The sequence below is a fragment of the Gavia stellata genome, chromosome 8 (genome assembly GCF_030936135.1).
Source record: "Gavia stellata isolate bGavSte3 chromosome 8, bGavSte3.hap2, whole genome shotgun sequence".
NCBI lineage: Eukaryota > Metazoa > Chordata > Aves > Gaviiformes > Gaviidae > Gavia > Gavia stellata.
The window spans coordinates 28,623,854-28,912,211 of NC_082601.1; the positions used below are offsets into that span (position 1 = coordinate 28,623,854).

Sequence of the window (288,358 nt, forward strand, 5' to 3'; positions counted from 1 at the left end):
TATAACTGTCAAGAAGAGCAGACATATCTTGTGAGAAGTATGTGTGAGTGTGCGTGAGAGAAAGAGAGAAATAAAGTGGGGCGGGAATTGCACCACCGGTTCTCTTGCTGTGTAATCTTGCCATGCTGTGGGGTTGCAAGAAAAAGGATGACTGAGAAATGCTAGTAAACCAAGAGGAATAAAATTGGTTTGTCCCCTGAGAAAACAGAAGCACCAGTAATAATATAATGAAATTAAATAAAACCACAGAACAAAGCCCTGAGAAAGGAATTCTCTATCCTGACAGCTCTGAGGGCAGTGTCTAATCTAATCAGCATCAGAATTTGACAGATGCTTGCAATTCATTCAGCAGTCGGTCAGCATGAGACTGGTCATGCAAATACTCGAAAGGGAGAGTGCCAATTTTCTAGGGCTCTGGATTAATGTTGTACTTAATAACTTAAAAGCCTTTCAAAGAATCCTTTTCCTCCTCCAGAATGGGTGCCAGCCAAAGCAGCATCGCATACCACATGTTCACATGCTTTTCCCTGCTTCTTTCTTTTTTGGCCATCACAGGCCAGCTCCTGAAAGATTTTTCAGAGCCCCACTGAATGGCTTGCGAGACAGGAACCTCTTACCCTGTCATTTCAATGGAGTAATTGCCATCTGACTTCCTTTTCAGGTTGTCTTTCTCCCTTTTTTTTTTCTTTCTCCCTCTTACATAGGATCACTGTTTACCTGATCTTTGTAAGTCTTTTCCCCATAAACCTGACTTCTCTCTTAGCTCCAGTTCCTACCCCCTTCCCACCCAAAAACTGTGTGGTGGTAGGTGAGGTGTTGCTCAGCCTGCAGCTGTGTATGCCTGAGCTGCTTTTGTACACAGCTACCAAAGCACCACAGAGCAGGCCAGGAGTGTGTGGCTCCCATTAGAGCTACTTTCTACTGCCTCTGCAGACGGGGCACACTTTACATAGGGACGCATACCTGATAGCTGCAATTGCCATTTCTACAGACATTGTTCCTTTTACTGGCACCTTCCAGGTCAGGAAATAACGCTGCTCTTATAAAAATGTTTTGGCCCTGGTATTGCTGCCAAGTGCCAGCCTGAATGCAGTCCTGTCAGCTCTTACAGGGTTAACCTGTGATGCCAGCCTCTGTGGGCACCAGGCAAAGACAAAGAAAATTCTGCTCTTGGGTTTAATGTGTCAGGTCTGCTTTTGGTGGAGCTGTAGAGATTCAGATCCCCCCCGTGCAGTTTGCGCTGGGGGAGAGGTGAGACAGCTATGTTGTTCTACTGGTTTTTGTCTGCTGGGCAGAAAAAGGAGGGTTGTGCAGTTCAGCTTGCTGCCTCTCTTGCATTGATTTTTATAACAAACTGCAGGAAAGCTCTTGCTAATCTGACCTCCATTTAACTGAAGGTTGGTCATGTCCCCAGATGGCAATTCATGTTAGGCTTTGCTTCACTGCTTATGCAAAAAGGCCTGTTTTTCTTGAAGGTTGCAGATGTTTCCTAAACCTTCTGGAGAAATCAGTGTTGTAAAGGATTTTACTTTAAAGCATCCCTGGTGTGCAGAGGAGGCAAAATGGAGGCTAAGTTATTGCCTTCTTGGCAAAAAATGGTAGGATAGCACTGTCCCTGCTAGGAACTGGACAAGGAATAGCTGACTGTCATACAATTGAGAGGCGAAGATCTGCTTTCTTGTAGCCATGTCGTAGGAGTGAAGCTTTCAGACACCCGAAAAGCTTCCCAAGTTTAATTGTCCGGACTTCTATTACAGCATTTCTCCGCCTTGCTGGAGCTGTATGGGCCAACTGCCTTGCAACAGCCCTTCCGCAGTTACAGGAATGAAAAATGGGAGTAATTCCATATAATTTGTTACAAATTTTCCGTCAGCCTGCACAGGTATTGCATCCCGTAAGACTGTGCTCTCAGTCCTGGCCAGTAACCAAGCATGCTATAGGAGTCCGTGACTGATACAAGAGAAGTATGTGGCCCAAAGTGCTGGAGAAAGACAATGATTAGCTTGTGTTTGCTCAAAACTGCTGTCAAAAAAACCACCCTGACTCATCAGTTAAGGAAATGTGTTGAGTGTGGAGGGAAAGGGGGGGGGGGGGGGTAAGGCGCTCTCAAGCATTTGTTATGCACTGCTCGGAGCGACACTGAGGTCACAGCCACATTATTTGCTGAAGTCTGTAAGTTTCCGATCCTCTCTTTATATGTGCTGGTCATTTCAAACAGCCTAACTATCAAGATTTAGTGCAACATGTGTCAGCCCAGCTGTGGATGCTTTTCTTGTGCAGCAAACCTCCTTTTTTGTATGGGAATGTTCACGGATCAGAGCTTACATGTGAAGTTTTAATCTATTTTGATTGGAAGCTTGAAATACCAGTTTTGTTCCATTTCTCCCCTCACCCCTTGTCTGGCACGCACTGTGGGCTGGTTCTTGTTTGGCCTGGTTTCCTACGGAAGACTTGTGTTTGTAGAGCGTGCCCCCCTCCCCACTTACGTTTGGCCATTTTCCCCTTTGTCTTCTCACAGGAAGTAACTTCTGAGCCCGTGGGCCAGATCAGCTGCATTTGACAGGGATCAGGGTTTGAAATCTCAACACTGTTACGTTCCTACAAATTTTGTGAAAAAAAAGATGACTGGGCATAGGGGGTCTATGCTAGACGTGTCACAAGATTGCAGCCAAAGCGAAGCATTGTTATATGCCGGCCCCGGGAAAAGCCTGAGTCAGCGCCTGCACTGTAGCAGATAGCCAGATCTCAGGAGTCTAGTCAATAGAGAATAGGGTTTTGTCAGTCCTGCTGCTCAGACCCATGCACTAAGGACACATCTAAGGCCCAGACATCCCTTCTGGCTGTAACATGGGGATGCGGGCAAGCATTGCAACCTGTGTAAGGAAATGCCTTAGTCTAGAAAGAAAGCCAGGAGGGGGAGGTTCCTTCTATAAAATAGGGAATTACTGCTTTTTATGTTTCATAGTCCTGCTCTACACCAGAAAGCTGCTTCACAAATTCCACAGGATGGTTTCAAAAAGCATACAGAAAAGCTGTCATTTCATTCCTCAGGCTCTTACTGTAGAACAAGCTTCTACAGAGGGCTACAAACTCATGGAAGGTAAGAGGCTAAATATATCTCTGTGCCTATGCAACCTGCTGCTCTTGGAAGCAGGCAGCCAGCACAGGTGCCGGGAGTAGTCAGGCCATCGCTAATTGATTGTCCTGGCTGTTTCTGGCTGACAAAGCCTTATACTTTTGCCCCTTGTACTGGTGGCAACTGGTGAGACAGTTGTTAACATAACTTCGAGCAGAGCAGACAGCTTATTGAGCTAACCTCCCACTACCTCCAAAATATGCATGAATGGTGTTACCTCTAGATTTTAATTAACCTCGGCTGCATATAGAGCCATTATTGCAAATTAGTAATATCCTGTTCCCAGCAGTTTAAGGACTTGCTGGTAATGGCTGTGGCATGCAGCACAGAGTTGAGGGCTGTATGTTTTATTTTCCATCATTAAATGGAAAGGATGGTCTTGGCAACTTCTGTCCTATTTGCTGCAAAAGTAAGTGTTGGTTGTTGGGCAGAGTGGACGTTTGCTGATTTAAAATACTTTGGGCAGCTCTTGTGCCAGCTCCCCCATTAGCTGTGCAGTTATATGAACCTGGGGCTGCTGGCAATCCAAACTGGGAGAACAATGTACCTATCTCACTAGCATAGGTTGTTGGTGAACATTTTGGTACTGCTTAACTCACAGGTAAGTAGCATTGCCTTCTCTTTCTCTTGGGTACTGTGGACAAGTTCTCACTGACAGCAGGAGATACCTGTAGTCTCACCCCTCAATAGGGCCACATATGACATTTCCAAGGTTTCTGTCAATGCTACAGAAGGGCTCCCTGACATTGACGCTTGGATATAGATATATCCTGATCAGCAGAGTGAAGTCCACAGTTTATTGCCTTCCTTTCTGTGCCTGGATCCTCTTGTAGCTTTGGGGCAAAAGGAATGGCGTAGAGCAGTACCTTCATGAAAGCACTTTGAGCATACAGGACTTCAGCCGCTTCCCTGCCCCTTTTATCAAGAGTGACAGGGAAGGGGGGAAAAGGCTTCTAATGAGAAGGAAAATCTTCATCACTTGTAGGTTATGCCACCAGGAAGTGGAACTGTTGTAATTACCGTGGCAGCTCTTGCTGCTTCTTTCCACGTGTCCGAAGCAGGAATTGCTGGAAAATATTCCAGGCATCTTTCTCTGGAGCCTGAGAGTATGTACCCATCTTGGCATCTCTCTCTAGTTGAGCTTAGGACTTTTTTTTAGCAATCACTTTTCAACTAAACAAAAGGCCTGTTTGACATCTCTTAGGATTCAATGCCAGGTTTTTGGTGGTAGCAGACGGGGAAGAGGAACTACCACATGCAGGAAAAAAAAAAGACGAAGAAAATGTTCCTCACATATGGAGGGTGGGGAAGGAGAGAAGATAAGGGTTTCCATGGCAACATTCCTTGAAGATACGTATTTTTAAATCTGTGTGAATTTTAGCATTCAAAACACAGTTGTGTTTCCCACAAAAAGATTTGGGGGAGGGCTGGAGTGGAAAGAATTTTTTCCCCTGCTTTTCAGGTCCTTCCTATTTCTTTTACAGAGGAGCCTGAACCCAAGATAAATGAAGTATGTGCAATTGCTCTGATGTTAATGCTCCTGTAAAAAAAAGCCTTGCTTCCAGGAGGCAAAAAGCATCAGTCATGGTTCTGTATCTGCACCAATATCTCTAGCACAAGCACTTGATCATCTCTTTAATGGGAAAAGTAGTTTAAATAGATCAATGCTAGGCCAGTAAAAAGTCACAAGGACAAATCTTGCAGGTTTCCACATTAAAACCAGTGTAACTTGGAGCAAAATCTTAATTATAATTGACATACAGATAAGTGGTAGTAGTGGTGATAAGGTAGCTGAGGCCTTTTTCCTTGGCCAAAGAGGAGAGGATGCAGAGGAATGAAAGGGCAGATGAACCAGGTAAAATGTGTCCCTGGTGAGTGTCTCAGTTACTTCGATGACAGCGAAACATCGCTGCAGGTGGGCAAGTGATGCTCCAGTGACACACTATTAGGCAGGAAACGTTTGCTCTTTATATGGGGTGTCGGTGCTGGGGCTACCTCTGAAGCTTCTCTGCTCCAGCCTCTGCAGTGCTGAGCAACTCACGGGCCCTGGCACGCTCTGCTCCCACCTCCCTGCTGGCATCCAGGCAGGTCAGCTCTGTCACAAGCCTGGCAGTGAGGCATCCAATGCTGCGCCTGCTTGGCTGCCAACTTTCTAGTCTCACCAAAAAAGGCTTTTTTTTTTTTAAAACAGTCGCTTCCAACTCAGTAATGACTCAGACACTGCAGCAAGGGTAAAGCGATCATCTTCCCCTTCAGAGGTTTACAGCAGAAGGCCCTGGGTATCCTCTCTAAAAGAGAGCTTGTTGGGCTCACCCATCAGCTGGATTCAGTTCTTTAATTAACTGATGGAACGAGATGCTCCAGCAGTGCTGTGTATCTGCTGGCTCAGGGGCTGGGTTTCAGCAATAAGACTAAATGATTCCTACAAGTACTTAGTGTTCAGAAGCCGAGGGGAGGCTGGGGCGGAATAAATAGTCATATATAAAAGAGAAGGTGCTATTCACCCATTAAGACTTTTGCCCTGACCAGATTTCCCTAGGCCATGAATCCAGGAATGGAACAAAAATCTATTGGAACAGTAAGAGAAAAACAGTAAGTCATATTTGGCCATTTATCTTTTGAGGTGAGGGAGGGGATGCAAATAAGGGTGTCTGAAAAAGTAAAGTTCATATTGTCAAAGTGTGGAAATTTGCACTTGGTAGCATTGTTTCACATTGGCTGAGATCCTGATACAGAATAAGCAAGGCTCAGATCTAGCTAAGGCAACTTTATTACCCTTGTCAACTTCCCTACACCTTCATTGATAAAGCCTACCGCCAGCATGGAAAAGCGCTGCACTTTTCATGTCACTGTTGGATCCTCCATTGGAATTCCCTGTTGTCAGATATATTACTTTTATTTCTGGGAATAAAATTCATGCCCTGACGTCAGCACTAACATGAAAATGCATACTCTGGCTTTGCAGTCTTGGACTGAAAAGAAACTGACTTGCTCACGTAGGGCTTGTTAGCTGTGAGTTATTGATTATATATATCATGTTTATTCCATCCATTCCTTTAAGACCACTGGTATTTTGTGCTGCACAGCGATGCTCTAGCTCCATGCATTTGCCTTACAGCTGAACCGTGGGAGATGCAGGAACTCTGCAATACCTGAGTAACAGAAATGCAGCAACTTCAATCCCTGCTCAGCAGCCTTCAGTATCCAGTATGTCACAAGCTGACTCTGACTCTATCCTCAGGTGCTCGTAAGTCAGCCTGGTACAATGACGGGGTTCGGGGCACCATGGGTGTTAGCAGTAACTGGATTGCTGCTGTGCATGGGAGTTGCTGCCCTGTTGCAACAAGTATGAGCGTGCTCACACAGCTCTAAGCTTCCACAAATGCAGTTTCCAGGCCAAAACGCCCTGCCTTCTGGCAGCTTGGCTACCACCTGCTGCTGGCCTGCTTGGGGAGAAAGGAGGTTGCCCACTGTGTGGCAGATTAGTTTCTGAACATGCCCTGGTTCTGTCAGGTGGCTGTCCTGCTTTTGCAAGCTCTTCCAGGAGCCTGAATGGGGGAAAGGTGCCTTGGGAGGTGAGGAGTGAGTTGTGTGAGTTAATGGGAGCTGACACCATCGCATATGAGGGAAAACCAACTGGACCAATGGTTGCAGCCGTCCCACATTCATTGGTGAGCAAGATATTTGGGAACAGAGAGGGTGTGTGAAGCATTCAGTCCTTCCACTGTGCAGAATTTGTATTAAATTTGCTGGAGCCTGCGCCTTGATTTGATGGTATTATTCTTGTAAAAGGAAGGGGCAAATTGATTGCTTGCTAACAGACTGCTCTAAATTAACCTCAAGCATGGGCCTGGGCTTGCAAACCTTTGTATGACTGTGACTATTACTTATGCTGTGTGATTGCATTGAATACCACTGACTTTCATATATTGGCCTAGCGCAGTTGCACTTAAACCTTAGTTAGGGCTTTCAGTCTTTAGAAACTGAATTTTTGAACCTACTTAGGTGTTTGGATTTGAATATCGCATTGAGCACCTACTTGGCTATTTAAATGCCAAGATGTCTTTGTAAGTCTAGTGTTGCTATAATGTAAAGAAAAAGGAAATGATATAGAGGGTCTGCTGGATCAGGCCTCCGGTTTCATATCCCAGCAGTGATAACTGGGTAGGGCCTGTTGCTGTATGTACACCATAGTTCATAGTGAACTTCTTTTGTGCTTGAGGAAGCTTGATGGTGACTTTTACATAGTAAAGGTAAAAATACTGCAAACATACATCCTGCCTGTATATATTTTATAGCTGAACTGTTCCAGTGTGGTAAACTGAGCTGAGTAATCACATTTTCTCAATTATGCTCAAGAACTGGAAATCCTTATCACCTCTGTGTTTCTTTCTCCCACTACTGCAGCACTGGTCTTGAAATTGTCACCACAGCTGAAAATCCTCATTCTGTAAATTAAACTGTGATTTAAAAAAATTTTACAGTGCAGCCTCACCTAAAACTCCACCGAGTGTTTTACTGATGTGACTCACTCAATTACTCGTGTGGGCAGACGTTCAGATAATAAAAGTAGTTAATGGAAAGCTGTGAGAAATACTGCTGGTTCCTGAGGAGGCAGGGGAGGGGGAAGGCTACTGCGGATATTTTATCCTAAGAGCTGCTGAATTCACTGAGCTTCCAGCCATTTTTTTAAGATAAGGATTTCTCCGTTCTGCTTTTTCCTTTGTATAAAAACAGCTTGAAAAATCAGATTAGCAGTAGAGGAACAAAAGTACACTAGCTGTATATGTTTGCTCTTCTGCTCCTTTTCTTACACATTAGAGATGATAGCCAGTCTGTGCCCTGAAATAATCTCTTTATCCTAGTGATCTATATACTTAATACTCAGTGTTCTAAGGAACTCTGGATTCCTGAATCAAGGAGTACAGCTAGCAAGTGGCTAAATGAGCCCTTTGGTTGGAGGTGTCACATATGCTGACAACGACCAGGTTTTTCTGGAATAAGTAATAGGCCCTTGAGATTTGGTGTGCAATAGGCCAGGTAATACAACTAGAAGGCAGATTTCAATGACAGTTCAGTGAGTGCACATTGGAGGAATATGGCACTTTTTGAAGTTGGTGAGGCAGAAAGTTACTGAAGAGTAGTACGATACCACTTCAATGTGAGAGCCCCCTTATGCAATGAAATTATATATGTATGATGGCTTCAAAGAGACTTAGAATTAAGCCAAAACTGGAACTAGTGGGAGTGGACAAACTGATTAGAGCGGAGGGCTAGCTGGCATTTGCAAAACAACCAGAACAGTTAACTCTTGGTTGTGTGGCTCTGAGGCTGCTAGATTTCTGAGAGATGTGCTACTGCAAATGGCTGTGGGAGCCCCTACTAACAACAGCGGTGGGCGTGAACAGGGAGAGGACACAAGGATGTGCTCATTCCTCATGCAAGATATGCTGGGAGGGAGACTATGGCTTGACTTGTAAAATAGAGCTTCTGGCACAGAGAAACAACGCATGGGTGTTGAGGCTGTGGACCTGAGAAAGTAAGCTGTCAGATTATATTTAGCGAATACATGCTGCAGAAAAGTGCAGAGAGGGAAGGGGGGGACCTAATGCGTAGCTGGGCCCCATGGGTAGTGAGCACACAGAGCAGGGAATGAGGCTGTTTAGAGAGGATGAATTGCCTTGGTGTTCCTGATTCAAATAAATCTCTGTGAGGCCAGGGTGCTGCACAGACTTGTATGATTGCTTTGAACAGCAGAGATCAGCTTTATTTATCCTTCAGTGATGGCTCAACCCTAGACTCCGTTAGGTGAAGGCTGATCAACCTATGGCCTTCCAGCCATTCACCTCTGGCCCCACACCAGGGATGTCTCCTGCAGCAATCCCATTCCCTAGCTGGGGAAGCAGCAGTCTGATAGGGGCTCTTGAAACCAATGTCACAAGCTGCCGTACACCCCAGTTGCACACCCAGCTCAGCCCCAACCCACGAGAAGCGTGTAAGCTAAGGTTGGCATCTGCAAAATAGGTTAAATACCCTGCCCCATTTGAATTCAGGGGTGTGAACACCTCGCTCCACTGTGTTCCCTGAAAAGCTGACTCCTAAAGAGACAAAGATGGAAAAAAAAAAAGTCCTTATACCTGTATGAGACAGATCAAACCTTGCGGCTGACACATGTAGTCAGTCATTTGGGTCCTGTCTTATATTCCAGGGTGCAGAGGTTGTGATTTCCACTAGTTTGTAGCAGGATGGGTACAGCTTAGGCTCTAACTCTTTCCTGCTAAAAGCTCACTCATATAATTCGAAGATGTCTTTGCCTTTGAAATAAATGAGTCCTTTAAGCTCCCTCTCAGAGGAGCCAGTGCGGGGAGGCCTGGCTGCCTTCTGCACATAAATATTCTGTCAAACCAGACTCAGGCTGAGGTGGGTGAAGCTGCTGCAACTGATGGGGAGCCATCAGTCTCCATATCCTGTTAGGCAGTACTGCATCACTGAGATTTGTGCTGTTACCATACTGTCAAAAATAGCTGTGGGTGAGAGAAAGGGCTGAAATGCTCCCATGTTTTAGCCAAGCAGGAGGACAGTGCAGTTAGGAGAACGAGAGAGATGCAAACTGTGACAGTGAACAAAAGCTGTGCAAAGAGGAGCAGTCTTCACAGCCTCGTGAAAGGGGATTACTTGACCAGATGCGTGATGGAAGGAGGAAAGATGACTTCACAGTTGTGATTTATTATCCTTCCCATGCAAGGGAGTTATGCTAATTCCAGGGCAACACACATTTGTTTGGTGGCTCCTAAGAATATGCAAGGCTATAAAAAACTTTTTAAAGTGGTTTATGTGGTAAAAGCATGATTAAAAACAGGTCAGGATTAAAAAAAACTCCAGGGAGCAAGTTCCTGGAGTTATGTGAGTACCTAAAAATCTGGATTTTAATTACATACAGGAAGAAACAAAGACCTCAGAGGATGGTTTTAACTGTTGTAGCTGCAGAGCAAACTTGCAAATGTGAAAAAAGCGTAAGTAGGCCAGTAACATCTGCTCTAGTCTGCAGTGAGCCGGAATCAATACTTGAGAGAGGATAAATTTTCCCATGTCCTGTAGTGGAGCATTAACTCCACTATCTACCGTTTAGGGTCTGTCTTCTCAGCAGCCGTATCGGAATTTACCTGGGGGATGCCACAAGGGTCAGAACAGGGTGGGAAAGGACTGGCAGTTGGTCTGGGTTGGCATCTTTGAGAAGGAATACTGGCAGGAAAGAAAAACAAATTAGAGCAGTTCTTTTCTCCCCCCCTCCCTGAATGCTTTGACATTTGAACCCTTGGAGGGAAACTGATCAGCAGCTATGCTTTGTGCTGGCTTCTCTTTGAGACCATTTGTTGCCTGTTTTCTTTTAAAGTTTGAAATGTTAGAAAGAGATCATTATTTTTCCTATTTAGCTTGACCTCTTCCTCCCTTGGAGAGTTTCTCCCCTTGTAGTGGCTCTGTCCTTCTCACACAGCACTGGGTTGAAGTAAAGTTCAAGAGAAAACTTGAATTCCTAGGAAAAAAGCTTGGTATTTAGAATGAGACATATACTAGAACAGACAGTCTGAACCTCTGCAACATCTCCTGTTCCTCTCTGGAGGTATTGTGAGGTATGAGGTGTCAATCATGCACTGCCTCTGTCTGAGGTGGTTCTGAAATAGCAATGTTAGGACAAACACTTCCATGAGATGTAAACTACCCCATGGGTCCCTTCTCCTGCCCTTTGTGCAGCAAGCGCTTTACCCAGATGCAGCTTTTCATAAGCAGAGAGGTTATCTGTGGTTGCAATCTTGATTGCCCAGCAAATTGCTGAATGCCCAAGGAAGCAGGAGGAGAATGTGCAGCTACAGGGTGTGTGGGTTTTTGGATTTTTCCTTCTGTTTTACAGTGAAGAATGGAGGTTGAGTGTTTAAGACGCCTCAGAATCCTGACACCATTTGCTGCAGCACTGGATGTGTGTGAGCTGCATTCTGTGCCGGGAGGCCACCCCTGGCATTCTGTAATAGCTATGGGAGTTAAACAAGCTGCTGTTCGCTTCAGGTGCTTTCGATTATAAAACTGGGAAAGACCTGCCATCCAGCCAGAGGATGGATCCGGACACAGATCCAGACACTATGTGAAGTGAGCAGGATGGCATGACTTTTGTCTTTGTTGAGGGAGTGAAGGTACATACTTCAGTTAGTTACGGACTATTTTCTTCAATCCTCCAATTTTTCCTCTCTCCCTCACCCCTCCAGTAAATGTTACCTGCCACCTAAAGGGCATGGGCCTATGTATAGGATCAGTACACATGACCATATGTTAGGTGTCAAGAGTCCTTTGTCCTTTACCCAGCTCCAAATCTGTTCAGCTCCATGCGATGCAACAAGCACAAGGGATTTTCAGCTTTTGTTTCTACTGTTTACAAAATGTGAAAAAAAAACATTTAAGGGAAAATTGCTCAGAAATGGGAACCTCATAAAACTTGAGCAGTGTTATTTACACAAGTGAACTGAAAACCTGCAGCAGGATCTGTCAGAGATCTGGCCTGGTCACCTGTCTAAACAGGATGTTTACTCACGTACACTGATGTGGTGATTGTGTGGTTCAGTTTTCCATGTAGCAAAGAAAATGGAAGAGGCTTTTGATTGTGATTTCTTACTGTGGTGCCAAAAATAGGTGGCCTTTGAGCTACCCCTTTATTACTTTTCTCTAATTAAGAATTGGTGATTCAAACTGTGATATGTGGGACACGCACACAAAGTACCCAGCTGCAAGGCTGCACATGACCGAAGGATCTGCTTGTCTGTGCAAGTTTTGTAAGCAGGGGACTCCCTGGGGTGATTGGCAGAGGTAAAAACCTAACGCATGCGAGAGAACTTGGAGGAATCGTGGTCTCTGCAATTTGGAACCTCCAGCTAGATGCTTGCCTTTCTATTTTCTGGTGACTGTTTGAACAGCATGTTTACGTGGAAAATATGTTTGCTTTCCAGTCTTGAAGATATTGATCTAAGGGAAAATCTTGCACAAAAGGATTAAAAAAAGTTGGAAAAGTTAAAGTGTGTAATACTGTAATTAGGGCTGATGGAGTATAAAAACTTACAATTAGTTTAGCACATCACTTGACAGATGGGAAGTCATTTATGTAAATTTCGGGAAGTGGTAGTTGCATTCAATTGGTCTAACTTAAACACTGTTTCTAATTTTTTTTTTTTGTATGTGTACAGAGGATTATAGGATGGCCATTATTCTGCCAGGAGGGCTCTTCATATTTAAATTTAAGTCCAGAAAAGAGTACCCTATTAAAATGTAAACATGCTGTGATAACAAGCCCCTAATTATGCAGACAGGTTAATCCAGCTACTCTGGTGAACAGCTGTGTGCACATATTTCAGATAATGCTTTTTCTTACACCCTAAGGGGTGTAAGGGCCACTGAGAGGTCAAGAGGTGCCTGACCCACAGGTGGGAGCTCCCTGTAAGAAGGTTTGCTGACACCGAGCTCAGATCTGAAGGCAGACGGGCTCTCGCAGGTTTCCACTGAAAGCAAGCCCTGATGGCACCCAAAAGCACAGAGAGAAGATGACACAGTTAACAGTTCCCCCTCCCTACAGTCTGGTGCTGCTAATCCAAGTTAAAACTCCTAACAGCATCTTTAGAGAACCTTCCTCCTTACATCTTGACAGCTTCCTCCTTTTGCCAAGAGAAAGATCATGCAGGTTTACTGGGGAGCTGCCAAATGACAGCTTGACTTCACACCTGAAAAGCAAATGAATGAAGAGAGAAAGAAAGCCTCAGCCTGCTTCCAGCCTGGCACAAACGCAAAGAGTCGTGGGAGCACGGGCGTGAGCAACCCCTGGAGCTGCAGCAGCAGATGTGACATGAGCAGAGTCCAAGCTGAAGCTACTGTGGAGGAGGGTGCGTGGGGCCCATTACCAAAGTGGGAAGTTATTCGTCAGCTGCAGGCCCTAGGGTGAGGTGGAAGCCTGGCCATGGCTAATTTTTGGAGGTGTGGGACAAGGCTTGGAGCTCCACGCTGTACAGCAGCCCTTTGTGACTTGATTTGGTGGCTTTTCTTCCCAGAGACCTTGCAGCAAAGGCTCAGATCGGCTCTCTCAAAGGTGCATTAACAATCAGCAGGGGGGCTGACAATCAGGATTTATTCTTTAACTACAGCAAAATCAGTATTTTTGGATGTATAACTCATGGTTTATAAATTTTGGGGGTAGAGGGCACCAAGAGCGAGGCTGCACGACACTCATGTCTTCAGTCCTTGTCGTTTTAGGGCAGGGAGTGCCAGTATCCATTGTAGACAGCTGCAGGTGGCCTGACACCACGATAGCACAGCCCTGCACTGGAGCACAGCTGCTGGGTGCCAGAGTACGGGTGCTCTTGAGCAGTCACCCCTCTTCTCCCCACACGCATCGGGGGGTGGTGGTGGTGGTGGTGGTGTCTTTAGCAGGGTGTTTTGTGATTCTTAAGCCTTTTTGTGAGATTAAGACTACTACAGCTGTAAAATATGAATTACCCTTGGCAGGCACATTTAACTGCCTTTAGAAAAATTAGAACACACAATCAAGTAGTTGAAGTTGTGAATTTTATCCCACATTTAAAAATGGGAGAAAAATGCTTGGCACATGAGGGGTTTTAAAGCAGTATAATGAACACTGTGTCTGAATCATCCTTCACATGGGAGAATTAAGCAAGCTAAGAGGAAATGTCTCCAGCAGACATCCCTCCAGGCAGGGATTTCTATCTCATTTTTCGTTTAAGGGAAGAAACTTAAAAGGACTGGCCCAAAGACTGCATGTTTGTTGCCTGACCCTACCAGGTGTTTGCAATCTGTTTGTAATTTTAGAAGTCACCTGGAGGCCAGGCATATCTAGCTGGATGCCTTTGCAACAGCTTTCAAGGCATGAGAACAATGGTTCCTATAGTACCAGTGTACAAGGAATGCGGTACTGGATCTTCTGTAGCTGGTGACTACCACAGAACTGTCTGTAACACAAAGGCTGGGAAAGTATCAGGCTGTCGTATCAGAGTATGTAAGGGGTGGCAGATAACCCAGGGCTGCACTGTAGAGGCAGCAGGAGCTCTGTGAAGCCTCATGGGAACATGATGTGAGTAATCACAGCTGGAAGTCATTTGAAAGAGACAAATGAGCTCCCCTAGAGAAGGCTGGGACACTTCTGCTGAGTGGGCTTATCACTTCTTTTTTTTTTTCCTCTTTTTTTATGGGAGAAAGGCTACTTTTAGGTTCAGGTGAAGGAATTCAGTGGGAAGGCCTTCCACATTCCTCTAAGGGCAGGCATTTTCATCACAATTTTAGAGATACTGAGTGACTCGCCTGGGACATAAAGGAAGTCAGTGCTGAAGCCAGGAACTGACCAAACAGACCTCCTAACTCACGGCTTCAGTGTTGTGCTTCAGCCATGAGGCTGTCCTTCCTCTGTTTCTGCTGACCCTTCGTTATACGCTTTTCTCTGTTAAAGTTGAAAAGCTGACTACTTGGTGGCTGGGAGTTTACCCTTCCTCTCACCCCTGTACAATAGCAGCTTTTCAGACAGAATCCGCACAAAAGAAACATTTTGTTCTTCCTCTGCCGATCAGAAGAGCTGAGCAGCAGCTACATTAAAAGCATGAGGGTCTGACCCTCGCTCACATTGTATTCAAAGACAAAGCTTGCAGCGGTATCAGTAGATGTGGTGTTAGACCTATGCTGTGGAAAGAGCGCTGCTACCAAGCTGCCATTGAGTAAATTAATGCAAAACGATGACAGAAAAAAAAGCTAAGCCTTGCTAAAATGGAAACACACGTTATTATTTGGTGTTGGCCCTTCGGACTAACGGCGCGGCGGCTGGTGCCAGCTCCGGTGCCGGAGGAAACCCCCAGGGCAACCGCTCGGTGCGACACTCGCAGCCGCCTCCGTGTCCTGCCCTCCGGGGCGAGACTGCGGGGGCCGGGCCCCCACCTGCAAACCGCCATAAACAACGAAAAGCAACGCAGGAATCACTCGCTCCGGCGGCTTTTCGTACGAGATGCTCAGCGTGAAGAAGGCGGGAGGGCTGAAGGCCCCCTCCCCTCCTGCTCCGTCTCGAAGGCGAGGCCCGGACCCCCCTGGCCCACCCCGCTCCTCCCGGATATCGCCCGCCGCGCTCCGCCGGACCGGAAGTGGGCGCTCGGGGGACTGGACGGCGGGGGGGGGGGGGGGGGCGCAGGCGGACGCATGCGCAGGAGGTGTCGCCCGGCCGCGCCCCGCCCCCGCCGCGGTGGGGGTCTGGCGCGCTCCCTGCCCGCGGCGAGAGGCCGGGCCCGGGCTGCGGGTAGCGCCGTGGGGGGGGGGGAGGGGGGTGCGGCGCGAGCGCGCGCGCGGAGGGGGCAGGGGGCGGAGGGGGGCGAGGAGGACGGACGGACGGACGGACGGGGTGAGAGGATGTGAAGATGGCGGAGCTGCAGATGCTGCTGGAGGAGGAGATCCCGGGGGGGCGCCGGGCCCTGTTCGACAGCTACACGAACCTCGAGCGGGTGGCCGAGTACTGCGAGACCAACTACATCCAGGTGCGGCGGGCGGGGAGGGGCGCGCGCAGCCTAACGGTCGCCGTCCTAGCCTAACGGTCGCCGGCGGCCCCGGCGGCGCGGCGCTGAGGCGGCGGCGGTGGCGGGTGGGCATGGGGCAGCCCCGGCTGGGCAGTGTCGTGTCCTCCCCCGCCGTTTGCTGTGGGGCTGCCTCCGCTGCCCGGTCCCGGGGTCGGCGGGCGCCCTCGGCGCGCCGTGGGACGTGCGGGTGAGGGAAGCGGGGTCGTGCCGCCCCCGTCCCCTTGGCGATGGGAGGGTGACAGGCGGGTGGCACCGGCTGCTGCAGCCCGGGGAGGAGGGAAGCTGGTTCACCTCCCGCAGGAACTACCCCGGCGTGACGAGGCGTTTAAATATTTAAATGATTCCTAAATTAAATTCCTTCCACTTCGTGAGCGTGTTGAATATTTATTTCGGATTGTGTCTCTGTCGCTCCTTTTCGTTCTCTTTCCACCTTCCACTTCCCTTTGCTGACAGCACTAAGATGATGTGATAAACCGAGGAGAGCGATATCTCCTGTAAATATGGGATTTGTGCTTGTTAATTTAGAGCACGATGACATTTGTTTTAATTGGGATATGCCTGTCAGTTTGTATTTCCCTTCCCAAGCAAAGCTCCGGTATTTGATAGGATGGGCAGCTACCAAGTGGTGGGTGCGGGATGAAAGCGTGATGTAGTAGAGACGATACAGAATTAGGGAGAAAGAGATCAAGCACAAGTTGCTACCATAGCGTGTGATTTTTGTGGTGACCACTCCGAAGCCAGGCTGGTGTTAGGACTTTGGGTTTTTTCCTTTCTTTCTCTTTTTACTAGGAAGAGAAGCAAAATATAGTCAGTTTACTTTGATAGTGATTGTAGAGCCAAATGCAAGCGTTTTCCCCAAAACAAACAAAAAAAAAGAAAAAAAAACATTAGTTGTGGGTCATTCCGAAGAAGGGTCTGAGTGTGTAGGAAAGAAAGGAGGGGGACATGGGTTTGTGGTGTCAATGTTGAGAGAAGTACAAAGGGTTCCAGTTTTATTTTTGCTTTCAGTCCCCTAAGTGGAGAGTGCTTGTGTGTTTCCAGCGGGCAAGTAGGGATGAGATCTGTGAAAGATTATTCTATCAGTGGGAACGGGAGAGAATATTTAACCAGTGACAGAGAGTACTTAAAATGTCACTGTAAAAAAACTCTGTTTCTTTTGAATTGTTGAATGACCAGCTGTCCCTTAGAGAGAAGACTTTGCACATTTTGGGTCATTTACAAAACATGTCAATTACAGTGAAATTATATAGATGTATTTTATTAGGTAATAACTTTTGCTATGTTGAATTAGCATGACTTCTGTTTTTTAAGAGAAATATATTGAAATATTTTCTTGTAGTCATAACCTGACACACATGTATTTAAATTTATGCTTTTATTAAAACTGGGAAACTGATTTTTCTGGAATAGGGGAGAGGAGTCTTGGAAGGCAGAACCAGGCAGGAAGAAGTGGATGTAGTTTGGTTTTTTTTTTGTTCTTTCCCTGACCTTTTTTTGTGTTCTTCATATAAACCAAAGTTTATGAAATCTGTATTGAACAGCTCCACTTTTATTGTTTTAATAAAAACTACAGAGGAGGACTCCATGCTGTTTTGTACAAACAGAGAACGAAAAAAGATGGTTATTGCCCTAGACAGCATACAGTCCGTAAGGACAGCCTAAGATAATAGGAGATGGATGCAGACAGATGGTGAGTGAAGGAAAAGAATGAGGCACTCTTGGTCAGCCTGATGGGTTCTGGCCACCACACAGCAATACCCCCACTGTTGGCAATTTATCCAAGCATCGTGACCACAGAGAGCTCTAAGGGGGAGGTGAGAATGAAAGAATGGAATTGTGTTGTGAGTGTTGACTGTGAGGTGCAGTATGGTCACAGCATGAACACGTTTAAATTTTAAACAAGTGGGGAATGGAGGACATCAGCCAGGCGATAGGCTTCGGCCTTTGGAATTGACTGAGAGACCATAGAGTGGGATTATTGTAGAGAAGAGGTCCAGCGTGAGAGGATTCTGGATTTAGTGATGTGAGTGTCCTAGTAATAAATCTGTCAGTGAACCCACCCCATCTTCATGGTGCCAGAGCTACATGAATTCCTGCATAGGATCTGTATACAAAGCTGATTTTTTCTTCTCTGCAAGAGTGGGAACAGGTAAATGGATATAACTACTGGTTAGTTGAATATTGGTGATTTTGCAGTAATTATTATTCCAAAGCTATTATGTCCAATTAAGTCCAAATTACATTCAAAAACAGTAACCTTGGATCTTGAGGTGAAGATGGGCTTGTGATTGCTCGAAAGCGTGTGGAAGAGTAATCGTCCAGAAAGTCACGTAGTGAAGATGGACTAATTCTACTGTAATCCTTTAGTGTTTCATTGTTGACAGAAGGTTTTGTTGTGGATATTCTTGAGATCTAGAGAAGGCTCAGAATGTGACTGAGATCTGAACTTCATCTGCAGGATGATAGGCAGTGCGGTGATGGGGGCACTGAAGGCATTACACTGGTCTGTATCTGTCAGTAGACAAACTGCTCCCTTTTCTTTTTGTGCCAGTTGGTGCTTCGAGGTTTTATTTTCAAGTACAAAAATTGTTGCACAAGTCAGTGGAGGCGTAGGCCAGTCGAATAGAGAATTTTAAGTTCAGTGCTAAGTTGAATATGTTTTTTCCTCTTTCCCCCGTTAGCAACATCATAGCAGCTTCAAAATAATTGAACATGTAATCTCTTACATGTGGAAATTGCTAGTTCATAGTAGTAGAGTTGTGGCAATTGCAACTCATTTGACTTCTGCTTATGAAATGAAAAATCTGTTCTTTAAAATTTTGGCAGTGTTTATCCAAATTATGATTGATACTTAGTGAGCTCCATTACTTTAGCAACAGGGAATGTTACAAAAATTGTTAGCCTTCCCTTGAGTCTGTGATACAGTAGTATATCAGAGCACAACAGCTTAAAATTTTGTGGAAAGTGATAGGAAATACAGCAAATATATAATAAATGGACCTGCAGCAATGAAAGACAAAAGGGTACTGTTTGGGCAAAAAAAGTTCCTTCATTCATTGTTCTTCACCAGTAGTTGCTCTTTTTAAATTTTCCCACCAGGTAAGTCAGTCTCCCAGCCCACCAGCCAATCAGTTACCTAGTAAGGTGATGTATTTTTTGAGAGACATTACTCCATTAAATAGGAAAATAAATTGATAGAAGAAAAACTTACAGTATAATTTCAACTTGCATACTACAGCAATTAGTTTAATAAATTTTCTGTGATTATGATTCTACTTTTAATAATAATAATAATCATAATTCAGTTTTAAGCATAAATGTATAAATTGTTCACTTTAATCTGCTTGTGTTGCTACAGAAATCAAATAACTTTTCTTACCAAAAAGGTCTTATTCTTGTAATAACTTGGAGAAGTCATACAGTTTTTTCTACGTCATACCTCTTCTTGTTAAAGAGAAGGGGAAGACACGCATTTTTATTTATGAGGATGTTTTTGTGGTATCTGACACAATGTCAATCACAGGTTAAATTTTATACAGCCTGTTCTACACTTTGTGTAATAATGCTGTGTCCTCTGTTACCAAGTTCAGTCTCAGTCTAAACTGTGCAACAGTGGTTCTATAAAATTTGATTATTACTTGATATTATAAAAACCCACATTTGCAGTCTGCATGATTTATCTGGGTCTTTCATAAAGCACAGAAAATAGTTATACTGGACAGTGTGCCACATTTACAAAATTTTCATATTCCTGCCTTATTTTTAATCAGGGGTATCCTAAAGAAAATTTATAGTTATGATTGTGTAAGTAACAAAACCAAGAAATTGTGCAATTTGCACATCTTGTTACTGGTATACTAACATAAATTCCAACACTGTCTTGGCCTGTCCGGTTTCTTTGAGCTTGGCCTGTGTAAGTCTATTTTGGAATAATCTTTCATTTGTTTCCCGTAATCATCAGTCTTTTAAAAAATCAGCTTTTCATTTTGTGCAGTGTATGGAGCTTTCTAGAGTAACTGAATGCTTGTGTCTGTTAACTCTTTGTTGAAAGAGTCAGAAAAAATTACCAGATGGAGGCATTTCAGCCAGTAAGTATCTATCAGGAACAGATTCGGGGTGGGGGGAGGTCTGACCACCAAAGTTAGCATGCAGAATAGAGTGAAAAGCCAAGCCTCTGTGCCCTGGTCAGCTTTCAGAAGGAGCATAGGATTTCTGTGTGCTGTGTTGTCCGGATTCTTCTAAAGGGCTCTGTATTTTTTAGTTTTTCAAGATCATTGTGCTTTACTTGTCAGCTCTAGAGACTGAAAAGGAAGACTGAGCTTCTGATTCTCCTCTCTTCATAGTCTTCAGGTTGCCATGACTGTATTGTGTTTTATATACAGAATAGCCTTCTAGTGTTTGTGAGGGGAAGGGTGGGAAAGGGATTTTTATTGCTGTTCTTAATATTCTATCCTTCTGGTTATTAGAAGTACCTGCTTTCAGCTCCTGCAGATAGCTTTATGTAAATAGACATAAAGGTGAAAACTACTTGTTTCTCAGTAATTTTACTATGGTCCATAGATCAGTGCTTTTCATAGTTGTCTTCCGCGTATCTGTTATTTTTACTTAGACCTGCTAAGCAAAACCAAATAGCTGTAGATTTGGAAGCATCTACCAGTAGGTTGAACAAGAGAATAAGGCATCTATTAGCATACTAGTTTTAAATTACCGAAATGCTGGTCCTTTACAAATAGTAACTTAGTGGTTACAACTTTAGTAAGGTAATGTGAAATTTCTGTGGAGTTGCTGGTAATGACCGGTGCCAGTATGTAACTTGGGTAAGTATATAAAGAATTGCAGGTATTATGGTTTATAAAAAGTTCAAGAAAGATCCCTATTCTCTTTACTGAAGATGAGATGTGTATCACCTTATCAAAGTTAACTGAGTTAGATTTGTAAAATTTCTTTAACCCATCAGAAATGTATCAGAGGAAAGTTGTTTTCAACCATTCTGTTCCTTAAACTTGTTTCTTTTATAATCCAGCTTTGGTGAAGAGGTGATTAAACGTAGCATTGATGGAACACTTGTTCTGTGGGCATGAAAGTGGATATTGATTAGCTCAAACGAATATTAGTCCAGATCTTCACGAAGATGCTGACAAGTTGAAACTCTTTAAAAATACTAGAAAACTAGTAAAAAAGCGATAATGGATAAGTATGCTATAGTATTTTACTCCCAAGTGCAATGAATTAATACATAGGTATATCTGGCCCACCAGGCTATGGTAGGACTTCATAAAAACCATGTGATTTTAAAATTGAAGTAGTATGCTGTGGTGGGTTAACCCTGGCTGTCTGCCAGGTGCCCACCAAGCGGCTCGCTCACTCCCCGTCCTCGGCAGAACAGCAGGAGAAAGTAAGAAAAAAAAGCTCGTGGGCTGAGGTAAGGACAGGGAGATCGCTCACCAATACCGTCATGGGCAAAAGAGACTCGACTTGGGGAATATTAATTTCATTTATTGCCAATTAGAAATAGTGTAGGATAGTGAGAAACAAAACCAAAACTAAACCCACCTTCCCCCCACCCCTTCCTTCTTCCCAGGCTCAACTTCACTCCTTCATTCCCAACTCTTCTAACTCCTCTTCCTGAGTGGTGCAGGGGGACAGGGAATGGGGGTCGCAGTCAGTTCATAGTAGTTTGTCTCTGCTGCTCCTTCCTCGTCACACTCTTCCCCTGCTTCAGCGTGGGGTCCCTCCCATGGGATACAGTCCTTCACAAACGGCTCCAACATGGGTCCTTCCCACGGGCTGCAGTTCTTCAAGAACTGCTCCAACGTGGGTCCTTCCCAACGGGGTACAGTCCTGCAGGAACAGACTGCTCCAGTGTGGGTCTTCCATGGGCCATAGTTCCTGCCAGAAAACCTGCTTTTGCATGGACTCCTTTCCATAGGCTGCAGATCCTGCCAGGAGCCTGCTCCGGTGTGGGTTCCTTTCCACAGGCTGCATCTCTTGCCAGGAGCCTGCTCCAGTGTGGGCTCTCCACAGGCTGCAGCTTCTTTCAGAGCATATCCACCTGCTGCAGCATGGGGTCCTCCACAGGCTGCAACGTGGATATGTGCTCCACTGTGGTCCTCCATCAGCTGCAGGGGGACAACCTCTGTCACTATGGTCTTCTCCACGGGCTGCAGGGGAATCTCTGCTCCAGCGCCTGGAGCACCTCCTCCCCCTCCTCCTTCGCAGACCTTGGTGTCTGCAGGGTTGTTTCTCTCACATTTTTCTCACTCTCTGTCACAGCTGCTTCACAGTGTTTTTTACCCTTTCTTAAATATGTTATCACAGAGGCACCACCAGCATCGCTGACTGGCTCAGCTTCTGGCAGTAGCGGGTCTGTTTTGGAGCTGGCTAGAACTGGCTCTGTCTGACATGAGGGCAGCTCCTGAGCTCTTCTCAAAGAGGCCACCCCTGCAGCCCCCATACTACCAAAACCTTGCCACATAAACCTAATACATATGCCTGAGGGGATATTACTTCAGTACACTACATTTGCATTAATGTTTACTTGCGTTTGTCATTATCACTAAATCCCAACAACTAAGGGGAAACTAAGTTTAGCGGTTAATAAGACTGTATGCAGCCACTGTTCTTTTGATTTCAATAAGAGATGCTTTCTGCAAATTTGAAGAAGCTGGATAAGTAAGTGGAAGCGTTAATACTTTCTTCAGTGTCTCCTAGTACCTTCTTCAGTGTCTCCTAGTACCTTCTTCAGTGTCTCCCTTCTGGTGCTCTCTCATGTTCAGCCTGCAAGTGGTTTTACAATCCTCTTTTCTCCATGTTCCCTTAAAGCAGAAGGTGGAAGTAACTGGATGGTAGACTCTGGTGCTACTACAAAGGAACCAGTAATAATACTAATGATCTTTTTGGGTTCTTTACTTTTTCGTTTCCTCCTCCCCTTTTACTTACTGTATCTTCAAGTGCCTGAGCTTTAAGGACCTGATAATTTAAAGGAAGGTTGGCAGATACTGTTGTTGGAAGGGGAGAGTTAGATAGCCTCCCTTGCATTATCAGGATATATAAAAAGAAAACTCTTCTGAAGTGACACCAAATGGTTTCAATATTTATGACAAAATGAGAAAAAAGTACTTAAAGGATGTTGGGTTTGTGTCTTTGATTCTAATTTTCTGAAATAAAATTCCATGGTAGTAGTTCAGTCACAATGTATGCCCGTTGGAGTTGTAACTGTATTAAATAGTTGCACAAATTGTTATTAGACGTCTCTCAGGGTTTACAGTGAGCTTGTTGTTAGGTTGGTAAGTTTAGTGAGGATAGTTAGGCATAGGACCATCTTGTCTGTTTCCTTTTAAGTGAGTTAATGTAGCTGGTAAAGTTGGTGAAGTATTTATCACACAACCAATCTACTTTTCCTTTGCATTAAGTGTGCTGTGTTTTGCCAGGAAAGCTGATTTAATGCATTTAATAGTGTCAGAAGTTCAACCTGGAGTTCAGGAAGAGTAGGATTGATTCTCTATTGAGTGGATGTGGAAATAGCATGAGCCATTTTATTAGTGGTAAATGTAGCTGCTGGTGGTAATACTGTATGTATAGGTGTGAAAATAAAATTTGTAAATATGCAAGTTGCTAATATAAAGTAAGTGTTGTAACCCTAAATGTTAGTTACAAGTGGCATTCTAGTTGTTCCCTTCCACAGTTTATTTTGAGATTGTGGTTATTTAATATTGATCAAGAATTGTAATTCAGAGTAACAACCTTCTGCGTCCTACAGTTAATAAGCTTTCTAAAATTTACTGTCTGTTGCTTATGTTTTACTTGCGTTTGCAGTCATTAATCTTTGTGGCTTAGTGCTGTAGGTTTTACGGCAGGAAGTGGTGCACCACCGTGGTGCACCATGTAAAACAAGAGTCTTTGCTTTAAGCAAGTGAAATCTTATTCTGTTATGTTCAGCAGAATATTTTATTGGAGAAGAAAACATGGAGTTAAGTACCATGTTTTGCAGTAAATTTTCAGTAGACTCTATGTCTAGAGTCTGCTGGCCTGTTTTTCTTGGATTTTGTTTTCAAATACTATGTTTTCACACGTAATCATGCACCTGAAATTAACCTCTTGCTTAGTAATCTAAGTTTTGTAGATTTTGTTGGATACCCGTACCTGCAACTTTAGTCATTGGGCTACTCAGACTTTATGAAGCAAAACTTCGTGTCAGTAGATGAAGCATGTAATCACAACACCCTGAATTTAGGTGCATTTACTCTTTTCAGCGTTCTCACAGGTTACGTTGGCAATTTTTTCTTTAAGTGAATGAACAAAAATGTTCCTGCAAATAAGTTGTGCCTATTTCAGTGAGAAATCTTGATTTTCTGGTTCCCAGGTGCAACAAACAAATTCCTCTTGTCAAATTTATAGTGATATGCTCTGAACTATGGACTCTATATATGCTCTACACTTTTCCTGTAGCTTATTTCCCAGTAGATGTAATATCTATTCTTAATGGTCTTTCAGTTTGAAATATAAGTGCTTGTTTTATTATTATTGGCTTAGTGTTACTGTAGTGAAGTTGTTTTATGCTAAGTGAATTGCAGGGTGAGGAACAAATATTGGTTGGTTTGAGGTTTTGGTAGCCTGTATGTATTGGTTATACACATAGCCAAAGCTAGTTTTATGCTGAACTAATAAATCTAGTACGTTTTCTTAAAGCTAAAACTCTTCTAGGTAAATGTGAATGTTTTTATTAGGGTATTTTGTAACTTTGTTGTGAATCTACTGCTCTAATGTATATGAACTCTGTCAAAATTCTTGGGAATGACTTTGGGGTCTTTTGTCTATTTTTGAGCTGGCTGCTGTTTCGTCACATAGATCATATCAGGTTTTTAAAACTATACTCTTAGAAGATCAGATCATGGCTATTAAATTGCTATTTCAGCTGATATTATTATCAGATTTTAGGGAAGCCTGAGATGCTTTTGTTTGAAAATGCTTATTTCAACCTGCATGCCATCATTATCAAAATGATTTTTTTTTTCCAATTTTCAAACTGATATTTACATGAACAAATTGATACGCTTCAGAAGAACTGTTTCCTATATTGTGAACTACTGTTTTTTTTATGTTTGTATAACTATCTGTCATATTATGGATTCTGTTGAAAATAAATGATAAGCTGATGATCCTGATTTTTGACGTTTTATGGGAAACGTTTTATGGGCAAGTTATTGGGAGATTGATAAACATCGTTAGAAAGCAGATATTAATTTCTGTTATTCTTTTTGGTGAATCTTTTTGTAAAGGATTAGGATAAACCTTGCAAGAATTTCTGTGAGATTTTGGTTTTTAGTGTTAATATAAATAGGTTTGCTGGGTTCAAGGAAGGAGAAGAAAGTGGTTTAAATTTGGATTTTAGAGTTGAAGGAAATCTTTTTATCATAGCTACATAGAATAAAAATTAGGAACTTTTGTTTTTAAGTGGCTTATGAGAGGAGGGTTTGAAAAACGTATCTACTTGCTTGTCAGTGTTAAAGTTTCACTGATGGGATTGACGGTTCCAGAAGACTGCCCCAGTCTTGCCAGCAAGACTCTTTGTCCAGTGCATTACCAGCTGGATGGCTCTGCAGTGGCTCCTGCTAGGTGCAGGAATACTAAGAGGCATTCAGACTCAGATTTATGAAGGCCTGCCCTATAACAGGCTTGTCCAGTGTTGAAGTGTTGAGGCTGAATGGGCTGCCTGCTGGACCGTCCTGAAAAAGACTGGTTTTTGTGGATTTGAAAACTTGCATTTAAAATTGCTAAGTGCATTAAGTTCTTCCTGTTACCCATCTGGAAACCCTTGGAATGTAAGGTGGCTAGAAATTAAAGCAGCAAATATTAGGCTTTGCTGTTGTTTAGGAGCAAGATTGCTGAGCTGATCTAACATCTTTCTGCTTCTAGTTCTACCTATATCCTTGACCTGGGTCTGGTCCTTATCTGATCATTTGTGAGCCAGTTCAGTTAGCTAAACTGAGAAAACTAACTAGGACTAGAAAAGCATCGTTGTCTTTGCTCAGTGATGGTGGGAGTGTGAAGCGAGGGAGGAATGAAGTAAGGAAGGAGTGGGACCATCCCTGCTGAGGGCAGTGAACTGTTAGATTGACTGTTCTAAGGTAAGAGAGAAGTTCTTCAAGATACCAGGCATAAAACGGTTATTTCAAGCTTTTGCACTGAAGGTTAGTAGTGAAAATGACAGGTGTTTTTTCTGCCCCCCTCAGTGAAAACTGAGCGGTAGGGGCTGACACTTGTTAAACATGAAAGGGTCATGACAGATACCCTTCGGTAATATGTGACTTTTGAAAGCAGAATTAGTGCTTGTCTTTCTGTATAGTCTGTCTCATAGAACAATCAAAGTCTGTTCTTGGTACTGCTGTTCTTAGCAGACAGGGATATATTAACATGTCTGAAATAGTATTTTTGAGTCTGATCTCTTTTCAGAGAGAAAATTTTAGTCTGTTTAACAAACACAATATGGAAAGCCATTTATTAGTGAGTAGTCTAGTATGAATTCAAGGCACACTAGTTTGTCTTGATTTGCTTTAATAATAATTACTAAATAGTATGTGTTTACTGAATATACAGTGCAAATTCTTAAAATGATTTCGAAGAGTGTCCTTTTAAACTGTAAGTTTGAGAGGTGTTGGATATTGCGAAGTTTGTAATTCAGTCGAATTTTTTAACTGGGTGGTAAGTTTGTTAAGTTTGCATGAGAAGTGAAGCTTGTTTATAGCTTTATATGCGAAGCAGAATGTTTGCTGCATAGTGCAAAAGTTTGTTGTCTACCTACTTTTTCTATTGGGTGGAAACCGCAGATCTGCTGCAACTTGTGGGGAATGTAAATATGTTAAATATCCCAAATTAAATGGCTATCTTGAATTAGTTAACATATGTTTATCTGTCTGGAGGGTGTGTGTGGGGGGGACAAGCACAAAGTATTTAGCCAAAAGTAGAAAAAACTTCTTATGTAATAGGATACTAAAGATACTGTGCCATTATGGAAAGTTTACAGTAATTTTCACTATTTATAAATATATCTAAAAGGAGAAATAGTTAAAACAAAAGCCAACCTCTTATACCCCACACTGCTAACAGGAAAATAGGAGGCTGAGGTGGATGACAGACATTAGAGAGATTGAAAACTGCCCATTTGAGCAGAACCTTGAAAAAGGGGCTGTTATTTTTGACAGAGAAGTAATAAATTATAAGAATATGCAAATAATGTGAAGAGTATATACTACGTATACTGGTTTTCCACTTTTCTTGGGTAAAGTACATGTATACTAAATTTAGCTTGATAGGTAATGCTACTTAACATAATGTGTGGAATTATTGCTATGAATTAAGGCTCAGAATTTAATGGTATTCTAAAACGGGTAAATATTTTAAATAAATAATGAGAGTATAAGCAGTTTTATATTTTTCTTTCATATGTTTTTGCCTTGCATTTGTTCTGAATTTGTCCATGATGGAGTTTTATGCTCATTATGTGAAGTGTTTTGTATTGTCCACTGTAATCCATTTCACTGGATTATTGGGGATATTGCTTCTATTTAACATCATATTTATCCTGAATACCATATATCCTATATCCTTTGAAATGCTTACTGCACAAATTGGTGTTGCTTTGACCTTCCAAGGAGAGGGAATTAATGTGTCAAGTTGCTCATGTCAATTAAGTAAGATCTAGATAAATTTCATTTGTGGGAAAGAGGACTAAAGATTTTTATGTGATGGAGTTTATATGTAAGTGCTGAAATGGCACTAGTGAAATTAATTGGGTTTTCCCACCATGGCTAATAACTAGAGAACTGTGAGTGAATGGAGTTGTAGAGGAGCATAAAACTGTGACACTGCATTTATTTGTTACTTACGATAAATCAGTGTGCAGTGTTTTCCGATCTACTTCTCGGTTTTCTCACTTTATCCAGCTGTTGGTCATCTCAGAAATTATCTTCAAAGATATAGGCCTGTTTGTCTTCATGTCCTTAGGGAAACGATACCCATGGAGTGACTCTCAGAAGAGGCAGAATGAGCATGCAGAAGCTCCAAGGAGAAAACTCTGGATGAGAGAGTAGCGTGTAGTCAGCCTAAACTAGTGAGGATGTTATTTTTGCAGCCTTTTTTGTCAAGTTCTCAATGCGTTGTCGTAAGAGCAATCCTTTCCTAAAAGAAAGAAGAATTTTTTTCTGACTATATGTGCATCTGTATAAATCGGTCAGTTTGGATAATAGAAGGTAAAAAGTTATCTGTAGAGTCCGAATCCGTTACAGTTGTCTGGTGGAGATAATAGTTAATTTAAATAATCTCCAAATTGAGGACACTCCTATAACCACTTGATGGGATGAGTTAATAGAACTATTGTAAATCATTACCGTGTTCTGATCTGCTTAAAACTTAAATTTTAGATTTTTAAAATACATACACAGTCTTTACATTTAATTTTAGTCAATAATTTCACAGAATCACTAAGGTTGGAAAAGACCTGTAAGATCATCAAGTCCAACCATCAACCCAACACCACCATGCCCACTAAACCATGTCCCGCAATGCCATGTCTACACGTTTTTTGAACACCTCCTGTGATGGTGACTCCACCACCTCCCTGGGCAGCCTGTTACAATGCTTCACCACTCTCTCAGTAAAGAAATTTTTCCTAATATCTAGTCTAAACCTCCCCTGGCGCAACTGGAGGCCATTTCCTCTTGTCCTATCACTTGTCACTTGGGAGAAGAGACCAACACCCACATTTGATATATAATACAAACACAATAGGGCGAATCCGGTTTTGATGACTGGAGCAAGAGCAAGGGATAAAAGTCTAATTTTTGTTTTTCTCATTTGTATACATAAGTCTATAATAATATATACCAAATGCAGAGATCCTTGAAAACAAAAATTTTCACTGTAATAAGCCTGTAACATTTGTAGCATATTAAGACCCCCCATTTAAGTAAGGTTTATAAATTGTATGTATTATGCAAGACAGGCTCTTATGATTTGTCTCACTTGATCAACAGATGGATAATTAATGCAGAGGTATAAATTATTTAATAATTTATACATATATTACAAAAATAAATCATTAAATTAACAAGCGGGGAATTCAGTGCCAGTAATCAAGTTGTCCTCTGGAAAGGCTTGTGCTTAAAAGTGCTATAAAGAGAAGGGGATTTTGCATTTGCTTATTTTCTTATGATGAAAAAGGTTAATATTTTCCTTGTATTTCACGTTCCATGAACTTTTCTTACTTTTTCTTTAGTTGTATCTTGTGTTAAGGATCCAGAGAAGAATGAGAGACTTCTTTGCCCCTGCTAAAGGTTCAAAGTATTGTATTTTACTAAATTTAGCTTCTTTTATAAGTAGCATGCTCAACTTTTTAGTATTCAGTGTATAATCTCAATCAGATTTTCTGTGTGACGTGATTTCTTAAAAATGAAAAACATACTTAAGTAAATTATTTCTTTTTAGTTTTAAATGAATTATACAAAAAACCCCAAACAAAACTAAGCCCTAAAACCAAGCAGCATTTTCTTCCATTTTCTGTGCCACCCTTCAGGCTGCATAATGACACTGGTAACAGTAGGAGTTTCTGTGGACCTGTTTTTTTCCATAAGCAGTGTGATGTGTTTTATCATTTGAGGAAGAAAGGTGTCCTGGAGATAAAGCACCAGTTTTAGATCTGGAGTTTGGTTTGGGGGGTCTGCTGCAGAGTTACTATATGAATATGACTTCAATTCCCCCCTGGTAAAGGCGACCAAAAATGCATTTTTTTTGACGGAGAGAAATGATAGTTGTCCTGTGGTATTTTTTGAATTTGTTTGACCTTAGCTTTCAGGACTTTTGGCATTACTCCATGGTAAATGCTATATTCAGTTAAACTCCCTGGGCAGCTCTGCAAGGCCAAAATTCTGAAAATGATATTTGTTGTTTAGGTTCTGGTGAAGATGGAGATGTTAAGCTGTGGAGATTGAGTATTATTCAGGTTTTTTTTGTTTGTTTTGTGTATTGGGTTAGTTTGTCAAACAGCTTTTTTTTTTTTGGCTAAACAAATAGATGCCATTCTTTTCATTACATGCCTCTGTACAAACCAAATCACAGCTTAAGCAGTCAGCTTCTTCTACCTAATTTTTTTGGTTTTAAGTAACACAGCTCTTATGTGATGCTTTTCATCTCTAGATCTCATACTTTACAAATCGGGGTAACTACTGCTTGTGTTTACAGAGTGGAAGGAGCTTTTTTCCAAGGACCTTCTGGTCCAGATTTCATATGCACTTAAGGTTGTGTTTGAACACAGTCCTTCAAGAATGGTTTGCATGTGTTTTTTCTGCTGAATGTAGGGGGGGAAAGGGTGGTATTTCCTGTGTTTTAGAGACAAGCTGTTGAGTAAGATGAGTGGAAGATGGTGAGTGTTAGAAAAAAGCCAATTGCCTGTGTCTTGGAAGGTGGGGTGTTAGAGGCTGTGGAGTCGGCGGGGCATTCTGCAAAATGAAGGAGAGAATTGCTTCTCTAAAAAGCAGCTTGAAAATTACTGCTTTCTCTGTGCCTCTCTGTCTTAAAGCCTATCATACATATTGTGAAACTCTTCTTTCCTTTCCGGGATAGTTTTATTTATTGCCATAGATAGATAGGTAGAGAGGTGGTATTTAAACATGTCTTGTCAAATGAAAAGGTCATTTGTGCAGCACTTTAATTCATTAGGACATAGAGAAAAGCCCTTTTTTTCTGATGATAGTAGAACTTGCTGAATATACAGTTGTAACAATCTGTTAGGACAACTTGAAAACAAATGTATTCACATTAAAAAAATGAAAGAATGCGAGGCAAGAGAACCTTTTGTGACATAGAAAAGGCATTCAGCATTTGAAATGTTCTTATTTTCTTGTTGCATTTCTCTAATGCTTCTATTCTTGTGACAACGAAGAGCTCAGAATTGCCAGAACAAGAACATTGTTGAAATTGAGTGAATAAGTGAAGTTTGAGACTCTCATTCTGTGTCATAATTATGGTGAATGTAAACACAAAGGTGGGGATTCTTCGTATCCTGTCATGCAGCACAGAACTGCTGTGAGAGGAATCTTGTGTTCTTTCACAAGTTTGCAGTGTCACTTTCTGGTTTTGTCCTATAATCTTTCATTTCTGTAACTTCACTGTAACACCGTTACGCTATCTAGGCATAATGATGTGAGTAGTCACTACATGACAATACAGTGCTGATAGGTATGCTTCTAAGTTGCAGGTATACTGTTGGTGCAGTTTGAGTAGGCTGGCTTCAAGATTGCATGCAATACTTGCATTGTTAGTGATATATTTTATGGCTGAGAGTTCTTGTCATTGTGAGAGTTACCAGAATGCGTAAAATTATCTGGTATTGCTGCTGTATTTGGATATGATGAAATTTGGCCTATATGGGGAACAGCGTAATAATTCTCAACTGCAGATTAAAGTTACTCTCTCAGTGAAATATTCAAATATTTGTGACCTAATTTAGATTGTATAGCAGGAGGGAACTGTTCTCCCTATATGAGACAACTGTAGTCTGTATATGACTTTTCTTTGAAAAGTGTGTGTAAAAATTGACTTTAAGACTATTGTATCTGAAAGAGTTCATTAGTAGGAATTTTGTTAGGTGAGGATAATAATGGTTTGATTTACTTCATGAAAGTACTGAGTTTAAATTTTATTGGGCTACTCTGGATGTGGCTGTTGTAGGGGAAAAATAGCAGTACATTTTTTAGCTTCTGCCAAGATGTCTGTGACAGATGGTGTCTTGTCTGTCCAATATGAATTCTTCCCGCTCTATAAATATTGATTGGAGAAGAAAAAATGGTGTTCCATAGCTTTAAAAAAACGTGTCCTGGTTGTTATAGGAGTGACTAAGGGACATTTATACAGATCTTGGGCAGAACGGCACCAGTACGTGCAGAAATCAGTATTTGAACAAATCTAAAAGGGCCTGGTGGAAATCTGGCTCACATTAGACAAACAGAGAAAAGAAAAAATATGTACGTGTTTAGGGGAGATAATGTTAAAATAGTCCCTGCAGGTGCTTTTGTGGTAAAAAATGTTCTTTAGTGGAAGCTGAGGTCTGGAACATGATTAATACATGTGCAAAGATGGGCAGCTGCTAATTTTTGGGGATTGCAGATGCCTGCTTTCGGAGGTCTTGTCCCATTCATTTATCTGCCCTTTTCTGAAGCACCCTTTCAGCTTTTGTGATAACCAACTTTTTCGGGACAGACTTGGTAGAACTTCTTGTGCCATTGTGTGTGCTGCTTATCTTTCATTTTATAATTGCTGTCAAGTTTACAGAGCTCTATCTTGTGTTGGATCCCAAATAACTTGATTGTCTCGTTCATTCCAAGGTGTGCTGATAGAATTATGTCCTTGGCTGCTGCCTCTACAAGGTCCCGCACAGAGATTTGTTTCTGGATGTTGACTGAGATATTGCTGAAGTTGTGTTTTTCAAAGAGTCTTAGCATGTAATTTTGTGTGGCGTTCACATGAGTTATAGTTAAGTGCTGTCTTCAACTGACGTTTAAATGTTAGAACAAAGGAATTTAAACTTTTTAGAAATAGAAACTCTTGTTTGGTATTGCTGTCATTCTCATGGGATTAGTCATGTTCATTTAAGTTTATTAACCTCCTATGCTCTTGATTCAAAGAAGGTATTTGGTACATAATCTACTTTCTTTGGATGAATAAGTAAAAACAACCATTTAGAATTCATAGAGCTTCTGCTGAGGTGTCCAGTTCCATTATTTTGGCTATCAGGAAATACCAGTAGTTTGCTCTAAGGCAGCAGTCTTAAACATTCACTGTATGAAATCCTTGATATAGTTCTGAAGGAATTTTGAGAAAAGTGTAGTCTCTTCAGGCTCATCCTGTCTTGATGTTTTGAATCATGGTCCTTTGTAGCTAAGCAAGAAGACCCTTACCGCTGGTAGATTATGTGTTTCAAGTTCTGGCTTTTCGTAAGCAGATGGAAAACTCTCCATATTGCTAGAGAGAAATTCTGAAATGGCTCTTTGACCTGCAATACAATCATAGTGTTTTCCAGTCTGGGGAATGTAAGAATTTTTGCATATGGAGAAAAACTTTGCCCAAGTTGGATTTGTTTATCAAGCATATTGGTTTTTATACCTCAGTGTGATACTTCTTAATTCTTAAAAGAAGTAATTGGCTACTTTGCAGAAAGAAGTAGTATTTAAATTGTGTGGGGATGACCACATTACAGTTGCAGTGTAGTTAACATGGAAGATTAAATGAACATCCTTTTATGCATGTAAAATGTCCTTATATTGCTTTAAAAAGTTGAGTTACCGCTGGCATGGAACAGTCTCTTTCTGGGCAAGAAACACTGCAATTAGTGTGAAAGTAGGTCATGCTTAGGAAAATGTGTGTGTAAAATACAGATCTCGCTGGAAATAATTACAGAAAACTTGATGCTGTGGTGTTAAGTTATATGCTGCAGGTTGAATTTAGCAACTTTGCTTGCTGTTCTTGAGCTACATAGCAATTGACAGAAAGTTTACTTCTAATTTTGAAGTAAATGGACCAAAACTGCTTGTTGAACTGGGACAAAGAGAATAACTGCTAATTACATTGCCTGCAGAAAAGGGTTTTTTTCTGCTTATTTTCTGAGGTTCTTAAATTGTAGCAGCATAGCAAAGTTTGAGTCTAGTTAAAAAGAAAAGCCTCTTGCAGCCTTCTGGTTTTTTATGTGTTGACAACTCTTACTACAAACGTGAACAAAACTGATAAACTTCTGAAAAATCCTTATTTCTAGCAGTCTACCCTTGGGAATTAGGCTGGGGCTCCTCTCTTGAGGACATGACTTTTATATTTATAAAATGTTCACCAGTTACTCAAGGAGCGCAGAACAGAGATCTAGAGTTTGGCTAACAAACTCTGCATAAGAGGCTAGAATCCCATTCTCACTCTGCCAATATTGTGTTTTATCCAGCGCTATGGTAACAGGAGCAAAAGGTTGTAAAAACATTCTTTGCCAGACAAGTGAGCAGATACAGCTCTCGGGGCAAATAGGGAACAAATCTATTGAATAAGAAGGCGCTGATTTTGCTTAGCAGTTTTCAGAGTGAACTTTTACTAACTTTCTTTCACTTCTTTTTGTTGATCATGATAGTTTGTTCAGTTAGACTTTGTTCTTGGTTCAGTTATGGCTGTGTATCGAGTGTTGCCACCACCTTCAGCAGATGGGTAGTACAACAGAGGTCAGCTTTCAGCAGGCTGAACATGGATATCAAGAACAGATCAACCTGTTGTCTGCTTGCTTCTGCTCTCTTTCTGGCAAGCCCTTCCAATGTGGGCAAGGAAAAAGGCCCGTGAGTTGTGTGGACTGTTGTGATTTTTCAGAGTCAAACAAGACTATATTTCTGTCTGGTCATGTAATGGGGTGCAAATGTGTGTTTTGGGTGAGAGGACTCTGGCATGTGTGATGATGTAGCATTGGAGGAGCTGGAGACTTTGGCCTTTAGTGGTTCTACAATAGGCAAGGAAGGCTGTCCTGTATGTTTGTTTGATTGTCTAAAAAAAGAAAACAGGAGAGATTGGGGAACATTTCATGGAGAGATGCAGGGAAGCCTCTTCTAATTTTTTTAGTTCTGTGCTTTAGAGCTGATCAACTGCCACTGCAGCTCTCCCAGGCTCTGCTAATTTGAGCATAAATCTCTAGGTTTTGGAGTTCTAGTATGCTGCCAATGGTTCTGTTGCCTCCTAGAGGAGTATTGTATGTTGCAACTGTTGTGTGAAGGTTTCTTATTTTGATCTCTACTTTTTTATGCAAAATAGAAGAATTTTTTTTTTGTTCTGTCAGATTATGGGCATGTATCTGAAGACAGTTTGTTCCTTTCACTATGTCCAAATTGGCAGCAGCTTTCAAAAGTGCCAAGTAAGAATAATTTCAAATTTAGACTTAACTGATCACTGTGAAGGGTTTTGTGTAATCCAAGTGTGGTTATTTCCTAGAAATGGAACAGTGATTATGCAAATTCCTGCCCCCAGTTAGTTTAAGCCCTCTCCTCTGTACTATCTTTGAGATGGCATACTCCTGTTACCTGGTAGCTATGCCACTTTATTTCTGTTAAAGCTTTTTTTTAGCCATAGTTATCAAAGGTAGCTAATTTAAAATACAATATCTTCTGGAATGATAAAATTTTGGGGTGTGCTCATGTGAGGAAGTAGGGACAGTGAATGGCAATCGAAAGACTTGTGTTAGTTGGCTTGAAAATGTGGGAACAGTTCTGAGGATAACAGGATTGTATTTGTTGTGGACAGACAGCAAAGGCTTTCCACCGGCTTGTGTTCTTTACTCCTTACTCCTTTTTACGGTGCCTAGTAAAATGGGACTCTGCAACACAGCTCAATGGCAGCCTGATGTAGCCGTGGTAATTGATGCAGGTGTCATCTCCACGTTTGCCTGCCTTTCTTTTGGCAGCTATTGGCTGAATAGGGTGTATATCTTCCCCTTATATGCTGCAATTACACTCTGGCAATTACAAGCTGTCTTGCCATCTGACTAATTACATTAGTACGTTAGGCTGTAAACTGTGATGGTGGATGACCTGGCTGCACATCCCACTTAGCTTTTCTTGCTATGAGATTGTAATGTCTGGCAGTGGACACTTGGAAGCAGAATCAGCTTCTACTGCCACAGGTAACTCTGCCTGTGATTCTAAATTAAAGCTGTCAGCTGCCCTCAGTCATTGCTATGTAATGAATTGAGAATTTATAGTGGAATGAAGAAACTGGCGAAGTTGGGAAATAACTCATCTATTACATAAACCCCTGTGACTGAGTAGTGTTTTGGGAAGCTGAAATAGACACCCTTTCTTAGAAATGGTAGATTTTGTCAGATTTCTTGAGAGAGAGAAAATCTGTTCATCTGATATTGCTAAGGAGAAAACAATTGGTGCAAATAACATTTTTTTGTACAGCAGAATCCAATTACTATGTGATTGTAGTTTGTTCTAACTTCTGAAGGCCACTTTGCATCTGGAAAGTAACTTTTGCAAATGCTACAATGACTTGTTTCATTTTTATCAAGTAGTTGTAAAATCAGATTTAAGTTGAATTGGATTAATCAATGATCTTTACTTGTACACTCAGTGAAAACTCTGTACACTAAAGCGTCCTTGGTGAATGAAGAATTGTAGATACATGAGAGAGTAGCCTGTGGATCTTTGCTGTTTCTGACCTTCTTCGTTCAGCAGATTTGTATTGGCGTAGTCTCTATGGCCACAAATACGTTGATTTTGTACTCGTATTAAAGCCAAAATTGCTCTTGTATTTGAAACTCTAATAATAATTGTGTTGTAGTACGAACTAGAAAATGATCTACTTCTCTCAACTGTGTTACTGCAGAAGAGGTAACAGAGTAAGGGGAAGGCTGCATTGATTAACAGAATGAGCAGTGACTCTTAAATGCACATGGAGAATAGGTTTCTCTCACTGCTGCTTCCTTCTCAAGCAGAAGCTACATCTGATGCTCTACAGCAGTGATGAATAACTATTAATGTAGCTACATGTTAACTACATTTCAGATGCAAATACATTTGGATGCTAGCATGCTGTTCAGTTTCTTGTGATTTATCATTTTCAACTGTATTATTTATGTGTGGAAGAAGCTTCATTATAACCCTGTCTAGTAGGTTTATATGAATGCAGCATGCCTTGGTTTTTTTGCATAAACAGGACTTTTGCTCTACTTTCAAAGAATAGGAACTTGCCAGTTTTGGAGAGCCGGACATTTACATGTGAAAACTGGTCGTCTGTGCTTGTGAATGTATGGAAATACATACTGAGTTTGATCCTGGTGATGGTTAAGGGAAACAGATGATAGCTTTATTGCAACGATGCTGGCAGCATGAAAACAGTGATGCAAGTGATCAGATGTCAGGGAAGCTGTGCTTGTCCACAGCTATCATTTGTTATCTTTTTCTTTTGGGTGCAGTAGACTGATACTCTGTCACAGTTTTCAAACCAGTGAGTTAGTTTTGCCCTCACTGGCAGCCTTGAATGCAGTATGTATTTTAAAAAAGCTGCTTTTCCATTTATGAGGTTAGGCTTTGTGTATATTTCTTTGAAAGGTAGCTTTCCTAGCTGTTAATCAAACCTACATTTTGAGGCTCAGCACAGAAATTAAAATATCGAATGAATCAACTGCAATGAAAACAAAAGATATCAACTTAATGTGAATGACCTGATATTGACTGCAGCGGATTGCTGAGTTTCAGCTGGCTTAAAAGTTAGGAAGTCACTCTTACGATCAAGAAATTCTAGTCCCATTTAGTGCATCATTACAGTTTTTAGTAATCTGAAAAACAGAACAACCTGATGTCAAAGACTTTACAAAAGTATGAATACTAGGAGTATATTCCTCAGCTAGCATGCTTGTTATTAGTATGCAGATAAATTAAGCTAAATTATCATAATTATAAAAATGGAAATAACCGTGTTTATATTTATATTCATATCAGTGGAATATGAAAAATGCAATTAACCTTGCATTTGGAAACGGCTTTTCTTTTTCAAATATCGCATTTATTGCTTGCTCTTTGAATGTTGTTTGAATTATAAAATTTAATGATAGTTTTTAGGTATTCTTAATTCTAAAACTGGTACGTTCTGTAATGATCATGTTTGGCCTAAATGCCAAAGTTCCTTATACAGCTTTGTTGATTGCTGTACTTACATTACTGTGTGATCTCAGCGAAAAAGGTGATGTCTTTGATTAGATTTAGAATATACAGAATTCGCAGTACTATGAGAGTAGTCCTAATCCCCTTTGTTTTGAGTTGTTTTCAGAGGAGTTTACTTCAGTAACTTCACATTTGAAAGTGTTTAAATTTTAAAAACACTTTATGTGAACAGCAGGTTAAATGCTTTCATTTAGGTGTTGAGTAGAGACTTTGGATGCAATTGTGAAGAACTATACTTTTCAGTTTGACAGATATTTATAAGGCAGGATGGTTTAGGTGCCAGTGCATTGTCGCTTCTGAGAGTAGTTCACTAAAAAAAAAGAGTCATGTCACTAGGAGACTAACGTGCTCCATCCTTCACAGATGGGACAAAGAGTTGTCAAACAGGTTACTTTAATTATAGTTAGCTGTCCAGTAAGGTAATGTTAAAACTATTGTGAAGTAAAAATATTCTATCTCCAAAGTCTACTAAGTTGTATGCCAAATTACCAGTCCCATTAATCTTGCCGCATGCCCTGTTGCGTGGTCTCAGTGTATGTTGCTGCTTGTGTGTTCTTTTGAATATAGAATAATAGAAAGTTGTCAGAGAACTTATCAGTGGGTTTGTGGAATGGTACGTGTGAAGAAGTGTTTCCCATTCGTATCTGAAATGTTTGCTTATATTTCTTACCGTTTGATTAATACATAATGTTTAGGGTATAGAGTACATGTAAATGGGCAAGATGACTACCAGCTCTCCTTAATTTTAAAATAGGTATGTATTCATTTGAGTAGGGTCATGAGGTGATCAAGCTAGCCCTCCCTCTTCCTAAAATAATGATAACAGCAATAACTACATGAGTAAGCAATTATGTAGAGAAAAAATGTTTACATGTAGAGATGAATAGTTTAGAGATTATAGTATTACAATTGACAGAGAACAAAAAAATCTACCTCCAACTCCAAGTACTTTGGAACTCTGGTTATAGGTACCCAGGAACAGTGGGTTTCCCCCTGTGTTCAAAGTACTAATAAAATACATGGATCCTCCTGCACATCTGAAAGGGGAATTTTGAGGGTTTCCGGTAGTTCTATGGCATTTATTTTTTTCAGGAGCTCTGGGAGATTTCATTTCCTTCTGTTCTAACACATCAGTGATTGCTTCTGCTTTTTCATTCTTGTTTCACCTGCGTGTTATAGACCAACTACTTAACGAATTGTATGGTACATGTTTTTCATGCTGGGAATGAGTGGTTCTGGTAGTGAAGGAGTGAGGGATATTCTTTAGCAAGTAAGTATTCAATGAGGTAGTTTGTTAAAACAGAAAGCTATTATATTTTTCACTGGCAGTTACATAACGTTTTGGCGTGATTATGGCATAATTATTGGATAATGATGCTCAGTTTTCTTTGCAGTCATTTTTTCTAGCTTACGAAAGGACCTCAGAAGGCACTTGGATGGGCTGAACAAATACCATCTGTGCAGTTGAATAAATGTGGGTAAAATATTTAATTATATATGAGACTTCAAGGAATTCGGCAACAAATAAAATAGAAAGGATGATATAAGAGCTCAATCTTCTATTTTTTCACAGGAAAACTGAAGTGTGCTTTGTCAGTTTTGCAGTTGGGCACATTTCGTACTGAATAACGCAAGCTTGTTGAACTCTGTGGCATGCAGCTTTCATTCTTGAGGCTTCTTGAGAAGCTGATGCAACCTCAACAGAGACCTGAAGGGTTTTGCTTGCTGGTCTTAGACAAATGTCTGCTTGGGTTTGTATTAACAGTAATGAAAAGAAACAACTCCTGTGTTGATTAAATGAAACTAATCTTCTGTCTTATTCTTGAAATTTCACTGTTACTTTTTTGTCACATATACTAAATATGAGTCTTGTTTCACTGAACAGTACTGTTTTGAACAATAGCAGGATATGTATATGTTGGAGAAGTGATTATTAGATTCTGGACACACCTTTCAGTGTAGTTAGTCCAATGTCAAACTGTTTAACCTCAGCTTCCACTTTGACACCTAAATATTACTGCATAAATGTGTTGTACACTGAAGAGTTGATTCGAGTATGAATTGAGATTTTTTCCATTCAGAACTCTTTCTTTTCTAAGATGTTTTTAGGTTTAGGCTAGTTGTGAGTGATAGTAGGCTCAGGAATGAAAAGCTCTTTTTTTTCCCCCTCTCATTTCAACACTAAATATTAATCTTGGAAGACTTTTTCGTCATATTTATGTTAAAGGCAAAAGCTCGTGTTAATCTTCTGTAAGACGAAACACAATTTCTTTATCAGCTCATAGGTCAAGGTTTTTTGGCTCATCCAATAGAATGTGTTGTTTGAGTTTTGTTAGTCCAGCTGAAAACTTTGAACTTCCAAGTTGATGATGACTAGTGGTTAAATAATAAATTTTTTTTTAGAACTAGAGCAGGAAAGAAACCTAGCTACAATAACCAACTAAACTGCCAGCAGCTTTTAGTACTTCCTTTGATGCACCACTTTCAGACCTCTCTTAATAAGCTCTTTCCAGTTCAAAAGAGCTGTGTTTTCCTTTTTTAACATGTTGCTGTCCTTGAAGCCTTTCCTTTTCTTCTATTTTTTCTATTGGTAGCATTTCTTCTTTCATCAAGTTGATATTCTGTAAATCTTACTATAGTGTTCATGTTGCCTCCACCATTTGTTTCCTTGTAATATTTCTTTCTGTATTAATAGCTGTCTCCCCCCCCCCTCCCCATTTGAACAATTTATTAGTATCCTCTTTTTTACAAGTTTTAGAAAAAGAATCCCAGGGTTTTGCCTCCTGTGTGTTTTCGCCTAGCCTCCTCATGGTCCGTGATGCCAGCTGAGGTGGTCAGTTCAATGTACCCAAACTGATGTGAAGGCAGCAGGTTGTTCTGCCACTTTTCCAAATCCTTCAGCTGAACATCAAATCTGGGACTGATTACACCACACTTGTTGAGTCTGCCTGTGAGATTGACAACAATCTTTCCAGCTCTGTGATCATCAATTATCTCAAATTCACCAATGTAACCGTGCTTCATCATCATAGTTAAAAACTGGACGATTACTTTGGAGCACGGCCTAATGAGAACTTGGCATTTCCCACGTTTCTCTGCATTGCTGATGATTTTGAGAGCACCGACTAGAATGTTCATGTGCACCATGGTGCCGGTGCAGCAAGATGGCAGAATTTTTGTACAAAATTGTTCAAGTTCTTAACAGTGACATAACAGACTTTATCACTATGTTCTGGCTGATCTCACTTTGGGGTGGGAGAATGCATTAAATTCTTGTTTCCTTTCTAGCCCTGCTTTTTGTGCTCCATATGCCTGTAAGATTTCCTTTTACTGTTCATATAGCCAAATTATTTTGGCATTTTGCACACCTTGCTGCGTGTTTTATTCTCTCATCTGCCCCACGCTCTCCATTCAATATAGTTTTTTCTTCTTTGTAATTTGTTTTTATATTACTTGTATGAAAACTAAAGTTTGTATTTTCCTAGGCAGGAAAAAAAACATTGTGAGGTTTAATTCCTAAAGTAAAAGGATATCTTGTATAGTCAGCATTTTAGGCCATTTCTTATTCAAATCTGGTAATGTAATTGTGCTACGTAAATGGAACTTTCAGAGTGGCTAGAAAAAGCGATGCCTAGGCTCTGCATCCTGACATGAAAAGTAGTCATCTTTGCACTTAGTGCAGGTTGAATTCCACATCCTTTCTAATGCTAGGAATTTGGGTTATACAATCTAATATAACAATGAGAAATATTTTCAGGTGAACATTTGTATCATCATTCCTGAGCTGTGTACATCTTTGGCATGTGGAAGTGGAAACTTAATATTTCTCCAGTATCTGAAAGCAAGCACATACTATTGCACTGTGTATGTAATACCTGCCTTTTCTGACTGAATTTGAAGTCTATGCATTCATAGCTGACTTGAATGACTTTGATCTTCCCTTGTTATCTAAAAACCTAGCTTTTTATAGAGTGGTCACTGTAGTCTATATTGTAGCTCTCAGACTGGATCCATCCTGTGAAATATTTTCATCTAAGTCTATAGTTTTGTTTCCTGGAGGAGGCAAAACAACTGTTCTAGTAGTGGGTGCTTCCAACAAATGGGAAACATTCTCCAGGGGAGAGCTGGGCAAAGCAATGGCTGCTGCTCTGTCTAGGTGCATGGGGTACCACTTCCTGCTGCAGCAGAGGCAGCCTCTCCCAGTAGTAGCCGACACCATCCTTGCCCCATATGTGGCTGGCAGGAGCATCAGATGAGTTCTCTGTGGTGAGTTAAAACGGTGCTCACACTTACTGCTGAGAGCAGGAGAAAAGGGTGCTGCTTTGTGACTCAGCATGGACCACCCGATGTGTGCACTGTGAGGAGAAAAATGATAAAGAGAACAGATGCTAGCTGCTGCATGTAAATTGGATAATGTGGGCGCAGAAGACATCAAAGATCCAAACATTTTCTCTCTTTAAGGCTGTGAAGATGATCCAGCTGTGATGCTCAAGTATCTTAACATTGTTTGAAAATCCAAATCTGGAAGTTTAAGAGGTGGAGACGCAGCAGCATTCTTAACACAGTTAATGGAAAAATATTAAGGGAAACAAATGAGGCACTGTGCATAGGTCTTGTGGGGAAAAAAAAAAAAAAATCATAGGTAGTGGAGGGCTGGCAAAACTGCAGTGATGTCTACTTTCCAGCAAGCAGAGCAATTCTGGATAGTTATTCCCTCCTTACTCTTGATTGTGTGCTTCTTGTGTTTCTGTGGCTATGCAGTGGTTTGGATGAGGGAAAACTCGTAATTTGGTTTATGGATCAGATAATTTTCATTGGGGACTCACCTCCTAGTTTAATTCTCTACAGCAAAGGGAGCGTGTAGTTTGTGTGGGGACCTCTACTTCCACAGGTACTGCTGGTGAAACTAGAACTTGAGTCTCCATAATATGATTAGTTGCTTAGACCATAATTCAGCTAACATGATTTGCTCTTCCTTTGTGGAATCTACTTAGTTTTGCTAGTGCAAGTGTTCACAAGTTTGTATGGCAGGGAAGATAATGGAATTCACTGGAGTCTAAAATAACCATTTGTTTCTTAGGTTATTTGTAAACTAAATTAGGTACTCAATCCACCATGTGGCCCTATGAATATAGTACTGTCATAACTGAATGGATGTGTTAGGACTAGGAATGAGAGGCAGCCTATGTTGGCAGTGTTGCAAAAGACTTATTTGTCAAACAATGGCTTTGATTTCCTAAATTTAATATCCATTAAAAAAAAGTACAGATCAAGCTGATCTAACAGTTGGAAGCATTGCTTGCCTAAGAGTCATGTGTGTATAGATGTTATGATGTCCATTTTTTTCATAGGCATACAGAATTTCATGTGCATGAGTGCTAGATTAAAGATACTTAAAAACTTTAAAATGGAGAGATATTCAATGGTCTGTTTCATGGCATTTAATTTAGGTCAGGGCACTGAAAACATGATTGCTACCAGTTCTTGATCATGCTGACTGCAACGTTTCTGAGAACTGAAGGGCTTCAAGGACTCTGGTTAATATACTGAAATATTCAAGGTAACAAGTCTCCATTTTGTTATAATGAACATAGCAGAATATGTTTCTCTTGTTTTCAATATTCTACATAGAAACAGTATTCCTTAGGTTACTGAAACTACTGTGCAGAGGCTATCAGTTTGATTAGGGCCAAATTAGTATTTTTATCTTTCTCTAAGGTGGGTGTGGATATTGAAATAAGTTTTTGCCTGTGTTACAGTCAGGTATGAAGCATATTGGCTGGTATTTTGGTGTTCTGAAGATCAGAGTATCAGATCTTAGTCTGATGAGGGTTATGTCTGAATTTGGTTTATTGATAACTTGAAATCATGATCTTATTTGCAGAAGTCCCTTTAGTTACACAGTTACATACTCAGGTAGTTATCAGTGTACCATTTAGTTGTCTAAATCAGTTGCTAGGTTTGAGCAGGGCAGCAGTTGTGAGCAATGTAATTTCATGTCCATCGGGAGTGTACATGGGGAGCTTGTTACATAGGAGCATATGATATGATACCATCTCTGGAAATCTGCTTTCCAAATTAAAAGTTAGATTTCGTGCTAAACACAACTTACCATTTCAAGTTAAATTTTAACTGACATTTATTATTGCATCTCCACAGGGGAACTTTAGATTTGCTGTAAGTATTCCAGACCGTTTTTCGTAGTCATTGTGTGAGACCCAAGTTTTCGTCTCTTGAAAGTTTTTAGGGTAACTTGATGATTTTAAAATTCTGTCATTAATTAATTTTTTTGTTGTTGTTGTGAAATGGCTTCACAATAGTAGGTTCAAATAGTCATTTTAATTTGAAAATTCAACGCATTCTGCATCTTTCAGTATACAGGGAGAAAGTTCAAACTTTAATTTTGCTGTGCCAAGCATGAGTGGAGTTTGCTTCAGAGAATTTTGGGCTCTGTATAAAGGCATGCAGAGCAAATCATAGTTGTTCAGGTTATCCAACAAATACACAAACTAGACCTCTCAATCAAAAGGGGTTTTCTGCTAATAACAGTTCCAAATGTGTTTATAGGATTGTTGTTTTATGAAGTTCTCAATGTGTTTGAACATTGAGAAGCCAGTTCGTTGTTGGTTTGAACTGGTGTGAATGGGGGTGACTTGAATTTAGCTATTAGCTTACATCAGTGAAAGGTCTAGCTGTGAACACGTATTCATATTTGTGCTTCTTTAAGCAGTAAAACCATAACAGAGTCTCATAATTTCTAAAATGATAGATTGTTTTCCTTTTGTTCTCAAACACTTTTGCTATTAATGAAAAAATGTTGTGTTTGCTGGCTTCTACTCAACTATTCTGGATGTGCAGTGTGGTAATGTAAATCAGCAGTTTCTGCTTCTATAAATAGACTTTGTCAGCAGCTGCAGAGCGAAACTGGCAAGCTTCTGGTCATTTTTGTTATTGCCATTCAGAAATAGTTTGAATAGCTGCGAAAGTGTACGGTGCTATGTATGCCTGCTCTAGTGATATTTGCAGACTGAGCTGAGCTTATGAGTATGGAGAGGGAAAGAAGGAGTGCATTTATAAGCCAACAGTGTGAGATTAGAGGCAAAGAGCTCTGTATTCCTTCATTTGGGACTCCTTAAGCTGAATTTGGAGCTCTTTTATAAAAAAGACATGCTATCCAGCTGGCTAAAAGTTCTTAAAATGGGGTCTGGGGATAGCATTTATCTAACTTCTTTATAGCTGGATATAAGGCAACCTTTACAAGCATGCTCTGTTGAGGAACATCACAGAATCACTAAGATTGGAAAAGACCTGTAAGATCATCAAGTCCAACCATAAAAAAAACAAAACAAAAAAAACAAAAACAAAAAAACCACAAAAAAAACCCACACACAAAAAAATACCAAAACCACCCACAAACCACAAAATACACCACAACCCACACCACACAGCACCATACCCATCAATGCCACATCCACACGCTCCTTGAATACCTCCAGAGAGGGTGACTCCACCACCTCCCTGGGCAGCCTGTTCCAATGTTTCACTACTCTCTCAGTAAAGAACTTTTTCCTAATATCCAGCCTGAACCTCCCCTGGCGCAACTTGAGGCCATTTCCTCTTGTCCTGTCACTTGTCACTTGGGAGAAGAGACCAACACCCACCTCTCTGCAACCCCCTTTCAGGTAACTGTAGAGAGCGATGAGGTCTCCCCTCAGCCTCCTCTTCTCCAGACTGAACAACCCCAGTTCCCTCAGCCGCTCCTCATCAGACTTGTGCTCCAGACCCCTCACCAGCTTTGTTGCTCTTCTCTGGACACGCTCCAGCACCTCAATGTCCTTCTTGTAGTGAGGGGCCCAAAACTGAACACAGTACTCGAGGTGCAGCCTCACCAGAGCCGAGTACAGGGGCAAAACATCATCATACTGTGCCCAGAGAAGCCATCTCTCAAAGTTTTCAGTTCCTTCTGCTGCTGGGTTTGGTTTTGTCTGCTGCATGGGAAAGAAACAGCCAGGCAAGAATGCTTACCTTCTACAGCATTCCTCCCCTCCTGCACCATCATGGGAGCTCTTGTATGGCTGAACAGCAGCTGCTGCTTTCTACAACTCCTTTCTAGAAGCAGACTAGGAACTGGTACCAGTGTGGCTGCAAGAAGAAGGAATGCTAACAGGCCAACTAAGTTATCATTATTTGTAGACACAGGAGAGGTTGCCAGGAAAGAAAAAGTATTGAATATCTTTCATGGGAGCATTTAATTGAAGTCCTGTGTCTGTGTTTACATGTGTGGTGGTTTTTTTTTTTTCCTTAAAACCTAGCAATCTTCTTTTAAGAGTCTTACTACAAGGTCTTAGGAAATATCTTGGGCCGTAAGAATCATTTCCCTGAAATAGAGATATGCTTACTTTCAGTGTCCCCCAAAGTACATATAATAAAATGGATGGTAGATTCAGCTTGTGCTGAAAGATATGGAATGACTTTATATTGCCGCTCTAATAAAAGCACATTTCTTGAATCTTGATACCCAACCTCTGTGAATAATATATAAAGGAAAGGAAATTATGAAATACAGTATTATAATGGCAGGTGGGAGTAGAGAATATTTGTCAGCTGTTGCTTGTCAGCACCATCAGCCTGTGAGGTGGCTAAATATCACCTAAAAGTGAAATTCAGTGCATTCCAAAGCCTTGGAAACTGGAAAGTTTCTTAGCATCTTAATTGTGTGTTTTACTAGTGCTTTAATCTGTATTCTTTGTACCGAATTAGATCTTAGTGATGTTAACTATTATTCAAGGAGAAACACAGAACTCTGGCAACTAGACTCTTAGCTTATTATTTTTAATGTTGTTTGAAATGTATGTATGTTTTTAAAGTTCTAATGGATGTCTTCTGGCTTGATAGCCTAAATATTTTTAGGTGCTTTACTACTAGAAAAATGGATCATACTGACTGTTCGTAGAAGAAAATACTAACAATGTGAAAAAACACAGAACATTTAAAAAGAAAACATGGACGTGTTCTTTTTTAAAAATTATTCCTCTCACATTTTATTCAGCTACCATTTTAAGGGAGCAATTATAGTTCATTCACTGTGAACGGCCATTTGTGGCATTACTGACGTCTAAATAATTGGGAGAGTTGAGGAATACGGTATTCAGCAGATCCTTGCAGGCTGCCATGAGATCTAATTGAAGAACAAAATGTAGAAGAACTAAATAGTTCTAAATAGTACAAAGTTTAGAAGAACTAAAGAATAAGTAACTCGGAGTGCTTTTAAAGTTTATTGCTAAAATACAGTATAAAAAGTTGTACTTCAAGTGTTTCAAGAAAAAATGAGCATGCTGTATACTAGCTTAATTCCTTTTATAAAGCGTAGAAACTCTTAAAATACAAAGTTAGTATCTTTTGTAGAATGAATGGAAAGGGGGGGAAATGGTAACTTTGATGTAAAATTAGTTTGACTTGTATAATTCTTTGTCCTTTAAAGACAGGCAAAAGGAGTTCATTCCAGGAATCTTTGTGTGAGAGACTTTACTAAATAAACCTTTTATTTCTGCTTTTAGTCAGCAGATAAGCAGCGAGCCCTGGAAGAAACCAAAGCCTATACAACCCAGTCATTAGCAAGCGTAGCCTATCTGATCAACACTTTGGCGAACAATGTTCTCCAAATGCTGGATATCCAGGCATCCCAACTTCGACGCATGGAATCTTCAATCAACCATATTTCACAAGTGAGACTTTTTTCCTGATCCCCCCCCCCCCCCCCCCTTTGTTCTTGAAATTATACTGCAAGTAGAACTCTCACCTGACATTTTGTGCATGAGAAAAATAGTCACATTTAAAACAGAAGGATGCATTTCTTCTCATATTAATTCTTGGAATGGGTCTCATTACGTGGTTGTGTATCTGTGTTAGTGTGAGCATTTTGCATAGGATAAGAGATTAAATGTATTCTTGGCCAGTTTATTGTTTGGAGAGGGGTCCATTGTGCGTAAGTGAAAAGCGCAGAAAAATCGCTAACGGAAAAATCAGAATGTTATGTTAAGGGACAGATTAAGCTTTCCAACTCCTATTTGGTGACTTACTGTACTTGGTATTTGGTGGCTACAGGCAGTTAAAATTAGAAGAAAGAAATATGAAATGAGTGGTGGAAAACAATACTTGTAATCTTTTTACTTTTCCTGTTGCTGTAATACTGGTGTCTAATGACAAAAGCACAAATGACAAAAATAGTTTGCTCCTGGCTTTTCTTAATAAAGTCTACTTTGTAATGACATGAACAGAAGGCAAAATTAATGTTTCAAGTTTGTGTGTGGCTGCAGAACTCCTGACATTGTTTGCAGTTTTTTGAGCAGCATAAACTAAGCTACTATTATCAGGAACCCATGTCCCATTACCACACTGATGAGAGAATTTTGACTGCTAGAATGGGCTGAGGATGGATGATAGATTTATTGGAGGTTTATGTGTCAATGTTGGATTAAAAGAGAAATTAAGAGCAATGATGCAGCACTTTCTGTTTTTCTGTTACTGGAGAGTTGGTTAGCATGCTTACTGAATATTTTGTGTCGTATTTGATCAATACATTTTGGCTGCTAGGGCTTCTTGATCTCCATGTGGTAACGACATAAATTAAATTTAAGAATACTATGGTATTTAGAAAGAAATTTGAAAGTAGGAGCTGTGTAAGGTAGGAAATAAGCAGATTGAGTTGATCTGTTAACTTGCTGGTACTGAAAGCGTTGCTAAGCTAGTAGAGGTTTGAACCAGCAAAAGAAGGGAATAATTGTATGCTAGCTTAATGAGCTGAAGTGGCTCAGTGAGGGGCCAGATGAATTCCAGAGCAGGTGCAAAGGAAGGGGTGGGGAGGATTTTCCCTCCTGGTAGTAGTATGCTATTAGATTGCCTCAGTTACCTCATGCAACTGCATCCTGAAAAATAAGCTGAGAAGTTTGATTTCTTCTGCTACGTGCTTCTTGTTAATCCACGGACAAGTAAATTCATTTTATTTCTCAGAAAATGTCACAAATTACTCCGTGTGTGTGCATGCATGTAGATGTGCTACATATAGATGTTCTGTGTGTGTGTATATATGTGTGCGTGCTTGTGTGCACATATATATATATATATGTGCTTCTTCACAGGCTAGTGCCAGCTGACAAGTATTTCAACTATTTGAGAGCCTGATGCAAAAGACAGTATATGAATAAAAATTTTCAGAGTTCATTGGATTTTGCATTTCATAGATGCGGAAAGTTCATTTTGTCACACAGTTTCTATAAAGTAGCTTTTGGGGAGAGGGCTATAGCCTTTTAATTTTTTTCCTTCTGAGAAGCTGAGATTTATGCAGATTGAGATGCTACATTAGATTGTCTTTGGCATTTATACAAAATGGCTAGTTATTTCAAAGAGAGCACTAAATTACCAGTGCCCAACACCTAATGAAGATATATCTGCCAAAATTCACAGGCTGCACTTGAACAACTAAAAAAAAGTTAATTTTTTTTTAAATATAGCTGTAAAATTGAAAATTGAGTTTGGGGTTTTTTATGTTTTGTTTTGCTATTTTTGAGTCTGCATCATCCATGGATGTTCCCCAAATCTTCATGGAAGAAATTATATCAGAGGAGCAGACAGTATTTGAATTTTGGATATTACATACATGAAGTGTGTTGATCCAAGCAACTTGACTAAGTTGAATTCAATATGTTCAGAAATGGCTTCATCCCATGATACCAATGTTGTAGATGGTTATATTATCTGTCTTAATTTCAGTGGTTATTTTTCTTTAAAAAATGAATTTATTTTGTCACAGTTTCTGTTTAATAAATAATTTATTTTCAGGAAATTTGATTATACTTCTTCTGGAACAATCCTAACCTGCAGAAGACTTCCTTGGTCTTTTTTATGTTTGGTGTAAAGTTTAGTGTACTGTTTCTAGTACGACTTAAAATGCCTCATAGTATAATACCTCATTGCCAAATTATGATTTCAGTCAGTCTAACTTGAAATGATGTCAGTAACGTAGGACAGGTTGGTAATTAGCATCTGCTCGCAGTGCATTATTGCATTAATGCTTTGGTAAGTAGGTATTGATATTTAAGTTTAGAAAACATTGATGCAAATTATGATATCTGGATGTATGATCCTGCTTTTAATTCTAATTTGGAATTCCACATATTCTTCAAAGAAGGGAGCAAAATCATTTGGCTCTTAGTAAGAAAACTTTTTCAAAAGCGCTTGTTCTGTTCAAGTGTAGCTTGAACTGGAAGTGACGTGATTAATGTCAGAAGAGAAAATATTCTAGTTTTCTGTTCGTTGACAGAATGCCAATTTTTTAATATATTATATAAATATTTATATCTTTTCCTTCTAAATGCCAACTTAATCAAGAGCTGAAAAGGAAGCTGATAATCATCTGTGGTTTTTCAGATTATATATAGGTCCTGAATAAGGAAATCATTACTATTGACACTATTTTTATGCAAGTGATTAAATCCTATTGGTTTAAAATTTAGGATTACTTTGATTTGGTCTGAAAACTGATGAATCTATTCTTATTTGCCTTCTTGAACCTTGTCCAGAACTAGATGATATGCAGCGTTTCACATTTGGCTGAAAATTTAAATCCTAAATACATAACATCTGTATAAATATTTATACTTGTTAAAAAAATTCTGTTAAAGTTTTCAAGTTAGCAGATACCGTGAAATGTTGCTAACGTCCAAATTCTTTAAAATAACCTGGCAGATTTTCAGGTTTTAATATTTGTATGGTGAGAAATATTTTTTCAGGTTTCGTTATAGAATACTCTTAGTTAGCAAGGTCATCTCTGAAACTCTTCTCTGCTGCTAATTATATAAACAAGCATGTTATCACAAAGATGAGTGATAGTGATGTGTTATCTCCAATGGCACTGCATGATGGACTGCTTCACCCTCTTCTTATGGAATCTGACTCCCATGATACTGGCTGCGAGAACAGGTACTGAGTAGACCGCAGACTTGAACTTCTCTGTAGTCAGCGTGTGTTGCTTAGCTGAACTGTAGCAACATGTGTGAGCTGGTTGGTCTCTGCAGGGAAGTTCACTTGGACCTTCCATTGGTAAGTCAGTAAAGGCTTGTGACAATTTTCAGTTGTCTTATTCTTCCAAGTTACAAGAATAGCCAAACTCTTTCAAAAATGGTAATGCAAGTCTAATTTTCCACAGTATATATTACCCATTTATGGAGCAAGTAGCTTTTCAGCATTTTTGTGTCATTATGACCTCTTTCTTTGTGGATAAATTACATACAACTTGAGTTGAGGCAATTAATGTCACATTTCTAACATGTCAAAATTAGACAGTTACTCATTTTAAAGTAATAATCCAGTTTTCAAGTTCATTTGCAGTTAGTTTGTTTAAATTCTATCAAATTAGATGTAAAAAAAAAAAAAAAAGCCCAGCAACACTATATTTAAGCAACGTTTTCTTCTAAGATTTTTTTAAACTGAATTTTAAAAGCCCAGGCTAACAGACTGACAATAAATTGATAAATTTAAATTAGAATGTTTTGAGAAGAGGAAGAAATCAAGGCTTCTGGAAACTTTTCTTTCTGAAGTTTTGCTATAGTTTAGACTTTCAAAGTGCTGACATGGTTTAACCCCAGCCACAACGAAGCACCACAGAGCTGCTCGCTCACTCTGACCCCCACCCCTGCCAACCTCCTCCCAGCTTTATATTGCTGACCATGACATCATGTGGTATGGAATATCCCTTTGGTCAGTTGGGGTCAGCTGTCCCGGCTGTGTCCCTTCTCACCTTCTTGTGCACCCCCAGCCTACTCACTGGTGGGGTGGTGTGAGAAGCAGAAAAGGCCTTGACTCTGTGCAAGCACTGCTCAGCAGTAACTAAAACATCACTGTGTATCAACACTGTTTCCAACACAAATCCAAAATACAACCCCATACTAGCTACTCTGAAGAAAATTAACTCAATCATGGCCAAAACCAGCACAAGTGCTGGAAGTTTCTAAACTGCTGAATAAACATTCTGCTAGCATTCTCCTGTCTCACTTAAGGGATTTATGCTAGTACTGGAGGCAATAATTACCTGTGTTTTGAAGATAAATGTTTTAATTTTCTTTAGTAGCAGGTTAATCTTTGTTCCCTTATCTATTAATCAAATACCTCAGTGTTCCTTTCTGCTGTTTTATAGGTGTCTTAAGATCTTACGACTCCAGTAGTCTAAACAAGAAAATGAAATTTTTGAAAAACTTGCCAGCAAAATGCTTTTCAATACAATTTTAAGAGTATGTACCAGAATTATGTGCCGTTTTTATACTCTTAGTCATTCCATAGCTATTCACGGTAAAAGAGATGTTCTGAATCATCATGCAAGAGAATTCCCATTAGATGAGCTTCAGGTTTTAATTAGGTTTTATGCATTTCATTATTTGTTACTGTAGTCATGCCTCACTGGTCACCATAGTCCTTAAGGAAACCAGTTGTACTCACAACTCCTATGAATAATTAAAAAGCCACGCTTTTCATTCATGGAAGCAAGTTTCCACAGTGCCAAGATACCATCGCTACAATAACATGTGCATTAAATATCTGTACTCGCATTGTATTTATAGATAATCACATAAGAAAATACTAAAAGAACATCTTTAAAGTTGCAGAGGTCAAGCACTTGAAATGCAGAGAAAGGAAGAAATCATCTTGCCAACACTGCAGTAATTGCTTTGCTTTCTTCCTGATTTGTAGATTGAAATTAAGGCTCTGAGAGTGTAGTGTCCAAGGCATAAACTAGTTTTGAATGACCAGATTCAGACCCATAAGATTTTGATGTTTCAGTACATCTGAAACATCATATAGCATTTGAGGTGCAGCTTCTGTTGCAGCTGAGGTTGTTTAGCATTCTAGCAAGTGGTATCAGAGGCCTGTGAGACAAAGAACATACAAGAGTTAGTGTAATGTTTCTGCAGTTCTCTAGTGACATGTCGAGATGACAGATGAAGTCTGAGGTAATCATAGAGATTGAATTCTTCAGTGGTGTTAAACACGAGGCTGTCCTCCAAGTTGTCGCAATCACATACTGTTAGCTTATCAAGAAAGTATGTGCTTTCTAACCTTCAACAGATGAGGTGAGGATTCTGTAGACGATCTCTTTGGTGTGACTGCTACTTGTTTCAGAATTCTCCTTCCACTATGTTGCAAAGGCAAAAGTCTGGCACAGAGAAGGGGTAGAAACCTGTGATGGAAGATAAAATATTGAATCTTACCCTGACACAGAATGGTACACTTTTGGTACTCTGACCTGGAACATGTCTCTGTGCTCTGTTTGCTCTGGTGCTTGTACAATCAATAATATTATATTGGGGGATGGTATATAGACCTGGTCATGACAGGGAGCTTCAGGAAGGACTTTGGCAAAATTGGTTGGAGATGGGTTTAGTTGTTAAGTAGTCGTAGAAATACATGTGTTTCTGTTAAGCTTGTACGAACCGTGAATTTCTGCAGTTTATATATTGGCCAAATCTGGGTGGTTTTTTGTGAGGGTGATGGAAGATGTGTCCCAGATAGTTTAACTACCCCTATTAAATTCCAAGTCATTGAAATGACTTGACTCAAAGAACTTGAGCTTTCCAAAGAGAGGGTTGCCAACATATTTTGACCTTGAATAATGTATTTTTCTGTAGCTTTAAGAAATACCTGTGCAGCTTTAGTAGAAACCTTATAGTTCTAGGCAGGTGGTACTAGAGGTGGCAAAAATGTACGTGATAAAGCTGTATTCAGTGCTTAATTTTAGCAAAGTTACAAGGTCTTGAAAATATGTTCCTGGGAAATACTAGGTAATCTTGACAGATAGTAATTTAAGCTTCCATATAATGCCCCTGGTATTTGTAGAAATTCTTCTCTGGAACGAATGTGAAGAAACAACTTCTTGGAAGTGTGGTTTGGTTGTTTTTTTTTAATTTCTGTAGTTTTAAAGGTTGTGATGATTGCACAAGGTAATACAGGGTCCATTTTGTTTGTTTTGCTATCAGTAGTGCAGACAAAAGGGTAAAACAGTGTAACCAACCCCGCTGCCCCAATGTCTGCCCACAGAAAAATAAAATTAAAAAAAAGTGAGTTATGAAAATGAGTTCTCATTTGTACCTGTTCCTTAGTTACTACAGAGCCTGTCTCCTAACTGTGAGAAGTCTTTCTGGTACCATTCATAATCACTAAAGTGGTATCAAGAAATCCTATGAGTGTTTAGAAATCTGCATGGTGGTGATACTGGCTGTTTTCTTACTTTTTTTTTTACCCTGTAGCTAAAATGTTTGTTCACAACTCTGGCAAATTTCCTATAAGAAAAGCTATTTTGTGAGCAAGGAATTATTTTTGTTTTAAATGATGCAAGCAACTCCGTGCACCATGATTTAAAAGATTTTATTTTCCTGGAAGGGATAGATAGACTTCTTGGTAACTTTTCCCTAGTCTTGTTACCAAACAAGTTTCAAGTACATGTTTCTAGGCAATGAATTTTCAGCAGGGCTTTGTCTTACACTAGGGATTCTCCTGTGGTACTCACTGTAATATGTGGAGGGAGAGATTTTCAGTGTTGGCCGTAGGCATTCTAAGTGAAGGCACTGGGCTTAACCACTGGCTTCACTGTTGATAAATTAGTACGGAGCACCTTCTAAAATCTAATCATTGCTTTGTGCTGAGTGATTTGTAATGACTGACATACCTTGTTGATTTGTCTGAGTGAAATTTTATTCTATCATATGACTACCAGTCCTAGTTTAGCAAACTGTTTTACAGTGTAAGAAAACCTGCCTATGGTTTGTTTTTCAGGTCATAAAAGTTAAGGTTTGGGAAGGTATTCTTACACTTCATCTAGTTGGAGACTATTTCAAAGACGAGCTTAGAGAGCAATTGTAAAATTAAAAAGGATAATTGAAAGAATCGTATAAAACACTGTCAGTAAATTAATGGGAACTACTAAGAATGGAAAGCAGAAGGAATTTTGCTGAGCTATAAAGAATGAGAGTAACAGAAAACCCAAAGAACCCATGGCTATTGGTGTGGGTTTAGAGGTGGCAAGTTCAACAGTAAATTGAGCAAAGATGATGTAATCAAGTACATGGTAGTGATATGTTTAGCACAGTATACAGAGATCTTCAAAACGTTGGAACTGATTCTATTTTCTTTATACTGACTCTCTATTCAAATGCATACCACTGTTAGTAAATACACTGCGTCTTTTGTAGACGGTGGACATTCACAAAGAGAAAGTTGCTAGAAGAGAAATTGGTATCTTGACTACAAACAAAAACACCTCAAGAACTCACAAAATCATTGCACCAGCTAACTTGGAGCGACCAGTTCGCTACATCAGGAAACCTATTGATTATACAATTCTAGATGATATTGGACATGGAGTGAAGGTAGGTGATATTGTTAAAACAGCCAAACTGCAAATACATTGTCTTTGTATATTTTCAAAATAACCTGATGCTTTTCATGGTAATATACCAGTTTCTCCTTGCCTGGCCAGTGTGTCTATAAACGTAAGAGGAGTCCTGTCCAATTTGCAGTTGCCCCTTCCTGTTCCCTTGCCCCTGTGTTTCTAAACCTTGCAAACCCCCTGAATCTTATTTCTGAGGATATTCGGGACTATGGGTCTCACCTTTTAAAATGCTTCTGAATACATATTTGTGTGATGCTGCTATTATTGTTTGAATCAGTTGCCAGGGGTGTACCTGGGGATTGAAAGGCTAATGACTGTCAATTTTTTTGCCTGAATTAGCACCACAAAGTATGATCCAGCTGTAATTGCCACTGGTTTACTTTGAAGCTCACCTGAAGAAAGGGTTTGCATAAGAAGTATTATGTGTTCCCTTTTCTTCTTTCTGTGAGAGTCAGTTATACCCATATCTTGTGATGTGCTTTGTTAAAGTGAGCTCTCTACAACTTTTGTGCCATATGGGGTTTCAGAATGAGAATACTGCTGCCAAGTTCGAAGCCAGCTGGTTCTTCCTTTTAAGACTAGGAAAAAAGGAGGAATTTCAGGGCAAAGATCAGACTGAGACACAACTGGTGGTTGTTGTATGCAAGTATTACATCAGTGTACACAACAACAGTAATGTCATGTGTGAGATCAGATATGCATTTTTTAAAAGCACGTTCTGAATGTAAACACAGTCCCAGCAGGTGTGAGCTCATTGTTAACTTGTGCTGCCAGGAAAACAAATACGGAAATGAGAACACTGACAGTGTTAAAGTTCCAGGAGAAGAAAGGTAAATAACACAAAGCGGTGTCATTTTTACATGACAAACTAACAAATCTGTAAACCTGCTACGTAGCAGTAAGGTAAGATGCTTCTTCCAGCCACAGTACACCAGAATTTCTTTTGCTTCACACCTAACTGCATTAGGTTATCTATGTTGTTCAATTTGAACTGTCAGTTTGGATAGTTGTTTAAATGGCAATAGGTTGTTTAACCAAACTCTTAAAATTCAAATTTTGAACAGTGGTATTTAAATATCTTTCCCAAGCGATTTTACTCAAGGTCTTCTCAACATCTTGTTCATTAACAGAAAGTCTTTTTTTCCCGTTTCTTACCAAAAGAGCCAACCTCAGTTTGTAACCCTAAACAGATTTAAAATAGACAAGTGACTCTTTAAGCTTGATTTAGAAAACCAAACCAAACAAAAAACCTCCAGCATTAATGGCTACAGTTTTGACCAGGAAATTATTATCAGTCTTGTGTTAAAATCTACTGCCAATTCTTACAGATTTTGAATTTATGCAGGTCAGCAGAACTCCTTCTGGATATGGATAGAGCATATTAACCTGTAGGATTACTGTTGCTAATATTTTAATGATCACTTTTTAAAAAGAGATTATTTTAGAACTCATTAAAGAATAGTTTTTAATTGCTCTGCAGCACAGTCTTATTTAGCACTGGCTCTAAACCACTATAATTGGTATCCCACTTACCTCAGTGTAGCAGAATCATACTCACTGTGTTGCAATGAATTACGTTCTTCTGAAAGAAGATAGTTCATCAAATGGATGATGACTCAAACGAGTATTTGCATTCATTTGTTATGCTTGTAATATGCTTGAAACATCCTACAAATGATATTTACAACGTACTATATCTGGAAAATGAAAAAATACTGTGTACTTGTGAAACAATAAGCAGAGAACTTGACATCATGCTATCCTTAACATTAAGATCCATAGATCTGTTCCAATCAGTCAGGTTAATCCTGTGTTCAGCACAGAAGAAAGAACCACTCTGTTGCTGATGGGGAGAAAGTGGCCAGTTGTGCTTATGAACCTGTTGTTTTTGTTCTGCTTGAGTAACTACAGATTAGTTTACTAGATCTCTGGCTGGAGAAAAAAGAATAAGAAAGAAAAAGGGTAGGAGCTTTGAATTTGCCTATTGATAGCTCTTTATTGCTTGAGCTGTGGCATTTTTCCCTTCAAATGAGTATTCGGAAGGAGTTATTGGGTAAATAGCATTGAAGTTTCAGTTAGCATCAGGGTTCCTCAGTCTGCATTCTTCGTCCTCTTTCTGCTTTTTCTGCTATAGGGCTTCCCCTCTAGTACTTGGACCAGAATTATGCATTGTTAGGACAGTCAAAGAGCTAATGCAGCAAACATTCATTGCAACCCCTGAGAACGATGGCAAACGGGACAGAGAATAATAATACAGGAGAAAAAGGGAGCATCTTTGGCCAAGAAATCCAGTATGCCATGTTGAGAGAAGTAGTATAGGCACTTGAGCACCTATTCCTTCCATTCAGAAATTCAGAGCATCACCGCATACCATCTTGAGGAAAAGGTGCTCTACAATATGGTTTCTTAATAGGTGAGAGAGAATTTAAGTGCCACTATATCATTCCAGCAGTCCCTCCTCATCTTCCCTCCATGAGGCTACAATGCTGCAAAAATCTAAAGAACCTTTTGACTAAAAGAGACTTGCTTTCAATTTTTCAATTTTTTTCAAATGTTTCCTGAGTTACAAAGTCTTCCATCCAGCTACCTGGTTTTCCAGTGTAGCTGTATGAAGCAGAGACTGTTTTGGTTAATAGATCGTGGAACTTTAAACTCGAAGACAGGAGATTTTCTAGTAAATCAGATTATATTTCTTTTTCAATACATTAGGGTCTATTTATGATCTAAATGTATGAAACAGAGTAGTCACTCTTGATGCTCCACTGTTGAGATTCTGCATATTTAATGTTCGCTGTTACAAAAAGTATAAGAAATGTAATAATACGTTTAGATTAGCTCAGGGTATTGATAAGGCTATTCTTTGACAGCTCAAATAAATTAATCTCTGAAGTTAATCCATCTAGATCTCATGATCCATTCTGAAAGAAGCTGACTTTTTGTTAGCACTGTAAGAACTTGAGTAAACAGTGTACAAGCATTTGAGCATTAATTTTAAGGTGTTAATCTAAAGGCTTTGTGGTCAATGTATATTAAAAATTTCAGCTTGAAAATCTTTTGTTCATGACACATTCTGCTTTAACCACTCTTTCTATGATCTACTGATACATTATTTTGTTAATGCTGAATGCTTAACTTTTTTCTTTCTTTTTCCTTTCTCTTCATATCCTGTAGTTCCAACTAACCTTTCAATGCTTTTTTCCCTTACCTCTTTTATTTGCTCCATTTATGCATTAAGTGGTTGCTTAGATTTAAGGTAAGAAACCCCAGGGCTGGATTTCCATTCTTATTCTTCTGAGACTATTACACACGGGGAGATGATTAACATGTATATTACTGATCTGTTTAAAACAACACCCGCTCTCCCTCCTGTGTATCAGACCTTCTCTTGAATGATTTAATTGCAGATAAACATTTTGTGGTATTAATTGATGTATTTATGTAAGGAAGCTAGCACAGTTCATTTTAAAAGCTTTGTGGCAAAATATTGACTGCCTTCAGGATTATCTACCAGATCATTTACAAGGGAGGAATGTTGTGCTAACCTTGTGTGGACAAAAAGATACAGTGAATAGATAGCAGCTGAATATGAGCCTCCCCCTGTGTAATAATCTTTTTATCCTATATACGGTGTAAGTTATGATTTGATTGGGATTAATGTTTCAGTGTGAGATTGCTCAGATAATGGGCTTCAAAGGTGTGTAACAAATTCAAATCTGTGTATTGTTTTTTTAAAGTTGCAGTATCCTTAATTTTTTCAGAAACTGCTAGCACTATTTAAATACAGAGGGGCACTCCATATATGGAAATTTTCACAAATTTGATAGTTCTGTAAAATATTTAATAACCCTTAAACAACAAGCTAAGTGATTTATTTAGTTGAATATTAAATAAATACTGCATCAAAGAAGTCAGACTGAAGTATGTCAAGGATCTTAAAGAAGTTTAAATGTTAGTAGCCTTAGTGGCTGCAGAAGTAACAATAAAAAACATCAAATAAATCTGACGAGCAGTTAAAAGAAGTTACATGATATACTATGTTGGCATTCATAGCACATTAATTAACAGACAGGTTATAGCCTTTATTGAGCATTGTGATATCATCTTCGTCCTGAAGTGCAGCTGGTTTGGGGAAAGAGGGAATGAAAGTTTTTCAGTAGCAGCCGCTACAGTTTTAAAGAGGGAACTGTGTTTTAGAACATAGAATACGAATATGTAGTATGAGTATATTAAATAAATGAAGTTCCAAGTTGACGTGAAATATTTTTCATGACTAAGCATTCTCCATGACCGTAAAAATGTAAAAGAAAATCCTGCACATTCCTGAAAAGATTGCCTGTAAAACCAGGTACTACTGTAGATGTCCCAATGATGTCCCTATGGAATTGGCCAGATGGTACTTTTAGTAAGGTATTTAAGTGTATGTAGTACAATGGAAAATGTTTAATAAATGAGAGATTTCTTGCATGTCATTTGAAATTTACATAAGTGTGTGAGGTACAGTATTTCAAGCCACATAGTGTTTAAATGTTTTTTATTTGAGAATTGCAAAATATATCTCCTCCCTGGCTCTTTCCATCTACCCACACCAAATGGATAATTCTAATGCTGTATTCTGGGCACAGTTTGTAATGGATGGTGGTTTTCTCAGTGATCTTAAAAAAACGATTTGCAAACTCAGTTTTCTTTGTTGCTCTCTGCAGTTGCAGTTATAAACAAGTAATGACCACCCTAAAAAAAATTTTAAAATTGTATAATTATAGATTATGTGTGAACTGCCATATCTGTGCATCATCTGCAGTGGTGATAAGAGTCTCTTCAGCTTTTCAGAGAAAATTATTTTTTTTCTATTTATAGGTTTGGAATGAAAATAACCTTTTTTGTTATAACACCAGTTAAAATATTTCTTTATTTTTACTAGAGTGAACCTGATCAGAAATTTGATTTGGGAAATCACAATATGTCAATCAACGTATCATTGCCAAAACATGAGGGGTTTTAAAAAAAAAAAAAGGTAAAAGCAGCACAGTACCTCTCAGTGGACATAAGCTATTCTTCAAGTCTCACTATAGTCACTGTGCATCAGTCTGAAAGAACAAAACTAAAAGGTGGCTACTAACTCTAGTTTCTAGTGTGAATAATAATTTTACTTCACTTACTAGAGATTGGATATGAAGTGTTTAGCCTGCATTTATTTTTCATGGCTGCAAAGAAATGTTAGTCTTAGCTAACAGTTACAATATTAAACTGACTGACTGTAGCAGCGCTAACAGTGCTTGTGTCTGGGTAGCTTAAATTTAAATTTTAAACAGATTTTGAAGAAAATTCCATCTCCTGTCAGCAAATCAATTGGAAATGACATCGTTTAAGTCTTTTTTTGTATTTACCAGACTTGGTTCTTCAATTACTTTATGTAGGTAGGTGTAGTAAAAACAAGTAAACTCACTTGCTGAAGCTTCTACTTGTGGTCATTTGTCAAGACAGGGTTGAAATTTAGACATTTCACTTCTGTATCAACTGGTTAATCAACTGACAAGCATATGGTTTAATTAGACATGCAGAGTAAGTATTTGAGTGGCTGAGCACAGCCTGAAAATGAATTTACTTTGAGGTAGCAGATGATGGGCCAAAAATCTGTTCATCCTTTCTGTAGCGTTAACAAGATGAAGCAAGGTGTGGGGAGGCAGTTTTCATTCAGCTTTAGGTTGTTTTTGCTGGAGTCAGGTATAAAATTGCTCAAGAAGGTTGAGTAGCTGCTTAAAGTTTCTGAATATAATCCATGGAACATCACTGATGGGACACTTTTTTCTTACTAGATTTTGGGCAAAAGATGATTCTTTTGACATCCTGAAAGTTCTAGAAAATCTGATGTGACCATAAAACACCACTTAAAAATTTCTGGGCTGAGTCCAACTTTGGCTTTAGAAAGTATCTCCTCCTGAGGTTTGATTGTGTGGAATATCTGGTATTCAGGATTTTTGGAAAAAAAACCCACTTTGTTTTGGTAATTGAACTGACAATGAGATGTTCTTCAGAAAACTAAAAATGTGAATTGAAATCTTTGTTGCAGGTAAGTGCCTTACAGCCGCATAAATACATAGTGCATTGGTGCAAATAGTTTTTGTACATCTGATGACCAGCTCTTATATCTGACCAACTATGTATTTCTGTACTTCTGGTTTGGTGAATTTTTTTGTTCATGAAAATACTCCCAAGAATTGAATTGGATGAACTGCAGGATATCTCAGTTTTAACCAGTTTATTTCACTACAAACTTCTTACACAGTGGAGTGCTAAAGAAGCTCAATCTCTTAAATGTTTATAAAAATGTAACTATGAAGGAAACTCAGTCATATGTAGGACCATAAGAAGGTGATTTAATCCCTGGGATTTATGAAAAACTAGTTGCCAAAAATAGAAATTGGACAAATAAGTCTTAATTATTCAAAAAATAAACTTAAAATGATCATTTTCTAAGGGCTGTAGCCCTTAGCCAGTCCCGTATCGTGTCTTGAAGGTGTCAGATGTTACCTTTCTAAAACTGACACTGTACCTCAATATAGAAAATACTGGATGAGATACTATTGTATCCTTTTTAAACAGAACGGTCCATAGCGGTCCATTTCTTTACAGTTCATTTTACAGCTGTTACTGTGGAGCTGGACCTCAGAACATCCTCCAGGATGTGTTACTTAGCAAGCATCTGCTTATTTTAAGTTTTTTATGCAGTTTCTTCCTCAGCAAAACTTCCAATTCCAGCTCCAGTGCTGACAGAGTTACAGCTTTGATAGAAGACGTTTTCTTCTGTAGTGCAGGTGCTTGCTAATTCACGTATAAAAAGCTTCTGCAAGTTATCCAGTACAAAAAAAGCTTAGATCTCCCTAGAATTATTTGGTGTTCTTCCATGTAATTTCAGTTGGTGATATTTTCTATTTTTTTGCTTCCATGGGAAGAGGCAAAGAAAGAATTGGAAAAATCCCTGCATGCATTCTGCATAGACCCTCTGCACTACTTGTCTGTTCACAGGGTTGTCGTCCTGCTTTTAGAATAGTCAGCTGTTTATTTTTTTCTGAGCTTTATTCCCAAATAATTACTGCCTCTCTTAATTTTTTCTTTTTTTTCCAGCACTGTTCACTGGTTTGGCAGTTGTGAGCAAAGGCAGAGATACTCCTTTGTGTTTCTGGTTGCAGGCTCTGTTTTGCCACACAGTTTCCTAAAAGAATTTGCAAGCTCTTACCTACGAACCAACCACAGATCTGTGGGGTCTTGCAGCCTGCAGTCAAACAAACCACCAACAGACAGATGCATTCCTCGGGTTTCACCCTCTAGTTAAACCAGTTGCATCTGGATAGTTCCAGCTGTGCGGAGCCAGGGGAAATGTTGTCAGAAACAGTGCAACTTCTGGCAAATTCCAACTTACTCCTGAAAATGGATTTTTGAAACTTGACAGTAAATGCAAATGTGACCTTGAGTTATAGTGGTTGCTTCGGATTTTGGAAGTTTGTAAGAAGGATGTGTATGGATGAGGATTTGTGTATGGAAACTATCTTTACAGCCTTATGTGCAAAATAGAAAATGCAATAGAATAAAGTTTTGCAAGAGGTGGGCATTATTTGCTTTCCTTTTTTTTTTCCCCCTCCTCCTAGTAGAAGTCATCACAGAAGAGGACAGTTGGAAATGTTACAATGTTTGTATCTCAACTGAAGTTGCCACTTGTATAGTTTTAAATTTTCTTTTTTTTTTTTTTCTTTCCTCAAGGCAGTCTGTAACCTTTTTTAGTGTCTTGCACGATATTATTTCCACAGATCTGTCCATTTTGATCAGAACTGTTGGAATAATTTTATATTCTGCATTTCTCTTCTGTGATTATTTGTCCGTAAGTCAAAGGGGAAGTTACTCAGATAGGGTTGTTTAACTTACAGTAGCTAATTGTAAAGCTATCAATCCTGTCAGATTTGAAGACAGCCCCATAAACTTTAATTACTTGCTCTTTCAACATTTCGATTTCAATGTTGAAAAGTCATTTCAAAGAGCCTGAAACTAAGCTTACTGTCAGTGCATTTCCCCATCTTTCAGTTTAGTCTTTAAGAATGGTTTCTTTGTGACTATAGTTTCTTGGCTAAAAAAGGATCACTTTTTCTTTGGCCACGTTTTCTAAAGCTTTCTTCTCATCCTATGTCAAGGATGCATTTATTCGCAGTGTTAATAAAAGTAACTAGCAGTCACTGGAGTTCTTCATTAGTCAGGCAAGTATTGCTTCCACTTCCTACTGTATACTGTGTCATGTCAGTGCATCCTCCACCTCTACTGTCCTTTCTTCTCATGTAGCTGTAGCCCAGTGGAAGCCTAAAACTTCATTTTTGTTCCTTCAATGATTGTATACAAATAATAAGATTGTTTATGGTTAAATATATGGAATTTTATGTTAATTGTAAAGTGATAGCTAGTGGTTACATCATCTGGTCAGAAACAGTAGTGTAGCCAGTTAAAACACCTAAATGGACTATTCAGAGGCACACAGATTGGTCTAAGTTTGCTGTCATCTAAAGGCATCCAAAACCCCTGCTCCACTAGGCTTAATGGGCTGTTTGAAATATAGCAAGTGACAATGCTGCTTAATTAAGGTGGGGGTTTTTTTGTTTGTGGTTTTTTTTTTGGACAACTCAGGTAGGTAGGTGGGTGAAACAGGCGTCTTCAATGAAAGAGGAAATACAGGAGGTGCTGCAACTTTAAAAAAAACCCTTCAGATTTTGTTCTATTTCTTGATGTTCCGTGTATAGAATAAAATATACTTCATTTTACACTTCCCTCTTCCCTTCAAGTAGTTGTAGTTCAGTGCTTACCTCGTCCCTCAGTTGAATTAACTTTAGATTTCTTGTTGCTTAGAGTTGGCTTAAAGGACTTTATAAAGCTGTGCAAAAGAATTTTGTCTTAAATTGACTTTACAAAGTACTCTTGCACAACTAAATCCAAACATCTGTTTTTGAATCTGACAAAAAAACCCCTTCCAACACTTGGTTTTCTTTTCCTCCCAGCAGATTGAAAATGTGGTAGTACTGGGATTATTTAGAGCCAGAGAATCAAGTTTCAAAGGATTAAAATACTGAATCTATTACTCTTTACACTGTTCTCAACGTTTATCAGTTCACAAATCTAAACATTGCGGGGTTTTAAGTGGTGGTTATAGTCAAATTTTAAAGGAGTAATTTGCCTTTAATGATGTTTGCAAATACTCTTAATGTCTTGATCACTGTGCCTTTTTTATATGGGAGGTGGGGGCAATAGGCAAGACTTACGTTTTGGAAATAAACACTGTGAAATATAGCATGACAGGAACAACAGAAAAAGGGATGTAAGAATACTTATTTAGGTTTGTTGAATATCTCTGTGTCTAAGCAATAGTTTGAGCATTCATAAATCCAAGCTGTTTAACAGAGACTTGTAAGAAGACCATGTACAGATTCCTGTAAGAGTGCATACATTGAGAGAATTATGCTTGGCTGGCAGTGTACAGATAAGCAAAATGCCTACATTGGTAACAATCATTTATGATTCCTAGATTGATCAGTCAGGAATGCAGATGAGTGTTTTAAAAAAGTTAGAGTAAATTCTTATCTATAAAAATTACTTCATTAGTATTTTAACCTGAAAGAGGGGAAGGGGCTAACCGCAATTACATCACATCGCTGCTAAGTATTTTGCTCCCTGTCCATTTATTTATCAATTCTTAGAGATTAAATTGCTACAGATTTGGTGGGGAAAAAAAGTACATATTTGTATTTTTCTCCATATAGATGTCTCTCTATGTTTACATATACATAAATAATATTTACAATGAAAAATTATCTTTAAAACTTTTATATCAGACTGTGAAAACATTAAAACATTAATGGGTTGTATTTGGAGATTACTTTGACTTCTCCATATTTGTATGAATTACTTTAAATTGTGGCCTATTAGATAAAGCTTAGTATCCTTAAAGAGTATTAGAAAATATTTTTGCAAATTTTCCATTCAGTAGTGCAACCTGAAATGACTGCCTTTATCTCAAAAGATGCCTGGGAGGTTTAACCAAGTTAGATACAGTGTCTGTATTGTCAGCAATTTAGTGTTGATGTGATAGCCTAAAGGCAAATTCATCTTTTGTATATACAGTTTTTAAAAACCCTATGTAATAAAGAGTCCTTTGAGCGCAACTCTTGACTTCTAGCAGAGTGGAAATTGCATATAAAATGCATGGCCTCTCAATTTTTTTGTTTGTTTAAACCTTCCCCTACTTAGAGTTAATTGCTAAAGGCATCTCAGTGTTTCTCCCCCTAGAAGCTGAGCTTAGTGAAGGCCGTTTTTCTCCCCGTTCTTTCATGCAGGTCAGCACACAGAATATGAAGATGGGTGGGCTGCCTCGTACAACACCACCCACCCAGAAGCCACCAAGTCCACCGATGTCGGGAAAAGGAACTATTGGGTAAGTGCAGTTACTAAATGTGTAAATGGCTTTGGTGAACAGAGGGGAAAAAAAGGGAAGATTTTTTTCTTTTTCGGTAGTGTGGTTTTTTTTGGTTTTTTGTTGGTTTTGTTTTAACCGTTCACAAAGGTCAAGAGGTGTTATATCTGCATCCTTTAACACTGATCACGTCTTATATATCAATTAGCATGTTTCTGCCAGAAGACAGTGGGCATCGTCAGCCTTTCCCAACAGGAACCCTTTATTGTTGCAGAACACTTAAAACTACATGCTTTAGAGTAAAGAGTCGTTAACTGTGTGGCTTAGGTGGTGCTAAACAACTGGAAAATTAGTATGTGGCACTGTCCATTAATTATTTGTGCTGTGTGTGATAAAAGTACTTTCCTATTAAGTCTATGAACTTCACTTTCACCTTAGTGTTGGTATGTGATTACGTATATACATTCAGACTGTGGTGCTTTATTTTGAATAAGATATGGATTACTTTTAGAAGAAGAATGGGATGTGCAACACAGAGTTTATGAATAGGAAAAGCATCTGGAGATTGAAGTACATGAAGAACATACTAAATTGTTTTATCTCGTCCTACGAAGTAGATACTGCAAACTTACAGAAAAACATTTTCTTAGCTCCCATTACTGATTAGTATGTAGCTGTCTTTTAAAGAATGAAAAGTCTTTGGTTTTGTCTGTATTATCTTAATTTGCTTCTGAAATATGCTTGTTGTTGTGTAGGCGTCACTCCCCCTATCGTACGCTGGAGCCAGTACGTCCTCCGGTGGTACCAAATGACTACGTGCCTAGCCCAACACGCAATATGGCTCCCTCACAACAGAGCCCTGTTAGAACAGCTTCTGTGAATCAGAGGAATCGCACATACAGGTATTCAGTGTACTCCCGTACAAAGTGTGGTTAGCATTGCATAAGCATATGGACAGAAAATGCTACAATAAATATCAAATCCATCTGCACCTCTACAGTGAAGCTTGCTACTTCATGATATGGACTGAGAATGTCATTTGGCATGACGAGAATGCGCTCTAATAAAACCAGAATAGTGAATCATGTTAAGATTGTTCACTTAATCCCCTAGTCACCTTAATTTTAGTGCTATCACTTAGTTACATTACTTAATGAATTACTAAAATTGTGAAGTCTTTCAAGTAGGTAGATCATAATATTATTTTACAGAATGCTTACAAAACTGGGAAAAGACTTTGTACGTAACTGGACTTCCACATATTGAAGGACTGCATAGTATGCTTATAGTTCACATTTTTGTTTGAACAGTCATTGATGTTTATAGCTTGAGTAGCTGAAAAAGAGCGTTGTATTTTGAGGGTACTGATAACTTCAAACACAGAATAAAGCTGAACTGTATTACCAAAGGTTCTGCAGAAGGCTAGCCTTATCTCTAGGATAATAAGAGTTTCATGATGTGACAGGTCTAAATGCTTCCCTTGGAATCTTTTCTTTTTAAACATCATAAGTACTTGAGGATGGCTAACCAAATGGACTTAAGAAAATCTGACTTTTACTTTACTATCTTACAATTTCCAGATTTCAGTAGTCTCATATGAAAGCATATAAATCAGACTCTAAACAGTTTACGCGCTTTATCAGTTACAGGAAAAATGTCTGTAGTCTGTATTTGCTCGGTAGGGGTTTAACAATATTGGAATGACGTGCTTTGGAACAGGATTCCGGAGGTGTTTCATTTTTGGGCAAGTTCACTAAAACTAACTGAAAAACCTGTTGTGTTGGAGTCAAAAGTGAAGACTTCTAGGAAAACTAAGCTTCATAAAGGTTGATATCATCCTTGTTTCTTTTCTCGTTCCCTGTTACTTCTCTGAATTAGTAAGGTGGTATATGAGGGATCTTATGTTTCAGCATGTGCAGCAGCATATTCATACTCTGGGTTATTTTTTTGTTTCTTATAGCAGCAGTGGAAGTAGTGGAGGAAGCCACCCCAGCAGTCGGAGCAGCAGTCGAGAAAACAGTGGAAGTGGAAGTGTGGGTGTTCCTATTGCTGTTCCCACACCATCTCCTCCCAGTGTCTATCCAGGTAGATGGAAACTTGCTGTTCTGTTTCTGACTCAGCATTAACCTTTAGCATTTGCAAGTCTCCTAAACACAGTGGTGAGTAAACCCCAAGAGAAGTCTCAAAGTTCATTATCCAGAAACATGCAAGCCTTGAAAATTGCTTGCTATTGATAGTATGAGTTTGAATCAAGTAGTAGCTTTTCTGGGAGTATCTGATGTGCTCTAATGCTTCTTTTATATATTAATTTGTTTATCAGAATTTTTTGCCTGGCTGCCTGCATGTGACTAGGTAGGACACAACACCTTTTTTCAGTGGGCTGGGGGAAACTTCTCCTTTGTCCTTTCAAGCAAATAAATGTTTTTTCATTAGCTGTTCATGCAGATGTATAGAAGCATGCTTTTAGAAAATTAGATGAAATGAGAGGCAGGCACAGAGTAAATCTTTAGAACATTAATGCAAGCCTAACTGAGTTGTCACAAAAAGGCACTTGTTCAATGTAATTGCCCCAGTCTTTCCAGAAGTAGGAAGTGATATTAGTACTCCTTTTTCCTTTGCTCAGCCCTTTCAGTGAAGAAGAGTGTACACTTGGCTTGCAGTGTGATCTGAAATACGTGATGCTTCTGAACTAAAGAACTGGAAATTTTTGGCTTTCCTCTTAGGTATATTTTCTAATTCGTACAAAAGCTAAAGGCAGCGTGCTACAGATCGAAGCGTAAATAACAAGGTGTAAAGACATCTTTCAAAAGTAATGGCTTTCAGTGAAAAGTTCTGGGTTGTTCCCTTCAGACCTGGAAAGAAGTGGATTTGCTTGACCCTCATTTACCGTCTACCTAGGAATGAGCCTTTCTTTAACAGCTCCATTTTTCTTTCATCTCCTCGTGCATTCTAAAATACTGTGCATCTAATAAATAGCTAACACTGAATAGTTGAAGGCTTTCTCTAATCCTTGCTAACAGATCTCCTTATTAACTCCACCTCTTCCTCCTCTCTTCACATAGCCCCTGCTGGCTCGGCTGGCACTTCTCCCCTTCCTGCTACCTCTGCTCCTGCCCCCACTCCTGCTCCTGCCCCTTCCTCTGCTGCCCCAGATGCTGCTGCTGCTGCTGCAGGAGCTCAGCCCCTTGCTGATGGCTTCACCTCTCCAACTCCCCCTGCTGTCTCTTCCACACCCTCTGCAGGTGAGTGTCTGCTCCAGCTGGTGGGCAGGTGGACCCAGATGTGATCACGATCCAAGGCTTTTCAAAGTTACTTCAGAAGCAGTGATATTTTCTAGTTATATTTTTTTAAAAAATAGTTTAAAAAATCTGCTAATACCCAACTATAAGGTAATGGTTATAGTAGACAGTTCAAGGTGTTCTAGTTTTATGAACAGCAATCATTTAATTTTATCATTTTATTATTTTTACATTCATACAGTTTTTTTATTACATTATCATTTTATTGTGGTTTAGATACTGAGACTCTCATAGAATCATTGTGTTTGTGGGGAACCAGCACTGATAGTTCTGGGTCCAATTATTTTCTTTCAGTAACAGAATAAAATAAGTGCATTTAGCAAAGTATAATTTATATGCCTTGTCTCTTCAGTGCTTTCAAATGACAAGTCTCCTTCCAATGAACTGATAAAAAGGGAAATTTTTTTGCATTCAGTGTCAGGTAAAATACAAGTTTTTATTACGCAGAATAGTACTAAGCATTTTGTTTTAATAGGTGGTGCTTACGGTGTATATTGCAACTTGCTTTTTTTAATGCTTATGAAATCACCCTACATGTTTCATTTTCTCATGTGCTGAAGTTGCAGCATATAGTACTGACTAACCATAACACTGTTCTGTATCAGCTTTTGATGAGGAGTTATACCTGCATTGTAAAGATCTCCTTTAGACAGCCAAATTCATATATATATATATAGCTACCTACGTGCTTCGTTGCTTTTCATTATAGTGGAGGCTGATAACAACAGTGTGAATTGGTTTGTGTGTTTATTAGCGTTGGTCTCTTTTAGTAAGAGTGCCAGAAGCACTCTTGAAATCGTATTTAGTTTACGGTGCTGTGGTTCGTATAAAATTAGAAAATACTTACACTAGAATATGTCACTATGACTAGAAGCTTCTGAACTGTGATGAATTTTGGTATCAGAAGATGATCCTGATGTCTAAACTACTTCCATGTTTAGAAGATGAGCTGTGTCATATGGCGTCTCAATCAGTTTTCCCTTTTTGATGCACTGTCAGTATCCCAGTTCTTAAGCCATATTGCTTCTGTATTTTTGACAAGTCAAAGTCAAGCAGAGGTTAATATTTTAATGGCTAGAAATTCACATTCACAATTAAGAGACATTTCAGGTTACTTACCGTTTTTAAGATCTTTTGTTTCCCTGTGCAATTAGTGAGGTTGCTTGCATGACTTCTCTGAAATAAAGTATTTGAAGAGACTGGATAGTTTACCATTTATGAGGCTGTAGTAGTTTTTGGTTCATAAGGATCTCTTATCCCTGTTTCTTCTCTCTTCCCATCCTTCCAATCACCACCAATTTCTACCAGTGCATTAAGTCACAGGGAGAGAGACACATTGGAAAGACACTTTAGGAAAAATGTGAAAAAGCCTATACACTAGGTGGATTGCTTCTTAACTGTTCTTCTTCCTCATCTGTAAAAAGTGCATTTTTTGAGATGTACATATCTGTACAAAGCAGGAGGAATGTGAATCTCTAGTTCATGCATTTGCTCTTAGAAGCAAGTAACACAGCAAGCAACTTGCATTTTATTTACTGACCTAGTGTGAAGTTTCGCAAAGCAACGAACAATGGAGAACAATGCAGGTTTTTAAAGAATTGCACATTCATTTGTTCCGTTTCCCTGTTTACTTCCCTGCATGCATGTCTCCTCAAGCACAGTGACCATCCCTTCTTCCCTTGTTTTCTTGAAAACTCTGAAATTTACTTCTAGCACAAATGGTGGAGGCAGAATAGTTAAGGAGGGTAATAACCCATATGGGTATAACAAATACAGTTTACTGTTTACTGTTATATACAGTATATAAGCCAGAGAACTTTATGTGAGCACAGAAGATAGCTTAATGGTCTTGCTTCATTTATTGCTTGCTTAGATTCAGGATCAATTACTTTGATATACAGGAAGTGATTAAAATGGAGAGAAAGTTTTTGAGGAGTTGTTTCAATTGTCAGCTCCCTGAAAGAGGGTCTTTGAGTATGATTTTATTTATTCCATCCTTCAAGCAGTTTCTAACATTCTCTTCTCCCCAGATGATTCTCTGCATACTTCCTGAACAGCACTAACATAGTCAGTATTGTGTTTTTCAGTTGTAGAAGGTAATAGCTTTGAATCTTGGAAATGGTATGCAGTTAATTTGTACGTGTATGTTGCTTAATTGCTGGACTGTGAAGTGGGTTTTTTTGCAGGTTTATAAATAACTAAATTTGCAAGAAGTTGTGGTGGGTTGACCCTGGCTGGACACCAGGTGCCCACCAAAGCCGCTCTATCACTCCCCCTCCTCAGCTGGACAGGGGAGAGAAAAATATAACAAAAGGCTCCTGGGTTGAGATAAGAATAGGCAGATCCCTCATCAATTACCATCACGGACAAAACAGACTTGACTTGGGGAAATTAGTTTAATTTACTACGAATCAAATCAGAATAGGATGATCAGAAATGAAACCAAATCTTATAAACGCCTTCCTTCCACCCCTCCCTTCTTCCCGGGCTCAACTTCACTCTGGATTTTCTCTGCCTCCTCCTCTGCAGTGGCACAGTGGGACGGGGAATGGGGGTTGCGGTCAGTTCATCACATGTTGTTTCTGCCGCTCCTTCCTCCTCACACTCTTCCCCTGCGCCAGCGTGGCGTCCTTCCCATGGGAGACAGTTCTCCATGAACTTCTCCAACGTGGGTCCTTTCCACAGGGTGCAGTCCTTCAGGAACAGACTGCTCCAGCATGGGTCCCCCACGGGGTCACAAGTCCTGCCAGCAAACCTGCTCCAGTGTGGGCTCCTCTCTCCACGAGTCCCCAGGTCCTGCCAGGAGCCTGCTCCAGCATGGGCTTCCCACAGGGTCACAGCCTCCTTCGGGCATCCACCTGCTCTGGCGTGGGGTCCTCCACGGGCTGCAGGTGGATATCTGCTCCACCGTGGACCTCCATGGGCTGCAGGGACACAGCCTGCCTCACCATGGTCTGCACCAGGGGCTGCAGGGGAATCTCTGCTCCGGCACCTGGAGCACCTCCTCCCCCTCCTTCACTGACCTTGGTGTCTGCAGGGTTGTTTCTCTCACATATTCTCACTCCTCTCTTCTCCAGCTGCCGTTGTGCGGTTGTTTTTCCCCCTTCTTAAATATCCCAGAGGTGCTATCACCATCGCTGATTGACTCGGCCTTGGCCAGTGGGGGGTCTGTCTTGGAGCCGGCTGGCATTGGCTCTATGGGGCACAGGGGAAGCTTCTAGCAGCTTCTCACAGAAGCCACGCTGGTAGCTTCCCTGCTACCAAAACCTTGCCATGCAAACCCAATACAGAAGTTCTTATAATACATTATATAAAATGGATAACTGAGAATTATTTTCTTTCATTTTGAAACTTTGTAGCTTAGACACTGTTGTATTTTCATACTGTCTTTTCTGAGCAGTGCTGAGTATAGGGAGTTGGGAGAGCTGTTTTTTCTGTTGCTGTTGAGACATCCATTGTCCTGCCAGTCTGTCAGCTGAACTGGCTGACTGCTCCCAGGGTACAGCCTGTCTTAAACCCCCCCACACCTTTCCAAGCCTTTGAATCTTGAATGCAGATATAAAAAAAGCAGGCATCATTCTTCTCTTTGCTAATACATTTCTCTTCCTAACCTAGGTCACCCAGTTCAGTTCTACAGCATGAACAGGCCTGCATCTCGACACACGCCCCCAACAATAGGGGGATCTTTGCCATATCGGCGTCCTCCTTCGATCACATCACAGGCAAGCCTTCAGAACCAGATGAATGGAGGACCATTTTATAACCAGAATCCAGGTAGGAAAGTTTTTCTGCTCTGTTGAATTCAGCATAGTAGTGAATGGAGTGGCCTTCAGATCTCTGAAATCTTATGTTCTGTCTCCATTGCAGATCTTGCATTTAGTCTCAGGTAACTTCCAGTACGTTGCTGGTAGCTGTGCCAAAGCTGCAGTCCAAGTACAGAGCATTCAGCTTCCATTATGGCAAGCAGCTTAAAACAATACTGGCTTTGTTGCCAAATAAATTACTTCTGATCTCACAGTCCCTTTAGACAAGCTTTAGTCCTTTACTACACCGTATGTCATGAATCTGCTGTCGTGCAGGATGGGTATTTGATTTTGCACTAGAACACTGATTCTTCATTAATCAGTCTTTATCTTGTATGCTTTTTCCTTCTGATCAATGGACAGTTCAAGAAATTGCACTTGTTATAAAAGGGGAAGCATTAGACACCTTAGAGACATCAGTGGTGTCTGGTATGGGATGCAAGGGAGCTGTGTCATCTGCTAAATCCACAGGTGATGTTATTTTAATGGCAACCTGTCTTCAAAAGCAGGATGAGGAGTGGCTTGTCCTGTGTGTCAGGCAGAACAAAGTAGCTTTTCATCTAAGGAGTCCTTTTCCTTGTGCTTCTGATGTGACGTGAAGGTTTTGATACCACAGTAGGGGAGACTTTCTCTTTTGACAAAGCCACAGAAAGATGCAGGAGACATACTGAAGGTTCCTTGTTAGGAAATGCCCTATTACCAGCAAGATTGAACGTCGACTTGCAAGCACTACAGCGCGTTTGTGTTTTGTTGTTGTTGTAGTGGGTTTTGGTGGGTTTTTTTCTTTTAAATTGAACACTGAACTTGGAATTAGGTCAAATGCTGCTATCTGCATTTAAGGGATTTGATCACGTTCAAATATTACTGCTTGGGAGCTACCTCGCAGAGAGATGTGTGTGCTTAACTTGAGAAGGAAATGGATGGTCCTGCTGGGGATGGGGGGGTGGAGGAGATTATATGACTAAATCGCAGCCCTGTTGCCTGAAATATGTGGTATTTGTTAAGCACATTATATGCCTATTGAAGGCTGAAGGGGAATAGGCAGGAAGGAAAGGGTAACAGCAATAAAAGAAACCTTTCAGGATTACCTTTGCAGTAAAGAGGATTTTCAGTATATCCAGAGAGTTTCTGACAACTGCTGTGCATTTCTGCTTTAGCAAAGGGATTCTCTGCAAGCTACCATTGCATTGTTAATAGGTAATCACAGAAGATGCCAAATAGACTTTAAATAAGTTACATAACCACAAATCAGTCTGTGTATCCAAAAAGAAGATAATGATTATAGTGATTAGTCACTTGAGCTGTAAATCACAAAAAAAAATACTTCAGTTATACTGGCGTATTTGATACAATGTAAATAAGCAGTTGTAGTAAGAGACTTTTTTTAATATACCTAGCAGAATACAGAATTTATTAGCTTTGCAGTTATACTGAATCAAGTTTTTTGGCCTGTACCTTGAAAGGAGAGGATGCTCAAGCATGCATAATTGATGAAGACCCTAAGAACAGGGGGACTGTTGTGTCTGTAAGGAGCAAGGTTAGTAGTGACAGGACAGGGGCCATGATTGCTTCTCAGCATTCCTTAAGAGAGGGAGAAAACGCAAACTTAAGAGGTGAAAAAGAGACCTTACAACGGGCAGAGGAGTGTGCCAGCTATGGCTTGTTCTTCTTTGCAGGGTGTCTGGAAATAAAGCAGTACTGTTTTTTTCCACTTCCATTTTTTAGTATGTTGGCATAGTCATTTTTGTTTATTCACTTCACAGGAGGATGAAAGATACTTGCCTTGCCTGGTTCTTTTGAATGCCACTTCTAAGATAATATAATTTCTCTACTTCATGGTGAGACCTTTTTAACAACTGAAAAGAAAATATTAAGAGATGCAGACCCTAAATGATGTCAGCATATGTCTGTCCCAAAGCCACTCTTGCCAGCCACGCCACCTAACAAGTGTTTTAACTTTGCGACCTTAGATACCAGTATCTAAGCAGTATAGAGCTCAGCACAGGCTAAAAAAGCCTGTGGGAGAAACTGGGCAAGTATTGAGATGGTGGTCTGCACTACACACTATTTGTATAGCTGAATTCTTACCAGGCTGAAGCAATCTAGTGGAAGGTGCTCTGGAGCATTTCTGAATTAATTTACAGCAACTGTGTAGATGAAGTCTTAATCTACCAATGGTCTATATGGGAGGATGCTGGGAGGGAACGTTTAAGCTGGTGTTTATCTCAGCTTTTGAGACAGCAGAGGTACGGTAAAGTTCTTCTGATGCACTTTATAAACAACGTCATTATTAATAAAATATTTATTGTATTGGCTCCTAATGGTCAAAACTAGCTTAGCGTCATTATATATCATACAGAGACAATATAACATGATAGTCCCTGCACTGTGCATAGACTGAAGCACAAACCAGACAGTTAAGATAAACAAGGAATGATGTCAACTAGTGTTAGCATCACCATTTTGATTTAACTACACAATCCGAACTAAACTAAGGGATTTTTTTATATTTGCTTGGAGTACTTGTGTAGAGTGATTTATTTTTCTACATGGAAAGCCTCGTTATTTCTTTCAAAGAAATATATATAGCACACGAACAAAGTACACTGAAGGGACCTAGGAAACTGAAGCTAGTTTCATGTGATAGATATGAATTGTATGAATCCATATGATGATAAATAGAGGAAACATTTTTAAACTGAACATTTTTATAGCATATATAATTAAAAAGGCAGGGACTTCATAGTTGCACAAGAGTGCTGAATTAATGAATATTACTGCATTTCAACAGGACTTCAAATTCAAGTTCCCTTTTCCTGCTTTGAAAAAATGCAACACCAAATCTTTTTCCAGCTACTGTGGTTACATTTGAAGGAATAAATACTGTCAAAGGTCACGTCATTCATAGAATCATAGAATGATTTGGGTTGGAAGGGACCTTAAAGATGATCTAGTTCCAACTCCCCGCCACGGTCAGGGACACATTCCACTAGACCAGGTTGCTCAAAGCCCCGTCCAGCCTGGCGTTGAACACTTCCAGGGTTGGGGCATCCACAGCTTCTCTGGGCAACCTGTTCCAGTGCCTCACCACCCTCATGGTGAAGAATTTCTTCCAAATACCTAATCTAAATCTACCCTCTTTCAGCTTAAAGCCATTACCCCTTGTCCTATCACTAGATGCCCTTGTGAAAAGTCCCTCTCCTGCTTTCTTGTAGGCCCCCCTTCAGGTACTGGCAGGCTGCTATAAGGTCTCCCCAGAGCCTTCTCTTCTCCAGGCTGAACAACCCCAACTCTCTCAGCCTGTCCTCATAGGAGAGGTGCTCCAGGCCTCTGATCATCTTCGTGGCCCTCCTCTGGACTCACTCCAACAGGTCCATGTCCTTCTTATGTTGGGGGCTCCAGAGCTGGACGCAGTACTCCAGGTGGGGTCTCACAAGAGTGGAGTGGAGGGAATCACCTCCCTCGACCTGCTGGTCAGGCTTCTTTTGATGCAGCCCAGGATACGGTTGTCTTTCTGGGCTGCAAGCATGCACTGCCGGCTCATGTTGAGCTTCTCATCAACCAACATCCCCAAGTCCTTCAAGTCAAAGGAACTGTAATTAGAAATGTATTTCCATTTTTTTCTCAAGAAATATCAATTAAATGGAGAGATAAGTGAGCTCGCTTTATATGGAGGTAGAAGGATATTTTTGCACAAAAAGGATAGTTGCTTTGTTGTTTTTTTTTTGTTTGGGGTGTGTAGTTGTGAAAGGAATGTGAATGTGAGTGACAGAAGAAATTCAAAGCACTTCAGATGATAGTTACTGAAATAAGCAAACAGAAGAAATTTTGAGACATGAATTCTAAATGTCCTGGAGTTCTTTTCATTTGCTATGATGATGTGAATTAATTCTGAAAAATACTACATCATACCTGGCAATTTTCTTACCAGCTCTGGAATTAGTCTGAAATGTGTTTAGTTCTGTTCTGCAAGCTAAATAAATGTACTGGTACATGAAATGTGGTACATGAAGTGTAGAGCTTTTTCCGCTCATTCTTTTGGATATGACTATATGTTTTTGTATGCCACTACTAACAAGAAAATTATTTAGTTGTGCTTTCTGAAAAATAATCTTCTAAGTTGCTTAAAGAATATTACTGCATTACTCTTGCAAAGTGATACTAAAACTAGATAAAACTAGTTAACTATTTTTTTAACTTAACTAGGTCAAGGAAACTTTCATTCCTGGCTTAAACCACAGTTCAGTGTTACAACACTTGCAACGGGCTGATAGTATATTCTTTAAATGTGAATTCACATGCATTGTGACAGCTCTTCTGGTACCAGTAAAAGGGCTGTTCAAAGTTCAGTGCAGTGGTCTGCGAAATCAGGTGGGAAGGAAATGAGGCAGCACATCTGGAATAGGCCCTGTTGTTTGGCAGCAGCACGGTGCACTTGTTCTACCAATAAGGTCAGAAAGTTTTGTGTCTTCCAAGTACTTTAAGCTCAGTTCTCAAAGGTGTCTTTTTCTGTTTCGCCTAAAATAACTGCCTCATTTGATGTTTTTTTTTTTTACCTACGTTTTGGAGAAAACTAGTTATATCGATCTTCATTACTAAGGATTCGTGGATGCTGTTAACAGAAGTCGCCTCTATAAATATCAATTTGATCTGAAAGGGAGAGGATTATAGGGAGAGAATCCACTTGATATGTTTGTTAGTTAGGTCTGTTCATAAAGTGCTATACTGCTAATAGTAATAAACTTCAACTTAAGGAAATCTCATAAATCAGAAAAATACTTCGGCATGGATTCTTAATCTTATGAAAAAGAGCTGGCTTGGAAACTTTAAAAACAGAGAAGTCTCCTTGAAGTTAGGATTAGGAATGTGCTCAAACCACCTGAGCCATTTTTCTTTGTATGTCAGCCTTTTTATCTCAGCTTCTTGGCAGACTGCTACACTGTCTGAGTGGTGGTGATGTCTACTTTCCTGTTTGCTGCTTTATTGTGTTTCTAACTGAATGCCTCTCTCTTTTTAATTTCTGTGGCAGCATCCCTTGCTCCTCCTCCCCCCTCCATCCTACAGGTAACTCCACAGTTACCACTAATGGGATTTGTGGCCAGAGTTCAAGAAAACAGTAAGTTTGCTGCTTCCTTGTGCTATGATTTATTACTGGATTTGGCTTTTGTTCTGAGCGAGTGAAAGATTTGTCTGTATACAGCCAGAATTCTGCCTTCTCTACTGCCTCTGCAAGTTTGTCTGAAATTGTGAAGGGAGGAAAAAGGAAATAATTTTATTGGAGGAACCCGATTCTTCCTTCTCTGAATTTTATTGTCTCGAGTATATTTCCATAAGTTCTATCGGTCCCAGTGCAACTGATTGGGAACCTGCTACCATGGTTCTAGAGACGTTTTCATGGTTATACTATTGCTTGTTTTCAGTTTCAGATACTCCTCCCCCACCACCGCCTGTGGATGAGCCAGTGTTCGATGAATCTCCACCTCCACCCCCACCTCCAGAGGATTATGAGGAGGAGGAAGCAGCTGTGGTGGAGTACAGTGATCCATATGCTGAGGAGGACCCTCCTTGGGCACCAAGGACATACTTAGAAAAGGGTAGGTTTAGAGCTAGTGGAGATGGTAGGGTCGTGTTTGTAACAACGTTTTGTATAAGCTCCTGCCATCCTGCTTTGGACATGGAGTCTGCCTAGACTCCTTCGTAGCCAGTATTTGGTATTGTGGTAGAGGTGCTCCTCCAAATGGCAACTTAAAGAACGAAAGTTAAGCTACTCTTCTGAGTCTGACTCTTTCACCCCTTTCTCCACAAAGGGAAGATAATAATTAGCTGGTTTAAAATATTTTTAAAAAATAAAACATATTAAAAACATATTTTTAAAATCCTCTGTAATCTACTTAAGACTCACTTTTCAGTAGCCTGCTTAATCCTAATGATCAAACTTGTATGAGGTCAAAAATGAATGAATCAGTGCTGTAATCGCACTTGAACTTTGAACATATGGGTGCCTCTGGAGAAGTGCTGCGATGTGTGTTTGGGGCTCTGGATGCTGCATCAGTGTGAGGCTGAGCTAAGAAGTGCTGGGTCTGTGTAGGACTGACTAACTGAGGCATTGCTGCATGGCTGCATCTAGATGTCTTGCAGTTCTGAAGCAGGAGTGTGGAAATATGCTGGAGAAAAACTACAGGTAAAATAAACTGAGTAAGTAAATGGCTTAGGTGCACTTGAATATGAAAAGTCCTACTGCCTGGTGTTCTCCTGTGAAACAGGGTCATGTACCTCTTAGTAAAGGGTGATACAAAATCTAACGTTGCAAAGCAACCAGGCATCTCAGCTGAGTGACTGTTACACACATTCAATCTGCATCAGGGAAAAAATTCAAGAATGCCACAAAGATAAACCCAATGCAGGACGTGGGGGGGAAGAAGATGGAAGAGGTACTTTCTGCCCACTCCAGCCCAAAGAAAATATTGCTATTTGTGAGGGAGATGGAGCAATATGTGGCAGTTTTTCTGTTATTCCCCCACCCTCCATCTAGCTGGTGTGTTTAGTGCAAGGACTACCCGGGCTTTGCTGACAAGCTGAGACCATTTGTCAGACAAAGTGGCTGACTTACAGGGTGTTTACATGACTGGCTTTATCTGTTGACCTCTCCACACCCCTGAATGACAGCAATCGTCACTATAATTCTGTTGATACAGAAAGGCTCTTTGTTTGATTAAAAGTTGCTTCAGCTTATTCTTGTCAGCGAAGCTTATTTCCATGAGGGAGCACAGGGTAAAAAGGAATCTCATATACAAAGTACTCTTCTTGCTGTACAGTTTGGAGGGTATTCCTGATTATTGATACTAGTTACCTGGCTTCACAAAATCAGGTTTTGGAGTGGGGTGGGGTTGCTGATATTGCATTTCTTTCTTTGGGAGAGGATGGCAAATTTCTTCAGGTTAGGACCAGTACAGATCATTTCAGCAAATACTGGATGTGCTACTTTACTTAATGATCTCCTCCTTATCAGGTAGTTCTGAGAATGTGCACTGTCTGCTCAGTTTCATTGTTACTGATGTATTTTGTGCTGGATGAAGATTGCAGGCATGTTACTTTTTGATAGGAGAGTGAGTCTCAAGATTTTTCTCTGTATTTTTCAAGGCATAAGACACTCTTTAGCCTAATGCTACATTCGTATCACTATCTTTGTTATGTTTCTGTTATTCCTGCCACCTGGCCCTCAGCAAATACTCAGTGGCATTTCAGTTAGGAGCAAAAGGGAAGAAAGAGGACCCTGATGCGCATTGCCTGTTTATAGTATCTCATACTAATGCAAGGTGGGGGGTGTGTGTGTGTTTGTTGGGAAGAGAAGCCACGAAATCATGCGGCACGTGGCCTGGGAAAACAACTTCCTATTTGGAGAAATAATGACATTTGAATTGTAGCATATTGTTCAGATCTGCTTTTCTGTGTGGCTTCTATAAGCTTGTGAACGAAAATAATTTATATAGGTGCATATATGCACAGATCTGTTCTATCTCAGCAGGCAGTCCAGGCACTTCTACTTTGATATTTACAAGGAAAATCACGTGGGATAGCAAAACTGTAATGGGAGTCTTTAAAGATAAGCTGGAGAAAGTCAGGCATTTAGTCAGAACATTTTTCCTGCAGAAAAGCAAAAGTATAGGAAACCAAACTTTCTCTTGTATTGATGTAGAGTCCCATCCAAAACCATAATTTTGATCTGTATTTTGAAAACTAGATGACTAAAACATCTAAAAGGTTGGTCTGTTCTAGAAACAGTCATAACAGTTATAAAAAATTAAAGTGCTTACAATGTATGAAGAACTATTAAACAGTAGTTTTAGGATACCAGAAAAAATGAGATGCACATAGGTGTGGATTCTGTTACTTTTTTTTTCGTAGCAAACAAGCTTTAAAGTTAATGAAAAGCTCCATGCTAAAAGAGGACTTTAATACTCAAAGAATGTGTATCCTTATCTTGCTGTGAACTAATAATGCTTTATCTTCTGCAAAATAATTATTCCTATGGCAACTCCTTAAGTTCCTACAAATAGTATTCTGTGCCACATCATTCAAAGTGGAGGTGTCAAATACAGAGGGTTGCTATATATTGAGATGGGATTCAGTATGATCGTGTTCTGTAAAGGGGTCATGCAGTGTGGGAGGTATATTTAACATCAAGAGCTGCTCTAACCTACAGCTGAGGAACAAAGTGAATAGCAGATCCATTTTGAACAGAAGGAGAAACTCTTGGGTAGGATACAGTTACTGGGGATGTTGAACTTGAGGATGGTACCACATGGCTGTAATAGCAACAGCCAACCAGCAACATCCAGGAAAGTGAGCTGCAGTTTTCCATTGAGCTGTGTGTCTGGGTCTGTGGCATGAAAAGGTAAGAAAATGTCCCAACTTTGCAAAACAGATGAACAGAAATGGGTATCCAGAAGGAAAAATTGCCTGCATACCACACAGAGAAAGTGTGTTGTCACAGCTACCAGATCTCAGTTGGATAACCAGTCTGGCCTGCATTTGTGGTCAGTTTGATGTAACAGAGTTCAGCCAAACTCTGTCTAATTGTTGAAGAACCAAAGATTGGAAGAATATCAACCTAAATGAGTAATTCTGTTTTTCATATCTGCATTGAAACATGTTCAGATAGAAACTAAAAGAGGTCCTGGCTCAGTCTTGCAGGGAAGGATGCCACCTCCTGAGTCAGTATTGCTGCTTCCTGTCTCATCTGGAGCCTTTTTTTGCAATACTGGCCTGGGCTCCTGGTAACTCGTGGTGTGTGGCAAGCTCACAGCTTGAACTGGTGGGGCCACAGACAGAAGGATTAAACAGTCTTTTAGAGAAAGAGAGAAACATTGCCAGTACAAAAGAAACATGCAGGAGGAAGCAATGGTGATGTAAAAACAAAACCAGGCTTCAGGTAATTTTATAAGAGGCTTAACAAGAAGCGAATTTTCATCACAAACTTAGGGAAGAGTTTACTACTTGTGATCATGAAATAAGGAATCAGTTCAGTATCAGAAGGGACTGGAGTGCACTGAAAAATGAGAAAGAAAGGAATTGGAAGTTACCGTGATCCTTGGACTATTGTTATCAAGAGAATGAAGAACAAGAGCACGGTCAATCTGGGAAGAAATGTTTTAAAATGAACAGGTATAGAAGGCAGTTAAAAAGGAATTTTGAAGGACTTCACTTGAATGTATCACGTGTTCATATACTGACTTCTGTTTTTCAAGCTAAAAATTTACTCATTTCTCCATTTCTGTTTTGTTTCCTTAAAATGATATGTCTAAAACTAGTTCCAATGAGTTACTTAACAACTGTGCTGCTCTAAGCGTAGAGCCAGCAACATGTGTTTCTTAAATATACTCTGGTCAAATGATACAAATCTCCTGTTTGGGAGATCTATTTAGGAAAAAAAAAAATTTCTGTACATACTCTGATTCTCTACTGGGATTGATTTGTATATTTTACTTTATAATCTCTTCAGGATCCAGGTTTCCTTACTAAATATTTGTATTGATTCCTTTGCTCCCTCAAAAGGAAATGACCTCTTTTCTTTTGAAAAGAATGATGAGTTTAGTAGGAGTCTTGGACACTGTACTCATGAACACATGCTGTTAATTTTTTTTTCTCTTTGCTTTGGTTTAGAGTATTTTCCCTTCTATCCCCAGTACAAGATTTTAGGATCCCTGTCCAACGTCCATTTTGTTTCAATGGCAGCACTGCATGTTTCATTGCCAAGTGCTCAAAGCAGTGACTGATGCTATTTGTTAAAGTATTCAGAGTCTGGCATAGCTAATTTTCTATATGGAACACATAAGGATAGGACTGAGAATGGAAAAACATACCAAGTTGATGTCTGTTTTCTGCCATTTCAGGACAATGCTCTCTTCAATATTTGCCAGTGATTTGTCCAATTTCTTTGACTTTCCTAACAGCTTTAGTGCCTTCAGTAAGAAAAATGTCCTGATACAGGAGGTGTACATTTTGTTTCAGAGAACCACCTGACTTCTTCCTAGCTCCTAACTGGGGTTCACCCACCTTGGCACTGTATACGCTGGGAGTGACTTCTAGCTACTGGGACTGCACATATGCGTTTTACAGATTTAAATGTGGAGGTAGCTAAGGTAGATGGAAATCTGGGACATTAGCCTTGGGTCATTCTTACTGTGATCTGAAGAGAGCTCTTATTACTCTCCCTCTTCCATGTTTTCCTGTTGACCCTTAGTTGTGCAGAGATCTGGTTTTGCACATATTTCTAATACATGAATCTTGGAGCTGGTCTAAGTGGTCATAGACATGGGGAGTTACATCTACCTCCTTGTATCATTCCACACCAAAAGTTTATCATATATTTGTAAACTTTTCCTCTGGTGGGTCTGGAAATAGCAAGCATGGAAGAGTTAAAGTAGTCCTGGCTCATGTGCTTCAAAGCATGAGCTCTTATAAAAGGGGTTGGAAGAAACTGCCCCTCTCAGCAACTCATTCTGCACCCGTAGAGGTGAGGCAGTTCTCTGAGATTGCCTTGAACGTGGAGAACTTTGTAGGAGATGGGTTGATTTTCCTCCTCCTTCCTGTACCTCTCCTAACATTCATGCTCTGTTCTTTCCTAGTGGTGGCGATCTATGACTACACAAAGGACAAAGAAGATGAGCTCTCATTTCAGGAAGGTGCCATCATTTATGTCATCAAGAAAAATGATGACGGCTGGTATGAGGGGGTCATGAATGGAGTGACGGGGCTCTTCCCAGGGAACTATGTGGAGTCGATTATGCATTACTCGGAGTGAAGACTAGAGGACAGAACACTGCATCTCCTGCTGCAGGAGTTGTCAGGGCTTCCCAGATCTCCACCAGCCTCTGGGGCCCCATCCAGTATAGCTGAATGAAGGATAACTGTAACAACCACTTTTTTTTTTTCTTTTTTTTTTTTTTCTTCCCCCCCCCTGCCCCCCCCATACCCCCTGCTGTAAAACAATAGTGATTTGAGTTGTTTGAACAAATGGCTCTTCCGGCTGCCAGCAGAGGCTATCCTGAGCCATCTGACATTGAATTAAGCTGACCCATTCAGATGTTACAAACTCGTTGAGTAGCTGATACTTCACTTGAACTCTGACTTCTTCTGACAGGCTTTGGGATCTGTCTCAGGAATCCTGTGTGTCCTCATGGCAGCAGTGCCTGGCGCTTGGGATGCCCTGGATGCTTGCAGTGAAGGGTTACTGGCCAGTGGACATCCCTCCTGTTTCTACACTACGCTCCTGTGCAGCTGGAAGAACAGTCGTGTGCTAGCAAACACTGGGATTTCTACACAGAGCTGTTCCTGTAACTGATTTCAGGATAGTTGGATACATCTTTAGCATAAACACTTCCGCAGCTGCTCTGCACATGTAGGCTGACACAGGGGCATACAGAGCTGGCTTTCATTCACTCACCTTTCAGTTTAGACAATTAAGATGGCTGCAGCCCAGAGGACCCCCACCCCCATTTCCTCATCTTCTGAATGCCACAGATCTGTTTTGTGTTCTGCACTGATGTAAATGTGCTCCTCTCCGCAGCAAGCTACTTGCCATGGGTGCTGCTGGTTTAAACTCAACTCACAGATGCTGTTGACGGTGAAGGCAAAACAAAGTTTACAGATCTTCCTGGAGTCTGAGGATAAATTCCAGGGGCTGTGATCTAAGGTTCAAATCTACTCATGCCTGCTTGCACTAGAGAAACTTACCCCCAACTTTAGTCTTATGCACAATATAATCTTAAAAATCCAATCAGGTATTGTAAATTGGCTATTTTGTACTTGATGACTAGATTTGCATATGTACTGTGAGAGCCCTGTGCAGAGGCAGGACAAACGGCAATTGTCGTCTTCATGCCTGTTGCCAAAATCTCTTCAGTGGAAGTAAAAAGGGCTGTTGTGTGTACTGGTTTCCCATGGAAATCCAAGCAGTAACTAGTAGTAGTCCTAGCTCTTCCCCCAGCCCTCTCCATTGTTTATTAAAAAGAAATAGATATTTTGAGCTGTACTGGTAGATCTGGGGTGGAGTAATACCAAGTGAAGGTTCTGAAGCCCCTTGTGTTGATAGTTTGCTTTTTAATCTAGTCTCAGTTGAAAGTGCTGCTCAGTGATTCTGCCTAGCAGGTAAGTGTAAAGTGGTGGCTGTACTAGTCTGCCCTTAGGAAGGACTAAATGTTGTCTTTGGGTAAATGTCATGCATTAACAGAGTGAACTGATTAAACCTCCTGTTGCAGTCCTGTTAGCCTGCAAATTGAGCTGACCCCTGTATCGCAAGAGCCTCTTGGGCCAGGGCATCTTCCCGAACAACTTTTGACTGTCACCTGGCCAAGTTCCAGCTGGTACCAACAGTCGCTTGTCAAAGGTGAGACAGTGCTGCAGCTGTCTTCTGAGGCCTGCGTGTAAAACAGAGCAGTGTACAAGCGAGTGCTGCCGGGGCTGGGTTTGTGACGGTATTGGCAAAGATGATAGAAGTAATTGACCCAGTCCCAGTGCTTGGTAATTAGTGATGGAGGTGCAGGTTTGGTGCAAACCTGGGCAGGGAGGAGCCATAGCTGCTCAAGGGGGAAGAAAGAGGATACAAACAGGTGAGGAGTGTTTGTGGGATATGGATGAATTTGATCACCTGCTGTGAGCTTGCGGAAGAGTGTGTTCACTCCTGTGACAGCGCACAAGGAACTAGTTTGGTTGAAGCCTACAGGAGGTACAACTTTGAAGAAACTGGTGTGAAGATAGCAGTTACTTTCTCCCCTACTCAGTCCACAGCTGTGCAGCCAAGGCACTGCTGTCTTCTTTCTGGAAGCTGACAGCATTATTGTTGGGATGAGTGTTAGCCTGAACATACACCCTTCTGCCTTCCTCTGTGAAAACTTCTGTCTCGCAGCAAGACTAACAACAGAAGCAGCCATGTACAGTTCCTTCAGCCCATCGTTTCTCTGGGAGCAAGCCTAGAAACACAGCTTGTACAGTCGCTGGAATGACTGTTTCTAGTGTCATAGGGCAGGTCTACACTTTTTGCACAGGGAGGGAGTGCTAGCGGCCCAGGTGATTGAACAAGCCTTTGGTGCTCACAGGGTGGCTGTTTCCCAGGGCTATCCAAGCTTTCCTGGTTTCTCTTGGCCTGGGTGTGTTTGTGGTAAAGACTGAGCACACAATGCTCAAATGCATGAAGTTATGGCAGCTTAGTGAGTTACTGAATTGAGAGCTGAACCTCTCTCCCTGTGCACCCATGCTCCAGCTGGGAGGTCACACATTACTGAAATGTGTCTTTAACGCCATGTGTGAAAGAGCATGTGCTTGAGTACTTCTGACAGGTGGGTGGGGAGAGTGTGGGATACTGTGTGTGATACATGCCCGTGTCTTATCTTCATTCAGCTGGTTGTTCATCTTGCAAGTTTTCTGTGTTGCGAGAGCAGAGCAGTGTGAACTCTGGGAAGTGCTGAACGCTTGTCAGAGCTCAGCACAGATGACGCTGCAAAACCTTGGAAGTGGAATGTGTGAAGCTCCTTAAAGAACTGGCTTTGGTCTGATGGGCCAGGGGTTAGTTTGGTCCCTGCTGATAGCATGTGGAATTGTTTATCTTGCAAGAGCTGCTGGGATGGAATTTTTTGGGTCACCTCCTGCTGGTTTTATGCTTTATTATGCAGTACTAATGTAAAGAAATCTGTTGAGTTTTTATGCATATTTTTTATTTTGTACAGATTTTAATTCTGTGGCTTGTTTTGTGATGTAATAGTCATAGACCATGCTAAGGTAAACAGGCTTTGTATATTAATGTTACATAGATTGCATGCTAGTAAAGTCAGTGAGGGATGTGTTTCCAATTTTGTCCCTTGTAATTCTCCTTCTCTAAAACCTTCTCCACCTTCCTTTTTAATTTACATGTTTACTTTAAAAGGAAAAGGGTGTGGAGAAGGGCCGGGGGAGAAACACCTCAGTATTTCAGATAGGTGCACACCATCTCTTCACTGAGTTCTGCTGCCACAGCTGCAGGTGTTCAGCATCACAGGCTGTTGAATCAGCAGTGTGCATGAGAGAGAGGTGAGGGAAGGGGACACTCCAGAATAGCCCAAAGGGTGCTGTATGGCCAAAATGAGCATGCATCTCCCTTTGTGAGAGCTGCCTTAGCCCAACCAGCTGTTTTCATTTTGCACAGAAATCTGTCAGTGTCCTCTAGCGCTGTATTTAGCTTTGGTTTGCTGTCTCAGAGATTTCTTCCCTGCTCTTGGGCCCAGGGACAAAGCTATTAACTACAGCAGCCTTGCTGCCATGTGCCTGTGTGAGAGGTGGTCTGAGTGAGTCTGTCTGTCCCTACCTGGTGCTGAAGCAGGTTAGTTTGGTGCCTTTGTTCCAGCCTGAGATGGCTGAGATGATTGCATATGTCTCACCCATATTTTTTTTTTTCCCCTCTTCTTTCTCTTTTTCTTCCCTTTTTTTTTTTTTCTAAGATGGATTCATGTTGTTTGTTTGTTTCTCTCACTGGCTGTTGCAGCAGGGGGCTGAGAGGGGCAGGAGAGGCAAGCAGCATTTTTGTGCTTGAGCATCCTGATGGTGTGCCCATGCGCACTGGCTGGAGTAGGCACCAGAGAGCTGAAGCAATGCCTGAAGACTTGCTGGCCTGACTGGTGAGACACAGGCAGACACCTATACAGTGAAGAGCCATTGCTCTCACTGGAGGACAAGAGGTGCTGCATGGCCCCAGGGCTAGATGGCAGAGCTCGGTGTGCGTTACCAGGAGACTGGCAGCGACTGACAGCGTTCCTGAGACTGAGCTTGGCCTTGCGGTTACTGATAATAGGAACAAGTTGAATTGGGTGTTCCTGAAAGTGGCTGGAGAGTGCTGCTGGTTTGAACCACAGCTCCCCACAGCCCCAGTGGTCTGTGGTTGGGTGGCTTACCAGTGGGTGCCAGGAAGGTTTAGACGCAGCTAGTTCTTGGTGGAGCAGTTTGGTCTCCTTTCGCAGCTCCTGGCCATTTTCTTTCTTTGCTGCTGAGGGATCTTGGTGACAGCCAAAGTTGACATTGGCAGTGATATAGCTTCTGAAAAGTGGCTTTACCTAGGGCGTTTCAGTTAGTCATGAAAAGAAAGTGAGGCAGCAGCAGGGCCAGTGCTCCTTTTCTGGCAGAGGGTAGGCAGCGTGCCTGGTGTGTATGTATGTGCATAGTGTTGACTGGAGGAGGGTTGTGCGCTGATGCAAACTGCTGCGCTTCTGTGGTGTCTCCCACCTGTGCTTGATGATGACTTTATGCTGTGCTCTTCCCAGCAACTTCCACCACTTCCTAGCAAGTGCTGCAGTTGTGCCTCTCTGCTGGAAATGAGCTCTCTTTTTTAGTTATGCCTCAGGCATAAATCAAAAGCAAAACTTCCATGTTGTCCTTTCTGGAAACAGTGGGACTTTATGTGGGTTAGTAAACTGGGAGCATTTACAGGGCTTCTCTCAGAGGTGGGACAGGACATCTTGTGGAACAGGTGGCATCTGTATTCTCTGCAGGGCAGCTTGTTCGAAACTGCTAGAGGATGCTGTTGGAAAGACCATGGCACTGTAGCTCCTGCCGGGAGTAGTACTGGCATTGAGAGCGTAGAGTCACTGACTGAGCACTGCAGCATTTCAGGAAGCATTACAAACCCCACACAGAGACTTCAGTCCCTATGTTGACAACAGTGGCAGTGAGAAATGTACAGCACTGTTGCATTCAAAGGCAAGTATTTACAACCCTAAGCTCTAGAGAAGACAGTGTTGTAAACTGAGCACTAGCAGGCAGATGATGGGCTATAGCTTATGGGGCACCACTTTCAAGAATTTACTGCGCTTACAGGTATATTCACCTTCCCCACCTTTTGGCATCTCTCAATATTAGGCACTGGCACATTTTGTGGATAAAATGGTATTATATTACACAGAGGTCAGACTAGTGCAAGAAGCGGGAACAGTTTGGCGTTATTCCCCCCTCCAGTAGCTGAAGTCAGTGTGCAGTAACAGTCCTATTGATCTACTTTTGATTTTGAAACTGCAAGAATAGTGGGATCCCCACCTCATGTCCATGGGAGGTTGCTGAAAGCTTGATGCAGCGAAGTTTTGCCAACTGCTGTTAGAAAGAATACTTAACAGACCATGGTGTTCTGCTGCTTTCATTAAACACCCCCCCCCCCCCCCATGTGTTTTGTGCAATCTCCTGCCCATGCAGGAAGTGTTTTTTCTTTGGTACTCTAAACATACTAATTTTATTTGCACCTTTGCTTATTACAAGATGTATTAAAAAACAGTAAAGTCAGCATCAGCCTGTTATGCAGAGGTAAGCCTACACCCAGCATCCTGCTGAACACCGATGTGGTGACTGCTGAAATGTGTGCAGTACATTATTTGTTCCTGTTTCTCTTAAAACCTCAGAAGAATCCTGCCACTATTGACTAATGAGGAAGAGCTGTGTACAAATTCATTTCCATTACAGCGCCTTGCTGAAGTGCTGACATGTCTGAGATTTTTTTTTTGTAAAGAACAAGTGCTTCTTTTCACATTTGAAAAAGTGTCTTTTGCAACTTGCATGGACAAGAAGTTTCTATGAATTCTCTGGAAATGTCAATGTCTAACATGGATTTTGCCCACGCACTTTTTTCTGAAAGCAGATACCCCCACCCATGCCCTACCTTTGGTTTGCAGTCAGAGGAGAAGCACGCTGTGCTTTTGCTTTTGGCACTGCTGATGCAGTGGATGAGTGCAGAGCCCACTGTAAATTAACAAGCCCGCAGGACTCTGGGGAGCTGTATGCCACCAGTAACATTTTATTGTGTGTGCCATTTGAACAACCTTCCAGTGAGTGCAAAACCCAATTTTTAAATTTTTTTAATTGTACTTGGGAGTTAACTGTTGCTGTGTACTAAACCCTCTTGTTACAAGCCCTAAATAAAAAGAACAAAGCACACACCATGTGTTCTGTGAGCGTGCCACTGCTGCGTCACGTTCCCCGTCTTTGGCTACAGCCTTTTCAACACAGTGGGGACAGGGACAGTCGTTTGTGTATGCAGGAGCCCCGTCCCAGAGGAGTGCAGCACTTCCCAATGATCACTGGCACCCAGCCTGCTGCCTTCAGCAGCTCCTCTCCACTTCTGTATGACCACTCATTTCCTAATGCCACTAATGTAACGCCTCAAATCTCTGCTGTAAAAGCTGATGACTGACGCAGGGCAACCCTGCGAGCACACCCCAGGAGGAGGTGAACAGAGCTGAATTCCGACAGTGGGCCCCAGAGAGGGACTGCAGCAACACTTACCAGCCATCAGCTGTTCTTGCCCGAGCAGAGCTGTACAGGACCCTGCGCACCTGAGAGAGCAGGCAGATGGAAAAGGTGAGCCTTCACACCGGGTCCTCTTTAGACCTAACTGGTGTGCACCATGTTACTGGTACAGCCAGCTCTGACCCCCTGGAAAGAACTGTGCAAAGGAACAATGAAAAGCAACTTTACTGAGAGTGAGCATATAAATAGGTAACCTGTAGGCCATCAGATATCTGATCCCTACCGAGGGGAACCACTGATGCCCTGAGAACACAACGTGGGTTCTGAACTCATGAAAAAGGAAAATATCAAGACAGAGGATTAAACCAGATTATTAAATTTAACTACATCTTTATTGAATTGTGCATATTCCATTGTATAATGATCTATATTGGGTACTCATAATGTATTTCTTTTGTCCTCTCCCATGCTTAAAAAAGTATATTTATACATATATTTATATATATTTATAATATGGCAAAGCTCCCCCCAACCTGAAGCTATCAGTCTAAAAGAGCTTTGATTTTTCTTTTTGGAAAGGGAAGAGGGGAGGCAATCCCATTGAAAGATAAAATGTGCAATTTTCTTTTTAAAGCAGTAAACATGAATGTATTTACAGCACTCGGCACAAGTTTGCTGCACAGACAAATCATCATTGCAATGACACTTTTTTCTTACTTTTGCATCCCCAGTATTATACAGAATATCACCAGTGGCTGCTAACAACTAGCGTAAGCCATAAAACAAACTGCTGCTCCAGTTGATTGCTGGTCCACTGCAGTCCACTAGAAGGAGACCTGATTTGCAATTACAACTTCTGACAAATTGTTTAGTTTTCCTTTTAGAAGTATAAGCTTTATAGTGCTGCACCAAATCAGCAGTAGGGAGCCTTGGGCACAGCTTCATTTGCTAAACTGTCCTTTGCTCCCACCCCCTGCAGATGTGTACCCAGTTACCAGCAAGAGATGCACAACACCTAACAGTGGCAGCCCTGTTCTCTTGCCAAACAGCTTCTGCGGATCAGCAGCACTTCAGCTCCTGGCAACTTAGCCTCACGAGCAGCTGGTGCAAGCACATTTGCATACCTGGAATTTATCTCTGAATGCATCTTTGGCATCTTGGGAAAGGTGGGAGGAAACTATTTTCCACTGTAGGGAACAGTTGGTTCAATTCCTAAGTCTCCTAAAAGGCAAGTGGCCTTTAAGCATTTAAATAAGGGGTGGGAGGGTGGGGGTGTTCCAAAATCTGTTCCTTAAGTTCCTTCTCACCCATTTCCCTCACTAAATCCCTGCCACGGGGGATTGTACATACATAGCACTAGTTCCTGTTCCTCCTGTTCTTCCAACTTCTCTAGCTCTCCTCACCAAAGACACACACTTCTGATGAACAGGGAGCTCACCAACTCCTTGCCCTGCTGAGTGCCTCAGAGCACCAAATAGCCATCAACCCAAATCACTATTCTTCCCATGTTAGTGGCAATTACTTTAAGTTATATTGTGAGGGATAAGCATGTGTTCTCATCTCATTTACAGTTTAGTCTTAAACTTTTCAAAATTAGACAAAGCCTGTGACTCACTGGATCACAGTATTAGTGAGTGCTGACCCCTGCAACACAACACTGGTTTTGTCAGTCTTCATGGGTGTTATTTTAATTGAAGGAGAAAAAGAATTCAGAAAGGAAGATTACTTAACTTTAGACAAACTTACAATTCCAAAATAAAAGCTTAAAACCTACCAGCACATTACAAAAATGTCTAAGAGAAACTATCCCCTGTAGTGTTAAATCCTCTTGGGGTTGGAGTCTGCCGCGATTGTGTAAGGGAATGCAAAGCTAAACACCAGGAGTCACAAACTGGCTTTGGGAAAACATCTCCCCCAAAGAAGTAAGACTCCCCATACCTCCAAATGTGGAGCACTGTTTGAACAAGTATGTAATCTACACCTTAATGACAAAAAAACCCCCCCTCAACTCACGTGTTCCAGCTACACCCTCAATACCTTCTGTCAGGAGTTTATATTGCTTTCCTGGAGTGCAACTGATTTTAACATGACTCTGTATTTGAAGTAATACTCATAGCAAGACCCACTTATAATCTTATTTTGAATAAGAAACAAGTTTACCTGCAATGGTAACACTGAAGTAAAACAATTTAGTTCTATGCAGTTTTCTGTAATAAGCAGAAAAATTCTCTTTTGTCCTTCTGCTGTTGAAACGGCACTTTTGGTTCCTTTAACTGTGGAAAAAATAATTTTAACTCAGAGGAAAACTGGCCACACTTTATCTCTGAGATGATTTGAGTTATCTGGTTGTCTAAGGGCACAGAAAGAAGAAATCAGAAAACCTTTAAATGTGCAAGTTCAGAACAGTAAATCTTAAAATGCACTTGTTGAAAAAACTGCTCCCACTCCCATCAGACCTGAAACCAAAGCAATCCAGGTACCTTCACACTTTGTTTCCCTCATGTGTCAGTCAGTCACTGTTGCCCTGCAGGAAACTGCAGAGTAAGTTCAGGAGAGGAGCTCTTTGGCTTTGAGGTTGTGCACCAAGTCAGAGCAAGCAGTGGTGGTTTGCTACAGGAGGAAACCACTGCACAGGCAGAAGCAGGAGCTTTCCTCTTCCATAGAAAATAACAGGATTAATTTTATTGTAAGACTTGCGCCTAACCACCTCCCCAACCATAGGTTTTAAAAGACTAAACAGAACCCCCAGCATATCCACCTCAAACATCTTACCTAGGGTTTGTTTAGAACCTGTGTTTTGTTTTTTAAAATAATTTCACCTCTAAGATTACTGATGATACAAGAGCCTAGTTTTCCCTTCCAAAGCAACGCCCCAAGACCTGAATTACAATGAAAGTGTCCAAGAAGACTAGTTCCCTGCTTTTTACACCTGTGCTGCAGACACAGAGGAAATTAAGATCAAATCTGGAACAGATTAACAAATGCAGCTGTATGCTCTCAGCTGCCCCTGCAGCAGCAGGGCTTTCCCTGACACCCACCTTACCAAGTGCCAAAGGCCATATGCTTCATCATGTAACACAACTACAGCTGTACTCTCTTAGTATTTTAAGATCAAAGTGTCTGCTATCTTTGTGTCCAGAGTATGAAAGCTCAGCTCTCACATGCTCATTTTAATAGTGCCAAAAGGATTACAGCCCCTGTTTGTAGCAGGAAGCTTCTTGCTGCGTGTCTGAGATCTGGCCCCTTTGTATTCTGATTTAAATAAATATAATGGTGCAATTATGAGGCCAGTACACAGGGACAAAAATAACTTAACTTGCAAATAAGGCATAAATATTTACTGTCACAAAAACAGTAAATACACTGGAAAAGCAAGTTACAATGAGGGAGTCTCATAAGCTGAAAAGGCAACCAGGTTGTCTGAATCATGCTAGCCAAATTTCAGTGCTCGGCTGAGAGAAAGCAAGCTGCAGCCACTCACTGTATTTCTGTATCACTGGCTTAGGAAGTTTTAAGAAGGAATACAGGGTGCCACCTTTGCTGACGCTCATTCTTTTTGCTGCAAACTTAAGAGTTAAACTTATGTCTCCCAACAAGCTGTGTAGCAGCCTGCAGTAGGAAGCATGGATTCACTGTCTAGAGAGAGATACTGGGTAAGTGAACTTGGGCACAGAAAATGAGAACAAAGCTCTAACGCCTCTGAAGAAACTACACTCAAAACATTGCTCTGTCGAGTCCAAAGCCCAGAGGTACCCACACTGAATGAACAAAAGAAAAAGGGCTGGAACTGACACACACCAGTGGAGCTGTCTTGGGGGAAAAGAAAAACAGATGGGGCAAGCAGACAGAATTCCCTGACTGCTGTCATCTGGGAGCGGACAGCATCAGCCCCAGATGCATCTTGCCAGGGAGTAGGAGAACATGCCCACTTACCTATCATCAGCAACAGCTGGGGAGTTACGACTGTATCTGCACACCTTTTGCTCCACTGGTGGGTATGAGCCCCAGGAGCTGCAGACAGTACAAAGCAGCAGGAGGACCAATGTTGGAAATTACAGCACCCATTAATTGCAGTATAGCTTAATAACCTTCCTGTGAAGTTATTCGCCAGCTACACTGAGCATGCTTAAAATCAACAATGCAAATGCTTTTAAGGACACTTTATAAGCACAAAAATAGTAGAAACAAAACTTTGTGAACAATTTGAAAGATACAAAAAAGTGCCTTTCCATAGCAGTGCTTTAAAAATGCACACAATGGTGTATACTCTTATTGCTCAAAAAAACTAGTCTGAAATATTAGAACAATTTCCAGAGGTGCTGAAACAGATTTTAAAAAAAATAATATGAAACAGGTCAGCAGAGACAGCACCATTAATATTTCCCTTTTCATGATGCACTTATTTAAAACTATATAGTTATAGATGTGTCATTTCCCCCCTCTAATTAGCAAAGCTTTTTTCCTATTCATAAATTATTCACAAGGACATCTATTTTATTACTGGATTTTTTTAAAAACACTTTATATAAAAAAAGGAATGGGGGACACTGTCACAATATTTCTTAAATCTATCAGGCTGAATTACTCTAATGAGAGATTAGTTTACATCTTTTTTACACACTTGAGGATACTGTCAGGTCAGGCTACTTCCTTTGTTTCATTCTTTGGGGGAAGGAAAGCATTTAGAATTTGCTTTTGGAGAAAGGGTAAGCAAACAGTAAAATCATTTGCTGCAAACAGTAAAATCATTTGTCATCGGAGCCTTGAGAGTATCCCCATGGTGACAAGGGAAGTTGTAACAACCAAAGATGGGGTAGTTACAGTACAAGTATTTTAGTTACTTTACAAAGGTTGTGTACCACTACCCTGTAATGAACATGCATGATACATACAACCACTTCGCTAACTACACTACCTTATCACAACGTCTGAATACGTGGGTAAGACTGTACAATCAAGCTACTGAAATACAAGAAAAAGAACTCTAGTACTTCATGTGATTGACTGTGAATTGGTGGCAAACAAAAAACCCCAAAGCAAATACGATAGTATATTTTCTACTCATATGGGCCCTGAAATTAAATTATTAGCAAATGTTACTGCCTCTCAAGGTTGGGTTTTTTCCCAGTCTTCTCCCTTGACTGCTAGAAGTGCAACTTTGTAATTAACAGGTTTATGCATTGGTCACAGTCTCTGGCGGGTCAAAGAAAAGAAGAAAGAATTCCCACAATGCTTGGCCTGAAATTACCACACTCTTCTCTCTTTCTAGAAGGGAAAGTTTCCTGACAGTTTCTAAAGGATTACAAACAATACTTTCGTTAAATGTTTCCAGACACTTGTTTTTGTAAAGATAATACACCTTATCAGGCACAGACAAGGTGAGACTGTACACTGTGTACGTTTGTACTAGAACATAACCGTCTCTACAGAAACCTACCTGTTCATTCAGGGAAAGAATTACACGTACAAGTGATGTATCGACATGGGTCAGCCTTGTGGGTCGGCATCGACTGCAGGAGTCCTGGCAGCTTTCAGAAGGGGTTAACACAAATATATTCATCTTGAGCCATAGAAACAAATGATCAAGCCTACTATAAAGTTAGAATGCATAATGGATTGGAATAATACGTATTTATCCTACTTACTGCATGGACAAATAACTTTGAAGTAATTTGTAGCAGTGTATATTTTTAAACTATTTGGAAGGGAGGGGGAAGCTCTTTATAGTATAAATATATTCCACTCCAGCCCACTATATAGAAAATCTATTTTCTTCCTCAGAACATACTCATTTTCAGTAGTATTATGACCAGAATGTTTTGGTATGTGCATCTGTACTTTTCAATCAATGGACAATGTACAGATACTAGCAGAACACCTCATCTCTGCACCATTGACCCACCACAAACTGCCAAGAAGTTTGTGGGGTTTGTGTCTTTTTTTTTTTTTTTCCTTTCTCCTTCCTTTCTTTAAAGTGCCCCCTACATCTTCATCTTTGCGGTAAGATTTGACGAGTTACAGAGTCCGATTCCAGATAATATAGTGACTGAAACAATAAATACGGTTCTACAAAAACATTCTGGTTATCTTCTATAATTGCGACGAAATATATCACAATATATTATATACCTACACTTATAATACATGCACAAATGTCTCACATGGACAGACACTACAAAAAAATATCTCCCCCCCCCCCCCTCCCCCCAAAATGCAGAAAAAGTAAGAAAATGGGGTTTTGGTCCAATCCATATGAAGGGTAAAAGAAATTGAAAGGATAAGTCAATGCCTCTCTACCCACCTTTCCCAATAAAATATTAACACCCCTAACCCCCAACTTTTTTGGCCTAGCCATGAAAGGGGAATGCCTTTACATTTAGCCTTAGCTACAGTTTGAGATCACCTCTTTTGATAGGGCTATCATCCACATCCCCACATTCTCTCCAAGTGCGCAAGATCACGGGTTGGCCAATCATGGAGTGGCCAACAAGTCACGGAGAGCAGTGGCCCCTAGGGACTGACTACCAGTCCCGAGACAGCTTGGTGTTCTGATCCCTTTTGGGAGGCGTGGGGGGTGGCCCCCTCCGTAATGTTGCATAGCCAGATATATGACTGCCCCCGAAGCTGCTCGTCTTCTGCTGGTCAGCCAGCAGCTCCGGCGGAGGTGGAGGCAGGGCCATGTCGTCCATGGTGGCTGTGGGCTCTGTTCTGGACATCCGTGCAGAGGAGAGGGAGCCATGTCGGGTGATGGATTTCCGCTGCAGCGTCCGGTTGAGGTCTGCCAGGAATCCCGGCTGAACACTAAGGCTGGACTTGGGTGAAGTGGGCACTTGAGGGCCAGCTGATCCTGGTGGCTCTGCGACCTCCACCTGCGTCAGTCGAGTGCTGTCATTCCGCTTGGGACGTGTGGGTGGTGGGGCTTTTTTCACAGATGGTTTTGACCACACCTGAGGCTGGGGATTGACAACAGCAACTTTTGGGGAGGTGCTGCCTGAAAACACGGATGGGATCTCAACTGGTGGGAGAGGAAGGTCTATTTCAGGTGGTGGTGGTGGAAAGTCTGAATCGGAGGGTGGTGAAGGGAATTCAACCACTGGCTCCTTCCCAGACACACCCAGAGCAGGAGCCTTGGCCGGGATCCCTCCTTGTGGAAGGACAATGGGCAGGCTTACACCAGAAAGGTTGAGCTTTCCTGGCTTTGGAGGGGCTGCAGGAGGCGATGACTCCTTGGAAGGAGACCCTGACGGCTCTGGTGGGTGTGCAAATTTGCTGACAAGGCGGTCCACTGAAGGTCTCTTGGACTCGTGGTACTCAGTGGAGCTGGCGGACTTGATGCTGGAGTTCCGCTGAGGTGTTGGAGGTGGTTTCTTCCCTCCAGGGCTTGATGTCTTGCTGGTCTTTTTGACTGGAGACCCTGATTTGTCAGGGGGGGGAGAACCTGCAGAGGAAGCTGGGGAAGGAGGTGGAGGAGGAAACACTAAGCTGCTCTCTGGTGGAGGAGGGGGGAAATCTGGTGAAGGAGCAGAAGCGGGCTGCCATTTGGGCTTTGCCTTCACTGCTGGAGGTGACTGTGGAGCCACACTCAGTGGAAGGGGTTTCAGAGGCTGGGGCTCAGTGGCAGGTGGGATGGGAGGAGGTGGGAACTGGCTAACTATCTGTTTCACCACTGACGGCACTGGGGACTGAGGGGATGGAGGAGGCTTCACAGAGAAATTCTGCTGCTTTGGGAATGTTGGGGGCGGAGTGGGGCCAGGAGGGGCTGGGGGCAGTGGAGGCACCTGGGGAGAGGTGACACTTGGTTGTTTCTTTATTGCAAGGGGCACAGGGGGGGTGACATGTGTGACCCCTGGTGACACTGCCTTCCCACTAGGCTGTGGGGGGAGAGCTACCATGACAGGCTTTGGGGGTGCCTGGGGTGGTGGTGGGGCAGGCACAGGAGGAGGAGGTGGTGGCAACGAGGAGGCGGCAGTGGCCTGGCTTATATCTGGTTGAACCTGATGGATTTTGGGGGGTGGGGGTGGCGGCGTGAACTGTGGCACAGAGGGGGCACAAGGTGCCGGCTTCAGTTGCGCCATGGCCGAGCCTGGTGTGGGGGGTGGCGGTGGAGGGGGGGGAGGTGGCATGATCCCGTTGGGGGGCACCAGTATCTGAGGCTTTCCCGAGGGCAGGGGGGGCGGGGGGGCCTGCTGCACAGCAGGAGCTTTGGAAAAAGGCCCGCCATGCTGGGCAGCGTTCTGCAGCCGGGTGATGGTGCTGTACTTGACAAACATGGTGGCGGGCGAGCCTGCAGACGGGGCGGCCTGGCTGGGGAGGGGGGGGGGGGGCGGGGGAGGTGGGGGCGGGGGAGGCGGGGGCGGGGGAGGCGGTGGGGGCAGCGGCGGGGATGGCTGCGATGCTGTGTAGGGGGTCACCACTTTTGTCTGTGGGGACAGAGGAGGCGCGACAGACATGAAGGGCCGACCTGCAGGCTCCATTCGGGCCTATTGGGAAGGGATTTTTAGTGAAAGTGGAGAGGGAGAAAAAGAGAAAGACAGAGAGGGAGGGAGGGAGAGAGGGAGGGAGACAAAGAGATTATAAAGTCAAGGTCTAAATGTGCCTGTCATTAAAAATTCAGTGGCAGCTAACAGCATGCAGGAAGTATTAGCAAAACAATGCAGCAAGAGACAATTCCATACACTGACAAGCCTGGACCGTGCAGACTGACCAGGTAGGCAGGGAGGGGAGCTGGCAAGAATCCGTGCAGCCAGGTCTACTCCAAGCTAGGGAATGCCAGGGAGAAAATACAGCAGCCCTGTCACTTCTGAGGCAGGCAGCTGTACCCAGTGAGGACCGCTGGTCGTCCTCTGAGCAAGTATGACAACCCAAACAGAGCACTCCCCAGAGCACCACAGGTCATGACAGAGGACATCAGGCAGAGCCAGAGACTGCGGACATCTCCTCAGCTCAGTAAGACTAGAGTTAAACCATACATGGCCTCCCAGAGCATCTGTCAAGCCTTTACATTGGTTAGCTCAGGCTTTACACTGTTGGGTGTTACAAAATGCGTCAATCCTGAACTGCTCTAGAACACGTGAAGAGCAAGCTCTACGCAGGAGTACTACTGAGATCCTTCCACTCCACATGCTCTGATATCCAAGACTGGCAAGGAAAAAAATGAAGAAAAAGAGGGAGAACTGAGGTTTCCTAGGAAAATGTCCCCAGAAGGAAATGTTTAAGAGATCTGCAAAAGAAAGTTAGCTTGGGAAAGAAAAGCTATACATGCAACTATTACGTTAAGCAGAAAAAGAAATGAAAGACAGGGAAAAACTGACTAAGGGAAGGAGCAATGGGAAAGCAGCAGGCAATGTTTTAGTCTACTCATTGGGTTTTGCTCAAGTGAAACTATTTCTCTAAAATTGTAAGCCTACATTCCTGTTAAAAATTAAAAAGATAATTGTATTACTCAAATTTATAAATATCCTCCTAATATAAAGTGGTTTGGCTACAAGCCAAGCTGTGAATTTCACAGTGCACAGCATAGAAACAGGCATTAGAAATGCAATACCAACATGGCAACTGACCACACTGGGTACCTATACTTCATTAGTAGATACTTTGCCACAAGTTAGCCCAATTATGCTTGTTTGCACTGTAGAGGCAGGTTTGCATATTGCTTTGTTCTAAACACAGGTGCATAGAGTTTCTACACGAACAGAACACCACCAAAAGGATTAGAGTCAGAAACAACAAACAGTGATTTACAACACACATGGGATGTGCCTTTACCTGTCACATTAGGTCTGGAAAGCAAGACTATAACAAAGTTCTGGAGCTAAATCAAGGTGTTCACATAACAAAACAGGAGCGAAATCTTGATCTCTTGCAAGTGTTAGTCTGTAAATTACCATTCTCCCAATCACCCAGGTTAATGAATTTTCAAGTAGCACCACCTGACCTTAATTGTGCCCTGTATAAGGCACCACGGGTGTGCTGACCTTAGCTGTGCTGAGCTTCACTTTTGACACCTGAGACAGCAAAAGGCAACAGGAAAAATAAAAGCAGCATAAAACAGAGAGGGAGACTAAGGCATAACAGAACAGCTATCTCTGAATGGCAAGACCACGGAGATTCTTGAATTTGTCACTTAAAGCACACACAATGAGCACGCATTCTGATGCCTGTTGTAGCATCCCATTTGAAATAATGTGTTCAAAATCTAACAAGCAAAATGAGACATAATGAGATCTTCACTGCCCAACTGTGAAAAATGTGAACAGATGAATAAAATACTCTTTGGGCAAACAGCAATCTTTCAAAATATGAAGTGGAGAGATTACATGCATTTTGGGAAAGGTGTTTTTTTTAATCTTAGACATATTTGAAACAGAGAGGAATTTTCCTCATATCCATTGAAGAGAGTAATTTTCACAGTGAGCAAATTAAACACTCAGGACAGGGAAAAGAAATTGTGCATCTCACGACAGGGAGCCCCTCCCATCTCCACAGAATCAAATTAAATTTCCACAACCAGAAACATATTCAGTGACATCTTGTTTATAGAAGAACCTTGAAACATATCATTGTCCTTGTTTGTCCTTATAACTATGTATTGCCTTCTGTGTATCTTGAAAAATTACTTATTGCATACTATCAATTCATATTTGTAACATGCATCTTCATGACTATCTGGAACTCTCAGAAACGCTATAAAAATAATAGTATCTATTTTTTAAATTTACAACTGTACTTTTTTTTTTTAGCTGTTTTCCTAAGAAAAAAAAGCTTTTGCAATTGAACTGTTTGCCATCTCTTTTCCTATGCCAGTTGCTTTTGGATTGGTTAGCAAATTTCAGTCAAATATGATAGACTGCTAGAAAGCTCAATATATTTTCAATTTCAAGAAATTAAGCTACTGGCACCTGGTAAATGAGGAAAAAGCAGGCAGAACTCACCCATTTTCAACTTGTTGAGCAGTTAGCCACTGGCCAACCAGTACAACATCTTGGCTGGCTGGCCAGCCTCCATGTCATCTCCCTGTTGAGCCAAAGCATCCTCTGTTCTGCCCTGCTTGCTGAGGGGGATGAGACAAGGGTGACAAGGAGGGAGAGAGCTGTTGCAGAAGGGGAAGGGACATGCTGGACAAGTCTCCATTAATTCTGCCCCTTGCAGCAACCTGCCTGTATTAACTTCTTAAGCCAGCTTCGTCACCAAAGCACTGTGGAATAACTACCTCTGAAATAACTGTTTGGAGACTAATCTGCCTAAACCAGCATGTCTCAGTATCACTGCAACTACCTTTTCACGTAAATTACAATTTTTTCAACACTTACTTCCTTTCTTGCCACACAGTTTAGCATTTTTCACTGCCAGTCTGATTTATTAGTTATTTAAGTTCCTTGGGCCAGATCTGTACATGATAAAAAAAGTCTGTACTGTAGTTTCACTGAAGGTAAATTTGACATCAATTTACTCAGAATTTTTTAACATGGCTTCAAATTATAATTTTACATGGTTCATTTAATTTGAATTCTTGGAAGTTTTAGGGCAATCCATTCACCTGTGCTACTCATGAGGAAGAGAAATACACCTTTTCTTGGATTCATGCATAGAAAGGAATTGAAATTGATGAAATCTTGAAACATGGATGGCCCTCAACAGGGAGCCCTCTGAATATTTCATCTTTAAAATGGCTTTAATCAGATAACATAAAAATTCTTGGGGTTTATTTGAATGAGCAATTGCCAGCAGCACTATGGACTTGATAAGAACAACAGTGACCCCATTGTGTCAAACTTCAAACTTTTCTCTAAAAGCTCACAGAGAGTATAGCAGCAGGATTTTCACATTAAAAAGAAAACTTTAGGAAACAATAACATTACAGTTTTCATAGCAGCACTCTTTCACCTCTGTTGGATACATGCTAGACAGACTCAAGTGCCCTATCTTTTGCATCTACCCCACTCCTGCAGAAATGATGCACCCTGTACGCATACACAAGCCATCTGCTGATGAACATGCACTAGGTGTTGCACTCATGCAGTAGAGAAATTTAGATCACAATTTAGCAAGCTACATTCCTGGGCTGAGTACTACATTACTATTAGAATCAGACAATTTCCAAGCCAGCAGGCAATGCAGAAAAGTTATGAATCCCAAAGAATGCAGCCATATCAGTTTTCACATTGTGCCACATGTGCTTTCTTATCTGAAAATGTGATGTTGTGTCTTATTTTTATTTATTTATCTGATGCACCTATGTCAGGTGTAGTGACCCATGGTTTTACTTTTAAAAAGGTTACTTCCCTAGCTTGAACCTGGGGTCTGGAAAAGATTCAAAATTGTCAGGAGTGAAGATAGCTTCTCATAGCATCCTGCCAACATGTAACTGCTGCAGTTATTACTGACATCATGGCTGTTCAGCAACCTGGAAATTCCTTTGAGCCTGACAACAAACCAGCTTAAGTGGCAATTCACTGTGTTTGGAAGTATTTCCCAGGAACTACACCAGTCAACTACCAAAGAAAGGAGAGAAAACTAACCAAACCACAACAGACCTGAGCCCCAGGTTTCAGTGGGTTAAAATCTTTTGTAACTCTTTACCAGCAACAGGAGATGCCGAATCTGCCTCAATTCACAATTGCTGTCAATTTTAGTACTTTTGCTTTGACCATATCTATGGTTACTGTTTCCATTTCCACCAAATAGAATAGAAAACATTTCGGTAAAAACTACTGGAGTACTTAAACAGATATACCTGCCTTCAGGTCTCAGTTATTCACATCTTTACAATGGAAAGATGTGGCTAGTTAACTGGAGAAATATCTTAGTGAAAGAATTTCATTCACCTTGTTAACAGTTGATCTTTTTATTTTGTCTTTATTCAACATTAGTTAATAGAATTCTACGGGAAGGGCTGTATCATGCCTTCAAAGAACAGAGCGCTTCTGTGCACGCAAATAAAAGCAAGAACAGAAGGTTCCAGGGCTGAATTCCCTGAAAAATTGATTCCTGAAATAACAATCATATGGCAGTGTATGTCAATAACATAGAGTAAAACAAAGAAGAAAACCCACTCAAGACAGAGGTGGAAGAGGTATCACTCTGTCTTGTACATTTTGTTGGGCGTTGGTTCTCAAACTAAAGTCTTCTTGTTACCTTGCTGGATTCCTCCAGTTGAGTGCCTCGTTTCCAGGCCTCGGAGAACATGGAGCTGACAATGCTTTGGGAACGGACATGTCCAGCTGGCTGGGTATCAGAAACTCCACTGTCAGACTGATTAGAATGATTTGATTGAGATTCTGTTTAGAAGAAAGTTAAGAAACAGTTAGCATATGTTTCTGAATCTAAGAGTAAAGTCAGTGTGCTTATAATGAAACTCTGTGTGACATCTATCGGTCACACTTGTTAAACATGTTATCCCACCAAAGTACATTGTTCCCACTATCTACTGAATAAGCTCTAGCTCACATCCAGGCCACTGCTTTCTGGAAAACAAAACAGTGGAACAGATTCCTGGGTTTAACCAAATCTGAAGCTCCACAAAGATGACAGTGTCAGATATGCTGCAAAGTAAAAAACACACTGCAGTTGTATAGGTTCTGAAACACTCAACAGCTCCTGCATGTCAGGAAAAGCCCCATTTCATGCAATGCATGCAGCCTGCTCTCTCCAGCACAACCTTAGAAACAGACACTGGACATAGGCTGAGGACAGGCAAACTACACTAGCCGAGGCAGCAGTCTACTTCTGACTGCTCCATTCCTCAAGGGAAGAGAAGGAATGATGCTCGTCCTGCAACTAGCAAACGCAGATGATGCTCTGGGTTCACAGGATAGCTTGAAAAGACAGCAGCAGCCACTGCCAGACCAATTTATCCAGCCTGGCACCTGCTTTCTGTGTAGTCCCAAGCTGTCCCAGGGAAAAAAGAGCATCTAGGCACAGGCTGGACTGTAGCTCTGGCAGAACATGCCACATGGCTGGTGAGCTGTGGCTCAGCTCCCCACAACAAGGTAAACTTTATCAGAAAAACACACAGCTTGGATTGAGAAATTGTCAGTAACTGAGAATTTACCACTACACCTGGCAAGCTGTTCCGCACAGTTGAAAAAACACTGTGCCTTCCCAGTTAAGCTGCATTTGCTTAGCTCATTCTCACTGGCTACTTTCTGAACCTTTCCAATCCAGTAGCATTACTTCCTGACCTGTATCTGCGATGGGCAAAACACTTTCACACAATAACCTGGTTTCAGTAATGAAACTTGCACCTAAGGGTTCAGAATAACCTGGCAGAGTGTCAGTCAGCCCTGAACAGTGAAATGAGACTATATAAACCATTCATCAATTTTTAAACTGCTATGTGCTACAAAAAAACAGTCCTAGTCCTGCTGAGAGGTAAACAGGAGCATATTACTGCAGGCACACACAGTTTGACACAGGAACAGAAACAGTATTTTCAGTTTGTCTCTAAAGAGATTGTTTGGATCTTTGCCTTTGGGCAGGGACTGTTTCTCATTTTCCAATTTCAAAGATTTCACTCAACAAAAGCAGTTTAAGAGCTACACACACAAGTCTATATGCATCATTAAAACATAGATTTGATTTCTTTTTTCAGATAGGCAAAGATAGAGGCATCAGGAATTTGAAAGGAAGTTTCCTCTTCCCAGTATTAGAAAACCATTCTTTTTTGGAGGTGAACAAGAAAGTACTATATGTTCCAAACACATACACCACTGCGAGTAATATAATAAAATAGGGTTTAATATGTTTTTACATATATATGTTAAACATAAAGTCTATGTTTTAGACTAACTATAGCATAAAAGACTTCGGAGAAACAGTCCATTTCCTGCAACAGTCTCTTCTGAGGTCTCCAGATAGCAGATAATAAAAAAGGTGATTAAATCTTTCTACTGTGAGACAGATCACATTATTACCTGGCAAACTAGATGAGCTGGAGCCTGACTTGATACTGGAGCTAGACAAGGAAGTCCAGTCATACGCTGATTCTGTTCTCTTCAGTGCTTCCTGATAGTTCATGTATAGTTGCTTCCCATACTAAGCAAAATGACAAACAAATTTAACAACTGTATAGGATGTGTACCCTCTTCAGACTGCTGAGCTCCACCTCTGGCTTCTCTATTCCACCTCCACCTCCCCACCGTCCCATCCTGTCCCCCCACCACCACCACGAGAAACAACAGGCTCTTTGTTAAGGAGCTCAGGCAACATTATCTCAGTGCAAATTTCATTTTGTTTTATTTAACAGAAGTGGCAACTCCCTTCCCCCAACCTTTTGCCTTTTTATTAATGAATTGTTGAAAGAAAGAAAAACAGTTTACTTATGCTAGAAGAGGTAGCATCAAGCAAGAAATGGGCCAATGAATAAACTAAGCCAACCTGGGGAACTTAGAAAACAATTCTGTTTTCCCAATTCTCTTCTTTTCCCATAAGCCTTCTTTTTAAAATCTGTAAGGGAGCTGGCTAAAATCTAGCCATGATGTCAGTTAGAACTTGGTCATGTGACAAAGGTGCAGCAGAAACAAGAAAGGGCCCAATTACTGAATTATCATAACAAAGCCTAACAATTTTGCTACGGGGTGAAATATGTAAGAAGATTGTACAGTTCAAATTCAGAATAGTTAAACAGAGGGAAGTTAGATTTAGCATGTATTGTGCTCAGTAAATATAAATGGTTTCAAACAGATAATGACAACAACTTATGACAACATTGCAAGACTGCATAGAGGAGGTTACCTTAGCAATGCGGATGCCATTGATCCATTGGTGTAGAGTTCTTACATCATCACAGCAAAGATACTTTATATACTGGGATTTCTTCTGGATCTGAGGATGCTGAAGAAAAATGGTTAATCTTCATCAATATTTTAATAGCTAGGAATGCAAGGAAAGCCATTTACCTGCTGAGGCCTATACAGACAAACTTAATGCTGGAAGCTCTTCAATAGTAGTCTGTATTTTGAGCCCACTTAAAAACATTTTAGAGTATTTCAGAAGGTGGCAGTGGGGATTGCTTCACACACAGACTGGCAGTGTGTCCAGTGTGCACTGATTTCAGATTTGAAACACTAAGAAAGGGTGGATCTTTTAGTATTTTAGTGCTGTACCTTCTACCTACCAAAAGAGTCTTCTGTACCCACAAAGCTCTTTAGAAATCTTTATACACTCAGGCCAAGTGGTCAGAACAGTCTCAGCTTTTAAAAACCTTTCCTAAACACATGCAAGAGACTGCCGAAGAGTAAAGAGATGTCTCCTTTCACTGCTCTATGGACTAACTCACCACCTGGAGGGAGACAACTAATATTTCACCTTCCTCTCACACCAAAACAAACTGGAAGAAACCAAACACACTGGTCTTCTCTGCTTTTGTATGGCTTGAGTGAGACACACCAGAAATGACACACTGTTAAGCACAATTCCATTTTCAGCTTGCAGAGCCTTCACGGTCCCCACCCTACTAATACAGGGCTTTCATCTAAAATGCTTCCTGTTCCCACATGCATGTAAAAAAAAGAAAAGGTGCTGTATTTATCAATTCAGCAGTCAAGAAAGAAATGTGTATTTTTCAAAAATTCTGGATGGATTATCGAGTTGTTTCCTGTCCATGCTGTAGAATCCACATGTCCCACAGCTGTTGGGGCAACTCTGACTACTCAAGTTCTTGCCATTTCCTCTGTTAGCTTACAGTTCAGTGACACAGAGTTTTGCTTGATTGTTGCAGGTATTTTAAGTTTTACTGAAGACTATCTGAAACATGTATCACAGAACTTTTAAACTCTTTTCAGAATATTTTCTCCTGTTGTCTTCCACACATAATTATATCAAAGTGAAGATGAACGTATTTATATCCATAAACGGAATATACACAACTAACTTTATTGTGATATTAGATAATTATTTTCATTTTTCACTACCAGCCTCTTTCACATATATGTTGTATAACAAAGAAAAGTCTGCAGAAGCACAAAAAAATTACTTCACTAACAAGCCATCTTTTTCCCGGACTTGTTCAAAAATTTGACTACATAGAAATAAAAGAACCTCTCAGAAATCCAACATTTAGGACCAAGGAGCTAATATTATATACTAGCATACAAACATTATCTTTAACAACAGCACAGCACCTGTCTTGCACAGTAAGGTTCAAGATAAACAAAGGAAGCAAACATGTAAAGACAAACCCATTCTGGACTTCAGTGAGAATCGGCCTTCGAGTTTGTTTGCCATTCACCTCTCCAAAAACATGTTCATGTTTTGGTGATATTTCCCAGTTTAGTGAATCTTTGTGGCACAAAACTGAGTTTCTATTAAAAAAAAAACCTGTATGGCTTCTATACACTGGTACTAATATAAAACAATGATGTAATATTTTAAGAATTGAGGAAGGCAGAACAAAATCCTGCTTAATATAGTAACTTGGTGATTCATCAGTTCCACGATGAAAACAGAGCTTCACTTTGTCTAAGTTACCTGACTAACTCTACCCCATTAATTTACTTAAATAAGCCAATAAGGGACAATTTAGACAAACTAAAATTTGACTTTAACATTTCCATGTCTTCATTTATGCTCAGAATGGGAAAACTTTTTTAAAAAATATTACAAAGATAAGACTTAGTCTGGTTTACTCTGTGTGGTCAACAAGTCTGAAAAAATAATCCACTATTAACCTGTCCAAATGATATGGATAGGAAGTGACATGTAACCAGCAGAAATCAATTTACTTTGTAGGTATTTATAAATACCTACAAACACTGACATTTTTGCTTTTAATTGCATTCAATTAACTGCGCCAGTGACCTACAAGAACATGGAAAATATTTCCTGTTTCAGCTGTATGCTTTCTCCCTTAATATCATGTCCCATATTTGATATTCAGTGTCTACCTCTCAGTGGGCCCAAATGCATGTTGCCCTGTCTATTGGAAGATGAAATCCTTTTTTCACACAGTGGACAGGCAGCCACACACTCCAGGCACATAAAACATTCTCATGTACCGACATATGCAACACCACATGAGCTACAAGTCAGGGAAGGTAAGAGGTCAAAGAAAAACTGTAAGTGCAATTATAACCATCTCTTGTTACTTGTACCATTTTCAAATCTATGAAGACACTTTACTTGCTACGAACATACTGTGAAAGCCTGTTTTAAAATAGCTTTGTAGCTAGCTATCCTGCAGGAGCTGACACCATTTTGAACACTGTGTGGGAGTCAAGAGAGACTGGGAGATGAGTTGATGCAATTTGAAATAACCTGAAGTACTCAAGTTATTAATCTCACAGTTTAAGATCAGCTCACTGCTTTCATAACATTTTTTCCTACTCGTTCTTTCTACCTGTCCTTTATACTCAGAAGTTTCTTCCTTTACAGGATCCCTTTCCCTCGAGTTGGGCAATATGGGTAGACTTGACTCTCTAATATGAATTTCTGCACAACTCTGGACCTACACTCTGAGAAGACAGCAACTCCCTGAAGTTAGCATTTCAAGGGGTATTATCTCACTGAACCTGAATTGTTGCAAGGTATAGAGTTGCCAAAGGGACAAAGAGAGTTTAGTGTTACGTTTTAGAGTATGACAAACAATTAAATAGACTGGGACTCATCAGTCTTGAGGTGAGACAATTCAGGGCAATATAAAAACGTTCACAAAGTCATGAGGAGCATAGAAAACAGGCAACAATTATTCACTAACTGTTCCCTTGCTATACAAGAACTAGGGGAAAATGAAATGGAAAGCAACTGATGGCTCAGAACAAGTAAACAAGCATACAAAGTGTACCCAACTGCTGCAGCATTCTAAAAGTTTCTTGGAATGCTGCAGCACTCTAAAAGTTTCTTTGAGTATGTCTTGAGACATACTCAAAGAGTAAGAATGCACCTAAGGCTACTGAACAGCCAAGATCCACTCCCTGGCTCCCTACATTTCTAAAGGCTGAAAAAGTATTTTGTGGAAGTATCTCTGTGAGACTGTCCAGTACTTCTAATTTTTTCCTAAGCAGCTTATGAAGAAAGTCCACTGTCAGAGAAACCTGGAGTGCTAGATGAATCCAATAAAGCCGTTCTTCTGCTGCTTTCTGTGATCTTTTTTCCTCCCCCACCATCCAATCCACACAGGTCTTCTGGCAGGAGGAGGAAATCTGTCAGCTTGATGGGGAAGAAAGTGATTCATACCCTTTTCTTCCATCTGCACTAGTCCCCGCATGGCATTTTCTCATTTTTTTTACTGTATTTCTGTCAAGGAGGCTCATTACAACAACTCCACGGAAAACGTAGTTAAACATAGCTTTCTTATTGTCACTGTAACTTACAGCAATTTAGATCTCTTATGTGCAGAATGCAAATAATTCAGAGATTCACCCTGAAAACTGACAAGCATAGTTTTCCAATTATTAAATTACTATAGGAAGTGTATTCTAAATTATAATCTCTCCCAAGATTAATATTGTGTTAATCAGCTCTTCCTCACAATTAGGAAGTGTAGTTATTATAAAGGTCTAAGATTAGTGTGGAAATGTTTCAAGCTCTTTAATTGCCCTTTTCAGTATGAGAATTTTTAAACAATTAGCAAGTTACCTTTAGCACTAAACAATAGTCTGTGGGAGCTTTGTATTTGTTCCGATAGTCCTGTCCACAGTAAACATTGACATGATCTAGCTGTAGAAAGCACACGAGATCTCGCGAGACCTATTAAATACAAAAACAGTAATTTACAAAATAGCTTTATAAGAGAACCACATGCACTGACAAAATCAGTCTAGTGTTAATATCCAATACTAATATAAGGTCTAGTTGGGGTCTAATATTAGTTGCAATCTGATTTGAAAACTACCGATACAAGAAGGAGATACAGCCATGCATAAACCTTGCATCAGACATTCATTTTTAACCAGGGTATCCTTTTCCAAATTCAGCCTGGGTTTTTGTGCTTTGTCTGCATTTTGTGTTTTGACAACATTTTACACCGGACTACTAATGTTTATTCAGAGTTGGTATCAGGAAAAAGTAAATAGGATTAGTTGACCGGGAACTTTTCAACTGCTGCTGGTTACACTTCATCTTGGTGAATAATCAAGGTGTCCAAATTCCAATGTGACCATGAGTATAATTCTAATGATGTTTGGCAGTGATTGTAGGGCACAGAATTTCAACAGGCTATCTTGCGTATAAATTGCTTTAATGAAGCAAAAGGCTGTGGAAAGAACATCTGAGATGTATTCAGCTCTAAAGGGAGCTGATGCACTGACAGAGATTTCCTTTTCACTGCTAGCTCTGTGGGAAGTGGACTTCCTGTACTGGGGATCAGTTGATGCTGTCAAGGACTGACGGATTCATGGACAACTTGAACTCACAGTAGTTCAGCCTTGAAGCTATACTGCATCTGTAGCAGCTTTCTATTTACTTTTCATTATTGATACACACAGAACAGCAGTAAGTGACACTGAAAAAATGGTATTATATTTACCAGTTTCAAAAAAAAGTAGCACAAATCGGTCTTTAAAGAATCCCATTTATATGAACTAACTAAACCCCGTAAAATTATGCAGACTGATTGTGGAGTTGGCACTTGCAGTGCAATTTGGTCCTTCATCTGAATTCTGCTTGAGAAAAGACAGCCTCTTAACTCAACCAATCATTTTCCCTCAAGTGTTTCTGAACACCTAACCCTGAGCTCACTCAAAAAGCAAACCCTTGTCATCTTGTATTTTTAAATTTGGGGTTACACCTTTCACATCAAGTGCTACAACAGTAATTTACACAATATCTCCATGATAAAGCTGCACCTTTAAATTAAGGGATGTGGCACTAGGCAAGGCACAGCTAATCCAATATTTAAGGCTGTCTCTTGTGTGCACAATTTACCAGCAATAAACAATTCAGGGAAATTGCTTTAAAATAGCATACCTTTGCCTTCCCTTTAGGGACATAGTAGATTCCAGAAGCTCGAAGAAGAAAGTAACGTTTCTTCCAAGACTTCTTACCATCCTCTTTCAGCCACAAAACTCCCTCAATCTCTGGCACGGTTACAGAACTTCCACAGAAACATTCCTGCCGATAAACATGGTGGTTTGCGAAGAGAGAAAGAGACAGAACATACAGCATGCAGTGGTTTGGTTTTAATGACTGAAATTCTGAAATTCTTTATCTCAGGAATGCACACATAACAGGGACAGCTCTTTTTTTCATGCAGTAGTATGAATTAGAGATTAATTGTAGAAGCTATAAGGTGATTCAGACAAACACAATATGGGTTCATAGCATTTTCTCAGCACAACAAGAATGACAACAAAAATATTAGCAGCTACTGTAAAGATTTTCTAACTACTGCCTATCAGTAATAGATCCCCCAATGGCTTTACTGGCTTTAAAGTTATGAGGTCACCTTATAGATGTAGCTTCATAAGTCTAAGTATACAGAAAATCTAATTACATATCCATCAGATACAGCTATAATTCATTCCATGAGTACTTTGTTGCTATTAACTGCCAACACTACAACTTCCTTTAGGGTTCTATTTATAAAGAGCTAACAGAGGAAAACAAATGCTTTAAATACACTCCAGATTAATACGCAGCACAGAGATTTATGAGTAATCCTAGAAGATAGAAAGAATTAGATAGAATTACAACCCTCTGCATGTCATGGCTTCAAGCATCTTTTTGATCCACAGTATTCACATGACCACTTATTAAAACCCATATTAATAATATAGTAAGAGCATGCATATGCTACTTGTATAATCCAAAATTAAATATCAAAAATATTTACTTGTGTGTAACTACTGAAGTCATAATCATTATTCTGGAAATCAAGTGGAAGTTATGACACTTCAGCATGAGTATGTCTCTACAAATATGTCACAAAACCATTCAGTTTTCAGCTAATGGAGGCTATGTTTACTGTTCGCTTTATTTGCTCCACACATTTTTTTATTGCCCTTAGTTCTGTAAACTATTTGATGTGTTTGATATTAATTAACTTCCTTTTCTGTCACTCATTTTTTAAATTTAATATTTGGTTGTTTATTTTAAAATGTAACAGAAACAATTTTTAACTACTTTGCTTACTAACAAAATTTAAAATATTAACATAGATCAGTCACTGAGCCAATGCTACAGAATTTTGTAGAGAACAACCATTTGGAGAGGACTAGTAAAAAAATCTTTACCACCACGGGTCAAAAACACAGGTGACAATTCTGCAAATTTTGACTGGTTTTAGCCACAGTTACAGCTAACCTCATTTTGATTATCACTGTGTATGGAATTTTAGTTAAACAAAATAAAGACACATTTTTATTAGCTGACTGTATCTGCAACAGAGCAACATCAAAATAGCCATTTATCTCACCTGTAACACATTCCATTCACAGTTGTTCCAGAATTACATTCAGCTCTGTCCATCAATTTCAATCACCACAACCTTTCAGAGTTTAGTTTCAAACCCTGAAATGACCACTATGCCCTTTTTGTTTTGGCAGTCTTACCTCTAGCAGCACCTCTTTATTTCTGTCTGCCATCTCAGAGGTTTCTTTCTTCCCCAGAAGATAGTTCTGTAACAAGAAAAAGCTTAATATTTCTACAGGCATTCCGAAATCAAGCCAAATAACATTTCTCATTTACCTTTCTGTAGCAGTTAAGAGAAACACCAGCTATTATCTAAGAACAATACATTAAATGAACAAAACTTTGTAGTCCAATTGAAACTATCTGCCAGACTGCTAAATAATACATGGAACTAAGTTATCACCATCTTTTCCAGAAATAATCAATTAGTCCATACTCTTAAATAACAGCCTCATAACAACATTGTCCTGGCTTTCCACAAACCAAACAGCTGCCTGGTACAATGCATCCAGAAATAAAAACACTATGAACTTGAAAATCCCACAATAAAAATATTTAAAAACCCAGAGATCTTTAAACTTGTTACATACTGCCATTATTTATGTGTTCAAAGAAACACACACAGAAGCAATGTATTTCTTTCCACCTTGCCCTGACAGTTTTGCTGAATAAAAATATTTATTTTTCACAAAGAATTACTAAATACTCCTTGTCTTCTTAAAGGAGCCTAACTATGCATAGGTACTGTTTCTTATTTAATAAGAAGTTTCGTACTCTTCTTCAGCTTGGAAAGGACTGGGACAATGAAAATTTTCCTCTTCCTAATCCCTAGCTCTTATAGTGGAAAAAACCAATATTAACAAATTTTAGCCCATTCAATATTTTAAACCAAGGAGAAATACTGGTTTTATGCCTGTACCTTGTTCTTGTTGATAGCGTCTACCGTATGTACTGATAGTAAACATACCAACTACACGCTTTTAAAAAGAACTTAGATTTTTGCTGCTTTATCGCAAAGCGCTTGAGTAAGACCTGGTTTTCAATCCTTTAAAAAAATCAAGTGCACTGATGGTGTCTCAAAGAATAAGCATGCAAAACTGATATTCAGTTTAAATCCAAGAAATTACCACATAGAAGCCATACAGATATAAAAATAATCTATAATCCCAAAAGAAAATACATTAGGTAAGAGTTAAGAGACAGATCAAGGGATATTATACCCAGTCCTTTTCAATTCAGATTCTTTAAAGAGCCACCTTCTGCTTTTCTGTTTCTTTTCCCCCACTCCCTTACAATACTGAACTGCTGCAGGATATCACATCTATAGCTATGATTTGAGAGAAGAGGCACCTTTGAGGCCGTTCGAGAGAGAAGAGGGGCCTTTGGTTTCCTAGCCAGGGAACAGGAAACACGAAACACAGGTAAGTAGAGGCAGGTCCCAGCTTCCACAGGGACACATGCTCTCTTCTCCTCACTTGCCATTTGACCATGGAGTAGCTATTCTCTTAGATTTTCTCTTCCCCTTGCCAGCAATGTAAGAATGCACAGTGGAGAGGCATTACTATTAACAAAATGTGTCAACACTTTTCTTGCATATTTACATATTTTAACAGCACTAAGTTTTGGTGTAAATGCCATGAAACTGCTTGCCTTCATCTCCATTAAAATTAGCTACAAACACAGCAGCAAACAGATTGCTTCAGCTCATGGTTTTCTGCTAGGGACTTGATTTTGCACCAACCACAATGTGCATGTAGACAGTGCCGAAATGTAAAGTTGCCTGACATTTTAATACATAACACAAGTATCAAAATAAAAGTATGGAAATGGATGCTACCAAAGAAAGTAAGAAATTGCAATCAGGCATGCATGTGTGTACACACACACACTCAACACGAATCTCAGGCTTACCTGGGGATTCTTGAAAAGTGCATATTTCTCTATACGTTCCACGAACATTAGTTTGTTTTGACTGTCTCTTGTCCAGTTCAGAAGATTCTCAACTAAATTTTCATGATCTTCAAAGATCCTTTCTGCAGCAATAACAATAGAGCAAATACATTTGAATCCATCACATTCTGTGACAGAAACTGATCTGTAGTCATATCTGGGATACAAGGCATATATGTAGAGAAAAAAGGAGTTCAATGTCTACTAAAATGGGGAAGAAGTTTATACTAAGAAACTAAAAGAACTTAGTCAACTTTCAGATGTGCCTGGTTTAATTTTACATATACGCTCACTCAACACACTCACTTCCATCTCTTCAGGCTTATAGTTCCATCAATATATGAAGTGTTTTTCTTTGTATTACCCGACAAAGCCTACCATCCCACATGAACACAGCAGACTCAAATGATGACACTTCAAGTGTTATGCATACAAATAAGAAGGTTATCACATTTATATGTACTCCAGTCCACGCAATCCCTGGAGGAATTTATTAGGCAGCTTTTTCAGCACAAAATTTGCTTCCACATCCCAAATCACTATCTCACTCCTAAAGTATCAAAAAAAGTAATAGACAATGATCAGAGGGAAAATAAAATGCTTCTGAAATGCAGAATATCCATGGTATTGCAGAAGAAGTCTGAAAACTGACACTGTCTATTTCTTACAATCTATCTTGCTGAATAAATGATGTATCAACAATGGCTTCTGAGAAGTCTGAGCTTTGAGTCTCTGTTGAAATAGTTATCACTAGTACAATATACTGAAAATAGGCAAGAGAGAAGAGAGGAAGAAAAAAGAGGAGAATTTACTGAAATGGCAGAGAAGTATCTGAAAACGCTTACTCTAAAATAAATAAGGAAGAATACATCTTTAGGAAACCACTGGACTAACTTTCTCCTCCTTTCTAAGACAATGAAGTAGAATCTTGCTTTCTGCAATTTGTTCCTCTTCACATAGGCCACACAGTGGCATTTCAGCAAATTATTTCTTCTAGAATCCTTTGGGACTTGCTTGGCCTTTCAACTGCATCTGAAAGCAGAACGTGGTTTTTCCCACAAAATCAATGACACCACGTTTTTACAGAGGGTGTATGGCACCAATCACATGCAGGCCTAGGAGCTAGCACTAATAAAGACTGAGATGACAGATGACATCTCAACTTCGGTAATTAAGAATACTAAGCAGAGTGAATGCAACAAAATGTCATCTGTAGGGAATGAATTATGGTTTGAGATGACAACACAACATTACTGAGGTTTCAGTGAGATCTCTCTAAGAAGCTTTCGAGTTACAACTCAGAACTTCCATCAAGCTGTATCAGCAATACAGCAATAGCGTCTTCCAAGAAAGTAAAAAAGGTGTTACCTACCAAAAGAACAAAACATAAAACTTCAGAGGACTGTGATACAAATGCTAAAATCTCACTGCAGCCTCGTTAGTGAAACTGGATAGCTTTCAAAACATATCAACTGTTATTACAAGAAGAACAATAACTGAACTCAAACACGAAACAACTTATTCACTGAGTCTGTATGTACCTATAGTATGTAAAACTGCATATAATGCAATGTACCTATTATTAAACATACCCTCTAAAATTAAAACATTGTAACTCACAGATACTTCATAGACATACTCTGCTCTAACTGAAAAAATGAAAACAACCTTTGTTCCAACCAAAAGAAACCTTACAGAGTTGTTTCTGTTACCAACTTGCAGGGTAAAACTGGGCAAAGCATTTCATTCTGCATTCTGGAAATAACAACCCTGAGTTCTTCTGAAAGTACATCTAAAGCTCCTGGTTAAACCATTAGATAGTAACAGGTGGCCTTCTACTTCACATACAGGTACATAAACCAGACTCCTCAAAAACTAGTTAACCACACACACTTGAAGCAGACCACATAACTTTGTAATTAATGAGCAATCAACTGACAAGACAACGTGGTAAAATACACTGTAAAGGTACATAGGTCTTCCGTGTCTTGCTAAAGGAAAATACTATAATAAAGAAGTTCCTTCCTCTTACATAGGCATTGCCAGGAAAAATATTTCAAAAGATGAACCACTGGCAAAATAAAATACAATACAGAATAGTACATAGGGTGAGGGCTTTGTTGTAATCATTTTTTCATCTGTTTTTCAAGTTCCACTATAAAATATATGAATCAAATAGGCTGCATTCTGGATTGTCTTTTAAAAAAACACGTATGTGAAATCTATGAAAAACTACCTAACAGTTGCCCTACCATGTATCAAGGAAAGCCAAACTGAAAAATGAAAGAGGAAACTGAATTCTACCCTCTTGCATTTCTCTTAGGTTTATCATGTTGTAGTCTCGATTTAAAATTCTGTAATTATAATAGATGTTGCTCTTTAGCTTGAAACTCTTTCAATACAGCAGTCAAATTCTGTCATTCCCAGTAGGTCACTGAGCCCTTACAGTAGGGCATGCATATACTTGCAAAATACCCAACAAGAGAGATTTGTTAACCCTAGTTTCATTTCAAAATAATCTTAATTCAGTCACACTGCTAATTTGGATAAATACCAGTTTATCTTTCTGTGCAGCCTAGCTCTTTGTTTCTAACAGAAGTTGAAAATAATTTTTCCAGTATTTTTTCCTTTATTCTTTCCAGGCTGCACAGGGAAAGGAAGTGTCTTATGAAAGCAAATCTAGGATGGGAAAGACCCCTGGTTGAGCCTTGAGTTCAGGATCCTGCCTACCTACCCAATTCAGAGATTTTTCAGTGATAGAAACATAAAACTATTGCAGAACTAATAAGGTTATTTATTCACACTATTTTCATTGGTAAAATTTTACAGAATTACACCTTTGGTTTTTATATACCTAATTTGAATTTACATAGAATTTGTGCAAATTCTTTCTGGTTTCAAAACTGGGCAACTTTTAAGATTTTATTTATTAAAATTTTAATGTTTTGAGCCTAGTAAGATGTTATTTTTCATATGAAAGGTAGAGGATTCAAAGGATACCTTGTCACCCTACAATGGCCTTTTTTGTCTAACAATAAGCAAAGTTAACATGCCACACTCCCTGAAATAGAAAAGGTTTCACCAAAAGAAAGAGGAAATACTAATTTGTATTTTAATTTGAAATCATAGAATCATTTAGGTTGGAAAAGGCCTTTAAGATCATCAAGTCCAACCATAAACCTAACCCTGCTAAGTCCACCACTAAACCATGTCCCTAAGCACCTCATCCACTTTTCTTTTGGAAACCTCCAGGGATGGTGACTCAACCACCTCCCTTGGCAGCCTGTCACAGTGTCCGACAACACTTTCAGCGAAGAAATTTTTCCTAATATCCAGTCTAAACTTCCCTTGATGCAACTTGTGGCCATTTCCTCTTGTCCTATCAAGATATTTCACTTCAGTTCTGGGCTCTTCTTTAGTCAACAGGTAAGGTGCTTAACAGCTCTTTGATGTAATTCTTCTCTGATAATGGGGATTAATAATATTGTTTTTCTATCATTTTTCCCCTTCTTTTACATTCAGATGCTATATCCTTTGGCTAAATGAACGACTTACATTGTGGTTTGTGCAATGCAGCACAAAGGAGCTTTAACAGCCCTTAGAGCCATATTGCCAATAGCATTAAAATATTTAATAGAAAAAAAATGCAGACAGCTTTTTGTAATAACACCTATTAGGAACAGTACAAACCACTATTTACAAAGAGGAAGATGCACGGTAAATTTTTAATTCCTTACCTCTTTCTTCTGTGGGGAACTTATCAAAACCAAGAGGCTCAGTGACTAGACATCAGTAAAATTCCTGTATCACACCTTAGAATTTAGACATACTTTTAATGTGAAAGAAAACACTTCCAGATCATTCTGAAACAATGTCGTTCATGAGCTTTGTTACGTGAATGAATGGGATGATGAACATTATGAAGACAAGAATTTAAATCATTTGAGGACATAGATACAGGCAAGTATTACACGAATAGATAAGAATTATAAATGTTTATAATTATTACTTACCCATTTGCAATTCAGAGATGGTTTCCACCAATGACCAGTCTAAACTGTAACCACAATGGGATTTGTCCATCAGATTGTCTAACACTTGTCTCACTGTCTGCCTCTCATCCACCATCATTGTTTTTGAGCTGTCATCAGACATATGGACTCTGATCACCAACTATTAAGCAAAAAATTAGGAAAACAAGAAGGATTAATTTCCCACATTTCAAACAAACCCATGTTTTTTAAGATCTTGTTTCTTCTTCTGTTAAAGTGACATAAAATATTAAGTTCAATCAAAATACTCACTCAAAATGTAAAAAGCCATAAATAATGGTCAGATATTTCTATCACGGACACTTAACAAGATACCGTTCTCCTTCAATAAGACAGTAAATATAAAGGTCTTCCCAATACAATGACAACATGCTTTAGTTGCGTGTTAAGGAGGAAAAAAAAAACCCTCCTGCCAAAGTGTCCTGTTCTTATTAATAAAGTGGTTTTGTGACAATTTTTCTCACCTATCTAGGTGGAACAAATATAGATAGAGAGTTCTGCACAATCCTCCATAGAATAGAATTTTTCAGATTTGCAACAATAGCTTTTCTTAGGCACTCTAAAGAGGCCACTGTCCAGAAAGAAAAATGCAGCCATTTTTTTAACAAATCAAAAAACTTAAGACAATAGATTCTTCTTGCCAATCATTATGCTTCCTTTTTTACACCTTGTTCAGCTGGAAAAGCTAAAACATACTAGTTGTAATACACTGATTGGCTTGTTAATTCCCATCTTCCAGCCAGGACAGTTTTTCAGCTTTTGATATAGAAACACTAAATGTAAAAGGTATTTTAAGCTACTGAAAACCTCCAAACGTAAAGTAAGAATGCTAAATTTCAAGGGAACACTTCATATTCTTTGATAGCGCATCAAGTAATATCAGTAGACTTTTGCCACTTGGTAACCCCTGTCTGTAGTCTGGAATGCTCGTATTCCATTTATCATTGGAAAATCCTGCTATACATAATGGGAAGAGGTCTGTAAAGAAAACAGACCTAAATTTTAAATGTGTGACTGCTTAATACACAAAAACAATCTCAGGAGGCTGGACCTTCATTTCAACTCTGGGTGGAAGTTGACAAAGTCTTCTTAATATGTGCTAGCTACAAAATAAGCTATTCTTTAAGAAAAACATCATGTTATTCCACATGCTAGGATTTTCTTGATTAGGTCCAGTCTAGTTGAGAAAGTATGTTATCACTCATCATCAGAACACTACAGTGCTCCTATTTTATGTAGGGCAACTTTAGGGTAATAGACACAAATAAGAAGAATTTTGCCTGCGTTTTCCAGGTGAATAAGTATCTTACAAACCAGTTAAATAACTTACCTTTTTCACTTGTGCCTCTTTAATCTTCTCTAACGCAACCCTAATCTTCTCAGCTTTGAGTTTAGCAGCCTGTTCCTCCTAGGGGGACACAACATACAGAATTCCAGTTAACGCAAACTTCAGTCTGGTTTTAGTGGATTTAATTTTGAGGCTATCATGCTTCAAAACACGAACTGAAATGCTGATTTACCCACCTATAAATCCTCAGCTATTTCTTAGCAATGATGAAGACTATTATTTTTTAAGACAAAAAGTGCTACTATATATATATCTAACATTTGAAATACAACTGCCATTATCTCCAAAAGGACATACTGGAGGTATGTGTTTTGTATAGACACATTTGGAATTTCTCTGTTCTTCCATATTGTAAGCAGCCTTGTGCATTGATACCAAATATTTCAGCATATCATGTATTTACAGTCATAGATTTGGACAATACATATTCAACAAGAGAGTACAATTGAGTATACCCAATAGATTTTTGGTTGATCAACATAAAACATAAATAGCACACTGACTAATATCAGAATTCAACAGCACACAGAAAGTATGGAAAACAAATGCTATAAATAGGATTCCACACTATGTGCATTGGTTTGGAAGATTTTAAACAATTAAATCTGTTTGCAATAAGTAAATAGATTGAACACTCCCTTTATCTTTACTAAATCCAGGCTGTATTACTCCTCGCTTTAAGTATTTTAAGACACATAAAGCAAACGAGCATTCTTTTCTTTGATGCTCTTTAAGAAATCTATTTTTGTTACAACTGGGAATGCATTAAAAATTCAGATAATTTAAATCTATTCTATCTGATGATGCTAAAGAAATCTGTATATTGTAAGACTAGCAATACTGGTTTTTAATTTCTGGACATTATTGATATTTCTGTTGAAAGCAGATTTGAAATACACAGCTAAACAAGCAACCACTCTTTTTAAGATGCCATATGCAGGTTTCAGATTTTATAAATCTTAAATTGTGGATGTTCATTGTAGCTAATATCTAAAAGCATCATAATTATTTAAAAATTTCTAGAACAATAAACAAACATATTAAATAAATAAACAAATCCCCTTCAAAATATTCAATCTCCTCAGGAAAAAAAATTAAGATTTTTCTCAGATCAAAAGCAGTGCAGCCCATCACAACAATACTCAGCATGCCATAGACATTTAGTTCTGCATTGCTTTCTTCTATGAATGTGACTCGTGGTTTCTTTACCATGTGTTTAGATGGCTGCTTTTCTTGCAAAAGTCAAGATTCAGCGATCCTGAAATCCACAGAGTTTAAGTTTTCCACTTCTCAGTGAATTACTAATATTCCTATCAACTGCTAAAGGGTATTCCCTATGCTACTTCTTGCACTCTAACTTAACAGCTTGTGTTCCCTCACATCTGTGACCACACTGCATCGGAAAAAACATCAGCTAGACAGGACAATAGGCTGCCTTGTGAGAAACATAATTCTTTTCAATAAAATGAACCAGTAAGATGACACAAGCAGAAATAATGTGAGCTTGAAACATTATCTGGGAACTCAATTACCTAGGGACATAGGTTTTTATTAGTCTACAGGGAAATATGGCTTTTTATTCACCATAATGATGGTGTCATATAGCTTAGAAAGGGTAAATCAGATTAGCATTCTATTAAAAACAAACAAACAGTGCCACGAAAACCTAGAATCATTTAAATGTAAAACACACTTAGAACTCTAAAATATTCTTCCTCTTCCTTAACTGTTTCCATCTGTAGAAATAAATTATTACTAAAACCCAAGGCTTTAAACATTTGTAAGTTTCTAAACGTGATGCTATGCACCTGTGCTTTATGAAATCAGCAAGAGCAAAAGACTTTTTTTATCATACATTTGGAGAAACTTTAATTTACGATTTTAAAAAGCTGCTCATTAACCCAACCATAAACCTTTATTGCTGTATAAGGGTTGACAGCACATTTGGTTTTGCTTTTCACTGAAGTCAAGCAGCACAATTTTCCACCCCATTTCCCTGTACACCTGTGCAATGCAACTATCTATAGCGAACCCCAGCAGGAGCACTTTACAGCCACAGCGCACAGGCAGCAACAAGGAATCAGCTGGGGGTCTCTCACATACCTGTGCCAACACAGTTAAAATATGTTTGTCGTCTCAAAGTTTATAATCCATCATTCCCCAAAATGCCTTTAAAAATAAATAAATATCTAGACCAAAAAAGATTTTGAGGATTTACTATTTTAATGCCTACCAATTACTTTTCATTTTCCACTCAATTTTAATGTGGGTCCAGAGATCCGGGCTTTTATACTTTACTAGAGTTTAACAATGTCAGTTTAAATTTAAGAAAACCCCAGAATTACGATTATAAAAATAAGAACCGGTTTCAACCAGCAACAAATAGAGAGGTCTGAATCTACTTACTGGAAATGCACAGAGGAAAAGGAAGCAAGAATTAGAAATTTCTGAAAGCACACAGTAGTCAAGGATTTTAAGTTATTCAAGTTTTGCTTTATAGTTAGTGCTCAGGTCACTGTTGCATCATTGCTGATGTGACAAATGATGTTTCATTGGAGCAAGAGGAGGAACTATCTATTTTTATTACTTAATAAAATAATTTAATAACAACAGAATTCTTCAAAACTCACAACAATTTATTCTACTTCTCTCCTAATGACCCAAGAAAACAGCCATCCACATCCCCTCCCCATCAAAGGCACCCCAAAACTGCTCTTAGACACAAAGACAGGCTCTCCTCCCCCACATATGGAACCAAGACAACTCCTCAATGGGAGGAAGCATGTGCAATCCATCAGCTTGTACTAAGCTAACAACATTTTTCATTGCACACAGAGAAAGGTGACAGGTGGCAAAAATGCCTGACTGCAGCTGTAAACTATTCAACACCACAAACTAACAAGGCCAGGACATACAGTCCAATCACACTGAACTTGGGTATTTCTTTCTCCTTTGCTAGTAAACCCTTCCAGTAACAGTGATGCAAGTTAGGTTGCCAAAGGGTCATAAACATGCACATAAATGGCAGGACTACTGCCTAGGTCATGGTTTCACAAGTGGCATATACCAATGTAAATCCCTGAAATGGCTTATAGACCCGTCTCCCTTGCACAGCATTACTTCTCAGTTACAGCAGTCATAGTGCTGCTGTGGCCACACAGACAATTCAGTCAGGGAGCTGATCCAGTTGAAAATTAACACAGCAGAAAGATTCAGCAGAATCCACTCCTTGATAAGACTGCCTTTATGGTCACATAAACGCTATGGAAAAGCATAAAGAAGATACAAGGAGATACATACATACACCCACTGCATAAAAACACAAAACATAAAGGAGTGTCATTTCCATCTCTGACAGGAAAAGGATATTCTCTTTTAGTAGCAGTACACATCACTGTAAAATTGCAACGTAAGTTCCTCACTTTAACAGGATGACTTCAGGAGTATTATTATCCCAAGTGACTAGCAACAGGACAAGAGGAAATGGCCTCAAGTTGCACCAGGGGAGGTTCAGGCTGGATATTAGGAAAAATTGCTTTACTGAGAGAGTGGTGAAACACTGGAATAAGCTGCCCAGGGAGGTGGTGGAGTCACCATCCCTGGAGGTGTTCAAGGAACGTGTGGACAAGGCATTGTGGGACATGGTTCAGTGGGCATGGTGGTGTTAATTGATGGTTAGACTTGATGATCTTACAGGTCTTTTCCAACCGTAGTGATTCTGTGATTATACTTGCATTTTAAAGCTTTGAGCTGAGATTACTTCTGGTTATATAGAACATCACACCTGATTTAAAGAATGCTTGGCAACATACTTATGTTACACACTTGTTCATCCAAAATATCCTAACATATTGTAAACTAAAATTGAAAAAGTACAGCTCTCCAATGCCATGGTCTTAAATTAATGAGTTTTTCTCTGTATTTTTATACCAGAACTCAGTTTTCAATAATTTCAGTCTATACTGGAATACTGGAAAGAATAACCCCAAAAAATCTAAAGTTAAGATTTCCTTAATATAACAATCACAGTCTCCTGCGCCAGTTTCCAGTTAAATGTGCAGTAACAGATATTCCAGCTGTGTTGTAACATTAACTATGCAAGATGTATGCTATGACAGAGCTGACCTTGCTCAAATGATTTTATGCCTCACATTTCTAGCTTGGGGTTTTATTTTTTGTTTCATTGTACATTTTAAAAGTGTCATTAACTGATTCCTTTTACGGAGATCACAAGCGGAATGGAAAAAAGGGGGGGAAAATCACTTAAGAAAGGTTACAGTATTTAGGAAAGCTAGTAACTAAATGAGAAGACGTAAGTAAAAAAAGTCCACATTTCACTTAAGTTAGCAGGGCAAATATATAGATCACAAGATGCATAAAAGAAGAAATTTCTTTTACATCTAATATTTGAAACTTTTCTCTGAAGTCTTTCTTTGAATGCAAGTAAGAACTAAATACACAAGTAGCATTGACTTCTGAAGGACTAAAAGTAGGTACCCACTGTTTATTTTCCCAGCTAGTCCAGCCTCAGGTAGAAAGGCAATCACCTGTTTTGCAAGGAATCTCCTTCCTGCAGAGTTTTTATTGAAACACAGGTTCCTGTTGCCTGAGTACACCATATTAACATCTCCATTTGTACCCAATTCCCCAAAACTCAAGACATCTTTATTAGCCCCATGTTTAATATGGATCAATGAGAACGTTAATGACATTAACGAAGTGTTCTCTGTTAGTTGTTTTCATTTATTATTTAAAAAAAAGGAACACTAGAACAAGTGCGTATGTGATCAGCACTGGAAGGGGAAAGCTGAATGAGTGAGTATTAACAGCAGCTCTTCTGTATTTCTTGAAAAACTCATGAGGACAGGCAGAAGACCCCTACCCTAGAAAACAATGTGTGGCAATGGTGGCACAGCCCATTTATAAACAGTGAACTTGTGTTTACAGTAGTAGTTCATGACCAGTCTCAAAACATATGTTTTATTGCATTTCTTCTCAAAATAACCCAGAATAACCTGTATCTGAGTAAAGCAGAAAGGGAAACAAGATATTACTCTCTTTCAAAGCTTACTAAATGCGAAGGCACAGCAGCCATTTTCCTGGTGAGGGGTCCATTCTCCCTAATGTAGACTCATCCCACATTTTCTCCTTCTTCCTTCCCAACTTAATAGTTTTCTATACCTCTGGCGCATTCATGACTTGTCACCATATTGTATTATGTTAATAAATATGGAAATGCATGTAAAGCAGTAGCATTGTTTTGGGGGTTGTGCCTGAGAATTATTTACCTGAGAAGTTTTTAAATATTACAATGACACTACACTGGGGTAGTACCATATTTTTCCTTTGTTCTACTTCTGTGTACCATTCATAAGTTCTTTGCTATTAGAAGACTAACTCCAACACAGATGATGGCTTCTGAATCGAAACTTGAAAGCAGCAGTTGCATTTTAAATGCATCTCAAAGTCACACTGGCCCTTGTCACAAGTTCCTACAGAAGGGATCTTTTCCCCCAAAGTCTTGTTAGGGCAAAGAACAAAGGCAAAGAGATAGATGGCAGGTGCTTATGAACTTACATGCATAATGGCATCTGTGAATCTCTCCACAACCTCCCCTGTGCTTGATCAAAATTATCCAGTACTTACACTTTTCACAAACTCCCCAATGATCTTGGACCATACTACAGCAACATACACTATTTGGCAAAGTGTTAATGTCAGAAGTGTGATGCAAAGAAATTTTCACAGACAAACCTGGTAGTGCTAGTTCTTATTAGAGGACCACTGTGCAACTTTAACAAGATCAGAATTTTATTTGCTTGTAATATCACTAAACCAACTGGTGGGGAAGAAAACTGTGATGCTAGTGTGTATCTCAAACTGAAGTTGAGGAAGAAAGAATGCAAAACCAGTACCTCAGCTACCTCAAAGGATGAAGAAAAGCAAAAGTTAAGTTTGTCCATATCAAAAAAATGTGGATGTCCCTATCGCTGGAAAACCTGTTTTTCCCAATTTTCAAAGAATGGCTGAAGGCATCTTGTCCCACTCCCCTGCTCAAGCTGAGCCACCTACAGCCAGGTGCCCAGGACCATGTCCAGATGGCTTCAGAGCATCTCCAAGGATGGAGACTCCACAAACTCCCTGGGCAACTTGTGCCAGTACTCAGTCACCCTCACAGTAAAAAAGTGGTTTTTGATGTTCAGACAGAGCCTCCTGTGTTTCAGTTTTTGCCCATCGCCTCCGGTACTGTCACTGGGCACCACTGAAAAGAGCCTGGCTCTGTCCGTCTTCTTTAAACCCTCCCTTCAGGTATTTGTACACATTGATGAGACCCCCCTGAGCCTTCTCTTTGCCAGGCTGAACAGCCCCAGCTCTCTCAGCCTTTCCTCACAGGAGAGACACTCCAGTCCCTTCATCATCTTTGTGGCCCTTTGCTGGACTCTTGAGCAGCTACGTATGTCTCTTGTACTGGGGAGCCCAGACTGGACACACAACTCCAGGCGTGGCCTCACTAGTGCCGAGTAGAGGCGAAGGATCACCTCCACCCACCTTCTGGCCACACTCCTCCCAAAGCAGCCCGAGATATCATATCATCAGCCTTCTTTGCCGCAAGGGCACATTGCTGGCACATGGTCAACTTGGTGCCTACCAGAACCTCCAGGCCCTTTTCCGCCAAGCTGCTTTCCAGCTGCGTTGTCCCTAGCATGGACTCGTGCATGGGGTTGTTCCTCCCCAAGTGCAGAACTTCGCACTTCCTTCCTTTGAATTTTGTGAGGTTCCTGTCAGCCCATTTCTCCAGCCTGTCGAGGTCCCTCTGGATGGAAGCACAACCCTCTGGCATCACAGCTGCTCCTCCCAGTTTGGTGTCATCAGCAAACTTGCTGAGGGCACACTCTGCCCCATCGTCTAGATCAGTAATGAAGATGTTAGAGGACTGGACTCAGTATTGACACCACTAGTTATCACCCTCCAACTAGACTTGGTGCCACTGATCACCACCCTCTGGGACCAGCCATTCAGCCAGTTTTGAGTCTACCTCACAGTCTCCTTATCCAGCCCATACATCAACAGCTTGTCTATGAGGGTTAGCTTGTCTATAGGGTTAGGGTTGAGCAAAAGAGATCAGTGCTGAGGATTAGTTTTTGGTGTGGGCCAGAGATGAGGGACTTAGTCCAAGCCTGAGCCAGAAATTAGGGTTAGCATTTGCCCCACCATCCAGATCATTAATGAAGATGTTGAAAAGTATTGGACCCAGTATTGACCTCTGGGGTGCACCACTGGTTAATGGCCTCCAACTATACTTCATGCCATTTTGAAGGTATGCTTCAAGGTATGGCAGAACAGAATCTTATTGAGCAGGGACATACATTCTGCTGTCCCCCTGAAAGAATACTCAAACTAGATTTGACAAAGCTAGTAGCAATAAAGAAAAAAAAGAACCAAAATGCATTTGCAAGGAATTTCACTGGCTCTTTATCCCCCAAAGCATCCATCTGCACTATATTATCTTCCTGCTTGCCTCTGAATAGGACCTTGTCTTGTAACAGCTCAAGGCCAGGCTTCTAACTGGGGCTACCTAAGGCAAATAATTATAGAAGAAAAGGTACTAGATCTGGAACCAGGAAAAAGAAAGGGGAGAGGAAAAAACAAAGAAACTAGGAGGGAGAATAGGCCTTAGAAACCACAGTAAGGAAGTTTGAGAGTGGAAAGAAGACTAAAACATAACAGATGAGGCACTAGGACTGACTGGTAAGGCGTTTTAGCTAGACAAAAAAGGTTCAACCAATATGCAGAACAGGGCAGAAACATAGATTTGAGAACACAGGCTGTTTGTCTAACAATGTATCCACAATAGCTTATTATGATTCATTCCATGACAAAGGTGACATTAAAACTACACAGGAACATCACAGTAATCACACAGGATTAGTACAAAGCAGCTTGTTGAATAAAAATTTTACATCATAACTTTCAGTGTTGCATAAAACCCTGCTACTAACCACCTACATCCTTTATGTGGTTTCCAGGTGTGGCCATCACAACTTCCTCAAAAAGCAGCTGCAGAAGGCTGGAGTTTTCAGATCATGCTTACATCCTTTGCAGATTAGAAATAAATTGCTGTATTTTTAAACTGCATTTAAAAAAAACTCTCGAACAGATGCTTCATTCAAGAATGAGGACGTCTGAATCAGTTTGACCTAAGATGCACGAAGCCAACTTCACAACTGATTTATTCAAAGGTCTGAAGGGATTACGGTGTGTAGTAACTAAAATCTACAAGCCAGGGGAATCAACATTCATAAGAAGAATATTTGCCTTTCAGGTCAACAAGAAAAGAAGAATGAAGTACTAGATATTTGGGAAGAGAAGGCATAACATGATTCCTTTTCTCCAGATGCTGACATACATATCTGAAGCATTACGTCATTAAATCACCATCATCTGGCTTCCTGAATGTAGTTTCAGCTTCACATGCATCAGAATGGTAGAAGAAATGGTAACTTCAAAATCCAGCCTGTTACATTTCTAGTTCCTGTTTTCATGTCCCAAACTGGGATATATTTGAGCCCTGAATACACTCTCAAAGTTATTCACATGTGCTTTATATTTCACAGCCATAAGCTTAGTGTTCAGTACGCATCTGATGGGCACGGTGCTGTGTGGTGTGGGTGGTGGTGTGTTTTGTGGTTTGTGGGTGGTTTTGGTGTCTTTTTTTTTTATGGTTGGACTTGATGATCCTACAGGTCTTTTCCAACCTTAGTGATTCTGTGATTCATTTGATGGCTTAATTCCAACCCTACAGGGGATTGCAGATTTGACATGAAAGATACATTGTTTTATTTTCAATATTCACTTGTTTCTCCTTTCAAAAAAAAGGTTTGAATGCTGTGTGAACAATAACACACAGAAGTATGGTTAAAAATGAAGAGACCACCACAATAAATAGATCATTTCTGTGCTGAGATCTGCCCTATGCTGTGACAGGAACCATGTTTGTGCATGGTTGTAATGCAAAAGGAATCTAGTCCATGACTAGAATTTTTAGAATTAGTTGTATTACCACAGGACAAAAATGGTATAATCATTCCCCCAAAGTGTCTCTAGTCTCAATATAAGAGGTAGACAGATGAAAGAAGAGGAAGAATACAAGAAACATTAAGACAATACGAAATAGTTGACACACCAGAGACACCAGCATAGAGCTGCAACATGATCCTATAGTTAATTGATCTAACACCTCGCTACAATTGCAAGGAAAAGCCTGATTCCTTGGGACTGCTTCTCTCATACTGGGGCTTATCTAATGTTACAGCAAGCTGAAGATATCTAAGCAGCAAAGTGGACCTCCATTTCACCATTTTACTAAAGATATTTCTCTCTGCAGGAGGTCAGAAGAGAACCAGTAAGTATCCATAGCATGACTGTGTGCTCAGTAATCAGAAGTATAGGGCACAGCTGTAGTGAGACAGTCCTAAACTGAGGTAACAACAAACATTCTCAGAATATCAGCAAGCTCACCATAAGCACGTTAACTCAAAGGGCTACAAAATCTAATAAGCCAAGACAAAGATTTATAAATCCAAACATTTAACTTCAGAAGTCTATGTCACTGATATGAGGTAGTTCACAGTCATATGATGCAATGGACATAGTATTTTATGCTTTTTTTTGAAGCTCCGTATGCTAACCAACACTCACGCCATATATAAATAACCACAAGGGAGGATATGAAAACACACAGAGATGAAAGAGAAAACTATGGTTTCTGTTTGTACCACAGCCGTTGTTAATCTATTTGCAATCAAACAAGGTTTGCTGTTTTGTTGGCTGTTTGCTTTGCTGGGAATGCGGGGGCAAGGAGGTGATGGGGGGGGAGGGGGCAGCGGGGAAGGAAAGAGGTATGGACTTTAATTTTAAGCAAAACAATCACAAGAGCAGAAAATTACTTGGTTTTGGCTGTTTATACTCCTCTAGAAGACAGCCCGAAAATTTCTTGTCAAGATGCATGCTGAGCATTTTCAGATGAATGATAAGGTATTTAAGAAAAAAACCAGTAAAATAGTTCTAAACTTTTATTGGAAAATCAGACTACTTATGCCCAGCAAACATTATCCTCATTATTTTGAGGTCACCACAGTATATTTTGTCACTTCAGGCTTGCCTGGGGTTTCTCCTCTAGAGTGTCTACTTTAGAAAAATAACCCAAGGAGTGGTTTGCAGTAGGTATTAGCATCAAACATGTCTGACACCTCAGCTACCGAACATTCAAAGTTTTCTCAACAACGTGAAGCTGTATGTTTTTCATCCCAGCTTGTTTTTTCATCAAGGAGATGTATAGCTTGCTCCATCCCTCCTACTCTAGTTTCAAAAGAAATATGTATAGAAAATGTAATTCTTAAACTGAACCAGAGAAAGTGAATGGCAATTTGTGCTCTCATAGTACATTACTGACCTCTTTCCTGTAAAGAAAATTAATGTATAATCAGGATTTGTACATACATGGCTCATTAGACCATTGTCTTACTAGGATATTCTCTCCACATTATATCAAGACAGCATTCAAAATGTTAAAAAAAGAAATCCTGTTACTTACTACAATTTATCTTCAATACAACAAAAGAACTTATTTTAAGGATGCTACTGCCTTTTAACAGTACTGAATACTCCCACATATTTTCCACAGTTGTGATCTTTTTTATTTTTTTAAATTAGTGAATGGGAATAGGAACAAAAGACCACCTAGCTCGGTACATTTCCTTTTCAACTAAGGCATTTTACCTGCTGACATGGCTATTAAGTATTTGCCAAGAACTTGAACACTTTGATAAATCCACAGAAACAAACAATAAAATTCACCCTTTAAAAGCACCTTGGACAATGAGGAAAATCATGTAAGTAAACGCACAAGTTCCTGGAAAGGGCAGGGGTGGGAGGAGTATAGCACACACCAAAAGCATTCTTTCTACATAGAAATAGTCACATACAGGTGGAAAGAAGCATCACCTTGGTCAGCAAATGAGAAGGCTTTCCTGCAATGTTTCTCAGAAGGAGGGAGGTTTCCCTGTCCAAATAGGAGTGCTTGTGCAGAAAGAAAGAGAAAGAACATAAGTCAAAAGAAGTCAGTACAGTAATTTTATAGTGTCTTGATTACAGAAGATAAAGTAGAGGTTAAGGAAAAAAACCCCTACATCATCACTTTATTTCCCTCCCATAAAAACGTGAACATTCCCAAATACTACGAGCCTATCACATTAGTATAAAAGCAATTGTGCTAACAGAAGACACTATTTTAATCTTCCCCTATACAAAACATCACACAACAGAATTAAGAAAAGTTTTGCTTACCTGCTACTGGTTTCTTTTCTGCAATAGACACCTTATTTTTAAAGACATTTAGAACTATAAAAGTAAGAAAACATGCACTTACAATGCTTTTCAAAATCCTGTCCAGTCTTCTAAAACTGAACATTCTACTTCCATTACGCAAACATAAAGCCCCTAAAAACTGGTCATCTGGGAGACAAGGAACTGGTTTCATGCTTTCTACACTGGCTGCTGCTTCCATAGTTAAATAAAAAAGATGTTACCATAATAATAATAATCCAAACCTGACTTAACAATTTTTTTCCTTTTTTTTTTTAAAAAAAAGGACTTAAGTCTCTCTTCTCTTCTGCAGTCCAAATTATATAATCCAAGAAGTTAGAAACAGATCCCCATATTTCTATTGGAAGAGAAATTAACAGAAAATGTATTTTCATCTGTTTAAAAAGGGGAAGCAAGATCAATAGCAACCAGTAGAGAAGGACTTCTCAAAAGGCAAAAATCGGTTAATGACAGTTAACAGAGTGATTATCTTCTCCAGCATCTGCTACAAAGGAACAACAAAACCATCAGCCCACGGGAATTTGCAGAACAACACAGTCACAAGTCTGCTAAGGAAATGAGACTAACACTTAATGCTCTTGTTAAGTGCCACAGTATATCTCCTGTGTACCACTACTGTACTCCAAATTTTGTCCTATGTGGCTGCATCTGTCTCAGCTTTATTTATGTTAATTAGTCCAATGCTATACAGAACAAGGCATGACAAACTGAACAGCCAACTATACTCTTGTTTAATAATTAGCAGCACAGAATCCCTGTCTCTTCTTCAGGCCACAATAAGGTATAGTCTCCTGAAAAAAACCGAAGATACCATGTCTACAACTTCATGCAAGGCAATATCCAATAGTTTGGTGAATACAGTTCCTGCAGGAGGAGTTTATTTGATGTGACTGCCACATGCTGGGATGAGTAATTAAGGGTTTCTAGCAGGCTTTAAAAGTTACAGCTCAAAAAAACCTCTATGCAGCATCTGAAGTAAAACCTAGGCTCCAGCCCCAGCTCTACCTGATACTTAGCCACTAATATAGACACAGGTTATGTTACAGACTGAATGAAGATTTTTCTGCCTGCAGATTAATTACCACCTGTGTCTACATCATATGTTTTAGAAGCACAGCAGTGCTGCCTAGTGACAAATTTTTCACACCTCAAGCACACACTGAAAAGAGCTTTGTGATGCAGAATCAGGTATAGTTAAAAGGTCTCGTGCATTGTTTACAGTCACAGAGAATTCTCAGATTAGACTTTCTGACATACATAATCATATCATTTGGGACCAATGAACTAACACATTCTGCTTTTTCTACATACACAGGATTTCCAGCAACTTCAATGATACTTAAGAAAGGCTATGATTTAAGGAACAGTTTAGCCTGAGGCAATGCTAACGTTGCTGGTGAGTAATACAGATTTGCTTAACTTGAAGGTAGACTGATCCTCTTTTTATGATTTCTGCTAGGTGCATTTTTACTCTGAATTGTATCCTTTCCTACACAGAAGATCTAACTTCACAAAAAGTCAGCTTAAAATGGCCTCATTACAACATATTATCGCAGAACTTCTGGAATAAATTGGTTGGCTCAATTGAAAGCTCAAAAATAAACACAAAAATCCAAAGACAAGTTCAAGGAAATTATTTTAAAGAATTTCTTGATAGAGTACTTGTCAGACATCACGGACTCCAGTTAATATGGATCACTTTTTCTTGGTGAATGGAGCACTGCAGTAGAAAGAACATTACAACGTACATTTGTAGCCTCTTCCTTAGGGTTTAGCCACCTTCCCTCCTTAGCCTATCAGTCAACAATAGTGTCAGGATAAAGAGGGGATACTGAGTCTCTCCTTAAAGGAAAAACTATTTGCTGGAGAATATTTCTCCTACAGAGAAGCTCAAGGCAGATTGTTTAACCTTCTTCCTATCACTGGTCATTTTGGCTGTTGCCATCTTACATTTAAGTACAGTGGAACTTTTCTCCACCAAGGAACTTTTATTCTATCCAGAAATGGGAATGCCATATATTTCTTAAAAAATAATAACTGTTGGGGACTTTGCAAATACTGCTTTCCAGATCTGCAGCAAAATATGAAAACAGATAACCACAGGAAAGTTATTCTGGAAACAAAGAATGATGGTATTTCTTGGGAACAGGTGTTGGCCAGTAAATGCAAAGTAAAGGGATGATGACAACTGCCTATGTGAATTTGAGCTAGAGAGACATGTCTAGAAACAGGAAGGCAACAGCTCTTCGCCAGACAACTTTTGTGCACGGCTCCTTCCCACTGCATAACACATTCTGCAGTACTGCAGATACCCAAAAAGTTAGAATGAGCAGAAGTAGCAAAGCAACAGGAAAACCCAAGTTCTAGGAGTTATAGCTTGGCTAAACAACATAACATTTTTTTAAATATTTAACCTGCACAAACCATTAGAGAAAGAAAAAAATTAATTTTCATTTTAGAATAACAATGTGTTACTCTTTCACAATTCAGTTTTAAAGCATTTAATCTATTTCAAAGAAAAGACTTCAGCTCAAACATCAAGCTTTGAGGTGAATGGATGTTGCCTTCAATGCAGGCTCCTAGGTATACTCCATTGTTCAGGGGAAGCTAAATATTTTGTTATTTTTTCTTAAGATACTACAATCACATTGGACCGCACAGAGGATCTAAATAGCACACTCTCCACTTCTGGAGTTCAAATAAATATCAAAGCTCTGACAGTATAAATGCTCGATCTCTCCAAATAAATTAACATACTTTTCTGCCCCAAGTACTTTCCCAGACTACTAACACCACCAATGAAATCTAGGAAAACAAAAACATTAATTACTCCTAAGTAGACATTTCTAGTCTTCCACCATGAAAAGCATCTGTTATCCTTCCACCTGCTCCCATCACAACAATGAGAACTCACACCCTGGCAACAAAGAATTCTCTCCCCCAGTGCATTGTCTTAGGTTCATTTAGGATATAAAAACAATTCCATTTACACAAAGTAGTATGTCCTGTCCCCCCCACCCCCTCAATGCCATGCATTTTTCTATCCTGTTGCAGTAAGCTGACTGCTTCCACAGTACAAGGCCATCATTTATTATAATGGGTATTTTCAGTTTAAATTTTTTTAAAAATTGTCAAACAACCAGAATATTAAAATATCCTTGGAAGGTAAAAGTAGTTTGGAACATAATGTAATTATCAAAATTTGACAAAAGCTTCAGAGAAGGCAAAAACTTGCAGTTCTTTATAGTAAGCATGAAGTTATAGAAGAGCTAGGTTGTAACACTGTTGGAAGACTATTTAATTGCTGCATTCAGTAAAATACTCAGTGAAGCTTATTCAACATGAATAACAATGAGTCAAAGACTTATATAACGTGTGCACAGTCGAAAGTTAGCTATAATTCTTTACTTCTAACTAGCAGGTTTTTTAAAGCTGTATTTTTTATAGGATAGCTTTCTCAGTAAAATCCAGCCATCAGTTACAGCCATACCTTTTCATAAGTTTTTGTATAAAATGACTAATGCAAATGCAGTGCAAATGAAAAAGCTTCCCAAAGTTATTTCCACCATACATAGAAAAAATTCACTTAATAGGCATTAGCAGATATTAAGATTTTCTACTAAAAGAGGAAAACCACTCTGTCAACAAAAGAATTTTAAAACCAACACTTCTACTTTGATATTTCAAATGATGAATACTGAGGCAGACTCCACTTAGGATTCCCAGTTAATCTGAGAACACCACTGCTCAGGCAGAACTCAAAATACCACAGCCCGGTAAGCATCCAGGAAGGGAAATGTGATAGGGCTTTAAGAGGATTCTTAAGAGGCAAGACGACATTTTTCTCCTTGTCACGTCATCAAATCATGTAATTTGCACTTCCACAAAAATGGTTTAAGTGAAAAATCCGTCAATATAAACTGTGCTAAAAGACTTTACAACAGTAACACTGGACAGGCCATAATATTAGCTATGCTGGAGACTGAACCTCACTAAGTTTGTTTCTTTATAATCTTCAGAAAATACTCTTCCTTCCCTAAAAAAAGCAAATATGAAGCCTACCATCAGGTATCAAATACGCTTGCAACTTCTTTTTGTACCAAAATCGCTTCTTTTGGGGACAATTTTTACACAATACATAAAAAGCTATTCAATTATGTTTTTGTTCTGTATTATGAGGAAGCACTGACTTTGAACTAAGTTTCAGAAACTCAATTTACTTCAAAAGACCTGGATAGAGAAAAAAATAGTTAAAAGAAAACTATCAAAAAATAGGAAAATCATGCGTTTAACTCATTTTATACAAGAAATATAATCAGACATTGGAGTGATGACTGTTTTGGACTGTTTTCTACTGTAACTCCCAGGAGCAATCATTCCAAGTCACACTGAAAACTACAGATGCTCAAAATACCAAAAAAAAAAAAAAAATCCTCAAAACACTAGAAAAGATATGCTGATCAGAACATTAACATTCTATAAATTTAAATGTATACCTTTCTGAAGGGATGACAACACAGCTGTGCACAAAGTATAAAGTACAGAAACATTTTTACAACAAAAAATGGGGTACAATGATCAAAATATCAGAACTAACAAAAAAGCATATAAACAAGCCTACTAATGTCTCCATAATGAACTTTAGCTGGTATAGATAATCACAACATAGAAAACCAGATTTGAGTAACATTAACATTTAAAAGTTCTAGATGCTGTTAGGACAAAAAATTTTAAATAGTTTTCATATGTAGTTTATGCAGCAAAGACAGCTAGCCCTGATGTTTATAAAAACATGGAATATAGTCTTGTTCCAGATTATGTTTTGGACTTCAAAGATTTCCTATATCTTTTCTTTGAAGACAGGAATGTAACATCCATTATCTTCAGGCCTATATACCAGAAATTCATGGACCAGCTGTTGAATATTGCATTTCAGAGTACTTTCAGAGAACTCAACACAATACTCCTCTCAAATACAAAGTAACTGCTTATGCCAGAAAGCTTTTTCAATGCTGAAACATTTTTACACCCATCACCAACTCTACATCTACAAAACAAGTTTGCTAAACATGATGGAACAGATGGACTAACCAGGAAAATGAGAATACCTTTCAGATTTTCAGAATATAATTTGTTGCATTATACTAAACAACAAGTAATCCTCTACATGGCCAAAAGCTCAAGATTTTCTCCCCTACACTCTTTGTCAGTTCCTTTATGAAAAGTTCAGTGGGTTGTTTCAGTTCTTGAGGTTCTGAGGTATTAGTATGAAAGCCAGTTTCAAAAAAAACCTCCAAATCCTGAAATGATTTCTAAACTATCACTGAATTACTGAGTATATTAGAATTATTTTTCAGACAGTAACTGATGGGTGGATTTTAAGAAGTGAAGATCCTTTCAGAAGAGGTGATAAACTAAGCTGTCTAGGTAGGTTCTGAAGGATGCAGGCTGTGTAGCCTATCTTGCAACTGTAGCAGGCCATCAGTTCACAGGTAACATGCTATATACATTGCTGCATTGCCTCATTTCTTCAATTCTACTTGCACATTTTTGCAAAACCTTGACAATCACATTCATATCGAACACTGATCCATTTTCTTGTTACACACCCAATTATTACTGAGTACAGAATTAAGTAGGACAAATTTAGAAAGACTCAATCTCATCACTAAAGACAGAGTTGTATCTAATTCCTCTAATTTTAAGGTAAGGGCTCAAAATAAATACATGCAGGGTATAAAAACAGTACAATACAGTATGAAAGGTGCCAAGTAAGTTCTTTACACTGTTGATTTACAAATAATGAACAAATATTGGGTGGTAAGTGTAAGAAAAAGATGACCTGGCAATCTTCTAAGGCATTTTACCTTATTGTTCTAATGCCTTAAATATGTTAAAAACTCCATTCTGGTTAAATATTATCTGTAGGTTCGAAGACATCATCCACTCCAGGTATGTATCACAGAATAACTTACCTCATTACATTAAAAAAAAAAAAGGGAAAAAAGACAATGAGAAGACACTGAGGACTTGTGTACATAAATATCTCACCACATTTCTTGCAAAACTCTTAACAATTTAACATTAACACATACATCTAATTAAACCAGCTGGTGGCACTCTTGTGCCGCTATTTTGGATTTAATATGAGAGTTGAGAAAGGCTACAAATATCTTTTTTTAAAAGCCTCTTTCTGTCCCTAAGAAACTAACTAAAATGAGGGAAACTGAGTAACCACTGTCCAACAGAGAGCTATACGCTTGCAAAACTTTGCTGAAAACTAAGTTTCAACTACCTCAGTACGATGAATTATTTAGACTCCAGCTTAAAGAATCAGAATCCACTATTTTCCAAAGAGAACTCAAGAATTAGAAACATTTTAGACATAAATTTTGTAATTTTGTCCCAAAGGGGGAGAAAGATAAGAAAGGAGAACTGAAATTTTTCTTTGCAAACTCTTTGACATTATGTGTTCATATGGAATGTATAAGAGCATACAATATAAAACGATGAACATCTAATTCAAAAAATCCATTTTCTGCTTTCCTTTGCAATGGGGGTTGTTTAGCCTGGAGAAAAGGAGGCTGAGGGGAGACCTTATCGCTCTCTACAACTACCTGAAAGGAGGTTGTAGCAAGGTGGGTGTTGGTCTCTTCTCCCAAGTAACAAGTGATAGGACAAGAGGAAATGGCCACAAGTTGCGCCAGGGGAGGTTTAGACTAGGTATTAGGAAAAATTTCTTCACTGAAAGGGTTGTCAAACATTGGAACAGGCTGCCCAGGGAGGTAGTTGAGTCACCATGCCTGGAGGTATTTAAAAGAGGTGTAGATGTGGCACTTAGGGACATGGTTTAGTGGTGGACTTGGCAGTGTTAGGTTTACGGTTGGACTTGACGATCTTAAAGGCCTTTTCCAACCTAAATGATTCTATGATTCCATTCCATGATTCTATGACTGCCAAGAGCAATCATACTTCAGTTATTAAGTAGGCTTTCCCAATTAATAACTAAAAAATAGGCAATGATCAACTTAAAGATGACTAAAAAGCTTGGCTGTAATGATATACATGGTTACCTTACTACTGCACTGTTGTGACACTAATGAATTAAACTGAAGTCACTAATGTGATTTTTCTGTTGCAGGCAAATTGACACAACTATTGACATAAACAGAAGGCATATAAAAATGTCATAATAACTTACAGGAGTCAATTCAGCTTCCTCTTCTGGGAAGTTAAATGGGATGCTTGGACTGATTGATGTAATGTCCCATAGAAACAGTAAAAATGTAGGAAAATGTGGAGGGAAGGATGCAAAAGGGGAAGAGGGGAAAGGGAGGGAGGAGAAAGAAAGGCTTTATTATCGCACAGAAGAGGAAAGAAAGAAGCAGTGATGACAACTAACTTAAGCAAAGGAAACAAAACTAGATTAAGAAGCTGCAGTGTCCCTCATCCAAATTTCTTATGGACAAATGATCAATGACTTGAAGACAAGAGGAGATTCAGGCTCTCTCCTATGTGAAGGGAGAAGGGAGATAGGATACAAGTATGGTTTCAATGACAGTAAGAGGGGAAACAGTCAATAATCTCAGATAAAAGCACTGCAGTAAAACATCTGCGGGCACACACAACACACTTTTTCTACTTTTGTTGAAACAAATCAGAAAATAAACCCAGGTAACATTCTCTTTGCACAACCACTTGCCCACTAAGCCAACAACTGAGAGTTAATTTCTCTAAACACTACAAACAGAAAAAAAACATACTTTCACTTTACACAAGCTTATCTGCTTCCCATGTCAGTTCCTCCATACCAGTAAATAGCATAGTAATTGTCACCAGAGTGTATTAAGTACATGTAAGAAGAATGTCCATTTAGTAGATATTTATCTTATTTCCAGTTGGTCATACTATTTTAGATCTCGGAGCGCCCTCACACTGTAATTCATTTGAAAAGAAATGAAGAGGAAGTATTTCTGTATTTCCATAATCTTCAGTAAGGGAAGGAAAAAAAAAGTAAAGATAAAAGACATTTGTGGCTCAGGACAAAATGTTCATGGTAGTAACAACTTCATATTAAGAAGCTTGTCAAGTGATCAAAAATTGAACATTACACTACTAAAAAGCAGAGTGTCTAAGATTTCCAGTATGTCATCCAACACTTGCTCCTTTTCCTTCAAAGGTACAAAAGTATTTGTTTCAGGCATGTTAATTTTGGTAATGGAGTTACACAGTTAAGGTTTGACAGATGCAAAAGGGTTTACAGTTTTTTCTTATCAAAACCTCAGAAAAGGAAAATAAACACTTGGAAACTGAAGCAGCAGCATTAGATAACAGAGCTGCCTGATACTTCCACATACAAGATGTGTTTTCAGTTACTTATAAAAATTTTGCCAAGCTATAACCACTAAGACAGAAATTTTCCATGATGGGTTACTGTTATAGGATGATTACTAGTCATTTATATTAGATGAAGTATTTCCAAGAGAGGAAAGGAAGGTGCATCTAATTTAAAATATAGATGTTTTTAAAGACCTCTGCACATCTGACCATGAAATAGATTATTGGCAGGGGCATCCTCAAAGACTTGCTTTGTGCTGTCCTATGGGAAGTTACCCAAATTTGTCTGAGCATAAGCCTTTAGAATTAAAATTGTAGTCCATAAAGTCTGAGTGAAGGCTCGAGCATCACAATTAAAAAAACCTTAAGGCTGCATCCTCTCACAGAGCACCGCCCTTCAACTGGACTGCAGACTACTAACCTTGAACAAGAGATTGGCCAAGTTTGGGAACGCTTGGGTCCATGGTGGGAGAGTACAGAAGCCTTCTTGAAATGGCAATGCCTGGCTGCTGTAAAGCATATTGGAGTCAGACACGGGAAGTGAGAATCTGGAGCTATTACTCTGTGCTCCCAAGTGGCCACCCCTCCTCCTGGAACTTGTGCAACTCCATTTCACTGCAGGCAACTAGAATTTCCTAACTCTAAGTGTTCAACTTTACAACTTAAAAAAAAAAAAAAAAAAAAACAAAACCCAAAACACACACACACACAAAATATATATATTAATTTACAGCAAGTATTTATTAACTACTAGGAGCGCTTATAACCTCATGCCAGTTCTGGCAGTTACAGTCTAACCCTATTGAAATTTGCCACAATTTAAGAAACATGTCTATGGACATTTCAAATTAAGAAACTACTGCACCATGCGCATGAGGTGCCCTATTCGCTAGTCCATTCACCTCCCAGGTCAGGTTGTGATGCTTCCCTGTCGAGCCCAAGTTCAGTTCAACCTTAGTTTCACTACTGGTTTTAAGAAATTTAAAACTAAACTGCCACAAGAAAGAGGCAGTCCTGACCTTCCCCCAACCATATGCTCTCGCATCTCTTTTGTATGGACAGCAGTGATTTTGACCATGCAGTCCAGTGGATCAATGAACAACTAATTCAGAAGGATTATTTTTCAGGGAGACCACAAGCTGATCCAAATCACTAGGCAGCTGCACAAACACTAGTGCCAATACAAGATTGGGCAAGACTGCCCAATTCAGCAGTGGCATGGACCTAAATTAGCATAAACCAAACATGAATCCCAAATCAAGTTTGTCTGCAGGGAGAAGGTTTCAAGCAGGGGAATTTTCCCAAAAATAAAAAAATAAAAGGAAAAAGTAAGATGGAGTATAATTTCACAGAAAATGGTTGTCTGATCTGTCCAAGAAGACATGCATTAAGTGGAAGACTGAAAGAAGAAGGAAAAAAAAAACCCAAACGTTAGTACGACTAACTCATGCATAATTGCATTAGTTAGAGAAAGAACATCAGATATGTCATCCTGTGAAGGGCTCTACCTGCAGCACAGAAAACAAGACATCAAAGCAGCTAAGAAACCTAAGGAATAAAAGTACACATAGCTTTAATTGGTTTTGTTTGAATCTGCTGCCTTTCACACTAAGTAGTAACTGTATTAAGTAACATTTGCATATATGTCTGCTGACTTCTGAACTATGATTCACTCCTAAAAAAAAAAATGACTGTAGACATCAAATCATCCAAAGATCAATCAGTAGAAGAGAACAGGTATACACAGCTGGGGAATTAAAAGTCACAAATCTACCCTTTTGGTTCAAAGCAGATAAGCCATATGAAAAAAATTAAACCTGCATTCATAAAGCGAACCACTGATGTGGCTGGTCTAAAATCTTGAATAGCTTTTACAAACATGAGACTAGTAAATGCCCAACACAGGAAACTGTAACCAAGGCTGTAGATTTGGTTAACTAAAAATAAGACTTTTCTTTGTATGTGCGGACAACTTTTACTATACTGTAACAGACTAAACACTAACCATCATGCACAACACTGACACAGCTAAAAGGCCAGTTGTTTCTTCACAACATGAAGTCTCATTTTTTGGGTTCAAACTCCTTTACAAGCCTGACAAACCCTAGTTTTCATCCTATAAGTTAGAAGTATTTGCAACTGAAGAAAACTGCATAAATTCTTTTCTCCTCTTAAGAGTTTAATGTACCACAATCAGCTGCTGTGTTCTTAATTTTTGTCATCTGTTCCAAATTTGATTTTTGGCAACCTGAAATAAGGACAAACAAGCAATCTGTTGCTAATTTCCTACAGATGTAGTATTTCTCTTCCCTAATCTAATTAGATGTTGCAAAAAAAGTAAAGGAATTTGTCTTGGTTTTAAGTGGACTGGTGTATCTACAAAGAAATCGGCTCTTTTAAAAGCTCCATTAATTAATCACAACTTGTAGAGTGATATCTTCACTGGAAACTGCAACCAAAGCATACAACTCTGTGCAGTGCTTTTGACAAAATTTGGTAACATCATAAGGCAAGAATTCTCACTTCTCAACTCAGGCCTAGCGGCTTGGTCCAAGACTGCTTCTTCCAAGAGGTATGTTGCCTAGATTTACTTGGTCATTGATCTACAGTATTTTGTCTCTTGCAGATGAATCTAGTAAGAGTTCCAACCTCTGAGCAACTTGTCTGTATCAATGATGTATTTTTTTCTCAATAAATCCCATCATGAACACAAGTATTCTTCTAAAGTGCTGTGGAACCAGAATGAAAGCAGTGAGATTTATTTTAAAATGTAGTTATTTACACAGCACCCAATCAAACGGTCTTCTACAACTGATGAAGTCTGGTGACAGCAACTTCTCTAATCAATGCAGGAGGGGACGCTAAAAGGATAAAAAAGGTCACTGGACTGCAGACAGCTTCCATCAGCAACAGCAGCTGTTTTACTGTTAGCATTACTAATCAAAATGGCACATGTACATACACACACAGAAGTCTAACCATTTTAAGAGGGTGCCAGCTCAGCTGACTACCACTGCCACCAGCTCACATTCTTTTCTTGTGATAGGCAGGAGTCTACTGCAACCAGAGAGTGAAGGCTGATGAACCCTGAACTATGTGCCTTCATCTTAAAGTCAGAACAGCTGGAGAATAGAAACCAGCAAGTGTTTGGTATCTACAGAGGAACACAATGGAAGAAAGGCCAAGCACACCACAGACAAATTCCAACTGATATAATACAACTTTGCTGGAGACAGTCATCTCACTACTGCCACATGCAAGGGGCTACCGGGAAAGTTTCTGAAGCAGTTTTAACTGCAGATAAATGCATTTGGGATAGCAGAGTTTGAGTCATTCAGTTGCTCGTCCACAAAAGACTCCAACATCACAGAACCACCAAAAAGAACAGCATTTAGGCATAGACAATGCCTTTAATATTTATACTTAAGGTAACAAAATACACCATAACTGTAATTTTTGAGTTGATAACAGCTTTGCCAGCCAGCAATGCCAAATAAGACATATATCATACTGCCCATTTTCCTGTTCCTTCCACGGAGGGAACTTATAAGCTTATCCATCAGTGTGAGGCAAAGTTAACAGGCAATCACAGAAGATAAGTATGTTCTTACATGTTTTACGGTTCCTGCTACATTTTAATTAGTGACCTCCTATATGGAAAAAAGTTACAGGGTAAATTTTAAATTCATGGCTATGAAATAAGTCAGATATACTGATCAGAAAAAAAATCAAGATTTACCAAAAATCAAGGTTTATTACAAGGACAATGTGTAGGTTTTAATTTCCCTTTCACTTACTTTAAATCTATATACCCCAATTTTTAAAACCTACCATTCCATGCATGTGCAGTAATTTAAACTTTTAGAACATCTCCCTTAGATTCCAATTCAAAATTCTTACGAAAAAAATAATAATCCCTTCCCATCATTTGCTTTGCAGATTCCATAAGTATAACATGAAAAAAAAGTTTAGGTGCTAGTTTTGCAGGCATTGGGAAGAGTATATTAGTAATCTTTGGGTTCTAGTGCATCATATGAAAAAAACTGTTTTACTGTCATGCATAAACTTCATGATGAATAGCCAAGCACATTTGATTACCAAAATACATACATATTGTTTATATTTCATAAACTGATACGTTTATCTCAGAGGATGTTTTGAAAGCCTCCAAAAATCTGGCAAGTGAAGAGTCATTTTACATGTATTTCAAACATTTGAAAACTGGATGGCTCACACTTCTTATGCCAACAAAATTGGAAGCCAAGGTAATGCTTCAAGACGATAGATATGCACAAATTTCCTTTATTGTTGACTTACTAAAAAACACTTTGTGACTAATAATTGGAAAAAAGAAAGAGGAAGAGATGGTCTAATTGTGTTTCAAATTAGGTCTTTCCATTGACTATTTTCAGCTTAGGAAAAGGATTAACTGGAAACACTCCAGAATACACTTTGTGTACAAAACGAAGGACATCATAGAACTGGCAGAAAATGAATTTGATTTTTTTAAGAGTCTTTAGAAGAAACACAAAACAAATGTCTGTCATGCCTTGTTTGTTGCATATCTGTGACTACTGTCACAAATCAGACTAACATCCTTCGCATCTGCTAACAAAACATGGAACATAAGGAAAACTACTCAAACCTTAAACTCCCAAAATACAAGAGCCAAAAATGCTCTATTCCTCCAAGAGCTAAAACAGAGCACAACTGTTCTTTAAATCACCTACAAATAATATGTGAGGTTCAGCAACCTAACTCTATTTTAAGACCCTGCTGCCTACCAAAGACCATATGTATTATGGGTTGATTTCTCTGCATACAGAAACAGTTAACTACATTTTCATACAACGCAACATTTAGTAATCACACATAAAATATGACCTACAATAATCTTTAATGAGTAGAAAAGCTTCTGCTTTATACCACGGTGTAGCAAGTATTCTTTTCGTGACAACATGGCTATACAAGAACAAAGGCAAAATTGCTATGGAACACAAAACTTTGTCTTTCCTTATGCCCATTTAAATTTTTCCACTTTATCCAACAGCAGTTATTAGCCAATACAGATTTGTCTATGTGTGCCGAGCTTATGTTACAACCATTACTAACTGTCATGCCCCCAAAGCTCCCTTGTTTTCCCTGAAAGAAAAGTTAACATTTACTCTATATTGCCACCCTTCTCTGCCAAGTGAAGCAAAGAACCTGTAGTTTTAATGCACTGGCTGTCCTCTGTCATGATTTTCACCTCTTATACATCAAGTCTAAAACTACAATGAATTTAAGTAAAAGCTAAAAAAAAATTAATAAAACAATTTAAAAAGTCATGCAGCATTACCAACTGCTAAATTATGCATTATCTTCGTATGTAAGTCAGAATCTCTCAGCTGTGCAAACTGGGTTACAGACATAAACTCCATCGTGTTAGGAGGGAGGGGCAGTGATGCTGTCCTGTGCCAGACCAGATGGCAGACTTCAAACTTATCTGCAACCTCTTCACTGAGTATATGCAGGACAGTAACAAATGACTGTCTATGAATGGACCCTTTCACCGATCAGACATAACTAGCTACATGAGCATGACCAACACAGTTCTCTACTCTCTCCCCACTACTTTCTTCTCCTATTGCACAGCTTACTGAAAACAGAAACAATTTCTTGGTGGCAGAAAGACCTAAGGAAGAAGGAAAAAGATAATATGTGTGGGTGGAGGGGACAAGTTAGTCATATAGTCATCACTTCCCCTACCTTTAACTCATGCTATTACATCACTCATTCAGTCTACGTTCAAGTATCCCACACGCAGAAACCAAGACTTAAAGTGTATGCTATTCATTACACAACTAAAAGCACACAAGACAAAACGTAACCTACCAATTTAAGAAAAAAATACTGTTCAAGCAGGATTTGGGAAATAATTTTGTGAAAGACAAATTTAAATTTAGCAAAAATTACAGGGGGGTTGGGGTGGAAACAACTTTTCTTATTCAGTAATGCTTAGAGGAGACTGAAGACAAGAACAGAGGGATCTTGTTGCAGAGGGATCTGGACAGGCTGGATCGATGGGCTGAGGCCAACCGGATGAAGTTCAATAAGGCCAAGTGCCGGGTTCTACACTTTGGCCACAACAACGCCAGGCAACGCTACAGGCTTGGGGATGAGTGGCTGGAAAGTTCCCCCGCAGAAAAGGACCTGGGGGTGTTGATCGACAGCCGGCTGAATATGAGCCAGCAGTGTGCCCAGGTGGCCAAGAAGGCCAACGGCATCCTGGCCTGTATCAGAAATGGTGTGGCCAGCAGGAGTAGGGAGGTGATCATGCCTCTGTACTCGGCTCTGGTGAGGCCGCACCTCGACTACTGTGTTCAGTTTTGGGCCCCTCACTACAAGAAAGACATGGAGGTGCTGGAGCGTGTCCAGAGAAGGGCGACGAAGCTGGTGAGGGGTCTGGAACACAAGTCTTATGAGGAGCGGCTGAGGGAGCTGGGGTTGTTCGGTCTGGAGAAGAGGAGGCTGAGGGGAGACCTTATCGCTCTCTACAACTACCTGCAGGGGGGTTGCAGAGAGGTGGGTGCTGGTCTCTTCTCCCAAGTGACTAGTGACAGGACTAGAGGAAATGGCCTCAAGTTGCGCCAGGGGAGGTTCAGGCTAGATATTAGGAAAAAGTTCTTTACTGAGAGAGTGGTGAAACATTGGAACAAGCTGCCCAGGGAGGTGGTAGAGTCACCCTCCCTGGAGGTATTCAAGGAGCGTGTGGATGTGGCATTGTGGGATGTAGCTTGATGGACATGGTGCTGTGTGGTGTTGAGTGGGTTGGTTTTTGGTGTGTTGTGCCTTGTTGTTGTTGTGTGGTGGTTGGCTTGCGTGGGTTGTTTGTGTGTTTGGTTTTTTTGTTTTGTTTTGTGGTTTTTTTTTTTTCCCCCCCAGGTTGGACTTGATGATCTTACAGGTCTTTTCCAACCGTAGTGATTCTGTGATTCTGTAACATTAAGTGCAGACAGACAATACTTAGTACCACCAAGACAAGATCTCGAGACTACAAAGCAATAGTCTTTGAAGACATTAATGTTCACAGCATCCAAAGAGATAGTGTTAAGAATCGTTACGGAAGGGGGAAAAATCAAACAAATCATGATGACAACTAATAAAACCATGATTTTAGACAACCCAGGGAATTCCAGTCAACTCTCCTGAAAGTGTCATAGAGACAAATTCAGAACGAGAACAAGGATGATCCTAGCCAACAGGATCACCGAGAGTTATCATCTGTAATGATGCTGATGTATCTCCAACCCCAGGAAGTTCCTACAGCACAGACTGCTAGGAGGAAGAGTAAGACGACAACAACACTAAGGTGCCTGTCCAATTGCTCAGGCAAAAAGATTTGAATAATCCATTACCACCAATAGGTGTATTCCTGCTCTCCCTTCCAGCCTCCAGTTCTTGGCTACATCAAGCACCAGCACACATCAGACCCGTCTGAGCCAATGCAATTCACCCAAATCACACACAATGAGCCCCAGAATAAAAGTGGTAAGTTCTGGTGTGTTAAATACCAGTAAGTGCCAAAGCTGGGACAAGAGAGGAGGCGAGACAGTATAAATAAGAGCTTTGGGGAAGGAAGAAAGAGAGGAAAGGGAAGTCACATCCCCCCATTTTTGGAAGCTGTGGAATTGCAGCCTCTTTGCACAATATTTGCCACTATCATGAGTCAGAAAGTACACTAGACTATACATACCTTCAGTAGGCCAGTGCATGGCCGTTCTTTCACAGGATTTCCCTACATTTCCAGGTCAGAGAGCTCTTAAAAAATGGTTCTGTTGTGTATTTAAGATAGAATACTGAAGTTAATAACTGCAAAGCTTTATTTCCTTTTTCAGACAAGTATTTCCTCCTATCAAAACAGCCTTCCGTTTTACTTAGTTTTATTAGAATCACAAGAGGAAGAGCATAACATTAAGTTGCAGAAGAAAGGATGACTTTCTGAAGTCCCTATACTGTCTGGAGAGGACAGGAAGGATCGGTCAAAAGGGCAGAGCTGCCAAGTCACTGACCTCTTTCGTAAGAGCCATAGCAGCAAAGAAAAATTTTAAAGGTCAGCTCAACTACAGATGGTCTCAAGAAGACAGGCAAAAAGAAACTTACAGCACTATGTGAGAGTAACAAATCTCACAACAGATTGGCCATGAAGTAATAGCCTCTCCCATTTTCTGCATAAAAAAATGGGTTTTTTTTTTCCTACATGGGCACTAGGTCTTCTTCAAAGGCTACTTCCTCAGGGGGATGTCCTCCATTTGAAACAGCACCATTGAGTCAACTGTGCGGGTGGGAGGGTAGAATTCAGCCCTACTAGGAAAAGATGTTTTGGTTCAACAACCTAGCCATGAAGATTAATAAACCCCTAAACAGTAGTTTTCAGGCACTAAATGAATGAAAAGAAATAAACTTCCTTGTTGGTACCCAATGATTCTACCAAAGAATCCCTGGGTTTCTGCCCATTTATACAGTGAATTTCATTTAAAAACCACCACCACAGAATCTGTCACAAACTCCAAACAAATGTGATTTTCCCCTTTTACGTTCACCAGTGATGAGAAAAAGAAGTTGCTTCACAGTAAAAAGTTCCATCCCATCACATAACAGTTTTAATACTGAATAGTTGAATACCAATTCTGTAAACTTGGGGAAAATTTCTCAAGAGTTGAACACCTTCCTCAGACTACTGAAATTAAAAAGAACAGATAGAGTAAAAACAAAGCAGCACTGTTAATGAGTGTAGAGGTTTCTGCTCTCAAGAGGAGAGCAGAATTTAGCTCTCAAATTACTAACACTTTCTGGTTACCTCCTTGAAAGAAATCATTCTTATCAACTTATCTGGGCAGAGAAACAATAGCCACATTCTTATGAGAAGCAATCACTGGGTTTACAAAGGCAGCTCTCACATGTCTTTGTGAGAAAAGCTTTTGGGGGCGATTTGGAGCCTTGCAGTCAGCGGCTAAGTGCTCAGAAAGCACTGAAAAAGCAACTGTAACACTTGCAGCAATATAAGACATAGCAACTTCTTGACCTCTGTCTCTTGATTCACCAACATCAAGTTACTTAAGTGCAGCAGGTAGTTTGTTGATTACTTATGCCCTGTGAAGAACTGAAAAAACTGGGAGACAAGAAGGGCCATCTTACAGATGCCTCAAGCATCTCACTCCTGAAGTAAGAGAGGCTGAGATCTAGAATGAGACCTGCAAAATCAACTGCAGAAAACATCCTGCATTTTTGAAAATTAAGAAATGCAGAATTCATGTTTTTCTTGTGCTATGCAAGTTACAGAAGCAATTAATTCAAGTAAATATTTTTTTAGCCTGAGGAGAGACAAAAATGCAATATTGCTTAACTTTCGGGGGGGGGGGAAGGGTGGGAAGAGAAAAGTCAGCATAAGTAACAGTCAGGGATCCAAAAAACAAAAATCAGCCTTGTCATACCACAAAATGAAAATGATTGACAAACAAACAACAATATAATCAATGATTGTCACAGGCTGGCTCCAACACTTAGGCCTACAGCAATAATGCAAAGGTTTGCATTTTAACTTTCCAAAGAGAAAAGGACACATTTCTATCGACCTCTGTTTTGCTTCACTCAATACAAATCTCCAGTAAAAACATACTGAACACCAACTTTTTATACAAAAAGAAAGTTTACCTCAACTGTCACTCATTCATTTCTCACCATTTCAAATAAAGATTTAAATCTAAGTGTGACCTTGATGAGTTGATCATTAGACTGACAAGCCTGCATCATTCACTCATTACATCAGATGAACTTTTGCTGCAGATGGGTAGAGGCACACTTTCAGCACAGCTCATTCAAATTAGTGTTAATTATTGATTAGAATAAACTCAGCTTGTTCCAGTTTTCTCCCGTAAAAGAGAACACACATATTAGTACAACTGACTTTTGAACATGCCAGATTTCTGTTTCAGCAAATATTTCTACAAGACAGCTTCTAGTTTAAGTTCTCTAAATTCACCAGAACATTGTCCCCATTTCCTCACACAAGTCACCAACACTTTCAACATTCCCCAAACCGGCTGTGTTTTTACAGAGAAGTTTCCTCTCTTATTAAGCAACACCGAGGCACCAAAATCCCAGGTGAACGCCATTGCTGTATCCCAGCCCAATTTTTTTTACTGTGTTGTGCATTGCTTCACAGAGTTCTCCCTGTCGTACATTAAACAAGAATATTAAGTAGCAGCAAATTACTGGTATAGTATAGCTCCAGATAGGCACTCATAAATTGCTCCATGTGTTTCAGGTATTCAGTGTACTTAACAGGGTCAGTAGTCTTGTCAGTTGTACTTTCTTTTTTCCACAGCTGTGCGCTCCTCAAATTTAAGTTAAAAGCAATACACAAGATTTACTTAGAATAAAAACATTAACTATAAAACATTAAAATCCATGACTGACTTAGGAGGAGGAAGAGATGGGGAAAGCCCTTAAAAAAATAGTAGTACACGTTCTTTAAAAAGATTCCTTACAGACAGAAATAAAAACAGAGAAAGAAGTAGCCACAGCACGTGCAGTCTGTGTAAAAGCAGTCTTAATCCTTAATCAACCCCGCTGCACTGACGATGTCAACATAAGGGGCCGGGGGCAGAGGGGTGGGGAGAGAAAGTTTGAAGGAAAAAAAACCCCAAACCGAAATCTTGAATTAATGACACTCTACCTCAGTGATTGGTTGCCCTTGTGATGTCAAGTCCAGTTCCTGAGGTCTCATCACCTTATCGATATCCAAGGAGTCCATGCTGGAAGCTGCAGAGGTTATGCTTGAACGGGAGGAGTTACTGATTGAGCGCACCTCAGCATCACTCACAGTGCCAGCAGATGCTGTCCTCCTGTGCTGAGCAGTAACTCCTGGTTTGTTGTCTTCTGCAACAGACTGTTGGGCTGCCTCATCCATGCTCAAAGAGGCCTTCTCTAACTGTGCAGTGATGTCATCCAAAGATACGTTGGCATGTGATGGTTTAGTCACCTTACCAGATGAGGAGGATAATCCTTTCATGCTGCTGTGCTTAGTAGAAGGTCGGCTAGCAGGTGGTTTCTGAGCTTTGGATTCTGTGGCAAGGCGTTTCACTGCAGCATTGTTTGCTGAATGAGACCCAATGCTGCTGAGCTCCTGCTCTATGGAACAGAGATCAGCCATGAGGGCATCTAGATCCACAGTCTCCCCCTGATTCAAGGCTTCTGCAACAAACAAGAGTTTTCAGTACGTGCAGAGTTACTTAATTTGTCTGTGCAACTCTTCACTTCGCGTTATCGAATTTAACGATTAGGGTAAGGGAGCAAAGGAAGCTGTATTTTCTTTTCCCATCTGTACTGCAAAATCTCTGCTCACTGCTAAGCGGAAATTTATTTGCACTACTACTCACGACTGGTCTAAGAGCAATTAAAAAAACCCTAAACTATTTAGCTTAAACACCTTTGCCGACAGAAGACATCTATGAACGTTCAGATTACATTTGAAAAGTTTAAACTGCTGTCCTGTGAACCGAATCTAAAAATACATTTACATAATATCGTGCCTCAACTTTTCAAAAAAGTGTAGGTGTTTTGCTAAAGCATTTTCTGCTAAAGCAATGCAAGATATGTGACGCTGCTTAAAAAAAAAAAATCCACAAAATACTATACACATACTCAAGCCTTTAAATTAAGGCTTCCTGTATTACAACAAAGGGAAGGTATTTTAAGACAAGGAAAAAACATGATTTTTGTTTAACGTGAAAGCATTCCGTAGCTATATTCCTGCATCCTGTCCCATGAAGCAACCTGTTCTTTCTTCCCATTTAACAGATACACACCAATTCATTCTTTCATGAGACCAGATCGCAGAACGTGTATTTCTGTACAAACACTATACTACAATTCTCAGATACTAAGTGCTGTAAAAGATAGTGCTTTAGGATACTCAAAATTCTGTGCCATCAGAAAGCAATGCCTTCAGCAAACATGCTCTCATTTCAGCTAGAAGTGTATTTAAATGTTCTTGTATTTTACAATGTTCTCATTCAGGTTTTTTTCCTAAACTAATATTTGAGGGGGTAAATAATTCAACAAACCATTCAAATTGTACATGGAGAAGCGATACGAGAAGTTAGCAAGATTGGTTTCCTGACGGAGAGGTGATCTCTTCACTGGTGCCACAGGCTTGTCTGTATCCAAACTCTGAAAAAGACAGAAAAAGGGCAGAATAAAGTTTGACAAGGAACTGGACAAGCAAATCTTCAAGATGAATGAAAATTAACTTTCTCTAAAATAAATAAATTTCAAAAACTCCTGGCATATTAAAAAAACTCTCTTTTTCAGGCTTTAGACTGAAAACATACGTCACCATACCACAGACATTTAGCTTCAGATGTGCAATGGAGAAAAGATGTTAAACACATTCTTTTTTAGAATCAAAAGTACCAAAGCATATTCCAAATGCATTTTTAAGTGGCGCTACACAGTACCTTATTTTGAAACACACACAGCTGGCTTACCTGTAACAACTCTGCAGCGAATTACACAATTATCTAAACACATTCAAACTGTAGTGCCCTCTAAGAAATGCGCCGTTAGCTTATGAGCATAATCATGGCATAAGCACACAAAAGCATTCAATGAAGAATTCTGTTTTATTAAAAGGGATTTAAAATTGCCTAAATTAAGACATTTTTCTCAATAAGCCTTTCCTGTGAAAAATGTTAAATTGTAAAAGCCAGTTTATGAAGGATAAATTTTTTTAGGAAAATATAGGTTAAAAAAAAGATACAAGACATCTTTCTACCCAATACATTGAATTGTTATGTCATGAAGGCTAATATAGGCATAATATTATAATAAATACCAGCATTTTTGTAAGTAGCAAGCAGTAGGGCACTACGATCCAGCTGGTGACCCAAGAGTTGCATGACAGGGTCTGGAGCTGGTGCCCCTGGAGTGACAAGTGTTACATAGGGAATCTAGCTCTTGCTGTCACTGAGGCTCAAGAGGCCTGTAGAGGGTTTGAATTTAAGCAATGCTTGTACTGATAAAGCTTTCCTGAAGATATGCTTGTCTGAAGGAAAAGCATCTTCTAGCTCCAACAGAACAAAGTTTCTCACCTAAGCTTTTTATTTCCATTTTCTACATCTTTACTCAAGCCTTTGTTAAAAATCAAATGCACTATTTTTTTCCCTAATATGTATTTTTGCTGAACTCCCTTCTCTACTCAGTTTGGCTTGAACTTCCAAAAAAAAAAAAATCACATTATTAGGAAGTCAATCATCACTTAATGAGGAGAAGCCAGTGATGCAGCACCTTGTTTTCCACCAGATGGAAAAAACCTCACTTCTAGTACCTCTGATGGAACTTACATATTGTGGCACACAGAATAGCTGAAAATAATGATGATGATCATGACAATAATAGTAATAATAATATCATCGGTCTATAACCCTAGAAGTAGCAGTGAAACTGGAGACAGAAGAGGCAAATTAGGGCTCATTCCTTCAGCCTGAACACAGAGACTGTCACAAAAGATTGCTGGTAAAGCAAATATATTCTGGTTAAAAGCATCTAAAATGTGTTTTACTGAATTTAATAATAATTAAGTTATTTCACATCCTTGGAAACACATGTGATATGCTCTCACTATTATCAGAGCACATTCTCCATAACACATTATGATGCTAAACCAGCAGTTTGGAGAGCTGCTGAAAACCGCAACAGCACCGAAAGGTTAGTTCTAAATGATCATGAGAAGCAAGGTAAGATTTCCTTCATTTAACCTGCACCACAGAGCAGGGTAACTAGAGCAGGATAAATGTTAAAGCACTCTGCATCAGTGCCAAACACTGCTCACCCACACTGCAAATTTTGTGACTACATTTTATAATGCTTTTATTAGACCAACAGTTAAAGAGGGCAAAGTGAATCAAATGATCTCATGGGCATCTTAACAATTACAGATCTTTTACAAAGCACTTCCCTCTGGAAAGGAATCTGGGTCTTACTTTCAATCCCCCCCCAAATAAACATTTAGAAAACCTAAAAAGGAAGTTAAAGTTCAAGGAACCCAGGGACAAAAAAACCTTTCCTCCTACTGCTCTTAGAGTCCAGCTGATAAATAGCAACAAATGCTGAGACTACAGGAGAATGCACTTTGGGGCTCATTAGCTCTAATCACCCCCCTTTATTGGGACTTTATTGGACAGCTGCATGAAGACATGATCACTTTCCAAACGAATGAACTGAGACACAACTAACTGCATTAACTTGTTTACACAAAGCCATATGAGGTCATTCAAAGTTTTGAGGGAAATGTCACTTCTCAGTAGTCACAAAAAACAGAAAGGCAACTGTCAGGCTATGTTGCAGGCTGTTGTACAGCAATATGAAAGTGAGAAACAAATAATGTGCGCCCTCTCCTTGACTATCTATTAGCAGGTTTTAAGAATTTTGCATGGATCAGCACACAAATTGAGACACCACCATAAAGTCTGTATGTCAATAGTTAGCTGTAAGCCCCAAGTAAAGTATGCTTATATTTCTAGGCTGCTCACACCTGGAAAAAATGGGGCAGAGAACAAAAGGTCTAAGACCAATTACCCATTGCGCTCCTCTGTGAAGATCCTCACTCAAGGTAATCTACAGAGCCCATGCCTTCAAAACAGCTCCTGCTTACCATTAAAAATCCTTCACAGGTTGTTAAAAAAAACAACAAGAATTACGATATACAAGTTTATTTCAGTCTTCCATTCTTCTCAAAAGGCAGGATTCTTTATTGCCCTGCATGCACAAGTTCAGAAAAAAATCATTTTCCCCTAGACTGCTATCTACATTTAGATCTTGCAGGCAGAGATTTAACCAGAAGATAACAGATGTGAGCCTGAATTTGAAATGCTGTCACACTATTAGCTCAATTTTCCTTCAGTCTTTAGGTAAGACAAAGATGAGAAAAGCTGCCTCTTCTCTAGCTTACTGAAACTTGAGGTATCATACCTTTGCTTAAGTCTACATGACAAAGAGGGAGAAGATGAAATACGTTATTCAGGAGGGTGAGCTCACATGGCTGAAAAAAACATACCAGGCAGTCACAGAGAAATGGCTTATTGCCCCAGGAGTCTGGCATACCATGCAAAATGCAAGATCTGCTTGTGAAGGAAAGGAAAAACACTAGCAAGGAGGAAGTGCCAAAAGAAGATGTCCTATCAGCTGCCTCTCTGATGCAGGAAGAGTACTCTGGAATAGTGGTGAGTTCTCTAAGGTGTATCAGGGCACCTTACCACGTCATCAGTGGCAATATTCATATTTTCTTGTTCCTTATTGCTGTTCAGGTGCAACAAATATGAACAAAAATAAATGCTGCCATAGCTGGACAATGTCCAACCATATGTTTGGAGATACAGTCTACCTCTAGCCAGCTAAAGTCAGTGTTTCTCTAGATACATGAGGACAAAATACCAATTCCATAGCTGTCGGAAGGAATCATACCCTTTGGGAAAGGTCAAACTAGCAGGTAGTGAAAAATGAATTGAACAACTTTGAGATGGGGAAAACAAGCCAATTTAGAAACCTTTGAGAGTAGTGAGCTGGTCACATGCTACACTCTACCTTGCTGCAGGTGGCAGTGCTAAGTAGTTAGCATCCAACCGAAAAGAAACATAATACTTAAGAATTATTCTGTGAGATGATTGAAACCTCCCTAACCTGTGTGAGTTTGTCCAGTTCCCCCAGCCAGGCTCCAAACATCTTGTCCAGATCCTGATCTTCCTTATCACTATCTTCTTCCGCACCGTGGTCAAGTTCTTCATCTGATAATTGCTCCATCTGAAAAAAATAAAAGTTTGATACTCAAATTATATCAGTGCCTAAAAAAACTGGTGTCAGCGACTAAGTTGCTGAAAAAGTGTTCTGAAGTCAAAGCATATGTCTGTCCATAAGCTTTATAAAAACTGCATACATTCACAGTTCATTATCCTGCTCAAAAGTAAAGAGTTAGTGTGAAAGCTGCAATGGATAATTACAAAGCCATTCTTGCAGCTCACTTTTGTCAGAACCATGCAGAAAAAGATGAAGAACAGAGTCCACAATATTTAATACCCCATCAGAAATCATTTCATGCTAGCCTTGCACATGCATTCATTGCCAGCTATTGTTGGCAAACTGCATCAACTTTACATTACAAAAATCCAACTCTTGTCCAAGGAATTCGGCTGACCACAGTTAAGCAACACCATTCAACCCACAGGAAGTGCAGTCTCACTGCACTGCAAATAGCTGACTCTACACATCTGTAAACAGAAATGCTTAAACAGGCCAGAGAATGCCAGCAATACATCCCACGAGACAGTTCAAATCTTGGACACTGTCCACATCACTTCAGTGATACTGCACGATTTTTACCCAACAAAGAAACTCCTCCCTGGAAGCAAAGATTCACCGTTACAGCTATCAGACCCTCCTCCTTTCAACAAATTTGAGTGACCAAGATAAAGATTTAATGTTCTTCAAAGGTTATCTGTTATCACCGCAAAGGAAATTAATTTTTTGTTAAACAAGCCTCTATTCTCTTCCCTGAACATGTCCTCCAAGCCCCTTATATGGAGCTAAGACACACATGCCTTCCTGGCTACATCCACACGGTTAAACCCAGGATCTGTTTGGGGGGAAAACAACATAGGCAACAATTTGGAAGTGATCAGGCACTACAGAAGAGTAAATCCTAGAGAGACACTATAGAATGTCCAGAGAGACATGAGAACAGATCGCCACCAAGAGCTACACAAAAAATTCGTAGTGTGCTGTACAGCTTGATTTGGTCAAGTCATGGGCTACATAGTAATTTGCTACATAGCTTTCAGAAAGCACCAGTTGACATTTCGTAGATTTAAAAGCAAACTTTCTAAGTGCTAGTCTTCAGAAAAAGACAAATCTTGGTCTGAAAGACATCACAGTGTTGCAGAGTTGAACTGATGAGAGATGTTACGAAAGATGATAAAGGTGATCTCAGAGAAAAAATGGTTCAATCCATTTTTGACTTTACATGACAATAGTTCATGCAAAAATACTCCATGATTTAAAAAACAGCCTTTCCTTCTATTTATATATTGCTTATAGTTCACTTTACCTTGACAAAATAATCAGGGAACAGGAGACTTCAGAGGTCATCTACAATTCTGAGGTCAGCAGAAGCCAATGCCTCCCACAGATGCAAGATACTACCATCCAGTTGCTCTAGGCCAAGCCACTTCAGTTTCCTACTGAGATTTTACTTTTGTGGGAGAGCACAATGCAGCTGCTTACCTTAAAAGGGACCATAATATTAAAGCTATCCTGGCATGGCATACTGCACCAAGCAAACACTGAACAGATTAAATTCACCATCTGATCTCATTTCTTCCAACACTTGATTTGAGTCCTGTTAAGTACTTCTAGCACTCCAGGGAACGCAAGGAAGCTCTTCCTAAAATCTAAGAGTGATGCTGAAATCCAAAAAATGCCAATATGCTTATGTAATAGAGCTGCATGTTCTGTAAGTCAGGCATGCCTCCCCCTACAAGATTCCTCTCCATCATGTCACCTGAAAGCCCTCCCACATACAGAAATGGAGACAGCAGGGTAGCAGCAACTCATACTCAGCCTGAACTTCTGCAAAACAAACAGAAGCTGGATTCCACTTTCACACCCTTACAAAGCTTTACTTTACTACTCCTTAGGCTTTTACACGGACCAGAAATATTGTGAAGTCAAGACAAAACACATTATACTTAAGGTGATAGGGTCAAACTGTGTAACACTGCTCACATTTGACAACATAGCATTTCTCAAGGTCTAGAAACACTTGAAGTAAAGAATTTTTATTTGAAGGCTAAGGGAAGCTGTATTAAAAGTGTGCCTTAAGAAACATGACTATGAACTGGCAAATCAAATAAATGGAAACTGTGATATAAACCAGACAGAGCTCGGTATTTACAGATACTTTATACTGCTAACCTTTCCCTCTTTGAGCTGTTTGTGCCACTTACTCTATAGTTAGATGGGACTTGTTTTGCAATACATTCATTCTATGGCACTGTTCATAACTCATCCTTTCATTAAGAGAGGAGCTTGTTCTTTTTACTAATATTTCTGAGGATCTAAGCTGTGGAAAGAAACCAACGTTCTCCATTTCCCATAAACTGTTGCTTTAGTTATTTTAACTTGGCATCGCAGACACTGCTTTAGTTCCAGTTACGCCGAAGACAGAATTAGCAGCCTAAAGAAAACTTTTACAAGTAAAGTACTGTTGTGTCAGCAAGTCTGGCACTAAACCCTGTAGTATTTGCCAGCTCCTTGTAGTCCCCACCCAAGCTTCCTAACGTCAGCTGCATTTCCTATGAGCCTGTCAACGTTTGCTTGCAAAGGCACACAGAGGATAGTGTCTCAGTTAAGAAACAGCTAATATTAACTTGCTAGTTTTGTAAAAGGGATCTCTCTTAGCACAAGCGCCACTACTGGAAGGAGATATCCCAAAAGAGCATTAATTAAAGGATTAATTCAATAAATTAAGGCAGAGACAAAATGCTCAGATAACAGTATCTGAACTTTTTGACATAAGAACTCAAAACAGTAACATCTCAAAGAGTGTAGATTCCAATTAAAAAGCTCGAAAATTTTCCTTTTTACAGCCATTTTCTCAGTGGTGTTGATCACAGCAAACATGCACCATATTTTAGCGTATCATGACCTAACTGGGAGTTATCACACCCTTCTAAGGATGTGACATTTTTATTTATAACAAGAAAGAAAAATGGCATAAGTTTAAGAGTTGGGGCGTTAGGGATTTCTGTGTGTGTTTCGGTTTTTGTTGTTGTTGTGTTTTGTTGGTTTTTTTTAAAGGAGTCGTTTAGAACTAAATTAGATCTAAGAAATGGAAAAGGAATAACTGTTCTAGTGTGACACTATAAAGCAAGCCCCTTACATTCCTAAAGCATTTACAGGCTAGCAGCATTTAAGTAGATGTTGCTTCTGCTTAGCTCATACCAGGTGAAGTGCCAAAGGAATTTCAGGATTCCAGTATTTTTCAACACTTCACCTTCTATTGTGTTCAAGTGTATGTCAGAATAGAACTTAGTGAAAATGAGCAGCATCATTCTGGGATACCCAGATAAAACAAGGTACCAACATGGTATAGTCTTCCATATGCAAACAAGACCACACTTTAGTGCAGGAAGCCTATGTACTATTTCATTATCCACTATGGACTGCAGTCAACTTTATCTGTTCAAAATGCTATTTAAATAGGCAGACCCATAATCGCTGTAAGTCAACTGTCTAGTTTCCAAAACAGTTCATTAGGTTTGTTCACCTTTAAATGCACAAAGCACAGTCTTCTAATCTTACTTTATGAAAAATTACTGAGGCTTTCATTAGAAGTCACCAGTTGCAACACTTAATCATAACCTACTATTTTAATTACACTGTAAGGAAAAAAACTTACCAATAATTCAGAAAAAAATAAACATTTAGTCTTTAAAGCTGACTCTTATGCAAGCCATTGTAGCTTTCAGTATTCCAGGACAAGCATGAGAAGATGTGATATCAAAACACATGAGGGAAGATGAAAAGCCCAAGAACAATGCTTCAAATGTACCATTTTGACATTTTCAAGAAAAAAGACACCATCACAGAATTCTGAAACCAACAAACTGCTGTCATCAGAAAGCAACAGCTGATATTTGGGACAGAGGTAAGTTATAATCAAAAGTGTCTTTCACTGAGACACCATGCTGCAGACTTACATGTTGAGACAGTAGTTCCTACCTTAAACCAACCCAGTTCAAGACAATAGGAAATTTTATTATATTAACAATATTTCCTTATAATGAAAACACTCTGCACTGAAAAAAGCAGGATTTGTCTACACCACACTTAATGATGGAAAGATTATCAGAGAAACAAAAATAGAATTCTGAGTCCAACTGGAAACGCCGATGTGCTGAAAGGGTCAGCAAGAAGAATGTGTTCCTACATTATAATTTCAGAAGCACTGTAATAAGCATTTCAAACTAGAGATGCTTAAGTATGTTCAAAGGCAACTGACAGCATAAAACCCCAAAATTAAAACAAACCGCCTTTCTTTCAGGCAACTGATGTTTTCACCCTCAACCTTTCTTATTATTTAAACACAAGCTTGTACAAAGCTCATGCTTATTACCGAGATAAGGATTTTCTTCCTAAAAATAACTATGGAAATTGTTTCAAGTCTATTATAGGGATGCAGTAGACAATACACAAACGTTCAAACCACCATCTGAACAAGTAACTGGATTTCTGCATTTTAAAATCTAGCCTGAGGAACCAACAGGAACTATATAGCTTACTCTGGTTTGGAAAACATACTCTGAAGCTGGTTTGGAAATCAGAGTTGTTCTTCCATTTGTGATCACCCATGTGTCATTGTGCCAGTATCCATTTTTGTTTAAAAAGTTATGTATGACAGAACACTACAGTAGCATACCATACAAACACATAAGCATAGTGTGCACACGTAAATACAGGAGTAAGATTCTAGCAGGTTTTCACCTCTAATACTTGTTCACCTGAGTTTGAGCACATAAATTATTTATTTCATATTACTGCTCTGTCCACATGACAGGGACCAATCAAATCCAGCATGTTTTTCAGTAAAAAAATAAAGTCTTAGGCTATAACTGACACTAACATTTCTCCTTTGAATTTAATACTGCAGCACACTAAGCCAACGACACAATGCAGATCATTTGCCTTAGTATTTCCACGTTTCTTCTTAATAAGCATAAAGTATTCTGAAATTAACTACTCCTGAAAAAGAGATTTGGAGGGGGATTAGAAAGTTATGGGAAATTCTTTGTGCATTATCCAAATGTCCTATAAGCCAGTTTACATTAAGCGTAATCTAGATGAAAACCTGAACAAAAGAGCATTTGTTTTCTTTTAGCTTCAAACAGCATAGGTACTAGCTGAATACATCCCAAGGCTCCTACAGCAACACAGACATTCCAACGCCTCTCAAATTCAAAAACTGAGGTAGAAATCTGTCAGCCAAAAAATTCAAATTCAAAAGATCCTAAATAAAAATCTTACGTCAAGTGAAAGCCTCCTTCAATATACTATTTTGAGCCAACTTTGAGGTTTTTCTTTTTTTAAACCATGCTTCAGGCAATAGTTTTCCAGGCTTGTACTTACACAACACTGTGAAAGCACATTGAATGTCTGATAAAAGATAAAGCTTCAGCCATTTCAGTAAAAGCAAAGAGACCTTTTATAGCCCATAACCTCGTATGTTTCTGCAATTACTGGGGCAATACTTTTAATAGTTAAAATTCTGCTCTTATGTATTATACAAAGATAGCATCTGTTGCCACATTTTAAAAAATCAAATAACATCCATGCACTCTTTTGTACCAGTTAAACAGGTAAAACTATTTATGCAATACAGATGTAAAGTGAAAGAATATTGAATCTATGCCTTGCACACATGAAGAGATTCACATACTCAGAAGTACTGTGGGTGACTTCCTGAGGTCCTGGACAGCAGTATATCTACCTGCCTCATTGTAAGATCCAAGAAAGAAATAGTTGCACCTAATCATACATCAACAGATTAAAGATATAATTAAGGTGTATAAAGCATTCATAGTTACTAATGTATTTCAATACTGGGTCACTGGATTATTAAGGAATGTGAGAACATTTGATTCAAGTCTACTACCTGTTTCCTGCCCTTCTTTCCCCCCCTCCCCAACTCATTAAGGATGTTTTCTTTACATCAACACTATCTGCCACAATTCAATTGATCTGTCCTGTCAAACTGAACTGCATTCCAACTATCAAGGAAGAAAGGGACACAGCATTACTTTGGAAAATTGACTTTATTTAAATCCTTACTTACTTCTTAAAACAAACTAATTAGTGGCAATTTGGAAATAGGGTTGGCAAAAAGGAATGAACAAATCTTTACGCACATAGGGTTCTTTAATCTGTTATTCAAATTTAAATTGGGCAATGGACTTTAGCAATAAATCCTATTCTTCAAACACAGGAAGTCAAGAGCAGAACATAAAATGTACAAGACTTATTCAAAGCAACTGGAAGAAGGAAGACAAATAATTACAGAATATGTAAAAAAGTTAAAAAAGCAATGTGAAGTTTTAGCATATTTCATTTTCAAGTCTTTTACTTGATATCAGGCAGCTGGTCTGGACTGCAGAAATCCAGCAAGTATGAAAACCAGGCATCCTCACCATAAGGCCTTATTCCCAGGTTTAGCTGGGAGGTGCAAAACTGGACAACCCACAATATTCCCTCCCTTACCCACTGATCCGTGCGACATGCAAGAACATAGCTTTGAAACCACAGAAAAGAAATCTTCACGTCTGAAAATGCATATTTTGAATTGTGGCTAGGCTAGCGTTTCAATAAAAAAATCAATTAAAAGCTGCTGAAAGTAAGAGTTATTCAGTCAAACATATACAGCATGATTTCTAACCTTACTCCCAAAATTACGCACGTGCCTGTACAAGAACTTGCCTTTGCCTCTAGCTGTTTGTATTTTAAGCCCAGTCAAACAACAACCTTTTCACTAAGCCCTTAGAAATATTCTTTACATTATCTATAAGTTTATAATATAAATATTTATAGTAACACAGGTGAACGCATAACTTGCATAAATTTTAGCAACTGCTAATGAAACAATTGTTTGAAAAAGCAACTAGAAGAAGAAAAAAGTCTTAATCAGATAGCAGATGGTAACATCAAAGCAAACTGTCTCACTGTTCCTGGAATCCCCCTAAATACATCAGTGCTGTATACAGTAAATACAGGTTTTCTAAAACTCAGTGCTGTTCATGAGAGCACTGTTCTGCCTTTCAGATCGTGACAGGCTGTTCAACAACTACCCCCAGAGATTCTAACCAGGAAAGTCAAACATACCACAGCTGCTCCATGGTCTTCCACAGATTCAGCACCAAATCTTTAGAATGAAGCAGACAGTGTGTTAAGCAGGGATATGACAACACAGTACTCTTCACAGCCAATACAAATACGAAAGAATAAAGCTCTTTTTGGCTAGCAGCATGAAGAAATAGAAAAACATAACTCTCTATATTCACATCCACTGCAGCTACCAACCCTTTGTACTTAAAACTTGTACACTCCCCCTCTAACTTCAGTTGACACAAGCACCCACAATTTCCTGAAATAAACAAATGGAAGATACTAGAACATTTACTTCATCATCTTGATTTCTAACAAACAATGGGAAATACTTCTGATGTGCCACAGCAAAACCACCCACAAAATACCTACCCGCCCACCCCCTCTTTGTTTGAAAGCTTGAAGATAGAAGTAAAATGCAAAGTGGATCAAGCATAAGCCTACCCTATATTCCACAGGGTTGGTTTCTCATTACCACTTAAGCTGCCTTTATATTATTAGTGCTATTTATATTGACTCTAGTTTTCCATAACTGCAGCCTGAAATTTTAAATTAGTCTCCCCCTAGAAGGGGGTGAGCCCTTGTATATTGAAACACATTTAGAAGAGCTTTCTTCCTGTATGAGAGGGGACACACCAAAATTACTGAAATGTCTACTGAAGAATCTATCTAATTGCATCTGAAATTTGTGCTACTAAGGCAGCACACAGTAAAACCTTTATTCCCTCCAATGTATTTCAGTGCCTGTCTCACATCTAGCCAAACAGATGTTGCCTTGAAAAGAAAGGGCTTTATCAATCATAGTGTCCGACTTCCTGAACCAAGATTCCAGCCAGAGTACCCAAGTGGACATTAAATTAATTCCCACAAAAAGAGCATCCACAATTACATCATATCTCACAGCAGATTCTTTACGAAGACACCTGAAGACAGCTTTAAAACTGCTTAGTGAGAGATCATAAAAACAAAAGTTGCTGCAGCTAAAATAATTTTCAAGCAGAGGATAAAATATAGGTGTTCTCTAAAACAATGACACTCATTAGTTGCAGGGGCCAACATCTTTGTCTTACCAGCTAAGACTAGAGAATTCTCAGTGTGATAACAGAGTGAGATTATGAAAGCTAGGAAAATGTATAGCTTTAAATCTATATTAAAGTATAGTCTGCCTTCAGTAGTCAGAGAAATGTACCTAAAAACATGCATTAGCTCAAATTTTCCAGAATCTTCATTATGCAGTTATCATAACACAAACACTATTGTAGCATCTCTTCCCATTCAGTTTTAGCTTTGGAATGATGTCCAAAAAAAGAATAACAAATGTTAACAAGCTGATGCAGAAAAAGAGGCAGAACTAAGTTCAATGCTGTACACAATTTGAGTGTACAAATTCAAAGTTTAAAAGGGGGTTATTTATGCTTGACTCCAGACAACATATACTTTGAACATGCTCATGACAGTATTTGAAGAGGATATAAATATACAACAAGGTCAATCTGTCTTAGAAGTTTTTAGATAAATGGCAAATTTTGCTTGAGTAAACTAGGATTAAAAAGCATCTCCTTCTTACCCACTGAAAAACTACAAGTGATTCACAAGTTCTGCTATTTCAGCACCGAGTTTTTCTTTCAGAAGAACCCTTCCTACAAAGCCTCAAGATTACACTTCCTATATGTTGCAGGCCATTAAACTTCCCCCAGGTTGAAGGTTGATGAAGCCTCTATTGTAAGTGAAAAATTACTAAGCAAAATAAATTTCAGATGCCTCCAAGAGGTGATTCTTGGTCCATACAGATTAGGAAAAAGAAAAGCCCTCAGATATTTCTTGCCAATTTGATCTGAGGGATAGAGGCGGAACAGATTTCAGCCAACTCTAGCCACTAGTTTGAGTACACAGCTAGACAGACTACGCAAGCATCTCAGCGCGAGGATTCCCTACCCTACCTCAGATCACGGGGCTCCTTGCTCTGCACGCACTTCAGGAAAACATAACACCCCTAAATATTTCATTAATTGGGGGCGGGGGGAGATGTGCAGCAGCATAGGGAGAAGACAAACATTCCTGATCACAGCAGGCAACTCACTTAAGTTCTGAAGCATAATACTCAATTCAATTACAGTTTTCATGCTAATACACAGCTGCAAATGATTGAGAACACCAAGGGCAATGTAGGCAATCCTTTTCTCCCCAGGGTACACAAAGGAAGTGGATGAGAGATCCAGAAGTGCACAGGTCCTAATGACGTGGTGGACTCACGCATACCGATCAGCCAGCCTAAAGCTCCACTAAAGCTTATATAAAACTTTTAGAAAAGGAAATTAAGAACTTAGATGTCTGAACTTTTACTGAAACTTCCCAAGGGCTTAATGATTCAAGTAAAAATGCAAGCCTTTAACATCTTTGTATGCATTTATCATCAAAACTACACCAGACATGTTGGAAGAATGAAGGAAGGAAGATTTCCATTTTCCATTTAACAGATAAGGGCCAAGGCAAGGAATACAAAGCAAACTGATCATTGTTTGGGAAGACAGAACAAGAAAAACTGCCTACATCCATAACTGTACATTCAGCAACATTCTGCACGTAACAACAGAACATAAAATCTGACTAAAAAAAGCACAGAAACTTGCATGGTATTTTACATAACCAGTTAAAGGATTCTATTTTGCAATGAGGACAGTGTTTTCAGACCTACTACTAGCAACAGTCCAAATGATGATCCAAGAGGTCTAACACATTTTTCAAACAAAATAGCACCTAATTCCGCTATGTCTCATTTGGCCCTCTCTTTCCTCTATAGCTGCTAATGTTGACTGAATTATAATAGAAGGGGAAAAAAAAAAAATCAAAACCAAACAATAACACACAACAAAATCAAGGCTGTCTTATTCTGTAGGAGGGCCACACAACAGCCTTCAAAAGAAGGGTTCAACTGACACATGAGCAAAACATCTTTTTGTGATGCAGATCTACTTTCTTCCCTCTCCCTCTTAGGCAATATACAGTTCCATCCCTGCCCTTGCTGTTCAAAATGCAGGTTGCATTGACTGTTTATTTGCAGGCAATGCAAAAAGAGGTACTTCTATGTTGGTGCAATTGCTAAGGAAACCTAGCGAAAAGGAAACTTCTTAATTCAGGATCAGCAGGTGACTGAACCAAGATGCATGAAATTGCATGACAGGATGTGCACTCTGTAGGAGGGGATGTCTCAAATAATACATAAGAAGAGACACAGCATGAAAGAATGGCTTTGTATACATCCATAGTTAAACTTAACGGGCACTGAAAAACACTTGTCAGCTGCATTTACAGGAAACCACTTTACTACCAACACTAAACCAAGCACTAATTTAATAATGCAACAGAAGGAGGTGAGACTAGCCTGTGCACAGGTGCTCTACATTCATACCATTTTGGTCACTCCCTGAATAATAGCTCCACAGGTACCCAATCCACCACACTGCCCTGTGGATCTTCTCTTCAATCCAGAAAAGCACTACAAAGCACAATGTAAATTACTTCTTAAGAGCTTACTTGCCCCTTGCAACTTCATCCATTCCAGAAAAGGTTACGTAGTCTCCCTTCTCCATCAGCAGACTAAGAATAGCAATGAATTTTGTTATAATATCTGGCCTTCTGCATAAATCCCAGGAAATACCCAAATATTCTTGTAGCTGTGGCCCAGTAATAACAATCACCAGGCTAACAGCAGCACTTCTAGGCTCACCCTGCACTTGGGAAGAAAAGAAGCGCTTGCCAGCCAATCACTATAAAATTTGCATCCCTTTACAGACCCATCTATTGTGCCTGTATAGGGTCTTTTTCCACCAGGAATAAACACTTAAAGAAATTAATTTTTACACATATACTAGGCTGTCTTTCAACTATAAGAAAGTAAAATAAAGCAAGTAACTCCCAACTACCTGTAAAAGCTGGACATAACAGTGCTTATAGAAAGATGGTATATATGAAGAACCAAACCAACCAGAAAGAGGGAGGTGTAAGAAAATCCTTTAGGTCATAGGTCAAATTACAATGCAAGTGAGAGTATTTCCTCATAAGACTCTGAGCTACTCTATGCTTTAGTACAGTTAAAAACTAATTTTTGCTCAAGGGACCCTCTCAAAAGGTTAAAAATAATCATTATGCCAGTGCTCACTTAAGATATCACACCAGACACTGACAATCTGTATGATGTGGGTACTATCTAGACTCAGAAGAAATTGCCAAATCCCTTTCAACAAGGACCTAGTGACAGCCTATGAACCGTGGTTCAAAAAAATGGAAGAGCAGTGCTCTATCTATGATAAACAAACAACAATCTTCACAGGTTGCTATATATAAACTTTCCTATCAGGGTATATATTCTTTACACTAATCTCAGATGCAACAGGCTGGAAGTTGATTTAGGATTTCTGGTAAGAATTAAGACTGTATTGTGAAGAGCTGCATTTCACTATAGCTGGAACTACCATCTCCCAAAAAGAAAAACAACCACACAACTGCGTATTTTTCAGAAAACCCACAAATGTATGTTCGATACACCTAAAGTACATATATGTTTAATTCTTAGCATTTATGAGTCAACACGTTTTGTTGTTTATAGTCAGCCACTACAAAACAGCATAACCTGAAGAAACACCACTTGGAAAAAAAGTGTTTGGAGGACAAGTAGGGAAACAATATTTTGGCTGAAACATTATCAAAGAAGGAAAAAGTATATTCAATTTAGAAGACACTTGATTTACTTTAAACCCACTCCTAACAAGCTGAGTGAAAGAACAACAACACTGGCTTAAACCAAAAATGGGTATACATGATGAATGAAAAAAATGGGTATACGGTACTGCACCATGACATTACCAGAAAAGAAAGAAATGGAAAAACCTCTCCTTACATAGAAAAGCTATGCCTTGTGGGAGGCTTGGAAGGATTGCATAGAGGAGAGCCTTATCAGTCTAGGAGAAAGACTGATGTGGGGCACTGGACAAAGATGAGTCCCAGAAAGAAAGGCTGGAAGTTAGCCGAAATGGGGCAGTTTTCTATGACAGGAAAGGGGAGGGGATCATTTGGCAGTAAACCAACACTGTTCACTTGGTAGTGACGTGAGGCACATGGGCTGAAGGGGCCCTTGCCACACAATGCATTTTGGGAGCATCTATGTGGTATGAAAAGGAGAAAGTACAGACAAGTTCTGCATGATATGGATGTAGGTGGAAAAACATGTTTACGAATCTCACAGCTGCAGGAGAACCACTGCAACTCACATAAACTGCAACTCACTGTTTTCCTTGTTGATACTGGAAGAGTCCAAGTTGTATTTTGACAATGCCACCAGGCAAGGAAAAAAAAAATTCCCTTGAAGGAAGTCCTACACTTGCACCAGTCGTCTTCTCAGCACTTGCTCTTTTTCTCCTCAAAAAGCAAGAGAGAAGCCACTGCAGAAATGATCTCAATATACAAGGCAACTTCTGTGAGACACCTAGTTCAGCAGGGTGCCGAAGCCTGTAACAATTCCACCACTACTACTCTTTAGTGAAGCCTGCACAAATTGATGAAGAGGAGAAAGTCTGTGAGCAGATATAGAATGGAATGTTCATCACTGAAAAAGGCTGAAAATACAAATTCATTCTTACTTGCTGTTTTAGCAGAATGTCACTGAAAAACTCTCTCCAAAGTTTCTAAAAAACCAGAGAAAACTGACAATATTTCTCCCTGCATTTTTTCTTTTTAATACTTTCTTCACTTTGGATTTTGCTTCTACTGTCAATTCAACATCCTTTCTCTGGAAGGATGGTTTAATTCTCTTAAACTAAGAAGTCCACATAATCACTCAAACCAGTATCAGCAATTTGAAGTATAAAGCTATGAAATTTGTCACAGATTGCTAACAGGAATCTAAGCATTGTCTAGTGAGCGCTGACCTTAATCTCTAGTTTATAAACCCCATGAAACTCTTTAAAACTGATTTTGTATAATTAAGATGTGCTCTAAAGATATATGTTCATACTGAAAAGCTGCATTACTTCAGTTTCTGAATAAATCTTGGCAGCAGAGAGTGAGGGAGGAAGTGGGGGAAAAAACACCAGTTCTGGACTCTACTCCCTGGAAAAAAGCACTTAAAGCAAGAAAGCAGCCTCAACATAAAAAAGTTTTGTTATGTCAGAGGTTAGAGCAGTCTAAAAGCCAGTTAAGCACCAACTGATGCATACCAAAATTATCTAGAATTTAATTGCAGAGATTAAGACCAAATGTAAATATTTAACACAGAATCAATGTTTTAAAGCACACGTTTCTGAAAAAGTAAGAAAATCAGCTTCCATAGCAAAAAGGAAAAAAAAAAACCGTAAGTCATGCCACTAAGGAAGTGAACACGAAATTTCTATACAGTAGGACAACCATGGAAGACAGGGATGACAGTTGGGTCTTATTAAAGAAGGACTTTAAACAGAAGGACTTAAAGTTCATGGGATTAGGCCAGCATTCCTAAGAAACACTGTTCAGATCCTAAGCTGCAGAGGTCTTGTCTAAACAGCTCAGCACCTGAGTCACATAAACAACTACTGTAAAGTCTGCTCCCACCACAGTTGGTAGCTTTCTGAATGGAACTTTTCTTGCATATGAAAACTAAAGACAGTAGAGTGCTTTGCTACTGCAACTGTGAGCAAAAAAATAAAATAAATCAAGCCAGTCAACAGACTCTATACTGCCACTCATGAACATAAGTTTCAAGATTTTTTCCACAAAGTTTCTTGATTAAAACTAATCCCCCCACAATTCAGTGAAGGATAATCCTAAGGAGGTGGCTGAGTGCAGCTCTTATACACACAGACATACATACACTGTGCATTATGCTTCACATCACATTTTGCTTATAAACATGCTTGGAAGTTCTATCACTCAGTATTCAATTATTCTTGTCTCTCATCTAAGTTTGATGCGGTGGTAAATCAATAAACCAAGGTAAGACAGATTTAGATGAAGAGAAAAAAAGAACACCAAAGGCTGACTAAAATAATCTTAGAGTTTACAAAAACTTTTTAAGAGTCACAATTTTTGTATCAGACTGATATAATTTATGGCTAGTTTTAAAGCCATCTGAAAGTAACATGGGTACTTGTTTTCTATACAACAACTTTTTTTTTTTAAATGCAAAAAGTGAATGAGCCTTTTGAAACACCAGTGCTTCTTAGCAAGGGTCACACTGACTGAAAAATACTGTACAGTAGTCTCATTTCCATGTTAAGAGACAAAAGTTCATAGGGAGAGGAATGAGATACTCCATGGCATTCATCAATCTGGGGGACAGATACCTTCCCACCACAACTGAATTGTGACCATCAAGAGTTCCTGTAGCTTTCAAGCAGTTAAGAAGAATGGTACTCTGCAGGATGGCTCATGGGCTTCACCACACAGCACCTTCCCACAGAATCCTCAGCAGCAAAATGCAGGATTATTTCTTTTGATAGCAACTACCCTTTGACTGCCACCCTTCCTGGCAGCCATAGAGCCTCTCCTCCATCACGCTGGATTTACTTGGAACATGCTACTTAGTAAAAAGTCATAGGTGAATTCAGCTTGTCTATTTCTCAAGACAGATAGGGGAATGACTTTCAAAATAATTCACACAGACCACATTCAAGTTGCCCAAGAAAAGCAAAGCTGGGAGCAGGTTGTGTGATATGCTGAAGGTAGCAGATCATTTGTGCTTACCCCTTCAGAAAGAAATTCACTTACAAGCACACACTGGGCTGTGCATACCAAAAGTTCCAGTCACATAGGAGAAAGGAGGGGCTGCTGCACATGCTTCCTCCTTCTTCCTTCCTACCTTCTCCTGGGATAATTATACCTCCTGTTCAGATGAAGAAGCTATTGGAAGTATCTTAAGATGGCGGTGCTCAGCAAATCCTTCAATTTGACCTATTCTCAGGAACATGCTATTGTGAAAGGGGCAGCCTATCCCCTAGCTGCATTACTTTGCACGATCAACTCATTCATCAAATACACCTACAACTGCATCAGCTGGGTAAATCTACAAACGCTTATTTTTAACAAAGCATTTGAGAAATTCAGGCAATTTATTATTGTTATTGGCATTTAAGAGCTGCAGGATATTAAAAAAAGAAAAAAGAAAACCAATACATTTTGGATGGATGGTTTCTTTGCATTTAAAAAACACTGACCACTGGCTCAGAAGCAACAAAACTGTAAAGTTATCTTTCTCTCTACTCCAGAGCCAACTATCTACAGTCCTTTCCAAAGGAGTTTTTGGAAAAATGTTTTCTACAAGCTTTCCTGATGTCTTTTTTTTTTTAACACTCCCTTTGCTACAGTTTAAAACAACAACTTAAGACATTGAAGCTTGAGCCAGCCTAATACCTCACTGCTGTCAAGAAAAGGAAGGACTCTTCCTCCCCTCCATCCACTACCACTTTGAGCCTGCTCAACCTTCTAAACCGCCAGAAAACTCACTCAACACTCCAAACACCAAAATAATCTTTCTGCTGAGTTAGCAAGCAGAAATAGATTACCCTTTGACTGGACAAATACTAGAGCCAACACATTTTTTTGGGTTCATACCAGACAGCTGGGAGAAGGGACAGAGAAAGAAACAAATGGGACTTCCCCTTTTTGGCAGCAGCAAGTTCACCTGTAACAGGCTCACCTGTAACTTGCAACTCCACTTCTAGCTCACAGAGTGTACTACAAAAAAATTCAAATACTTGGCTTATATTAAGTTCATAATAAACAGAAAAGGCTACCTTTCCAATTAGTACAGAGAAAAGGTCAAATGGTACCTACTGTAGGGCATATGGAAACATATGCATAACACTGAAAAAGTTATAATTTTACTGCGTTTGCATTTATTTATAGTAAAATTGGATCAGTTTTACCAAATCAGTAAAATGACAAGTCTTAATAAATTACTTTAGCTACAAACTTATTTAAAGCTTGTACTTTGCATTACAAGTATTTAATGCTTTAGTACTTTTCAGATATCAAGTTAACACCTAGAGAAGACTACATTTAAACAGAAGTTGGAACAATTTGAAAAAAAAAAGTGTAGAGCATTACCATCCATAAATACATTAATAATTCTGAATTCAGAAAACTTCCAGCATTAACTCCGCAGCACTGAGGTACAAGATATGAAAACACAGCCTGCCCATGCCATTACAGAGAGCTTTCAAATTAGAGGCTAAATACAGAAACGGTGTTTTCCCTGTTGCACGTTTGCATTTAACGCTTACAACCATTGATCAGACATCTCTGGAAACTAAAACTTTGTTTCACAAGCACAGGACCTTGCATGTATCTGTGGAATTGGTGGTCTCAGAACCGGCCCAAAGACAACACATGTAAGCACTCTGTGCTATTGTGTGTATATATAATTTAGATTTTTAAAATATATTATTTATAAAATAATAAAAGAGAAGAAAGCTCTCTTGCCTGTGTAAGTTACTTATTCACTAGAGTAGTCTGTTTGCATTTATAACATTGAAACATTTGTGCATGAACAAAGGCACAGCTCTGTTAAAATGCATCACAGAACTGATGACAAAGGTACAAATGAGTACTTGTCACAACACAAATTCCACTAAAAAGTAAAATTTGTAAGGAAGGGCTTACACTTTAACAGGCCTGTATTTACAAATACAGTTTTCCTAAATTATCAAGAAGAAACAAGACATTCTTTCCTTAGATGTAAACACTCCTTTGCGACATGAAGTTGCATGAAGAAATGGCATGAAGCTGCGTCAGGGGAAGTTCAGATTGGACGTTAGAAAAAGGTTCTTCACTGAGAGGGTGGTCGGTCACTGGAACAGGCTCCCCAGGGAAGTGCCCACAGCAACAAGCCTGTCAGAGTTCAAGAAGCATCTGGATGATGGTCATACAATTTAGTTTTAGGTAGTCCTGTGAGGAGCAGGGAGTTGGACTCCATGATCCTTATGGATCCTTTCCAACTTGAGATACTATACAATTCTATTAGTATCTCATCTGGGTACAGCCATAATTGTGCAGTTTACTACCAATTCCATGAAGCTAAAGTCACTTCAATTTTTCACTGTCTGAAGCATACATTAACTAGTTGATACAGGTTGCCTCTCCTGCCAGTGTAAAAAAATATTCTGCAGTCTTCATACAAAAATTAAGCCATGATACACAAGTTTACATTTGTTTCGAAGTTTGTGTAAGGCTTCATTCAGATGAGTATGCACAATCTGCTGGCACGACCAGCACACAGTTGACCGCCTCTGACTCTGCTGTGAGCAATGAGGAGAAGTGGGGTGACCTGAGCATGAATGGTTAAAATCATACCATAATATTTTCAGAAACACCTAAATTCACATTCTTTAATAAGAATACTTGGACATACTTTAATATTAAAAAATAATAAAAATCACTCATAATTGCAAGCAAGGCATACTAAGGGCTCACAAAATTCTGTGTAATGACCAGAAATTAATAGTGCCAAGCTAAATCTGGAGTAACTCGGGCAAAGTAAGAAATTCCTAATCTTTTCCCCACATTGCCAGAGTCAACACTGCAAAATTCCTTTGAAATGACACTGTTAAAATATCTGCTGCTAGACCTTCACTTAGTGTAAAGGGTACTTACAAGAATACTCTGCTGTAGATCCCTGAATACCTTAACTCTAAGTTTTTAAATAGAACCCTAATTGCAACTACAGACAATTTTTGGTTTTCAGTCTTTGACATTATCTTTCTCTTATGGAAAGATGAAGAGGAACCCTGTATTCTGTTTCCTGGACAAGGAAGAATGACCACTTCCCACTGTCCTTGTCCAGCACGGACACATCTCACTAGCATACTCTCAAGGCTTCCCTAACTCCAATGACATCTTGGAAATTTTTGGTTTTAACAGGTGTACAGACCTCAGTACTCAAACAGGGGTACCAACCAACTAAACTCTCAGCCGTGGCTATGGTTTCTCACGATACTCTCTGCAAACGGCTTGCTGCCGTTGAAAGCAGGGTCTTTGTCTTCCCAGTATCTGGCTCTAAAGGTGAACACAAAACATATATACTGTATTTAATATTATTTTATTATACAACTGAGAATCAAACCCACAACTTTAGAAAACTTCCAGTAAGCAAGTTTGTCAAGAAACAAATGTTCCTGCCTCTTTTTGCCAACACATCTTAATAGCAGAAACCATCAAGGCTCATTCTTTCCCAAATTCAGTGGAAAAATGGAAACTTTGCAAGAAGGCTAACTTATAGATTACTGTTCTCAACCAGTCAGATTTTTAATTCCTTCATCTTTCCCTGCTACAAATGTAATGATAATACCAAAATATTGTTTAAACAAAGGAAAAAACCAAACAACAAAAAACCACCTTTTACAGATGTATTGATACTACAATATTGTTAAAAAACCAAACCTTTTATAGATGTATTATTTTACTATTAACACATACTACCTCAGTTTTTTCCTACAGAACATAAAAAAATTCATGTCCTCATATGAAAACAATTACATGCAATTTCTAAGCATTAAAAACTAGTTAGAAAAACAGGGCTAAAAACAAGCTTATACTGTAACCCATACTGAATTTGCATCATGCTCAGAGCGCCACGCTCTTCCTAAGGCAAAATACTACCTCAGTTCACAGTATCGCTGCAGCCAGTCTCAGCTCCTTTCCAAAATACTTAAGACTGTGTCCACAAGGCTGATTGCCAGTGCTGTTATTTCCTTCAGTATAATTTGGAAAGCAGAAGGAAACATGGCTCACAACAAATGCAGGAATACCTGACATACGCAAACAAAACAGAACTTACTGTCCACTTTGAGCCGGTTTTTGAAGTCTGACTAAGTATGCTTTATTGCAACTTAACCACAGTGAACTCCTCCCAGGATTAAGGGTATTCCAGTCAAGAATTCTCACAGATGAGTATTTTTCTACTATATAAAACCAGGACAAACTCTTATTCTAGACATACATTCTTCTGGCAACACTAGGGGAGGAGGTTATAGCTATTTCACAGAAAATTAGGTCGCCCATTCCATAAGCAAATATAAACTACATGTTGAAGTTTGTAAGCATTTAATAGGTACTGTCCCTCAGCAGAAATTTGGAAGAGATTTATCACAAATTCTGCATACAGCTAGATTAATTATAAACGCAGGAGGAAGGAAGTTTGTATTTACAACCTTAGCCAAACAAAAAAACATTATATCATCTTAACAGCTGTGTAACAATTTGGCAAGCCTCAGAGTGAAGTTTTTTCGGAATATCCCAAAAGAACAATTATTTTTGTTTCCTCAAAAAGATCTTCTTTGGTATAAAGACCTCTCTAAGGATTGAGCCAGATGAATAAACTACAGAATACAACACTAAAAGTGGAATGAGTAACACAATGACTATTTTTACTACTAAAGCAGCTGTACTGAGTTGACCACACTGTATAAGGAATGTAATTTGTGACACTAGAAATGGTAATTACTTGGACCGCATTCACATCTTGTTAAGGACAAGGGTTGGCAAGAAAGAACTCATCTGCATTAATTTGCTGTAGCCAAAATGAGCCACAAAGCAGCAAAAGTAGCTATTTAAAATGTAGGTGACAGCAATCAGTTTAAAAGCCACATTACAGTAAATCTCTTAATTCATTAGCATCCCAATGTTTAAAAGCAAAATAATTTCCAAATTGTGTTTGTTTATTGCACTATGAAAAAGTTTATGCAACTGCAGAAGTTTGTGGAACATTCCATTAGCCTACTGTCTCATTTCCTCGGATTGCTAACAGTGAGGTGTGAATTGGCTGGAAGATTTTTTTTAGTTTCATTTTTTGTATAAAAGATTATTACGCTTGCATCTTAGCTCTCTATCTCAAGCTGAGATAAAAAAAAGCAGCACCATGAAAGGATTTACAATGAATTTTAGGAAAAAAATATTTCATGGCTTTTATTGGTTTTCTATCTTCCTTCAGACCTCTAAACACCTGTTCAGGCCTAAGTCTTCCCTGCAACTTCTTCCTATTATCTTTCCAAAGGATTTATAAAGTTTTGCAGATAGGAGCTACAGCCTAGCATACCTTAAAGGGCCAGCTTGTGACAAATCAGAACAGGTTTACAAGCCAAAAAAGAAAATCATTTTTGCAGAGTTATAAATTTCATTCCACTGGGAGCTTTCTGCACATTCTCCCTGCATCCCAACACATCTCTGCAGTAAAGATACTTAATAGTTACTAAAATGTATAATTAAATTCCTTATGTATACTTATTTATGAATAACTTCTGCCAGGGACCACGTCCAGACTGTAATGTTGCATTTGATAGTGCCACATATATGTTTCCATTAGCAGGAGGGGAACACTGGAATGAAACAGACCTTCTCCTTCTTAAGTCCTGAAATCTATACAGGTGATGGACTTCATCCATCTTCACCTGACATTAATCTCCCCTCCTCTTCTAATCAATAGTAAAAGTAGACCTAAACCTGTAAAGAAACTGTTTGGTTACTGATCATCAAAACAAACAAGGAACTTCTTAAAAGCTGGAAAATTAGGGCAAGGTAGAACTTCAGCTTTTCAACTAGTATGACACATCAGTAAAACCAACAAACATAATGAAATCAAATTTTAAAACAGGTAGTCTAACTTCAGTAAAACATTTTCAGAACATGATCAGTGTTTTTTGATTTTAAGCCTAGAATGAAAGAACACTTTCATGAATGCTTTTCAGGAAGACTTCTAGTCATATAACAGGCTTGTGCCATGCTAGACTTCAGATGAAAACATTTCATGAGGAAAATGGGTTTTCACACTGCAGCCTGATAAAAGACAAGTTGATTGGTTCTAAGCATAAATGAGGGCAGTTAACTTCGAGCCTTTAAGATAAGTAATAGAGGAAGTAAGAGTCCACCCTAAAACAAGGCATCTGAATTTTCGTAGCACATAAAAGTATTAGGAGAGGAATAAGAGATTGAATTATGTTATTTGTGACTCAATGGCTGAAAGGATTTGACATAATTCAAAGCAACAGTTTTTAAAACAGGTGAAATGATAACAAACCATTTCATAAAAAAATAAAAATATCCACCAACATCTGAGCTATATATCTAGGCTTAATAATCCCTGAGCGTTTCTGGTGCATTTAATATCTATATACTTTTCCAGAAATTGGAACATCAAGAAGTTGACTGCCAAATTGATTTTGCAGGTTGGGGTGGGACAACAATCAGACTTTAAATCAGGTTAAAGACAACCCAAACATTTAATAAAGTACAAAAGAAAAGTTTAGGAAAATCCTCTATGCTTGTTAACACCATGCTGTAAAATATTTCAGATGCCACATCAAAAATAACCTCAGGATATAAATTAAAAAATAAATAAATCTAGTTAACAATGTCATGTTTAAACACAGAAATCATCCACAGGTTCACTTCATAGGTCATACTGTATAAGAATTAGATGAAAGATATTAAGAAAGCAGTCTTAAAATTCTACTAGTTCTTATTATGCATAAAATTAATTTTAATAAATTAGGCTTTTCCCACTGTCAAGTCCTGCAAAATCCTTTAAAACTGCTGAAGCAACTAAGTCGAATCACTTCATTACGGTACCGGAGATTTCTTGATGCAAATCTCCCACATAAGTCTAAACACATCCTCACCCCCCCATCACAGCCAAGTACTGAAAGGAGCCAGACTGCTCCTTCCCATCATAAGAAAAAAGTTAAGACTAAACTAAATGCAGGGTGCAGACAACTAATGCAATTTGTATGTGTAAAGTCAGAAAATCCAAGTTTCTCTATATTAATCTTCTGATTCATCTAAAACAAATTAGGCCTTCTTTTTCCAAGAGGAAGTGATGGCAGAAAGTCAAGAAATATTAGACTTAAATAGTGTATTTGGGATTGGACAATGTTACACACATACAAAAGACAGTATGCCATTTAGAATTTAATTTTACAAGTCAAAGACTGGAAGGAAAACATCAAAAAGCTTTTTTTTTTAAAAAAAACCCACCAAACAAAACCAAACCCAAACCAAAACACACAAACAACAACCAAAAAACCAACCGTGAGACTCCCCACCGCTTTTCAAGTAAAGAAAAACAAATGAGAAAAGCACACCTTCTGTAGGAAAAAGAAAAACAAGCCCAAAAGTCAGTGAAAGAAAGTTGGAAAAGATTTCCACACATTGCTGTTGTTGCAGTGCTAAACACTGCTGGTCCCATGAACCAAGGATGGAGTCCCAGTACTCACTGCTATCACCTTCTAACTGCAAGTGAATTAGAGAGGTCAGAAAGTTAGAAAGGAAAAAACTTTACTTTTATTTACACCCGTATACTTTTTGCACGCTTGCACATAAAAAGCACTAGACAAGAGGCAGGTAATGTTACCAACATAATCCATTACCAAGAGTCCTTAAATACTTAAGTCTCAATAAATAAGTCTTTAGAACATTTCCACACAGACCTTAGTTAGGTTTTGGGGTTGTTGGTTTTGTTTTGTTTTTTTTTTTTTTTCCCCCAATTAAACCACTTATACACAAGGTAGGTTTTAAATTGTGGTGGTGAAGCTGAAGCAACTTCTGTTCTCATACAGCTGGATTTGGCATTCTGTTGAAAATGCTCTTTCACATTTGACAGAAGCCCTGCAACACACTTTGAACGATGATACATATAAATAGAATAAAGAAGGAAGCAATTACCGAGGCAATTTGCCCATTGTATTGAAGGAAGTCATATAAACAATTCAGTTTTACTGAACTGAGAGAAAGCTGAAGACATGGGTCATGTTGTTTTACTCTTTTATTGTTCAACAGTATTCTAAAATCTTAACCTCACATTCTGATACTGCCTGAAAACACAGCAGTGTAGCAAAGGCCTGACAAAACTCATCAGCGCAACGCTAGTGTAATAGCCACTCTTTGAAAGACTGGTCATCAAGGTGCACATGGAAATTTTAGTGAAGAAAATAGCCAAACTTCATTATTTACTGGACAGTAGCTAGAATGATCAACAGTGAATGACGCAACAACTAGGTGCTTATATGCTGTAACATCAGTTGCAGCTGTTCTGTCAGAGCTGTCAGTGGACCTTCACGCTTATTAAGGGAACTGACTGGCTCTGGTCCCATGGGAATACCGCTGAGAATGACTACCAGGAACCCATGCCTGGCTGTTAGCACTCTTTCTATATCACTGTCCTTATCCATTCAGTGCAACCACTTATGAGATCTGGAGATGAAACAGCTCCATCACAAGCCAGAGCATGTCCCACAACATCATTTATGAAGAGATACTTGTAAAAAAAAAAAAAAAAAAAAAAGAGGGGGGGATGCAGCCTAAGACCTTGTTTATTCCTGGTCTCAACTTTTCAGCTGATGTCACAACCTTCTCTCAGAAGAAAACAATTAACAGAGCAATACATCTGTGCAATCATTCACAACCTTCTGTGCTAAGTAGTAAGGTCAATTCTAACAGTATCTTTTTCCAGCTCTATTATTCCTGACAGTTTATATTTTTTAAAATACAATCAAGTCACAGAAAGCAAGTTCTCAGCCTCTTTTTCAATTCTTGTGCATCATCTAAAGAATTTCTCCCAGCTGAGGAGAATATGCACAAAGCACAGGACTAGCATAGCTAATTATACTATCCGAACTCCCCCCACGTGCATTTTGAGATAGGGAACATCAAGAACAATATTCTGTCCGGTTCTTAGTGGACAGAATATCTCCTGTGGTACAATTCTAGCCAACAAAACTTAAAAGCACGCACATAAACGTAAGCCCAAGTACAGGAAGGAATTGAGCACAGAAAGAAGGATTCTTCTACCTATCCAGTTTCAAATCAACCAGCATTTCAGAAGCAAACATTCCAAGACCAATAACCAAAAAGATGACAAGAGAGCTACACATACAACTTTGAAAACTACTCGTTGTCTGCATCTCAACTAGAGAACTGGAAGACTGTATAAAGGAAAAAAAAACCATGCATCTAACAAGACAGCAGAAAAAGTGTGGTTCGAAGATGACAAGGACAACATTCAATCCATAATATAATGCTTCCTCTGTGGCAGACCTAACTTCCTCTTTTTAAATAATACCGTATTCCTCAAGACACTATAAAAGATCAGCAATACACAGAGGGCACAAATGAATTTTATACAGAATGCAGAGTCATGGATATAATTTCAATGCCTATTTTCCTCATCTTTGGAACGAAAAAGATCAGAGTTAATTACAAAAAGATTTTCTAAACATGATCTATAAAATATATTAAGCATAGTGGCAATAAAATTATGAAAACTACATAGTTATCAATCTGTATTCCATTAAATACCAGGCTACTACATGCACACCTAATGATAAGAAGATCATCACTATTTACTAGTGTTGAAATACAAGCCTCAAACCGTATCTTCAAACTAGTTCCAGGTAACTACATAGACGATTCTTGATGCATGCGGGTCCAGATTGCTGCTATCCCCCCCGGCCTCCTGTGAAATGTTACTAATCACCTTATAGGTGCAAGCAGAACTTCAGAAATTACGAAATAAGTATTAAGTAAACTAACGGCTTCTTTTACTCGACCTTCAATTCCCCCACAAAGTAGTGTTCTTTAGTTCAATAGATGACTCCATCACAGCACTACGGTTATCTACAAGAAGTCGTGTCAGGTGAAATTTTAAATTTTCTTTTCAGAAACTGAACTAATAATATAACATTTTAACTGGTTAACCATCTACATATTCCAAACTCTATTAAACACCCCCCCTTCATACCCTACATGCCACTGTTTTGAACAATGTATCTCACTATACTCCAAAAAGTTTGATACTTCAGTCTGAGTGTCTTGGAACAAACAGACAGGATAAAAGGTGATGATTTAAGATGCATACTTTATAGTCAGATACAAAACAATATATTTAAACATACTGCAAAAACAAGAAAAGGCCTACTTTTGAATATAAGTTAGTTCCATATTCCTGTCATTAATACTGCCTGAATCATGATAAAATATCAACATTTTAAGGAAAGCAATCCAGCAGAAGTCATTTTAAGAATGAAGAAGCAGCTGCTGAATTTATCAGTAGGCTATGCCTTCTCTACTCTTATGGCACATCATAACATAGTGAAAGCATGTGCAATTGTAAACCCAAATATTTAGATCCATACTGGAAGGCAAAAAGAATGCAGACAACATAAGGTCAGCTGCAATTTTTAACATTTTCGTAAGAGAACAACTGGCCCTTTATATTTTGCTTTTCAACTCACTCTAAAGTAGAAAAATGAAGATTTAGGCAGCTTTAACTGGAATATACTACACAAGACATATCAGTATCTTGTAACATTTTATCATGTTTCATCAGATCACGTGTATAGAAATGTTGTTCTCAAGTGTTCACAGCCTGTCAAGAGTTGTATCAAAGAGTAGGCCAGACTAACCTTATCTCAGAAAGTTAATAATGAGTATAAATACAGAAAGCTAAAAAGTTCCGGCCTTCTAGTTTCAGGTGAGGTACATTTTAAACAAAAGGAAGAACATGTACCTTCAAGATTAAAAAAAATGGAGAGGTGGAATCCAAGTTCAGAATGTAGGGATTTTATTATGCTCTACAAAATTGAGAAACTAAAGTCTTATGTAGACATTGCTTTAAAGCAAATTCTCCTGTTTTACAAACACTTTAGACCTATTTTATTACTGTTTTCAGGTTCACTTCTCATTTCTCAAATGCTAATGCGCCTTTTACTTTATAGTGTGCAAAGACATGAGGTTGGCCCACGGTCACAGTATATAGGGACATAACAATTCGTGTTGCCATCTTCAAAATAAGAAAGTATACACTTCACAAGAACTAGTGGAAAACATTAATCATCAGAAGGTACTAGATATGAGGAATAATTTAAAAAGTCACAGATAATACTATAACATGCCTTATGTACTGCACTCAGATCAGTCTTTAGGCCAGAAAGCAAACAACAGCAGTTCAATTTAAACTCTTTTCGCGACGATGATAGCAGAGAGCCTGTACATTAAATCAAAGTAATAAAATCATTCCCCAAACTTTTGGGCATAACAGTCTATCCAAGCTAACCTCCTACATAACACCTTGTAAATACATTAACTACCTGGTACTTCAGAAGAATGAAGATTAAGTGACACCTCTTTTCAAAGAGAGAGATGTCCAAGCCATCACATTTCAGAAATGAAACACCACTGAAGTTGAAAGTGCACAGTCTGAAAATACGTTTGTTTGCTCTACACTGGACTTTGAACTTCACAATGCACGCTAGTCATTCCAGGAATATTCCATTCCAGTTGATAAAAGATTTTTCATTACAAAGTAGTAATAACTAATTCCAAGGGTGTTTGTGTGGGTTTTTTGTAATTGTTGTTTTTGAGGACCAATTGTTGTTTTTGAGGACCTTCTGAAGTTTTTCCACAGATCCAAGCTAAATAGGAATAAGCAATACCAAAATAGAAAAGTTTCATTCAAGCTAATCACAAGCACTTGAGTGGGATTTTGGGGGGATTTGTTTTCTGTTTTATTTTTAACAGAAAGTCTCTGATTTTCATTAACTAGGATAGCAAGCACAAAAGGTCAAGCTGCATGCTGCACTATCAACTGCAGTTTAGTTAATACAGAGCAGTCTTCATAAACACACTGTATGCTTCACTTTAAGAACTGTGACATGGATATGTGTTTCCTCCCAAAAATTTCACTCATTTCCCTATTGCTTCAATTTTCCACTCTGCCAGCTGCCAGAAGGGAAGATAGCATTCACGCTCTTCTATGGGGCCCTCCTTCTCCTTACATGTAATTGCTGAAAACGAGACTTCTCACTTCTGCTATGCTGCTTATAAAGATTCTCTGAGGTCTCTAATCCAGAACAACTGAACATTTCTTTAGGAAAATAACTGCTTTCCTTCCTCCCTGGGCAAGAATTTATTGTTGATACTCACATCAATCTGACAAATATCCTTTCAGTTTCACAGAACTGATCGTAAGATATCACTAAGTTACTTATTGGCAGACATACCTTGAGCAGAGGTGAAAGAAAAAGTGATCTTCTATTACCCAGCTTCAGGCAGAGTTTTTCTCCTGATGTGTGACATGCTCAGAGATGGCCAAAGGAATTCACAAGTTTTAGTCAGTATTACTACCTTGCAAAGTTACTAGTGAGTGGAAACTACTGGCTTTCCACCCTCACCCCCTAAGTAAAATGCCACTATTTAATAGATACAAGTGCTTTTCTTAAGCCCTCAGACACAACTACTGTTAACTAAAATACGAGCTACTAGAAATGTTGGTCACTGATACGCACAATGAACTTGCAGAGTGCTTTTCTGGGAATAGCATGCAATCATCCATGTTTCTATCAAAGCCACTCAGAACTACATGTCCAAGTAAAAGGTCATTTTTCTTAAGTCATGCATTAAAGAGATAAGTGATAACTTCCTTGGAGAACAGAATTCTGTAAGGCATTTTTCTTTAAAGACTCAGAACAACTTAAGGAGTGTTTTCACTATGGGATTTTTTTTTTTTAAATGCACTATAAAACACATTTGTGTAGAAGGTCTTTAGTCACCTGTGAAGAAGAATGATTACAGACACCTGGGAAGTCCCAACTTGCATTGGTATATTAAAAGAAAACAGATTCAAACAATGATTAACTCAATTTTAAACGGTGCAACAGGATCATGGTGATCCTTCTAGTACGGAGAAAAGCAGGAAGCAAAATTACTAAAGATAAATAAAGAGAGCTTGGAATGCTTGGCTTCTGGCATGGAATCAAAAATCCTATGCAAGATGCCTCATCACTATACAGGCATGAACTAGGCAAGTCAGGATGAAATTGAAAATAACCGTACATGAGTGGGAAACTGCCTAGAACAGCTAACAGCACAATACCAAACACTGAGGCTTTACCTCCAGACATAGTCCATCAGTAATGTACCGCCCATAGAACAATCATGAGGAACCTCCCTGGGCAGTGAACATTGTCCTCGCTCCTGAAGGAAGCTAGAGTAGATATGCTATTTTACATAGGGTGTCTTGTCCTTGAAGACACAGACTTTCAGAGTTAACACAAATTTAAGAACTTCGGATTTTTAACTTATCTTTGTGTATTCCCAGCCAATGATATGAGAAAACCTGAGGGAACACTGCCATAATCATAATGAAATGGTTTCACATTTGTTAGAGAGTACACTTCTCTCCACACCTAATTCAATACTTCCTGTTCTAAATTATAAAGAAGGAGGAGTAACAAGCAATGAGCTCAGACACAAAGTAGAAAAAACACAGGATTAAAATTAAAGTAGTATGCAAGTACAGTTTATCTGCAAATTAATAAGCTTCCGATGCCAATTTTACCTTTGGAAGATTATCATTAAGCTAAAAAAAAAAAAACCAGTCTCATTCATGAGATGTTTGAAAACATCTTGAAAACTTACTGTTTTCATTATTGAGCTAGAACCCATCCCAGTTTTGTAAATCAGGTTGCCTAAAATAAGTATAGATAACACTTGTCATCTGGATATGAAAATGAATTCATTTACAACATCATGGCGCAAAGCATTTCCTACAACAGATTCTGAAACCCTGGAGAGATGCCTTTTAATACTCGTAAGATGCAAATAGCAGCCTGGAAGGGAGTTTGTCTTTATTTTTAAAAATGCTTTTACATCGCAGAGATAAAAGAACTTTTAGTTTTGCAAAACTATATAATCATGGTTAGGAAGATGTATACAAGGATGTAGCTTCTCTCCCTCTCTCAACAGCTCCCCAAAGGTAGAACCTTTCACCGCAATTCATCACCTCTTCAATTTTACAATTTAGTATGCTGTGGATCATGCTGTAAACTGGATCAAAGAACTTACATGGATTACATCTCACCAGTCTCTTCTTTTTAAGAGTATTTTTAACACACAACGGTTTAGTGATCACTAAAGCTAAATAATCCACCAGGAAAAGCATAAGGAAAAAAAAGTTGTCTCTAATCTCAACTGCTTCTCTTTTGCTCTTATTAATACCATTTCATTAAGGGACCTACTAGAAAAAACACTGAGTGGAACACACAGTTCTTGAGATGGGGTCAGCACTGTCAGAGATGCAAGCAGAGAGAACTGCAAACCTGTGGCTATTCCAGGCATAGCAAACGCATTGGTACAGAGATTAATGACTGGAAGAAGTTTATAATCAACACATGGAGCAACTGTACTTCCTCCAAAGAACGTGCACATTTGTTTTACTAATGCTATCTTCTATAATATCTATAACAAAGTCTATCAGTGACATCTCATCGTGAAGAGATGGAAAAAGGAGAAATGGAAAGCCAGCAAGCGTGTACACAAGCTGTTTCCTTCTGAACATCTGTCTTTTCACTAATGGTATATCACGAGGATCAATTCAGCAACTTCAGAGTTAAACGTAAGAGTACTGCTACAAATCTACAAGCCCTTTGACAGAGAGGAAAATCTGTCAAACATAGTTTCAGTATACTTTCTCAGTGATTAAACCAATCAAATAGGCATTCTAGACAAAGAGATATTTCATCATAATAATCAATGAAACAATTTAAAAGAAATCCAGAGACATTAAAAAAACACTAATTTTTTTTTCATCACTGATTGAAACAACACAGTTGGGGCAAAACTGTCTTAGCACCATCTGCAAGTTGCAAAAAGAATGAAATTCCACACCAAAAAACCCTTTATGAATTCTGTGTTGTAAAGTTAGCATTTTGCACAGTATGCAGTAACTCACTCAACTTTTAATGTTGCACTTAACTCAGCAGGCAATTTTATGACACATATTGAAGGGATTTAACTGCAAAGGTGGTATCAGAGCAAGAATTCAACTATTAGAGACCGGATTATTTTACCATCAATGCATGATATATATTCATTATTTGCACTTCTAACACTATTTAATGGCATAGCCTTCAAAATTCAATTTTACAAGCAGATGATGCAAATTTACCAATTACAGTTTCAGTAAGGCTAGTAATTAAGTCTTTTGGACAATTCTGAAAACATTTTTGCTTTTATGATAACTGGATTTCAAAAAATAAAACAAAATTTTGCACAGAATAATCCTTTAAGAGTTTGCAGTACTTCCTCAAAGAATCTGCAGAGTTTTTCACAAGTCACTGATACACGATGGTAGGATAGTAGAAGCAGAAACTACCTGCTCTACCACAGTTTTAGTTTGGGGGAGCTTTTACCAGGACTCTCTAACCAAGTTCAGACATTAAGACTATGATCACATAGAATGAACTACCTTTCCTATGCTAAAGCTGGCTGTTCTTAAAGCAGAAAAGTGGTAACAAGTGACAGAATTTGCATCAAGATGAAGTCTAACCCTGTATCATTGGAGAGCAACAAGGTCTGCTTGGAGCTTTTCTTTAGGGAGCAAACTACTAAAGTGTTCCTTCTTACTGGCAGAGCCACGAAGGCAACAATTAAAAAAAAATACAAGTAGTAATTGTATTGTACATCTCAACTCTAAGCACAGGGCAATTACACTTTTTTTTTGTTTTTCTTTAACCCAGTATTAAGGACAAAAAGATATGCCAGGAATACTACAGGTCCTACAAACACAGCAAATTGGTAAGTCTTTGGGGAAAGGGAAGGACAAGATGAGATAATCACAGCACTGGCAGTAGCAAAGGACCCTATGCCAGCCACCGGCAGTGGACTTCAACTCTACCACATAAACAGAAGTTTCTGCCAGTCCCCATACAACTGCTCCCAAAGCTTTCTGGAGAGGATGAAAGACGCCAATTAGTCTCCCTCCAGCCCCTTTCCGTATATATGTTTTATTTAGCATATTTTTCCACTTCATACATGCATTTGACAGAAATGATCAGGTTCTCTATTTAACTTCTCCAAGACTTTTTTAGATGAAAATGCAATATTGACACACGTCAAACTGATCAGAGCCACAAAACTGGAAAATTATGTCACTTCTTGCTCCTGTTTCTTTCTAATCCTGATCTGCTAGAAATCAGCTATTGTGCTGTAATAAACAGTAGGAAATAGTAAGGTGGTTTGGACCTGTGCTTAACACAGCTTAAGCAAAAGAGCACTCTGTTTTGGTATACGAACACAACTTGCTATTCTAAACACTTACGTTGACAGGGTACTGACACCCTTACACTGTACAAGACCATTTAAGCAGGTGTCAAATACAACAATTAGAACAACAATGTTAACATTCAAATAAGGGATGATATTTAAGATAATTTTCACACAAGATGAGAACAATCCTCATTCAGTTTACCACTTGCTGTACGAGACATGCATTTTCATCAGCAACAACTTGAGTTCTTGAACACTTTAAAATATTTACTCAAGAAAAGTAAATATATCATAACAGTTTTGCTACTCTGTATAGTAATTCCCCCACCAGACTCACTATAATATTTTTGTATAAAGACTTTCACCTTATACACTGCTCTCCTATAAAAAGAAAGCCCAGAGGCAATGAAAATTCGATGATCTTTCTGATTAATTTCTGAGACTAGAAATTCAGTAACAGGTAAAAATCATGCTCTGTGACTAAAGTTTTAAAGCTATTTTTATAGTCACTCTGGAATTCCTCCTCCCCCCCAGTTCTCTCCATAGAGCTCAACTAACTCATTATGAGATAAGAAGGCAAAAAATAATTTTCTTAATATTTAACCTCAGGCCAGTTTCAAGTTCTCTTGCATGTCGTCTTCCTCCATACAATTCCTAACAAATAGAGCGATAGCTCACAGATGTATAGAAAAATAGATATATAAAAAAAGCACACTCAGCAAAAATATTATTCTATGTAACATCTTACATTAAACACTTCAACTAAAGCCTGTCCTAGCAAATAATTAAAATTGCTACTTAAGACAAAACAGAGAAGTGACTTTAACTCGTTGAAAAGTTAGAAAATATCAGTCAATGTATCTGGATCAAGTTGCAAAAAAAGTATGCTGCAGATACTTTTCTTAGTCTCTATAAGATCTTCAACTATGAGGATGATTATTAGCAACCTGAATCACCAAGGAATTTTACTTGTCTTTCTCACAGGGACTGATATGCTTAATTGGATAGTTATTACTAATTTCTAGTATTAACCTCTTGAAAACAGTATGACATTTTCAATGGACGCACTTTTTAGGTGACAATAATGCTTGCAGATCAACAAGAAGAAACTTAAATCCCTTGTCAATCTGAAGAACAATTATAACAGGCAATTATAGTGCAAGTTTCTTCACTGGCATTCCCTAACCCTGTAGACATTCTTAAAGGTGGAGAGCGTTCAATGTGTGTACTCACTCAAAATCTGACTGCCAATTACGATAGAGGTATTTTTTTAATCCTTAAAAGGATTTACTCAATATGACAACTTTGGTTTTGTAACAGTTACATTTCCTTAAACAAAATTAACACTCCACGTAGAAATACATTAAACATGACTACCCAGCAGTCTGCTGTCATTTCTGCATATTATTAAACTTTCGCAATAAACCAGATTTGGATTGCCCCTTTTTATAAGGCTTGTTTATCTGAGATTGCCTGATTCAGCTGTAAATCAACATATGTTTTCTTCTAGCAATTGCAGAGAAAGGGTGTGAAACATCACAAAATAAGCATCCCTCAGTGTTTGGTTTATTGCTGGGGGCTGAAATACAAGTTGGACATTTTTGGCTTTGGTAAGTGCCTGTAACAAGTTCTAGTTTTAATCAGCAGGGTCCTCAGTATAAACAGATGTTAATGGGAAGCTGTGAAGCACATTATTTCAGTTCTACTTGAAAATTCAGTAACAAAACTATTGTTTAACAGAAAAGGCACTGTGATTATTTTGCAACCTTTGGCTTCATTTCTAATACAAGAGATTTGGATTTTTCTACTATTAAGAATGTGATCTAAATTACTTAATGGCTGGGATCTTCAGCACTATTCTTCTTAGTATTTGCCTAACTGGCTTAGTCACTCAGATTTAACTCTGTCCCAGTTTGATAGATTCCGCCCCCCCCCCCCCCCCCCCCCAGTGGCTGAAAGACATTTGAAGAGGAAGGCAAGTTGTACAACCAGTAAAGGTCAGCTTAATACAGCATAAAGATGTTCAATTAAGAGCACAAAGAAGTAACTATTTCTGGCTAGAAAAGCTAGCTGATTTTATTAAAAATCTTGATGCTGAAAGAAGAGATAAAGGAGCACGTGTTCATATTCTTGCAAAATTCAAATAAAGAAGCAAGACAATAGCTTTACGGCTAAAAAATGCAGTGGTTTGGAGGAAGGGAGAAATGAGGCAACATCCACATATTCTGATACTCAGAAGACTGAGACACCCTCTTGAAAAATAAAGCCTCTTAAAATCAATCAAATTGAACCATTACCTACAAAAGTCACCACAGCAGTCTCATACACCCCTTTAAAGCAACAGGTGTTCTCTGTACCAGGGCTTACCTGATTAAGAAAGGAACAGGCTGCAATATACAGGAAGTTCAAAACAGTTTATGCCAATGCACTACTCCCCTGGGAAAAAAAACTCTTTTAAATTCAAACCTGAAAGCAGTGGTCTCAAGATATTACACAAAGCAGATTCAAGTTTATATAAAATTTGTCAAGTGCCCCTTTTCACATTATTTTTATATTCTTTTGAGACATTAACAGCTGGTAAAGTACACTGCTTTCCTGAACTGTGGCTTATCTCAGCAATACTTTTCTCTCTGTCATCCCATGCTGAGTCAGAGAAACAATGGTAGAAGGACTCTTCATTGCATGTCGTATGAGTCTAAAAACCAAGCCTTTTTAAGAAAATATCTATCTGAAAATTAAATTTGTAGGAAGGCGATAAGTAAATTCCTTAGGGCCACTTACCTCCTTGTTCTATAAAAGCAAAAAGCCTCCCTACTGTGTATTTCTGTAAGGTAATTTGAGTGTCACCCACTGATATGAAAAACCACATACCAACTTAGGTGCAGAAAAACTGTTCTATATTCCACTATCCACCACACCCACCCAAGAAGGATATCAGCATATATAAGTATGGACATGCCTACACCTTTATATAACTTACATGTAAAGTATTCCCTAGAACTGGAATTTATGACCTATACTTTTGCTCTTCGAGATGATTTAGCAAGTGATTTTTCTGTTCCTCTATTTTAATAGGAAACTTCTCAGCAGAGTAAAGCTGATTACAGACAGTAAAATAGGAAGATTTGTTGGTTTAGACATATTGTTTCAATAAATATCTAAATTCATTCATCAGTCAACATATAAATTCATTTTACTGCTCAAAGGTGTTTTACAAGCTAATGTGTCCCTGTCTGGAGGACAGGGGAGTGAGGGGCAACAAACAAAAAGAGGCAATTTGTTTAAAATGGAGTGGGTGTGATTCTACAGTATCATGAAACAGTAGTTCCCCACTCCTCCACCACATGAACGGCAATGTAAAGATATTAGCCACATGAAATAGTATACTCGTGCCAAACTGAGTGTACCTGCACTCCTCCAGTAAAAGAGGAATTATACTACACATACTGCTGTTTGTCCCCTTCTGAATATATATAACTAGGTAAAAACATAAAAAGCCTTGAAATACTAGTAAAAATGATGAAATGCAAAGACAGTGCCCAAACACGCAGGTGATTATTTTCTGCCACACAACGTAACAAACCCAAGAGCAATAAAACCTTACAAAATGAACAGGTAACTCACTGGCTTCGTAAAACAATTTGCATTAATGCAGGAGAAAAATAAGTATACCTGTATGAATTTTATACAGGTCATGTGACACTCATGTATACAGACACTCCTCCTTTCCCTCCCACCACCAATGATTTTCCCCACGCAAAAAAAAAAAAAAATACACCACTCTCCCCATCTTCACGAAAACCAATGCAGACGCCAGCCTTGCTTGAGAGGCTCTTCACAAACCAGCCTGCCCTCAGTAAGTCGTATGGCTAAAAAGCTTAAAAGATTTCAGGTTTGTTTGGGTTTTTGTGTTGGGGTTTTTTTTAAAGAAAAAAAAAAAACCAAGACATTATAACGAACAATCCAAACCAATCTTTCCTTTCTGCACCAGCAAAGAGGATTTGAGCGTGTTTTGTTCCCCGGGTCACACACAGACTTGGCGATGCCTGAGCAGGGGACTCGGCTGCCTGCAGCTCCACAGGGTGGAGACTCACCCAAGCTGACATTGTCTGGATGCCACAGACTACATCCCTCGCGCACCCCCGGCTTACTTCCCAGCCTCTTCTGAGGCATGTCTTACACGGGGAAAAGCCGGTGTGGGGGGGGGGGGGGCGGGCCGCGGGAGTAAAAGCACAAAAAAGCTCCACCGGCCATCAGCATTGGAAAGCCCGATTATGTTTGGGGCGTGGAAGGGCGCAGAACACAGACCGTGGGCCGTTAAATCCTCGCCCCTCTCACACTCCTTCGCTCCGGTCCTCTCCGCCCAGCCCCCGGCCCCATCGCTCCCTCAGCGGCGCCCACCCCGCCGCCGGGCTGAGGGGAAGCAGCAGGAAACGCCGCTCCCCGCCTGCCCGCCCCAGCAGACGCCCGCCGGCTCTCCCACCGCCGCCGCCGCACCGCCCCCCCCCGGGCGGTGCGGCGGCGCCCCCCCCAAAATACCCAAGAAGGCGGCCCCACCACTCACCTCGCCCCGGCTCCGGGGAAGCCCCCGGCGGGCTGGCGGGCAGCGGCGACCCCCAACGAAACAGAGGGGCGAGGCGGCGGGCACACTCCCGCTCGCTGCCGGCGGCGGCACCCAGGCTCCGCTCCGCCTGCAGACCCCCGCGCGGCTGCTGCTCCTCCTCCTCCCACCGCCGCTAATGGTGGCCGCCGATACCGGCTCCCACTGCCGCTCCCTTCCTTTCCCGTTTCTTGTTTCCGCCGAGCGCGGAACGCCTCCGCCCGGCCGCCGCAGCACGTCCCTGCCCGGCAGCGGAGACACCACTCCCTCCACGCCGCTACCGCCCCAGCGCCCGCCGCCGCTCCGGGCTCCCCCCGCCGCTCACTTCCGGCGCGCAGGCCGCACCTCGCCCCGCCCTACCGGGCCCACCGCCAGCGCCCGGGGGGCGGCGCGGGCCCCGCAGCGCCGCGGCAGCTGCCGGCCGTTGGGCGCGCGAGCGGCGGTTGGGCGGTTGGCGCGCGGCTGGGCGCAATGCCGGGGTGCCCTGAGGAGCGCTGCCGCCCCCGCCCGCGGGGCCGCTGGCTCTCGCCCAGGCGGTCGCGTTGCCGAGCCTCGCGGAGCAGGTCCGCCCGGACCTGGGGGCGCCGGCGGCGGCCAGCGCTTTCGCCGGGCGCTGGCCGTGCCCCAGGCAGCTTGCGGCACGGAGCGTACGGTGCGGCTCCGACGCGGCTGCCGGCGGTGGTGGACGTCACCCGGCCCGCACCGATCACCGAGGGTTTCTGCAGGCAGCAAATTACCAAACCCTGGAAATCCTGCGGAAACCCTCGGTCGTGTGTCCCGCAGAGCCGGCAGCGCCAGCCCCGCGCCAGCCCCGGGCCGCGCCGCCTCGGCCACGCTCTTCCCCGCGCTGGGAGTTTGCCCCCATTCCTCCTCTTACCACGTCTTCAGGGCCGAGATCACCGTTTTTTAAATTATTTACAAATTGGGATAAAACGCCTCGTGCTACTGCAAATAATGCTGTGCGAGAGGGGATTCGCCTAAATAGAGTTCACAGCGTGGGCTGGGGCTCCGAGCTATAGCGCAGAAGAGAGGAGGAGATCCATGCCGCCTTCGGCTGGGAAGGCACTTCTCCCCTTCGCTAGAACTGCTGTCATACCGTGCCAGAACATAGGCATGGCTTACACCAGGCTTTCTGTCAGTATCTGACGAGGAGAAAACTTCAGTCAGCTAAGCACAGTATTTTCCATAACTGAGAACAATTATGCAAAATCATGCTAGTTGGTTTACTTCTGTAAATACTAATTTACCAACGAGGTTGTAAGCTAGGTCTAAAGCAACATGAAGAGGCAGCTTTTCAAATACAAGCTAGTGCACAGAGAAAATTATTCTCGTGTACATACAATTAAGTCATTTGAAAGACAAAGTTCACACATATAAATTAGCCTTAGCGTGTAATCACTTCCAAATGTTGCACAACATACTAAAACGTTGGCGACTAACAATATCCCAGCCAAGCTGAGATCAAAGTTATGAATGCAGAAATACCAGACTCTTTCATTTGCAACTCTGAATTTCTTTTACAAATTATCAATGTGGAATAAAAATACATGCATTCATCACCAAGAGACTACAGTAGCTTCTGGAGTTGCATATAAAATAATTTTAATCCAACCACTCAAAATAATAGACCACTACTGCTACACTGCTTCATAGTTTGTGGAAATGTTCCGCGATTAATAAATGTCTGGGCTCACATTATTTAATAAAAGTGGTAAGTACTTCAATTTTCAGTGCCATTCTGCACTTGCTGAATGTCAGCACTGAGAGTGAGCTAGTAGTGACTATGAATCTGATCTTATCAGCAGGTCTAGGCTGTGTCTCCAGGTTTATTAATCCCACCATGCTTTCCTAATGATCCTCCGTGACCCTGAAGGGATTAGAATAACAACACCTGCCCAGAAGCAGACTTGAGATTCACAGAGTAAGCACAGTGAGTGCATGGGCAGGACAAGGAGCAACTTGGGTGTGCCATACCCAGGTTCATTCTGTAGCTCCATGGCAGCTCCAGCTACGTCTAACCCAGCACAGAAGTGCTGCCAAGTCACACTGAACACCACAGCCACTCAGGAACTGCGTGGCCATGAAGGGTGCAAAGCTTCATACACTCAACTATGAAATTGTATCAGAAGGAAAAAGAGGCTGCAGCTGACTAATGCAAACTCTGCTTTTCGCGCATGGAAATGTTATTCCTTTATATCAAACTTGCTAAGTTGCCCTGAGCTTAAGCAGACAACACAGTTAATTTAATGCAGGGTAGAGATCAGAGCCAGACCATTTTAAGCTTGAGGACCAGATTGGATCTATGTGCATCTTACAGAACCACTATTCAATTACATACATCAGTTACTAATGTAAAATCATCCCCCAGGCCAGGGAAATAGTACATACCTGCAGTAGATGTTTGGTAAGGTTTTCAAAGTAGTACAGGGGATTTAGTCATACATCTGCAATTTTAAGTACGGCTAAGCAGTGTTGGCAGCTGAGCTTAACTCTGAATCCTTTAAAGGTTTTATTTTCTGTATTTAAATAATTCTTAATAAGAAAACAAATAAACAAAGGTTATGTAGGCTTTTGGATCATTAGGCAGTTGGGGGAATTTCCATAAAGGACACACCAGGCAAAGGTTGGAAATATGAGTGTTCAAAATTAAAAAACCCCATCTTGATTGCTTCGTTGGACCCAAGAAAGCTCAATGACTTCTGCAGTAGAAATTTCACATTTTGGTGAAGACCAGCTGGGTCTGATCCAGACTCTATCAATCAAAACTATATATATATATATATATATGTGCATATATAGGTACATCTATATATACATGCAGCTATGCCATCACAGAACTTCAAGTGCCTGTGACCCCTGACAGGTCTAACAAGAAGAGCAGTCTGGCTGTTTCCTCCTGCTTCTATATCAAATTTTTGCCAACTAAAAGGTACAAAATCATTAAAAAGCCTTTCCTGTGCATCAATAGCTTGCTCAACCTATACTGTATTGCTGCTCAGCTAACTATAATGGCATTTCCAAATGGGAGTTATGACGAGGTATTACACTATTTCTTAGCAACAGGTATAGCACCCATAGCCATTAACATAAATAATTCAGCTCATGCAGCCTATACGTTAAAAATGTCTTTTCTGAGATCTTATCTACTGTTCAGAGTAAACAATATATACCTTGAAGAGGATCTAACCTTGAAGCAACAGGTGTAATGACAACAGTAGCCCATAACAGGAATGCAGACTTGGACGGGAGCTTCTGGGGTTGCAAGCCAGCCAACATGGTACATAATCCATTGCAGAAATCGCTCATGTTCTAGGTTAAGGCTGCTAAGCTTTCTCAGGGCTACTGTTCTTCTTAGGAAAGGCTGCTGCTATTTGCATGTGGGAAAAAGTTTGAACAGAGCAGCACCACAAACAGTGGAATGACACCACCATTTTCTGAACTCACTTCATCAGTGTAAATCAGGAAAATCTCGACTAATTCCAGCTAAAGTACTCCTGATTTACAGCAAGGTGACAGCTCTGAATCCAAAACACAGAATGGCTGTGAATGAAAATATGATCAATCTCTTCTTTATGCACTTCCCCCTCATTCCACCTCTGAGAACTAGAGAAGTACTGTCTTCCCATTTCTGAGGGGATGATTTAAAGCACAGAGAGTAAGCTACCTCCCTACAGTCAGAAAGAAAGTCTTGTTCACAGCCAAGGTCTGAATTCTGCGCTCATCAGTGCCAGACCAGTCCCTTGCTTGGGAGATTGCTCTTCATCACAGGCTTATTGGTTGATATTCTTTTTATGGAAGTGCCAGCATTACCATAATACAGACTAGCAAGTAATCTACCTAGAGCATTCATGATCGTTATCACTCCTTTTAGTGAAAACTCAAACCTTACCATCACACATCTCAATAAATCAGCAGGGCTAACACATGGCAAGAAAACATTTCTTCTTGACCCTCAAAGCAATCAGCTTACGCTGCTGAAGCAGGAAGCTTGTTTGACCCCTGCATTGTTGTAATCTACCGCATGCAGCTGCAAATGTTGTCTTTGCTCACAAAGCTTCCTAAATCCCTTTTTGTAATTCTACTAAACTCTTTGACTTCATGACTGCCTATGGCAATTGGATTCCATAGATAGAAAACATACTGTGTGAAGTAGTACTGAAAATGTGTTCTGGAAGGTTTTGCTCTGTGAATTGGGGGATAGAGGCTGCTATTAACTGACTTCACTAGACACTCAATGAAGTTTCATCTTACATGAAGTTCCTTTTCCTCTATGATTTATATTACCCTACATTACTCTTTATTCTGCACAGCTGACTTCGTGGTTCCTTTTTAGGTCCTCTGAGGAAAATCCTGGCCCTCATGAATATATCTGAAGCACCTGTGCAGCCATGCACATAAATACAGGGAAGCAAGAGCACACACAAAGATTAGGATCTTCCAATATATGGGGCACCACAGGGACTCTCTGGACTCTCCTCCCAGGCTGAAGTCAGTGATTGATTTTAATGGGAGCAGGGCTCAGCTAATGCTGGCACTTTGGAAAATCCCACCCAAGGGATTCAGTGATACTGAAAGTGCTTGAGGCAAGCTAACTGTGGGGCATTTCCACTAATAGGGAATGGCACAATTGTCTTTATTCATTTTCCTTCTCCAAAGTGCAATTAGAATGTATATATTTTTCTATCTTTAGGAACAAAATAATGTAAAATACTTCTATTTCTAGAGATTCTTACTGAGAGGCAGATAAATGAGTGGCTTTCTGCAGCACAGTTACAGGCCTTAAGATCTATCACAACCCCAAGGTCTATTAATACTCTCTAGCTGCCTTTCTTTTTCCTTCATCTGACTTAATATGATTACAAGGGAAAATAATGTAGCTGTGGGTCCCAATCACAGTAGTTGCACTGGCCATTCATAAAATAAAGTTTTTCAGCATCTTCTTGGAGATGGGAGGAGCCAATACTTTTCTATCTGACAGTATCTTTAAAACCAAGAGAAAAAAATCTCAGTGGTGAAGATGAATTGGAAAAGGCCCATTACCACAGGGGGAAAAAAAAAAGGTGAACTGGAATGAGGTGCCAGCAATAGCAAGGGGGATGATGTAAACAAACGCTAACGTAGAAGACATTGACTCTGTCACGGTCAGTTTTTGGAGAAGTCACTACATGGTAAGGATGGCCAGTCTAAAAAAAGAGGCCAAAGCTACGGCAACAACTTTGCCAACAACTCAGCAAATAGATACAGCCTGGAGTATCTTTGCTTTCTTTGAGTGATGCCTCTGAAAATTATGAGGTTACTCATTTATAAGAATTATGAGGTTCTGGCACATAATTCACTTAAAATACAAATAGTGATTCTTTTCCACACATTCATTCAAACAACAGTAGAATTTTCAGCATAAGAGAAAACATCACACATAACTTCAAAAACATTAAAACATCCTATTTGCTATGGTGTAATGGCAGAGTCTTGGTCATTAACATCACAGTGAAATGACAGAAGTATACCAGAAGTTTTGCAGTCATGAGAACCATTGCTTTACCTAAAAAACCCAAGTCCACAATATGTTTAAAATATTAAGGGAGGTGAGTGGCAGAGTGGGGTGGGAAAAGAAATTGTGTTTGTTTCTGCTTGCTACTTCTACACTGCAACTCAAATTTGTAGTTCTGATGAGTTCTTCTCTTCTTGCAATGACCTTTTTGATATGGCCTTACTGACTCTTTAGACATAATGGCTCTGCTTGATATCAAACTGGAAGAGTCCCAGGATAATCCAGGGGTCTGGATTAGGCATTTCTCTGGGTCAGGCTGGAAAGCACTTCTCAGAAGGCCTTGGGAGTTCATGTTATCCATATTACCATTACAGAGTAAGGCATAAAAGAAGCAACAAGTAGTCACAGAATCACAGAATGATAGGGGTTGGAAGGGACCTCTGGAGATCATCTAGTCCAACACCCCCCCACCAGAGCAGGTTCACCTAGAGCAGATCGCACAGGAATGTGTTCAGGCAAGTTTTTAATATCTCCAGAGAAGGAGACTCCACGGCCTCTCTGGGCAACTTGTTCCAGTGCTCTGCCACCCTCAAAGTAAAGAAGTGCCTCCTCATGTTTAGATGGAACTTCCTATGATCAAGTTTGTGCCCATTACCTCTCATCCTGTCACTGGGCACCACTGAAAAAAGACTGGCCCCATCCTCCTGGCACCCACCCCTCAAGTATTTATAAGCATTAATAAGATTCCCCCCTCAGTATTCTCTTCTCCAGACTAAAAAGACCCAAGTCCCTCAGCCTTTCCTCATAAGAAAGATGTTCCAGTCCCTTAATCATCTTCGTAGCCCTTTGCTGTACCCTCTCCAGCAGTTCCCTGTCCTTCTTGAACCGGGGAGCCCAGAACTGGACACAGTACTCCAGATGCGGCCTCACCAGGGCAGAGTAGAGGGGGAGGATAACCTCCCTTGACCTGCTTGAGATTACTTTTAACCTTCTATTTTTACTTTCTCCATGACAACATTTCTCATTTTATGCTGAAAAGGTTCCATTTCATCTCACTTCAGAAGTGACATCTTTTGCTTACTGAGTTAGAAAAAGAGCAACATTTTAATGTAAATGTCAAGTGTCTTTCCTTCAAGACCAAACACCTTATATGCAGTTAATCCTCATTACAGAATAATTACCTGCTAAGTCTGATTTAAAAATTATTAAAGTATAAGTGATTTTATGAATGTGCAATAAAACAGAGTTATCAGTCACATTGCTGTCTGAGATAGAACAGAATTTTGGAGCTTCTCCTGGCACTGTGAAAATCCAATATACTACATTTAGCTTCCTTTCTTTATAAAGTGAAAGAGTTTAAATTCAGTCAAACTCATTTATGCACTGGCCATAATTGCAGGGGAAAGCTTTGTGTGTATGTACTGCAGCAATGTAGAACAGTTTCTGGAGCTGCAGGAATAGATATACACATCTCTGGTATACTCAGTGCTGGGACTACTGTTTGTTTATCTAGTAACTGTTCTTTCCCAACTATCTTCAGCCATGTCTTGTCCTTGGATCTCATTCTGGATAGCGACTTGCTCAAATGGACTTTTTTTTTTCTTCTTCTTTCAGGAGCCAGCTGGCAGCCATCACATTGCAAGACTGAGTAGAAAGTACAGCTTTCTCCAGAAGTTCTGTGTTATTTAACTGTACCAAATGCTTACAGAGCAGAACTATTTTTTTCCTGTCATTTTTGTGCATACGTGAAGTGTTTGACATATGCCTTTTAGATCATACATTAGGATTTACTGGGACTTCTGTCTTGACCACTTAAGTGACATTGGCTGGACTTGTCACATTTTTTTAAAGTAGTAGTTTAAACTGGTGCAGTTGCTCTTTAGCAAGCGACTGAAAATAGTTGTGGGAAGTTTCAGATTCTTTTTTGAACGGCTGTAGATGAACGGGCAGTAGATTTTTGAACAGTAATTTCTGGGTTTTCCTCATTGTATTTTGAAACTTCTACATCTTAGTGATGAGGTAGGAAAAATTAAATGGCACTTCAGAATAACTTTGAAGATTCTTATTCAAGATTTGATGGGCAAAAATCCAAGCAACCCTCATTAGTAATTCTTTCAGAGAAAATTTCCATCTTGAATCTTAATGTGTAGTTTTGAGGTAGATGACTTGGGAGCCTCTGTTTAGGAAAATTCAACTGCCTTAGCTCTCAGTGTGATTTCTTTCTTAGTCTAAGAGACACATGTGCAGTGTTATATACAGGTACACCCATACACGTAATGTATGTTTGCATGTAATTTGTACTGAAGTACTCAGGGATTACCGCTAGCTAAATGAAGAGTGGGATTAAGTGAACATATGGTGTTAAGAAAGCTGGAAATAAAATCTCCCTGCATCTTACTCTGCCACACTTATATTGCTTATTAGAGGATTACTTCTGAGTCAGTGGGGACAAGCTTTCTGAGGAAGGAATTGACAGGAATAAAGTTTCACTGGTTGGTACTGGTTATGAGGGAAATCCTGCAAAATTATACTGTCTAGGTGAAAGGTGCTTCTTAATGGCACTTCTCTTTCTAGAGCTGCATGTATGCTAGGTTATTCTGCAGTCTTGCTACTTCCTCCAGATCCTCCCAGAGGTCTGTTCACATTAACCACTTTGCCTGGTAGACCCTCTTCATGTAAGTTTCAAATCCTTGTAAAACTGAAAGTCTAACCACTTCTTCCTCTTCTACTGACCAGTTGTCCTCTTCTCCTATAAGTACAAGCTGTCTTGTCCTTCGTGTCCTAAAATAAACTCCCTGGACAAATATATGAAGCCACTGCATGGTCCCTTACAAACCTCTTCCATATGCACTCCATTTTGACATCTGTAAAGTTGATAATGCCACCACAGCAACCAGGAATACAAACGCCTCAGAATAGCAATCCGGCAATGCTTACAGTGCACAAAATCAATGTGTGCAACTGCCTGTTTTTATCTCTGCTATTCTTGTCCTTCCTTTCCCATTTCCTTCACTGGATATTCTTTCACTTTTTGTATTGTGTCAAAAATGACTGTCAGCTCTTTAGTAAGACGCGGGTCCCCTGTTACATATGTGTGAATATCTGACATGAAAGAGCACCGAGAGCAAAGACAGGATCTGGATTACCACACCCATACTTATGCCTGGGGTGGCAATACTGACTCATGCAGCAGGCAGCAAATCCCACGTATCCAGGCTGTGTCAGCTGTACAACAGATCTGCTGCCCTAAAGGCCAGTGTGCAAGCAGTACACCTAATGCTGTTGGGCACAGCGGACTGTTGGCCTGGTTAAAGTGGCCAGGCTGGAGACGCCCAGCTATTGAGCTACCGGGCCAGAGTGACAGTTCCCACAGGACTGCTTCAGCAGTTCCAGACAAATAGCCCCATTCATCTTCTGCCACCAGGACAAGATTTTTGCGCGGGAGCCTGTGTTCTGTTACAATACAAACAATAAATGATACAAAAGAAGCCCTGGTCTTTCCAGGGACTTACCGCCGCTGATGTACAAAAGCATTGGAGAACACGCAAGGCGACTGGCTGTGCTCCGATCTCACCAGAAAAGGGGCCCGGGCAGCCGCTGCAGGCGTGCCCCGGGGCAGGTTTCGTTGTGGGGCAGGTCACAGCTCTCTAAGCTGGGCTGCGTGTCTGCCGCAACAGGCAGGAATCCTGCACTGCCCACTCACCTGCTAGGACTGAGGAGCAGTGGCTTGGTGGGGAGTGCCAGGCCCTTTACAGCTGCAGGTAAGGCTCTTAACACAGCAACTACTTCCTGAGAAGCCCTCCTCTGCCGCAGCTGAAAAACGGTGGTGGGTAGGGACTGTGCAGCTGGGCCAGGCCGGGGGAGTGGTGATGATTACAGCTGTGCCTCCTTTAAATAGTTTATGAGCGGTGCTTTGTTTTTCGTTTTACAGCCAACCAGAAATCAGCCCCAGCAGCACCCCATATGTTCTTTGTCTTTTGTTTGCTTGTGTATGTTTGTTGCATAGATTTACTTAGGATCCAACTATGACTATGTCATGGTTTTGTTGTGTACGCTGTCAAAGACACGAGACTGAGCCCAACACCTGTGTTTAAAACACTATGGTTGAGTCAGGAAAGTCAAAAAAATGGGAGTAGGAGTATGATGTGTTCTGAGCTATTCTTACACTATTGTAAACAATTTCAGCTAGCTAAATAGAAATCCTGCCACTAAATACAAGTGTCAAATTGCAACCAGATCCTCAGTGTGCCAAGACCACATCACTCTAGTTCCAGATTTCCCTTTCAGCGAGTAACCTGTAGTGCCTCGTGTTAAGCAGCTGATAGCAGGACTGTTGTTACCTATTCCCCGCTAATCTGACTGCCCCAGTGCAGATCCTTTCAGCATGTCACCATGGACTAGCAGGCACCCCAGGGCATACTCAGGGAAGAAACGTAACTTCTCTTCCAGAAAAGAATGTAACCAGTGCCTGAATTACTGCTGGTCAAAATGTTGTGTGCAGGACAGTGTAAGTAAGATGTATTGAAGCTCAGACCTATCCCTTGGAAACAAATGTCCTCCTTCTTTCAAAAGACTTCAAAGAGACAAATTCTCCCCCACTACATCCTTAGGTCTCCAAAATCTTCCCTAACCCCACCTGGCCCCTCACCACCTTACCTTTGCTCTCTGAAAGGTATGTCTAATTCATTTTCTGTTTCTGTTGAGCCCGTGTTGAGACATCTTAGTCTGCCACACCCACACCAGTGTGAAGGTTCAGACTATTTGCAAGCTTCCATAAATGCTTTCCACTTTAAGATTTCAAGATCCAAATGGCTCCCTAAGTGTTGATGTATTTGTTGCCTCCTTTGAACCTAATCCACAGATGGCAAGGAGATGTATGCAAGCAACACATGCTGCTTCTCTCTGAAAGTCTAAGATTAAGGCCACTAAAAGGCTATGCCATTATATGAGTATCAATCAGAGAAAGGAAATTTTGGCAGCATTTATAATTCTTAACATATATGAGAGTGTCCTAAGAGGAAAATATTTTGGTCACTGTAGCTAATGCTGAACTAGTGTAAGCTATATGGGTTTAATCATATTTGTTTCCATTTGTGTTAGTTGTCTCTCCAGTAGGACGATGTGTTTGAACAGTTGGAAAATTCATTCTAGCATAAACCTGGCACCTAGTCTCCTGCTACATGCATTCCTATTCCTTTCTGATCAAGCATCATGTGGGATGAGCACAATAAATCTAGATTAGAGTTGAGAAGCAGTACTCATTTTTAATTTTCTAGTGTTATTTAGTTTGTGATACAGTCCAAATATGGCTGGAACCCAGTGTGTGTATTTAACTTTGCTCTGTATTTGACTTTGCCTTTCCCACTGAAATGTGTCATCTGTACTAAAGAGAACAGCAGCACAAATTCCCTTCTAAGTAGTAAATGCTGTATAAAAATGAGGTCATTCTCTCTGTAAGGAACATTTTTTTAAATGTTTATGAAATTATTTATTCTGGATAAAAAATAAAAAGGAATATTTTAAATTGATGTGGTTTTGTTGTTTGCTTCTGCAAAATCAGCCTTAAATTAATACTTAGAACAGCATGCAAAATAGGGCTGGAAGGGAGTAGGCCAAGGTTTCTTCTTAATGGAAGTGATTTTCTGCTAAAGCTGAAGCAGAACTGCATGAAGCTAGAAAAGGTCTCAAACCTGGCTGCTTAAAGTTAGGAATCTATGTGTCAATGACTAAATAAAATGGCCTGGTTTTCCAAAATGGTTGGCAGGCACCCACATTTCTCATTGAAATCAACAGGCATTGCATATGCTTAACACCCTGGAAAATCAGGCCACTTATATTTAGGATTTTAAATATGACATTTGGAGCTTAAATTTCATCTCCTAGAGTTAAAATACTAAGCCTGAATATCTAAAGCCTATTTGGAAGTAGGATGTCTGATCTAATGGTAGAGGTTACAGTTAAGTAAGATAAATGATTCTTACGCTGACCTCCCACCACCTCCAAAAACATTACCCATATACTGAGATATCTTAGCTGTAGCCTAGGTTTCTAGCAGAGAAACTTGTTTTGAGAACTCTTCTTGGAAACCGTTCCGACAACAATGTTCTTCGTGGATATGAGCCCCAGTAGTCAGCATTTTCACAAGCAAAAACATACTTGAATGCAATTGTTGCCAAAATAAGGATTTTGCTATTTGGTCCATTTGGTTTTAAATTATAGCAGAAAAAGTAGCTGTGCAGCTTCCATCCTGGGCAGAGGTACCATTGCCCTCTGAGAAGAGCTGGGTGCCTGCATCCTCAGTGCTCTGCTGACCTGTTGTCTGGACTTCCAAGTTGGGGAAGGCTGAGGGGTTTGGGGAAAGAACCTCTCACAGGCAGTGCTGAACTGGCAAAGTCATTCAATCACACTGCCCAAGTCCTTTCCCAGTAAATGCCCAGCCAAAAGTAAACACAGGTGAAAGAGTTTCCCTGCTTCTAATTTATGAAATAATAGAAACTTTATTTGCTTCTCACTGCTTGGCCTGGGAGTCTAAACAGGTGAGTCAATCCGCTTTTCTGGTTAACCGTTACTGTAGTGACTGGCTCCTCTTGAGGGAATAGAGGGGGAGGTACTGCGTCTTAGTTCCCACTTTGCTCTGAAAAAGGATCAAGGACCACTTCCCTTCAATCCTTGAGATCCTTGTGCCTGCATTTGTACCAGGAAAAATCATTATGTGACAGGGTGGAACCTGGCTTCACCTTTCTGTTTGTTGCATGGTGCATTAGAAGAGAGTGCTAGTAGCCATAGCACTACTTTACCAATAACCACCATACGTTAGAGTCCATTCACTTATCATCATGGAAGAATAATGGGTTATTACTTCAAACATTAATCAGAGCATCATACACAGCTCTGCTTATGTCTGCCAGCCTTTACGGATGCAGAATCCCATTCTTTGCTTGATACTTTGGCCTGTGTTAAGGTATTGTGAGTGTGAGTACCAGCAAAATCCCAGGCAAGTCTCTGCAGTAATGTGTAGCTAGCTCAGGGCCTAGTAGCAGCAGCAGTGCAGCCATGGGACATGGAGATTGTCCTCTATAGCTAGTTTAAAGCTAAAATTGCAGTCACACTGTTTCTGGAGGCTGAGTGATGCTCCTGCATTTGCACAGCTGTCTTTACTATGAACTTCCAGCATGTAGCCCATTTATTTTGCATGGTAGAAAAGAAAAAGTCCCTTAAACAAATGCAAGCTCTCTCATAGAATATGTCTCATCACCACTCCTTATTTTTAAATGTCCCGGCAAGCATGAGATCCCTACACAGAGCATTTTCTGTTTCCATTTATTTTCCCCCAGCCCCAAGACCTGGTGGTCACAGCCTCCTCTCCCTGGTTTGTCTGGTGGAAGGGAATTGAAGAAAATCACTACAGCGCATGCTCTATTTCTGTGTGGTTTGAAAAAGGATTTAAATGGCAAGTACTGCAGAGAAATTGCAGGAGTCTGAATGTTATTTTTTAAATACCATTTGAACAGGGCCCATAGTAGAAAGTCCTTTATCTTCTAGAGGCCAAGACTTCCCCAGTTGTGTAAACATGCTCTCAGAAGGCAGCTGTGTGTTAGATCACCACTGTGCTATCCACAAGTGGGGAAGGTTGGGGTTCATGAATCCTGCAAAGCCCTGACTCCAGCCCACCTAAATTAGGACAGAGTCTTGCTGATTTTAATGGGCTTTGGACCAGATCTTACCCATGAGCAGTAGTGAATGTGTGTGTGACCCAGATTCAAGAATGAGGTCTGCTGGGTTCATTTTCTAGGTAAAGACTGAGTACTGGTGGGGACCATGATGACAATGCAGGCTCCCTAGGGTGACCTCTGAGCACTGTGCGTGACTGTAATCTGCCTCAAGCCATGACCTGCATCTTCAGAAATCTTTCTGACACTGAGTAATTTATCCTTTCAATACCTCTGCAGGGAAAACTCTATGACTAGCTTATAGCAAAAGAAGTGGCCAGAGAAACAGGGTTGCATCTGTAGGTGCTGAAGAGCTGGAACTCCTGAGGAGTGTGAAAAAAAAGCTGAGGGTGTACCTTCTCTGTGAAAAAAATCAGGCTTCTACTCACTTCTGTCCACAAAGCGATTTTGTCTGAAAGCCAGAATTAAAACTCATAAGTTCCTGGCTTAAACCAAAACCCCATTGTGGGATAGTGTTTCATTATAGAAGTTAGTTATCTACCGAAACTATTTAAAGACAGGAAGTGTTATCTGTGGCTAGGATTAATCATCTCTGTCACATAGCCTGTCTCCCGAATGAGAGATTAGTGCAGAGTATAGCTTCCTGACAGGCAAGAAGCAATGCTATGGATTTTGTTAATTTCTGTGGTAAGAAGCAAAGCCAAGTAAATTGCACAGTGCATGGCATGTTGGGACACTGTCAGCCAAAAATATCTCAGCTGAGGCTGCTCATTGTGCCAGACTTGATAGACGGAAATGGGCAAGGAAACCTCTATCACGCCCCAGCATCCAAGTCTACCGTGCTGAAATGGGCAAATGACCAAGATGCTGGACATTCAGCAGAAAGGAGGCAGCTTCCACTTTTCCTGCCAAACTTCTGTACTCCCTCAAGAAAAAATGAAAGTGCAAGAAGAGCAGGGCACCACAGAGAGATAAAGCAAACACATGGAATGGCAACACCAAAGATGCTGGTGGAGGAGCAGAGACAGAATGGCAGAAAATGTGGCAGTTTGAATTGGCATTTGCTGCCTTGTGTGCTCAGTCAGCCCCAAACACCTTGACCACAGCATGCACACAGACAGGGCACAGCGAGACCTGACCACAGAACACCCTCTCTGGGCTCTTATCATTCTGCCAAGTTGCAGGTATAATGCATTGCCCTTTGTGCACATTCACAGAGGAGGGGAACTTGTGACAATGAGCCGGGGTAAGATTTTACATGTTTAACTTGAAGGAAGGAGGTCATCACACATACCTTTTGTCTCCCCAGATGAGGCTGCCTTGTCTGCTCTGCTATTTGTATAGCCGTCTACACAGCTGAAATATTTGCATTTTTTTTCCTGGGCCCTGCAGCCAGTGCACCACTGTTTGAGCTGGTAAGATGCCAGACTCTTACTCAGTTGTAAGACTGAGCTGGTGATCTAGCCAGCTTTGTTATGTTATTGTCGGCCACAGCAGCAAGATAGCAGACACCACCACCAAGATAATCAAAGAGAACATTCACTTTTAAGAAAAAAGAAGAATAAGCTGGGTCATAAACTACACCACAATCTATTTCTAGCCAAAAATAATCTCTATTATTATCAGAACATGTACGCTAGAAGAAGGTCAGGGCTTGACCTGCTCTTGTTGGATATGATGTGCTGCTGTTAGTAATTATATGATTGGAGCCATATGGGATCTCCAGAAAATTATGTGCTAATTAGGCATTAATATGATCCGTTCATATGTGCCTAATGACTGGCTCTGTAGTGCTGCTGTACAGTTTATTCCCCAGCAGATCGACTACGTGTGAGAACTTCAGAGATAAATACAGGAATTTGCTATTTGAAGAAAAGGAATCTGTGGGCTGACTCACTTTTTTTTCACCTTAAATTGGTGATGGAGTTGTTCATTTCAAATGAGAATTGTTCCTGTTCTGGGGAGGAAGGTTTCAAGTATAAGACAATAGAGCACTGTCTTGTGTGCTACTGAATTAATGCAGTTTGTATTTTCACTCTGCTCTTCCTTAAAGGACTCAAATTTCAATGAACTGATGGGCAGCTTAGAGCTCTGACACACTTCTTGTCCTCAGTCATCCTTGTACACTGTTTGGAAGGGCTGGGGGGTAGCTAACATCCTTGCCGGTCCCTGATGACACAGGCTCAGCCATTAGAGCTGCATTGGAGCAGGCAACGAAACGACAGCGTACTCACGCTTGGAAGGGCTGCACCATTCAAGTAGAACTGTTTAATGCATTCATTACATGTTATGTTTGGAGAGTGCACTCAGGATCTAAAGGCGCCGTTTGGCAGCTCAGCTTCACTTCATCCTCAGCATGACTAATGAAAATAAGGTGTATCTTCTATACTAAAGTAGACATGACAACTGAAACTGTGCCTCAAGACACAGCTGGCCTTCTCTGTGTTATTTTTTCCCCCTGTGCTGCTTTAGCCTTTTCATCCAGCTCCTTATGGGCAGCAGGCTGTGCGTATGTGTTTCTCTGCAGATAGCATTGCTCCCTGCCTTTGAAGCACCCGCATGTTGTAGTTTGCTCTTTTCTTCACTCCTCCCCATGTAACTGGAGGGGCGGATGCTTTCTAGATATGGACTGGGAAATGTCTGAATGTATATGTCTATGAAACATAATCAAACAAAATGAAAGCTGGGACTGACCCTTGAAATTTCACTGCAAACATTTTTATGCATGCAAGTAGCTTAGTTAACTTCAGAGAGGCTGCTAGTGTTCATAAAGGATATCTGTGTGGATGAGACAGCAAGATGGACATTTCATTTATTGTTATGATAATGTAACTAGCTTGAAGCTGCTAGGAGATCATGATAAAAGATGTCTAAGAAAGATAGCAAGTTTATAAAGTGTTTCATTTTAAGACATGTAGAGAATTATTAGCAGAGCAGCTGTAGCTTTTTATATCATTTCGTAATGGATGTGATGTAACATTTTGAAATTAAAACCCTCTTTGTGGCTGACTTTTTGTCACATACATCATGGCCAACAGTCCACCTTTTCCAGAGCATTCTCCAACTGAGTCTGCACAAAGGCTCAGACACCTTCGAAGGCTAAGGACCTTTAAAATGCAAAATTGTTTTCCGAGAAGAAAGTTAGGTGAGTGCCAAGTTGAGCTAACCAGCTCTGAGGAAGAAACAGTCTGTGTTTCTGCATCCCTGCAGTGGAAGAGCTGAGACATTCCCAGGCAAGGCCCTGCAAAGTCCAATGCCCATGTATTTCTGGAATGAATGCCAGCTGCCTCCGCATCTTCTCACTTGCACATTGCAACGCTGTACAGCCAAAGCCACCGTAACTTGCAGACAGCTCCACAAATGATCTCAGGTGAAAGTAACCTAGGACCTTTTGCTCCTAAAAAAAAGAGTCCCCTGAAACTGGAGTCACATTACTAGAGGAGAAAAGAGCCTTTTGGCTGAAGAACAGAACCTGCAAATTCTTTATGCTTTCACTCCTCCCGGAACTCCTGGGTGTTTCACCTCAGCCATTAATTCTTCCAAACACCATCACTGTAAATTTAGAACTCATCCTGATTGTTTTAAACAAAAAGATGGGCACATGGAAGCATATAGCTGTAACATAATTTCTAGGTCGCAGAAAGGGTAAAGACTCAGCCCTAAGGACTCCTGCCACTAGGTTCACTGACAAAACCTGCTTTCTTCCATCAGAGACACGAAATAGGTTCCAAATCATTGTGAAATCAGGAAAACCACTGAATCATTTCTTGTTTTAGTTTCCTCATCTCTGAATAAGGAAACCTTTTTGCAGGGAGGGGCTTAGCTTAGAGATCCATGGAAAGCTCTTTCTATTCTGAAGGAAAATATGGCAAGCATATGACAATGTTGTCATGTACACGAAGAAAGCAGCACTAAGCCCAGCTCCCCTATAGTAGGCTTGTAAATAATCAGCAACTTCCAGTGAAGATACTAAAATCAATGATATCTTCACACATAGAGGAGGCCCCTTCTGAGACTCCGAGACCAAACATGACCTTGTAAAAACATTACATTCCTATGAAAATCACATTTGGAAAGTGATAAGCACTGCTGGAAAATTACACTTGATCAGGCAGACTGAGACGCATTAGATTGTTAATCTCTCATCCCTTCAAAGATCTTGTCCACTTGGAAATGAAAATCCATTGTTACAGAGTCAGGGAATCCACCTTTTCAGTGGATTAACTGCTGGCTACGTAATGTCTTTTGTTCATATGCCAAAGCCTGTGCAGGATAGTGCCCTCTCTTCTCCCTCCCAAAATACTGCTAGAGACAAAGCAAGCAACTGCTTCCTGAGAGCTTCTAGAGCCCGCAGGCCATCCTGTCTGAGCCACCTGTGAAACCAGTCATTTTACCTTCTCTTATACTTCCTGCAGCAGAAGGCAGGTTCATACAGGCTCCCCCGGCCTGCCCCTGCATATCTATCTCTCCCCCTTCAACTGCAGTAATACCTTTGCCTGATATTTTTATTTGGGTGGGCTACAAATCAGCACGCACCCTGCCCAGGACGGTGGGGTACAGGTCCAAGCACCACCGACACATTGCTCGCTATTCCGGTGCTTGCCTGTGTAGTTCAGGGACACCGTCTGTCCCTTCCCTCACCTCTCCTAGGCTCATTCCAATCCCCACCCACCTACACCTTAATCTAGTATCTGGCATTTAGATTTGACTGACTTTTGAACTAAATGGGTCAGGTTATTCAGCATAGGCTGCTGGGTTGCGACTGCAGTTCTTCACATGCTGAGTCACCCTGGCAGCAGATGTCATCTGCTTCTCATTCGCAGGAGAGGCACATAGTGAATTAAAAATGCAATGTGCGCTGCTAAAATCTTACACAGCTGTATTCAGCACGGATGAGTGGGAGTAACAAGACAGTCAAATTATAGGGGGTTCTACTATGAAGGCAGAAATTCAGGGGAAAAGCTTTTGTACAAGCACTTAGTTCAGTTCTCCACATGTGCTTCAGTGAACTGGCTAAATATAGACCACCCAAACCACTGGAAAAGCAAAGGAAATGGAGACCCAGGAAAAATGAGCCACTGATGGTGGTGCAGGAAATACTTCTGAATGAAACCATTTCCACTGTAGCCTTTGTAATGTTCTCAGAAGGCCACAGTTGTAAAAAGTAAGTCATTCCTGGGCTTGAGTGTAACGTTGACTTTACATTGTTGACAAGGAATCACAAGGGATCTGTGTGGCAGTAGGGTAAACTGTGTTTGTTTTTACAGACATGTATAAAAATACACATCACTAGCAAATCAAAGCAACAGCCACAACAGACGAAAGAATTTCCGTAGGAGACAGAGAACCTAATTCTCCAAGAGCCAGTGACCCCAGCTGCTCTCAGAGCTGAGAACATCACTTGCTCTCAAGACCTGACCCAGAAGAAAGGAAATCAGGGCTGCATTTCATTATTTCGGCACAACGGACTTCAACAGCTGCAACTAGGGTTAATGAACTGCAAGTAAACTTCCAGAGGCACAAACCGCATCAGCCTTCCCTCAGAATCAGGCACATTTGTGTCCCTGAAAATCTATCAAAACCGTTGCAAGAACGAGGTCCTTTGTATGTGGCTCAGGCTGCTGAACTGGAAGAGACACGCTGAGTAAGCGCAGGTCAAATGGGGTTAAGCTTGCTTTCTTCAAAGGGTTACCTGGAAAGGATTCTGAATCCAGCAGCAGCATTGGCCACCAAATGTGCTCAGACATCTCAGCTGAACTCAAGGTATCTTCCAGCAAAAAGGTTGGGTTTTGTTCCTCTAAATATATTTGTTCTTGTAGGTGACAATGGCACTTACTGGCAGTTGACACTGGAAAAAACCCACACTTCTAGACTTGTATTTGTTGAAAAGAGGGAGGTTTTTACTGAAACATTTGTCTCTGTTTTTCACAGAAAAGAAATCAATAGTTTTCTACTGGATTGAAACTTCTGTAAGTGCAGCCTGTTTGACTAGCTGAGTTCATGAGTGAAACATCCCTGTTTCACTCTTCCTACGCGGCACTGCAAGTTCTGAAAGCAAAAGTTTTTAACTTTAAAACGGTCTTGGTTGTCACTGTAAAACTTGCCTCATTCCTGCCCCTTTAAATCGCCCTCAGCCCGGTATTTCTCTCCAATTTACATCAATGGGGTTTCAGGGGATGGAGGTTGAGCACTGTTTTGTCTTTTATGACCTGTAAGATGAAGATTTTGAATGTTTTTATAAGATTAAAGAAAAAGATCTGTAGGGCTAACTAGGGGATTTGGAATACCTAGTTCCAATGAACAAGATTTGAGGCAGTAATTTCCCAGAAGGTGGCTTGGAAATGCCCTCCATGTGACACAGAACTCCCCCCAAATCTGGGAGACTCACACAGATGAGGCTTGTACAGCTTTGTATAGCTTCATCTTCCCACAGCCCACCTCTATGCCAACACAGCCCCTGCAGGAGCCAAGCTCTCAGGGCTTCCCACGTGCTCTTGGGAGGCAAATTTAACACAGTGGAACTGGAAAGCACTTCAGATCATACCATGAGCTTTGGATTATTTGAATTTTGCATTTTTCCTACTGAGATCTATTAATTAGGACATTTGACTAGACTGGAGAAAAAAAATCTTAGGAAAATAGACTCCAGGGAACTATCTCAACTTAGTTGGCAAAAGAGCAAATTAGCTCATGGATGACTTCTGTCTTCTTTTCCAATGATACTTGCTCTTTCAAGGCTTGGGAGTCTGTTTCATGTTTACCAAAATCAAAGCTACAATATTACTGAAATCAAAGTCCTTGTAAGTATTTTAAGAAGGTGTGCAACAGTTTTCTTCTTCAAATAGTCATGGATTACATGGGCCTGCCTGTGAAATTTCTCTGGAGAGAATGGCACAGCCTGCAAACTTGGCCTAAATTTCCAGCATTTTATTCTGCCAAGGGCAGGACACAAGATTGGCTGCAGTGACCTGCTGCTGCCAGAGGGCTGTAGTTGCTGTCACCCTCGCAATCTGGGTGCACCACTAGAACACAGAGTCTCTTGCTCCAAAGTGTTCCTAAATCAAACCTGGTGCAGCGGACAGGAGGTATTCACATGCAGCATTTTGGTTTAAGGCCCATTCTGAATACAAAGAGTTTTCTTCAAAATATGCTGCTTGAATTTAGTAATGAGCAGCACTCGTTAAAAATGACTAGGCCAGTTGCCAACGCACTCCCTCCTGGTGAGACGTGGTGTACGCGGTGGTGTCATATAGCTTGATTACCGTAGTAGCACAGATGAGTCCTATGACACTATCTGTATTATCAGGGAAGAAGTGCCCAGGAAACAAAACCTTGAGCCATATTCAGTCCTGGTGTAAGCACCTGCATCTTCATTTTCTTTGGTTATTTATTTTGCAGCCCAGAGTAGAAGCCTAATCAGAACTCCCTATCCACACTGCTTATATAACAACTTTCTCCATTCCCCCTTTCCTTCTGTAGACTTTACTGTCACAAAAAAAGAGAATGCAAACATTATTCTAAAAATGCAAGCTGCCTAAGCCTTGCTACCTGTTAGGGGATATGGGGCAGTGGGAGACTGCAATTTGAGCAATCAGGGCAAGTATAGAGGACCTAAAGGCATGTAAGTTCTGTCTGACGCCACTAAGTCTGACTTTGGGCATAGTTAAATCAACATACAATGTGTTTGGCACATTATTTGTTGCAATTTTCTCTTCTCTTTCTTGCTATTTGGACTCAGTGCCTTTACACATCTGACTTTTTAAACAGCCAGTGGGTGATTTTCCACATTCTTTCAGCTCTCGAAGTTAGATCACTGAATGGGGATGGGTTCCTTGGATGGGTTTCATCCATATGGACTGTTGACTACATTCTTGATCTGGTTTTCTGCCAGCATGAGCATTTTTCTCAAGGGAGCTCCCTCCTGTAGTGGTGCAAGTGTTGTTGGTGGGTGCTAGGAGGTGGCTAATTAAGTGTCTTCTGTGGAGTAACCAGAGGTGTCAAAGAAAAGAAATTCAGGCTACTCTGAAAATGGCCTGTGCTGTCAGTAGCAAATGTAAGACAAACTGCAAGCTCAAATGTCTGCTTTCTTGCGAGAGGGCTTAGCAAGAACATAGAAATTCAGTCAGTGAGGAGATGAGAAAGCTCCTGGTGCCAGCAAACTGGGAAAGTTTATATAATGTGGCTCAATCACTCTTGCTCTCTCATTTTAGAGATACAGAGCTTACAGTTTTGCAAGAGTCCTAGGAGATTACGTGGTTCTCAAGAAATTAAAGCATCCAGTAAAAGTAAATTGGCGCTAACTACTGCTTTCAGAGAGATTGCTTCCTTCTCTTCCCTTTTCTCTCCATCTTACAAAACCAATATGGCCAAATTTATGGTTTGTAGTGAGAGGCCCTAGTTTAAATTTAGAGCCATAGGAAGCCATTTAAACCTTCAGGAGAAGAAAACCTGTCTGACACAGTCATCATGGGTTTATAGGGCAGCACCAAAGCTAGCACACAAAGTATCTAGCGTTTCAAATAGCTCATTCACAAAATCTGTGTACTACATTCTGGAGGGAGTCAAATCCTGTCTGCCTTTTGGGAGTTGTCACATTGAAGCCAATTGGATTACTCATTTGTTTGAGGCAAGCAGGATTTAACCCTCCAAGAAACAAAATGGATTTTTTAAATGAAAGGGATTACTTTTTTCTATACAATGCTGTGTTTAAAAAAAAGGACAAAAGGCATCTCTCCTCCCTCTCTTTTTTTGGTGCAATATGAACAAGAAGCTGAACAGGACTCTTCTGTGCCCTATGCATCTTTATTTTAGTTGCCAGCTTCTTTGCCTTGCCTTGTTTAAATCTGCATGCTAACGCTAATGGATGCTTTTCAGTATGCAGGTCGTACTGTGTTGAATTGTTTCTGGAAGGTAGAGCCGCTCTCTTGCTTTGGTGTTTGAGACAGGGTATACTGTTTGGTCTCAGATGCAGACTAATTTGTGGTGGATTTAAAGTTGGGCATAGTTTCTGATTTGGCAGTGCTAGAGGCTGGTGAGCCAGCTGCAGGTTTTTGCCATTCTAGGGATGTGCTGGTACTGGAAAATAGGCTGCCTATGGTGATAGCTCACAAGAGAACAGATCAAGTGTTTGACCCTTTCTTGAAAATTAAATGAAGCTGGCATTCAAGGTCTTAGTCTGGGTGAGCTCTGCATTTGGATTCATTCAGCACAGAAGGAACCTCTCTGGCAAAGTAGGTAGTTAGGCAACAGGTCCTGTTGTACTGAAAGAAATGTCATCCCCTGAATTGGCGCACCTGAGGGAGGAATGTTGCCCTTCTATGAATGGACAACTTCTGCATGTCTGGAGGTAAAGAAATTGTAGCCACATTGCACTACATCTCTCACCTTTTGTCATCCTTCCCGAACACCCAAGACAAAAGTCACTGAGCAATCTTAGATTTCCATGGTCTTCCTGGAAGACGTATATGCTTCCAGGTGCACCCTCTTTCATGGTCAGTGTGTATCACACTTCTGCTCATGAGCTCTGCTGCAGTGGCAGCAGTCCCTGGTTTGAGAAGCTGGGCTCTGTATGGGCAGTGGGAGACAGATCCAGTCCTTCCCCTCTCTGCTTTTACAGAAGCAGGGAAAGGCAGCCCCTCTGAGACAAGCCTGGTCGGCAGGATGATACCATCCAGGACCACATACAGGCTGAAGGTAACCACCAGATTAAGACAGCTTGCCTGGTAGTCTCTGCATTTATACCCTTATGTCGCACAGTAATCATACAATTTTTTTGCTAGAGCTGTGTTCTATCATGGACTTGCTCCTCTTAGCACTTATAGTCTGTTCTGAAACCTGAAACCCTGAGTGTAAACTTGGAGCAGCACCTTTATCATATGTAATGAAAATTCTCAATGGGGTAGGAAAAAGTCCTTATAGCAGTGTCAGATTTATGCTTCTTCTCAAAACAGGGGGCAATATTCAAATGAGTGAGATGAGAGTCTGGCAGAATTATAAGGACCTCTGTTTGGAAGATCCCCCACAGATACAGAAGTGCTTCTCTTCTGTCAATACATCTAACAGGAGTTTCACAGAGAGAGGAACAGACTGCAGGCTTTCAGTATGAATGTTTCTGAATCTGATCAGTATGAATCTCTTACTGATTGTAATGCTATCTCTGAATTAGTTTTTATTCCTTCCCCAATTTGGAGACACCCAACAGAGGAGTGGCTTCACAGCAGATAGTCTCTTCAATCAATTCCAAAAAGTTTTGGATGTTGTAACAGTTCTTACCAAGGCCAAGATTCAACGCAGAAGGAAACAGCATATATGGGGAAGAGATTTACATGCACATTAGTTCTCTACATAAATCTGTCTCCTTCCTGAAGAACAGCTGTGAGCTCCACAGACCCACGATAGCTATAAGACACAGAGGGTAGAAGATTTATTATTTCTTTTAATACTTTAGCAATGATGTTATTTTTCTGCCAAATGACAGACCTCTTGGTGGCAAGGATTTCACGTTCAACCAGACTGCCATTTGAAGTAGCCTGAAAAGTTTGCAGTCTGCTATGCAAATAAGAGAACGAGAGAAAAGTTTGCTCAGAAACAGCTGTAACCCATGAAGAGCAAAACAAAATCCACTCTGGCAAGGAGCTGTCCCTCTGAGTCCAGCTACTACAGTCTGCACAGCAAATTGATAACCTCTGTTTTCCCCTCCAGAAGGCCTCTGTTTTACCCATGCTTATACCAAGGAGGAGCAGAAGGCATTAACTGAGAAGCAAGTGACGTCAAAGATGGGTGTTCTGAATGAGCTGAATGATCAAACTGTGCTGCAAGCTAAATTCAGGTTAGTGTAATAGATCCCTCGGACTACACCACTTTTTCATGTTGCTGCTCAGGCAGCCAAAGACTAAGGCCTCTGTTGCTGAGGAACAATACAGTGCAGGATTACTTATACCTCTGTTGTACTAATTATTTTTGCCCAGCTGAAAACAGCTGCCCTGTGATGACAGTCCAGGTTGTGACATCATCAGACAAGGTATCAGGAAAAGGCAGCTTTCCTCCCATGAGTCTCTAAACACCTCAGAGACAGACGTAAAGATGTTCAGTCAAGAGAAAAGCTCCCATCTTGTCATGATAAGTGTTATGGTGTTGGCCTGTGGATTTTCCACCAATAGTGAGAGGACGCAGCAGGAAAGGCTTGTCCTTACTTCAGAGGAAAAAGGAAAGGACTGTGTGTGAGGGGATGCAGCAGCTGGTGGGAGCAAGAACAGAGGCTCTGTGAAACGTGGGAGATGCTCTGCTCTGCTGGATGCTGTACCCAGTCCTCAGACAGTTACATGAGGAGAGAGCCATGCCCACCCATAGCCAGCATTGAGGGTGCTCCTGGAACAGGCTCTTGCCCAGCTGAGCACTGACGGCCTCCCTGCAGCCTGGGCAGGGCTGAGGCATTTGCACCCACAGGGTTTCCCTTCTTGGCTCTGCTGCCCCGAGGCACGGGAGCACCAGATGCTGCACAGGCAAAGCCCTCTTCAAGATTGGCCTCGTCTACATTCAAAGCCAGACGTGGGCGATGCTGCCTGGGGATAGCATTAAACTGTTTACTTTTTCTTCTAATCTATCAGAAGACTTTGCCAAGGTATCTTCGAATGCAGCCGAAATGCCTGTTATTCTTGGACCTTACTAGTGTCCTTAGCTCCTGTAAATTACAGAAAGGGTAAGCGACACAGAGTGTGCATTATGTTCTAAAGAAGCTTTTTATTATTGCAGTGCCAAGCTAGGAGAAGGCATGAAAAGAGCAAAGCAGGCAGTGAGTATTATTTGAGTTGTTGTGCTCTTCAAGGCTTGAAAAGGGTTGCTCTGAGCCATTGTCAAGTGACCCCTGCTTTCAGTGTGGCTGGGTGGATATTCCCTAGTGTACGGCTGCTGGGCTGAATCCAGCCCTAAATCTTTGGAACAGGGCTGCTGTGAAGAGTGACACACAGCTTTTTTTCTACATGGGACTATCAAGACAGGAGTAGCTTAAAAAAAAAAAAGGTCAGAATGTTTCTATTTTAAGTAATCCTCAAGAAATCAGGAGTTGCAGCTTGGTTTTTCTGGTTTGCATTTCACATTTGTGAGGAGCATCATCACAGTGCCAGAGCTGAATTGGCCGCCTCAACTCCAGGGCACCCTCTACGGGGGGTGCACTGCAGCTCAGTGCTCGCAGGCTCCCGTGCCCCGGCTCCCGCTGCCTGGGGAGGAATGGTACGCTTAGGAAAATGTTCACAATAAGTAAGAAATGCTTTTACAGTTTTTGCTTTGTTGATGCTAAATATCTGCCAGGCTGCTCTGGAATAAAACAAAGCACAGTATCAGATCAAATTCACTAATAGCAAAATCCTATTAACTCTGGATTTTCTCACCATACAAAGGCTAGTCATGGGATCCTCGGTAACAGTAGTCTCATTCTGCAGGGCAGATCTTATTTTACATTCTTGGGGCCAGACACTCAGTTGGTGTAAGTATATCTCCAAGTTGTAGCTACCCTCATTTATACTAGCTGCAATGCTGACGCTCAGTTAATTGCACACATTACAATTCTCTGGAATTTCTCTTGCCACAGACTGCAATAAAAAAGCATTTTCTGGTGGTGAAAGGTCAGTAAACAGATCTGAGATGAAACAATCTCTTCGCGATTATGGGTATGCTTTAAGAATGACTTTGTCCTTCCACAAACATAACATACGTGGTCTGCCTAGGACTTTTGAACAAAAATGCTTGTGCACAATGACTGCAAATAAAACAATAAAGTAAATTATGTCTGCTTTTAAGCACAATTGTTATTCCTGACTTTAAATCTGTCTCTCTACATGCAATTCATCCTCCTAGGAGTTGCTGATGATTACTTGTCCCTTTCCTTCACTCATGGCTTATAAGACCATCCCCAGGGCAATGCCTGTTAATTTCTAATTTAGCCTGGTTTAACTAGCCCAGTTGTTCAGCAGCCCTTAAGCAGACAGGACTAGATTTCTGGACTTGCTTTTCCTTAAGCCAGCGGCAATCAGGCTGAAGGTGAAGAGCGTGTAATCATTTAAGTGCAATATCAATTTACAGGCCTGTGCCTGCATCCTTCCTGGAGCTGGACGGTTTGGCAGGGGAAGGCACGTCCCTGGTGGCAGGGCAGGGGCAAACAGCCCCTCCAGCTTGTACAGACCAGCTCATCTTCCTAGCCTGAAGTGATCTAGTTTTTCATAGAGCACTGTCATTGTTTCAACCTCATCTGCTCTTCCCGTGAGAACTGCTGAACCAACAGCCTGGGGACCATAGACTTGTCTCCCCACAAGGGGCAGCAGCAGGACAATCACCCTTGGCCCGCCTGGCCTGGAGGGATTGTCCTGAGGCCAGCCAGCGTGGGCCACCCTCCAGACTGTTTGCTCATGAGGAGCTACGCAACAGCTATGGCAGTGACGGGCAGTCCAGGTGGAGACCAGCAGCACACCTGAGCTGCTCTGAGCACTGGGATACTCTGTGCCTTCAGCATCTCCTCTTTGCCTGCCAGGTTGCTCCCTTCCATTTATGCCCAGTTCTCCCTGAGACACGTGGGAGAGGCTCAGACATAAACCCTGTGAATGCCAGATACTGTCCCATCCAAACCCGTGTCTGCCCCACCAAGTAAACATTATGATGCTATTAATATCTTGTGTTCCTTCCACCCTTCATGCCCACCCTGTTTAAGCACCAGTGCCTTTTTACACAGCTCAGAGCCTGCTCCAGAACTATGGAAAACACATATGCAAGTGCCTGTCAGGCAGCTTACTATGCAATGATCTCATGCTTTGGAGCAGGGGCTGTCATTTTACTCGACTGGAGGCTGTTTCCCTTATTCTGACCTTACCAGTGAGCATTTCCAGCAATCACCAAAAATTTCTTGTAGCACTACCAAGCAGGTGGCAGAAGCAGACCCTTTGTGAGGCACACACACACATATTCATCAGCCTTCAGAAAGAAAAGAGAGAGAAAATCAGCAGCAGACATTATTGCTGAAGATTTCCTCCCTGGATTTCTAACTTGATGGTATGTAATGAAAAGAGATTTTGTAAAACAGAAGAAAAATAATTAGATCCCTTAAGTTTTTGTATCTAAATTGATGCAGACACTATAAACAAGTATTAGTTTAAGAACTGCACAGGCTTCTGCAATTTCAGAGCCACTTCAGATTTTACAAATCACAGAGTCTACTCTGGATTTTCATCAGAAGTATTAGCACTGATTTCTAACTAAACCTCCATCTAGTTGCATAAGGGAATAAATTTAATATTCCCTTTCCCTGTTTTGCGTTTTAGTCCTTCCATCATGCTGCATGGAGGTATGATTTATTTGTCCATAATTAAAGTACAGATTGATTACACAATGTCTGACATAGCTGCAGACTCTATTCATTCCAAGTCGGTTTTGAACCTAGGGAGTATGACACAGCTGAGACTGCATATGGTTTAGTGTTATATGGGAGGAATTTATGGGAGATACTTGGAAGCAGAAATCAGATTAAAAGAGAGAATTACTCTTTTTTGCTTGCCTAAATATGAACATAAATTAGGCTGTACATAGATTTTCCACATTAGTCAAGGAAAAGGATTATGAACACTTCCTCTAAGCGTTGCCATTATTAAATATTCACTTGACATGTGAAAAGCTTTACTCTGTGATTTAAAAAACAATGACAAAGTTATTAGGCCAAACTGACCTGTATTACTTTAAATGTTTGCCACAAGCATGGAAAATAAGTAGAGCACAATTGAATATGGAACATTCAATTGACATATGAATAGTTCTGAATTCCTTCTTTGCGGTAAAATTTCAAAAAATACCAGAGAGTGTAATCAATTTAACAGCAGGACTAACTCATCAATAAAGCAGAGATAGTATTCATTCAGGCACTGCAAACACAGTTGAATATGGAAACATATTTCAGTCTCAGGCTTCCAAGAAACATTTACATAGGATGGGGAGAAAATGGCTGTAAAATGTCAGCTGCTTTGGCGGTCTTTTTATTAAGCAAGGAAGTAACCTGAATCTGTTTTGCCTGCAGATCTGGATTTACCTGTGTCATAAGAAATGACGGAAAGCCTTTGCTGGGAGTTATTCCAAAAAATATGTAGAGGCTGAATTCAGTCCTTTTCCTGTCCAACACTTGCTGAGACTTTATTAGCCAGCATTGTTCACATCTGCTTATAGGGAGCACACCAGAGGAGCATGTGATCCAGCTGTTGCTATGGTATCTAGTGGGATTTTAAGAGAACAACAGAAGAAACAGTGGTGAGAACCCCTCCAGCTGACACCTGAGTTAAAGGGACATTGCCAAAAATGATGAGTTGAACATACTTAACCTTTATTTGTCAGATTTTTCTGAAGGAATTGAGTATTTAGCACTCCAGTGAGAATTAAGAGCACCTGGAGCCTCTGGGGGGAAAGGATAACAATACCAATAATACTGGCGTGAGATTTCTTTTTAAAAGCCTCCTTAATTTAGCAGAATGACATCTGCTTTAAACTGAGCTCTGAAAATGTTCAGTAAGCCTAGCTCATCATCAGTGCAAGAAGATAGATACCTAGTTCATTACAGAAATCAATGTGTAGGCAAAGGCACGACAGCTAGCACCCTGAACCAACTTTTCCTTGCCTCCCCTTCATTCCTGCCAGACTATATAGATAATAGAAAAACATCAAAACCTTGTTCCCCAGACACTTCCCAAAGCAATACTGCTCACCCTGCTGCCCTGCTGCTGCATTATGCATACAGACATACAGAATGAGGTACACACAAAAATCTGGTTTGGGGGACTGTTTTTCCATCTTCTTCTTCAGATAGAGGTTTTCCAAGAGTTGTCAACTAATAAGCAATGAAATTCCAATGAGCGTTTGTTTGGCTGAGCACAATACTCAGCCTTTTGTGAGCCAGCCAGCAATTTGGAGCCTGCAAACCCTCAGGAGACTGGGCTTTCCCGTCGTTTCTGCTGGTACTTCCCCTCAGTGGGTCAGTCAGAAATACTGGGATTACTGTTCTGGCTCTGTTGCATGCCTGTGGCCAGCCAGGCTCAGCCTGTGATAATCTGTTTTGTGAAAGTGAAAACAATGTACTACGCATAGAGCATCCCTTGCTCTGGGCCCTGGAACACATCCATGGATAAGAGAGTACCTATTTGAGGTGATGTTGTATTTGGTCATAAAGTGGCTGTGAAGCAGCTGTCCTTGCTTCTGGGGAAGTTTTCTGTTTCTGCCATTCCATCGTTGAAGTCTCAGGGCTACTTTCTATACCTCGGCATTAGCCTACAGCCACCCAACATGCTCAGAGATGGAGGGACTCTGAGGCAAAATCCCAACAGAGGCCAGAGCGATGAGCACCCAGGGAGCTCAGTCTGCCATGTACCCACCTGCCCAGGGGAGGCTATAGATCTCCCCATTGAATGCCTGTCCTTCCCCTCTGCCACAGTATGGCTGTGGGTGACTGCAGTGGTGTTCCGGATAGCTTACAGAACTTGCCTTTGGATGGTGCCCTGGCCTGTTCTTGGGAACAAGCGTACCGAGGGCTGCCAGTTTTCCCCCCAGCTGGGAAGAGCTGAGGTTTGGGATTTCACCTAGTTGTGGATGAAGCTTCAAGTGAGGCTGATTTTGTCCTGATGCTTCCTCCATTTCTAGCATTATCCTTGATGTTGATAACTTCTGAGAGCCACCACCATGTCCACTGTGTAGCTGCAGAACTACTGTGTGTTCCTTGCAAAGGCAGAGGACCAGACATGTTAATGAAAGAACACCACACACTGTGTTGAATGAAAACAATCAAGGAATCTGCTTTCCTGACTTGAACACAAATGGTTTGCTCTGCCAAAGCTAGGAGAGGCTTAAAAACTTATTTCTTCTCTCTGGTTCCTTTTGAATATTATAGAGTTCATGAATTAATCAGGAGAATACTTGGTGTAGTAGGTGGAGTTATGAGAGGCTGTTTATGTTCAGCAGGAACACAAAATGCTTTGTAAAACTAATCTATAAAACAAAGACTTGCAAGAATTGTATGCAGTTTAATAGCTCACTTATACAACTTGATGATAAAATATGCATAATCCAATATTATATGGCTTTTTTCCCCCTGACAGAATATGAATAATTTAAGTCATTTTTTTTCAGCCACAAACCTCTTGCCATGACCCAGTCAAATAGTATCATCCTAGAATGTATTAGCCTGCAAACCAAACCAGGAGACATCCGACTCTGCACAAGTAGTCTCACTACACACATGCGACGGGACAACAGGGCTGGGCTAAGAGCTTGGATAAGAAGAAGTGGCTCTCATATGCTTCCAAGATACTTCTTATAATTGGCCTCTGAAAGTTCGTCTGCTAATTCCACAGCAGAGGAAGGCTGTAACTTTTAGTAACATGGAAAGAGGCACTTCATGGCAACACTTCTCGGTTCAGGAGTGCCAAGAAGCCAGCTTATCAAAATGCTGATAAAGAAGCAACAGAAAAGAAGTTTGGGAACTTCTGCTGAAGGGCTGTTCAGCATGCTGGTGAATGGAGCGAGCAGAAGGCAGGAAATTCTGCCATTAGTGAGGCTGCTGCCTAGGTCGTGTCTGCCCCTCACTCTGCCCCTAACTATCCAACCTCTCTTCCACTGTGTTTGGCACTAAACCTTTGTTTGCAAGCTTCTTCCTGTTGATTCCCATAGAATACTAACGTCTGTCTTTTTCCTTGTTTTGATTAATTTTGGTCGCCTAGGACAAAATCACTGCCTTCCTTCAGAAAGGGAGACCTTTGCCAGGGACACTACTGGAGGTGGGAATTTGTCCCTAATATCCAGTTCTTATCTCTCTTTCTTGTACAGAAACTACTTAATTGCACTGTCTATTGGCATCACAAGTGACTATTTCCAGTCCATTTTCTTCCTTTGTCTATGTATTTTTGCATCTTTGCCTCAGCTTTCTTTGCCTAAAACTTTCAACAAGCAGAAGGGCTTGTCAATAAAAAAAGCTATTTAAGCCATGAGAATTTTCTCTGCCTCAGCTTCTGCACATCCCATGGACTTCTCCTTCTCTTCCCACATCCTCTACACCTTTGTATTTGCCTTTCTGTGCTTCTGCTGCTCAGCCTGTGTACTAGTGTGATCTCACCTCTGCTACAGTTCTTAGTCATTTCCTCCTGCCCCTTGCAATCCCATTTCCCTTCATTCCCTAGCTGCCAGCTCTCTATATCCCTGCATATGCAGTAGGCTCCTATTGCCATTTCCACATACACAGTGGGAGGTTACAAATATATATATTGATCAAATCAGCTCTTGAGTGGCTGTTCAGCTGCAGAGATCTCAGTCTCTCATCATTCCAATGGGCATGTGGAATAGAAACCTATTGACAGGGGAGAATATGAAGGTCTAGATTGGCATGAGCAAACTAGTCAAAGGTGATACAGTGCATTCCCTGTATGTCCCCAAATGTACTCTCATGTCTATTTTAAATTCCTACTCATTTGGGGACCAAGGATATTACTCTCAATAAACAATTTGCTTGGAAAATAACCTTTGTAGTCTTGGTGTTATAGTGAACATTGCTCAGGCACCCTAAATTATTTCCTTAGTTACATTTTTATTAAGATGCCTAGAGTGTCTTGAGTATGAGGTGGGTTCCCAGGAATTAAAGATTAACACCACCAGGGTTTCCCTGGAGATTTCAGAACATGAAAGGACAAATTGCTGGTGTACAGAAGGCAAACTCCTGTTATGAAAACATGTTCACAGCTGTTATGAAGGGAGGCAAAGCATTGCAAGGTGAGGTCAATAAACCAGGCAGTAAATCAAGTTTATGAAAGTCATGACTAGTGGGACTACATTAAAATGTTATCTGGGAAATGTATGACAGCCATGGATGAAATAACTTTTGTCTCAGGAAGGTGGGTGGGAGCAGATTGATTTAATCTCTTGAGAAGCAGGGAGGAAACACTGAATATTGATACTTTGGGAACTGTCTGTGGACTAAATGACAGTGAGAGTCAGAGGCAAAACAATGTGTAGTGGCAACACACACAAGGTCTGCTTTAAGTCTGCTTAAAAGTTCTTAAGTGACATAAATGGAAATGATGTTTTGTAAACAGGCTTGTTCTTCTGGAGAATCCCACTCTCTTTTTTTCTGTGTTTTACACTTTCTAGAGCTCATAGTGTGTTTTATTTGCCAAATGTACCTACCTATTGCCCAGGGAGCAGGTGATATTAAGAAAGGATTCTCAGCATGGTGGTAGGGAAGTTAAATTTGTTGCATCTTTGTACCAACTTTCACATATGGCTTTCCGAATTAGCTCCAGTGAACATATACTTCTATTTGGAACCTAAATTTCAGTTAGTTCAATTTACAATAACTAATGGTTAAAAAGAGAAATAATAAAGTTAGTAAGTCCAGTTATTCTCTTTATAAATACTCTAAATAGGCCTGAAATCTGGTAACTGAATGTGGTGATTTACTTGAAAAGTAAGTGGGCAGCTGGCTGGTTTATCAGAAACAAATGATCCTTCCCCAGTACTTGCTAACATCCTCTGAAAGCTGTTACTATTGCTGTTTTGCAGCGAGGTACTCTGAATACCAAGAAAAAAGTGTTAAATGGCTCTGTTTCAAGCACACATGGTATCGGCTTTGTTATGACCTAACTACACACTATGTGAGGCAGTGTTTTTAAGGAGCAATAATGACTTTTACTAGACCAATAAAATTGGAAAACCAGGCAAGTTTTCTTCAAGTCTAGAATAAAAGCAGTTGCCCTCAAAGCTAAACACAGGTTGAGAACAATTGCTGTGAATTTAATTTTCAAACCTCTGTAAAATTCTTTGTTTGAAGTTGCCTTATGATTTGCAACTCCCTAATAGAGAATTAATTTCAGCTCCAAATTTGAGTGTCCGTCTGATTTTTCTGCATGCAACAGTTTTACTGCCTGGCAGCTGTTTTAATCTGCAGGCATTAATAGTACATGTGATAATGCTGTTTTATAACGATCTCTTATTGTACAGCACTTAAGGTATAAAATGTACTCAGCTGACACAAGAGTACTGTGGTTCTAACCCCAAAGAACTCAGGCATCTTTAAAACTTATTCCTTACAGCCTATGGCTATGAGTAAACTGTCTTTGAGTTTGAGTTCAGGCTTGTTCCTCAAGATGAGTGCTATGGAAAGCTATAGAAATCTACAGAAACAAGAATAAACTGGAATGAGCACAAATTAGAAGAGGAAAAGGAGGGATGTGCCAATGAACTCTGTAACCTGTTCCTTCCCTGGAGGGTGCCTGAAGTGCACTACCATGGAGAGTTCACTACTCTGTAAATACAGACATTTCAAAGACCTTATGTGTTGTCCTCAGTTACTGGAAACCCCTTCTAAAGCAAAGGAGTCATCCATCCTAAAAGCATTAACACTGGCAGATCCAGTCCAAGTTCTTTGATCAAATAGTTACAGCCCAAAATATTGCTCTGAGTGGTGCCAGTTCTATCCTGTGCTTCAAGGGAACAGCAAAGCACCAGCATTTGAATTACACGTTTGGTCCCCAGGCTGCATTAAGCCCTTAGAAAAGGCTCTCAAACTTCGTATCCCTAAAAGCAGGAGGTGAAATAAAGAGAAACATGAAGGACAGAGGACAGAAAAGAGCTCTACCAAATGAGAAAAGACATACTAGACTTTATTTCTCCTGAGAATGCTGTCTGCCAGGTTGGTATAAAATGCTGGTGTTCAAACACAGATCTGCTCATTGAGAGTTCAGGCTGTACAACAGCGCTTAGCTAACAGATGTTTCTGAATGTAAAAGGACACTATTGTCTGTAGGAATTGCATGCTCCAATAGTATTTAGCCATTAAAATCAAATTATAGAATCAGGAAGAACCAAACCTCATGTAGTAATATCTGTAGGATCCTGAAGTGAGGCAAGAGCCATTTACAATCATCCTGCTTGTCCTAAGTGCTATATCATATTACACCAAGGTTTTCTGTAGATGGTCCAAGCACAGCAAGGAAACAACAAAAACAAAGGAGAAATGAGGCAGTAGAACTTAAAAAACTGTGTTCAGCAACGTCTGCTCTTTATAACAGTCGCTATTACGTTCACACACTCATTCGTCTTCCCTGTCCCTCCCGAGTCAAAGACTAAATCAGATTCAGCCAGAAGGTGGCCTAATTAGATTGCTTTTATATTCAAGGTAGCACCACCTGCAGTCATTAACACTACAAATTATAGGAGTTCTCTCCCGACAGAGCACTACAGTGCTTGATGAATAGGAGGAGGCAGAGCTGAGTGCCTTTAGAAATCAAGACAGAAAGACTCAGAAGAGCATGGGAGACTTCTGGGGCTGCCTCTCAGTGGGTTTTATAAAACAACATTATGTATTAAGAATAAGAGGGTGGCTTAGACAACAGAAAACATCAGCGTAGATAGTGTGTATGCTTTATGGACTCAGCATGAAGTTTTAGGCTCTAAATGTGCCTTCATTTTCAAAACAGAGGGGGAAAAAAGGAAAAGGTTTCTCAGGTATATGAGATTTTTAATACCAAAAAACATTGCTATATGGATATCTTATCAAAATGCCTGGGCCACATGTAATTCCTGGCTCCTCATTTCTCTGAGAGAATTCCAGTATGACACAGGAGCAGAGAAGACAGAGACAGAGTCTTTGCCTGTTATTGCTGCTCTTCAGAGGTATGGAAGCACTAAGATGTTACACAGCAAACCCCTCAGCAGGGACTGGTGATACGGTGTGGCCAACTTTAACCACTTTTGCATGGTCTGATTTAAGACCCTGGAATTTAACATCATATGAACTAAGGCTTGTTTTGATGCATCTACAGATGCACCCAGAAATCAAGCCACTGTTCAAAAACATCCTCGCCAGGAGCTTCATTCACGAAGAGCTTACGCAAAGCACAACTGTCAGAAGTCTGACATCTGACAGATGTGCAGGTTAGCCACCCCATATATGAAGCAGGCATAAACTAGAAAATCGCGGTAGATACAGGACAGCATCAGGAAGAAAGAGAAAGGCACAAATGTAGGAATGTGTCTGAGGATGGAGTGGAAAATGTGTCCGAGGATGGAGTGGTTGGACTAGATGATCTCCAGAGGTCCCTCCCAACCCCTATCATTCTGTGATTCTGTGAATAGCTAGCCAAATTACGTTAAGTGGTATTTTTTTATTAGAAAGCCAACACAGCTATAGATCAGAGAACTGAAATTCCATTCACAGAATATTGTTTGCATAACTGAAGTTTCCAAATGATGGAAGTATGGGATCTTTTTTAAGATTCGCAAGAACTCTGTGACCCTGCCACACCTTCCATCATGTGGCAGATGATCATCCATCATCCCAGGCAAGAAAAGAGTTCTGTTTCTTGCAGTGTGGGAGCAGTTGATTTGGATGCCTGGGAAAAAAAAAAATTCTATAATGCTTGGGAAGCACTTTCAACATGAAGTTAACTTTCTTTCACAGAATGCTAATGGTCATGGAGATGACACTGAAGGCCAAACTCTGCAGCCTGTCTGTATCAGGACACTGTGTTGAGATAAAGAACGAGCCCAGGAGTGGATTTTGAGAAAAGATGAGGCATTTTTGACATGACCAGGCTTCCCATACAGTGTATGGTGTGGTTGTTTTGAAAATTATTTTTAAAGAAAATGGTGCAAATTAGCTCTTTTGGTATTTTTCATCTCCACTGCTGAATGTTACATAGTTTGAAATAAATAATAGTCAGTTCCACCGTGTTTGCCAAAAGTATTACAAAGCACAGAATGGTTGTCATGGAGACAGAAATTCTTAAGAGAAGCAATCGAATCCCTAAAATATTTAAGCAACACTTACTCTGCAGGACAAACATGAAGTAGAATATTTGCGACAAGAAGCTAGGTTGGAATTTCTCATGTTGAAATTGAAAAAGAAAATAAACCAAAACCCGTCTTGGGAAATAAAACCAAGTGGCTGCTAGATGTGTTTAAATGAGAAAAAAATGTGTGCAGCCACTTTCATGTCTACACAAGGACATGTCAACGCATCACGGAAAAAGAAATAAGCATAGCTACATCCATGACTTTCACCTGCTTCCCGGCTGAAGTGGTGCGACCTGTCTTTTCTGATGAGGAAAGCAGGTTTCTCTGGGTGGTTCCAACCATCAAGGAGAATGAACTGTATTTTCATTTTGTCTGCCATTTCATTTTGACTGACTGCTTAACCTACTGAGTTGACGCAGTGAGTTGGTGATACGCAAAGGCATAGGTGCCTTGTGAGAGGGCACTAAAGAGGTAGCCCAGACTTACAGAGATCAAATTCCTACCTAGCATTGTTTGAATACCAAACCTTCTCAGACCTGAAATAATACAAGGGGCAGCTGCCAAAGGCAATCTGTTGATTGCCTTTTCCATCACACTTAATTAAACTAGCTTTGGCCCGGTAATTACATCTACAAGCAAAAGGGAAGTGTTTTGTGGGACAAAAATTGGATAGCTGAACTCTAAGTGTACCCACCAAATCATCTATGTCCAGCACTGCTGGTAGGTATTAGGAAATTAATTTTGACCACATTTCCAGTCTTTCCCATTACTCCTGGCCCTTATTGCTCCTTTCTGACAGGTTTCTTTTTCTCCTCTCTTTGTATCATCTAGTCATTTCCTCTCCTCACTTTGCACTAAGTAGCGAGGAGAGAATAACAAGGAGTCAGAGGAAAGGAGCAATTGGCTGAAAAGAAGAAAGCAGAAATGGAAATCTGAACAGATGTCTCAAGCAAAACTCCCATGGACCTTCACTGGGATATCTGCCCAAGTAAGGGAACATGGGGAGGGCAGGAAACGGCCTGGAGAGATCTTTAAAATATTGCAGAGCTTATAGTTAATTCAGATCAAATGTTCCTGGGGACAGTTTGTGGTAATGAGGAGAATGTACTGAAGGTGTAGGAGGGACACACAGTTTTTGCAATATTGCTGCTTTCCCAGGCTCTCCTGAGTCTGTCATTTTGAGAGCTGTATGTTTTAACCCTCAGGAGAACAGCGACTGGAAAGTGAAAAGGTTTGGTGTGAGACAATTTATGGCAGGCCAAATACCGCAAATTTATCCATTTGGCCTTATAATAAACCCCCCACGGATTAATGCAACTTTCTAAAGTTACTGATAAAGGAGCCCTGGGTTCCCTGAAAACACTGAATGATTAGAGGGCTGCAGCTCTGACAGCTAATATCCACAGCAAGCATAATGTAAGTGCCTCACCACCTCCTGTTGCTAACCGACAGAGAAAAGGAGGAGGTGGGCAGTAAGTAAAGGTTCCTCATCTGATAACCCCACATAAACCATTGATAGCTGATACTTGTCACCCGATGCAAGGGAATATGGGACTCTGAACTTGTCACACCTTGGCACCCCCACATTAAGTTTGTGTCGTCTCTTCATCCTGGCTTCCTGCTTCCTCTCCCTTTTGCAGCCAGCTCCAACTTCCTCTCCTTGTTTTCATGGCTCTGAACGTTTCAAACCTTGCTCCTCTGTTCTTCCTTTCTCATTCCTGATGAAGGCTCCTCCAGGTCTTTCAAACAATGTCAAGTCTTTTTTAGCACTGGTGTTTACACCTACCAGTAGCAACTTGCTCCTGTTCTCGTCTTCACATGCCAGACTTCTACCTCTTCTTTATGCTTATTCTGCTTGCCAATCTCTCTTCGACAAAGCATTTACAGCAATGCTGCCCCCTCCCCCCCCCATACACTGAGTGTCTCAGCACTCCTTCTGTTATTTTGCGGAAGGCTCTTACAAATTTGAAAATCAGTGGTTATCTCACACAGCTCAGGGAACTGACTGGCTTTTTAAAGCACCGATCTCTGTATATGTGCAGATTAAATGCAAGAATCCACTTCCTGAGTCATGCACAATGGGGCTTCAGGGGAACAAGTGAACAATTATATAGGGACTTCACCAGTGTATCACTATTATGGGTCCTCGGGGCTACTCAAGTAGTCCAGAGTAATCAGGGTGCATTGTCTTCTGGGTGCAAAGGCCTTCCTCCTGATGCTATTCTTGCACCCTGGGGGCTGCGCAACAGACCAGCAGGATCACCTTGTTCACCATCAGCCTTTACTCCATGACGTTAGTCCAAGGAGTCCCTGTGGTGGTGACAGATCTCTGTGTTTGGGACATGCAGCATGCACAAGCCACTGCACTCAGAATGAGGGTCTGGATTTCACAACTCACATGAGTCTTTGCAGTCCTTGTCCAGCCTTAAAGCTGATGGAGCTTTTGGGCAGGGTCACACTTTGACTGAACTGGCCTTAGCACAAAGATGGCACTAATTAAACAGTTATACCAATAATAAAAACTTTTGGTTAATTATCAGGCCTAGACAAAAACATCCAGCTCCCACAAAGCACTCTCTTCTCCTCCACACATGCAAACACTGTAATTTTTGTGTTATGCCGAGTCAATAATGGATCATTCGGTAATCATTCATTAACTGAAACACTCCTGTCCAATAGCAGCATAGTATCTTCTCTCTGCACCTTCAGAAACGCTCGAGAGATGATGAAAAAGCCCCAAGCCCTCAGAAATGCTGGAGTCTGGGAATCCCTTTGTTTTAAATGAAACTAAAAACCAATCATTTCCCTGAAATGCTCAGCTTGTTCTGAATGCCTGTTTAAATCAAATACAGATATGCTGTATTCTTTCTGCAGAGCCATTTGCCTGCTCAGAGACAGAGAAAAGAACGTTGCAATGTAAGTGCATGCACATTTCCATACAAAACAAAGCCCACACCCAGGACTGTGATCAGTTAGGTGTCCCAGGGGATGAGGAGGTATTTTAACAATGCTGCAGCTTGTTGGAAGAGAAAGAAGGGGAGGAAGTAGAGAAGGCTTGGGGGGCTGAAAAAAGAGAACAGATTTTTCATTATAAGGATGACATTTACAAATACCATTCCCTTTGGGTGAGGTTACATTTAAGCTAGACAGCTCAGACAATATTAAAACTGAGATGAGGCTTTATTTCCGAAGTGCTTTTCTTCTGAGGAACCTGAAACACTTTCAGAGAATCATGAATCAAGCCTCACAGCAGCAGCGTGTATGAAGCAACAATTATTCCCCATTTAGTAGATGGGGTATAAAAATGCAAAGAGGTCACATGAGTGGTTCAAGGGCGTACAGGAAGTCTGTGGCACAGAACAGAAATAGAATCCAGACCTCTTGACTCCTAGACTTGTACTTTAACCACAGACTCATCCTTCTTCCCTTAAATATTCAAGAAGTTGAAAGCCACGCAGCATCAACAAGTCAAAGATCTGAGCGATGCTTGCCTTAGATTTTGTAAGTATATACCTAACATAGTATATAGTATATACCTAACATAGTATATACATAGACAGGAAAAGATAATTACCTGGGGCATTACATAGTAAGTGTAGCATAAATGGCAAATTTGTTTTCTTCCTCGGTGTGCTGCTGGAGCAGGATTCCCTGGGTTCATTATTGTTCCCAGCTGGGAAAGGATTTCAAGAAATGAAGTTGGGAGAGGACAGTTAGTGCATGTTTGTTGATCTGGACCTTTCTTACTTCAATCAATGACATATTTACAAGAAAAATAAATAAATACGAATAAGCGTTTTGCGCTCTGATAAAGATGACGCTACAAGGAGAATGCAGGAGCACAGGATGAGCTTTTTTATCTGAGTAAAAGCTTCTACAGGGTTTAAAAAAAGTTGTTAAATTATAACAGAAAGAAACAAATAAGCGTGGAAAGATTGTTGCTTATTAATTATCATGTTTGAATGGCGGCATGGCAGCAAAGATTTCTGAAGTGTAATTCTTCAGTGTTAAACAGGAAAGGCTACTCTCAAGAGAGATCTCAAAAATGAAAAGTTGCTTGTGTTTTCACTGGTTAATGCTTAAAATCTGTTTTCTGGGTTCAATTCACCAACTGAAAGCATCAAAAAAGGTGGCAATTTTAGACAAGTTTAACCTTTTTTCATAACTAAGGAAAAAAAAATGCAGTCATGTTTTGCAGTGTTCAATCACTGTGCAGGTTTGTGTGACACTGGCTGTTTACTTTTGGTCTGAAACAAGGCCCTTCACAGAGACTGGTATGTGCTCTTTACTGAGATATCTTTGAATTCCAAGACACAACGGCATCACCAGTACTGTTAGTTCGCTCAGAAGGCATTAGTCTCAAAACCAGAGAGAGACAGAAAACATTTGCCTCCCCTAAGTGGTTAGTCGTGGGTGAGGACTAGTAACAGTAAATTAAAAGGAAGAGAAGAAGGAGAGACCTCTTGCTTTTCTTTTTGGTTTTGTTTTGTTTTCTAGCTCTGGTATTTAAGGCCTATTTGTCTGAATGCATGTGTGTTCTCGGTCCCGATTCTAGTCTCACTGTTTTACAGTGGTACTTTAAAAAACAAATAATAGATTCTTTTTAATTGCCCAGCTCCCTTAGTGAGCAGCCTATTGCACTCAGCAATTGAAACACCAAATTAAACAACACACCAATACTTCAAAAGCAGTGCTCCAGCTCGGAGGTATACGCAGAAAAGCTAATTTCTGGGCAGGTCCTTGGACCTGGAAGAACTGCTCTTCATACAAGGGTAAAGACAGACCTGCTTTTTGCCTCATTCCAAAGGAAAGAAGATCTGTGGCCAGGCTGGCGTGGCAGTCCACTCCAAGCATATCGTCTGGATCACAGCCTTCCTCTCCACACTGAAACAGTTCCTGGTTTTGTCTATACATATATGCAACAAGATATGGACCAACAAATATGAAGGGAGGAGAATCAGCACAAGACCAAGCTACCAGAAGAGCCACATCCGTTAGACATCTCCCCAGAGCAGAATTGCCACACTTCATTAAGCCATGGCAATTACTCGTTGTTATTATTACTGAGTTTATATTGCTTCGTTGGGGTTTTCCAGTTGTGCAGGAACACAATGTCTGAGGATTTGCTGGGGGATGGGTTAGATTCATTTTCAAATCAGAACTGATCTATGCTAGGCAGACAGGCAGTTGAGGATAATTTATATTAAAGAGAAAATGCACAGTCAGATCCATTCAGGTAGCAGCCAACAAAATGAAAACTCATACATCATGACTTCTGAAATTTTGTCCCTTTCCAAAGCTCATTCCTGATACTCCACTGTGTGATTTGAGGGCTGTACCCTAGTTGTGCTTATTCTGTTGGCTGCAAGTTAGAAAACAGTGCCTTTTTGCTGCTTGGAGTCATTCATACCCTCAAGCTTGATGCTCATTATAGTCCTGCAAGCAGGCGAACCTCTAAGCTAGGATCCCTTGCAGCCTAATGGCCACATGAATTACTGGATTTACTAATGAGATGTTACAGGAAACTGATAGAGGTAGTTTTTACAGAGAAGTAATCTGCCCAGATAAAATAAACATGAAGTTGAATCTTTGTACAAAACTCACTGCAAACCTGAAACAAGCTTTTTGTCATATGTTATCTGTTTTAAATTAGGGAAAATACAGTACAGGGCAGGTTTCCTAAACAGTGTGTATTTGTCTTCTGTCTTATAGATAAAATTCCGTGGCTCCAAAATGGACTAGAATTTCACAAACCTGAACTGACAATAAGAAAGAGACTAGAGACATACAAAGAATGGTCTATGTTCACAGCATTAAAGGGTATGTTCTTTGCTGTTGTGATGCTGTGACTCAAATCACTAAGGTGGTGAAAATCCAAAGGGAGTCCCTTGCTGCATGGGTCTGCACTTGCACCAAGAGAATCATGATGTTGTAGCATGACACATCAGTATACTCAGAGGTAGCATCGAATAGTGAGAAAAGGTCACACTGTATCTGATTCAAAACTGGTAGAAAATAGTACCTTAAAGATCCCCACCGCACTCGGCAGAGGAGAGCTGAGTAAGTATGTGGAACACAACAGCACTCTGACAAGCATTCATTCCTCTGCTAAAGTTATTGCTGTTGTTTGGTGCAGTACCAAAAAGACAGGAAGAACAGGGATCATTTCCTGTGGGATTTTTGTTTTTCACCTTAGTAGCACAATCCCATTCTTTTTAAAGACATTTGATTAATTAACTTCGTAGGTAAAAGCCAGCGAATGATATTTCATTCATGCCTTGCAGATTTAACAATCATTTTCATCACATTAGTCACCCGGAAAAATCTTCCTTGATATTGCCATTGGGCAATATTGTTTCCATATAATTTCCAGAAGTTGCAGAATAGCTAAAATATATCTGCTACCTATGATTATCTTGATGTGTCCTATTACTTGTATTGCAATCATGTCTAGGTGACCTGGCACAGATTGTGTTCCTCTGGGATGGCCAATTCTTGACACAGAAACATCCTTGCCCAAATGGTTGTGAGAAATAGAAGAAGAGAGAGTGCAGAAGACCGCTGAGACTTTCAGACCCAGCTCCTCAGACTTCTCCTTACCATGAAATGACACAGCAGTGTTTTCTTCTGTTACCATGGCATTCTGCAAAAAACTCCAGCACACTAGCTAGAAATTAAGTGGGCAAACCTCTAGAAGTTTGGCAGTTTGAATAAACATCTAAACATCTAAGGATCTGGCTGGACTTGGGGACAGGCTGTCCTTTGCAAAAGAAACCACAGAAATTGGTAGAGATGCACCCTTTTCTAAGGGCCTCTACCAGGTCTAGAGGAAAGGGTATGAGGCAAATAACATCTATATCCAGAAAAGGAGAGAGATGGGGGAGTGGCTGGAAAAAAGTCTCCCATGGCAGGGAATCCTGTACAGTGCAGAAAGGTAGAAGGGATTAGAAAACAGAGAGATGAGTGGAGGAAACCAGGGAAAGAGGTGCTCTCTATTCCACAAAGAAGAGCAGGATGCATATTATATTGCAGATGACAACTGCAGTGCCTTATGTATTACATGCGCTCACACAATCACGGGCATCTTCCCAGGGAACCTCTTGGAAGGCTTCCAGGCCTGTGGTCTTGGAGAAGAAGGGGCAGGTTCTCCTGAAAGATATTACCAGCTGCAAGAAAAGCAGGGACCACAGAGCTGTAAGCTGAAGATACTAACGACCTGTAGTCTGGGCAAAATTTAGGAGTTCGTTTAGGAAACCACTGGGGGTAGAAAGAAACAGAGTGAACCCTGCTAGAACATTAAATCATAAACAGCTGGAGTTGTCTGACTTTCCCAAAGCTACTCTTATTTCTATTCCTTCTTCAAGGAGCCTTGCTTCAAGTAGTGCCTCCCTTTCCAGGAAGAAGTGCTGTTCACAAGGGACACCCAGTGATCACAGCGACCATGGGGCCATTGGCCAACTTCCTCTCCTGGGTGACTTGGCTGAATGCGTCAGAGCGTCAGATGCCTTGCATCTGTGTGCTCCCATTCTTGCGCTATTATGTACACATCCCAGTCTCAGCTGAGGCTGCAAGCAGGAATAACCCAAAATACCACAACAGCTGTTTTGTTGGATTTTATGGAACTGAAACCCAGGAGTACTGGAAATCTTCAAATAAAGCTTTTTCCCATAAAAGAAACTTCCAGATGTATAAGCCTTGAGTGTTTGTGAACAAGCAATGTTTGGCTAGTAAGCTTGCCCTTTTGATATCTGCCACTTGCCATTTGATTTATAATAAATATGTAATAACTTGCTGAATACCATAATAACTCATGAGAACATTAATGCATGATTTGGTGGTAAAAGGATGTATAATTTCATTGGAGGGCCACCATCAACCTGATCACATAATTTAGCAGGGTTTCCTTCCCTGGATATTGTTCTTGAATAAAAAATTCCAAAACTGAGAGCAGTCCTTACTAAACACTTTCATAGGTTTGACAAGCCAGTGAGCAAGTGCTATGATGCTCAAAACTACGTGTGACGTGTAGTAAGTTAATTTTACCAGACAGTCAAAGAACCTTCTTTTACGTGAAGTATTTCAAAGAAAACCAGGTCATTTGTTCCACAGGTGGCAGGATGCTGTGCGCAAATATTCTCCCTACATTTATGATCTTACAGTAAGGTGAAGAGCCTTCACCTACAAAAGATTCACAAAGCTTTACAAGTGCTGTATCTGCTCACTGTGATGTGTTATACACTTTCCAATGGCTATAGAAAAAGGGGCATGAGGGGACTGTGATCCTAAGCAGGATTTGTATACCACCTAAACCGCTTGAGATGGATGTCTAACCAGCTAAAAGCCTCCAGCACTAGAGAAGGAAACCTGTGGTCAGTCTGCTGCTCTGCTTGGGTACTCTTGCCTTTAGAAAGCTTTTCCTAATGCTGAAGTCTCGCTTGCTGCAGTGTAATCCCATCACTACTTGCCTTGCCTATGACAGACACGGAGGGCACCTAATTTCCTTCCTCTTTGCAGCAGCCTTTTGCGTATTCAACAACTGCTATTCTGCACTCAGTCCCCTCTTCTCTGAGTGAGCACACACCCTTCAATCCCTCCCAGACTTCTGATTGATCTTACTCTCACCTCCTTCCAGCTGGGCACAGCTTTCTGGCTACACAGTGCCCCAACAATCACTTGCTACTCTAGCTAAGGCACCACCGATGCAGAACCAAGCTGAAGGCTGAATTCACATAACTTTCAGTCCAGTTTCCCAGTTTGTGCACTGTGGTGTTTGCCTTTTTCATGATATTAGTGATTTGTGTTTAGCCTTTGATCCATGAATGGGTTCTTACAGATCTTTTTTTTCCTTGAGCTGCTATCTTACCTGTTGTTCCTCACTGCATACTTGTGCTGCAGACTGCTCCTGCATGGCTAGCGAACCTTGTACTTTACAGTTTTTGTGTAAGACCAGTTCTACAGTTTGTTCAGTTTTTACTGTTCAAATCCTATCCCCCAAAATGCCTGCAGTCCCTCCCATCCACGACTGTATGGAGATTTAAAAAGCATACTCTATTCATCATCCAAGTTATTAATGAAAGTAATGAACAGTGCCAGGCCAGACCAGACTCCAGGGGAACTCAGAACAGAGGAGCTCAGTTTATCTTCCTATTTTGACAGCAAATTGTCTGTAACTACTGAGCCTTGTTTCCAATCAGTTTGATACCCACTTTTCATCTGGCCATATTTCTCTTCCTTGCCTACAGAAAGCTCTGCCAAAAGCCTTATGAAAATCAAGATGTATGGCATTTACTGCTTCTCCCTGTCAGCATGGTAAGGATTACCTCATCAAATGATGAAATTAGATGGTTTGACACGATCTGTTCTTCAGAAAGCCGTGTCTTTTTTCCTCTAGGTACTTATGAATAATGGCTTGCGTAATTTTTCCAGTATTTTTGCAGGAACTGAAAAAAGCTGATCTCTCTATAATGCTCTGACTCTTCTTTCTCCCTTTTTTAAAGTATTACATTTGCCCTCTTCCCTTCTCTGATATCTCACCTTTCTTGAGAGAACCACAAATGGTTCTGGAATTACATCAGGTAATTCTCCAAGTATTCTGAGCTATAATTCATCAAGCCCAGTTAATCTGAGTGTAGGTGGCTGCTTTATGCTCTTTCTAACCCATTCTCTCCTTATTCTAGGTGCAGATCATACTGCTTTGCTGTGGTGTCAGTTGTGTTGGTTACCTGCCTGCAGCTGGCTCCTGAAGCCCCTGAGACAAAAACAGCACCTTGGCTTTCTCAGTAACATTTTCCCTTTCTGTTCAGTAATTAGCCATTTCCCTGGGATTTGTTTTACTCTGAGTGTACCTGCAGAAGTGTTTCTTGTTACTCTTTAGGGAATTTGTTCATGTTACCTCATTTTGTGCTCTTGCTCTTGTGTTTCAATCCTATATGCTAGTGCCATGCTTGTATACTCATCCTCAGTAATCCTCTAGTTTCTTAATACCTATCTTCTCTTAGCAGCCTTTCCCTTACATCTGCCCAGAGCAGGATCTTCCCAAGCAAATCTCCAAACGTTTTAAAATATGCCTTCTTGAGGTCTCTTTATTTTGCTGTCTTCCTTCTCTTTCAATTTCCAAAGGAAGGCCATGGAAGACGGAAGCAGTTAGCTCCTCTGAAAATAAGACTTTAACTGTGTTTTCATTATTTTGATCACAAGGCCAGCATTTTAACTGCACAGCAAGAGCTTTAGGCCTCCTGTTTCTTCAGCATTACTGTGAGACATTTTCTGCCAGACTCAAGCTTTCTTATCTGTGCATGGTATCTGATGCAAGGTGCACAGAGTGCTTTGTGAAAGTTTTCAAAAATTGGCAGCATCTCCAGCTGCTAAAGTCTCTTGTGCTTCTAGTCCCCATCAGGAGAAAACAGTCTCCTGTCATCAGGGTTTTCACAAATGCTACAGAGACAGCTGATTATGTCACTCCCAGACACATTTGGTCTTGCTGGGAAAGATACAACTGTCTCCATGGGTTTTTAGCTACACCCGTTAAAGTGCATTTACCCAGGTATAAAGCACCAATGCCAGCTGCCCACAGTGTGGCACAACCATATCTTTCTGAAGTGGTATTCCATTTGAACACATCTGCTACCTAATAGCAAAGATGGCTTTGAAAATTTAGATGACAAACTAGAGAAGACTTGTGCGTGTGCTCTGTGGTGAGAGGACACAGTTAGAAGACTTTAGGCCTTAGGGTTTCAAAAGCCAAACTTAGCATATTTTTCAAGATCCGAACCATTTGGATTAGAAACTGATCTCAAGCCTTTCAGCTAGTTCCTACACCTACGACATGTGAGATGATATGCTTGGAAGTCATCAAAATTCAGCCTGTGTCTGTCTTATTTGAAAATAGTGATGCTGACGGAACAACCACAAACGAAATAACAAATCAACAAACTAATCTACATCCTTCCAGCATCACTTCCTAAAATGTGATGTAACCACATAAGCATACCACAGCTTATAGCTTACATATCTCACACAAAACCTGAGCACCTGCAAACATTAGGGAGCACAGACCTAAAGTTAAAATTTGCAGCTTTATATTAACTGAAGAACCCACACATCTCTTGCCTTGCTTTCATATTCTGTCCAGAAGTAGAAGCAGGATTAGCTAGTTATCCCAAGGAAAAAAAAAAAAAAAAGGCAAAAAAGCTTTGTAACATTTCTGACCAGGATGGAATACAGCAGAAACCAAAATGTGGGGAGACAGTCTTCTCACATGGTCCACAGTCCAAGCTTACCAGCTTAACAAAATTCAAAAGGTCAAATAATGAGCTGGTATGAAATCCTGGCCCAATGAAATCCATGGCAAAACTCCCACTGATTTTTCTGGGGCCAGAATTTCAGTCTGGCCAAACTGTGTCCAAATGCTGACCTTTTTTAAAAAGCGGCAAATGCCATGCAGTGTTTTGTACATTAATACATTAATATTCAGACAAACTGGAATGGTTTTGGGCAAGGAAATATACATGGGGTGACTTTGCTCTCAGGTCAAAATGGGCTCTGGAAGACACCATCCCCAATGGAGGTGAAAGGATGGACAAAGGAATACTCTGCAGTGCAGGCAGATAGTAGCCAAGTAGGGTGTTCTGTGGAGCTATGGATTTTGGTATGAGAGCCCATGACTCCCTAGATCCATGAGAGTTATGTTATTCTCAGCAAGATGCAATGAGCTCAAATGCTACTCAGCAAAAAAAGGTTTCCCTGTTGTGCAGATTAACAGAGGCTGGTGCTACTCGGAAGAGATGAGTTGGGTTTTCTGGAACTCACACATACCCAGCCGCAGCACCTGGGCCCCAGACGGTTTGCTCTCTCCCAGCTGCTTAGCCCTCGATCACTGCTCTCCTTCAGTGGATGGGACAATAACAAACAGGCATTCCTAGCATGGGTGCAACCTCGGTCTCGACTGTGGAGGGAGGACTTGTTCCTTCTGCTCCTTTGTCTTAAACTTAAAACAATACTTTACCACTTCAGCTGATGACAGCTGAACAATATACTGCACCTTAGACTGCCTGTTCATGCCTGACCGGTGTACAGTGTGTGCTCTTCTTGCTTCCTGCCAGTGTTTACAGCCAGGCTGCAGCAAGAAGTCAAGTGCTCCTGTGCTGCCTCTTGCTCTCCACAACTTTGTAGGCTTCTGCCTGTCCAGAACTGATGTTGGCTCTAGTGCTCTGGTATTAGCTTAGGTTCAACACATTATTTTAAGCTAATGAACAAATGAAAACTAGCATAACCTATCCCCAGGGACAAAAGGAAGAGCCAAGAGCAGATGTTGAAATATCAAAGTGATGATGTCAGTTAAACCTCTTTACAAAACAGTCAAGTGGAAAGACTGAAAAGGAAGGTTGCACTTTTCCTCCAATACAGGTCAAATAAAGAGCTAAACACCCGTTCTCCTTCCCATCATTGCAGGACTACAGAGATTGTGCTTTTTCAAATAGTTTCCCTGATCTAATCAAAGATATTTACCTTCTTTACACAGGTTTACTGCCCTCACACTATTAATCCCCTCCAAACATTCAGAAAAAGAGGAATCTATTTCTACTAGCTTTATTAGTGCAATGCAATTTTCCCAGACCCAGAGCTGAATGAATTGTTTATGGTAATAAGTGATTCGTTTAATTTAGTCCATTTTTTCCTACTTGTGACTTGACCATCACGTCATCCTGACTTCTATGTTTGTGGGATCAATGTAAATATTCACCAAACAGATTATACAAATACATTTCAATTGATGACTTGTTTGCAGACCAATGTGTTTGAAAATACCCAATTTATTTTTTGCCCCCAAGGGTATGTGGCTGGTTGCCTAATTCACATGCCATTGTTTCTGACCAAGAAACTAAAACTTTTAAAATAGGAGAATAATGACGGAAGCATATCAGTTACTGAATAGATAATAATGCTCTTGTATGATCATCTTCCAGATTAATATTTATCTGTGTTAAAAATTGTTTACTAAATGTTTAGGACTCACAAATAAATTGTTAAACTAACAGCTTAAATAAACATGACCCCTGAAAACTAGGAGTGAGATCTAATCATGAGAAAAGTCACGAATCACTTCCTTCTAGATCCAAAAGCTCTGCTGCTTACTAATTTGTCTTTTATCTTGCAGGGCTGCTCTGTGAAAACATCCAAGGATATTACATATACTACAAAACCCACATGCAACTAATCAGGGAAATTTGACTAATACTAACTGAGGGGAATTTGACTGAACAGGCAAAATGTTATATAAAACAATTTGTTTTGTAAAAAACATTTGTAAAATTACTTCCAATTATGAAAGGAGGATTGAATTAATGATTGTCTTTTTGGTATGCCACATGGACACTTGTGAGAATATTTCATAATAAAAAGCATGTGCAAGTACCTTAAGAGGTGGAATTAGGGCTAATGGAGTCATCAACAATAATCTGCTGAAGCCAAGGAAAAATGACACCAGAAAAATTCATGTTTCTGAGGCATAAAAGTAAAAGCTCAGAAATTTAATAATGAACTCTGATTTTATCATAAAACCTTAGTAGACATGGCTACAAAAATGTACTTTAATTTTTATAAACTATCAGACTGTCTGGAAATCAGCATTTGTAAAATGTAAACCAGAGTTTTTACATTGCTTTTAATAACATCCAAAGCTTAGTGAGATATTAAAATTTGATTGTATTTTAATATCATCTGAAAGATTATCCAGACAGCTGCAATACGCAATATGTAGCAGGACCTCTTCAGGGTCAAACTCTGTGTATAGGAAAAGATGAGATTATTCTGGTTTTATTTTAAAGGAATCAATATGTATATGAGACAGCAGCAATGTGAAGTGGAAGCCCATATACGTAGCTTTCTAATCCTAATAGTTGCCTAATGGCTCAGATACAAGTTTCCTAGTTCTGGCACATGGTGTTTGGTTATCAGTCAGTTTTGGGATAATCTTTGGTTTAAGGGCCAGGTTTAGCCTGTAAGAACAATACACCCAATCTGCAGTCTGCTGTCTCCCATGAGCCCTTTAGCAGTGGTCATGCAGGTCAACCATGTAATACACCAGCCAAAGGACAGCAAAATGCCCGTTCACGTTAACAGGCTGTGCACGTGCCTGTTAGTTCATGTGATGAGGGATAAGTCTGTGTCATTACATGCCGTTGGCATGTCTGGGGTACCAATACCTGTTAACTCCAGGTCCTAAGATATGTTAGGGGAGCCACCTAAACATTCAGGACCCAGGTGGCTCCCTAGTGGACTTTATGGCTTCTAATACGGACTTCTAATAAACCATCATATGATTTTTTCTCATCCTTTTTAAACCAGCAAGGATTCCCATCCTCTGAACCCACCAAGGTCTTTGTAAACAGCAAAATCGTTATTTTCAATTTCTCATTTAAAGGAATAGTTTACAGGAATGCTGACATATTGAATAAAAGGACTATTTCTTTTCTAAGAAAAAATCCATTATAGAATTAAGAAGTACTTGTCACAATTCGCATGCATATCCAAATGAGTAAGCAGATGCTTCCTACTGTGATTTGAAAAGGGCTTCCTCCTACTTTAGGCACTTTTCACAGTTAAAGATCAGGAATTTTGGTCCCTAGTTCCTGCGTGGAAATATTTAAAACTCTTCCTAATATATTTATGATGATTTCCTGTGCAGCCCAGCACAAACATTTCCAGTGTGCTATGACTCAGTACTTTTTTTGAAGTGGCAGAAATACAATGAAAAGCCTGTTTCTCATAGTATTTTGGCAGAAAACAACTCTGTGGGCTGGTGTTGGCAACACCACAGTCTAAGAATAGGGCACTTCTCAGGCAGAAAGTTGTTGAATTTGGACATAAGCTAGGTTTGCCTAGGCGTAAAGAAGCCACTGTCTTCAGGGAAAAGAGTAATTTGGAAATGCTTATCCTACAAGTTAGAGTGCGTTAGTGTCTACCAAAATAATTATTTCCTGTGAGGGCTACTCAGAATGAAGTCATCTCAAAGAATATATACCATTGTACGAGTGAGGTTGCTGGGCAGCCCCTCCAACACTTCCTCAAAGGGTCTCTCATTGTATGGACTGCTCTATTCTAGTTTCAATGGTTCATAAACATGAGTAATGCTTCCGTCCAAGTTTGTGTAAATGGGAAGAATTGTACATGGATGGTGCTTCACTGTACATGTACCATCCTGATAGCACTACTACCATCTTTATAAAATGTATCATAAGACAAAAAGTAACACAACAATGAGGAAGTGAAAGAGTTAAAGCTTTGAAAAACAGGCCTGATCATGGCAGCCTTAAAACCTAATATTCTGAGCTGAGCCTGGGCTGTCCTGGTTCTGCCGAATCCAGTGGATGTGGAAGTGTTTTCTCTAGCTAAGCCTTTACCCATAAATACAGGCTATGTAGATTGTTCTCTATAAATAAAGGCAATGCAGAGAGTTCCCTGGAAACCCCAGCTACAGCATTCCCTTACTATGGGTAACATTTGCCAAGTGACTCAAATGTCTACACCGCCAGTTTGATTTCATTCTTATTTGACCCCAGGGCTCTGGTTTCCTGATTATCCGTACTGTTCATGTGCTGCTTTTGGCAGCAATAATTTTGGTCAATTATTTCTCTCCAAAAGGAAATGCTGGCATAGTTGGCAGACCAGCCAACTCCAGGCAGATCATATTGGATGTGTACTTTCCAGGCTTGGACTCTGCTCTATGCAACTGCTATTCAGCACAGCTCCAGAAAGCCTTCCTCCCTCAGCAGCCCTCTCCAGACCTTGTAGAACCCGTGACACTCCACCTTGCCCTCAGATAAGAAAACACAGCCCTAGCAGACAGAAATCTTGTTATTTATATTTAGGGAACGATGTAACTTTTCTGGACAAGCTGTCGACAGACAGCTCTGGAATCTGTCTTTTTGCACAAAGCTGAATTCTGAATTTGTCTGCTCAAGATTTCTAGGTCTTAAGTTCTTTGGAAGATGTATCCTCTTATTTAAAATTTCCTGTAGTATTCCTGCAGTGCTCATCCATATATTTTGTTTTCAGCAGGATAAAGGAGAGGGAACTAAGTTCTTTCCCTCTTAAAGAATGAGGCATTCTGAATGCCCTCATATACAGGACACCACTGCTTTGTTGCCATATCCTTCATGGCTTTACTGGCTATTTTCCAACTTTTCCCATACCCCTTCTCCTTAGGAAGGACAGAAGATCACTGGCCTGTCATTCACTGCAGAAAAGGAAGAGCTAGCCCAGCTCCCTCCAGCTGCCTGGCAGCAGTTCTAAAACAGAGGCTGAAAAGAGCTAAGGATTATTTTTCCAGGCTCTCTTTGCTCTACCAGTCCCAAGCATCAGGTCCTCAGCTGAAGCGAACTGGAACAATTTTGTCAACTTCAATGGTAATATGCAGGGGTCTCACTCACCTTTTCTACCTGAGAGAAACAAGGAACAGGCAGGGCAATTAACAGAAATTATTCTCCCTCTACCCTTAATCTGAAAACTCTTTTATCGCAGAACATTGAGCATATAGGTACTCACCTGTGGGCTTTATTTCAGGTCTTCCTACCTAAACATGTGACCTCTAATGAAGCAGCAGCCATATGTCATAATACAAGCAGGTGATAGATGGAGTTAATCATGCAGCTTTGAGCCATTCCCTCTCTAGCCATTAATCCACCTCCTTTGAGACTTGTTCTAACAGTCCAAACCAGGAAGGGGTACAGTCAGAAGAAATGGTCACAACTTTGAAACTTGGATGAGATTTTTAACTTGAGAAGAGCCAGGAATGTACATGTGTGAACTCCTGCCCCTTTCCCAACAAACACTAAAGAACAGCTTCCAGCTATTGGCATTAAAAATCATCAGCCTGTCAGGGAAGTGTTTCTTTCTGCAAATAGGGAAGGCTTCTCTCAAGCTCTCTAATAGTGTTTGATGGTAGTGCTTAGTCCTATATTAGTGAGACATTTATGGGTTGCTATCTTGAGGGATGGAAACAAAAATTTCACATCTTTCCAAAAAAGAAAGCTCCCTTTCCACTGTGATATGTCATATTAAGTTCTGGCCCTGGAAGTTTCCTACGCACCAGACATCAGTTGTAACATTTTAAGGTACAGAAAACCAGCTTAAAATTCCATCTGAAGGAATATATTGATTTTCCCTTCTAAGTGTGATGGTTCTACTTGTGGAATGAAGGCATCTGTATTCACAGAAAGAAGGGTGTGAAAAGACTCACAATACAGTGAAAATTCATGAGTGTGCAAGGGAAATGACAACATAGAATGGAGGCTGTCAGAAAGCCGATGAGACCTTGGAAGCTAGAGAGCACACAGCTACTCGTAGAGGTTCCTAGCTTTGCCACTAACCTGATGTATGTCCTCGGGCATGTCTCTTCACCTTGCTGTGATTCCATTCCTGATCTGTAAAGTGAAGATAGCAACATTTAACTTTATGAAGTGCTTCAGATGACAAATGCAACATAACTCCTTAGGGTTAGCTTACTGGACACAGTAGGGGGTGAATAACACAGATCATTCTTTGTCTCCCTGGTTAGAAGTAACATGACTATTTGTTAAACTCTTTCTGTCACCCCACTTCAGCATCTCTACAGCAGCTAGTTAAAGCATATTCTCCTTGTAATAAAGATGTGAAAGAATCAACCTTCCATCTGTACCAAGTATGCATAGCACTATTCATAACAAATCATTACTTGCAGCAGCAATGGAAGAATAAAGATGTTTTAAGATTTGCAGTTGTTGGAAAGAAAGCGTTTACTCTAGCAGTTGACAACATACAAGCATGCAGAACAAGTACAATAAAGCCTACCTAGACTCAAGGTCTGTGTTATGATTCTTCATGGTGGGGAAGAAAGAGGAAGATACTCTCAGACAAGTGTTAAATTTAATCTTTGTATGAAGTTGCAGGATAGTCCAGGGACTTCAAAGTTAATTGTCTGTAGTAGTTAAACTGGAATTTTAGGGACCTACTGTTCTCCCATTAGACTGGAATAAGTGAATGATAGCATATTGTTGCAATTACTCTTCTAGTATGCATGTACATTTTTATTTGCCTTAGAACAGGAGTATGTGCTGCGAACAATTATGGCACTATACAACTTCCAGTGATTGTAGGGAGACTTCATTTATTTTAAAATTAGCTTCTAAACTATCCACTTGTTTATTCATAACAAATTTGGAATGTCTTTCTTGACTTTAACAGCTGAACACTTGGCTCAGGATACGTGGGTCATTACTTCCTCATTCTCTAACATAAAGGCAAACTGGCAGCCAGCTTGAGATTTCTTGGGACTCTTAAAGATGTCCAGATAATCCTCTGAGAAACCATACTAGATCATAGCAGTATTTCTCTAAAACTCAGGTCATAGCTCCTGTCAGTGCTTGGTTTTCTAACAGTAAGCATGAAAAGCTACGATCAAATACCTGGATTGTTATTTTATTTACATATTGTGATGAATTAAAATCACAAGCCCATAGTCTAGATTCTTGCGTACCCTGAAAACCCATTTTAAATCCTTTCATTTACTTCTCTTGGACTGCAATTTCAGCCATTTGTGATGGGATGGAAACCCTCTTTTTCCCAAACATGGCCAAATTGGATTTTTAGCTCTTTCAGTGCTCTCACAGCTCTAGCTCCACTGAAATTATAGTATTAGTCTGGATTTCCATTGCTGTGACAAAAAGCAGAGCCTGTCTGCCAGCGTACAGACAGACTCAACAGACTGAAATCTGAATGCAAAATGGGATAAGAATAGGAGTGAATGGTTCCTGAATTAATGCTACTGCAGAACACACTCGGGTAATACTCAGGGTATATAGAGAGATGCTTAGAGAGGTGGGAGAATAATGAAAAATTAAGAGTGAGGGCCTATCGGGGGACATTTTCATTTTTTTTTCCTCAATAAACTTTTGTGTGGTTTGTCCTAAGTGCAAGACAGCTTGCTGAAAGCTATAGTATCTTCTTCCCTTACCCTCATGATAACTTTGGCAATAGAAAAAGATCATACATGTGAAGTGACAAAGTCAAGTATCTAAGTGATCAGAATTAACTGTTTAAATTAGAGCAAGAGCTGCAATTTGGAGAAGGAAAGGAGCCATACCCTTGGGAACACAATGATTATTTGTGCTCTTTTAAAATCCTAGAAAACCAAGAAGTGCAGATGAGCCAAGAGCTATTTTGGGGAAAAAAAAATGCCTTTCCTTACTCTGGGGATCAAAGAGGAAACATTAGGCAAAACTAAAAACATGACTGAAGGAACAAAGGCTCTGGAAAGGGCAATACTGGTACTGCTGTTCACCAGCACAGAGAGAAATGATACATCATAGCTTGGTCTCTAGAGCCACAGTGGATAATTTCTCAGTGGCCCCTCTTCCCTCTCCTCTATTCCACCAGTCCAGTTCCTGTGTGCAATGAGTGCCTTGGTCTGTCCTCACCATGGGTGAGGCACATGAGGAGCAATAAGGGATGGAAGGGAATAAATGGGTTCACAGCCACACTGAAGAGAGTGCACACTGTTCCCACTTGGTTTTTGTTAGTGGTATTCCTAGAGCAGAGTCTCTTCCTACACAACTGTTTCCACAATCAGGTTTCCATCTGAATGGTGCCCCTTTGCCAACATATGCCAGTGAAATGAATGGCAGTAACGCTCTCTCTGCAATACACTCTGCTAATTCTGTGATGAGGGGAGAACGTGCTCCCTGTGCATTTCCAGTCTGTATCCCAAATACAGAAAGGATCTGACAGCCAGGGTGCAGAAGCTTGCAGGAGGCTCGATAAACATTGTGCAGGTTCAGTTACCTGAGCCAGAAGATGTGACAACAGTGGTTTTCATCTCTGAGACAGGGCAGTTCAGCAAAACGATACTGAATTTTGTAACTTTGTTGGGGGATTCTCACTTCGAGTTAAGCTGAGACTATTTCATTGATAACTGCAGGTACACTCATATGAATCAAAAAAGGTTTCAGGATATTTATCTAGAAACCACAAAAGTGGGCTAAGAAAGAGAGAATCTGACTTTTTTTCTCTTTTTATTTTTTTAAGTACAAGGAAATTCCAAAACTTGCAGTATTGCAGGCAATTTACACCAATTATAAAACAAAAGAATACTGTTAAAATTCCTAGACTGCAAATGGATATGCCAGCTAAAGCTGCTCTTAGATTGCCTACGTAATTTCTGATAAAACATGGCCTAAAGACCTCAGATACTAAGAGAAAAGGAAGAACAGTTCATGGCTCTCTATCCCTTTCCACAACAGCCCAATTTTCTTGAAAGTCTTCCTGATAAACACCTCCCCTTTCCTCTCAAATAAATTACAGATAATGACGGGCATTGATACAGTTAAAAATTTCTACTTTGGTGGACAAAAGTAAATAGTTAATAACCAGAGTTCCTTACAGTTATAAATGCCATTAACTGGGACTCACAATCCTACTGTTTCAAGGGGAGAGATGACATTGAGCTTGTAGGGCAAAGAAGAGTGAGCATTTACCAGGTGAGTCAAAGAGAAAAAACTTTAAATAAGAAGACCTCTAGTGAAAGCACTGATTGAGAAGTGTGTTTATTATTTATTATATTTATGCTGCCTTTATTTAGATGTGAATTGGATTACAGTTGCGCTCATTTATAACTTGGGATTTTTTTCAGAAAGGGAAGGTATACTAGATCACAATTTCTTGCACTGTTTGGTCTGCATTTAGGTGGCAAGCAGATGCAGAAAAATGAAAATGAGCAAACCTAGATCATCTACTGCCAAAATATGTCAGCATTCCCAAGGGCTGGGAAAGCAGACAGAAGCAAGCCGCCCAGCCAAGAGAAGAAGGTTTCTGCTCTTAGGAGTGAGGAGAGATGGAGCTTGCTGAGCACGCAGCTTCCTGAGGGGTCAGGTTTGGCCACGAGGAACTTGAAACTGCTGTTTGCTTCTACGGTTATGATGGGAACAATGTACATCTGTATGTACTCTTGGTAAAGAAACAGCACTGCACTTCTAGGGAAGTCTATTTCTCCCTGATGGGAGCAACCCTGCAGAGCCCCAAACACAAGCACACATCTTTCAAAACAGGGACTCTCATCCCTGTATTGCAAGGCAGGCTTTTACTACCTTCTAGGCGTTACTGAGCTTTGCAGAGGCAACTTCATAAGGCTAAAGTCATCAAACAATTTAACTTCCTGTTCAAGCATTGCCATTACAGTGGTTTCACTTGGCTGTGTATCATGTGCTGCGGAGGGAGGAGGAGAGAAGTTGTGTTGAGCAACCAAGAGTGCAGGCAGCCTGGCCCCACAGGGAAGGAAGGCTGGTGGTGCAGTGCCCTGGGAGACAGTGGCAGTGCCTGGAAGGGGTGGGGACAAGGCGTCAGGCCCACCATTAGCACCATGCTTCTGGGGATCCTCGTGGTGCTCTGCTTCATCCCCACTGCTGATGTAACAGGTAACAAAAACCCCCTACATTTCAATGCTTTCCACTATTTTTCCGCACTTTGATCATCAGGGGGGAAGAAGGTCTAGTATAGCTTTGAATTCATTTTGCACAAATTTTTCTGTGTTTGGATGAAAGGGGAGAGACAGAGCATACTGTTAAGACTGCACATGGATCAACTTGATGTACCTAAGAGGCTGATTTTTTTCCTGCCAAAAGTATCCCTCCAAGATAAGACCCAAGAGCTTCCTTTTAATTTGACTTCTCTTTAGATGCATTTGGAAATTGCACGCATAGATAGAGGGGGGTTCATTTCACCTTCCCCATGGGCTTTACAAATTTTTCTCACAAGTGCCTTTTCTCGGGGGGACAGGGGGGCTGAGCAGACCCGGTGCCAGCGCCTCTCTTGGGGCAGCCTCTCCACCACCCCCAAGTCTCCGGTTCAAAGCTCCAGGTCCCACCATGGCCCGGCTCCGTGTGATGGGCTGCAGAGATGAGCCCACCCACATCCTCACAGAACTAGCAAATAAAAGGACCAAAAGCAAAGTTGCTTACTGATCTCACAGACGGGAGGATGGGAATTGCCGAGTTTTTGCATTGTTTAGTAGTTTATTGATACTTACTAGATATCTAGCTTCTTTCTGAAAAGATCTTCAAGAACAAAAAATATCTATTTGTGATTTTGAAATCCTGAGTCTTAGTGAACTGAATCTTCAGTTGTTGTGGCTGAAGGTATTTTGTCTTGGTGTTGTCTTGCTGATGCAGTGTTCGTATGTTCAGAGTTAGCACGTCTTTCTAGGGGGTACATCAAAACGCAAGGCAAGGGATGATGGCTTTTGCTAGGATAACCTTGAGACAGACAATTTTTCAAACCGCTAGCCTGTGAACTGTTGTTATTGGGTCTTCTCCAAATATCAGTGTTTTGTATTTTACAGGGAAGTTACAGACAGGAACAAAAATCTGTTTTCCAGCACAAAACTTTTCACATATAGAACATCTTTAAAGAGTTGCTTTTTCTAACAAGAGATACACAAATGAATCTAATTTTTCCTTATTTCTGCCTTATTTTTCTATAATTCTTTTCCTCAGTGAAGGTATTGTAATTTGCAAGACACCATGATCTAAATTTCTTTAAGGGATCATAGGCTTTTTCTTCCTTGTCCTTTTCTCATGTTTATAATTCTGTGTTTGCAACATCATGATTATTTCCACAGTGGGCCCCTGGGTTGTCAGAGAAGACATTGATTCCAGGAGGGGATAAGTATCAGCAGTGGGTTAATAGTTTTAAAAACATTTCCATGAGGTGTGAACAGTTTTTATGCAACTCTTGAATTGCAACAAAATAAAATGTAGCGTGTGGTTATCAGACACAGGGGTTATGCCATGACTCTATAGACATTTATAGACTTGCTTTGCATGAAGAACTTGAGTTTCTCCAGTAGCTTCATGGAGACTGTTCAACTGCTTGAAGAGAAGCACATGAGGTCACTTGCTTCTCAGGGCTCCCATCTTTTTCCTGTATGTTTTCTCCACCTCTTCTCTTCATTTTGATCGAGATAACTATCCTTAGCACATGGAAAACATTAAGGCAGGTCAAAAACCTGCAGGACTTCCTCAAGCCACAAGGTGTATTGTAGGCCTCAGGTATTTTGTTTCAAGGAAGACAACAGAATTTGTCCCATTCTGCTGTTGTTAGACTGTACCAGTGAGTGCTGCAGGTTGGGTTTGAGTCATGGCAAGGGCCTCGAAAGATCAGTGTGTTCATTTCCATTTTGCAGAAACACTAATATTTACAAACTTTGTCCTCCCCCCCTTTTTGTTGGCTAAATAATTACCTTGCTATGGTCTGTCACAGAGGCAGCTAAATCAAGTTGCCTATCCTGTGTATTTTGTGAAATAAGTAATATAAGCGGGTTCCCACTGCAGCGTACCACAAATGACCTCATCTTTTTACTACCCACATAACCTTCTGGCTTATGGTCTCTGGGTGTTAAAATCAACCTCTAACCCACTAAGGTTACCAGAATGCAGAAGATGTATGAGGCAAGGTTAGCCGAGATCAGGATGACATCAAAAAATTCTTGTTTTTTTAAAAAAAAAAAAAATCTCAAACTGACAAGAAAAACCCCAGTGCTCACACTGGGTTTGATTAAAGCAAGAGTGTCATCTGGGCTTTGTGTAGTAGTATGCTACCTGCAGAACTCACACCAAAGTAGGAAAGATTAGCAGAAAGCAAGTCTGCAATGGCTAGAAGGGGCAGAACCCTCCAGCTGCGCATTATACACACAGCTGGGTGACCTAAAACCAAAGTAAAAGAGAAAGACCTTCGTACCTGGGAAAGAAGAGTAAAGGTAATTGAACTACAAACCAGCAGCAACAAAAATGGAATAACTTTGTTTATAACATAGCTGTGTGTCTTTCTGTTTGTGGATTAAATAAGCTCCTTTCAGGTTTTCCACTATCCCCCCAGGGACTTAAGTGGGCCATTTCTTTACTGTGCTTATAGAAATCCCGACTTATCCCGATTCCTTGCTCTGGAAAATAGCTCCTTGAAGTCAACTGGCATAGAAAAAAGAAGAAAGGAGAGAACAACATATTTTTAGCAGAATATTTTTTCCAATAGCTGATGATGATTCACGGAAAGTTCTGGAAAAAAAACCCCTCAAAATAGTTATTTTCCATATTTTGTCATCTCTATTTCAGTTTCTTGGCAAATAAGAAAGAAAAAAAACTTCAATGAAGTTTTGCTTGCATCAGGGGTCCATGATTAGAGAGTCAGTGTTCTACGGATATTATATGAGGATGACTTTTTTTTCACGATGCAAAAAACCCTCACATTTGATTATAACAAACGTCCAGCATGACAAATAAGGTATTAAAAAGCTTAACAAACATTTAGAGATCTTACACACCGTGGCATATAAATCCTAAGATGCTGAGAAAGCTTTCAGCCTGTGCACACTGACTTAAATGATTTTACATTTTTAGACTTCACAGCTTTTTGAAACTGTAGACAATGATTTTTCAGAACTGCCATTTTCTTGGCTGGGTAAGGCCAACATACAGATATTTATTACTATGCAGCATGACTGAACACAGCTCTGGAAATGGCAATCATAACCCTCTTTAGGGGAAAGCATACACTAATGGAAACATATACTAACTGTTTCAGAGTTTCACCATTTTAACAACCCCAAAGCAACACTTACGAGAAAAACCTGTCTCTGTGAAGGCACAAGCAGCCTCAGCCCATGTTTGCTCAGAATGGTCCAGATCCTACTAGGAATATAAACAAATCATATTCAGATCACAAGCAAAGTAAGGGATGTTTGGCCTTACTCTCTTTTCCCTGTGAAACTAATACACATTTTGGCATGACTGACTTCTTTCACTTCAAAAAAAATCCAAGCCCGGAGGAGGAGGATGAGAGCAGGGCCTGTCTAACATGCCTCTGGGGTAAAGCTTACCTTGCCCCTGCTGGAACTGCAGCCCAACCAATTCACGTGGTGCTAATTAGTTCCTATAAATGAAAACCAAAAGATCTTCCTCAATAAATTTAGATTTGAACTAGTAGAGCCACTTTATGAAAGCGGATTTGGGTGCTTAGCTTTAAACATGCAGGAGCAGTCTTCATTTAATAGTCCACAAATAAACTTTTTCCCACTGCTAAGCCACCCCGCATCCCAACATCAGCAGCATGGGGCTGGGTTATCAACACCCAGCCTGTATGCCACGGCAAACAGACTGGGCCATAAATCCAAGAGGTGGCAATAAGTTGAAGGAACTTATTTTTTTAGGTGGATGTATCAAAAAAGACTGGTTGCCAATTAGCACAGTATCATGGCAAGGATATAAACAGTCCAAAGTTGTAGTTAAATAGTGGAACTCAAGGCATGAAGCTACGTACTGTACATCAGAAATCCAGATTAGCTGACAACAGCAGAAAGTAGCTTAAGTCATTGGGCTCTGCAGATGAGTTTAAATAACGTTTGAATGTGGTCCCTCAGTGATGAGATTTTCAGTGTTCTTTGTCTTTCCTCTGGCCATAGCGAAAATCTGATCAGGCTGAGCAATAGACATCCATTAGTTTTCTGTAAGTACTTGCAGTGAAAAACAGGCAAGCATTTTCCTGAAGTGTAATGCTTCTGCAAGTATCTGTTCTGGGATGCCTATTTTGGTTGTAAACTCTGAGACAGAAAAGGTCTCTTCTGAAGGTGTATTCAGTCCCTGTGACATTCAGGGTTGTAGTGGTGGGCACTACTGCAGTGCAAATCAGAATAACAACTCTGTCTCAAGCAAGATGTATAGAATTCTGCTGTGCTAAACATAGAACAATTCTAAGACAGACTTGCACATTGCCAGTTAGGCCAAAGATCAATTTTCTGGCCAACAAAAATATGATCAAATACCTTGTCTAAAGGCGTGGAATCCACACCTCACCCCTCACAAGAACGCCTTATAAGCCTATGCGAGAGCTTTTGTCGGAAAATGCTGATTCGATGAAACTGAAATGTTTTGCCGAAATGTCTTCATTTTGATGAAAATTCACCACAGGCAGCACCTCGAGTCGAAACCTGCCTTGTCTGTTATTAATCTGCTGCTCAGTTCCAGGATTCCAACATCCGTGTCTCTTTCTGCTAGAAAGCCTGGAAATGCTCATCCTTCATCAAAACTAAAAGTTTCACATTGCTTGTGTTCCCTGCAAACACAGGATTTCAGAGCTGTGACGAGCTCTGCTCCACCGCCCACGCTAACTATGTTGAACAAATAGACAGAAGGAGGATGGAATACAATATTTCTTTGCTAAGGATGAGGCAGTAGAGCATTCCCTGTCTCATGTCTTCCTGCTCTCATGAGAGGAAAGGGCTGGTAAACAAGACTTTCAGCGAGAAAATGAACAACTTCAGCAGTTTCATGGGTTGGGCTGGTAACTGGAGAACCTGCTAGCTGTGGGTTGTTTTTACTGCCCCCACCCTACCGCTAGTCCTGACCATCTCATGCATCTCTCTGTGTGACTCCCTGGATGACGTTCATCCCAAAGGAGTATGCTACTCAAGAAGCTGGGGTACTCCATCTTCTTGTGCAGGTGTGAACACACTAAATGTAGCCATTTGGTCCTAAATATTGTTAAACTTGGTGAAATACTTGTTTTCTGGGCATTCTGGATCTGGCCTCCTTCCCACTCCATTTCCCTCACTAGCCTTTTTTAAGTCCTGTCACATGGATTAAGTTGAAAGAATACAGGTTTTGCAGCAGATTTTGAAGACAAGAAATACAACTGACATTCTCACAACCACAGCAATTCTCAGGGATCTATAAAAGGCTACTAAGACCTCACAGGAGTTGAGCTTGCATGAAGACTTATGCAGTCATATGCACACACAAAAGGGCTGTCCTTAGTTCTGTCAAGTTCCTAGCTTAAAAGCCAAAACTCCCTTCCTCTTACTTACAGGTCATCATTGGAAAAGTAGTGCCTCATTTGTAGAGGATGATTTTTCTTGGAAGAAGTTGTCTTTCTGCACAGTCCTTGCAGTGCTTCATTGTTTGGCAGATGGTAGCACAGAGGTCTACATGTCAGAAAACACTTCCTGTTTATGTATCAGTCCAGTCAATTCAAATTGAATTATACCTTCATATGACATGGGTTTTTTGCAGGCCATTCAAGTGCTAAGTGCCAATGCAGTGTCAAATTAGTCAGCTCCTGAGTCCTTTGAGAGATTAAGAATCTACTACAGCTGCTAGCTAGAGAAATTACTTCTTTTACATTAAAATTATAGCAGTTCATGCTTTTAGTGCTCATCGTCCAAGGTCCAAACCCTTGAAATGGTTCAGCAAATTCCACCTGCAAACTCTTCAAGTCTGTCCTTGGATTAAAAAGCCAATATAAAAATAATATTCTCTTATCTACTGCTAAACTAAGCATTTAATTCACAGTATTTTCACTCCATAATTTCCTCTGGGAATCTGCTTGCTAAGGAAAGGATAGACTAAGGTGGCCTTATTATATACACACATGCACACACATGCAGAGTAGCCTTTTGAGCCCTGACCTTAAATCTTAATCATGTGGGTCACTTTCTGTACTACTGTTCTGACTCTGAAGAAAAACACTCTTGACCTCACAGTCTTCCCTAGCGACTATGTAATTATTTATATAGAGGCAGACTGCTGCAACAAGAGCTCCTGTGAGAAACTGCTTCTGCAGCTTGGTGGTTACGTACTCCCTAGTAGGGAGTGTCAGCAGGGGAGAGGAGATATGGAGAAGAGTTGCATGGGAGGATGTGTGGTTCTGAAGCCTCATACTGTATTTTATTAACAAGTGTTTTTCTCACTTTCTCCCCTCTCTTCCCTTCCAGAAAACAAGATTTTAGTGGCTCAGCGTCCTTTGCTCATTGTAGCTAACAAAACTGCAACTCTAGTCTGCAACTACACGTACAATGGAACAGGGAAGGAATTTCGAGCTTCGCTGCACAAAGGAACAGACAGTGCAGTTGAAGTTTGCTTTATTTCATGGAACACGACCAAAATTAGCAGTAATTCAAATAAAGAATTCAACTGCCAGGGGATTCACGATAAAGACAAAGTCATCTTCAACCTCTGGAATATGAGCGCCAGCCAAACTGACATCTACTTCTGCAAAATTGAGGCCATGTATCCACCCCCATATGTCTACAATGAGAAGAGCAACGGGACCGTCATTCACGTGAAAGGTAAGCTGGGAAATCTCTGTAGGCCAGTGTCCTCCCTATACACACTCCCTACATGATGGCTTGAGGCAGTTTGTTTCCTTAAAAAAAAAAAAAAAAAAGAAAAGAAAAGTCGGGCTGCCTGCTAAAACTACATTGCTGCTCCTGACGTCCTGAAGAAGACATCTTAAAAATGATGATTTATACAAATGTCACATTGGAACGAGGAGTAAATAAGCAGAGACTGAGGTTTTTTCTTTCATGTACTTAAAGTTTTCTTTGTTCTTTTCCTTAAAGAGACACCCACTCAGTCTGCAATTCCTTTGTGGATTATGGTGGCAGTGACAGGAGTTCTTGCATTCTACAGTATGCTAATAACTGCAGTTTTTATTAGCTACTGGGTAAGAAACTACTATTTTCCTTTGCTGTATATGCTCTTTGTCCCTAGTTCATTTCTCAGGCTATACTTGCCATGTTTACCACAAACTCACTGATAACCCTTCACTTCAGGATCATAGTGCTTCTTCACCCCAGCTATACATGCACACCCATGCTATGCCCCAAAAGAGTTGAAACACCAGGTGCTCTCCGGGTGGGCAGTCAGGCCTCTGCAGTAGAGTCCAAAAGCAAATAGTAATGCCATAGTGGTGACAGTGCCCTGCACACCAGCAACACTGGGACACTGTCTCTAGCTCTGCCAATTGTCCCTGTCAGGGAAATCTAGCACTACAAGCATTCCTGGCAAAACCCTTTGAGACTACACCGGCAGAAGGAGCTCACCTACAGCAAAACAATCTTTAGGGAAGCCTCAGTTGGCCCAAGACCGTCTGCACCAATATCTTGTGCCTATCCAGCAGTTCCCTCGAGCACCCACTATTTCTGGCAGTAGTCCCTTATCTGCCTCTGTATATTAACCCTAAGAAAACTGATACATTCATATGGCTCAATATTTTTGCTTTCTAATCTCTCTGGAGAGTTGGCTGGCCCAGGCCATATCCAGTTCTGCCTGCTGAAGTAAAGAGTGAGGTGTCATGCAGAGACAGCAGAAGGACATCTTCCTGTACAAGTCTTAGGATTGTGATCTCCCAGAGCTGATTTGCACTACTTACTCCATGTGGGAAAGAGTTGAACAATGACTATAGAGAGCTCTGTTCCTTGCACTCTGCCTTTCCTCTGTATCTTTGTCGTTAAATAATGATTTTCAACACATTACAAGGTAGCTTTTATAAAGGGCCCAGAGTCCCTGACAGGTTAAATGTTGCATGTATACAGAAAGCCACTCTCACTACTAGCTGAAGCTTGAGATCTGTTAAGTATTTCACAAAAATACACTTGCTCAGTATATGGCTACTTCTAATGGAAAAAAATCAAATGGGGCATTGCCATAGGAAAATGCAAAGGCAGGTTGAGTGGTCCTTCTTTGTGCTTTATTGTAGAGGCTGGCTCCTAGGAGAGCTGAGAGGATTACAGCAAACAGCTGCTGGTGTTACGGTGCTCTGCTACAGTGGCTGTGCCCTGATGAGATACTGTAGCTTCAAATCCATCATTTACAATCTCAACCATTTTCTCTCTGCTATATTCGTTTGGTACCTAATGGCTACGCACTTTGCTACTAACATGTCTGCCCCCAGCAAGAGTGACACGGCTGCATTGCAATGTGTACTGTTTGCTGCATCAGTTTTACCTGCTGTTATCGCTGCTGGTGGTATTCTCCTGACAGTATGTACTCTGAGTGTGGGTGTATTTAAAATATTGCTGAAGGTAAATACAGCTGCCTAGAAGACATTGTGAATTGTAAAAAAAGTCTTAAAATACGATACTTGACAGCCATAGCAAGCCTGTTTCACTTGAGTTCCTGAAAGCAGGTAAAGATTTGTCTATTTTCATATACTTCTGCCTTCCCTGGAGGAAAACTGCTTTCCTTTCGAAAAGTAGCAGTCTTTGATCCTGGAACAGGCCAGAATTCACTCACGTTTTCAAAACGTCTCTCCCATGCAAAATTACCTCTTAGGTGAATTAAAAATCCTACATTATGGACATGAACACATACAAGTCAAGCTTTTGTATCTAATGATTTACATGCATTGACTGCATTGCATGGCTTAAGCAGCATGTAACTTACATTCAACACCTTGCGTATATATAACATTAATATAAAAAAAGCTTAAAATGTTTCATAGTAACGGCCCCACTCTGCATGTACAGCATAATTCATCCATCAGATCTTCTAATGCAAACCACCTCAAATGCCACAGCATCACAAATATATTGCAGCATATACAAGTATTTACATATATAGGAAGGAAATTTCAGTAAAAAGAGGATTGCAAAAAAAGGTATGATGCATATTAATGAAAAGGCATGGAAGACTTTACCTAGCCCCTGATCAATAAAGCCTTAAACTATGCAAAAACACCAACCTTATGCACAGCCTGCAGCAGTCAGAAGTTCGAATGCTGCTGTAGCCACAAACTTCCTCTCTAATTACAGGCAAATTATTTCACCTGTCTTCTGCTACTCTTATTTCTGAAAGAAACTATGCCTCCCTTGTCTCACAGAGGCATTATAAGGCAGGAATGCATCAGTAGAAATGAGATTTTTGAGGTCTAGACAGTGAGACAAATAGAAGATTAACATCAGCGCTGATTCTTTTGTCCCATGAAGGAAGGCTCAGAACAACATACACATTGTGTGTTCCTGCTGTAAATGGTAGGCAAACCATGACACACATAGCCTGGGCTGATTTTTTCTGCTCTTATTCTGTTTGACTTAAGCTAATTTCTTTTTTCCTCCTAATAAATGAAGACAGCCTTCACTACTCAGACTGTATTGCTTCTGCTGAGTCATTCCACAGCTGAGAATTGATGAGGAGAGTCATCCTTGGCTTGCAGCATTCCTTTACCTGGAGAACTAACACTGTAAATTTCTCAGCAGATAAGCTGGAGACTTACATTCAGGTTGGGCAAATTCCATAGATTATTTTCTGAGAACATGTGTTCTAATTCTTCTGTAAATGTATTTAAACCTGAGGCTGCCTTATAAATATGCCTGCTCACTAAACCAGGACCTAAAGCCAGAACTGTCAGCAGTTAATATGAGAGTTGGGTAAGACAATTTGTTAATTCAAAGAAGAAAAAATTAATCAAATCCATTATTAACTTTTCTCAGGCTTTATTAACAGTCAAAACCCCTCTGCTCAAAGGATCCCTGTTCCCTTTCTTCTTCTCCCTTTTTGAATGTTTACCCCAGGTGGGACAGACTAATTGCAGAAATGTTTTCACACTTCTCTTCCCCCTTCTCCCACAGCAAAAATCCAGAAAGAATATGTACCATCAGAGCGACTACATGAACATGACTCCCCGGCATCCACCGTACCAAAAGAACAAGGGTTACCCATCTTATGCACCAACACGAGACTACACTGCATATCGGTCCTGGCAGCCATGATACACACCAGCTGACGTACCAGTAGCCTCGTGTGCTTCTAGGCAGTCACTTGCTTTTGGACATGGAAAGACAGCCTCTCATTTTCTCATCATGTTTGTCGTTATTGATCATGGATACTTACACCATAGCAAGTATTGGCTAAACTTTGTTATTATACTAAAAGAAAAAACAAACAAACATAAAAAGGGGGTGGGAGTAAAAAAGGATTGTTCTCCATGACAGCTGAAAAGGAGATACAACTTGTGTTGAGGGTTGTCTGTGGGTAAGACAGAAAGATGGAATCAGACCTCAGAGCTGGTCTCCTCCTAACACTTGTGGTTTTGCTCAGCTGTTGGGAGAATCAGAACTTCTGACCTTTCCCAATAACTGCTGCATTAGATTTAACCCTTAATTTCCTATCCTGTATGTCTAATCCTCAGAAACCCTTGTTGCTCTTAAATTTGGCAAAATGTAAAAAAATAATCTTCTCTTCCCTACGAGACCAGGGCACTGTTTGAAGTTCAAAACACATGCTTGAAAGAAAGAGGGAAAAGTCAGCCTGAAGGCATCCAAGCTATTAGACTACAGAACAAATGGGCCGCCAGGACAAATCAAGCTGATAGAAAACTACTAAACCTTCAACATGTGAGTCCTTAGGTTGGACGCTTTGTAAATGTTCATAAAGCCATTTGAAGTCATGACCAAGCAACTCCACAGAGTGAGAAAGTAATCAACCTGAAGACAAAATCAAGACAAGTGGGAGAGGAAGAAAGATCTGTTGTCATCATGAAGAACCCCATTCCTGTTTTGTTTACCTCCTACGGTGAGGGAACACAAAGTCATATGGGAAGCATTAGAAGACACAGAGGTCAGATTCTGAGGAGAGCTTTACTTTCATTTTTGAATTTTTGTTTCTATCCAAAATGCACTCTGCTGAATCCTTCTGAAAATTCATGCACATCGTCTGGCACCTAGGTTGTACCAGAGTTCCTTCAAAAATCTGAGTCCAGTTATGAGTAACTAAAGATCCCTTGAATTTTTTTCCCATAAGCACCCAATTTTTGGAGTGTGAGAGGGTCCTTCATTCCCACCATTGTGAATAGGACCTGCAAGTGCTCAGCTGGCTGCAGGGACTGCTCTGGGCACTTCGAGGAACTTTGTGTTGACTGGAGGTTACCTTTCTATCTAAAGATGTTCTTCAGGAATGCTCCATGCTGGAGGAGGACAAAGTCTTCAGCAAAACTTGCTTCATTCCTTCAATTAAGCATGTTTACATTAACAAGACATCCTCAACTGTAATTGGGGTTGTCTTGGCATAAAATCCCTTTTCATACTGAGGAGATGAGATTTATTTTATAGGGACTACTGAATAAACAATGACATGAAAACCAAATCCATATTCCTACCTTGAAATAAAATTGGGATTGTACAACATTTACTTTCCTCCAAACTGGGATAAGAAGATTCTTTCTCTCTTTGAGGGAACATGACAAAAGTAGAGATGTGGAAGTGTGGCAACAATCTGTTCTGACATCTTAACCTGAGAAAAAAACTTTGGCACTTCCCATTATTTGAGTTTGCTGACTGTGCCCCAAGCCATTCAATCTGAGTCATATCGCCATGAACCATGTTTCTGGAGGGTGCTGTGCCACCTCTGGGCAGTGGTGAGGTGCCTGCTGTCCCCCCAGCCATGCACAGCTCTGTCAGGGCCGGGTGCAAAGCCCACAATGGCAATGGCAAGTGAGGCCTGAACACCCACTGCCATGAGGCAGTGCTGTGCATTTGGCACGGGACTGCAGTCTTGGACCCTGCAGGCCGTGACAGCTTTGCTCTGAGTCAGTTCAGCAAACCCAAAAGCTTATGATTGGGTTGAAGAACTTCAAAACAAAGTCTTTTTATTTATTTATTCTCCTTTCCCCTCACCACATACACAACCCCCCATGGTTATAATTTTTCTACATACATTTTTTACCCTCTTTTCCTGAATAGCCCCTTACTGTGCCTTTGTACTACAGCCGAGGCAGCAAGGAGAACATGCAGGGGGTGGAGGGAAGGGAGCCAAGCAGAACCCGTGGCAGTCCCTGAATGGTCCCAGCTTGGCCCTCCTTGCTGGCACTGACTGGGGGGATGCTAATGCCTTACCATCTCCCTCCTCACTTGGAGGGGAGAAGTAGATGATCCTGTGCCAGGGGCATCCAGCCACTCCTGCTAGAGAGCAGCAGGCTGGGAACAGTCCTCCATCACGGTATGGCACTGGCTCGCCATGCTCCATGCCATCTACCAGTGTTGTCATTGTATCACACAACATTAACAAGTGCTCTGATTACCCTGTGCTGTGAAAAATCATATCTTCTAGTGCAAACGTAAGGTGAGATGGCAAATGTGTTTCAAAAGCATAAAACAGGGTAAGCGTTCTTTGTCTAAACTGCTTATATATATTTTTAGATATAGATGTATCTATTTCACTATATCTATATTCCTTAGAGTTCTATTATACTTTTTGTAATCTCCTTTTAAAATTATTAAATAGATACAGTAAATTAAATCCTGAATAAATGCATTGGGCCTGAGGCTAGTCAGAGGAAAGTATTACTTTCTAAAGCAAATGTTGGTATAATTTGCTTTCCTTCCCCTAACACTTTTGTAATTTCCATATTTAAAACACACTGATAGCTCCCAGGACATGATACTGGAAAGTAAGTCCTGGAACATCTGGAACACGTATTAAATCATTTGACTGACCAAAGACAAAGGGAAGTACGGGGAAACATCCTAAACACATAATGAAAAAAATGAGGAGAACCAGGACAGGAGAGGCCCCAGCACTGTGTTAAAATGGACATCGCTGTTACATTAAAATACTGTAGGGACACAAATTACAAACTGTTGGAGATGAGATACCAGAAAATACTTTTTATCCACCACTGTAAGAGACTAAAAGAAAGTGTTTGCAGAGAAGCAAGCCATTTAAGCCTGGAGTCTGGCTCTGCATATGTGGATTAGCATATACGACAAACAGAGCAATCCTAATTTATTCCATCTGGTTTTAGGTAATGCATAACATGCCAGGACAGCCCTGGCCCTCCCTGGCCCTGCCTTTGGGTTCTATATGCTGTTTACAGGATGATGTAAAGAGAAACCTCCCTCTGTTGCTGCTCCGAACTTGGAAACTGGCCCTCATGGAGGGCAGCGAGAGATCAATAGGGTTTTCTGCCTTGCACACAGGTCTTAATTAAAATGCAAATATAATCCTGCTGAACAGTGATTTAATTTTTCATCCTCCTTTCCCCCACTTTTGGATCTCAGTGTGAAACGAACATCTGATCTGCAGTCATTATATCTGAACAGCAATCAACATATGTTGCAAGGGGTCAACCAAGGGTTGTGCAGCTCCAGCCCCCTGCATGCTGATTCCTGTTCTGCACGTCTCCAGAACAGCACAAAACAACAGCCTGGCTCTTCTATGCTTCCAGGAACCAAGCCTGTAGGAGATGAATGCCGAGGAGGTAGCCTGTGTTATCTTTGCAGTACCTTGAACCTTCACCATTGGGGTTGTCAGGTTTACTAAAGGCAAAAGTCTTGGACATTCCCTCTAGTTTGCATCCCCCAAATTCCAATATCCTCCTCCTGTATCAGATTTTTCAAAATGCCTCTTCTTTCTTCTGCAGCTATAAACATAACCCTGCATGTCTGTCAACCAATATCACATCTTCCTTCTTTGCATATCATCTCTTTTACTTTCGTTTCTATGCCAGACTCAGCAGTTCAGGACCCCATCCAACTTGTTAATCTCTAACACCGTTGGACAGCCTTCCACACGTACCCCTGACTAGTTATTTGCTTCACAAAGAATGTCTTGTATGCCACATTCCTCTTCAGTTTGGGGTAAGGAGTTGCCATAGGAGATTGGAGCCATGTGGTGAATGGATAGGTACTTGTTTTCTGTTTGAAGGATTTGGGGTCTTTCATCCCTTTGATTTTTCCCATCATGTTCAGATGTTCAGTTGTGCCAAACAACCACGTGGGAATCCCACACACCACATGCTTCCCACAGTGCATTTCTGTAGGTTTCATTTCCTGTGCACGGCAGGCTTTTGGCTATTGCCAAGTTCATTTTGCCTGTAGACATGCCCTGACAGCAGAAGCAACTTTGACTACTGATGGTGTGTTTGATACTAATAAATAGCATGGTACCAAAAGCAAAGGCTTCAGTGCTAAAGATCAAATCTTTCCGCTTTCAGCAAGGCTTTTGCTGTGTGACTGGAAAATACTTTATTCAAGATGAATCACAGACCAAGACATAATTTTGTTAGTCACTCGCACTAACCAGAAAACAGGTTAGGGTTTGTTAAGGTCCGATAAAGAGTGGGAAAAGCTGAAAACAGCACTAGGCAGTAATTTGTAGCCAAAGTCAGTGTCTGTAAGTGGCTGTGAGAGGGAAACATTACTAGCTGCTTATCTTGATGCAAATGGATTGTTCTTCACAATTAGGTGCTTTTGTTAGAGCATCACATTACAGTATGTTACTGTTCCAGCCTCAAGGGCATGCAGATAGACTGATGTGGCCAATTTGGCTGACAAAGTATTAGGAAGCTGCCAATTTCATACAAACCATTTGCAAAGAGACAAAAAAATGAATGGTCTCAAATTCATGGTGGGTTTTTTTGTTTTGTTTTTACTGGATCTCCAGGATCAAGGCACAGGTTCTTACTTTTTCTCCTTTTTTTTTTTTTTTTTTTGTTAATAAAAATGAAATGCAACTTTATTTTCAGGACCCATAAATTTATCAGGAGCACTTCGGTTTTGGGGAGCTGGCTCCATCTCATTCATCTGACCATTGAAATGACCAGGAATTTTCAAATGCCCCAGTTTTCCTAGCTAATATATCATTATGTGGCCACATCATTCCTTTTCCTCACTGGCTTTTTATTCCTTCAAGGGAACTATTCTGGATCAGGTTGAAGTGTTCTCATGGGCTGGAACAACTCTAGTTTTTCAGTCAGGAAAGATTACTTCCTAACCAGCAAAACCAAAGACACAACCAAGCAATTTGTAACAGTACAGTTATGTGGAAATTAACATAGTGGTTTCAATCTGGTAGGAGGATCAAATGGGCTTTTTTACAAAATCCTTTTGCTCTACAATATAGAAGCTTGAGAAATTACATACTAAAGTACGTTAAAAGAAAAGAGATCAGGTTGCAAAATTAAGAAAACAAAGGCAGGAAATGCCAGAAGAAAGCTTTCCTGCGCAGCCTCTCTTCTGCCCCCTTGTGTGACCGGAGTGGCTCTTTTAATTACAATTGCATTTTTTTCCCTGCCTACAGGGACTTTGCCTCCTTATCTGAGCGTACACTGCTAAGAGATGCTGGTCCGCTCCCTTGCAGCAAGCACAGGGCTGCAGTAAGAGGCTCCAGGTATTGTCAGAGCAGGGGCTTAGTTGGCGACACTGCAGGTACTGAGCCTGAGTGACATCTCAAGCCCTTCATATGGAGGGCTGTACAGGACACAACCGTCTATCAGGCTGATTTAGATAATAGCTAAGTTAATGCCCAACAGCCTTGTCAGTGCCCCATTAAATCAGATCACTCTGTTGTGAGTCAGAATGAACTAATTTTCCTGCTATGCTTGCTGCCTGTGACAGCCTTGGGCTACTTTAATCTTCAAACACCAGTGGTCAAGATGAGAGCTGATATTTTTTTTTCTCATGAAAATGATGAAGTAGGCTGCTTGCATTTCTTCCTGGGCTTGTCAGCCTTCCCCAGCCAAATCAAAACTGGCTGGAGAAAGGAAATTGTTTCTCTGTTTGCATAGCTCATCAGCTCCTGACGCACAGGGACAGAGGCTGAAGTCCAGGGTGGAATGTCGCCTTTGGGAGCATTATCCCATGTAGCTCTTTCTCTCATTAGCAGAATGCTGAAGTAATGCCAATGTTTTATCTTAACAACAAAAATGTATGAGACTATGAAGATACAGAATTGGACAGCAAAAGAATAACCTCTCTCCCTGCTGCAGACACACAAAATTGACACTACTTTCAAGTCCAGCCCTGTGATGGAGCAATCCACCACTAAGGATGGGAGAAGCAAAAGGGGTTAAAGGAGAAATCACTCTGAAACCACTTCAGTGAAACTCTGGAACCCTCCCTCAGGGAATGGAAACGAACAAACCAGCTGCAGGATGCACTGCGCAAAGCAGACTTCTGCCTCTCCCTGGCCATATACTAGAAATAACAGTATTAAAAACACCCTAGTCCTACTTGCCTGTAGAAGTACTTTTTACTGCATAGACTGCTATGCATCATTGAGAAACTAGCTGCATTGATGGTGAAAGCCAGGTTAGGTCCTGTGCACAGACTTGGGCACACTGTTGAGTCCCAGGAAACTCTTGAGGTGAAAGCAGCAAATTATATTCAAAGGGGAATGGCTAAGCAAACCACAGCAGACTGGAAAGGCAGGATGAATGAATGGCTGACTGCAGGAAAAGTGGAGTTAAGTGACTCCAGGGCTTGTCTCCAGCAGCTAGAGAAATGCATTAGTTTGGACTGCAGCTCCAGTGAATTTCCTTCAATAAAAGCAGCCCTTGGAAGGGTGAAGGTTCTGTGGTCATTTCCCGAGATTTAAGTCAAAATAACCATGCATATACACTTAACCAAAAAAGATTTTTAAAATACCCTTATTTCTGCCTTTTCTCCTTTCTGAACTAAAAGATTACTTACTTACAAATCCTACATTTAACCTGCAGTATAAGGTTTTAAAATCAGACTATTCCCTTCTTGTTACTCTTTTTTTTGATTTTTGTTAAGGAGTTTCTGTTGTAGTTCTGCAATCTGATTTCAAACCACTGAGGCAGAGAGGCAAAATGAGGAGCGGGGGTATAGGCGGAGGATATATGTACTGCAGCTCAGCACTGCATGGCAGTACCCACACACTGTGAAAGATAGCAGGCAGAAAACGAAGTTCAAAGAGTCCATAGGTTACATGAGCAACTTGGTGAAGAAATGTCACGTAGAAACCGGCAGCAGAAAACAGCTCTGTTTTCCTATTGCTGTGGCTTTGCTTGGTGACGATGACATACAAAGATTAAGTCTAACTGTATGAGCTCCAGTTGTTTATCTCCTTTATTATCATCGTCAGTAAGTGAAGGAGATGTGTGGGTGTCACCTGCAAAAAAAGAAGTTGCATTTCTGAGAGAAAAACATCTGCAGATCAGAGAAGGCAAATGATCTTGTTTAATTCATGCATATCCAGTTTCCTTCCTGTCACTAATCTGCAGCACTGAATTTAGTCTCCTGGATTTCCTTAGCTTTATTATGCTGAGAGAGAGTGCAAGAGGGAGACAGAGGGACTTGAGCAATATCAAGTGCCCAGAATGACTGCAGATCACCGAGGTCATTTGTAAATCACTAAGATAGCCTGGCTCTCAGGGCATGGAGTTAGATTTTCCCTCCCCTTTCCTCCCATCTGCTGAACTATGGGGATTTGCAACAAGAAAAGCTATCTGCTCTGCAATCAGTTTACAGAAGAACATTTTGTTCGGGCTGCTATTGGGGGATGCTAGCAGAAACTGGAAGCCCTGGGTCACCACCCATGACATGAGTGTTAGCGTCTGTGTAGAAGATGTAGAAGACATGGTTATTCTGTGCTTGCATGTTTGTGTCTGTGACGGAGTGAATCTCTGCACACAGTTAAACACTGCTTGCTGCATACGCTGCATAGAAATCACTATTTTAAGAAAGATTTAAAGCAAAGGCATCTCCTATATTGGAACTACTGAGGGATACTTTATGTATGGACATGCAAACAACTGTACAAACACAGATGCAAGCTTCTGTCTTTTCTCCACATCATTATGTATATATGTAAAAATAAAATAAAAAAACCAGGGAGCATATCTCTTGGATTGCATATCAAGCACATCATTGGGTCTAAGATATCTCTAGATTAATGATGTTTGACTTGGCTGTGTGCTGACTTGCCTGGGTCAACTCACCACCTTCTGAGATATAAGAAGTATCAGAAAAATGAAAAATTATAAATTCAGAGTATCTATATTTAAAATTAAGACTCTCCTCCACCTCCAAATTTGCTGTGATTTGCTCTAGCCCTGGATTGGACATATATTCATAAGATTGTCCCTTTTATTACTAAGCCCGGTGAGAACACTGATGACCATCCATTTTCGACTGCAGATCAGAGAGTGGATTGATTCCCTGTGCCTCTGCTACAGCTGTTCTAATCATCAAGCAAGAGTGCATGTTGCACTCTTCTTGTGCCCTAGCTACAGGCCAAGCAAACCAAGGACCTGACTAATCCTTCTCACCCAAGTGCAAAATACGACATTCACCTTCCCCAGAACAGAGCTCTTTATAAAAATAAAACTCACTTGTTCTCGATAGCTGCGATAATGAATGCTTGGTCAATAATGATTAATTCCTTGTTCTTGAAAACAACACGTTCTTGTGTCCGTTTACTGAGGGGAGGAATCCAATTGATGTTAGTATGATTAGTTGTGTGAGGAAGTTGCACAGATGTTGCTGTGGGAGTGTCTTCTTCCCTCATGTAAATGCTGGGCTGCAATCTGGGTCAAAAAACTAATGTTTACCACTTTTGACTAGAGAACAGCTCAAGAAAAATATCAGAACCAAAGACCTGTTAAATTTGAGGCACTGATCAATCCAGTGCTGCGTCTCATTGAATGGTATGAGTACTAGCAGCTGAGTATCATTCTCAGATTGGTTAGGAGTGAGATTATGCTGTAATCTCTCCAAGTTTAGGATCTCAGATGCATATAGACTGCAAAGGCACAGCAAAATACTAAAAGATCCAAGGCAGGGGGAAAATACAGAGAAGCAACACGTTTAACTTGCTAAAGGCAAGCAGTTTTTGTGCTGGGAACAGGAAACCAAGAAACAGTGCAAAGGACGTTGCTGGTGTTGGAAGGGCCACCACTGTAGTTACTGTGCATGCCTGGGTGACTCATCCCCACTGTGAACGCTGGCTTGCACTCAGATGTCCCTCCTCCCCCAGCTGGAGCCAGTAGGCTCATCCTGCCTGGCCTCTCCAAGCTTCATCTCTGCTAGGGTATCATCTGGAAAGCACTTGGGCTGGCACTATGCTGGGCTAGAAGTTGTACTTGTGACATATACAGACTATACATATGACACACACAGGAGTGATGTGCTGGTCCCTGCTTGAGAAGATTAAAAATGAAAAAAAGAAACGAAGGGGGAAGCAGAGGCATGGGCCTCATGCACACGTCTGAAGCTCAGCAGTTGTGAGGGCAGAAAGCACAACTGAGCCATTCATCCCACCACTTGTAAACTCAACCCACTGCACCACACCAATGTGTGCGTGTGCGTCTATCTTGTGGAGGACCCTCTGCTCCACAGGAACAAGAGGAACTAGTGGCTTGAGCCAGGAAATGTCCAGGCTGGTCACAGCTGCAGTTTCAATTCTGCACTTCCGCCACAGCTCAGACCTTCCAGCTGGGCTTCCCAGACACAAGCTGCAGAGCACAATGGCTGCTTTTCTAGTCCACGCATTTCTCCCATCCTCCCTCACCTTGCACCACAGGAAACTGCCAGCATGTTTGTCTGTGTGTCCTGTGTGGATCTGCCTACTTCTCAGGAACAAAAGGACCTAATCCCTGATGATCAGCTGTAGGATTTGGGGTTTTTTTGTAATGAGTTTTCCCGTGGTCACAGAGTTGCCCATCTCTCACAGACTTGCCATAACCCAAGATGTTCCCTAGCACTTATGGACAGAGGATGACAACCTTTGGTTACCAGAAGACGGTATTGGGAAGCACGTGTCCATTTAGAAAGGAGATGGCATATCTGCTGCTGTGGGAGTGAAGGAGTAAAGGGGCATGGCAGTACGGGGTGGTAAGGGAGTACAGCAAACTGAAAACAGCAGAAAGTCAAAGATGTGTGTCAGAATTTTTCTGTGCCACCAGGCCGGAGCCTTGTGAAGATCATCTGTCCCATTGCTCTTCAGGAAAGATCAGGAATATACCTCATTACACAGCAAGGAGGCAAGTGAAGGTGATGTGTCTGGCTTGGGAGCAGGAGGTTCAGACTGACTCACATTTTTTTATTCCTCATGAAGATTGCCAGGGTATTGACAGGGCATTCTCAGCATACATTCCCTCTGCAAACTGTGGAACTTGCTTTGCATAACAAGAATAAATTAATCTGCAATTTATTCTTGCACAGATTGCAAGCATATTAATGTACAGCAAGAATAAAGACAAGCCTGAACAAAACATTAAATAATATATACTACGATGTGTATTAACCTGCAACATACCTGCTACTCTCTAGAATAGACTGAAATCTATTCCTTCATCTATTCCTGCAAATGTCCTGAAGCTTTTTGAATCTCTGGGTAGCTAAGAAGCTGTTCTAAGACACCTTCTGTCCCTACAACTCAACAATTTGGTGGCCAAGATCAACTGGGCTGGGGGGTCATCAGAAAGACTTGGCAGAAGCAGCGTAATGTAGAGATGTCACAGAGAAGCAGAGATAGATAAGCTTTATCCTCAGTGCTGCCTCTGAGCTTTCATTGGCACTTCCTATGCATCTTCCTTATTGAGACTGCAAGCTCTTTGGGCTATGTGTTACTAGTCACTACATTTTTGTACAGTACCTGACACCCCAAATCTTGGTCAAGCTCCTCATGTTGTAGTACAAATGACAGTGATAACTGTAGAAGGCATTATATCAGAGCCTCATCATTTCCTCAGCAAATGTCAGCACGAAAAGCCATGGAGGCGAAAGTATAACAACAAACCTGCAAAGTTGCAGGGACTGCTACAGAAACACATAAATGTTCTTGTTTTCTTCCTTGCACACATTTCACTTCCCTTTCCGATGGGCCTCTTATTTACCACTTGGAAAACATCTGGCCATCAGAGCTGTGGTCTTACCAGAGCTTATTTCTCACTTTATCACTTATTTATATGGCTACGTGAGCCATCATCAAAGGGAAGCCAAGAAAGTAGTATCAACAGAGAGCTCTGTAAGTGATATCTCTCATTTCACAACCCAGAAACCATAGGTAGTCCCTCACACTGGATTCAAGCACACCACTGCTCTGAAGCAGTTCCATTGAAGGAGACAATTGCTGATGCTCAACTTGGAACAACTTTGCAACATCACAGTACTAGGGGTGATACAAGGAGGAGGAACAGAGTGCATTTCAAGCACACATACACAAGACAGAAGACAAATGAGTGTTTCTCAAAGGGCAGAAGGAAGCTCTTTTATGGTTCTCTAGCCCCACCTCACCCCCTCAAATTAGAACATACTGAAAATGCTTTTTCCCCAAGGGAAACATGTATGTGGTTGGGAGGGGGTAAACATATACACGTATAGTCAGTTCTGTGAGTACATAATGTTTCTTTTACAGTTATGCCAGCATGCTTTTCTATTTCCCAATCTTTGCTCGGTGTAAGGTCTCCTTGCACAAATAGTCCATGGTGTTCAGTGGCTGCTGATTGCCCTGTTCTCTGGTTGGCAAAGTGTGTCCCTTTCTAATTGAAAAAAACATGCCTGAAAAAACTTGCTATTTGAATGCATCAGTCAGCCCTCTTGCAAAGTAGTCTTACTAACTCTCTTGCCTCACCCTGGGGAACCCAGAACTCTTGAGGCTTTTCACATGCATTTTGCATCAGAACATAAACACACAGACCTGTGCTCCATCTGGCAATGGTATCTTGTTTCCAACAAACCTAGCTGCCCCAGTGGAAGATATTAAGCCTTCATGATGGACTAGCTTGTCCTGAAAGAAATGTGTTTCTATCATTAGCTAGCAATCATCTCATGGCCTTTAACAGGAACTTTGAGAAATAATCTTTATGATTTCCATTTTCTGCAACTGCAATCATTGTGATCAAAAATATGCATTTCTATTACACTAATAATAAAAGATCTATTTTTTCACACTGTACAAGCTGAAAAGTGATATTCCATACCCTGAAGAGTTTAGAGGGTAAAAGCAAAACAGATGAGAGCTGCTTGACTGGAATATAGAATACAAGAAAATGTAAGGAATTGTAATGTGATTGGCATGTGTGGCTGTTTGCTTTTAAATTGGGTGTATAACCAAGGAAAAATGAATGAAAAGAAAGGAATATATATTATTACTGCCTTTCAAGCTTAGCTGGCTTTGTTTTCAGTCAAGCACCAGTTTAATGCTTGAGAAGAGGAAAACATTCTGTATCTCTCCACTACACAACACTGAACTGTCAGCAGTGACTTTGGCATTTACACTGGTGCAAGAGCATGAAATTTGGAACTGGAGCCATCTTTTTTTTTTTTTTTTTTTTGTTTTGTAACAGCACAGAGAACCTGCCACAGCCAGCAATCTGTGTGTCTCCAGTTTCAGGCTAATTGGTTGAACAGTCATTCTCTTCCCAGGCTCTGACACTTTCATTAACTTCCTCTCTGCTCACACATATCATTCCTGGAGAGTTTTGTAGGATGCTGTCAGATGTATGCACTGAAAGGAGGAGTTGATCCCATTTTCCTTTCCTGACGAACTATGGTGCTTTCTTGTGCCAGCATGTGACTCTGGCAGAACTGGGCTCTGCATTTTAGGCCTCACCCTGACCTTGACTGCAGCATTGTATCCACTTCATTCATAATTGCAACAGTTCTCTTTACTGCAAGCTGTGAAAGGGGAGTAATAAACCTGATGACATTATGTACTGTAGATTCCAGCCCATGTTGTTACTCATTCTCTTAAAGCAGAGACTGCTCAGGAGAAGGGATTGCTGCTTCATTAACCTCCTTCTGCAGCAAGGAAGCCTTGGCAATTGGATCATGTTAATTTAGATTTCAACACTGATGTTCTAGTATCAAATACCTTTTATTTCATCGGAACCTTCCCTTCCTTGGATCAAAACAAATTTGTCATCTACAGCCCATTGGCCTCCAGGTTCCAGCTGCGCTTGCAAATACTAACCAACGGGATAGGGAAATTGGTTATGGTGATACTGAATGAAAGCACAAGTACTGTGCCCTCTTTGCAGTATCAGCATGTGCTGGTATTTGTTTTGCAAATACTGAATCTCACTGATGACATCAACTGTAGGAAGAGATTCCTCTACATTAGAGCGGGAATCTCATTCCTTAGGGAAACAGTATGGCAACTCCTAAGTTGGTTGAAGGACGAATACAAAAATACAAGCACAAAGGCTGTCTAATGGTTCTTTTGCCCTCAGATCTGAGGTCACTGCTCCCAAAGCAGAGCCCTCTTGATGTGGCTTGGTGAGTCCTGTGCACAGAGAGGACAGCCATGTGAAGAAGAGTTCCTTCAAAACCTCAGAAGAAATTTAGCTATCCACTTGGCAACAGCCTGGGTCCTGAGAAAGTGAAAAGTCTCACTGTGAAGAGTGAGACACACAAAGAACAGCTGCATATTCAAAACAACCTTCTGTTACAAACAAGCAAAAGAAGGACAAACAGAAGCTCTTCAAGGGATCAGATAATCTGAAGCAACAGAAACACAAATCAATATGGGATCCCTATTCCCCAGAGACAAGTACCTGAAAGTGATTTAAATAAGTCAGGAACTCCTGAGCCACCAGATGTACAGAGACCAGTTCAGGCACTACAAGGCTGAACTATGCATGCCACCTAAATAATGCATTAAGTTTTTAGGACATGGATTCTTTTAAAAGCCTTTGAGTTCTCCATACAGTTTGAAAGAGCCCCATATGAGGCCAAAATGTTGGCTTATCTTATCTTTTCCCTGCTGAATAAAGCAAATAATTTTGCAAAAAGTTTGCAGATGCTCTTACTTAAAAAGTATTTCAGGACACAGCTTGAAGATTGAATCTTTCATCTAAATGGAGAGCCTGACTCTCAACCTTTTATTTCTTTCACATGGCAAGGAGGATGGAGAGAAAGTGGAAGTTTCTCCATTATCTCAAAGCTAAAATGGCAACCCTTACCTGTGTAAAATCTGTTTCCTTTTCTGTTGAGTTGTTTTAGGTTATGAAGGGTTAAGTCACCAGTATGGAGCAACTCCAATGCTGCAGAAAAAAACCCATGAGATCTTTTTAGTGGTGTATACGTCTGTGCAGCGTGATGTATCTGCAAACCATAGTGAATTATCTGATTAGAAAGTGCAGAAAAGCAAAGGCAGTCTGTAGTGAGACAATGAGACCCTATGCAGAATCCGTCTGCCAGCGAAGTGACTAAAAAGATGGACTTAGAACAGCAGCGATTGTCATTTGTGTATGACACTCACTGGGCTATGATTTCCTCAGATAATACTCATGCATTGCAGCACCTGGTGAAGACCATGTGATGATCACTATGTAGCCCATTACATTTTCAATAGTTACCACTAGTTTAAACCTGAGCTAACCTATTTAACGGTGTGAAAGAGAGTAAGGGCTTACTCTCCACACAGACAGTGGGGCAGAAAGATGTGCTTGTGTGTTTTTTATTTCCTGTAAATGTGTTTCTCAGAAGGTTTGTGGGCATGTATCTCCCTCCTCTGGTGCACAATAAAGTAACACCCTGGTGGAAGATATGAGAGATTTGTTGTGGCAAAAAATGAAAACTGGGAAAGAGTCCTCAGTGAAGGAGCACGAATACTTAATAAATCTTATGGAAGATAATGTATTTCCTTTGCTTCTCCATTTCATTATACTATCATCATATAATATAAATATAATTGCTGTCTTCTACACCTGGGCACCTTGTATTCATGAATATTTTGCCCTAGAAATAGTTCAGCCCCTGATTTGATGTCAAATCTCCGTGATCTTCTCTGAACTCAGTTCTTTCATTCCTACCAGATTGATCCTGTTTCTTACCAGGACTATGCAGAGACCCATTTCCCCACTTCCCTAATTGCTTTGTTTATTCACAAAAATGCCATGATTGTAAGTTTCCAGTTCACATTGTTAAAATCACCTATATTTCAGTCATTTTATGTAGATCTATACTTGACACTTACTACAGTGAGTCCACACTCATGGCCAATGACAGAGACCCTAAAGATGTGGGGTTCATCTCATCTAACTTCTGACATCTCCAGTAAGCAGATGATTTCTCTCCGCTGATTTGAAGGGGGCTCTGAAGAACTACCTTAGATGCAGACACCTGCGTTGGCTAGCAGCCTGCCTTAGGCAGTTCCCAGAGAAAAACCTTCCCATCTCTTGCGCTCCACTCTACCTTCTGTTTGGTTCATCTTCTGTTTGAGCTGGCTTCTCTGCCAGAAATCCTAGGAGAATACTATCATTGGTCTAGTCCTCAACGTCAGCTGGAAAGGAAGAGTGACCTGGGCAGGGAGTAGCAAGATATCACTGCTGACATCCGTCTGTAGAAGAGAAGGTATTTCCAAGTGCTGTTGTGACCTCCAGCCCCACTGATGAGAGTAGTGGGGCCTTTCCTTTATTACCAGAGAGGCTCTAAGGGACTGTTCCTGTCTGCTGTCACCCAGACCTGGATATTAACCAAGTGCTTGCAGAAAGAAGACTCATCTGCTTCAAGTCTGGAGTGAGTTTTGCCTAAGCAAGACTGGTCAAGATGGTGCAGAAAATGCAGATTAGAGGAGAAATCCTTCCAGTGCAGACTTTTTTATTCTTTGTCACAGTTAAGGGAGCTCTCTTCAGAGGAGGCAGTGTCCCCTCACACGCACACATCCCCTCCCCAGATAAATCCATCTCATTAAACAGCTTCAAAAAACCCTGCTATTTTAAGAACAGAAATGTCTCACCCCCTTTTACGACTTGATTTTTAAGTTATTCTGACACTGGTGTGTCTATGTGCCTTACTAACAAGAGACAAAAAGAATAAACACATCACTATAGTAATGAAAGAAGGCATTAACCCAAATGTACTTTAAAACAGGATAGGCTTGTCAGTACCTTGACTAAGATTTCCTACTGGATACTCCATCTTGTAACTACAGCAGCACATCCCCTCTGTTACAATGGGTGTGTATTTGTTTAACACAACTCTTTGCTAGACCCAACAGCCAGTTCTGTGAGCATTTACACAACATAAACCAGGCAATTATTTCAAAATTTTGAGACACTGAAATTCTTTTTCTAGAGGGACTGATTTTGCCCTAATTGTTCATTGTGATCTAAACAAACAAGAACTGCAGCCAGAGCTTGCTGTGCTGTTGATGATATTCTGACACATCCGACTAACATCAGGTACTGTGTCCCGATTCGCACCATGGCCAGCAATGGGGCTCTGCTCTCTGGCTCTGACCCACTGAAACGTGCCGATTAACAACGGCCCAACCTCATCTACTGCTCTTAACTCCTGCCTAGCTAAGTCCAAGTGTTTCCTCTGATCAGTTAGAAGACAAGTCTGGGAAAACAGGTTGCTTCTGCTTCTTGAAGGTCATCTGCTTCTGGCTTGAGCAAAGCTATGCCACAGACCCATAGCGAGAAAATCCTGACCCAGCTCTTCACACAGGCTGGTGTGGTTGGGCTCAAGACTTTCAAAGACTTCACAGATGCACTTAAGCAACACAGGCTACATGCAAGCCATCAGAGAAGAAAAACTCCATGGGCTTGAGTGCTTGCTAAGCAAAAAAGAATTAAAAGGCTTTATAGTGTCCAGAGCTTCACAGAAGCAGACAACTGCCAAAGAGCTACTTAGCTCAAATGGCCTCACAAAACTCCCTGTCTCTGTACCATGACTGCTCAGGTAACCATGCCAGTGGTACAGTAACTCATATATGGTAATTTGGGGGATGGGAGTACACTGATCATCTAAGCCCAGCCATCCTCTAAGAGCTACAACACTCAAATGAACCTGAGGTGTTGCCTGAAGTAATCATGTCTCACAGTGGGGAAGGCACAAGCAACAGCTCTATTTACTCTTTCAATTTTTACTTGATTGCACAGAAATTCAGCTTTTCCCCTTGAACACAGGAGGATTCTAATCCTCAAAGCTTTAATCATTTGAGGTAAAAATGTTATCCACGCAGTATTCAGGGGTCATTTGGATTCATGGTCTGACTTGACCATGATGAAAAAATAGATGAAAACTGGAATATTTGGTTGATGACTCAAGAGTGTACAAAGTGAGGGTTGCTAATTATGGTGGAGAGGATGCATGCTAAAAATTCAGACACAGTGGGGGTTTGCAGTACACCAGCAAGCTTTTGCATGCAAACGCTGAGCAACTTGATAAACAGAAAACTAGAAACTGGTACAGGGTTGGTATATTTTTGGTTAAAAATATATAAACGTATAACCTCAACCCAAGCCCTCACAATAATAAAACAAACTAAGCTTCTGTATCTGGGCAGCCTTTGATCTGGAAGGAGATAAATAAATAAAACAGAAGGAAAGAAATTAATTAAGAATTAAAAGGAGCATCTAATAATAAAAGAGGAAAAGAGGAAATACAGAATATGATCCTGAAATTTAGTGCTTGCCTATGCCTTTCTTGCTTTCAGAATAAAATGGCAACCACCATCATTTTAAATAGATCACTGCATGTGCCCCAACACTTAGAAATTCAATTGCTTGCGTAACTGTAAGTGACACAAGTGTGCAAGGCAGGGTGATTTTAAATGACTGAAATGACATTAAAAATTCTGCAAAGCATTTCCTTGCCTTTAAACTTGTAGAATTTGTACAGCACTTCAGTGCTGTCCCTGGACTAAAAAAAAGGGTTCATTCTTGCGAGGGAGCTTTTGAGTCATGGATATTAAACAAGAAAGGCTCAGATGGTTGAAGAGATCATGTTTTTCTTTTCCAAGCTCTCTGCGAGTGGATTCAATATGCTCCTATTTGCTATAGGTCTACTTGTCGGTCTGCTGATGGAAAAGCACCAGGTTTCAGCAGCACCCAAAATTTACAGAAAGCTGCATTCACGCTGTCATCTCCTGTTAACCTGACTGTGGTCTCAAAGTCGGTGAAAGCAGGCTGAAGCATGCACTGCCTTAAAGCTTGCACACACAAAGCACCACGCTCTGCCCCTCTCCCAGTAGGCAGGCACGCTCCCCTGGGCACCAGGGTTCATGCTGTGACGCCTTTTTTGGGTAAAGGGAAGGGAAACACACAGCACCAGAGACGGAAAAATAGGAGGCAGGAAGGTGTGAGGGGTGTCAGGTTGGGGGGGGGTCCTCCCATAAAACCGCAAGGTGGTTTCTGCCAACGGAAATGACAATGAACTGCAGGCACAAACGTGGCGCACCCCCGACGCCCGCCACGCCGCGGGTCCCCTTACCACACCTCCCGGCGAGCTCCGGCCCGGCCCCGCGCCCTCCCTCGCTCTCAGGCCCCGCGCAGCCCCGCGCAGCCCCGCGGGCGCGGCTGCCAGCGCGCCCCCGCGCGGCCGCCGCCCGCCGCTACGCCGCGGGGCTGCGCTGCTGCGACACCGAACCGCGGGCGCGGAGGCTGCGGGACAGGCGGGAGAGCGGCCCGGACCCGGGGCCGGGTGTCCCCGCTCGTCTCTGCCCGGCAGGCGCCGAGCCCGCGGGGATGCTGCCGGCTGCAGCGCCGCTGGGCAGGTCCCCTCCTGCCTGTCCCCCTGCCAGGCCGCCTGGAGAAGGCAATGAAATGCCCTTTCACAGCAAATGTCTTTGCAAAGCCCCAGCACGCACCTTCTCCCCTGAACACCCCCTCCCCGAAGCGCCATGCGTAGCTGAGGGCCACATCCTGACTCTCCTCACACTCACACTGATCCACAGCCCTTCTGCCACAAGCAGTTGGGGGACAGGAGGGCACAGCTGGAAAGGTGGCAGTTCCTGGTACCTCAATGAGTGGTGTCTCCCCACCTGCTGATCCTTCTGCATCAAAATACTACTTCTGCCTTTAAAGGCCCACAGGGAGGTAACTAGCAGCGCCCCACAGGTTTTGGGATGTGCTTCGCCTCAGTTTTGGGCCATGCATCTATCTGCACTGCTTCAAGAAGAGGCGCAAGTTATGTAGCTGGAGGGAAAGCTGCACCCCTTCTGGCAAACCACCGACTCCGGTGTGCTGCTACACACAATGGGCTGCAGTCCTCTGTTCAACATGGGCAGTTTGTGAGCTGAGCCTACGAAAACTGCATATGGGAAAAAGAGTTTGGAGGTGCCTCTTCTGCTGAGATCCCATTCAGCCTCTCCCCAGGGTCCTGAGGAATTTGATGCATTTCCAAAAGTTACAAATGTTCTTGCAAGCAGTGGCTTTCAGGGCTGAGCATCAGAGGTCTCCCAGGCCTGGCTTGGACAGTTCCCACATGAGAGGATGTGGGGAGGGGAGAAAAAGGTCAGGGGCTTTTTTGCTAATTCTTTCTCTCTATGAATGCAAACTGAGGGAACTGGAGGCTCTGGGAGGTTCACCACGGTTCTCACAACTCCGTTCACTCCATAGCGCTCAACTTGTCTCAGTTGGTAAACAAAGCCCAATGGTACAAAACCCAGGAACAAGCTTTGCTTGATCTAGTCAACTACTTCTGGTTTGAACTTGTGCTTCCCAGTTTAAACCTGTGCAAGACAAAGTATGACTCCATCGCAGGAGAGCCGGAAATATTCCCCACGTTCCCCATATGCTCCCAAACTACTGCTAAACTTCGGGTTTCTTCCCTCACATCCGCATGCAGTGATACTCTTTCAGTCCTGTAAGAGTTACGACGATAGCAGCAGCGAGCAATGTGTGGTGATGATGAAATGTTCCCTGGCAGAACAATTAGGCTTTGCACAAACACATCCAAAGGACATCCACTGGTGTTTTTTCTGGGTGGTGCTCTCGCCAGAATAGCTGCCAGGATGCTACACATGCAATGCCTCACCTGCTGACTGGGGAATGGTGCTGTAGTGACTGTGCAGTGAGGAACGAACTCAAAGGACTGGATTTGTTCAGGCTCTGTGCTATTACAGAATCACAGAATCATAGAACCACTAAGGTTGGAAAAGACCTGTAAGATCATCAAGTCCAACCATCAACTAACACCACCATGCCCACTAAACCATGTCCCACAGTGCCACGTCCACACGTTCCTTGAACACCTCCAGCGATGGTGACTCCACCTCCTTCCTGAGCAGCCTGTTCCAATGCTTCACCACTCTCTCAGTAAAGAAATTTTTCCTAATATCCAGCCTGAACCTCCCCTGATGCAACTTGAGGCCATTTGCTCTTGTCCTGTCACTAGTCACTTGGGAGAAGAGACCAACACCCACCTCTCTGCAACCCCCTTTCAGGTAGTTGTAGAGAGCGATAAGGTCTCCCCTCAGCCTCCTCTTCTCCAGACTGAACAACCCCAGCTCCCTCAGCCGCTCCTCATCAGACTTGTGCTCCAGACCCCTCACCAGCTTCATCGCCCTTCTCTGGACACACTCCAGCACCTCAATGTCCTTCTTGTAGTGAGGGGCCCAAAACTGAACACAGTGTTTGAGGTGCGGCCTCACCAGCGCCGAGTACAGGGGCACGATCACCTCCCTGCTCCTGCTGGCCACACTATTTCTGATACAGGCCAGGATGCTGTCGGCCTTCTTGGCCACCTGGGCACACTGCTGGCTCATCTTCAGCCGTCTGTCAATCAACACTCCCAGGTCCTTTTCTGTCGGGGAGCTTTCCAGCCACTCTTCCCCGACCCTATTGCATTGCCTGGGGTTGTTGTGACCCAAGTGCAGGACCCGGCACTTGGCCTTGCTGCACCTCATACAATTGGCCTTGGCCCATCGATCCAGCCTGTCCAGATCCCTCTGCAGAGCCTTCTGACCCTCCAGCAGATCAACACTCCCGCCCAACTTGGTGTCGTCTGCAAACTTGCTGAGGGAGCACTTGATCCCCTCATCCAGATCATTGATAAAGGTATCAAACAACACCGGCCCCAAAACTGAGCCCTGGGGGACACCGCTTGTGACCGGCCGCCAACTGGATTTGACTCCATTCACCACAACTCTCTGCGCTCGGCTGTCCAGCCAGCTTTTTACCCAGCAAAGAGTGCACCTGTCTAAGCCACGAGCCTCCAGCTTCTCCAGGAGAATACTGTGGGAGACAGTGTCGAAGGCTTTACTAAAGTCCAGGTATTACAACGTCAACAGCCTTTCCCTCACCCACTAGGCGGGTCACCTGGTCATAGAAGGAGATCAGGTTGGTCAAGCAGGACCTGCCTTTCATGAACCCGTGCTGGCTGGGTCTGATCCCTTGGTTGGCCCGGACGTGCCCTGTGAGCGCCCTCAAGATGAACCTCTCCATAATCCTTCCCAACACCAAGGTCAGGCTGATAGGCCTGTAGTCCCCTGGATCATCCTTCCAGACCTTCTTGTAGATGGGCATCACATTGGCAAGCCTTCAGTCGTCTGGGACCTTCCCTGTTAACCAGGACTGTTGATAAATGATGGAGAGTGGCTTTTATATTGAGATATTGATACCGCCTTTTCCCTATCTCAGGCAGTGCCTGCCATAACGTGTCTTGTGTACCTTGTCTGGGGCCCTGTGAATATCTGCAACCAGACCTCAGTGCAAATGGGTCTGTCGCCTGCAGAAGGGCACTGAGCTTTCAGTTGTGGTCTGCCCAGCACGACAGTGAGCAATACGGAGTAGAAAAAGCTGGGCATACATTCCCTTCTTGAGGACATCTGATAGGGGGACCCAGCTGTGCTCCGCATCCATTCAGCATTAAAGCAAAGACCAGCGGTGCTGAGGAGGGTACGAAAGGAAAGACTTGGCTCACGCGTGTTTCATAGTTACCCTTGATATTTCGCCATTCCTGCCTAGGGCGCGGTATTGCTCGTTCTGAGAATATAGTATGCCAAATGACATTTGGCTGTGGTAGACCTGTTTTACAATGACGCTTCATACAAACCCACAGCTTTCAAACTGAAAAGGGGGAGGGCTTGCGAGAAATGAATTCTTCAGGAAGGTATGGCAGATGCTTTTCTAAGAATACACCGCATGATAACACATAACACTCTTGCCGAAGGGGAAAGGCGAAAGGATATATATTGCCCTGCTCATCTATTGAGGACGTCTGATGAGACTATCATTGTCTACTCAGCTCACTTTTTACTTGTTTTTAATTTTTCATTATCCATGTATAGCAGAGACTTTACCTAATTGGCTATACTTAAATATTTTTGGGGGATGCTGAATTTAGAGAAATTAAACTGAGATTCATCCCCTCCCTTTTATTTTCTCTCTTGTTTCACGCTGGCAAGTTACAGTGGTTACCAACTGTAGTTTCTTTTTACAAGGGCAATCACATCCCCATTTACAAGGACTAGATACAAGGTTACAAAACCTGGCCCTAAGGCAGTGGTGAGGATGACCACTCCATAAATGTGAAGCATGTATATGTGGGTGTATTTCAGGGCACGGGAGGGGAAAAGCTAGCAATGCTTTTAAGATTTGAGGCCCACTCTTTAATGTAAAAGGTATGTTCTTCCTAGAAGGGGGGAACCTTGTGAGTTACTTATAAAGCCTCAGGGTGCCAAACCCCAGAGCTACAAGAACATCTGCTCAGAAAGCTTGTAAAAAAAGCTCCCTTTGCACCATTTTCCTGGGGCTAAATCTTGCTTTGGACTCTATGACTTCTGTCTGTTAGTAAATCAAACGGGTCTAGGAGCACTCCTGGGAAAACCTCTCAGCCTCCAAAGCCGGGTGGCTGCACCCAAACTGCTTAACTGGAGCTGGTACTGGTCATTCTTGCTCCACATGTGTGGGGCCCTTCGGTGAGGGCACCTGCCAGCTCACCCCTGCCAGCACAACGGGCTGGTACCTAACACTTGATCTTTGGATTTAAATACCTTACAATACTCAGGCACAGCTGCTGGAGAACGGCTGCAGGTGCAGCCAGGGTATTCCTGAAGCCCAGCGCCATTCATTCCAGAAGCAAATACCTTATGGCAAACACCCAAAACAGTGTCTGCTGCTCACACAGGCACGTAGCAGGGTTCCTCATGTCTCCCTCATTCCTATAGATGTGACTGATCCAGCAGGATTTACCTTATAAACACAGAAAGCTGCAGTGAAATTCTGGGTACCCAGGACTCCTTTTCCCTGAGCTCCCTCTGAGGTCCCAAACATGCCCAGATTTGCCTTGTCCTTCAGAAAGCTCAGCCCTGCTTTAACCCCATCACATTCACTTGCCTTGCCTTTCTGTCTCTGGAGTGAACTGCATGTATCTGCCTCTGGGAGAACATTCCCCTGCCCAAATTCAATATCGCTGATATTTCTCACAGCAGTCATTCAATCAGCCCCTCCTTCAGCCCTTTCTATCAGAACAAACGTGGCATTTTCATAGACTTTACTACTGCAGTCGTTGCTTGGGGCCTTTTGAGGTCAAAGCTGAGTAAACCTCAATTGCCTCGCCAGGCAACTGTGCAGAAATAAATTTCAATTTCAAAGATTCATTCCGTTGCTTTATTCCCTGAGCTGTCACTGCTCACAAGCTCAGCTGTATCACTGATCACATGTTTAGAATTTAATTATCTTCACTGAACATTAAATATACTATATATGGTATGCTGGAGAGTCAAGACTCAGAAAGATTTAAACACAAACAAAATGTACATGGTTGAAGAGAAAGCCTTGAGGAATTCTCCAGCCCTGTCTTGACTGCCAGGAGAGTTTTGTGCCAGGTAGTTTTAGGACATTTTAGGACATGTTTTCCTGATCACTTTACCTGATCTCCATCAGCATCATCAAGAACAGGCAGCGCCATCCAGACTACCCTTCTGGCCTCAAGCTGCACCACCCCACCCCCTTCTGCCGGTACTGGGATTAATTTGGTTGTGGGATAAACTGGAGCTGGGAAAGGATTTAGCTTGCACAGCTGCACAAGGGCTAGTGCTGCTACACAGGAGGGAGAGCCACAGGGCTAGGGATTTTGGGGGGCAGGGAATGATCCTGCCCATTTTGGTAGCAGTTGCTCTTACATGGGGTCAGGCTGTTGGTGAAATCACACCCACAGGACAGGGGCCCTTCCTTCTCTGTGTGATGAGATAATTCAGGCATTGTGCAGTGTCTTCTCGCTCGGATCACAGTACTAAATACACTAAAACCCCAAAAGTTTAATGGATTAAAAGATGGCAGTTTTGGCCTGCCTGAGGGAAATGCTGAGGTGGGAGGGTGACAGCCACTTTAGCTTAAGAGATAAGAACTGGGCCCTGGCAGTGCCACACACCTTACTGTTGGACTCACTGCAGGCCTCACCTCACCTCCCCTCCCTTGGTGAGGAAGGCTTAGTACTGCCTTGTGTGATGTTGCTGTCACAACAGGAATCTTTTAGCTGCTCAAAAGCAGCACAGCAGTGCCTACACCGAACGTGTGCCCACAGCGTAACAGCAGAGGTGGCCCTGTTGTTGGTAAACAGTGCTGCTCCCTGAGGAGAATTTCCTCTTGGAGGCTGATGATTGCCAATGCAAATTAGAGCTGCCTGCAGCCTGCAGCTAAAGAGCATAGGGACAAGCTTTTGTCATGTCTTCACCAGAAGTCAAGCCACATGAAACATGATTTCTCACAAAGACAAGTTCATTATCTGGGCTTCACAATGTCCCTGAAATGAACACAAACAGCTCAGAAGATAAGATGCCATCGACTAAGCCCTTCTCTTGCCTGCTCTGCAAGGACTGGAGCTCTTGGTGGCATTGGGATTAAAGAACCTATCTGTCCTTGATAAAAAAATACCTTGGTATCTGCCCTCCCTTTCCTGCCAAATGGATTATGGTCGCTGTAGGCAGCCACTCTTGCAGAAAACTTCCAGCTGTCAAGGGGGAAAAATGGCCAACAATTATGCAAACAACTATGGTAGGCATTTACACAGTCTGGAGTGTACAAAGTCTAGCGGTTTGCTATTTGACATTTGCTGTTAAATCAGGTTACTGGGCAAAAGCCTTGAAGAAACTATGGGCACTTAATCAAGATAACAAAAGAGATCCCAAGAACAGCACATGCAGGTTAGCTAAAAACGTAGTTAATCCCTGAAAGCGCAAAGTAAATGGATTACCGTGCACATGGTGTGCATGTGGCTGCTGTCCATTTTAGTGCAAAGAGAAGGAAGGGTGCTCAGCTGGGGCAGCCAGGACACCACCCCAGGGCCCCGCTGGCCCTGTGCATGAGCGAGAGGTGCAGGAAAGAGAACACAACACTTCTTGTAGAAAATTGCAAGCATCAATACTAAAAGCAAGAGGCAGGTGTGTTCCTCTTTAAGGTCAGCTGAAGGGCCTGGTAGTATGTGGGTGAATGAGGCCGGGGTCCTGCTTCAGAGAGGCTGCTGGGGAGGAAGAGACTGATTCACTTCAGGAGAGCGTTGGCTGACTGCGAGGAGGAGGCTGGCAGCCCTTGCTTCCCACCATGCTCACTCATGCAGCATCTGTAGTGACAGGGCACAGAGACGGGGGAAATGAAGAGAATGGGGTGGCTGCAAGAGGAGAGGGAGATCAAAGCTTCTTCCTTTCCCCCCTCTCCTTCTGGACCCCCAATTTGAGCTTCTGTGTCTTGTTTCTGTTGTATTTCTCAATGTTTGTTTTCCCTAGAGGTCCACCTGCAAGGCCAGACCTCTGTGAGGAGAATCCCTTCCTCCCTGTGCCAAACAAGAACACCTGCTCTGCTAGAGATCCTGAGCTACAGTGGCCAGTGGGCCAGGCCTGCCATCCCTGCCATCCCTGCTATCCCTATACTCGTGCTACTTGGGGGTACCATCGGTGCAACGGGGGCAGGTGGCTGCTCCTCACCCTTTCTGCTGACACAGTCAGAGTAGCGACAAGTTTTACGAGTAACTTCATGAGCTTCATCTAACCATTTCTGTCCTCCCAGCTGCATTTGCCTCACAGGATGGCAGCATTTGATATCTCAAAAGATAAAGAATATTTTGTTGTAAGCAAAGGAAAACTAGAGAAGATCGATGGTGGCAATGGGGGGGGGGAAATGAGCTGAAAACCATAGACAAGACAAAAGTCTGTATAATCAGATGAGTGAGGAGGTTTATAGTGTGCAAGTGAAGAGGCATTGAGTCACATTGCAAGCTTGTACCATAAAATGATCTATACCTATTTCCCAGAAGGTGATTAGTTTGCATAATTCATAAGTTTTATGAAGGGTGTTCATTGGAACTCGATGAATAATTAATTTTTTTTTGTTTCGTTGGCAAATTTGGAAAGTTAAGAGGACTCATTTCAACCAGACTGAAAGGAAAAAAACCACCATTTTTTTGTGGATTGAAAAGTAAAACAATTAATAATTTGGAGGCTTCAAATGAGGCATTTGTTCCTAAAAAAATTGAATGCTTCATTTTGATGTTGGTTATTTAAATATGGTTTGAATATTTTAAAATAACAGGGGTTTTTGAAAGAAAATGTTGCTTTGAACAAGAAAAATCAAATAATTTAATTTCAAAAACATTGAGAACTATTTCATTGGAAATTCTGAAGGTTTTTTTCCTTGATATTAAAGAATATGATCGTACTGGCCAAGCTCCTGAAATATGTTAGTATCTTCTATCCTGAACTTTTGGCTGCAGAAATTCTTTTGAAAATGAAAAGCCCATTCCCAGGCTCAACAGTTTATCATACAAATCCAAACTTCACAAGACTCCAGAGCCTGCAGCTCCACATGTCTCTAGCTCCTCAGTGGCCCAGGAACTCAACAAAACATTCATCAGTCACTGCAAAGTCATAGACAGAAATTATAGCTGCACTCTCTCCAGAGCCTTCACTCGCCAGCTCAATGTGTCATGACCTAATACACAGTCTACTATTAAATAGCTTGCAAATGAAATTACTCTGTTTCAGGATGCAGTATTAAAAAAGCAACAACTTACAGCTTTCATAGTCAAATCCCTTCAAGTCAGGAATGGGAGGTGCTGTAGTTTCATAACTATTGAAGGAATGAAGGAATGGGAATGAAGGGAGACCGAGTCCTGCCTAACCCCTCTAGCCCAAAGTCCTTGGTACAAAAATACCAAGTATTTTCACTGAATCTGGAGCTCTGGCAATAATCTAACACAGGCTGATATATCAGGCAGGTAATATTGCAGCAACACCACTTAGAAGGCTGTGGCAGCAAAATTTGTTGATGCAGTTAGGTCCTTAGAGTAATGAGAACCAGGTCTTTTGCTTCACACTTTTTCTTTTATAAGACCTAAGTTGGTTGCTGATGTTTGAAACTCATAAAAGTGGGTTAATACAATGGCCATTTAAATGAGCAAACATAGCAAAAAACCTTAGGAAGTGAAACTTTCTCAAGAAAGCTCTGCTTAACTGCAGTTGCTATTGCTGCAAAGGGTTCCCTTCACATTTTTCTCATTTCACCCAGTACTGGTTCTAGGCAGGAAAAAAAAGACAAAACTACATTTTGCCAGTGTGTAAGACACCTTTGTTTGCTTTGCAATAGACCCGATGATTTTAAAATGAAAAATGTTGTTGTTGGGGGCTTGAAAAAAGCTTTAGGAAAAGATGTACATGCATTTTCTCAAAAATTTCCCCTTTTCCTTCAACATTTCATCAAAAACATAAAATTCAAAACATTTCCTCCCATTTTGCGTAGGGCTTGATTTTCATTGGACCCCATCCAACACATTTGTTTTCTTTGTATGCACCAGATATAATCTCACTGCTGTCTAAAAGAAAAATTCCCCAAGTGGTGTGTTACCCACAAGCCCATCCTCTTTTTTATCCCCTTACTGTCTTTGCATTCCTGTTTTATAATCTCTTTCCCTGCTAGAAACACATTTGCAAAACCTTCTTGATTCTCCCCTTCATCTCTAGCAAAAATGCCAACCAAACTGCCCACTATCATACTTTCTGGTATCTGTTATCCCTGTGGCCAAAACATTAGGAACTCTTTTGGATGCTGGATCTGAATTTTAAAATGTAGGATTTCCTAGCTGGATTTTCAGGTGATGATAGTGGGACGAGGCAGCAGGAGCTGTGAGGAAGCACATTAGTTGGATGCTTTACTGCAATCAGAGGCTTTATAGCAGGCATTAATGAGTGCTCAACTCAAATAAGCAGGAGATAAAGCTCGTAGGGAGTTGTAGTATCTGTCAGTAAACAGGTATAGTAGGAAAGAGCTTCTGAACAGAGAGGTAGAAGCTTGTCAGCTTTTTCAAACTATCACTTTGGCTAGTGAAAGACAGCCTCCCCTTGCACATCTGGCCTCTCTGACATTTCATGGTTTTGTTTTTATACTTAGCCCTGGTAGGGACTTCGGGAAAGGGGAACTGCTAAGTCCTAGAAATGTGGTTTCAAGTACTTTGTAAACTAGGGAAGACAAAGGGAGTTTGAGTTATCACTAATGCAAGGGTAAGGCTTTGTACATGAGATCAGATTCTGCGGTGAAGAGTGGGTTGAACAACAAATCCTGCAGCTGATACATTTTTGGAAGGTATGGGACCTGCTTGTAGTTTGCTGACTCACATGATGCCAGCCACAAACCCAGCAGCTGGCTACAGCATCCCATTTGCAGAGAGGTCTGGGTTACGGGATGACAATTTTTTTTGCAACTGCTACATTTCAAAAACAAGAAGATTCTTGCAGAGTCTGGGATTTATTCTGCCATAAATTCCTTCTTTGTTTTCCAGAGCCTCCAGCCTATGATTTAACACATATTCTAATGCAAAAATCACAAGCCTTGCACACATCACTGTAAACTTTGAGTAACATGTGGTGGCCCATGGGCCAAAGGCAAACTGATGGAGCATATCACTTCCATACACCAGGGCATCAACCCTACAGATCTTGAGACATAATTTCCAGGAATAGGTTCTCTGACAAGCTCTACATAAACAATCTGTAATAAAGTCACTATTCAGTCCATGCTTTTTGTAGATAAAACTGCAAGGAAAGAGGCAAGGAGAAAGTGTGGGAAGCAGAAAAGTGAGACAAGGTTATAGCAAGGAGGGGTTCTGAAGTGGTGTGTTTCCATACCACCTTGCTCTGTCATGCAAATTTTAAAGAGCATTATTGACCAGGATGCAGGTGGTGCACTCTCTGGTCTTTACTAAACTGTGTTTTCATTCATAAGTGGCTTCTGGGCAGGTTTTGTCTGGGAATATGCTTCATTCACAGCCTAACAGTGACATCTGAAAGCACTGAAAAGCTACATATACCCTTCACTGACCCAGCCACTCATATTTCTGCCCAAAACATCCTTTCCCTTCTTGGTATTCTCATTTCCCTATATCCTTCTCATCAAGAGCCCTCTGAGATTTCCACACAGAAGCTGTTTCCCTAAGATGTCCAAGGCTTGTGGCTTCTGTTCCCAAACTCGGTGTGCCCCTGGGAAGAGGTGTATATCTGTGCTGTAGTTCTGAGATCCAGTCCCTGCACAGGCAAATCAGACCAAGTGTGGATGTGGTTGAATGAGACAAAATACCTTTAGAAGCTTTAGCCCATGATCACTATTCACGTCAACTGCTGAAACATTCTCTTCTCTGGCCTTGACAAACTTTGGCTCACTGCTATGTACTGAAAATGTTACTGTGAATCTGTCAATTTGAACACCTTGTCATTCGCTTTGTGTCTGTTCGCTGGCTTCCCCCTTCTGCTATATTACTAAGTTTCCTTCTTTCCTTCATTTAATTTAATTTCATTTCATTTCATTTTGCAGCCCATCCCATTCTAACTATCAGCTCTCACTCACTCTTCAGAAATGGGACCTGGTGACTGGTGAACAAAGCTGATCTTTATTACCCACTTGTCATGAATTCAAAGAGATGCTTTAGAATGTGCACTGTGACATCCCTTGGATTTGAACAGAACTTCCCACTAGGAGCTTAGGAAAATGCCTTTCCTTGTTAGGACTCCCGTCTTTCAAATATTTGGATTTTCTGTATGTCCACTGAGATGGAGCACTATCTCCTTTATGTAAACTTCTTTCAGTCCTTTGCTTTATAAATATTAAATATAAAAGTTTAATTCTAGTTTTTTTCAGGAGTCCTGCTTTGATCTTGCAGTTTGAAATGCCATAAAAAAAATTAAAAAAAAAAAAAATCAGGGTTTTAATTACCCCTGTGAAAACTGGAAGTAGGCTCTTCAGCTATATACCGCACATGAATTACACTCCTCATCTGTACCCTTTAAAAATATTTCTTACGCATCTCATTTTTGAGGAGAACAGCACTCCTCACATGTCTTCAGCAAAGCTTTATAATGATTTATTCTTGTGTCCCTCGTTAAATGCAAACTGCTGTACT

The 288,358-nt window shown here is 40.6% G+C and overlaps 4 protein-coding genes across 53 annotated transcripts; 2 read left to right on the forward strand and 2 right to left on the reverse strand.

Moving 5' to 3' along the window:
* Window positions 1–15,576: 15,576 nt before the first annotated feature.
* On the forward strand, window positions 15,577–83,303 carry ABI2 (abl interactor 2). Of its 50 annotated transcripts, XM_059820242.1 has the most exons (13): window positions 15,577–15,693; window positions 47,021–47,188; window positions 54,701–54,877; window positions 63,569–63,576; window positions 65,270–65,362; window positions 66,097–66,243; window positions 67,308–67,416; window positions 67,876–67,894; window positions 68,589–68,603; window positions 72,265–72,414; window positions 77,473–77,559; window positions 77,864–78,037; window positions 83,072–83,303. In XM_059820242.1, the coding sequence occupies exons 1-13, from the start codon at window positions 15,577–15,579 to the stop codon at window positions 83,245–83,247; spliced, it is 1,440 nt and encodes a 479-aa protein (XP_059676225.1). In that variant the 3' UTR covers window positions 83,248–83,303. The 50 variants fall into 50 exon arrangements, with proteins under 50 accessions (XP_059676225.1, XP_059676203.1, XP_059676206.1 ...); XM_059820220.1 differs by lacking the exons at window positions 63,569–63,576; window positions 67,876–67,894; window positions 68,589–68,603 and adding exons at window positions 58,136–58,153; window positions 68,404–68,583 and having other exon boundaries at window positions 65,265–65,362; window positions 67,302–67,426; window positions 72,256–72,414; XM_059820223.1 differs by lacking the exons at window positions 63,569–63,576; window positions 67,876–67,894; window positions 68,589–68,603 and adding exons at window positions 58,136–58,153; window positions 68,404–68,583 and having other exon boundaries at window positions 65,265–65,362; window positions 67,302–67,426; window positions 72,256–72,414; window positions 77,870–78,037.
* Window positions 40,211–40,610, reverse strand: LOC104256466 (small ribosomal subunit protein uS8). The gene has a single exon (XM_009810920.2). It carries the CDS (start codon window positions 40,608–40,610, stop codon window positions 40,218–40,220), a length of 393 nt encoding a protein of 130 aa, XP_009809222.1. The 3' UTR covers window positions 40,211–40,217.
* Window positions 83,304–96,000: 12,697 nt separating the features above from the next.
* On the reverse strand, window positions 96,001–190,722 carry RAPH1 (Ras association (RalGDS/AF-6) and pleckstrin homology domains 1). Its single transcript, XM_059820375.1, has 14 exons — window positions 190,708–190,722; window positions 154,836–154,955; window positions 151,223–151,328; window positions 149,833–150,350; window positions 119,376–119,453; window positions 118,007–118,166; window positions 113,955–114,076; window positions 112,184–112,249; window positions 110,601–110,744; window positions 109,272–109,382; window positions 105,432–105,530; window positions 104,612–104,732; window positions 102,834–102,976; window positions 96,001–98,179 (listed from the first exon to the last, which is right to left on the reverse strand). Exons 2-14 carry the CDS (start codon window positions 154,953–154,955, stop codon window positions 96,221–96,223), a joined length of 3,747 nt encoding a protein of 1,248 aa, XP_059676358.1. The 5' UTR covers window positions 190,708–190,722; the 3' UTR covers window positions 96,001–96,220.
* A 57,358-nt stretch (window positions 190,723–248,080) lies between these two features.
* CD28 (CD28 molecule) lies at window positions 248,081–258,271 on the forward strand. The gene is made up of 4 exons (XM_009817136.2): window positions 248,081–248,150; window positions 254,495–254,848; window positions 255,122–255,225; window positions 258,131–258,271. Exons 1-4 carry the CDS (start codon window positions 248,096–248,098, stop codon window positions 258,269–258,271), a joined length of 654 nt encoding a protein of 217 aa, XP_009815438.1. The 5' UTR covers window positions 248,081–248,095.
* The last annotated feature ends 30,087 nt before the right edge of the window (window positions 258,272–288,358 follow it).

Coding starts and splice junctions, on each gene's coding strand:
- LOC104256466 (XM_009810920.2), bottom strand. CDS start 40,610: ATGGTGCACATGAACATTCTAGTCGGTGCTCTCAAAATCATCAGCAAT.
- CD28 (XM_009817136.2), top strand. CDS start 248,096: ATGCTTCTGGGGATCCTCGTGGTGCTCTGCTTCATCCCCACTGCTGAT. Junction 248,151..254,494: donor CCCCACTGCTGATGTAACAG/GTAACAAAAACC, acceptor CTTCCCTTCCAG/AAAACAAGATTTTAGTGGCT. Junction 254,849..255,121: donor GACCGTCATTCACGTGAAAG/GTAAGCTGGGAA, acceptor TTTTCCTTAAAG/AGACACCCACTCAGTCTGCA.
- ABI2 (XM_059820220.1), top strand. CDS start 15,577: ATGGCGGAGCTGCAGATGCTGCTGGAGGAGGAGATCCCGGGGGGGCGC. Junction 66,244..67,301: donor CAGAGGAATCGCACATACAG/GTATTCAGTGTA, acceptor TGTTTCTTATAG/CAGCAGTGGAAGTAGTGGAG. Junction 78,038..83,071: donor AAGGACATACTTAGAAAAGG/GTAGGTTTAGAG, acceptor GTTCTTTCCTAG/TGGTGGCGATCTATGACTAC.
- RAPH1 (XM_059820375.1), bottom strand. CDS start 154,955: ATGGAGCAATTATCAGATGAAGAACTTGACCACGGTGCGGAAGAAGAT. Junction 109,383..110,600: donor TCCCTAAAGGGAAGGCAAAG/GTATGCTATTTT, acceptor TGTATTTAATAG/GTCTCGCGAGATCTCGTGTG. Junction 98,180..102,833: donor AACTGGAGGAATCCAGCAAG/GTAACAAGAAGA, acceptor CCTTCCCAATAG/GCCCGAATGGAGCCTGCAGG.